The sequence below is a fragment of the Eubalaena glacialis genome, chromosome 6, assembly GCF_028564815.1.
Source record: "Eubalaena glacialis isolate mEubGla1 chromosome 6, mEubGla1.1.hap2.+ XY, whole genome shotgun sequence".
NCBI classification, from domain to species: Eukaryota; Metazoa; Chordata; class Mammalia; order Artiodactyla; family Balaenidae; genus Eubalaena; species Eubalaena glacialis.
Genome location: NC_083721.1, coordinates 143,273,729 through 143,562,086, shown reverse-complemented (window position 1 = coordinate 143,562,086; position 288,358 = coordinate 143,273,729). Strand labels below are relative to the sequence as shown.

At 42.9% G+C, this 288,358-nt stretch overlaps 2 protein-coding genes across 10 annotated transcripts in view; one reads left to right on the top strand and one right to left on the bottom strand.

The window, feature by feature from the left end:
* Window positions 1–54,396, top strand: part of TBC1D5 (TBC1 domain family member 5) — a 542,652-nt gene extending 488,256 nt beyond the window's left edge. For all 5 annotated transcript variants that reach the window (XM_061194718.1, XM_061194716.1, XM_061194717.1 and 2 more), the window contains 4 exons: window positions 33,583–33,682; window positions 47,935–48,014; window positions 48,823–48,957; window positions 54,018–54,396. In XM_061194718.1, coding sequence (XP_061050701.1) covers window positions 33,583–33,682; window positions 47,935–48,014; window positions 48,823–48,957; window positions 54,018–54,305 — 603 coding nt within the window. In that variant the 3' untranslated portion in view covers window positions 54,306–54,396. The remainder of the gene's footprint in view (window positions 1–33,582; window positions 33,683–47,934; window positions 48,015–48,822; window positions 48,958–54,017) is intronic.
* A 2,413-nt stretch (window positions 54,397–56,809) lies between these two features.
* On the bottom strand, window positions 56,810–255,151 carry PLCL2 (phospholipase C like 2). Of its 5 annotated transcripts, none has more exons than XM_061194711.1 (6): window positions 254,717–255,151; window positions 143,884–146,370; window positions 141,250–141,453; window positions 113,749–113,824; window positions 85,056–85,165; window positions 56,810–57,355 (listed from the first exon to the last, which is right to left on the bottom strand). In XM_061194711.1, the coding sequence occupies exons 1-6, from the start codon at window positions 255,041–255,043 to the stop codon at window positions 57,176–57,178; spliced, it is 3,384 nt and encodes a 1,127-aa protein (XP_061050694.1). In that variant the 5' UTR covers window positions 255,044–255,151; the 3' UTR covers window positions 56,810–57,175. The 5 variants fall into 5 exon arrangements, with proteins under 5 accessions (XP_061050694.1, XP_061050698.1, XP_061050695.1 ...); XM_061194715.1 differs by lacking the exon at window positions 254,717–255,151 and adding an exon at window positions 166,184–166,278; XM_061194712.1 differs by lacking the exon at window positions 85,056–85,165 and having other exon boundaries at window positions 57,180–57,355.
* Window positions 255,152–288,358: the final 33,207 nt, after the last annotated feature.

The following is a 288,358-nucleotide window of genomic DNA, read 5'->3' as shown; positions in this document are numbered from 1 at the left end:
ATCACCGAAAAAGCTCAGAACTCGGGAACAAAGAGATATCCTACAAACATGTAGAGTTGGGGAAAAAGAAAGATTTCCAGCAAAAGGTGAGGAATTACAATAGCTACAAATTTCACATGGCAACACCAGAAGTAAGACAGTGGAGGAGAAATTCCTTCAAAGTTCTGAGGGGAAATTACTTCCAGCCTAGATTCAGTCCCTAGCTAAGCTAATTAAGTGTGAGGGCCACTTTCAGACATCCAAGATTCAAAAAATGTATTCACATGCGCCCATTCTCAGAATCCACTGGAGGATGTGCTCTACAAGAATGAGGACAGGTACCGAGGATAAAGAATACATGAGAACAGGAAATAGCTCATCCAGGGCGAGACAAAAGGATTCCTCAGAAGGGTAATGCAGGGAACCCCCAGAGTGTACAAAGCATGCTGTTTAGCAGATCCAAAGAGCCGCGGCCAGCCCGGACTGGGGCAGCTCAAAGGTTCCAGACAGTTTTCTCTAAAAAGACGAAATTGGAAGAATGACTTGTATATTTGGACAAATCAAGAAATTTACACAGCTACAGGTGAGTTTAGGTTTGAATTAGTGATAACTTTATAAAAATGAAGCCATTAAAACACAGACAACTATACACCAATAAAAATGAAAAAAACAAAAAACAAAAAACACAGGACAAGGTAACTCCAAAGAAAAACCAAGAGTATATAGGAAAAGACAGAAAGGTATTGATAAACCCTGTCACTGAGCCAGGCCTGGAATTTACCTAAACATTATGATGTAAGTCTACTGACTGTTAATCATGATAAAAATCCATTGAGAAAGGTGGGTGGGGAACTGCGTTTGCTTGGGGAGGGGAGGGGGTAGGTGGTGGTCAGCAGAGCTGCATCTTCATCTTCTTTCCTGGAAAATCAGCGAATAATACTCTAGAAAAATCAAGAGGTGGCAATATAAGCTAGAGCTATAAAGGTGAGAAAAAAAGCACGTGTAAAGGAGTTGAAAGTGGTTGCTAGAGCAGGAAGCGGAGGGTGGGGCTGTGAGAACTGCTTTTCATAACAAGCCTCGTAGGACCATTGGACTCTTTTCAGCGTTACATATGTAACTCAGATTAAAAATAATAACTAAAAATCTCAACAAAAATAGGATGTATTGGCATAATAAATTAGTAGAGGAGCTGTCTGCCTGTACAAAGAGCATGCCTCTGAAGAACCAGAATAAGGAATAACAAGTGAGAAAGCATACGGAGACGGGTCTGATTTGCGTTCTGTCCTCTTAATTAATTACTTTTCTTTATGGTGCTACTGTAACTTAAAACTGAGAATTTGAGCAAAAACAGAAACAGAGTAAGTCTGACTCTCTACATAGACCTGCTGTGAACCCAGAAGCAGAATGCCCAACTCTTATTCAAAATTTAGTATATTTCCTAAGTTGTGGGAAGTAAGTAGACGGAACTTTTCAAGAGAAAGCGCACAGTTTTCCGAGTTACAGGTTATTATTTTAGGAAATAATGTATCGTGGTCAGTGCTCTTTGCCAAATCATTCCAGTTCTGCGCCACTCTGGGCACTGGACGGGATTGCACCCCCCCCCGTCCCCTGGGACCCGTCGGAGCTGTGTGGCCTGTTGTGTCCCGTGAGTTGGGAACGGCAGTGGCAGGCATGTGTTGCCACTGAAGGGCTTTCCACAGCCCTCTCCTTCCCTCTGGCACGGTGAGCAGAACCCATGTGCCAGCCCATGATAGACGTGGAGCCTGAGTGAGAAACAAGCCTTTATTGACTTAAGCTGAGATTGTTGCTTTGCACAGAGTAATGCACAGTTGGAAATGTTCAGGCCCAGAGCTGAGATTCATTCTCCCTTGGGACCACCAGAGTGGTCCCAGTGGCACCAGAGCCTGTGACGAGGCACCGACCATCCTTGCGCCCACTTTGCTTTCATTTCCAGCCCCATTTAGTGTGATACAGGGGTTTTCCATGTCCTCAAAAAAGTTCAAGGTAATTTTTCATTCACATCATCATCATCACCAGTTTCTCACACAGCAGGTGGCCAGAAACTGAAGCAAGGACATCTGTTGCTTTGGGTCCCTAGTGCCTTAAACTGTATGATGCCTTTCAGATGTCAAGACTCAGCTGATCTTTTAAAGTATCCCAGGGTTAAGAAATGGTTGATGTCAGTTAACAAAAGGCTGAAATAGCAGTTGAAAACAGACATTAAAACAAAGGTAACCTAGTAAGTCGCTATCAACCTAAAAGTGGTGAAATCTGCTTATAATGTGTCTAATCTTATCATTGAGAAACAATTTTTTTCAACTCAATATAGGTATAACGTATTTTGGAGAAGATTCACGTATTAGGTCACAGAACTTATTTCCTCTCACCATTGCCTTTTATGGATCATAGAAAGACTTTATGGATCATAGAAAGACTTTCTGTAATCCACAGGCTACCTTTTTTAAATGAAGGTGTATCACATTTACTCCTGGTAATGCCCCCGATCTGGTTGTATAATAGAAGAACACAAAACTGAGCTAAGATTATAGAGAGGTAACAAATTAAGCTTTGTGCGATGTGTTTATAAAAGACATTATTTTCTGAAATGCACGCAAACTAGTAGGAAGTTTTAAGAATTGACCTTGCTTCTTTATCAGTGGTAGTATTGTTTTGAGGATTGGTATTTATTCATGAAAACGACTTTCCCTCTGCTTTGTTTCCCAAAAGAGTCTTTAGGGCTCACCTAATTCCATCCAGGTTTTAATCAAGCTCTGATTTTTTAGTCTTGAGGAAATTGGCAATTTTGATACTTAAGTTTTCATGCTTTATTTCACATGGTAATATAAATGACATCCAGTACTTAGTTTTCTAGAAATCTATTTTAGTTGGTCATTCATCTGACTGCTAAATAAATTTTAACTTGTTTTAGCATCATTAGTCATGTTCTATGATTGTTGCCAAGTCGTTTTCCAAGAATATCTTTGCTAAGGTTGAAGATAGGGAATATGAGAAAGACTCTAAAATTGATTTGTGTAGGTGAATAAGTTCTAATCTTTAGCACATTAGCCAACTAAACGATCTTTTCTGAATTCCTGATGAACTGCAAGACATTATGCTGTGCTTTGTGATAATTACATACCAATCTCCGAAGATCTAAACTTATAAATGGTTCAGAATCCTCTCTAAACCACAGGAAATCAAAATTATCTGAGCTGAAAGTCCCTGCATAAGACAGGGTGTGTAATAAGCTACCCACCACCTGCGGGCTCGCAGCACCACTGGGGGTGCCACCCTGTGTCTTTGTGACCCCCCCACGCACTCATCTTTGTCCTACAGTAGTTTGAACATATGCCTTTGTCATACTGATAGGATTTATTTTTATAGTATTCATTGATCTCTCCTTTATCACAACAAAATGACAAAAAGTGTCAGATGAGTGAAAACAGATTTGAAAGCAGACTCATACTTCTGGAAGTATAGACAACCTGAGCATTACCTGACCTACATTACCTGATTACATCATCTCAGGTCATGTTCTAGAAATTGGGATTCAAGACATATCCATATAAGACACATGAGAGCAGTCCCAGTGAAGGTGCTTATAGTGAAATTGGGGAGGGGAGAACACATCAAAAGTTAAGTAATAATTACACTAAATAAAAATATAACTCATCAGCAGGAGAGGCGTAAGATGGTTTAATGCTATCCAACAGTAAAGACAGTAACTAATACGGATCCAAAAGATAGACCACCATGGGCTTTATTGCTCCCGATGAGCTTCATGTGAGAGATTAGACTTGAACCACAGACATATTTCTTCTTCCACCAACTGCAGCCATTGTTTTCCCTCATGAAGACCCTGTGACTTCCTAGGAGAGATGGTGGGGGGCGGATATTGAACAGGTGGTCAGCAGTGCCTGCCGTAGCTGTTCTCTCCTCCCTCACGTCCTCTGACAGAGTGTAAAATAGTTGGGCTTATGTCAAGTTGCTTTGGGTAAGAGTAAGAGAAATTACTATCTCAAATGAGGAAATTTGTTGCTTATTATCTAAAATAACAAGAGTCCCGAGAGAGGCAGGTGTGGAGTTGGATGATTCAGCACTGGGGTCGCCAACTTTCCATTCGGCCACCTCAGTGTGTTGGCTTTGTCCTCAACCCGCTCCCGTCATTTTTCTCAAGAAGGCTGCCACAGAACCCGGCAGGTGTCCTGTCACCCCTACCCCCTCACACGCACACAGCATCTTCCAGAGAAGTCTGTTTGGAAGTTCCCCAGCAGGCTTTCCCTCCCATCTCATCGGTTGGGCAGAATTAAATCCCATGCCCACTCTAAACCCAGTCAGCCAGGGGAAAGGTTTAGAGAAGTCCATGGCTGTGTGGAAAGGCGGTAGAAGCGGGTGACCAGACACTTTGATGGACCAGTTATCCCTGAAGTATTAATTGCCAAAACGGTTCATCTAATCCTTCCCTAAAGCATTTACGTTTGAAAAGAGCCAGTTCTGTTGTATCAGTGATGTTTTAGTTGTGGATTTTCAGGCAGCTTGAGTTGGACTGGTAGTTGGAAGAGAGAAATTGAGCAGTGGCCTTCCCAGTAGGTCAGAATTTTCCTGGCTATATGATTTTTCTCTTCAGTCAGTGATGTATAATTCCTAAGAAGGTATATTATGTGGAAAGTATTGATTATAATGGATTTTTTATGGGCTTCTGCATGGAATTGAAAATTGGCATCTAGAGTGTATCTAATTACAGGACTTTTTTCAAATAATATATAATTGTAATCGCTCACTTAATCAGTAATACTAATGATAACTGGATTAAAATACAGTCCTAGTGAAAATACATTCCCATTTAAGATAGTTTATTGAAATGAATAGATATAAAATGAATTTAAATATCAGTTTTTCTGGCTTCTTTTTTAATTCTCACGATAGGAATTTTAATTTAAGGCCAAAATGAACTCAGATAGTTGATCCATGATATTTAGTTGTCATTTGGTGTCATGTGAATCGTGCTCACATAACAAGTCTTTCTGCCAGTGTGTCAGCTCGGGGTCAGGGAAGATGGACCATATCTTTGTAGGAGTGTCCCATCCTTCTCTCTCTCTCTTTTTGCCTTACCCAGTCCACATAATATCATTGCAAAGAAATGTGAACATCAGAGGGAACATCATAAAGAACGCTCTGTTGTCGACAGCTTATAGGATGACAATATTAATTTAACTTCCGTTAAAGTTTTATAACCAACTTTTAACATCTTTATGCATCAATAAATTTATTTTTAACCAAAAACTCTGAGGAGCCTCTGAAAACAGAACCACAGGGAGTGGAGTGCTGAACCTTGACTTAATGCCCTTTTTAGGGCAGTGAAGATGTTGCCCTTTGGGGATGAATGAGACGCTTATCCCCTCGTGCTGGGCCCTCTTCCTCCATCATTTGTCTTCAGCCCCATAATCTCCATAAAACGCCAAGATGCCAGACTAGACCATACTGATCACTGCCCCAGAGGCAGAGACAGTGGTTTGGGGAGAGCTCAAGTGAAGCAATTAGAAGTATTTAGAATTCCCGGCCAGAAATTCCTGTGGGTTTGAATGATCTCAAATTAAATGTGTCATTGATAGCATTTGCTTCCTTCCAATGGCCTTTCTTGAAACTTGACATTTATTTCATCTTTTAATGGCACGTTACCTTAGGGACAGTAATTTGTGCCCCGAAGTGCACATGTGCGTGGCAGGGAAGGAAGTGAGGGCTTCCCACTGTCCCGTGCAGACGGCGGTCAGCCAAGGCCAGAGGCCAAACTGAGGATGCTGTTGGGTGGTCCTCCTCTTTCTGCCTCGATGGCATCCCCAGCGCCTCCTACCCAGCGCCGTCCTGCTTTTAAGTCTTCTACCCCTAACATCTCATCATTTGTCCTTTGAAATACCTATGTTCACTTTTCCAGGACGCTGTATTTTTAATCCACTGGGCTTTACTCCCAGAAAGAATGGTTTTGCTCCTGTCGTAGGAACTCTAGGCCTACTGAGCAAACGGGGGGGGGGGGGGGGGGGCGGGCGGGCGGATCTTTGTCATGCGGCCTGCCCCTTGCCTTGAAACCTTAAGGCCAAGTCACGCCTTTCTGGTTGCTCCTCGTGCCAGAGCTGCTGTACCCAGAGGGTCGGTCATAGGCTTGGGCGCCTTTTTCCTTCCCTCAGCCCTGCTATCTTCCCCCCAGTTTTTTGCTCTGAGACGCCCGTGTGTCAGGCATTCATGGACCGGTGTGAGTACCGGGCAGCTCACGCCTCCCGCAGGGGAGGAGGAAGCAGAGTGACAGGCATCACCAGTGCAGCCTGGGCACTGCTCATGAGAGCCCCGCTGAGGGCAGGTGGGCGCTAAACCCAGCCTGGGCGAGGCTCACCAAGCAGCAAGCCTGAGCTGGGGGCTGTTTCTTTCTCTGCTCAAAGGTGGTATCCATTCCCCAAGTCCTGTACCCAAAGGAGGTGACTTTTTTCCTAATTAAATTAAAAGCATGTTTTAGGTTAGTAAAGGCCCCAAGAGGGAGTTGCCATTGTTGGAAAGATTCAGAATCTTTCTATACTGTGGCAGTGATGATTAAGAAAACATGGATGGTACCAGGAAAACCTGCTAGCAATGACACAAATAACTAATGATAAGATGAGAAAAGAAAAACAAAAATAAAATTCATTTGACCATAAAAATAATAATAAACATAATCATTTACACAGAGAGTTCACCATTCATGCTTTATTAAGCCTCTTAATAAGCATGTCTGTCATTACAAATGCACCTGATTAACTGTCATAACTTTATTTGATTAGATTAGTAAACTTTGCTCATATATGCTTGACCTTTGTCTGAGGTGTTTGCTTGTGAGGTACAGTTGGTCACGAGCAACTTTTTTTTTTTTTTTAATTTATTTATTTATTTATTTATTTTTTTGGCTGTGTTGGGTCTTCGTTTCTGTGCGAGGGCTTTCTCTAGTTGCGGCAAGCGGAGGGCACTCTTCATCGCGGTGCGCGGGCCTCTCACTACCGCGGCCTCTCTTGTTGCGGAGCACAGGCTCCAGACGCGCAGGCTCAGTAGTTGTGGCTCACGGGCTTAGTTGCTCTGTGGCATGTGGGATCTTCCCAGACCAGGGCTCGAACCCGTGTCCCCTGCATTGGCAGGCGGATTCGTAACCACTGCGCCACCAGGGAAGTCCCGAGCAACTTTTTTAAATATGTGAGAAAAAACAATCACCAAGACGGCTCTCAGCCCTGACATTACAGTGTGGCCGAAGGATTTACAAAGCCTTGACTAGATAGATCACCAGAAGATAATATAGTCCAATTCCCAAGCTTCCTTTTTATTTAAGATGATGGCAAAGCCATTCCTCCTTTCCCTCAGAATCGTTACCAACTTAGTACAGTTCTGTCCATAGCCTCATCATTTCTAGTCAAAACGGCATGTTCCAAATTTACTTAGGTCAGTTGTTAGAAACTTTAACAGCGGTAACTCAAAGCATGATGATTGTAATAAGCCATGAACAAATTAGCTTTATATTAAATTCTAAAAATTTATGGGCTACCTTGGAAAATGAGAGAAAAGGGTAAAGAAAAGTGTTTCAACTGGAAAAGTACTTATGAAAGGGGCCACTCCTCCCCCACCCCCATCATTTATTCGTAGACCCCTGATTAGACTCTGATTCCTGCCTTTCTTGGTCATATTTCCCAATTGTTTTTTCACCTTTGATGTTCTTACTGTTCTGCTTTAGCGCTTCTTTTACCTCGTTCCTTCATCTGGAGCATATTCCTTTGCCATTTCATTTTGTTTAAGTTTCTATTTGTATTTTTATGTATATAGTAGGCTAGTTATGTTTCTTGACCTTGCAGAAGTGGCCCTCTGTCGGGGATGTCCTATGTTTCCCAGCAGTACGCTCGCCTTTCATCACCCAAGGACCAGGGACCAGCTGGTCCCAGGGTAGTGTCTGGCCTGCATTCGTGGACTCCGTCTGCAGGCTGCAGGAGCACAGTTTTCTTGTTCCTGGTGTCTGCCCCCAGGTGGGTGAGGCTGGTCTAGAGGCTTGTGTAGGCTTCCTGGCAGGAGGGGCCAGTGCCTGCCCACTGGTGGGTGGAGCTGCTTCCTGGCCCTCTTGGGGGCAGGGCCGTGTCAAGGGGTGTGTTTAGAGGGGGCCGTGGGTTCAGGAGGACTTAGGCAGGCAGCCTGTCTGCTGATGGGTAGGGCTGTGTTCCTGCCCTGTTGTTTGGCTTGAGGTGTCCCAGCACTGGAGCCTACAGGCTGTTGGGTGGAGCCAGGTCTTGGAACTAATGACCCAAGCAAGATGTCAGCCTCCAACGAGAGTCCACGAAGATGAATACTCCCCAATATATCTGCCACCAATTTTTATGCCCCCAGGTTGAGCCACAGCTGCCCCCCGCCTCCCCAGGAGACCCTCCGAGACCCTTACGTAGGTCTGGCCCAGGTTCCTGTGAAGTAACTGCTTTTGCCCTGGATCCCAGTGGGCACGAAACCTTGTATGTGCCCTCCAAGAGTGGAGTCTCTGTTTCCCCCAGTCCTGTGGAGCTCCTGCAGTCAAGCCCTGCTGGCCTTCAAAGCCAAATGCTCTGGGGGCTCCTCCTCCTGATGCTGGACCCCTAGGCAGAATTGTAAACAAGGTCATGAAAGTTTGCAACACTTACCTGAGTTCTTTCATGTGTCCCCTCAGATACCTCAAGGATTCCACTAACAGGGAAGTGGAAAGAACTGGCAAAGTGATATCATTAACCTGCCCACATACACACATACCCCCCACCGCACAGTCCAGAAGTCGGCGGGGGTCCCAACATGCAGAATAATGCCCCAATCAGTCTAGAATAAACTGTGAGAAATGCTGCCACATTGCTTAGCATCAAGCTGTGCTCAGTCTACCCTCTAGGCAGTCTTCTGGGTCTGGAGCATATTTGTATACTCCACATGCATCTCTTACTCATCCATCATGGTATAAAGATACATATTCTGTGAAACATCAAGAACAATACTTTGGAAAATGAAATTGAAGAAAGAAAGAATGACACCAGCAAGGAACCACTAGGTAATAATGCTAGCATTTACAGAAATCTTAAATTCATCCCTAGACAACAATCAAATTTTTTTTTTTTTTAAACATCTTTATTGAAGTATAATTGCTTTACAATGGTGTGCTAGCTTCTGCTTTACAACAAAGTGAATCAGTTACACATATACATAGGTTGCCATATCTCTTCCCTCTTGCATCTCCCTCCCTCCCACCCTCCCTATCCCACCCCTCTAGGTGGTCACAAAGCACCGAGCTGATCTCCCTGTGCTATGCGGCTGCTTCCCACTAGTTATCTATTTTACATTTGGTAGTGTATATATGTCCATGACACTCTCTCACCCTGTCACATCTCACCCCTCCCCCTCCCCATATCTTCAAGTCCATTCTCTAGTAGGTCTGTGTCTTTATTCCCATCTTGCCACTAGGTTCTTCATGACCTCTTTTTTTTTTTTTTTTTTTCCCTTAGATTCCATATATATGTGTTAGCATACTGTATTTGTTTTTCTCTTTCTGACTTACTTCACTCTGTATGACAGACTCTAACTCCATCCACCTCATTACAAACACCTCCATTTCATTTCTTTTTATGGCTGAGTAATATTCCATTGTATATATGTGCCACATCTTCTTTATCCATTCATCCGATGATGGACACTTAGGTTGCTTCCATGTCCTGGCTATTGTAAACAGAGCTGCAATGAATATTTTGGTACATGACTCTTTCTGAATTATGGTTTTCTCAGGGTATATGCCCAGTAGTGGGATTGCTGGGTCGTATGGTAGTTCTATTTTTAGTTTTTTAAGGAACCTCCATACTGTTCTCCATAGTGGCTGTATCAATTTACATTCCCACCAACAGTGCAAGAGTGTTCCCTTTTCTCCACACCCTCTCCAGCATTTATTGTTTCTAGATTTTTTGATGATGGCCATTCTGACCGGTGTGAGATGATACCTCATTGTAGTTTTGATTTGCATTTCTCTAATGATTAATGATGTTGAGCATTCTTTCATGTGTCTGTTGGCAATCTGTATCTCTTCTTTGGAGAAATGTCTATTTAGGTCTTCTGCCCATTTTTGGATTGGGTTGTTTGTTTTTTTGTTATTGAGCTGCATGAGCTGCTTGTAAATCTTGGAGATTAATCCTTTGTCCGTTGCTTCATTTGCAAATATTTTCTCCCATTCTGAGGGTTGTCTTTTGGTCTTGTTTATGGTTTCCTTTGCTGTGCAAAAGCTTTTAAGTTTCATTAGGTCCCATTTGTTTATTTGTGTTTTTATTTCCATTTCTCTAGGACCTGGGTCAAAAAGGATCTTGCTGTGACTTATGTCATACAGTGTTCTGCCTATGTTTTCCTCTAAGAGTTTGATAGTGTCTGGCCTTACACTTAGGTCTTTAATCCATTTTGAGTTTATTTTTGTGTATGGTGTTAGGGAGTGTTCTAATTTCATACTTTTACATGTACCTGTCCAATTTTCCCAGCACCACTTATTGAAGAGGCTGTCTTTTCTCCACTGTATATGCTTGCCTCCTTTATCAAAGATAAGGTGACCATATGTGCGTGGGCTTATCTCTGGGCTTTCTATCCTGTTCCATTGATCTATATTTCTGTTTTTGTGCCAGTACCAAACTGTCTTGATTACTGTAGCTTTGTAATATAGTCTGAAGTCAGGAAGCCTGATTCCTCCAGCTCCATTTTTCGTTCTCAAGATTGCTTTGGCTATTCGGGGTCTTTTGTGTTTCCATACAAATTGTGAAATTTTTTGTTCTAGTTCTGTGAAAAATGCCAGTGGTAGTTTGATAGGGATTGCATTGAATCTGTAGATTGCTTTGGGTAGCAGAGTCATTTTCACAATGTTGATTCTTCCAATCCAAGAACATGGTATATCTCTCCATCTATTTGTATCATCTTTAATTTCTTTCATCAGTGTCTTATAATTTTCTGCATACAGGTCTTTTGTCTCCTTAGGTAGGTTTATTCCTAGGTATTTTATTCTTTTTGTTGCAATGGTAAACGGGAGTGTTTTCTTAATTTCACTTTCAGATTTTTCATCATTAGTATACAGGAATGCAAGAGATTTCTGTGCATTAATTTTGTATCCTGCTACTTTACCAAATTCATTGATTAGCTCTAGTAGTTTTCTGGTAGCATCTTTTGGATTCTCTATGTATAGTATCATGTCATCTGCAAACAGTGACAGCTTTACTTCTTCTTTTCCGATTTGGATTCCTTTTATTTCTTTTTCGTCTCTGATTGCTGTGGCTAACACTTCCAAAACTATGTTGAATAATAGTGGTGAGAGTGGGCAACCTTGTCTTGTTCCTGATCTTAGTGGAAATGGTTTCAGTTTTTCACCATTGAGGACAATGTTGGCTGTGGGTTTGTCATATACGGCCTTTATTATGTTGAGGAAAGTTCCCTCTATGCCTACTTTCTGCAGGACTTTTATCATAAATGGGTGTTGAATTTTGTCGAAAGCTTTCTCTGCATCTATTGAGATGATCATATGGTTTTTCTCCTTCAATTTGTTAATATGATGTATCACGTTGATTGATTTGCGTATATTGAAGAATCCTTGCATTCCTGGAATAAACCCCACTTGATCATGGTGTATGATCCTTTTAATGTGCTGTTGGATTCTGTTTGCTAGTATTTTGTTGAGGATTTTTGCATCTATGTTCATCAGTGATATTGGCCTGTAGTTTTCTTTCTTTGTGACATCTTTGCCTGGTTTTGGTATCAGGGTGATGGTGGCCTCGTAGAATGAGTTGGGGAGTGTTCCTCCCTCTGCAATATTTTGGAAGAGTTTGAGAAGGATAGGTGTTAGCTCTTCTCTAAATGTTTGATAGAATTCGCCTGTGAAGCCATCTGGTCCTGGGCTTTTGTGTGTTGGAAGATTTTTAATCACAGTTTCAATTTCAGTGCTTGTGATTGGTCTGTTCATATTTTCTATTTCTTCCTGGTTCAGTCTCGGCAGGTTGTGCATTTCTAAGAATCTGTCCATTTCTTCCAGGTTGTCCATTTTATTAGCATAGAGTTGCTTGTAGTAATCTCTTATGATCGTTTGTATTTCTGCAGTGTCAGTGGTTACTTCTCCTTTTTCATTTCTAATTCTATTAATTTGAGTCTTCTCCTTTTTTCTCTTGATGAGTCTGGCTAATGGTTTATCAATTTTGTTTATCTTCTCAAAGAACCAGCTTTTAGTTTCATTGATTTTTGCTATTGTTTCCTTCATTTCTTTTTCATTTATTTCTGATCTGATCTTTATGATTTCTTTCCTTCTGCTAGCTTTGGGGTTTTTTTGTTCTTCTTTCTCTAATTGCTTTAGGTGCAAGGTTAGGTTGTTTATTCGAGATGTTTCCTGTTTCTTGATGTAGGCTTGTATTGCTATAAACTTCCCTCTTAGAACTGCTTTTGCTGCATCCCATAGGTTTTGGATCGTCGTGTCTCCATTGTCATTTGTTTCTAGGTATTTTTTGATTTCCCCTTTGATTTCTTCAGTGATCACTTCGTTATTAAGTAGTGTATTGTGTAGCCTCCATGTGTTTGTATTTTTTACAGATCTTTTCCTGTAATTGATATCTAGTCTCATAGCGTTGTGGTCGGAAAAGATACTTGATACGATTTCAATTTTTTTAAATTTACCAAGGCTTGATTTGTGACCCAAGATATGATCTATCCTGGAGAATGTTCCATGAGCACTTGAGAAAAATGTGTATTCTGTTGTTTTTGGGTGGAATGTCCTATAAATATCAATTAAGTCCATCTTGTTTAATGTATCATTTAAAGCTTGTGTTTCCTTATTTATTTTCATTTTGGATGATCTGTCCATTGGTGAAAGTGGGGTGTTAAAGTCCCCTACTATGATTGTGTTACTGTCGATTTCCCCTTTTATGGCTGTTAGTATTTGCCTTATGTATTGAGGTGCTCCTATGTTGGGTGCATAAATATTTACAATTGTTATACCTTCCTCTTGGATCGATCCCTTGATCATTATATAGTGTCCGTCTTTGTCTCTTGTAATTGTCTTTATTTTAAAGTCTATTTTGTCTGATACGAGAATTGCTACTCCAGCTTTCTTTTGATTTCCATTTGCATGGAATATCTTTTTCCATCCCCTCACTTTCAGTCTGTATGTGTCTCTAGGTCTGAAGTGGGTCTCTTGTAGACAGCATATATATGGGTCTTGTTTTTGTATCCATTCAGCCAGTCTGTCTTTTGGTGGGAGCATTTAATCCATTTACATTTAAGGTAATTATCGATATGTATGTTCCTATTCCCATTTTCTTAAATGTTTTGGGTTTGTTATTGTAGGTGTTTTCCTTCTCTTGTGTTTCTTGCCTAGAGAAGTTCCTTTAGCATTTGTTGTAAAGCTGGTTTGGTGGTGCTGAACTCTCTCAGCTTTTGCTTGTCTGTAAAGGTTTTAATTTCTCCATCAAATCTGAATGAGATCCTTGCTGGGTAGAGTAATCTTGGTTGTAGGTTTTTCTCCTTCATCACTTTAAGTATATCCTGCCACTCCCTTCTGGCTTGCAGCGTTTCTGCTGAAAGATCAGCTGTTAACCTTATGGGGATGCCCTTGTGTGTTATCTGTTGTTTTTCCCTTGCTGCTTTTAATATGTTTTCTTTATATTTAATTTTTGATAGTTTGATTAATATGTGTCTTGGTGTGTTTCTCCTTGGATTTATCCTGTATGGGACTCTCTGTGCTTCCAGGACTTGATTAACTATTTCCTTTCCCATATTAGGGAAGTTTTCAACTATAATCTCTTCAAATATTTTCTCAGTCCCTTTCTTTTTCTCTTCTTCTTCTGGGACCCCTATAATTCGAATGTTGGTGCGTTTAATGTTGTCCCAGAGGTCTCTGAGACTGTCCTCAGTTCTTTTCATTCTTTTTTCTTTATTCTGGTCTGCAGTAGTTATTTCCACCATTTTATCTTCCAGGTCACTTATCCGTTCTTCTGCCTCAGTTATTCTGCTATTGATCCCATCTAGAGTATTTTTAATTTCATTTATTGTGCTTGTCATCGTTTCTTGGTTCCTCTTTAGTTCTTCTACGTCCTTGTTAAATGTTTCTTGCATTTTGTCTATTCTATTTCCAAGACTTTGGATCATCCTTACTATCATTATTCTGAATTCTTTTTCAGGTAGACTACCTATTTCCTCTTCATTTGTTAGGTCTGGTGTGTTTTGACCCTGCTCCTTCATCTGCTGTGTGTTTTTCTGTCTTCTCATTTTGTTTATCTTACTGTGTTTGGGGTCTCCTTTTCACAGGCTGCAGGTTCGTAGTTCCCGTTGTTTTTGGTATCTGTCCCCAGTGGCTAAGGTTGGTTCAGTGGGTTGTGTAGGTTTCCTGGTGGAGGGAACTAGTGCCTGTGTTCTGGTGGATGAGGCTGGATGTTGTCTTTCTGGTGGGTTCGTCCACGTCTGGTGGTGTGTTTTGGGGTGTCTGTGGCCTTATTATGATTTTAGGCAGCCTCTCTGTTAATGGATGGGGCTGTGTTCCTCTCTTGCTAGTTGTTTGGCATAGGGTGTCCAGCACTGTAGCTTGCTGGTCGTTGAGTGAAGCTGGGTCTTGATGTTGAGATGGAGATCTGTGAGAGATTTTCGCCGTTTGGTATTACGTGGAGCTGGGAGGTCTCTTGTGGACCAGTGTCCTGAAGTTGGCTCTCCCACCTCAGAGGCACAGCCCTGATGCCTGGCTGGAGCACCAAGAGCCTTTCATCCACACGGCTCAGAATAAAAGGGAGAGAAAATGGAAAGAAAGAAAAAAAGAGGATAAAATAAAATAAAATAAAGCAATTATAATAAAAAATAAGAAAAAAAATTATTAAGAGTAAATTTATTAAGAAAAAAAAATTTTTTTTTAATTTTTAAAAATAGATTTATTAAGTTTTATACTAAAAATAAGAAAAAAATTATTTAGAAAAAATTTATTAAGAAAAAAAATTTTTTAATTTTTTAAAATAAAAAATATGAAAAAACTTATTAAAAATTTTTTTTAAAAATAGAAAATAAGGAAAAAATTATTAAGAAAACATTTATTAGGGAAAAATAATTTTTAAGCCAAAAAAAAAAAAAAAAAAAAAAAAAAAAAAAAAAAAGGGCGGACCTAACCCTAGGACTAACGGTGAGAGCAAAGCTATACAGACAAAATCTCACCCAGAAGCATACACATCTACACTCACAAAAAAAAGGAAAAGGGGAAAAGTTAATATAGCCTGCTCCCAAAGTCCATCTCCTAAATTTGGGATGATTCGTTGTCTATTCAGGTATTCAACAGATGCAGGCACATCAAGTTGTTTGTGGAGCTTTAATCCGCTGCTTCGGAGGCTGCTGGGAGAGATTTCCCTTTCTCTTCTTTGTTCGTACAGCTCCCGGGGTTCAGCTTTGGATTTGGACCCGCCTCTGCATGTAGGTCCCCTGAGGGCGTCTGTTCCCCACCCAGACAGAACGGGGTTAAAGGAGCAGCTGATTCGGGGGCTCTGGCTCAGTTAGGCCGGGGGGAGGGAGCGGTACGGAGGAGGCGGGGCGAGCCTGCGGCGGCAGAAGCCGGCGTGACGTTGCAGCAGCCTAGGCGCGCCATGCGCTCTCCCAGGGAAGTTGTCCCCGGATTACGGGAGCCTGGCCGTGGCGGGCTGCACAGGCTCCCGGGAGGGGCGGTGTGGAGAATGACCTGTGCTCGCCCACAGGCTGTTTGGTGGCGGCAGCAGCAGCCTTAGCGTCTCATGCCCGTCTCTGGGGTCCGCGCTGATAGCCGCGGCTCGCGCCCGTCTCTGGAGTTCGTTTAAGTGGCGCTCTGAATCCCCTCTCCTTGCACGCCGCGAAACAAAGAGGCAAGAAAAAGTCTCCCGCCTCTTCGGCAGCTGCAGACTTTTTCTCGTGCACCCTCCCGGCTAGTTGTGGTGCGCTAGACCCTTCAGGCTGTGTTCACGCAGCCAACCCCAGTCCTCTCCCTGGGATCCGACCGAAGCCCGCGCCTCAGCTCCCAGGCCCCGCCCGCCCCGGCGGGTGAGCAGACAAGCCTCTCGGGCCGGTGAGTGCTGCTCGGCGCCGAGCCTCTGTGCGGGAATCTCTCCGTTTTTCCCTCTGCGTCCCTGTTGCTGTGGGATCCGCGCTGATAGCCGCGGCTCGCGCCCGTCTCTGAAGCTCGTTTAGGTGGCGCTCTGAGTCCCCTCTCCTTGCGCGCCGCGAAACAAAGAGGCAAGAAAAATTCTCTTGCCTCTTTGGCAGCTGCAGTCTTTTTCCCGGACTCCCTCCTGGCTAGCACCGAAGCCCGAGCCCCAGCTCCCAGGCCCCGCCTGCCCCGGCGGCTGAGCAGACAAGCCTCTCGGGCTGGTGAGTGCTAGTCGGCACTGCTCCTCTGTGCGGGAATCTCCGCTTTGCCCTCCGCACCAATGTGGCTGCGCTCTCCTCCGTGGCTCCGAAGCTTCCCCCCTCTGCTACCCGCAGTCTCTGCCCACGAAGGGGCTTCCTAGTGTGTGGAAACCTTTCCTCCTTCACAGCTCCCTCCCACTGGTGCAGGTCCCGTCCCTATTCTTTTGTCTCTGTTATTTCTTTTTTCTTTTGCCCTACCCAAGTACGTGGGGATTTTCTTGCCTTTTGGGAGGTCTGACGTCTTCTGCCAGCGTTCAGTGGGTGTTCTGTAGGAGCAGTTCCACGTGTAGATGTATTTCTCATGTATCTGTGGGGAGGAAGGTGATCTCCGCGTCTTACTCTTCCGCCATCTTGCCCCTCCCTCCTCAAATTTTAATCTCATCCAGCTAGACTATTAATAGCTATTTACTGCCCAGGATGAATGAATGTTGAGTTTTTTCTCAGTGTCTATAATCAAATTCACCCATCCATAGGCTCTGTTATGACTAAACTCCTTTTTGATACCCTTGATGAAAGTCTCCAAATTAGGTTTGAAGGTTGGGTCAGCACAAGATTTTTTTTCTTTCCCCCTCAAATAAATGAGCGGGCCTGATTCTTTTGCCAGGAACTGAGATTTAAATTTATGAGATGGACTGATCAAATGTAAAGACTGTTTCAATCCTGGACCTTGCATTTCATTCCAAAGAGAGCGTCATTATTTAGGATGCTTTGAGCTGACTATAATGGAAATCCTGACTCAAACCAATTCAAATAGTAAAGAAAATTATTAGCTCAAAAAAGTCCAAAGACCTTCTCATTCCTGGCTGCACATCAGAATCAACTGGAGAGCTTAAAAAAATACCGGTAACAGAAGTACTGAATCAGAATCTTTTGGGTGGGGCTTGGATCCTGGTCATTGTTAAAAGCTTCCCAGCTTGTTCAAATGTACAGTCAAGGTTTGGAGCTGATGATTTAGAAACTCATCAGCATCTTCAAGGGCCCCAGTTCCTTGCACCTCTCTGCCTAGCCCTGCTCAGAGCAGGCCCTTCCTCAGGTTAGAAGCAAGAAAAGGAGAGAGACCAACCATGTCTTCCTGCAGCTCTGGATTGGGGTGGCCTCCCCTTAGGGGAGGCTCCTGGCTGCAGGACCCTCTTGTGGAGGAAGAGGTGGAGTGAACACTGGGGGCACCAGCGCCCCCGCCCCTCCCATGCGGAGTCAGAGTTCAGTCAGCCCTGCCACGTGCCGCCGTGATCTCCAGACCGAAGCTTTTCTGCAAACAGTTACCTCTGTGGGAAAATATATCAATTTGATTGTCATGAGTGTATTCATCTTCAAATGAACAGGCATCTTCGGAACGGTCAGTTTTGCTGGAGGCAGTTTATATGTTCCCCCAAATCACCAGGCTGTACAAGATCATTAAAAACCACTGGACTCATGGGGAAGATGGGATTGGGGAACAACAGTGAAAAACTTCATCAGTGACACATGAAGTAGGAACCTAGTTGGTTTGACACATGTTAAAATGATTACGAAATAAAGAAATACTGCAATAAATATGACCCTTTACCTTGAAAAACACCTGCTACTTGGTTGGAGAAGTGAACATCATTGGAAAGGTCGCAGCTTATGAGTTACAGTGAAGTAATGGAAGGAGAATTCTTTGGAATCTGACAGATTTGGGTTATGGGTGCAGCTTGTCACACACATCGTGAACCCAGGTCGCTGGCAGATGTGTGAGGTGTGCACATGTATGCATTCTGTGTATTCCTGCGTGCCTGGGTCCAGCTTCATGCAGTTCTCTGCATTCACCCAGTGTCTCTTGTGGATGCAACTGTGCATAAGCAAATATGGGATTCACGCTGTGCTCCGTTGTTCCCTAATCCATCTCGTTGGAACAAGTTCGCATTTTCAAAACAAGCATCATTACAGAACTGACTCTACTCTGGGTGTGACGTGCAGCTTCTGATTTTGGTTGGGTTGGGGAAAGGAAGTTATAGAAAGATTACACTTTCTGTATTAATTTTTTGTTCCCAGTTCAGTAACTGAGTTCTCAGTTCTCGGTTCAATAACAGTACCCTGCTAATCAGAACTTTTAGAATAAGTCCATTTTGTTAATGGCCACATACATCCCTAGTATTTATAACATCAGCTTTCTCACTGTGAATGTCTGAGTCCCCATCAGAATTCTGCAGGGGCTCCTTCTTCCCCGGGATAAATCTTGAGGCACAGCCTGCAGGGCCCTTGATACTCTCACCCTGTCCAGCGTTACGGTGAGAGCCTCCCTCCAAATCCCCAGCCTTTCAGGAATGCACAGCTGTTTCGTACCTCAAATCAAGCACGCTGTCTCACACCTCTGTGCTACTTTGCTCCACTGTCTCTTCTGACCAAAATGATTCATGTGGCCCTAAAACTCCTAGAGTTCCTTCCAGTCTCTGCCCAAGCACCTCGTGTCCCATGGAGCCTTCCCTGCCACCCTCTGGAAGCTTTAAGCACTTTCAGGAGGTAGCTATGGTCCTACTGAAGCTACAGATTCCAGAGTCCCTCCCCTAATCTACAGAAGCAGCATCTAAAGATGAGGCATGTCCTAGGTTATCTGCAGTTGCTTCCTTTACTTTCAGTGTCTGAGAACTGCTTGTATTTAGTTATAAGGCTTTTCCAGGCACTTGTCTCTATCACAGTATCTCCTGAGCCAGATATTGTGTCTGGCACTCAGTAAATGTTTAGGAATGAATGAAGGCTGTTGAGGGTTTTTTCCTGCTGCGCAAGGATTCAGATGCATTAGGCTTTCCTCTGGCCTTTTCTAGAACCTGAAAAGTCACCTCATTTCCCAGTGGCGTTCACCAACCACATATGAAAAATAGCAAGAGTTGTTGGTATATAGTGAAAATGGGGTTTTTATAAATTAGTTTAAGGGACAAAAATTTTTAAAGTGTGATAAGTATGTAAATAAACCAGTAATTTAGAGAGTTATTTCCTTCTCACATTTTTTTTTTTTATTCCATAAGTCTCAGAATTGGTAACCTTTGTGTTAATCAAAGCTGTTCCAACACTTGGTTTCCTTTTACCAATTATAACTTAAAGTACTTCTTAAACCATGCGTGATCCTCAGCTTGGATTTCTGTAGGGCGCCATTTTTTGTTTGTCTCTAATGGGACATCATGGGGGTCAGTAGCCCAGAGCATTGTGGTACAGGGGTGCACATTTCCTCCTCACACAGGTCAATTAGCCTTGCCGTAGAGAAGCAGTGTTGGCTGAGGCCCTTCTGTCTGGGTCAGCCATTGTGCAGACGCCTACTTTGGTGCCAGAAACAGCAAGGGAAAGCACGCAGATGGTTCTACCCAGACAGCAAGTCTATGAGAAGCCCAGCCGGAGGCCTCCGTGCTGGCTGGCTGGTTTCATCAGTTGGTCTGATCACGTGTAAGTCGAGAGGGGAAAACCCTTGATAAATAAAGTAACATCTGTGCTAATAGGCGTGGTGGAGGAGAGAACCATTCTGGTTTACAAAAGATCGGTCAGGTTGCCTAATTATAAAAATACAACATGAAGGCGATAGCCTAAAAGCCCAAAAGATGGGGACATTTCCCCACAAATGCCATTTAGTTAGCCTGTCAAACACAATCCCTTCTAGGAGAGAGCCTTTTCTTTTCCAGTTAAAATGTTCAGAAGACCGGCAATTGCCTTAACAACTGAGCTTAACATTTCTATACCTTTTGAATTTTTAAAAGCTAGGAAGTTCCTAAGACAAGCCATACGCATATGATGATTTTTTTAAAAGAGCAGTAACAGGATTTTTGCAAATAGAAGGTTTATAACTATGCGAGTAAGGTTTTATTCGTCCACTGATTACACCTGTGTGAGGTTGTCCTAGTTAAAGATTTTATTTTAATTTACAGTATGTTTTTTCAGGAATGTACGTTTATTCAGTTTACTTTAAAATTTATAGTACATGATCCAGTTATTTGTCACTATTCTTTTCTATTTACTCTATTTATTGTTGTTTTGTAAACAACCTCTAGAAAGGCAAAGTTAGATTAAAATAGCTCATAATGTTGAAATGGTAATAGGCAGAAAAGCATATTTCTAAATGCTCAATGTATTTAATAGATATTACTTATTATGATTATTATTAAAATATCTTCAGAAAATCAGGGATGAATTTAAATACCATAGATAATGACATGTTCTACCATTTTCTTTTCATTGCATTTATGTTTGAAAAGCATCCTTTATTCTCGGATATACTTAAACACAGCCTCTGTTTATCAAAAGTTACAGAACAGAGCATGCATAACCCAACAAAATTAATTTAATATTGGGCTTTAAAATAAGTACTTGTGCAAAAACAGAAATATAGATCAATGGAACAGGATAGAAAGCCCAGAGATAAACCCATGCACATGTGGTCACCTTATCTTTGATAAAGGAGGCAAGAATGTACAATGGAGAAAAGACAGCCTCTTCAATAAGTGGTGCTGGGAAAACTGGACAGGTAACATGTAAAAGAATGAAATTAGAACACTCCCTAACACAGTATACAAAAATAAACTCAAAATGGATTAAACACCTAAATGTAAGGCCAGACACTATCAAACTCTTAGAGGAAAACATAGGCAGAACACTGTATGACATAAATCACAGCAAGATCCTTTTTGACCCACCTCCTAGAGAAATGGAAATAAAAACAAAAATAAACAAATGGGACCTAATGAAACTTAAAAGCTTTTGCACAGCAAAGGAAACCATAAACAAGACCAAAAGACAACCCTCAGAATGGGAGAAAATATTTGCAAACGAAGCAAGTGACAAAGGATTAATCTCCAAAATATACAAGCAGCTCATGCAGCTCAATATCAGAAAAACAAACAAAACAATCCAAAAATGGGCAGAAGACCTAAATAGACATTTCTCCAAAGAAGATATACAGATTGCCAACAAACACATGAAAGGATGCTCAACATCACTAATCATTAGAAAAATGTAAATCAAAACTACAATGAGGTATCACCTCACACCAGTCAGAATGGCCATCATCAAAAAATCTAGAAACAATAAATGCTGGAGAGGGTGTGGAGAAAAGGGAACCCTCTTGCACTGTTGGTGGGAATGTAAATTGATACAGCCACTATGGAGAACAGTATGGAGGTTCCTTAAAAAACTAAAAATAGAATTACCATATGATCCAGCAATCCCACTACTGGGCATGTACCCTGAGAAAACCATAATTCTAAGAGAGTCATGTACCCCAATGTTCATTGCAGCACTATTTACAATAGCCAGGACATGGAAGCAACCTAAGTGTCCATCGACAGATGAATGGATAAAGAAAATGTGGCACATATATACAATGGAATATTTACTCAGCCATAAAAAGAAACGAAATTGAGTTATTTGTAGTGAGGTGGATGGATCTAGAGTCTGTCATACAGAGTGAAGTAAGTCAGAAAGAGAAAACAAATACCGTATGCTAACACATATATATGGAATCTAAAAAAAAACGGTTCTGAAGAACCTAGGGGCCGGACAGGAATAAAGACGCAGATATAGAGAATGGACTTGAGGACACGGGGAGGGGGAAGGGTAAACTGGGACGAAGTGAGAGAGTGGCATGGACATATATACACTACCAAATGTGAAATAGGTAGCTAGGGGGAAGCAACCGCATAGCACAGGGAGATCAGCTCGGTGCTTTGTGACCACCTAGAGGGGTGGGATAGGGAGGGTGGGAGGGAGACGCAAGAGGGAGGAGATATGAGGATATATGTATACGTATAGCTGATTCACTTTGTTATAAAGCAGAAGCTAACACACCATTGTAAAGCAATTATACTCCAATAAAGATGTTAAAAATTTTTTTAAAAATAAGTGCTTGTACTTACAGTAAAATAAATTGACCCCAAACAGTGTAAGAATTAGTTCTGAATAGAACAGTGAAGCCACTCTGGACAGAACTGGCATAGGGACATTGGAAAGCTGTCTTGGGAGCCTGTCACCCTGCTTCTCCTCCCTGCATCCTACTCCATGTTGAGAAGAGGTCTCTTGGACTGTGACCAAATAGGCATCTAACCATGCAGCCATCTGTTAAAACCGCCTTAGAGCAGGGAAATAGTAAAGTGCTTCACAGCCTTCCCAGAGGGGTTGGCAGCTGTATTCAGAAGTAAGTCTAAATCCTTGCCATTCAGAGTGTGGTCCATGGACCAGCTATGTAGTCGTCCCCTGGGAGCTTGTTAGAAGTACTGACTCTCAGGCCCCACCTCAGACCTGCTAAATTAGACATTCTCCAGGTGATTTCCATGCATATTAAAGATTGAAAAGAATTAGTCTGAGTAAGGTTAACGGAATACCCAATCAGAAATGAGATTTTCTGTAGATAAAGCCAGCTTCAGATACATCCCGGTGTGAACATGTTCTCCTAGTGGGTGATGGGTAAGTGCTTTCCATGCGTGAACTCTGCTCTTAGGACATTTTGCATGTATTAGCGCCTTTAACCCTCAAAAGACTCTGAGGTCAGTTCTGTAATTATCGCCCATTTTACAGATGAGAGTACTGAAGCACAGAGAGGCTGTGTTTTAACTCTCTTCTGGAGGAAAAAAAGTTACTAGTCATGCCTGGACAGTCGGTAATTTCTGCCTTATCAGAGCCCAGAAAAATAAAATGGGGTAAGAAACTAAGATTTTTTTTTACTTCCTCAGTAAAAATTATGAGAGGAAGTTGAATAAGAAGAAACTTCTCTCTCTAAATTTTGTGAGCTTCACATGTTCTACTTGTAAATTGTTGTTTATAAACAATCCGTATCCCCTGTCCCACCCAGGGCAAGCACGTGATTGGAGTTAATTATTTTAACTGCCCACACCTGACTTCAAAAGGATATTTGGAACACTGCCACATGGAAACCAATGAAGTGAATGTGGATTTAATATGTAATTGGTCAACTTGGGGTATTTGCTAAAAGACAGTACAGCAAATGTTTGCATGGAAAAGTAAGTTTCTCCCTCTATTTCACCTGGTGGCCCTGCCCTGCAGCTCTTCGTGGGCTGCTGCGGGGAACAGGTTCGGATGGTCCCTGTTAGTGATAGAATGAGGAAGCGTGATCAGAGAGCCCGGCTGGCAGAAGCCTGGCCCGTGCCTCACCTGGCCACGCTTATTTTAGGGCAGGCCATTTTTAACTTTATAAGAAGGCAGTATTCTTTTTTTTATTTTGGTAAAATGGACATAAAATCTGCCATCTTCATCATTGTTAAGTGTACAGTTCAGTGGTATTAAATTCTTTCATTGTGTTGTGCCTGTATCTCCATAACTCAGCCTATCCTGTAAATTTGAAACTGTACACGTTAAACAATAACCCTCGCCTCCCTCGCCGCCCTTCCTTTGGCAACCACCATTCTACTTTCTGTCTTTATGATTTTGACTACTCTAAGTATCTCATATAAATGGTACTGTATGTAAATACCATACAGTATTTGTATTTTTGTGACTAGCTTAGCATGTCTTCAAGGTTCATCCACGTTGTAGCATATGTCAGGATTTCCTTCCTTTTTCAGGCTGAATAATATTCCATTGTAGGTACTTACCACATTTTGCTTATCCATCCGTCAGTGGACACTTGAATTACTTACACATTTTAGCTATTATGAGTAATGCTTCGGTGAACATGGGTGTACGAATATCTCTTTGAGACTCCACTTTCAGTTACTTTGGGTATATACCCAGAAGTGGAATTGCTGGATCATTCAGTAATTCCATTTTTAATTTTTGAGAAACATTTATACTGTTTTCCACATCAGCCTATACCATTTTACGTTCCTACCAGCAGTGTACAAGGGTTCCAATTTCTCCACATCCTCACCAACATTTGTTATTATCTGCTTTTTGGATAGTAGCCTTCCTAATAGGTATGAGATGGTATCTCATTATGGTTTTAATTTGCCTCTCCCTGATGATTAGTGATGTTGAGCATCTTTTCATGTGCTTGTTGGCCATTTGTATATCTTCTTTGAAAAAATATCTATTCAAGTCCTTTACCCATTTTTTAATCAGGATGGGTTTTTTTGTTTTCGTTGCTATTGAGTTTTAAGAGTTCTCTATATATTCTGTGTATTAATCCCTTATCAGACATATGATTTGCAAATATTTTCTCTCATTCTGTGGGCTGCCATTTTACTCTGTTGTGCACAAAAACAAAAATTTTTTGATTTTTTGTGCACAGTTTTTTGATGCACAAAAATTTGATGCACAGAATTTTTGTAATTTTCATGAAGTCCAGTTTTTCTACTTTTTCTCTTGATGCCTGTGCGTTTGGTGTCATATCTAAGAAATCATTGGCAAATTTAACGTCATGAAGTTTTGCTCTGTTTTCTTCTAAGTGTTTTATAGTTTTATGTCTTACATTTAGGTCTTTGATCCATTTTGAGTTAATTATTTGTTTATGGTGAGAGATAAGGGTCCAACTCAATTCTTTTGCAAATGGATATCCAGTTTTCCCAGCACCATTTATTGAAAATACTGTCCTTTCCCACATTGAATGGTCTTGGCACCTGTGCAAAAATTATTTGACCCTATATGTGAGAGTTTATTTCTGGTTCTTTATTCTGTTCTATTGATCTATATGTCTGTCTTTTTGCCAGTACCATGCTGTTTTGATTACTGTAAATCTGTAGTAAGTTTTGAAATCAGGAAGTGTAAGTCCTCCAGATTTGTTCTTCTTTAAGATTGTTTTGACTCTTCAGAGTCCCTTGAGATTCCATATGAATTTTAGGTTGAATTTTTCTCTTTCTGCAAAAATGTCATTGGGATTTTGATAGAGGTTGCATTGACTCTGTAGATCATTTTGGATAGTATTGACATTCTAACAATGTTAAGTCGTCTAATCCATGACCTTGGAATTTTATTTTCATTTATTTCTCTTTAATTTCTTTCAGCAATTTTTATGGTTTTCTACATATAAGATTATGTCATTTAAAAACAGAGATAGTTTTATTTCTTCCTTTCCAATTTGAATGCTTTTTATTTCTCTTTCTTGTGTAATTGCTCTGGCTGGAACTTCCAGTGTTGAAAAGAAGTTGTGAAGGTGGAACATCCTTGTTTTTTCTACTCCTGATCTTAGAGGAAAAGCTTTCAGTCTTTCATCATTGAATATGATGTTTGCTGTGGTATTTTTCATGTATGGTTTTTATTATGTTGAAGTACTTTCCTTTCAACTAGTTAATTGAATGGTTTTATCATGAAAGGGTGTTGAATTTTTTTAAATGCTTTTTCTGCACCAATTGAGATGATCATGTGTTTTTTTCTCATTTTGTTAATGTGGTGTTGTTCACAGTTTCATATGTTGAACCATCCTTGCATCCTAGGGATAAATATATACATATATATACATATATATATATATATATATGTATATGTATATACATGTATATATATATTCTTTTTTAGGTTCTTTTCCCTTATAGGTTATTACAAAATATTAAGTATCTAAATGTCCTAGTCTTTAATGTCTGGCTCCCCAAAGGGGAGAAAGAGAAAAATGAAGTGGGGCATAAAGGGTGCAGGCTGTTTAAATCCACTGGAAGTCACTTCATCTGGAGAGGGAGAAGTTTGCAATAATGGACGGTGTGACAATGCCCACCCTCCTCTTTGTCTGCACCTCTGTGATCAGAAACAGCAATCAGTGATCAGCACAGATCCCTGATATTTGAAGGGCAGGGTCCTTTCTGCCCACTCTGGCTCCCACAAGCTGCATGCAAGCTGCTCTAAGAACAAGGGCACAGCTGCCTGCCACAGGGCTAGGGGGTGGGGATCCCAGGTAGCTCCTATTGTGCTAAGAGCTGAAATGGACCGAAATTAACTACAATCTACCCTCCATGCCTTCCCGGGAAGTGGACAGTCTTCAATAGACTCCAGCATTCCAAAATATTTACATCAGGCAGATTCTGCTGGTGCAATTATTGTGTAGGTGGGGAGACAGATTTCTGGTGTCTCCTACTCCCCCATCTAACCCAGGGCAGGATTCCTTAATGTAGTTGTTTTATTCAGCTTGCTGGAGGAAACTAAAGTATGACAATTCATAAAGTACTATCAAGTTTAGGTTTTAGCACCTTTGTTCTAGGCTATAACAGGCTGGAAGGAGCATCACCCCATTATAGCTTGACATGGGGAGGAGGGAAGGGCCTCCGTGATTGTTATGAAAACCCATCCTGTGAGGAAGGACATCTCTGGTGTCCACGGGTGGTATGCGTCTCGGTGCTGGGACATAGCACTGCTTCAGTGGCTGAGAAAAAAAGTCTGCTTGTGTAAGTTCTGCTCCTAGCTAGCCACCTAGCCATATTAAAATTTATTTATAAAAATAAGGGGTTGAAATATATTATCTCTAAAGGAAATTCCAGCACTGAAATGATATGAGTTGCTAAATACCTTAAGCTTTGAGTTTCAGTTCAAAATTTCTAAAGGCCTTTTTCATTCACATTTAACATGTTTGTTTACATCCTGTCTGAAAATAGGAACTGTTTTATTTACTGGGGAAATTTGATAACCATCTTTACTTTTTTAACTGTCTTTAAGAATCACATTCTTTCTAGGCAACCCATGAAGAACAGCATCCAGTGATGTTCCCACTTTAAGTGCAGAGAAAGGAGCCATTACCCTGAAAGTGCTGCTTGCACATTGTACATTGGACAAAATATTATAATCATTTACTTTTTCGCAAATTATTTCATTTAAGTTATTCTTACTGCTTGGTGTTGTTTAGGGAACAGATTTGTTTAGACTACAGTGTTGCTTACAGTTTGATTTGGAATCAGTTTTGGTAATTTAAAAATATTAATATTTCCTTTTTCTCCTTAGTAATCACCTTTTACTTTTTTTTCTTACTTTCTCTCTATTATGTTATTTGAATAATAATTTGATTTGATGATTACAAAAGTATGATCTGATTTCACCATAGAAAATCCAGAAAAAATAAGAGGGAAAACGACCTAGAATCCCACCGTTTGGAGAATAACCAATATAAACAGTTTGCTGAATGTCTTTCCCCTTTTTTCCAAAAACAGAATCATTCTTTACCTACTACTTTTCCAGTCAGTATATATGTTATTGTTAAATGTTCTCCTGTGAGAACATTTAATTTCAAGTTGCACAATATTCTGTGCATCAATGTGTACCACAGGTTACCGAGTCCCCTGTCATTAGACATTTCGGATCTGTGTCGAAAGGACGAGGAATTTCCTGGGAGTTGTTTTTGCCCGTGTCCATAATTCCTTGGAATAACTTTATAGAAACTATATTAATAATCTAAAGACAACAAAAGGAACATTTACTGAGCGTTTACCATTCACCAAGCACTGTACAAAGCACTTCATGTGGAATATCTCGTGTAATTCAATCCCCAACAATCAGCTGAGATAGGGGTTATTTTTATCCCCATTTTATAAACAGGAAACTGAGGCTCAGCAAGCTCGGCTCTCGGGTGGGGGTCACAGAGGCGGTCCGTGCGGGTGTGATACACACTGATGCTAGGGCTGGTGACTGTGCCCAGCTCGCTCCCTGCGTCACACACGCAGAGCACTGATTTTTATGCTCCTGAAAAGCCTTCTTCGTGCTCCTCGTCTGTGTTTTCCAGTGGCGTCTTCCTCTGCTGGCACCATATGCTCCGGCTGGGGTTGCATCCACACCATGTGTGTATTTTGCCCTATGTAACCACAGCTTCCTCAGAACATCTGAGGCCTTCCCACTTTTTCTCCTGGAGACTTTCCGTTTCCTTCACTTCCCACTCCTTGTTCACCCATCTGCTCGACAACGATGGGGTGTCTCTCCTGTCTTCTGGCTGCTATATTTAGCCTGTTCCTGCTGCCTGCCAGTCGGTGTCGGTTGCTTGTCTGCCGCTCTGCAATCTGAGGACGCCCCGCTTGGAAGCTCGGCGGAACTCCACCCTGGTGCCCTTCCTGCCCCACTTTTCTCCAAACCAAGCGCTCTGGGGTCTCCACTAGTCCGTGAACAAGGACCCTGCTGCCGCCTGTGTGATCACGAGCAGGGCAGCGTGTCAGAGCAGTGGGCACCGCAGTCCGCACGTTGGGCCCCAGCCCCCAAAACATCAGTATCTGAAGCAGAAACATAATAGGGATGGAAGGGAGGGAGGGGGAGCCTTCCTGCTCATCCTCCGCGCCTGCTGTGCTCCACGCCCCTCCTCAACTCAGTGACAGGCGCTTTGCCCTTGTCCCGCACTTTTCTGACTCCACTCCTTTGTTCGCTGGGTCCCTGCCTCCTAAAACATCTTCCTTTGTTTCCTCTGAGCCAAGTCCCCCTTCTTCAAGACCCATCAGAAATGCTGCCTCTTGCAGAACATCTGCCTTCATTTCTACCTCTGTGGAAGCCATCTGCCCTCCCCATAACTGTGAAGTTTCTTTTTTCATATCTGCTGCAAAACTTCCCTGACCCCTCTCTTGGCTTGATGTATAGGTCTGACCTCCTGCTAAATTTGCAGAGGTTGGAATACATGTCTTGTTTGTTATTATATTTCCGACAAGGGCCAGCACAATACAAATGAATATATTTGTTGAAGAAATTAATGAATAAGTGAATAAACAATAAACTGCATAAATCTCATCCTGTTATTAACCCAGAAAGAACATAAAGATGTTGAAGTATTTAACAAAATTGATATATAAAATCCATATATTATAAAACAATTTAAACATTTGAGACATATAATATGTGAGTGGAAGTGTAATGATGAATCAACTATTTGGGGGTGAATGGTGGTAAAAGCACCACTTTTTAAAAAGGAAATTCAAAAAACATTTCTCCAGATACAGTCCAAGCAAAAATCATTCGGCAAACTAAATGGAACACAGCCAATCATACCTGAGTGTTTTTGAAGGAAAATAATTTAGTAAGCCATTTGGGGTTAGGACTTAACATTGGAAATAGTGAATTTCTCTTAAAGGAAACTTGAGATACGAGGTTATTCCTTGGAAGTCCTAGTAGTAATCAAGCATAAGAAAGAATATATATACCTGGGGAAATAGGAATAGTGGGCTAAGTGACTTGGATTCTCAAACAGCTTTGTCAACCTTGGCATCACTTCCAGAGAACGTGGCTTACAGAGGAGACCATGTTTCATGTAGGACATGTTGAGAGGGTCTACCTCATAGGTTTATTGTGAGGATTAAATGAGTTCATGCACGTGAAGCGCAGGGTCAGGCATATCATAACCACTATAAAAGGGTTAGATGACAGCTGTTTTCCTCTTCTGATAAGGCGGCCCTCGTCCTTGGTCCTTCTCTGCAGGGCTGCCAGGTCCATCTGGTGCTGTGTTGCACACGTGGTCTGCACACCACCCTACTTCATAATCCTCCATCAGTTTCTTGCCTTACACATCAGTTCATTATCCAGAACTTAAGACAGTAATGGGCTCCCAAGCTCTAATTCATCTTTCTGGGCTGAACCACATAAAAGTTTTAAACCAAGAGTGAATCATAGACCTCTGCATTTAAAATCTATTTTATTGTTTTGACCTGATAAAAAAAATGTTTAAAAAAAGAATAATTGCCTTTATGGAGTACCTGTTCTTTGCCAGACACTCCCCATGTGTTATCATTTGGTTCTCCCACCAATACTGCCAAGTGGGGGTGAGGGGACCAAGAAATTAAGGAACTTGTTCAAGATCACACAGCCAGTAACTGGTAGAAAGAGGATTCGAACCCAGGTGTGTCTACCCCTGAATTCCGCCCTGTTTCACCATCCTCCCTCCTGTAACAGAACATGTATGTGAAAGTAAATATAGTAAGCGTTTCTCTTCATGTCTTATTTATACATAGAAATGACACTAACCGGTTGTTTTCATCAAACCTCAAGGCAATTAGCCAAGCATTTGTTTTTGATTACAGAGGACCATTAATGAAAACAAATGACTAAAGCTGTCATGTCTGAAGCATGTTAGTCGGGAGGCATGTGGAGCCTGAGAAGCTAAGATGGAAAGGGAAAGTCAGTTCCCACAATTTTAGAAGCTTGATTCTCGGCTCTTCTTGTATCTGTAATTATATGAAAGAGTGAAGAATAAATGACAAGCCACCCTTTTGCCTCCAAGTGATGCCATTTCTATTTATAAAGTCTGAGTGATTGTTGAAGGGCTTAGGAATATTTTAAGATTAAGCAAACTCTAGAGAGATCATACACTGAACTTCAAACTTTCAAACGGACGAGGTTCTTGGGCCCCTCAACCTGTTTCAACCAGAATGCTCCGCTTATCTCATAATTGGGCTTTTGTGTCAGCCTTCCTTTGGGAAAAAAAAGGTTTAAATTAATGAAAACTGCCGTTTTCTACAGAGCAGATTCCATTTGTATTGAGGTTTACTCAGGATTTTGGCAAGCAAGATGCTCTTCACTTGCCATCAGTGTCCTACGCAAAAGTGCACGCCTGGAAGACCGTCTTCTATCCCCGTGTGCTCAGCCAGCACGCACTTCCGGCTGCCGTGCTCTCGGTCTGCCCCGTACGCTTGTGCAGGCTGTGCACTGCACAGTTCACAGGGCGCCAGTCTCAGCCCATTTTCCTTACAGTCACGTTCCTACCAGCACGGTAACGTGTTTGGAGGAAGAGACCCCCTTGAGCGCCGTACTTCCCTCCAGCTGTCAGTGCCTCACCACCCACAGGCAAGGCCTGCGTCCCCTCCAGCTCTTCTTCCCTCCCAGCTTTTAAAAAGAAAACAAACTGAACACAATAAATCCGTTGAGGTAGGAATGACTGCTGGGGTTTAAGGCTCCCAAGGGCTTTTGCATCTTATAAGAAGTGATGGCTTAATCCAAACGAAACTAATCCATAGAGTAAATAGTCAAGAGGTTTTTAAGCCAGGAGGTGGTACATTCCTGGTGTCCTTTGTCCATTCCGGGCTCTCAGCACCCCAAATGGTAGCCGAGTGCAAGGACAGACTCTGGCCATACCTGGGTCCCCTTCTTTCAAAAGACTGCCACGAACTGGCCTCAGTACAGTTCTAGACTCTTCCAGTTGGGTTTGTATCTGTGACACGTTGAAAAGGTGACTTGTTCAATAGGAGGGACAGGAGGCTGGGATCAGGATTCCCAGGGCAGTTATTCTTATTTCTTTATAAGACTTGCATGTACTCTACCTCATCGTCTAGTTTATATACCTTTCCTATTCCAACTCCAAGCTTGTAAACTCCTTGGGAGCAAAGTATCTAACTTCTGCCTTCTCCAGAGAGTGCCAAAGTTAGGCCCAGACTGGGTGGAAGATTACTTAAGTTTACATGACTTGTTAATGGCAGGACCGGGAATAGAACTCAGATTTCCTCGTGCCATACATCGATCTAGTGTTCTTTCCATTCCACCGCTATGTCAGTTATCTGTTGCTGTGTAACAAACCACCCCAAAACCCCACTCCTCAAAACAGCATTGTTACTTCTCATAGGTTTATCGGTCAGGCATTGGGACAAGGCTGGATTGGGCTGCTCTTCTCCACGTGAACTGGGTTACTCATTTGGCTGGCTTCAGACAGCTTGAGCCGAAAGGTCCAGGAAGACGTCATTCACGTGTCTAGAACCTCACTGCGTCTCCTGTGGCCTCTTTCTCTCCATATTGTCTCTCCTCTCTTTCAGTATCCTAGCCTGAGCTTCTTTACAACTAACTATGGTAGCTCTCTTCCTCTAAAGCAGAAGTTGGCAGGCCTCTTACACTAGCCCCCAGCTGGAACAGTTTGACTTCTGCTGCATTCTCTGGATCAAGGCAAGTGACAGGCCAGCCAGGATTCGAGGGGAGGAGAAATAGGCACTACCTCTTGATGAGTGGAACAGCATGTACATTGAGGGAGGGAAGGCATGGATGGTGGCCATCTTTGGAGACGAACCACAACCAGGGTTAACCAACAGATGTAGCCTTCTTTCTGTAATTCCTATAGGGTCCTGATAGAACGGGGAAACTCAAGTTTGTGCAGACACAAAGGAGAAAAAGGAGAAGAAAAATGCCCTGAAACCACCTACCCAAGGCCCCAGTAATCATTCCCTGGCTGAGCTTCTCCTGGTTGCATTTGTCTTTACTTGAGTATCAGAAGAGAGGCTGCTTCGCCTTGTGGGATGTATAAAATACATGGTTCATGCTTGTGTAATCCTACGTGCGCATTTCACAGTAATTTGTTTTTAGAGCTATGGCTATGTCTGTTTTCTGCGTCAAGCATTTAAATGCATATTCCTAAGGGATCATCCTCCAGGCAGCCGTTAAAAACAGTGCTTTTCAGTGCTGCGTATGTGTATTGCTAAAATGTGGTACACCTACAAGTAACCTTTTCAACTGTTAATTTCCATCTATGTGTCAAATTATATTCAGTCTCTAAGAAAAAATATCTCTTGGGAGGTTTCTCTTCCCTTTCTTTTGATGACAGAGGATTCTTATGTGAAAAGATAAGTGTCTAACACTGGAAAATCAATTTGCTAGCCTCATCCAGCTTTGAGGATTACTCTCTTTCTCTGAGAAAAACTCCCTTAATCTTCGAAATTTCCTTGGGAACTTTTTTGCATGTATTCCTTTTTTTCTTAAAAAAAAAAAAAAAAACCCAAAACCCACGTTTTATCCTTTTGTTACAGTTAGATTGTCTTTTACCGTTTAGATAATTATCCCACCCAGAGTATTTTTTTCCTGGAAACAGTCAAATAAATACAATCCTCTAGTATCCTATCAAGAGAGGAAACGTAAGAGCAGCTAATTATGGGCTGTGGGGACAAGTGCTTTGGGAAATCTCACGTTTTAAGAGATTATCATTGTCTAGAAAATGATGAGATTTGTCTGAAACAAATGGATATCTTTGGTTTCTCAAATGTGTGTGAGAAAATGTAATGGTCTTGTACCAGCTGCCTAAGGAGTAGGATCCACTGAAATCCCATTTACTCTCAATTTGTGTGGCTCGGTAGTTACTGAAGATATTTTATGTACTTTTGTAATACGAGGTTGTATGGGTAAACATTTACACGTGGCGCAAAGCTGGCATTCAATTAGGAGAAGTCCAGATTTTTTTAAACCTCCACTTTACCCTTACTCTGGTTTGTTGGTGGTGGCAGTAGTGGGTTTGCTGTTGTTTATTTGTTGCTTTCTTTTGTTCTGTCTAGGGCTGAAAAGACACTGTGGCTCTTTAACAGTCCAGATCATTTGGAGGACTTTGGGAATTTTCTTTGATTTTTTTTTTTTTTCATTTTCATATCTTTGCTCCCTTCATTTTAGGAAGAAGAATTAGAAGCCCAGATTTCCCTCCTTCAAGGACAGTTGAATGACCTGGATGCCATGTGCAAATACTGTGCGAAGGTGATGGACACTCATCTTGGTGAGTGAAGTACTTTGGCCTTGGGCACGCTGACGGTCGTGACGGTAACAGCCCGGCCTGCGAGGGCCTGTGTTGAGCGCTTTACGTGAATTATCTCATGTAACCCACACAGCAGAGCTGCAGTAGGTATACGGCTACTATCCACCTTGCGCACGTGAGGGAACTGACGCACGGAGATTAATACAGTTTCCCCAAATTATAACACCAGTGAGTAGAGGAGAAATTCAAAATCAAGCAGTCTGACTATAGATTTCAGCTCTTAACGGCTACACTGCCCTTTGTAAATATCTCTCTGCCCCAAACCAAACTGAAATATTGAACTTTCAAGATCAGATGGTCAGCTCTACTCTTGTGCTAACCTGCCTGTCATCACTCATGTGATTATTATTTTGGTGGTGCTTTCGTTATTTTTTTAAGTATATGTTTTTAACCACCTGCCCGAAATGCATGTCAGGACCCTGACCTTTTCTTACTTCTGACTGTGCCTATAGTTTAAGAAATGTCTTAGTTTGAAGTTGAGTTTATGTGTGAGTTGTCCATATGTCACATGAGAGAGTCTTCAGGCCTTATTCTCTACATTTGGGAAAGTTCTGTATTTTGTATTAGAAGTGGTCTCTGCTGGACCACCTGTGTATTGCTTCAGGAACTCCATGCTGCTTGCAGAAATTTTATAATCCATACTGTGGTTATTTTCAGCCCGCTTTTGGACATCCTTTCCTTCTCCATTCTCCAGTGTCTAGTATCTGTAGTTTGGGAGCAAATTAGGAAAACAGGACATGTAATCTCATGGAAATGGCCAGTATGCTGCCCGGTGAGTGTGGAGAAATGGCAATACCAAGCACTGTGAGAAATCAGGACGCACCCCACCTATGAGGGGAAACCAAAGAGAACCTACCAGGGCCTCTTCCCACTGGCGGGGGCCATGAGCGTGGCCCATCTCTGGGGCCTTCGCTGAAGATAGACTTCATGTTTGTTTGTTTTTTTTTTAATTTTCTTCATTTTATTCCACAAATATTGAGTGCCTGCAACATGCCAGGCCCTTTTCTAGACACTGGAGAAATGCTAGTGAACAAAACAGATGAAAATCATGTATATTTCACAGCTCAATCCTATTTTTGACAATTGAAAACAGCCATTTTTTATCAGTTTCGTGTTTATCCTTCAGAAATAAACTATGTTTGTACAAACCAATATAACCCTGCACTTATCCTTTCAGAGTGCAAGTAGAGCATAATCCTCACAGTGTTCTGCACTCTGCTTTCTCATTGAACACTACATTAGGGAGGGCACTTCTATATGAATACAGAGAGCGGCCTCGTGCTTTTTTACACCTGCACTGAATCTCATTATATGGCTGTATCATCATTCATGTAACCCCAGACTAATAAGCATCTAAGATGTTGCCAGTCTTTTAACATTACAAATGAGGTTAAAATGAAGAATCTTATATAACCTTTCACACATGTACAAGCATATGGTATAAATTCCTACTTTTCACCCTTTAAAGAAGTGTTTAAATAACTGTTGTAAGTATAAGACAGCCCTGAAACTCAGTCCCTGGTTTTCCTCGACTCAGGGAGCGGTTGTTTGTGGAACATGAAGCTTATTATAGACAAACACTTTATTTAGGAGTAACAGTGACAGCCCAGGCAAAATCTAATCATTTGAATTAGCCGAGTAATGGAGACAAAGGCAAAGTGAATTCCTGGTGCCAAACTTATCCAGATAATTCAGTTCCTGTACTTGACTTTGCTCTGGCAAGTTGGTCTCAATAATAAATCAGGAACACAATCCTCACTTGCCTCCAAAATTCAGTCGTCCTTCCTTTTTTTTAGAAGAATGAAAAAACTCAGGACGGATGAAGATAGACTTTATACCTCAGATTCGATCAGTCACCCAGCCTGCTAGGTCCTGAGTCTGTGACATGTGGCCAGAACGGCTGTCGTCTGGATGTAGCCTAAAACATACTGGCCTGGAGCCAGTAATACACGCTCTCTTACGGCTTTGGAGAGGTGCTTGAACCAAGTGTCGCGCGGCCTCCCGCTCGCTCGCGGGGCCCTGTTCTATCCTCCGCCTTCTTTCTGCTCTCTTGACCCCTCCTCCAGAGAAAGGGCTCAGGAGGGGGAAGCAGCAGGAGAAACGGCGGTAGGTGATCAAAAGGGTAGTATCTGTAATCACAGCAAGAGACGTTCCCCGTCACATCTGCTTCCACCCCCTTCAAAACTCTATTTATATGTTTCTTTATGACCAATTTTTAAAATTCATATAGAATTGATTTTACATGAATCTTACAGCATCACAGTTTAAAATGCATCAAAAAGAAGGGGGTGGGATGAACTGGGAGATTGGGGTTGACATATATACACTCTGATGTATAAAATAGATAACTAATGAGAACCTGCTGTACAGCACAGGGAACTCTGCTTAGTGCGCTGTGGTGACCTAAATGGGAAGGACATCCAAAAAAAAGAGGGGATGTGTGTATACGTATGGCTGATTCACTTTGCTGTGCAGCAGAAACTAACAACCGTGGAAAGCAACTATACTCCAATAAAAAAATAAAATGCATCAAAAAGAAGTAACGAAGAGGTAGTTTATGTATAAATAACTGATATGTATTACATAACTAGTTTTAGTTAATTATTTAAATATAATTTTAATTTTAAAGTAAGTGTGGACATGTGTGTGTGCACATGCGTGTATCTTTTCCTTCTCCAGCTACATGGGTGACCTTCGTGTTACTTGATTTTTGGTTTTGACCAAAGTAGGAGAACAAAGAAGTGACTGAAAAGATTTACTGGAACTCTAGCAAAATCCTAGAGTAGGATATTTCCAAGTTGTTTGGGCCACATAGCAGCTTTTAAAGCAACTTTACTTAAGCCTCAGAATTTTCAAACAGCTTTTGCTCTGATTTTTGTTCTTTCAGTCAGCACCAGAAGAGCATTTTCTCATTGCATGGGAGGGGGAAGCACTTTAATTAAAGAAAAGCCCATACCCAGCTGTGAATTTTCAACTAACCACAAGACTAGATTTGTTTTTGTGTATATGTTTCACTTTCAGCGAGAATCCCTTCACATGGTTGTCGACTTCTTTTTGCCATACAGATAGCATGACTGCATTTTTACAGTGGGGCCGAGGGTTGCTACAGAGAATTCGTGGCCCTGGGGGCTGCAGGTGCATTTTATTTCATCTGCATATATAACGCTGGTTTATTAAAGGGTGTTCCCAGGTTGTAGGCAGTTTTGGCTGTAAGCAAAAATTTGAGGAAAACACAAAGATTAATTGAGGTGAAGTTCTTGATCTACTTTTTTTATTATATCCTTTAAAAATGACTTTAATACCCTAGTATTGTTTCCATATGAACTTTTCTGTTTTTCCTGATTATTAAAGTAGTTCAAAAATAGGCACAAGTGGGACTTCCCTGGCAGTCCAGTGGTTAAGACTCCGTGCTCTCAATGCAGGGGGCACGGGTTCGATCCCTGGTCGGGGAACTAAGATCCCACAAGCTGTGCGGCGCAGCCAAAAAAAAAAAAAAAAAAAATAGGCACAAGTGAAAAACCCATGACTAAGTGATTGATTATAATATAGTAATGCAGTCTTTATAAAGATTAAAATATTTATTAACATAAGGAGATGTTCATAATATATTATGAAGTGAAAACAGCAGGTGGCACAGTAGAATATATTTGATGTGAAAGTAACCATTAACAGTGGTGGCCTGAGTGAAAGGAAGAGTATAGAGGGACTTTCTAAGGGACCTAGTCTTCTATGCTTGGAAAATCTGTAGATGCCTTAAGTGCGCGTAACTAGCACCTGGGGGTCGGTCTTTATACTGCAGGCAAGAGTCAGCTATAAGAGCGGCTACAGTGGTACCTGAGAAGGAGAGACAGCCTCGTGGGCATCAGACAGACACAGGGTTGAAACCAGGCTCTGTCACTTGTGAGATCAGCCTGCTTATGATTGCGTCTCCATATATAAAATGGAGATACAAAGATCAATCTCTTGCCAGTTGGTTGCCAAGACTAGTATGTTTTTAAAGCCCAGCACAGGTTGGGTTTTCAGCACAAATCCTCTCCTCTTTCCCCTTAACTCTTAACTGTCCCTTCTGGTGGACGAGCCTGGGAAACTCAGCCAGCCCATGACGGGAGAGCTGAGTAGTGACCGGTCTAGGGCCCCGCCGCTAGTTAGCGGGAGAGCTGGGAACAGTACCACACTTCCCAAAACCTACTGGAATATTCCTCGATCAAATCATGCCAAAAGATACTGGATTTTTGGATCTGCTGGTCCTCAGATTAGGTGTGTGAGCTCTTTGAGCAAAAACAGCTTTGTCAGAGCCGAGTGGTGTGTCTGCAGGCCGCCGTGGCATGAGCCTCCCGAGGGGCCCTGAGAGCTGCCTGAGATACTCATCCCGGGAGTTACTGCTCTGCACCCTTTTCTAATGTTAATTATTTTCACTAAGTTCCTTTCATTTCAAGAGAATGCCATATCAGCCTCTGTTATCATCAGACATGAAATAATATCTTAAAATGTCAAGTACAGTTCAAGGCTATTTTTATAACAGAACAAATACAGAGAAAAGCATCTCAGTTAAAAATGAAATAAAGGCATTTGTTTAAATGGTCCTTTAATTGTAGAGGTAATAAAAATTGACTGGTTAGCAGTTATTTCCTTATAGTTCTGGAAGCCAACACTGAAAAAGTATTTGTTTTCTCAAAACTCTACCAAAATTCCCATTTCATTACCTCCGCATAAGTGAGCTATGTGAATTCAAAGATTTAGAGACAGGAAGTGAAAATCTGTGTTTTATTAAATCTAAACTTTTCCTGTCAACTTTAGAAGACTTTTTCACATGTTCATTTTTCTGTTGCCATAGTCACTCCTGACAGTTGAGCTGAAAACCATTGACAGCAGGAACCTCCGTGGCTGAGTCAGGCTATTTTTAGGTTTGCCATCGTTCACACGTAATTTAATTGCACGTGGGTGAGCTGCCTGCACTTCTCTGATCTGTGAGCAGCTGGGCCTCTGCTCACCCTGCCTGCTCCCAGGGGAGGTGTTTCCCCTCATCTGTTTGGTATTTACACTCGTTTCCGGCAGCTTGCCCTTTCATTGGTGGTTCACACAGACAATGGGAGGGTTAAATGCAATGAATTAAGGGAAATTAGAGTTCTGTAGCCCATAGGATCTTAGACTGTTGAAGATGTGGACGCCCAACAGGCCATCTCGGCCGTTCTTCATTTCACAGATAAGGAAACCGAGGCCCAGGCAGGATGAGTGACACGCAACTCGCTGGTGCCAGGAGCCCAGACCCCATCCTAGGCCTTGGACTCTCTTCCACTGATGATCCTGCTGAGGCCACACTCGAATCAGTAGTTGGACTTCAGATCTGCTGTTTTATGGCACACATCCTTACTGATTTTGTACTTGTCCTAATGTTTATGCAAGAATTAGCTGTAAGAGGAGGCCATTTTTGAAAATCAGTGTATTTGCCTCTGCAAGAACTTTATGAATCTGATTTGCTGATGTTTATAAAAACAACGTTCAATTGATGTCTTTGGAAATGTTCAGCAAGCAGTTAACTAATGACATTTGAGAAACACAGAAGGAAAATGTGATCACCAGACAGCTTTCCCTCTGTCAGCCACGCTGTGATACAAGCTTCTTGTAATTCTTTTAAGAATTTGAAACACTGCATTTAATTGTGGGTAGCATAGTCCTCTGTAGAAGGATAAGATATACTTCACCTGAGGGTCTTGTTAAAAATGCAGATTTTGACTCAGTAGGTGTGAGCCGGGGCCTGAAGATCTGCATTTCTAACAGCCCCCAGGACACCTGGTGATACTGGCCCATGACAGACTCCAAGCAGCAAGGAGCAAGAGAACTTAAACAATCGGGGCAAGATTCAGTTGAAGCATTGCTAGTGCTGCCGTGCATCCGTAACCCCACACTGCAGGCACACGTGCAGGAGCTCTGTGGGTGGAGAGCTCACAAGCTCCCTGGCGACATTCAGTGCTGTTCTCAGCCTCTTTCCAGCCTTGCTGTCTCGTCGTGGAAGGCACTTTCCCCCCCGTTTTATCGTCAGAAGCCTTGGAAGCATCTTTCTTGCACCAACCCTAGACCTACTGAGAAAAACTTAGCCAACTGTACGCCACCTTAGCCTTTCCTGGCTCAGAGAACACATCCCTGATCACGTGGCCTCAGTATGGACGATTCATCTTGCATCATTTTGTTTTCCATTTTATGGCTCTCTCCATTTTCCCACATGCTTTTCCAAACTGCATATCTTTCACTCTTTCTCTTTTTTAAAGATCATTCCCAAATCCTTTGTCTTTCTTAAACTGTGTCTGACTGCAACACCTGTTCTTCCCACCTCCATACCAGGCTGCCTTTCCACCTCCTCTAACCCCGGCCTCTCCAGCGATGACCCAGGAAGCAAAAGACTTGTCCCCCCACATCCCCCCACCTCAGTAGAAACAGGCTTGCCACCAACAGCTCGAAGACTCAAGGACTTCTTGGCCACCACAAGCATCTCATGCTGAGCTAAGAGCTTGTGAGTGGGGGGAGTGGGCCTGAGGCGGAGGTAAGGAGGCTGCGTTCACTGCCATGGCTGTGTTTCACTCCCAGCTGAGGTGTGGCACTTGACTGTCCCCAGTCCTCAGGTGGGCAAAACCTTATGGCCTGAAATTCACAAAGAAGATATCCATCTTCGACCCAATTCAAAGGGTCTTGTCTGACTAAATGATGTTATTTTAGGATGATCTTAGCCAAACTTCTATCTCATTGCTCCCAAATGAGACGGGGTGGTTACAGAAACCCCAGGATATTTCCTATTAGTGAGGTCCTAGCTGTGTTTCTGCTTTTATTTTTAGAAATAGGTATTCTGGCAAAGGCATCTAACCGTGACTGGAGCTTAGAGACCTTTTAAGTTGAAAAATATGTGCAGAGTCTCTTCTGGTTGACCCAAAGGTGGCAGCCATATCATGAACAGGATAGATTTTACCGTGAGGAGCCATGCTTCTGTGCCAGCCTCTGGCTGGCAGGGAGGTAAATCCTAAGAGAAGAATCCAGAAACGGTTGAGACCAGTACAGATTTGGAACTCTGTGCTGAACACACTCAGTTCACTTAAGAGAACTATTTATTGACCCGAAGACTCATCTTCAGTGCAATACATGTTATTTGCCTAGTCTTCCTTCCCTTGGCTATTCCTATGGATTGCTCCTCTCCCAGTGCTGAGTTTAGGATCTTCAGCCATTCTGGCAGCTGGATGCAAAGTAGGACCCTTGATTATATTTTCTGTGTGATCTGCTTTTTGCTTTTTAAGAAAATACTGAGTACAAAGCCCCGGACTCAGTCCTTGGCTCTCAATAGACCGTCAGTGACTGTACGTACTTCCCTTCACCCACCCCTCCCACTTCTCAATCCAGGATTTGCTTGATCGGATTAGTAGCCCTTAATTCTTCACCTGAGAAATCTCTCACCTACATCTATTCCTCAGGAGATAAAAATCAGCCCTAATGTTGGCGGGAAAGCCTCGCATTGGCCATTCAGCCACTATTTCCTAAGTACCTGCTCTCTGATGTAGAAACAGGCTCGGGGTGAAGGAGGTTGGGGTGGAGTGAAGTGGGGGAGCGCTTTTCAAATCGAGCTCAATGTGTATGGAAAGGGTGGACCAAACTTCAAAGTAGGGAGACAGAGCACAACAGAGAATATGCCTTGTTAGAAATACCTAAAGTGACACGTGGCTTCACGGGAAGCAAGCACGGTCCTCTTGGAGCACCAGTGATCTCAGAGACATTGGCAGGGATGGTGGGTTCAAAGTCAAGGGATGTCGTGAACCTACACCACCCACATTTGGAACCAGAAGACCTGGAGTCCAGGACTTGCCATGCAGAACTGTGCAGTTTCAGGAAACTTTTAGTCTTCAGGCCTCATCTCTGGATGACAGTTGCAAGCATAAAAGATGAAGCAGGAGAGTCCATCAAGCGGGTGCTTGTGGAGGGAAGGCCTGATGCTTGAACAGCTTTAAGGTGGGCTTTGAAGAGAAGGAGGGTGTGGTGTTAGGAGGAGAGTAGAAGGGCCTTCTAGACGGGGAGTGGCATTGCAGGGACACCCAGAAATAGACACCACGGATTAAAGGGTGAATTTGACGCCTGCAGTCTTCTCCTAAACCTGCCTTCTCCCAAGACTGGACAACTATGGCACACCCTCTGTGGGCAGAAATCCCTTTGCTATTAATGGTCCAGCCAAAGCCAATAGTGACGAAGTACAGGTCTGCCCCCCTCCTTGACTAATGGTCACTTCTTAAACCGCCACCACTCTCAGGACGTGTGTGACCCTAGGGCAACCCTACACGTGCCCCCTCTGGTCTGTAACAGCCTGTGTATTTCCTCTGGGGCCGTCCCTTATTGTCAGAGGTCAGGGTGACTAAATCTCTGTCAGAGATGAGAGAACCTCTGGGAGCAGAATCCACTTATCTGGGTATTTAAGGAACTGGTGAAAGAAACAACAACAACATACTAAGCAATAATAATCATAGCAAGGCAGCATGATAGACGTGGACCACTTCGATTATCTCCTCTAACCTTCAAGACAGGTGTCACCCGCATGTTACTGACAGGTTTAGTGACACACAGACCCATCAGTATCATGGCCCAGGGTCATCAAAGTCCAGGCTGTTGGATGACCACTCCAGTGCTCCGGAAAGCTCTGGGAGAAGTGATTGGTGTTCACTTCTCTGGGAGAAGTGAAAGGTGACTTCCTGCCTCTGGCTGACCTCCCTTAGGTCAGTTCCGCCACCAGATAAAGGGCACTGGCATCTCAAGGCAGTTGAGTCACTGCCAGGACCCCATCCTGTGCCTTTTCGTATCTCCGGCTTCCCCATCAGTGCCATATGCATAAATCGTGTGTGTCAGGAGGGCTCAGGAGTCCAGCCAATCCAGAATCTGATCCTAGCTCTGTCCAGTCATGGGACCTCACATAACAGACCTGGCATTTCTCAGCTGGGCTCCCATTTCTATGACAGGATGATGGTCCTCATCCAGAAAGGTTGTTGGGATAGTCAGATGAGGGAAGGTGGCTGTGTAGACGTGGAAGCTCCCGGGTGCTGAGCTTCTGCAGTGGCCCGGGTGCTGTACTGTTTATTTATGCTTCACACTAATCCTCTGGGGAAGGGTCTGTTATTACCCCTCAGGCACAAGGAGGTTAAATGACCCACCCAGTTTCACCTCCTCTATAGACAGATGGGAGTTCTCCTTTTGTCCCCTTTTCCTGCCCTTCTTAACGAATATAGGCTTCTGTTATCTTTGTACCCGGCATGTAGATGAAAACACTTTTATTTTAGCATTGAAAAGAATTTTAGGAAATTGAAAAAGTAGTTCGTGTGCCATTTCCATTATCCTTAGAGAGAGAGACCCATTTTTGCGGCATTGACGTTTCATTAAAAGTAGTGGAGACCCCATGGGATTGTGATGTTGACGAGATTTTTGTGTAATTTCCACAGAAGCAGTTAGTTTTGTGAGGTTTTCCCCTTTAGTTTCAGAGCCCCAACATCTGTAATAGGTAATGCTTAAATGGAAGGAGATTATAAAGAACATAATCTTCCTTCTACACAGAAACAAAGAGAAAGAACCTTTATATCATCATTTATATTATTCTGCCTCTTACAAGAAGGAAAAATGTGCACTACATTGAAAATTTGAACATTTCACATTTCTGCCTTTAATATTATAAGGTATGAAAAGAGACCATTATGTTTTTCTATTTTTACATGCAGTGCATTTGTGACTGAGAAGTTATATATTACTAAAATGGTTGTAAATGCTGCCTTGAATCAGTATATAGTGGAAGTGGCTAGGCAAAGGATTTACATGGTCAGTACTTTGTGAGGTAAGTAAAAATTCTTGTATTCAGGACATTTAGCAGCCTCTGTAGGTGCCCTTTTGTTTTGACTTGGATTTCTGTACCCTGGATTGCACAGCTAGTCAGCTCAGTTGATTACAGGAGAGGTTTAGCCTTAAAATTAGGTGAACATTTTATGTAATTTTATGTGGGTTTTCAGGGGAGAAGCTCCTGGTTTTCATCCCCTTCAAAAAGGTGAACTTTGATCCAATCCATAGAACCAGGCTGGAGAACGGTCGGGTGGGAGTGCACTGCTGAGGACACCAAGGCTCTGGGCTCGTCGCCCCCCAAGGGCGCCCTTGGCCTTGGTCCCCTTTCATTAGAGGAGCTGGATGACTTTGATCCTGTGTGACAGGTAGGCAGCGTGGCTGCTGTGCTGAGTCGAGAAGTGTTCCCCTCAATCCATGTTCACCCGGAACCCGTGCATGTGACCTTATTGGGAAAGAGGGCCTTGACAAGTGCCATCAAGTTGAGACGAAGCCGGGAGGAGGCAAGAAGGAACACTTCTCTTCAACCTGCAGGGAGCGAGGCCCCACCGGCACCTTGGCTTTGACTTAGCACCTCTGGAACGAGAATACATTTCTTTCGTTTTAAACCACCCAGTTTGTAGTACTTTGACACGATTACAGCTGCTAGTCACATTAACCCCCCAAACAGTAGAATAGACACACCAGGAGGTTATTTTTTTTTTCTTAAGTCAGAGCAGCCCAGAGGCAGGCCCTGGGAGCAGGTATGGCAGCTCGGCGATGCCCCGGGCTCCTCCCGGCCATGCCCACAGCGCTGGGCGGTGATCCGCATCCAGGTGCTTGCAAGGTGACCTGCAGGGCTCTTCCAGTCTTTCAGGCAGCACGAGTGGGGAGCGTAAGGGCCCCAAAGGCACAGACTGAGCCAGTCCCCCTGGGGAGCTTCCCTTACAGCTCTTGGGCTACCGCGGTGTCACATGACCACCGCTGGCGGTGAGGGAGGGCGCACTGCAACCTCTGGGACCCGTCGGTGAGGAGGGGTTGGAGGGTGGGGTTGGGGTCCCCCCCACCAGCAGCCCCGCCACCTCTTTAGACCTGAGAGACGGTGCGGTGGCCGTGAGGATCTAGGCTGTGGCTGCTGGGGTCTCAGCAAAGGAGAGCACAGGAAGGGAGGGGCCTTGAGAAACAGGGAGCGCATCCCCACTTAGGCCTGAAGGACCAGGGTTTCCATTACTGCAGCTTCCCGACGCGCTCCTGCCCTCTGCTTCCCCAGCCCGCCCTGCCAGCATCACCACTACCCCTCTGGAGTATACGGGCCATGGGAGGCTCACAGCAAAGCAGGGCATCCACGAGAGCGTGGCTAGGCCTTCTTGGTTTATGGGGTTTTCGGCCCGCATGGCCAGTGTGGTGCGGTAAGGCCTCAGGTCTGTAGTGGGAGAGTAAATCTGTATACTTAAACTCGGGTGTGCAGAAATCTCGCTCTGAAGTTCCAGCCCCACCAGTGGCCGTCTGAGGCCTAAAAACTTGCCACTTAAAGGCAACTCGATTTCCTACCAGTTAACCATCTTGTCTGGACCGAGGCCCACAGTTCGTTTCCCCACTCTGTCTCTTCTGCCTGCCCGGGGGACGTCAGGATTCCGGTCTGTCTCACGTGTCCCTCTGTTATTTGAGGAAGGGCCTCTGAGTGCCCTCCGAGTCCTTGCCGGCCTCTAAGGAAGGCTCTGTTCCCGCATCCTTCTAGGCCTCTGTCCCCACTGGAGCCACTGACTGCCCTGTCAGCCAAGGCCTGCGGTCCTTACTGCTGCCGACCACTCCACTGCGTTGGAGACAGGAGCCAGGCAGTCTGGCCAAGCCCTTTGGCTCCGTGCGATGTTCCACAGCAAACTCTCCAAGGGGCAACAGGAGACAAAGGTCCTGCAGGGCAGGACATAACCTATCACAGTTGCTCTCTACAGATCGCCTCTCTTCCTGGCCCCCGATTTGCCAGGTGCGGCCTCCGTTAGTTCCTTGGACCCGAGAACCCCCCGCGCTTCCTCCAGCCGTCCCGGTGCCCCTGCATCCGGTGGCTGAGCTTCCTCCCGGGGCCTGGGAGCTCTCCCTTGCTGCCTCCTCCACGGCCGGAGCTGGGGATCTGCCCCCTAGCGGCTCAGTGGGGCAGGGCCACCGCCCGGCCAAACTGCCCAGGCAGCCCTGGGCCCCGAGCTCTGCCTTAAGCTGTGACAAAGTGAGAGAGTGGCATGGACATATATACACTACCAAATGTAAAACCGATAGCTACTGGGAAGCAGCCGCATAGCACAGGAAGATCAGCTCGGTGCTTTGTGACCTCCCAGAGGGGTGGCATAGGGAGGGTGGGAGGGAGAAGCAAGAGGGAGGGGATATGGGGATATATGTATATGTATATGTATAGCTGATTCACTTTGTTATACAGCAGAAACTAGCACACCATTGTAAAGCAATTATACTCCAATAAAGATGTTTAAAAAAAAAAAAAAAGCCAAGCAGTCCTGAAAACAAAGGCAACCCTTCCCAGTCCTTCCGAAGGCCTGCAGAACGGTCTCTGGTCAGTCTTCTGCAGTTGGTTGTCGTTAATGTCTCGCTGAGTGGATTTTATGGTGGGTTTTTTGTTGTTGTTTTTTTTTAATTGGGAGAGAACAAATTGTTACAGGCTTTGAAGGAAACCAGAAACATTCACTCTCTAATTATATCTATTATTCCATTCCCATTCATCTTGCTCTCTCGTTTTGAAGCAGGCCTTTCTATTAGCCAGAAACTCCAGTCACATTTTCTGAATAAGTTAAGGCTGCTGTTTTTCTACTACTGTCTGTAAGAGGACTTGTCAGTATGGTGTGTAGATTTATTCTTAGTGAAGGTTCTAATAAACTGGCTGGACTCATGTTGATAGTACCAGTCTTCGCCTTGCCCCTTGCTGGAAATACTTTTTGGAAGTATTGAGGATAGCAGTGTTCTGCAGTGCAGGTTCCAAGGATGTTTTTCCATGTTTGTTCAGTCGGTCGGTCAGTCAGTACTTACCGTGCACCTGAAATGAGCCAGCCATTCTGCTGAGGGCTGTGGGTGTAGTCCTGAACCAGACCCTACTGGGGGTGATGGACCACACATAAGCCAGCAGACGCCTGTGCTAACGTCGGGTGTGACAGGGCTTATTGTCGAGGCAGTAGAAGAGCTGGTGGGGGGAGACCAGAGGGTGGCCTGGGCCGCTTGGCTCTGCTCCAAGGAGGCCGCAGGGGAGCCGAGGGTGGACCCCTGAGGGGAGTCGTCGGTCGGGCTCTGGGGACAGAGCCTCCAGGCCCCCCGGGCAGGCAGGATGCGGGCCCCGCCTCTCCCGCCGCGGGCCGCGGGGGCCGGGCACAGAGCAGAGGAGCCCCGCGCAGAGACTGGGCCAGCTTGGTGGAGTGAATGACTGAGAACGTGGCTTGTGAGGCCTTGTAAGTAGGGTATCGTTAAGGGCCAGGAAATAAGGAAGCAGGTGTTAACGGAGGGCGAGCCTGCTTACTGCAGCGATTCTCAGTGTGGTGCTCAGGTGGTATCTTTGTAAAAACGTGTTTCAATCCCGCCCCCCCCCCCCCGAACATAGTCTCCTGCGTAGCGCTGGGGAGGGGGCTTCCACTCCTGCGCTCCCCTGAGAATCCCCTCCTCGGAAGCCACAGTCCCCAGCAGGGCTGGGTGCATCCCTCAGGCGGGCGGTGGGGAAGGCCGAGGTGTCCTGCTTGCTGAAGCTCTTGGTGGGCAGCTCCGCGGGATAGCTGGCTTGGCGGGTCCTCAGATCAGGTCTGGCTGAAGGCCCCTCCAGCAGAGGCCAAGCCTCCTGCAGGGCACAGGGCAGCAGTTCCTGGGAAGACCCCGGCTTAAGTGTTGCTGACTCGGTGAGCTTATTCTTTTATTTTTAACATTATGTTGAATTGACAACATACTGTACTGTTTACATTTTTTAAAGATGGTGTCTTTAATGTACGTCACCTGGGAGGACCTGGTCTTTATTTAGCGAGATGGGTGAGGCAACAGCATTGAACTCTGAGAAGTGTAGGAAGCTCAGCGGAAACACCCCTCCTCCCAGACGCTGGATGAACGCGCCACGCTGTTCACCACGTCATAGGTCAGCAGGGGGCGCCCTGGGCCCTCTGCAGGAGTAAGACACGTCTGTCACCGTGAGAGCACATCCGTGGGACGTTGGGGGAGGCGGTGTGTACCAGGCTCGGTGCCCCCGCGCCGGGCCCGGCACCTGCCCCGTCTCTAGATGGGCAGAGCGTCCTTGGTGGGAAGAGTTGCTGTGAAACTTGGCAGAAGCCTTCCCCAGCTTGTCTGAAGTGATGGTGTGACAGCAGATAAGTTACACCCAGGGCACTAGTTACAAAATGTCATTCTTCTATTTTCAGGAAATATTCAAGAAGTGATACTGCAAGAAAATTTGGAAAAAGAAGATCAAATTCTGGTTTCCCTGGCAGGACTAAAGCAGGTATGTCCGTTGCTCTGACTTTGTGTCGCACAGGCCACCCTTTTAGTGCCTGTTGGGGAGGGCACCAGGGCATGGGTACCGTGACATCAGAGCCAGTGTCCCCTGGCCCTGCATTTCCTCCCAGACAGACCCCTCCCGACTGCGCACCTGCTCACGCCCCTTGCTCCGTCCAGCAATTCTGTCTGACTAGCCTGCAGCCCAGACTGGTTTCTCATTTCCCACCCCTGCCCCTTCCTCTTAGCAAAGCTGTTCTGTTTGCTCCTCATCGAAGCTGCTGTGGTGTGTGTGGCCCAGCTCACGTCCAGTCGCCCATCACGAATGTCCCGGGAGCGCAAGGCATAAACGATCACCTCCCATAACAGGCCTCTCAGCCCCTCAAGGGCCGCAGCGACTCAAGCCTTGAAGGACCGAGTGGAACAGAAATGTCAGTGAAGAGACGCGGCCTGCGTGATTAGCCCTCAGCTGGGGTGGGCCCCTTCAGAGGCTGAGGGCTGTTCCGCGGAGCCGGGTGGGAGGGCACGTGGTGCTTCCTGCTCTAGGATAACCCCCAAGGGCGTGACGCCCCGTCTGCCCCTGTGAGAACCTGGCCATTCAGGCTGTGACATTTTCCTTGGTCATTCATAAGTCAGTGGTTTTGATATAGAGCTGGATTTTTTCTCCTGTTCTTTCTTTCTTATGGTCATAAATTCATATCCACGCTATAAAAGAACAGTCAATGACAAGTCTGATTCAGATGTATTCGAGGTTTAGCTGACATTTAAAACCAAACTCATTCATCTTTCTCATGGATTTTCTTCTTTGAAAACAGATCAAAGACATTCTAAAAGGTTCGCTGCGTTTCAACCAGAGCCAGCTGGAAGCCGAGGAGAACGAGCAGATCACCATCTCAGACGACCACTACTGCTCCAGCGGCCAGGGCCTCCTGCCCAGGGCCCCCACGCAGGTACAGCGCTCTGAGAACACTGTCACGTTAGCCCGAGACGGAAGCGGGGGGGGGTGCACACACATTCAAACTATGCATAACACAAGCCCACCGAAGTTACTTCACGTGACCACGTGTGAAGTTCAACTGTAAAATACAAGTGACCTAAGCCAGGGGTGATGAACACAGCTGTGCAAGTCGTGTACTCCAGTGCCCTGGGCAGTGCCCTTCAGAATAGACTAGTGTCTCCTGGAGTTGTGCAGTGCGCAACCTACACACCTGTATGCAGCAGCTTCGGCCTGAACTTCCTGCCAGTCCCACGGTGCGGTGTTAGAAAGCCGGATCTCTGCCTCAGTTATTGGTCAGTTGCCTTCAGCCGATGCCTCCATTCCCCTTTAGCACAAGAAGTACTGTCCATGCTTTCCTAATGCTGTCTTGAGTGTACTTCACTGGCCTAGAACCTTTTTGGCCTTCATGGGGAAGGACTTCTCAATGTCCATCCTCTAAGCCACATAGGTCAGCAACTTTTTTCTGTCAAGGGCCAGAGAGTAAATATTTTAGGATTTTCAGGCCACATATGGTCTCTGGCACATATCTGTTTTTGTATTTGGTGTGCTTGCTTGCTTGTTTCTACAGCCCTTTAAAATTTACAAAACAGAAACAGACTCACAGACTTGGAGAACAAACTTACGGTTACTGAGGGAAGCAGGTTGGGGGAGGGATAAATTAGGGGTTTGGGATTAACATATACACACTACTATATATAAAATAGACAGCCAACAAGGACCTCCTGTATAGCACAGGGAACTCTGCTCAATACTCTGTAATAACCTAAATGGGAAAAGAATTTGAAAAAGAATAGATACATGTATATGTATAACTGAATCACTCTGCTGTACACCTGAAACTAACACAACATTGCTAATCAACTATACATCAATATAAAATAAAAATTAAAAAAATATATATGTATACATAAGCCATTCTCAGCTTGAGAGCCACACAAAAACAGACCACAGGACGGATTTGGCCCACGAGCTGTCGTTTGCTGACCTGCACTCTTGGGTGTCAACATGGTATGTACTTTATTCTAACATAGAATCCCAGAATTTTCCAGTTAGGAAGAATCGAAGAAATACCTGCTCGTTTTACCAGTGAGGAATTGTTTTCAGAATGCCTGTCCCAGTTCAGTCAGCTTTCAGCTCCACCATGCTGCCTCCCGGCGTGTGATCTGATGGGACTAAACATTCCTAATAATATTCTTTTTAAAATGGTGTGCAGAGTTTCATCTTGAAAATCTCCCATTAGCTCTCATCTAAGTTACTTTCTCAAAAACTAGCATCCAGATGCTTGTAAATTATATATTTTTTATGATTTTAAAGAAGCAAAATGACATTTTAGAATGGGACTTTTTCAGTTTTAAGAGTACTCTTCCAGAAGAGAACCCTGCGTGGTCTGTTTCATCCACCTTTAGAAGGGAATTTTCAGAGAGCATTTTGAGTCTGCATTTTAAAGCCACATGAATCCAACAGTAACATTGCAAGCTTACCTCAATTAGTTCCTCCAAATTCCCCTTCCATGCCCAGATGTTTAATTTTTCAATAATTATTTATTTATTCACATATTATTGAGCTTAGGCCCACCCCCCCGACCATTTTTAGTCTACAATTTTATTTTAAAATTTAGCGTGATTTTCTTTTTTTAGTTGAATGTCTAAAACTACTACAGAAAAAGAGCTTTGAAGAACACTAACAAATTTGCTAATTGAAAACTTCTTGAGTATACTTTGTAATCGTCCTTCCCAGTTTTCAGATTTGTAAGAACGTACCAGTTGCCAGCGCTGCCCCAGCGGACCCAGTGCAGCCTCCACATGAGCTGGCCGTGAGCCGGGAAGGGGATGCAGTGTGATAGGCCCTCGTTCCCGCAGAGAACTGGGCTCACCCCACCTTGGGGCAGAGAGCTCGGTCTCCCTGCCAGTGCCCCCCCCACAACCAGGGACTTAAAAGGGCTCTTCCTTTGTGGCAGTGCACACACCCCACTCCCCCCTGGGAAGCTGGTGGAGATGTGGCTGTTCTTTCCATCTGATCACACATCTTCTCTCGAGCTCTGCCAACAGCAGAGGGGAAATTGTATTCTTTTTTTCTCTTTTTAAATTAATTTATTTTTGGCTGTGTTGGGTCTTTGTTGCTGCGCGCGGGCTTTCTCTAGCTGCGGCGAGCGGGGGCTACTCTTCGTTGCAGTGCGTGGGCTTCTCATTGCAGTGGCTTCTCTTGTTGCGGAGCACGGGCTCCAGGCGCGTGGGCTTCAGTAGTTGTGGCTCGGGGGCTCTAGAGCGCAGGCTCAGTAGTTGTGGCGCACGGGCTTAGTTGCTCCACGGCATGTGGGATCTTCCCGGACCAGGGATCGAACCCGTGTCCCCTGCACTAGCAGGCGGATTCTTAACCATGGCGCCACCAGGGAAGTCCTGGAAATTGTATTCTGTAGGGTGAAAAGAGCCTCATTCTGTCCCTCCCTTCCGCAGTCTGTCCTTCACACACTTCTTTGTGAATCTTTGGGAGGTTTTGGATGAACTTCACTCAGATCCACCACAGCAGAAGGAGGGACTTGGAGGACCCTTGATTCATCAGTCCATCAGCCCATATCACCTGCCTCACCGGTCTTTGGTCCCATATTTTTATCTGTGGTCCAGAGCTGTGGGGGGGGCTAATGCAGTAGCCACTAGCCACAGGTGTCTACTTAAAATTCAATATAAATTCCTCAGGATCAAAGAGAATTCAAAGTTAATTCAGTTCCTCAGTCACACTAGGTACCTCTCCAGTGCTCAGTATCCTCATGTGAGTAGGGCTACCTGCCTGGACAGCACAGAGAGGGGACACTTCATCAGCGTGGAACATTCCTGTTGAACAGCACCTGCTTCCACTGTGATCCTAAATCAAGCTGAGCAACAGGAGAGGTGGGGTGTCAGGGCGGGGAAGGTGGCGGTCCTGGCCAGCTTTACGCAGGACTGACATGTTGAGAAACTTTTTATATTGTGTGACACACGCCTGTGTATCGCAGAAAGAGAAGACCGACCTAGGAAATTACAAAGTTTCTGTAAAGGATAGAAATGGCGCCAGGTAGTAGCTGAGATTGCTGTGGAAATCCAGAGGGAAAGCTTACTTGGGTCTAGAAAAAAATTCTAGGTGGGAATCCAGAAGAATGGGGTCTTTTCATCTGCTTGTGACGTCGGCCAAGTCTCCAGGCCTCTGACCTGGGCTTCAGTTCTTGGTTCGTAAGATAATGGTGCAGTGGGGTAAGAAGAAAAGATGGTTGCAGAAGCCCTGGCAGTTCTAACGTGCCTTGTCTGGGCCAGTCATGGCTTTATCCGGAAACTGGGGGGAGGGCGGTGTCACTCACCGTTTATAACTTGACTCCACTGCTTTTCCAGAAACAAGCCAGACAATTAGTGATGGTAGGAACCATCTTTCCTTCTAGTCACAGGCTAAAACACGTTACAGGTGTTTCTCCTCTTCAAGTCCTGCCCACGTCCTCACTGTATGCTAAAGGCGGATAGGTTATCATGGCATTTCTGCGGTAGAGACACCGCTCTGAAAATAGGACTGTCCTTGCTCACTCTGTTGTCAACCTCAGATAAGCTCCTGAGTGGGGTGGGAGGTCAAGGTTGTCGCGGCTTATAGCTCAGCACAGCAGTCACATGAACAAAGCATCTGCAGTCTGGAGGTGGGAGGCCAAAGCCAAGGCCTGACGTGCACCCGCGGGCATGGACATGGGGGACACCCTCCCCTGAGGCCCCCTGGCCCTGACCACCTCACGGAGGGCAGTAATGGGATGAGAAAGGGCCATCTGTCTCACCAAACTGCCCTAGTGCCATTAGGGATCACGTCCCCTTCTACTGCAGGGCCATGTGCTGCATGTCTCTTCCGTTCTGTAAGAATTGCTGTGTTGACAGGCTGTAAACAGCTTTACAACTTGAGCTGAAGAACCTTGAGGCCTGCTGTGTCTCGGCACTGGGATCTTTAATGCCATTCTGTTCCTGTTCTCCGATTAAATCTCTTAAAAGTAGGCAGATTGTCAGAGGGGGAGACACCTGAGCCATTATTTAGCCACTGGCCCGCATGTCACTCAGGAGAACATGAAATTCAGAGAGGGCCTGTCAGTCAACGCCCAGATTCCCTGAGGAGTGTTGCTGACTCTCTATCCAGGCTCTGCCCATAGCCCAAAGGTGGTCTTGGCCATGCTGGAGCCAGAGGTCCCCCGGGGACCTTCCAGCCAAGGGGCTGTGTACCCCTCCTTAGACTTCAGGCCCTGCCCCAATTCCCCCCCACCCCTCGGGGAGAGTAAGCGGGCGGGGCAGGCAGCAGGTGTGGCCACTGCATTGGCTTAGTGGGCCGTGGGCAAGGGCTCTTCCTGCCAGGCTGGAACATCCCTGGTCAGACTGTGGCTGTACTTCCATCGCAGGGCTGGCAGGAGCTTCTCTGATCTTAACCCAAAACCTTGACCAGTGTCCTTGGATGTCAGCTGCTTTCGTTAAAAACAAAACACATAATTACTCAGAAAGAAAGGAAAATAATTGTAGAGTAAAGCCATTGCGTCTGTGTACTTTTTGCAAAGGACCATTCCGGGTTTCTTTGTCTGTAGAAGCTCCCAGGCCCCCGTATTGTCCCGGGAGCCCCCCGGCGCTCAGCCCGGATGAGCTAGCTGTGAGATAGGAGGAGATGGAACACATTGGGGCCCCCTGCAGCCCCCCTGCAGGCGGGAGTAGCATCACTGCAGATGGGGGGGCACACTGGGGAGCCAGCCTGTGGCCTCATAACCACCCAGGCGCGTCACTCACTGCGCGACGGCCACGCCCGAGGACGGGGGCGACGACGGACACGCTGTCCTCACCCCACGCCCCCGCACATGGGAAAGCTGGCGCCCCAGGAGAAGGGTGATGAGCAGGGCGGGGCCGCAGGCCGTGTGCTCCCATCGGAGCGGCCTCCCTGCGTCTTTCCGGGGGGATCGTGGGGCCCCCGCCCTGCTCCGCGTCTCACCGTCTCCCCGTTTCTTCCCTCCCCCCTTGTGCTCTGACTCCTTCCCAGGCCCGTTCAGCAGCGCCGGGGCGCAGGGAGAAAGGCGACACGGACGACTTCATCCTCGTCTCCAAAGACGACGAAGGGGGCGGCGCCAGGGCGCCCCCGGCGGGCCGGGCTCAGGCCCCGCGGCCCCTCCAGAGCTTGGCCCGGCGCGCCCCGGTGTTCTCAGACCCGCTGACCGGCCCGGCCTCGGCCTCGGCCTCGTCCGGCAGCCCCAGCTCCAGCCCCGACGACGACAGCAGCGGCAACAGCAAGGACTCGGGCTTCACCATCGTGAGCCCCCTGGACCTCTGACCGCCGCCTGGCCACCCCCGCAGCCCCGTGAAGACGCCTCTGAAACCCAGCCTCTTCCCAGCGCGCACGTGGCCTTGGTGCAGCCCTTGAAACCTGCGGAGAGAAGCAGGGGGCCCGCTGAGCACGCCGACAGACCTTCCCCAAAATGCAGACGGCTTTTCCCTGTAGCTCACCCGGCCCCGCCAGTAAGGTCCCCAGCATCACACTCACTGTCCAAAAAGTCCAAACCACAGCTAGAATCACTTGCTCTGCCCTCTCCTCCCCAGCGAAGAAGGTGTGGCCACTCCATCCGGTGTATCTAGAAGGAAGAAGTGGGTTTCAAATCTTCCCTCCCCCAGAGCATCAGGCATAGGAAAACTGATATCAAGAAAACACTCTCTCGGGAAATCTGTATCTCAGTCTATTTCATACTTCGTTCCTCCCTTGGGAAGCCACACAGTAGAGGCCAGGTGCAACCAAATGGACTAGACCTAGTGGATACCAGGGCTGGAAAAAACCTCCCACATAGTTACAGCGCGCTTTAGGAACAGGGTCTAAACTTAGGAGTCACATTTACCTGCGACCCGGTTCCAGTTTTCTTCATGTGTGAAAGAATACATTTCTAAACCTCAGACCACATCAACTCTGGCCATCACTGCCCCTCCTTAAACAGTTGTATTTCATCCTTTAGAATCTTTCTTAGTCAGAAAAGAGGGTCACTTAGCCGCGAATAAGCCATGACTGTGTGCTCTGCTGATTTGGGTCATCGAGTGCTGCCTGGAGTGGGATCTAGACAAGCAGGAGAAACACTGCGACTTGGGAAACAACCCCCCAGCAAGTGTGCCTGCTTTTTTCCTTTGCTTGGCTTATCCCTTTGAAGAGAGGGGTCAAAAGAAGGCTGACTTTCTTAGCATGGAAACGTGGAGCAAACCCTGGGCTGGGTCACTCCCCCGACAGACTTTGTGACCTCGGGCGCCGCATTTTATTGCTTTTGTCTGCAACATCTGCATCTGGGAAAGGACACGTCAGATGGAATGATCTCATAGACCCCTTCGGTTTTGAAGTTTGCTGATTCTAAAAGCCTATATGAACCCTAGCCAATGACAGGTGCCTTGGTCTCAGAGTCATTTAAGTCACATATTAGATAATATCTGCCATTACTATAAATGTAGCAATTTTTTTCAATTTTATAATATTTTAAGTCATTTTTTATGATTTCTTGATTTTCACTGAATATTGCTATTTACTTGCCAGCTAAGTTCAAGGATTGCTAACAATAATCTAAGTTACACATTATTTTATTTCTCAGTCTACAAATCTACTTTTAATTCTTTACTATTTTCTACATATTTTTGTTTTTGTTTTTGTTTTTTTTCCAATGTAGAGTTCATTTCAGAGCTAAGAGCCTAAGCTGCTGGCTGGTTGCTGGCTGGTGTGAGCAGGAAACCACACTATCATTCAAGTAACAGTGAGGTTTAATTTTCTGACTGGAATGACATTGAGTGAAGACCAGTGGAGATGTATACCTTAATTTAAGCACACTATCAGCAGGCAAATGACAAGAACTGGGAAAAGAAGGAATTGTTTTGTAAAAGGATATTTCAGGGTCTGGGCATAAATAAATTCAATATATCAGCCTGAGCATGTCCCTAACTAACTGTGACGAAATAATGAGGCACCAAGTTGTGGCTTCCACATAGTTATCTGGCTTACTTACCTGAGTCACTGAAAACAATATGGACAAATGAAAAAGCGGTTATTGAAGATTTAGAAAGCTTTTACCCTTCCAAAATTTGAGAGCAGTTTGGTTTGGGAGAAGCAGTAATTAGGCTTCAGTGTCCAGTAGGTTTTCTAAAATAGCATGAAGTTTCACTGATTTGGACAATAAAGTCTTGGATTAAAGACGGCTGGCCAGGGGACCATGGCACCCACTCCAGCCCCTCCACCTGCCACTGGCTTACTGTCTGCACCATGTCCAGGCTTACTCCCCTATGGCAGGAATCAACAGGCTGAGAAGGGGGAAGAGGTGTCGGTTGCTTTACAGACAGCTGCCACTATGTAAAGTCATGGCTGCTCTATGTACTAAAAGCAAAATGTCAAGCCAGACAAGCAACTTATTTTTGACAAAGCTGTTCACCAAGTAACTGGCCACTCTTCTTAAGAGTAGAATATCTTGAACTGGAAATTTTTAAAAAGTTAAACTTTCATTAAATTCACGTACTGTTATTGGAGAAATATCATAAAATATCTTTTTAATGTGACCACTACTTAATACAATGAAAAACTATGTACAGTGTGTTGCTTCCAGGTTGGTTGCCTTTACATTGTGTACCCAGCAGGTGTCTCCAGCCAGGAGTGTCCGTCCAGCCGCAGTGCCCTTGAACCTAGTGGCTCTCCAAGTTCAAGGCTACTTACATTCTCCTTTGTAACCATGGATCAGCAGGCACGCCTCCAAAAACATCTGGAACCCAGAGACCCCAGCAATCATACATAAGTAAAACTTGTAGATTCGGTTTTTCCCCAGTAAATACTAATTAGACCATACAATCCATCTGCGTCTTAAGACATTGTTTTCAGTTAGGAAAAGGTCTGTTTCTCGCTGGAACTAGAGTGGCTAGTCTGTTGTTCACACTGGAACTGTTATGATGTCTTTGTATACAAATATAGCATATTTGGGCCAGGAAGAGAATTTCTTGTTAAAGAGTTTATTTGCCTCCACACGCAGGGTTGCTACATACATTCACAGTTTTAATAGACGGCAATTAGCTATTCCAGTTGTGCTTTAAAATCCCCAATATTATTTTTCATTAGTGAGTGCAAAGCAAATTGTCCCATCTGGCCACAATTGGTCCTAGAGTTATAAATTGTGTAATCATCTCTAGAAGGTGCCCTCATTCTCCAGTTTCATCGTTTGCTTGTTCGGGTATGACTTCAAGGCTCCGGCGCGGCTTCTGGACGCCGGTGTTTTCTGTGCCTGGTTTACTGAGTCCACAGGAGACAGCCGCGTAGTGGATCTGCTTCAGGTGCTCCACAGTCTCGTTCTTGGCGTATTTCAAGAGATCCGCTTGTCCCTGTGATAAAACATGCAGTTAGTGTGAGATGAGACATGACTTGAGGTTACAGTTTGACAATATAGGTCTTCCACTGAACTACAGAAATATTTTGCTTCCGCAAGAGGGCATATTTATTGCTGATCAGCACTGAATCCAAATAGGTCAATTTTAACAAAAAAACAAGTTTGTTTTCCCGGTTCCCAATGCCAGACTCCAAGAGTGTGCTGCCTTTTCAGTCCTTTCCGTTCTCTGGGTACTTTATGTTTACATACATGGAATCAAGCAGGCAGGGCTCTTGCTGAACGTCCAGGGTGATCTGCCCACCACTCACCTGGGGTTGGGGCAGAGAGGCTGGAGCAGCCAGGAAAGGAATGACCATTGGCAGATGCAAAACACCAGAGCCAGTGACCAGTCATTGTCAACACTTGGCCAATCAACAAACTTACTTACTGTCTGACCACAAAAGATGTCCTAGTTGTTAATACATTAAAAATATTTCAAATCACATCTGTTAGTGTTGTGCAGTTTTTGAATCCAAAATTAACAATCAATCACAATTCAGTGCTCTCATTGAGCTGAAACAGCAGGGATTCTGTATTTCAGTTAATTTTGTCAAAGCTTTCTTGCCAAAATATCAGAGAAAAACAGTTGCCTTCCTTCTGAGGTGAGTGGCCACAGAAACTCTCCTGCCCTCGGCCACCACTGTGCAGTGGCCACGTGGCCGAGAGCCAGAGAGCAAAGACAGCCACCTGCTGTCCCCGGGGCCAGCAGACACCTTTCTTCCCAATTACACACAGTGGAGGGAAGAAAGAGGACACTCACACCACTTTGGGAGTCTGAAAGAGGCACAAAAGTGTCAAATATTTTTTGTTTTCATGCAAATCGGAATGCAAGTTATGAGTGGTTGGACCTCAGCATGTCTGGGGCCCACAAGGACTTCTGGGCTGTTCTGGAGCCGAAGTCCCCAATCCAGGAGGGCTCACCTGGGTGTCTGCTCAGGAGCACAGCAGACTTTGGGTGCCTTCACTAATGCAACCGAGCGGGACCCTATGGGGCCTTCCGGGACAGGCCCTTCCCCCATCTCCTCTGCTTTAGCTCCTCCCTGAAGCACCCAGGTAACAGTATCTGGTGCACATTTCCTGTGTTGTTTCACAGACGTGAAAACCCCCCACCAAATGGAAGATGTTAACTACTTGATGACCTTGAGCACATAGCCCCCAGGCCTCCTGAAGCCTAAGCACTGATAATGTTAACCCCTGTGACACCACCCTGTTACCTCTCCATCAGCCAATCAGAGAATTGTGCATGAGCTGATCACATACCCTGTGACCCCCTTCCCTCACCTGGCCTTTAAAGATGCTTTGCTGAAACCTTTCAGGGAGTTCAGGGTTTTGGGGGCACAAGCCACCCTTCTCGCATGACCCTACAGTAAACCTTTCTCTGCTCCAAACTCCGACGTTTTGGTATTGTTTGGCCTCACTGTGCGTCAGGCACACAAACGCGTTTGCTAGCAATTTTGGTTAGCCAGCCAAGAGTCTGTGCCTGTGACAGGTCGACCCCAGCCAGAGGCAGCCCCTTCCCTGAGGCCCAGCAGCTGCCAGAGTACACTTCGCTCTGGGGATCTCGGAGGGACTGTCCCTGACACGCGCTGGCCACCCCTCGGCACAAGGCTGTTCGGAACCGAGAAACGTCCGGATCTGTGGTCCACATTCAGTGTCGCTGGGGGGGTAAGTCGCTCCAGCTTGCGCAGGCTGGGCTCGTGTGTGACGACACCAGGGTATCCTTCCCTGTTGTGTTGGTTTCACCTGTGGTGGAGCATTGGTCGGGATTTTTCCCTTTTTTGAACTAGCCTTGGTCACTTATTCAGCTTCATCTCTGATGGGACATTGGTTGGGTTTCTCCCGTTTTGTGGCTAGGGGCCTATGACCCTGAGAGACCCATTTGAACTGTTGTTTGCGTGATATCTGATAACACCAACCGTGAATAATTAGGGATGGATGATCAGAGCTCTGTTCCATCTTATAGTCCCCTGGGGTATTTTTGCAAAACTTGGAGATCTTTAGCTGTGCTCCCATAAATGAAAGAAAAAAAATTTTTGAAACATTCTGTGGCCTCAATACTTCCTGAGATCTGTAGAACAATGGCCCCTAACGGCTCAGCTATTGTATCAGAGTGGGTCGCTTGCAATTGCTTTTATCTTGGGGGTGTGTGTGGATGTATGTGAATGAGTGTCTCGGTACCTGAGTCCAAATCCTATTCTTTCTTCCTCGTTTTGCTGAAAATGAGGCTTGTGAATGTGAGCAGATGATATACATTATTGTCTATTAGTGTCATTTGTTTGTTTAAACTGCACTGGATATTTGGGAACTGGAAAAAAGAAAGTTCAAAAATAGCCCAAGATGGCTGGGTTTTATATAAGTAAGTAGTTAGAAGAGAAATTTGCATTTCTTTTCCCGTGCCTTTGAGATGTAAATGATCTCTCCAGATATTTGGTAACGTGAAATTTTAGAGTTGTGCTAAATTAAGTTAAATGATGGAAGTTCATCTGGTTGTTTCTAGATGGGAGAATTAAGGGGCAAAATAATATGGATACAGAAAGTGATGGAAGGTTTGTAGAAAAGGAACTCTGAGAAAAGAGTTTGTGCATGGTCAGGACAGGCTAAGTTTAGATTGAATTTAACTTAAGTAAATGAATTTTATTATTAAAAGTAAGCTGGTGCAAGACTAGATTTTTTTCTCTCACTGGTAAGAGGACAAAGTTTTCCTGGAATGCTGCCATTGATAACAGATTGAGTTTCTGTGCCTTTAAGTGATCTGTATTCGCTTTTGAGATCTCTTCTCATTTTGGTTAAGGAGTAAGTATTGTCTCACAATGACCTATGATCTTATTTGACCAAGTGTTTTGAAACTTTTTGACAAACTTCCCAAATATCAAATTTTAATTAATTAAAATTTTTTGACCTCCAGCTAACTTTGGGATGCTTTGGAGAGCCCCTAAGGCATCTCAGAGAAAAATATTAAACTAACTAGGATTGTTTGGTATGTTAAATTACGTGGGAAGCATTGTCAAATGAATGATAAGCCTCCTCAGATTATACGGTATGGATAAATGTTTTTAATATAGACATTCTAGAAATTATATAAAGCTTCTGAAATTTGGATATGTCCCGGTATAATGTTATAATTTTAGTTGTTATCTTAAAATGTTGGGGGAGGAACCAACATGGCAGAATAGGACGTGGAGCTCACCTCCTCCCACAAACACATCAAAAATACATCCACGTGTGGAACAATTCTCACAGAGTACCTACTGAACACTGGCACAAGATATCAGACACCCAGAAGTATATAGAAATATCTCCACAGAACTGGGTAGGATGAAAGATTTTTTAAAAAGGAATAGGGATGGGACCTGTGTCCCTGGGAAGGAGCTGGAAAAGAGGAAAGAGTCCCACACCCTGAGAAGCCCCCTCACCAGCGGGGATATCAGCTGGGACAGAAACGGACCTTCAGAGGCTCGGAGGAGAACGCAGCAGTCGGTAGCAGGCAGAAAAGAGAGAGACCGGCACAGAGGATCCAAGCTAACTTGCTGCAATCCCCAGCCCAAGACACTCACCTGCTGGTACGTGCAGGGGCTGGGTGCTGAACCTCAGGCTTCAGAGGACAGACCCAGGGAGAGGACTGGGGCTGGCCGCATGGAGACAGCCTGAAGGGCCTGGAGTGTGGTACGGGTGGCAACCAGGGGTGTACGTGGAAGAAGCCCGGGCCTGCCATAGAAGCGAAGCACCACTGCTAAGGGGCGAGTGAAGGGGGGGGGCTGCCCCTTAGCAGCCTCTTTCTTGGTGCTGCCGCTATGAGCTCTGGGAGTGGGACAGCAGGTGTACTGTGGCTGGGGTGGGTCTGGCCTTAGCAGCTGTGGGCTTGGTGGGAGCACACACGGAGGCAGAGCCTGGGCTGTTTCCAAGGCTCCCACGGCGAGCCCAGGTGCATGACTGCTGTGCTCCTGGTACCCGACTTCAGTGGACTGGCGTGTCGGGATCTGTGCCGTTGGCTTTGTGAGCACAGTGTCTGAGGGACACCGGGGCCAACTGCCTGCATCCCCGCAGCGGAGGTGGGGCCGAGGGCAGTGCCGACAGCAGTGTACTTTGTGAGCCCAGCCAGGCGACACCACAGAGCACACGCCCGGGTGGACAGCTCTGGCGAAGCAATACTCAGCGGCTCCTCTCCAGAGGGAGTGCTCCAATCCCACCTATCTCACACTGCAGCTCAGAATCAGATCGGGGGGCTTCTGCTCCAACAACTGTCGCTGACGGGGCAGCGACAACCATAGAGCAACCCAGTGCAGGCTCTGGTCACCACACCACCACCTGTCAAGCACACTGCCTGTCAAGCACAAACAGCCAGCACACGCTAAGGAAAGAGGTCACAGACATCCATGCTAAAAACAGCCCTCGCACCAAAAATATTAAACCCACGCAGGCTATACAGGGACGCTCCCACATAAAAGCAGCCCTCCAAGACCACAGTAGATAATTGCTTCTCCTAAGCTCACAGAGTAAGAGAAATATAAGTAAGATGAAGAAGCAGAGGAACCACTCCCAATTAAAAGGTCAAGAGAATTCCCCCAAAAGAACAATGAAACAGACCTCTTCAGTCTAATAGACACTGAGTTCAAAACGGAGATAATGAAAATATTGAAGAAATTAACAAGGCCTATTGATAGAAATGCAGATTACTATAAAAAGGAGGTAGAAACTATAAAGAGGAACCAAGAAAAATTAGGAAACTCATTCGCCGAGATGAAAGCTGAGCTAAAGGCAATGAATAACAGAATGAATAATGCAGAAAAACGAATAAATGATCTGGAAGATAGAATAGTGGAAATCACCCAATCAGAACAGCAGACAGAAAGGCAAATTGAAAGAAAAAAAAAAAATGAAAGCAATATAAGAGACCTACGGGATACTAATATAAAGCATGCCAATCTATGCGTAATAGGGATTCCAGAAGGAGAAGAAAGAGAAAGGGGGATTGAAAATGTAATTGAAGAAATTATGGCTGAAAACTTCCCAAACCTAAAGAAGGAAACAGATATCCAGGTACAGGAGGCACAGAGGGTTCCAAACAAGATAAACCCAAACCCGACCTACACCAAGACATACTATAATTAAAATAGCAAAAGTTAAAGATAAAGAGAGGCTTCTGAAGGCAGCAAGAGAAAAACAAAGACTTAATTACAAGGGAACCCCCATAAGGCTATCAGCTGATTTCTCTACAGAAACATTGCAGGCCAGAAGGGAGTGACAAGATATATTCAAAATCCTGGAAGGGAAAAAATCTGCAACCTAGAATCTACCAGCAAGATTACCATTTAAAATAGAAAAAGAGAGAAATAATTTCTCAGATAAGCAAAAACTAAAAGAATACAGCAATACTAAACCTATCCTACAGGAAATATTGAAAGGTCTTTAAATAGAAAAGAAGCAAGAAGCTACAGGAAAGAAAAGTTAGAAAGTAAATCACTTAAGCCAGTACACAGGTTAAAATGCTGTATGTCACAACTTCATTAAGCTTCTTTGTCAAAAAACATTATAATCAGATCTCTAACCTTGCCTTTTTAAGTCCCTTATCATTCAGAGACAGTTAAGCTGATGCTTTGCAAAATGCTTCATCTCTAAGAAGAGTCATAGAAAGGACTTTTTGACAATCATACTGCTAAACTAGATTTTAAAAGTCTAATGGCAACTCTGATTTCATAAAACTGTTAGTAAAAAAGAATTAATTATATAAGAAGACTGAGTAAACTGATGAATATGGTTATAATTTTTTGGTTTTAAGGAAACCTTTCCCCTTAAGCTAATTATGACTTACAGCAATTTGGTAAATTTTACCTTTGTAAACACAATTGAAACATTTATTTTTTCTCTCTACCTGATCCCTCCAGATATTGGAAACTCTTAGGTTCCCAGCAGCTTTATCAGGTAAATTAGGAAGGATACTTCCTAACAGGTGCAAAAATCTCGAGGTACTTTGGGGACCTCAAAAAGTGAGGAATTCACCTACATCTGTAAGGCAAAATCTATGAAAAGTCCTTGGCATGGCTTTCCTGGCCCTCAGAGGGCTTTTAAAATTTCAGTCTCAGACTCCTTATGAAAAATTCCAACACAGCCAATTGAAAGGAGCCAATATGATCAATTAACCAGACTCATTTTGCAAACAAACTAGTCTTAATTTGGCTGTATTTGATGAAAAATGAGGGTAATTTTTAGAGAGAAAGAGATTACATTTCAGTAGATATCAAATTCTGACTCTGTTAATTGAGGTCTGCATTTATTGTCTAAGGCTCACTTCCTAGACAGTTCCTTGTTGTCATGCTACATAATTGTAAAGTTTAATTGCATTATTAAGAAGGACACTCTATTTCTGAAACTTATCCCAATCATCTACCTTTGGATAAATATCAGATGCCCCATGACCTGTAGCCAGAGATTATACATACTGGAAGGAGCATTGCTAAAATGTGTCAAGAGACTAATTTAACTTGGGATAAGGCCTTGTCAATTGCCCTACTACAGATCAGAATGGCTCCCAAAAGGAGACTTAAATTAAGCCCCTTTGAAATATTGTATGGTAGGCCATTCCAGGTGTCTGCCCATGTGGGAGAATCTATAAATGCTCTGAAACACCTAGCTGTTGCTAATTACATTAAAACTTTGGGCACTATACTAACCTCTGTTCATGAGTTTGCCTCCCACAGGTCTGCCTATCCAACTGAAGTAGCCTTACATCCTTTCTGACCTGGAGACCAAGTCCTCCTTAAAGCCTGGAAAGATAAAGTGCCTGAACATCAGCTGACTGCAAAGTGGACAGGACCACATACCACAAACTCATCTGTCAAATTAGCCAGAGTAAAGCCATGAATTCATCACACTGGGATTAAAGCAGCACCACTGTCATCAGAAAATGGCCCAACTCCTGAAAGGCCTAGAGAGCAATGGGTTTGTAAACCCTTAGAAGACTTAAGGTTGCTCTTCAAAAAGATAAGTATTGAGATTGCACTTTCACTATAGCTGGAGAAGGTGAGTCAACCTACTTGTTTGATCTTGTTCACCTGAACAGGACAGGAATCTAGTGTAGTTATGACAGTCAGAAAGTTAAAATGAATAGCTATGTATAGGAACTGGAACCAAAAGCCCAAGTCCAATGACAAATTAGACAACAAAAGGGCTAAATAAAGGGTTTCATCAGGTTCAAATAATTGTAGATAAAAAAGGAAAGAGAATTGTACTATTTACTAAAGATTCTAAGGAATATTCCCTGCCGAAAGCTGATCAATTCCATTCCATAATCACCCATCAATGCTCCTGTTCAGCAGGAAGTAGCCAGAGCAGTCATCACCCCTTTCCCACACGATTGTGGAATGGACACTGACAGTGGGGAATTGTAATAGGGAATAACAAATCTGACTCCATATTAGATCCGTTTCTTTTACTTTAATCTTTGTATTCTACTGCTTTTGCTACCAGTTAATCACTAAAGGGATGTTGCCTATCGCTTAAAGTATACATAATGGTCCATCTCAGGGAACACTGTCCCCATGCTTGAATGTTAAACTAAAATACCTTTGTTCAGCTCACAGGAAACATCCTGACCCAGTCCACCTGTGAATGGCCACAGGAAAGAAGAAAGTAACACATCCCCTCCTGGAGTCTTGCTGAAACCAGGAGATATTTGCGCCAACTTATGACCTTACTAATACTACTAGCTATATTATTTGTATATTGCCTGTTTTACAGAATTGTTGTTTCTTGTATTACCAAATACAAGAGCCTCTGATAAAATAATGATGACTAGGCGACTTGAAACAGTTGACCAGATATAAAGTTCTATATAAGATCAATGATTGTAATAGTGCAACTCTAGATATAGAAAGAAGCAACAAGAAGGAATTTTTTCCTAGACCATAACAGACTAGTAAAACAGGTGGTCCAGAGACTTTTGACTACTGTTAATAAGGCCTAGTCCAGTAATAGCACATTGAGTGGCCTATCAATGAAATCCTCGCCTGACCTACTAATGGGTATTCCTAACATTATGGGATGAAATGATCATGAAATGCTTCCCAAATCATGTTTGAATTTATGACCATGAGGGAGCACTGCCAACTAAAAATTGGCACTTGCCATCTGCCTCTACAAGGATTAAGTCACAAGCCACTCCAGTCACTGACCTTCAACACCCCCTGAAAGGAGGTCAGGGTGGAGATCAGGAATGACGCACTTAGTGCTCTGAGAAAAGCTGACAGAACAGACCTTCAGATAGTTAGATACTTTCAGGAAAAGATTTTATGACCCAAATTCTTGCATCTCTTCATGTCTAGAAAAGCACTAAAATCATTAACAGTGACATCTGCTTTGGCCACTAAGGAGAAAAATGCATTTGAAAGTCAAAATGGAATAGCTATGGTTCAGACATCCAAGGTAAAATTGGGTGGCCATTGTGGATGTGAGTTCGAGCACACTCCTTTATTGCCAAAAACTTGAATTTTCTGAGCTGTGTCAGACTGATTCTCAAAGCAGTGTCTGCTGGTGACAGGACCCTGTGGGTTCCTCTGTCAAGTTTATGATTAACCTCCTTAACTGAAACTTTATTACTTTTCTTGTCCAACACCTGTTCTCCTCAGGATTGAGAAGTATTAAAGAAAAGGGGGGAATTGTAACCAAGCAGGACCCTATGCGGTCTTGCCAGGGCAAGCCCTTCCCCCATATCCTCTGCTTTAGCTCCTCTCTGAAGTACCTAGAAAACAGTATCTGGTGCACATTTCCTGAGTTGTTTCACAGATTTGAAACCCCACCCCCCTACCAAATGGAGGATGTTAACTACTTGATGACCATGAACATGTAGCCCTCAGGCGTCCTGGAGCCTAAGGACTGACAATGTTGACGCCTGTTACACTGCCCTGTTACCTCACCATCAACCAATCAGAGAATTGTGCAGGAGCTGGTCACGTACCCTGTGACCCCCTTCCCTCACCTGGCCTTTAAATATGCTTTGCTGAATCCCTTTGGGGAGTTCAGGGGTTTTGGGGGTATGAGCCACCCGTCTCCTTGCAATAAACCTGCAATAAACCTTTCTCTGCACCAAACTCCGATGTTTTGGTACTGTTTGGCCTCACTCTGCGTTGGGCACACAAACTTGCATTTGCTAGCACTAACACCTCTCTCCCCCACAAGATGACACTGCCTCTGGGCTAAATGGAAAGGGGTGCCAGGCCCAGACCAAGGAAGATTGTCACCCCCAGTGGGCCTCACACCCACTGCATGCTGGGCCTTGCTCAGCAGCTTGATATGCAAGCTGTTTATCAAGTTATCTTCCCGTCACCCCACAAGTCACCACGAGCTGCAGGTCCCCTCAGCGCCACTCTGAGTTGACGCATGCTAGTCTAGGGTTCCTCTGCCGTCTCCCCGGAGCATTTTCTGCAACCAAAAGCCAAGAATTGAACTTGTAAAACTTTAACACAATCTCATGGCTGGAAAACAAAAGCCAGGTTGACAGGAAGTTACAGCTTCTTCACTGTTATTTAACTGGAATATTAATAGTATGTGGTCACAAACTGAGTACTTCTTAGTAAATATTTTGTGGTTAGTCACTCTTCTGGGTGATGCAAGACTCATATACAAACTGAATACACTTCAATTCAGTATTTCATGAGTATTCAGGATCACAGGCCAAAAGCATAAATCTCCTTTAAGAGGGCTATGGAAACTAATATGTTCTAACTCTTACAGCCACCACTCAAATTCAAACAGAAGGACTGCAAGTGTGATTAGAGTCCAAAATTTGAAACCACGGAGCCTATGATATGTCAAATTAGGCATGTAGGAATGTATACCAGCAAAGCCTACTGGGAACAATAGTCACCATTTATTGAGTGACTACTGTGTGCCAGACACTGAATTAAGCCCTTTACAAAGATTATTCTCATGACAGTCTCTCAATTCTGCAAGAGGGGTGCGATTACCATCCCCATTGTGTAGCTGAGGATACAATTTGGAGAGACCAACGGCCTCACCCAAGGCAGAGTCTACATGGCAAATTATACTTAAACACACACAACTTTCTGTGTGTGTTTTGTTTTCTTTCTGGATAAACTAAACCAGGGGCCCAAACTATAGGGAGTTGAGCTCCTGCATGTTACATGTGACACTTTAAAGCCAGCAGAATGGAACAGTGATGAAATTTTAAGTGCACTCAGCACATCACCACTGATGCAGAAAATGCACTCTTCCTGTGATTAAATACAGGAGCAGAAATCTAGATTTCCAGTTTTTGTTGAGTGACAAAAGAGTGGGCAACAGAATGAATGGGAATCTCGACTACCGGTTCTAAACCGCCACCTACCACACTCTGACAGTGCCCTGTGAGGGGTCCTGGGGGGTAGCTGATGAATTAACCAGAGTCAGGAAGCCCCCCACATGGCTCATCAGGCCTTCATCCCACTGAGGTCTCAATAAACCTTCCACCCAAAAAAGACCCCCCAATCATCGTCACCTAAAGCTAGAGCAACAGGGATGGTGGCACGAGCTTTTCCACAGGAAAAGATTTGTTTTAAATGTTTCACTTTTTTCTGTTGTGTGCCCACCCCCCTCACGTTGCTTCATGTGTATGAAGGGTGTGAATGTGAACTGAAAACAAACTCACATCACTGCGGCAGGAAGGCTGCCCTCCCTCCCCTGACTCCCACCCCAGCACTTAGAGGTTCACGAGAGGGTCTGAGAGCATGAGGAACAGCAAGGGGACCTGGGGACACAGCTCCTAACCTCTGCCTTTCTCCTGAGAAACAACTTTACGTTTCGTTCAACACTGATGGAAGGTGGGGCCCCCCAGGCAGCTCCAGGGAGAAGGTGTAGGGTCTGAGCTGAGACTCAATGGAAGGCAGGAGAGGATTCCAGCAGGTCTAGGAGCTGCAGAGGACACTGTTTTCCACTTGTGACTCCACAGCTCCTGCAGATGATGCCTTTGGGGCCTCACCGTAGGGGCCTGGCTTCTATGTCACAAAGCCCTCTGAGTTCTGACTGTGACCACCCTCCCTGTTACAGACCTGACCTGGGAAGGGAGAGGTGCCCGCCTGCACAGAAGTGGGGTGAGGGTCTCGGGAGCAGCCAGCAGGGTCTCCAGACAGCAGAGGTGAGCCCAGCCAAGCACAAAAGGAGGAGGTCAAGAGATTCCAGGTAGAGGACCAGGGCTGGAGAGGGGGTGGGAGCGAGGGGATGGGAGATGAGCAGGGCCAGGATGGGGAGCGGGAAGGCTTCTGAAGACACTAGTAAAAATGGCGCCCATGTAAGCACTTCCCTTGCACCATTAATCTTTCAAGCACACCTCTGCATAATTAAACATTAGCTGAGTAATCACAAATTCCACACCAGTGGGATCCAAATGTCTGAGGTTTTACTGTGTTTTAAATGGGTCAGAAAGGACAGCCTGCCTAGTGACAAACACTACTGTAGTTTGATTTTCTGAGCCACTCTGAGTTTTCACACACTAAATAGAGAAATGGCTTTTAGTCAATTAGAGCTTTTTAGGAAAACAGGCAACATAATAGATCACCTATAATAAAAGAAGTAACTAAAGGACATTAGCATCAGTAAAGGAAAGGAGTGGGACATAAGACTATCAAAGTAATTTTCAGAAACAAATGTTAGTCTTCATGTCTTCCAGGTAAGCCTGCACCTCAGGTAAAAACAAAACAAGATTAATGTCTTACCACAAACCTCTCAGGACTTCCCTGGTAGCACACTGGTTAAGAGTCCACCTGCCAATGCAGGGGACATGGGTTTGAGCCCTGGTCTGGGAAATCCCACATGCCGTGGAGCAACTAAGTCCGTGCACCACAACTACTGAGCCTGTGCTCTAGACCCCACGAGCCACAACTATGAGCCCGTGTGCCACAACTACTGAAGCCCACGTGCCTTGAGCCCATGCTCCGCAACAAGAGAAGCCTGCACTCACCAGGCTTCTCTAGTTGAGAAAGTGTGTGTGCAGCAATGAAGACCCAATGCAGCCAAAAATAAATAAATTAAAACAAACAAACAAAAACCTCTCACCAGGCTCATCAAGAAGAGAAGAGAGAGGACCCAAATAAACAAAATAAGAATCGAAAAAGGAGAAGAAACAACCAATACCACAGAAATACAAAAAACCATAAGAGAATACTATGAAAATTATATGCCAGCAAATTCAACAACCCAGAAGAAATGGAGAAGTCTCTAGAAACACACAGCCAACCAAAAGTGGATCAAGAAGAAATTGATAACTTGAATAGACCAATCACTAGAAGTGAAATAGAAACATTAATTTTAAAAACTCCCTACAAACAAAAGTCCAGGACCAGATGGCTTCACAGGCAAATTCTACCAAACATAAAAAGAAGAACTTATACCAATTCTCCTCAAACTCTTCCAAAAAACTGAAGAGGAGGGAATACTCCCAAAGACATTATATGAAGCCACCATCACCCTGATACCAAAACCAGAGAAGGACACTACAAAAAAAGAAAATTACAGGCCAGTTTCTTTGAAGAATATAGATGCAAAAATTCTCAAACAAAATATTAGCAAACTGAATCCAACAACACATAAAAAAGATCATACACCATGACCAAGTTGGATTCATCCTAAGTTCATAAGGATGGTTCAACATACACAAATCAATCAATGTGATACACCACACCAACAAAAGAAAAGACAAAAACCACATGATCATTTCAATGATGCAAAAAAAATTTTTTGATAAAATTCAACATCCATTCATGACAAAAACTCTTACCAAAGTGGGTGTAGAGGGAACATAGCTCAACATAATAAAAGTTATTTATGACAAACCCACATCCAGTATAATACTCAATGGTGAAAAGCTGAAAGTCTTCCAGCTAAAATCTGGAACAAGACAAGGATGCCCACTCTCACCACTTCTATTCAACATAGTATTGGAAGTCCTAGCCACAGCAATCAGACAAGAAACAGAAATAAAAGGTATCCAAATTGGAAGGGAAGAGGTAAAATTGTCATTATATGCAGATGACATGATACTCTATATAGAAAACCCTAAAGACTCCACACAAAAACTACTAGAACTGATAAACGAATTCAGCAGAGTAGCAGGATACAAGATTAACATACAGAAATCGGTTGCATTTCTTTACAATAACAATGAAATATCAGAAAGGGAATGTAAACAATCCCTTTCAAAAACACATCAAAAAAGATATAAATAAAATACTTAGGAATAAACCTCACCAAGGAGGTGAAAGACTTATATGCTGAGAACTATAAATCATTAATAAAGGAAACTGAAGATGATTCAAAGAAATGGAAAGATATCCATGCTCTTGGATTAGAAGAATTAATATTGTTTAAATGGCCATACTATCCAAAGCAATCTACAGATTTAATGTGATCCCTATCAAATTACAGAACTAGAACATATAAGCCTAAAATTTATATGGAACAATAAAAAACACAGAATTGCCAAAGCACTCATGAGGAAAAAGAAAAAGCAGAAGGCATGACCCTCCCATACTTCAGACAATACTACAAAGCTACAGTAATCAAAAAAGCATGGTAATGGCACAAAAACAGACATTTGGATCAATGGAACAGAACACAAACCCCCAGAAATAAACCCCCGCACATACGGTCAATTAATCTTGAACAAAGGAGGCAAGAATATACAATGGAGAACAGACAGTCTTTTCAGCAAGTGGTGCTGGGAAAGTTGGACCGCTGCATGTAAAGCAATGAAGTTAAAACACATCCTCACACCATACACAAAAATAAACGCAAAATGGCTTAAAGACTTGAATGTAAGATATGACACCATAAAACTCTTACAAAAGAATATTGGCAAAATATTCTCTGACATAAATCACACCAATGTTTTCTTAGGTCAGTCTCCCAAGGTAATAGAAATAAAAGCAAAAATAAACAAATGGGAACTAATCAAACTTACAAGCTTCTGTACAGAAAAGGAAACCATAAACAAAATGAAAAGACAAGCTACAGACTGGGATAAGATATTTGCAAATGATGCAACCGACAAGGGCTTAATTTCCAAAATATACAAACAGCTCATACAACTCAACAACAAAAAAACAAACAACCCAACTAAAAAATGGGCAGAAGACCTAAATAGACATTTCTCCAGATGACATACAGAGGGCCAACAGGCACAAGAAAAGATGCTCAACATCACTAATTACTATAGAAATGCAAATCAAAACTACAATGAGGTATCACCTCACACCAGGCAGAATGGCCATCTTTAAAATGTCTACAAATAACAAATGCTAGAGAGGGTGTAGAGAAAAGGGAACCCTCCTACACTGTTGGTGGGAAGGTAAGTTGGTGCAGCTACTGTGGAAAACAGTATGGAGTTTCCTCAAAAAATTAAAAATAGAACTACCATATGATCCAGCAATCCTGCTCCTGGGCATATATCAGGACAAAACTATAATTCAAAAAGATACATACACCCCTATGTTCACAGTAGCACTATTCACAATAACCAAGATACGAAAACAACCTAAATGTCCATCAACAGATGAATGGATAAAGAAGATGTAGTACATACATAAAATGGAATGCTATGCAGCCATAAAAAAGAATGAAATAATGCCATTTGCAGCTCATGCATGGACTTAGAGATTATCATACTAAGTGAAGTAAGTCAGAAAGAGAAAGGCAAACACCGTATGATATCACTTATATGTAGAATCTAAAATAGGACACAAATGAACTTATCTACAAAACAGGAACAGACTCACAGACACAGAGAACATACTTGTGGTGGCTAAGGGGGAAGGGGGTAGGGGAGGGATGGAATGGGAGTTTGGGATTAGCAGATGCAAACTATTATATACAGAATGGATAAACAACAAGGTCCTACCATATAGCACAGAGAATTATATTCAATATCCTGTTATAAACCATATTGGAAAAGAATATAAAAAAGAATGTATATATATGTATAACTGAATCACTTTGCTGTACAGCAGAAATTAACTCAACATTGTAATCAAGTATTTTTCAATTACATACATACATACATAAAATTTTGAAAGATTAATGCCTTAACAGGTGCAAAAACTATCTGGTTTAATTATTTATTTTTGGCAGAAGTCTTAGGTTCCTAAAGAGAACAAATCTCTAATTACTTTCAGGGTTTAATCTCTAGTTTTTCTCTGAGGGTGGAGTGACACAGTATAGGGAGCGCTTGCTTGGCAGCAGTTCTGGAAATCATCTTGGGTTGTAATAAGCTTCATTTAAGTCCATGATAGGACACAGGTGCTATAAAATCCAACATAATTTTGGCCTATATTAATAGTAAGATAGTTTTCAGACTTGAGCAAAATCAGACTGCCAAGTCTCATTCTGGGAGGGTTAGCCCACCAGGCATTTGAAGTGTGGGGGTAATGCTGGTTGTCCCATCTTATGACACTGACAAGCACTGACAAGGCACTGACAAGCCAGAGCTTTCAGAAAATGAAGGGACCCAATGGGGAAGGGACCAGAAACCACCTCATCCTGAATCTCGGGGGTTTGAGAGAAGATACAACAGTGCCCAAGTATTTGCAGGGATGCTGAAGGAGAAGGAATAGGGTACATCTGTGCTGCTTTGAGGGCATCAGTGTAATCAGTGGGTAGAAGTCACAGAGATGTAAGATGCTATATACTGTATGACAGAACACAATTACATGATGGTGGAGGAGGCTGGCAATCTAGTGGGAGCACAAGAAGTGGGATCTTATGACTTTATCATCCCGTAAGGACAAGCCTCACAAAGTCTCCCACACCCATTTAAGGGAAACGGCTTCATTCACAGATTCTGCCACTGCAAATATGGCCACCAACAATGCCTTCTGCCCCCATCCAGGCATACTGCACTGTCCATTAAGAGGTGGGTCCACTTCCCCAAAGCAAAGAAGAAACCACAATGAGATGGTAGGAGGGGCACAATCACGATAAAATCATCTCACATACCTGCCAGGTGGGCGACCCACAAACTGGAAAATAATTATATCACAGAGGTTCTCCCACAGGAGTGAAAGATCTGAGCCCCACATGAGGCTCCCCAGCTTGGGGGTCTGGCATCAGGAGGAGGATCCACCAGAGGATCTGGCTTTGAAGGCCAGCAGGGTTTGATCACAGGAGCTCCACAGGACTGGGAGAAACAGAGACTCCACTCTTGGAGGGTGCACACAAGGTCTCATGTGCACCAGGACCCAGGGGAAAAAGCAGTGTCCTCATGGCAGGTTGGACCAGACCTACGTGCTGGTATCGGAGGGTCTCCTGCTCAGGTCAGGGGTGGCTGTGGCTCACTGCAGGGAAAAAGATACTGATGGTGGTACTTCTGGGGAGTACTCAATGCTGTGAGCCATTTTCTCACCAAGACCTGGCCCCACCCAACAGCCTGTAGGCTCCAGTGCTGGGACACCTCAGGCCAAACAACAGGGCAGGAACACAGCCCTACCCATCAGCAGACAGGCTGCCTAAAGTCTTCCCAAACCCAGAGCTGCCTGCTAAACACACCCCTTGACACAGCCCTGCTCACCAGAGGGACAATACCCAGCTCCACCCACCAGTGGGCAGGAACCAGCCCCTCCCATCAGGAAGCCTGCACAAGCCTCTTAGACCAGCTTCATCCACCAGTGGGCAGACAGCAGAAGCAAGAACTACAACCCTGCAGCCTGCAGAATGGAAACCGCAATCACAGAAAGTTAGACAAAATGAGACAGCAGAGGAATATGTCCCAGACGAAGGAACAAGATAAAACCCCAGAAGAACAACTAAGTGAAGTGGAGATAGGCAACCTACCCAAAAAAGAGTTCAGAGTAATGATAATAAGGATGATCCAAGATCTCGGAAAAAGAATGGAGACAAGGATCTAGAAGATACAAGAAATGTTTAACAAAGAGCTAGAAGATCTAAAGAACAAACAGATGAACAATACAATAACTGAAATGAAAAATAGAAGGAATCAATAACAGAATAACTGAGGCAGAAGAATGGATAACTGAGCTGGAAGACAGAATGGTGGAAATCACTGCTGTGGAACCGAATAAAGAAAAAACAATGAAAAGAAATGAGGACAGTCTAAGAGAACTTTACGACAACATTCACATTATGGGGATCCCAGAAGAAGAGAGAGAAAGAACCTGAGATAATATTTGAAGAGATAACAGCTGAAAACTTCCCTAACATGGGAAAGGAAACAGACACCCAAGTCCAGGAAGTGCAGAGAGTCCCAGGCAGGATAAACTCAAGGAGGAACACACCAAGACACATAGTAATCAAACTGACAAATTAAAAGCAACAGAAAATACTAAAAGCAACAAGGGAATTCCCATAAGGTTATCAGCTGATTTTTCAGCAGAAACTCTGCAGGCCAGAAGGGAGTGGCACAATATATTTAAAGTGATGGATGGTAAGAACCTACAACCAAGAAAACTCTACCCAGCAAGGCTCTCATTCAGATTCAATGGAGAAATCAAAATCTTTACAGACAAGCAAAAGCTAAGAGAATTCAGCACCACCAGACCAGATTTGCAAAAAATGCTACAGGAACGTCTCTAGGTAGAAAAGAAAAGGCCACAACTAGAAACAAGAAAATTATGAACAGAAAAGCTCACCAGTAAAGGCAAACATACAGTAAAGGTAGGAAATCATCCACACACAAATATGATATCAAAACCAGCAATTGTGAGAAGAGGAGAGTACAAATGCAGGATACTGGAACTGCATTTGAAATTAAAAGACCAGCAACTTAAAACAATCTTGTTTATATATAGACTGCTATATCAAAACCTCATGGGAACTGCAAACCAAAAATCTACAATATGTACACAAAAAAGAAAAAGGAATCCGAACACAACACTAAAATTAGTCATCAAATCACAAGAGAAGAGAACAAAAGAGGACAGGCAGAAAAAAGACCTACAAAAACAAATCCAAAACAATTAACAAAATGACGATAAGAACATACATATCGATAATTACCTTAAATGTAAACGGATTAAATGCTCCAACCAAAAGACACAGACTTGCTGAATGGATACAAAAACAAGACCCATATATATGCTGTCTACAAGAGACCCACATCAGACCTAGGGACACATACAGACTGAAAGTGAGGTGATCAGAAAAGGAATTCCGTGCAAATGGAAATCAAAAGAAAGCTGCAGTAGCAATACTCATATCAGACAAAAATAGACTTTAAAATAAAGACTGCTACAAGAGACAAAGGAGGACACTGCATAATGATGAAGGGATCAATCCAACAAGAATATGGAAGAATTGTAAATATATATGCACCCAACATAGGAGCAGCTCAACATATAAGGCAAATGCTAACAGCCATAAAAGGAGAAATTAACAGTAACACAATAATAGTAGGGGACTTTAACAACCCACTTTCATCAGTGGACAGATCATCAGACAGAAAATCAATAAGGAAACGCAGGTCTTAAATGACATATTAGACCAGATGGACTTAATTGCTATTTTTAGAGCATTATCCCAAAGTAACAGAGTATATATTCCTTTCAAGTACACATGGAACATTCTCCAGGACTGATCACATGCTGGGCCACAAAGTGAGCCACAGTAAATTTTAAAAATTGAAATCATATCAAGCATCTTTTCCAATGACAACACTACGAGATTAGAAATCAACTACAAGAAAAAACCTGTAAAAAACACAAACATGTAGAGGCTAAACAATATGCTATCAATACTAAACAACCAGTGGATCACTGAAGAAATCAGAGGAAATAAAAAAATACCGAGAGATAAATGAAAATGAAAGCATGATGATCCAAAACCTATGGGACGCAGCAAAATCAGTTCTAAGAGGGAACTTTATAGCCATACAATCTTACTTCAGGAAACATAATAATCTCAAATAAACAACCTAACCTTACAACTAATGCAACTAGAGAAAGAAGAACAAACAAAACCCAAAGTTAGCAGAAGGAAAGAAACCATAAAGATCAGAGCAGAAATAAATGAAATAGAGATAAAGAAATCAATAGATAAGATCAATGAAACTAAAAGCTTATTCTTTGAAAAGATAAACAAAACTGACAAACCTTTAGCCAGATTCATCAAGAAAAAAAGCGGGAGGACTCAAATCAATAAAATTAGAAATGAAAAAGAAGTTGCAACTGACACCACAGAAATACAAAGGATCATAAGAGACTACTACACACAACTATATGACAACCACGAAGAAATGGACAAATGCTTAGCAAGGTACAATCTTCCAAGACTGAACCAGGAAGAAATAGAAAATATGAGCAGAACAATCATAAGTACTGAAATTGAAACTGTGATTTTAAAAACTCCCAACAAACAAAAGTCCAGGACCAGATGGCTTCACAGGTGAATTCTATCAAACATTTAGAGACGAGTTAACACCTATTCTTTCAAACTATTCCAAAAAATTGCAGAGGAAGGAACACTCCCAAGCTCATTCTATGAGGCCACCATCACACTGATTCCAAAACCAGACAAAGATACCACACAAAAAAGTAAATTACAGGCCAGTATCACTGAAGAACATGGACGCAAAAATCCTCAACAAAATACTAGCAAACCGAATCCAACAATACAGTAAAAGGATCATACACCATGATCAAGTGGAATTTATCCCAAGATGCAAGGATTCTTCAATATCCACAAATCAATCAGTGTGATACAACACATTAACAAATTGAAGAATAAAAACCATATGATCATCTCAATAGATGCAGAAAAAGCTTCTGACAAAATTCAATACCCATTTATGATAAAAACTCTCCAGAAAGTGGGCACAGAGAGAACCTACCTCAACATAATAAAGGCCATATATGACAAACCTACAGCTAACATCATACTTAATGGTGAAAACCTGGATGCATTTCCTCTAAGATCAGGAACAAGACAAGGATGACCACTCTCACCACTTTTATTCAACATAGTTTTGGAAGTTTTAGCCACAGCAATCAGAGAAGAAAAAGAAATAAAAGGAATCCAAAATGGAAAAGAAGTTAAACTGTCACTATTTGCAGATGACATGATACTGTACATAGAAAATCCTAAAGATGCTACCAGAAAACTACCACAGCTCATCAATGAATTTGGTAAAGTTGCAGGATACAAAATTAATACACAGAAATCTATTGCATTTCTATACACTAACAACAAAAGATCAGAAAGAGAAATTAAGGAAACAATCCCATTTACTGTCACATCAAAAAGAATAAAATACCTAGGAATAAACCTACCTAAGGAGGCAAAAGACCTGTACTCTGAAAACTATAAGACACTGATGAAAAAAATCGAAGATGACACAACCAGATGGAAAGATATACCATGTTCTCGGATTGGAAGAATCAATATTGTCAAAATGACTATACTACCCAAGGCAATCTACAGAGTCAATGCAATCCCTGTCAAATTACCAATGGCATTTTTCACACAGCTAGAACAAAAAAAAATTTTTAATTTGTATGGAGACACAAAAGACCCCAAATAGCCAAAGCAATCTTGAGAAAGAAAAGCTACAGTAATCAAAACAGTATGGTACTGGCACAACAACAGAAATACAGATCAATGGAACAGGACAGAAAGTCCACAGATAAACCCACGCACTTATGGTCACCTAATCTATGATAAAGGAGGCAAGAATATACAGTGGAGAAAAGATAGTCTCTTCAATACATGGTGCTGAGAAAACTGGACAGCTACTTGTGAAAGAATGAAATTAGAATATTCTTTAACACTATACACAAAAATAAACTCAAAATGGGTTAAATGGGTTACCTAAATGTAAGCCCAGATACTATAAAACTCTTAGAGAAAAACATAGGCACAACACTCTTGGACATAAATTGCAGCAATATCTTTTTCAATCTGTCTTCTAGAGTAATGGATATAAAAAGAAAAATAAACAAATGGAAACTGATTAAACTCAACAGTTTTTGCACAGCAAAGAAAATGAAAAAGAAAACAAAAAGACAACTACAGAATGGGAGAAAATATTTGCAAACAATGCAACTGACAAGGGCTTAATTTCCAAAATTTACAAGCAGCTCATGCAGCTCAATATCAAAAAACAAACAAACAAAAAAGTAACCCAATCAAAAAATGGGCGAAGACCTAAACAGACATTTCTCCAAAGAAGACATAGAGGTGGCCAAGAGGCACATGAAAAGATGCTCAACATTTTTAATTATTAGAGAAATGCAAATCAAAACTACAATGAGGTATCACCTCACACCAGTCAGAATGGCCATCATCAAAAAGTCTACAAACAGGGAACTTCCCTGGTGGCGCACTGGTTAAGAATCCACCTGCCAATGCAGGGGACATGGGTTCGAGCCCTGCTCCGGGAAGATCCCACATGCTGCGGAGCAACTAAGCCCGTGTGCCACAACTACTGACCCTGCGCGCTAGAGCCCGCGAGCCACAACTACTGAAGCCTGCGCACCTAGAGCCCGTGCTCCGCAACAAGAGAAGCCACTGCAATGAGAAGCCTGCACACCACAACGAAGAGTAGCCCCTGCTCACCACAACTAGAGAAAGCCTGCATGCAGCAACAAAGACCCAACTCAGCCAAAAATAAGTAAATAAAATAAATAAATTTCTTTTAAAAAATGTCTACAAACAATAAATGTTGGAGAGGATGTGGAGAAAGGGGAACCCTCCTACACTGTTGGTGGGAATATAAATTGGTACAGCCACTCTGGAGAAGAGTGTGGAGGTTCCTTAAGAAACTAAAAACAGAGCTACCATATGATTAAGCAATCCCACTCCTGGGCATATATCTGGAGAAAACCATGGTTCAAGAGGATACATGTACCCCAATGTTCAGGATTTTTATGAATTGCCAGTATGAGTTCTGTGAGTTTTAGAAGTTTATTAAATTATGTTATACCCTTTTCTTTGTGGGGTGGCTGCTTGTGTTTGTGTATTTGTGTGTGTGTGTTTGCCAGTTTTACTCTTTTTGCTCATTTCATCAGGAATATGGGAAGGAAGTTCTGCAATGAAGTTTTAAAAATTTTTTATTTTATATTGAAGTACAGTTGATTTACAATGCTGTGTTAGTTTCACGTGTACAGCAAAGTGATTCAGTTATACATATACATATATCTATTCTTTTTCAAATTCTTTTCCCATTTAGGTCCTGAAAATTCTAACAGCCCACCAACCTGGAGAGATATAAACTGAGTGTCTTTCTCCTTTTACTTCTGTTTGACAGAGGAGAAGAGATGATGGGACAGGGGGTGGGAAGAAAGAGGTGACATGGAAAAGTTAGGAATGGGGCTGACACACAATTAGAAATCTGGACACAATATATAAAGCAATGATTTTCAGATAGTGCAAGACAGGGAGCCCTGGGAGAAGGGGTATGGACATAAGGTCCAGCTCATTGCCTGGAGAGCTTCCCAAACAGAGCCCAGCAGCCCCTCTTTGGAGCTCAGGGAGGCAAAGTGGCTGCAAGGGTAGTGGTGGAGAGGGAGGGAGGGCTGCAATAGCTATTGTAAATATACAATAGGATATTGTATCATGCGCACAAAGGGAGGGAGAGGATATCATGAGCACAAAGAAGAGAAGTGGGAAATTCAAAATAAAAACCCACTGGACAGGATTAATGGCAGATTAGACGCTGTAGAAGATACAGCAGTATTGTTTGAAGACTAGAAGACTTGAAGACTAGCATTGCTTGCAGCACTAGAAACTATTTAAAAAAAAAAACAGCAAAAAGGCCTAAACAAATGAACACTGCATCTGTGACTTATGGGATAGTATCAAGCAGTACATATGTACAAATGGAGTTACAGAAGGAGAGGAGAGAAAGGGTAAAACAGAAAAAAATTTAAAGAAACTATGGCTGAAAATTTTTCAAGTTTGATGGAAACTGTAAATCCACATATAGAAAAACCTCAAAGAACTCTAAGCAGAATAAACATAAAGAAAGCCACACTAAGGCCCATCATGATCTTTTAAAAAAATCTAAAATAAACAAAGACCCCAACAAAAAGATGCTCAAACTCTATACACTTACTAGACTTGCTAAACTGATAATAACAAACGTTGACAAGGGTGTGGGGTAACTGGAACTCTCGTAACACTGCTGGGGGGGAATTCACAATGGAACAGTTCATAAAGCAGTTTGTAAAGCAGTTGGCAATTTCTTATAAAGTCTGACATACACTTACCATATGAGCAATTCCACTCATAGGTATTTTCCCAAGAAAATTAAAAATGTATGTTCACACAAAAGACTTGAATGTGAATGTTCATTGCAGCTGTATTCTTAATAGGTAAAAACTGGAAGCAACCCAAATGTCCATCAACTAGTGAACATACAAAGTGTGGTACACCCATAGGATAGAATACTATTCATCAATAAAAAGGAATAGCTTACTGAAACATACATCAACTTGGATGAATCTCAAAAGCATTATCCTAAATGCAAGAAGCCAGGCACAAAGTTTATTACTACATGATTCCATTTATGGGACATTCTGGAATGGGTGAAACTACAGATGGCAATCAGACCAGCAATCAGCAAGGTGGGGGAGTTTACTACAAAGGGGCACAAGGGAACTTCTAGGGATGATGCTCTATCATCACTGTGGTATGTTGCATGATTATATACATTTGTCAAAATTCATTGAATTGCGCAGTTAAAATTGGTGAATTTTATTTTATGTAAATTATACCTCAGTAATGCTCATCAAAAAAGAGAGAATGGTGCTATCTAATGAGTGTGAGGTCTTGAGGGCTGGCTTCTGAATTAAAGAAGCAATCAGAAGCCTGTGGGAATGAATTACACCCTCTCTCCAAATATGCAGCAGAAACCCTAGAACAGGACATTTACAGACTCTGAGAAAGCTGGGTCCCAGTATCCAAACAAAGGCTGTCTATGACCCCAGCTGAGATTTCTCTCTTCTCCGCCATTCCCTCAGGCTACAGAAAAGCATGGGCGATTTCTTGGACTGGTGGTGACAGCGAACCAGTTTAAATATTGAGCTTATAGCAAGCAACATGGGAACTACAGTCTGGAACCAACTGGTGATGTTTAAACTTGGATAATGGAAAAATAACAATATGCCTAACTCCCCACCCAGAAATATTAAAAAGTGCTGACTCATCTTTCGGAAGGGCAACCAACAAAGCTTATAACTGAAATGTATAGCTTTCAAAAACCCAACAAAATGACTCCAATTAACATTTTTCATAATCTCTTTTCTTAACCTCAGAGGGATTTTATAGGAAAGAACAACCTTTAGAGTAAAAATTGTTCAGCAATTCATTTAGTTTCCTTATGGTTTGCTTTTTTCCTGTTAAATTAAGTAAAGTGAAACTTAGTACTTAAAAAAATTACATAGAGAAATTATAGTAGGATTCTATCTACTGATATACCTTATTTCATAATATCGGAGACACTAGTACTGATGAGACATACGTACCACTAATTTATACACCACTAAGGAAGAAAATCACTCCAATTTAACTAGGCTACAATGCAAAGATGCCATGCATTATAAGATACACACCAATATCAAAGATGTGAAAAACAAGAAAAAGGTATGACTCAGGATCAAAAATATGTATCTCCATCCATCCATCCATATGCATATAAAAAGGTTCCTGGAATAAGGTCACTTACATTTAACAATAATTATTTCTCAGAGGGAGGATCTGAGGTCATTTTAAAACTTATCTTTTATACATTAAAAAAGTTCTTTATAATGAAGACATATTTACAAAAACGAATGAATGATTTTTATTCAAAGAAAAAAATGACTGGAAGTAAATATGCCAAGATGTTAATAGCGGGTCATTCTGGGTGTGGAATCAGAGGTGACATTTCTCCTTCATTCATTTCTGTATTTTAAAGCAACTCTTAAAGTTGAAAAAACTAAACAAAGCCAGCAAAGACTCATGAAAACTTGGCTGGACATCCTTGGACGACAGGAGTTTGTGGCCGGGCGCCTGCTCTGGGGGTGACCCATCACCCCGGCTCTCACACTGCAAGTCCTTTGTCCCGTGATGATTGGGCACCCTGCCTCCCTTGTTGTTCACATGAGTGGGGTGATTCAGAAGGAAAGACACTTCTGATTTGACTCTAGAGTGGTGGCACTCAATTTTTTAGGGTGCCTGCGAATCCCCTGAGGAACGTGTCACACAGCCAGATTCCTGCATCCACCCCTGAGATGATGACCCAGGAGGTCTGCGGTGGGGCTTAGGAGACTGTGTTTTAAGCACCCAGGTAATTCTTACACCTGGCCTCACAGCTCCGGGGCTCCCTCAGCACATCTGGAGGGAAAATCTGGAAACTTCCCCAAGCCTCTGTGCCCCCATGAGGGCACCCGCTGCCAACCACATACCACACAGGGCCCTGGAGGGCTGGACCCCCTCCAAGCTCTGCGCAAAGAACAGGTGGTAAGGGGAACTCAATGGACCCATCCCCTCCTGCCAGGAAAAGGCTGGGAGCTCAACTCAGACCCAAACTCATGTCTAAAGCTCCACAGGCACTGATTCTTCTAAAGAAAGTTTAAACCCGTGAAATATGCAGCAATGAAAAAAGCCCTCCTATTGTACAGAAAAGACACACAGACCTCTCCAACTCTTCCCCACTCAGTGCATACTCAAACACCAGCTACAGCAAATACTACCCTGGGAATTTTAAAAAGATCTATTACCCTGTTCTATACATTTGTTTCCATATGTACGTAAGTCTGAGGTGCTAATTCTATCTCCCAGACATAATTCAAAAGAAAATAGTTTCCTCAGTGTAGCTGTTTGGTTCAATTTCATGTTTCTAAAACCTGAGCCATTACTTTATGTCAGCTGTTTTTCATGAATATGTGCGCCAGCCTCCCATTTTCAGGGGTTCTTAGCCCAGTGCTTCTCAAACTGTAAAGTGCATAAGAATCCCCCGGGATCTTGCAAAAAGGCAGATTCTGACTCAGCAGGCCTGGGGCAGGGCCCGGGAATCTGCATTGTGAACAAGCTCCCAGGTGATGCCCAGGCTGCTGGTTCCTGGACCAGAATGGAGTAGCAAGGATAGCTGACAGATGAAAGTTTGGTCCCTAAGTATGTTTTGCCTATAATAAAATAAAAGCCAAATGAGCATTTGTTCCTATCACAGGGCTATAAACTACAATGCAATTTTTTCCTGAGGTTTGCAGGAAATTTGTAGTGTACACCCCATCTCTGGTTGGGAGTGAGTCAGCAAGTTGTAAAGCCAAATTCCTCTTCATTGTAAATTTTTCTATCTGCTGTTTACTGAACTGCAAATGATCAGAGTTAAATACTAAGCAGAAGATCCAGAGATTCAAAAAAGTACATGCGTAGGAAGGGAAGTATTTGAAGAAGTTTAGAAAATGACTTATTATAAAAATGAGTAAGGGTTTAAGATGAGAAAGTGCAAGTTGGCTAGCTTTGGAAGGGTGACTTTTCATTAAATTAAATCAGAAGACTGTTGTCAGCTGCAGGATGGATTTTTTTTTTTTTTTTTGTCTAAATTGTAGTTTATTATCATCTACATGTATGTATTTCCCAAATTTTTTTTACATGAGTATATATTACTTTGAAAATTAGGGATGCAGGATGTATCTTTTAACTTGAAGGGAAACAGAGAAATTAAAAGAGGCAGCTGTGATAATGTCTTTTGAATTCAACTGAGGAGAAAGTTTGGAGGGTGAACCGGAGAGTAATTTTACATTGAGTTGTCCAAGGCCCAGAGTGAAATAATGTTTCTGTGTTATTATTATTCAAGGTCCCAAACACTGAGATAAAGAAAGAAAAGATCAGCGAGACAAAATGCAAAAAACGTTCCAAGGCACATACATAACATTATTTTAAAAATTATGTCATATTATATATACCATAGAGAAAAAGACTGGGAGAATGTACAGCAAAAGACCCTGGATGGTGGGACTGTTTACCTTTGGTTATGCTATTTTGACATTTTCTATAATGAAAATATATTACTTTTATAATAAAGCTAATAAAAGTTATTTTTTTAAAATGGTCATGCTGAGATAGGAAGATGGAAGGAAAGGAGGGAAGGAGGGAGGGAGGGAGAGAGAGAGAGATGGACAGAGAGAAAGGAAAAGAAAGAAAGAAGAGAGCAGATAAACAGATAGAGATGGTTTCTCCCTTGAAGGGAAATTTTTTTCAAACAGCAATTCCTTTACATATTTCTTTTGATTATGCCCCCCACAATTCTTTCCTACTTTTTCCCTGGGATCATATTGACGTTAAGGCTGTGATTATACTTTAAAGCATTGAATGAAATCTGAAGAACTAGAATCTTCAAATTCCCAGTCATTCCTCCGTAATCAATGCTTTCTATTTCACGTGTAGCAACTGGCATTTATGAACTTTACGATGCTTTAAGGATGAAGTGCAGATCCTTTCCCTTCTTGGCAGAATCCACTAGGTGCCAACCGCTCGAGTCCTCGGTTCTCCCTCTGAGCTGCACTGCCCAGCTACTGTGCCCGCAGCAGACTCTCCAGAAAGCAAAGTTCTCATTCGATTGTTGTGACCATGCCTTAGCTTCGAGTGGCTGGTAATGTACAGTGCAGGAAATGGTATACTAACAGGAAGAAACATGCTGAACAAGGCTGCAAAATCACTAGCATCAGAAACAACTCGGAAAATACCTTTAAGATGGTAATATTCCAGGTAAAGCTCTCCACAGCTTTTTGCAGTTTGCGTTCCTTCAAACCTTCCTTAGTGCCTATGCTGTGCAAGTGTTCATGGAATTCCATGGCTGAAAGAAGCAGAAAGACAAAGGATATTACTTCCCCACCCAATCTGTGGTAATGAGCCGGCAATATTTATTTTTCTAGGGGAGGAGAAGAAGATGGCGGAAGAGTAAGACGCGGAGATCACCTTCCTCCCCACAGATACATCAGAAATACATCTACACGTGGAACTGCTCCTACAGAACACCCACTGAACGCTGGCAGAAGACGTCAGACCTCCCAAAAGGCAAGAAACTCCCCACGTACCTGGGTAGGACAAAAGAAAAAAGAAATAACAGAGACAAAAGAATAGGGACGGGACCTGCACCAGTGGGAGGGAGCTGTGAAGGAGGAAAGGTTTCCACACACTAGGAAGCCCCTTCACGGGCGGAGACTGCGGGTGGCAGAGGGGGGAGCTTCGGAGCCACGGAGGAGAGCGCAGCCACAGGGGTGCGGAGGGCAAAGCGGAGAGATTCCCGCACAGAGGAGCGGTGCCGACCAGCACTCACCAGCCCGAGAGGCTTGTCTGCTCAGCCGCCGGGGCGGGCGGGGGCTGGGAGCTGGGGCTCGGGCTTCGGTGCTAGCCAGGAGGGAGTCCGGGAAAAAGACTGCAGCTGCCAAAGAGGCAAGAGACTTTTTCTTGCCTCTTTGTTTCGCGGCGCGCAAGGAGAGGGGATTCAGAGCGCCGCCTAAACGAGCTCCAGAGACGGGCGCGAGCCGCGGCTATCAGCGCGGATCCCACAGCAACAGGGACGCAGAGGGAAAAGCGGAGAGATTCCCGCGCGGAGGCTCGGCGCCGAGCAGCGCTCACCAGCCCGAGAGGCTTGTCTGCTCACCCGCCGGGGCGGGCGGGGGCTGGGAGCTGAGGCTCGGGCTTCGGTCGGATCACAGGGAGAGGACTGGGGTTGGCTGCGTGAACACAGCCTGAAGGGTCTAGCGCACCACAACTAGCCGGGAGGGTGCACGAGAAAAAGTCTGCAGCTGCCGAAGAGGCGGGAGACTTTTTCTTGCCTCTTTGTTTCCTGGTGCGTGAGGAGAGGGGATTCAGAGCGCCGCTTAAAGGAGCTCCAGAGACGAGCGTGAGCCGCGGCGATCAGCGCGGACCCCAGAGACGGGCATGAGACGCTAAGGCTGCTGCTGCCGCTACCAAGAAGCCTGTGTGCGAGCACAGGTCACTCTCCACACCGCCCCTCCCGGGAGCCAGTGCAGCCCGCCACGGCCAGGCTCCCGTGATCTGGGGACAACTTCCCCGGGAGAACGCACGGCGCGCCTCAGGCTGCTGCAACGTCATGCCGGCTTCTGCCGCCGCAGGCTCGCCCCGCCTCCTCCGTACCGCTCCCTCCCCGCGGCCTGAGTGAGCCAGAGCCCCCGAATCAGCTGCTCCTTTAACCCCGTTCTGTCTGGGCGGGGAACAGACGCCCTCAGGCGACCTACATGCAGAGGCGGGTCCAAATCCAAAGCTGAACCCTGGGAGCTGTGCAAACGAAGAAGAGAAAGGGAAATTTCTCCCAGCCGCCTCAGAAGCAGCAGATTAAAGCTCCACAAACAACTTGATGTGCCTGCATCTGTTGAATACCTGAATAGACAACGAATCATCCCAAATTGAGGAGGTGGACCTTGGGAGCAGGATATATTATTTTTTCCCCTTTTCCTCTTTTTGTGAGTGTGTATGTGTATGCTTCTGGATGAGATTTTGTCTGTATAGCTTTGCTTTCACCATTTGTCCTAGGGTTCGGTCCGTCCGTTTTTATTTGTTTTTTTTTTTTACTTAAAAAATTTTTTTCTTAATAAATTTTTTCTTAACAATTTTTTTCTTATTTTTTATTTTAAAAAATTAAAAAAATGTTTCTTAATAAATTTTTCCTTAATACTTTTTTTATTTTAAAAAATTAAAGTTTTTTCTTAATAAATTTTTAATACTTTTTTCTTATTTTTTATTTTAAAAAATTAAAAAGTTTTTTTCTTAATAAATTATTTCTTAATAATTTTTTTCTAATTTTTTATTTTAATAGCTTTATTTTATTTTATCTTACTTTACTTTATTTTATTTTATTTTATCCTCTTTCTTTCTATTTTTTCTCCCTTTTATTCTGAGCCATGTGGATGAAAGGCTCTTGGTGCTCCAGCCAGGCATCAGGGCTGTGCCTCTGAGGTGGGAGAGCCAACTTCAGGACACTGGTCCACAAGAGACCTCCCAGCTCCACGTAATACCAAACGGCGAAAATCTCTCAGAGATCTCCATCTCAACACCAAGACCCAGCTTCACTCAAGGACCAGCAAGCTATAGTGTTGGACACCCTATGCCAAACAACTAGAAAGACAGGAACACAGCCCCATCCATTAGCAGAGGGGCTGCCTAAAATCATAGTAAGGCCACAGACACCCCAAAACACACCACCAGACGTGGACCTGTGCACCAGAAAGACAAGATCCAGCCTCATCCACCAGAACACAGGCACTAGTCCCCTCCACCAGGAAGCGTACACAACCCACTGAACCAACCTTAGCCACTGGGGACAGATACCAAAAACAACAGGAACTACGAACTTGCAGCCTGCAAAAAGGAGACCCCAAACACAGTAAGATAAGCAAAAATGAGAAGACAGAAAAACACACAGCAGATGAAGAAGCAAGGTAAAAACACACCAGACCTAACAAATGAAGAGGAAATAGGCAGTCTACCTGAAAAAGAATTCAGGATAATGATAGTAAGGATGATCCAAAATCTTGGAAACAGAATAGACAAAATGCAAGAAACATTTAAAGAGGACGTAGAAAAACTAAAGAGGAACCAAGAAATAATGAAAGACACAATACATAAAATTAAAAATACTCTAGAAGGGATCAATAGCAGAATAACTGAGGCAGAAGAACGGATAAGTGACCTGGAAGATAAAATAGTGGAAATAACTACTGCAGAGCAGAATAAAGAAAAAAGAATGAAAAGAACTGAGGACAGTCTCAGAGACCTCTGGGACAACATTAAACGCACCAACATTCGAATTATAGGGGTCCCAGAAGAAGAAGAGAAAAAGAAAGGGACTGAGAAAATATTTGAAGAGATTATAGTTGAAAACTTCCCTAATATGGGAAAGGAAATAGTTAATCAAGTCCTGGAAGCACAGAGAGTCCCATACAGCATAAATCCAAGGAGAAACACGCCAAGACACATATTAATCAAACTATCAAAAATTAAATATAAAGAAAACATATTGAAAGCAGCAAGGGAAAAACAACAAATAACACACAAGGGAATCCCCATAAGGTTAACAGCTGATCTTTCAGCAGAAACTCTGCAAGCCAGAAGGGAGTGGCAGGACATATTTAAAGTGATGAAGGAGAAAAACCTACAACCAAGATTACTCTACCCAGCAAGGATCTCATTCAGATTTGATGGAGAAATTAAAATCTTTACAGACAAGCAAAAGCTGAGAGAGTTCAGCACCACCAAACCAGCTTTACAACAAATGCTAAAGGAACTTCTCTAGGCAAGAAACACAAGAGAAGGAAAACACCTACAATAACAAACCCAAAACATTTAAGAAAATGGGAATAGGAACATACATATCGATAACTACCTTAAATGTAAATGGATTAAATGCTCCCACCAAAAGACACAGACTGGCTGAATGGATACAAAAACAAGACCCATATATATGTTGTCTAAAAGAGACCCACTTCAGACCTAGGGACACATACAGACTGAAAGTGAGGGGATGGAAAAAGATATTCCAGGCAAAAGGAAATCAAAAGAAAGCTGGAGTAGCAATTCTCATATCAGACAAAATAGACTTTAAAATAAAGACTATTACAAGAGACAAAGAAGGACACTATATAATGATCAAGGGATCAATCCAAGAAGAAGGTATAACAATTGTAAATATTTATGCACACAACATAGGAGCACCTCAATACATAAGGCAAATACTAACAGCCATAAAAGGGGAAATCGACAGCAACACAATCATAGTAGGGGACTTTAACACCCCACTTTCACCAATGGACAGATCATCCAAAATGAAAATAAATAAGGAAACACAAGCTTTAAATGATACATTAAACAAGATGGACTTAATTGATATTTATAGGACATTCCACCCAAAAACAACAGAATACACATTTTTCTCAAGTGCTCATGGAACATTCTCCAGGATAGATCATATCTTGGGTCACAAGTCAAGCCTTGGTAAATTTAAGAAAATTGAAATCATATCAAGTATCTTTTCCGACCACAAAGCTATGAGACTAGACATCAATTACAGGAAAAGATCTGTAAAAAATACAAACACATGGAGGCTAAACAATATACTACTTAATAACGAAGTGATCACTGAAGAAATCAAAGGGGAAATCAAAAAATACCTAGAAACAAATGACAATGGAGACACGACGACCCAAAACCTATGGGATGCAGCAAAAGCAGTTCTAAGAGGGAAGTTTATAGCAATACAAGCCTACATCAAGAAACAGGAAACATCTCGAATAAACAACCTAATCTTGCACCTAAAGCAATTAGAGAAAGAAGAACAAAAAAATCCCAAAGCTAGCAGAAGGAAAGAAATGATAAAGATCAGATCAGAAATAAATGAAAAAGAAATGAAGGAAACAATAACAAAGATCAATAAAACTAAAAGCTGGTTCTTTGAGATGATAAACCATTAGCCAGACTCATCAAGAGAACAAGGGAGAAGACTCAAATCAATAGAATTAGAAATGAAAAAGGAGAAGTGACCACTGACACTGCAGAAATACAAACAATCATGAGAGATTACTACAAGCAACTCTATGCCAATAAAATGGACAACCTGGAAGAAATGGACAGATTCTTAGAAATGCACAACCTGCCGAGACTGAACCAGGAAGAAATAGAAAATATGAACAGACCAATCACAAGCACTGAAATTGAAACTGTGATTAAATATCTTCCAACACACAAAAGCCCAGGACCAGATGGCTTCACAGGCGAATTCTATCAAACATTTAGAGAAGAGCTAACACCTATCCTTCTCAAACTCTTCCAAAATATTGCAGAGGGAGGAACACTCCCCAACTCATTCTACGAGGCCACCATCACCCTGATACCAAAACCAGACAAAGATGTCACAAAGAAAGAAAACTACAGGCCAATATCACTGATGAACATAGACGCAAAAATCCTCAACAAAATACTAGCAAACAGAATCCAACAGCACATTAAAAGGATTATACACCATGATCAAGTGGGGTTTATTCCAGGAATGCAAGGATTCTTCAATATACGCAAATCAATCAACGTGATACATCATATTAACAAATTGAAGGAGAAAATCCATATGATCATCTCAATAGATGCAGAGAAAGCTTTTGACAAAATTCAACACCCATTTATGATAAAAGCCCTGCAGAAAGTAGGCATAGAGGGAACTTTCCTCAACATAATAAAGGCCATATATGACAAACCCACAGCCAACATTGTCCTCAATGGTGAAAAATTGAAACCATTTCCACTAAGATCAGGAACAAGACAAGGTTGCCCATTCTCACCACTATTATTCAACATAGTTTTGGAAGTGTTAGCCACAGCAATCAGAGAAGAAAAAGAAATAAAAGGAATCCAAATCGGAAAAGAAGAAGTAAAGCTGTCACTGTTTGCAGATGACATGATACTATACATAGAGAATCCTAAAGATGCTACCAGAAAACTACTAGAGCTAATCAATGAATTTGGTAAAGTAGCAGGATACAAAATTAAGGCACAGAAATCTCTTGCATTCCGATACACTAATGATGAAAAATCTAAAAGTGAAATTAAGAAAACACTCCCATTTACCATTGCAACAAAAAGAATAAAATACCTAGGAATAAACCTACCTACGGAGACAAAAGACCTGTATGCAGAAAGTTATAAGACACTGATGAAAGAAATTAAAGATGATACAAATAGATGGAGAGATATGCCATGTTCTTGGATTGGAAGAATCAACATTGTGAAAATGACTCTACTACCCAAAGCAATCTACAGATTCAATGCAATCCCTATCAAACTACCAGTGGCATTTTTCACAGAACTAGAACAAAAAATATCACAATTTGTATGGAAACACAAAAGACCCCGAATAGCCAAAGCAATCTTGAGAACGAAAAATGGAGCTGGAGGAATCAGGCTCCCTGACTTCAGGCTATACTACAAAGCTACAGTAATCAGGACAGTTTGGTACTGGCACAAAAACAGAAATATAGATCAATGGAACAGGATAGAAAGCCCAGAGATAAACCCACGCACATATGGTCACCTTATCTTTGATAAAGGAGGCAAGTATATACAGTGGAGAAAAGACAGCCTCTTCAATAAGTGGTCCTGGGATAACTGGACAGGTACATGTAAAAGTATGAAATTAGAACACTCCCTAACACCATACACAAAAATAAACTCAAAATGGATTAAAGACCTAAGTGTAAGGCCAGACACTATCAAACTCTTAGAGGAAAACATAGGCAGAACACTGTATGACATAAATCACAGCAAGATCCTTTTTGACCCAGCTCCTAGAGAAATGGAAATAAAAACAAAAATAAACAAATGGGACCTAATGAAACTTAAAAGCTTTTGCACAGCAAAGGAAACCATAAACAAGACCAAAAGACAACCCTCAGAATGGGAGAAAATATTTGCAAATGAAGCAACTGACAAAGGATTAATCTCCAAGATTTACAAGCAGCTCATGCAGCTCAATAACAAAAAAACAAACAACTCAATCCAAAACTGGGCAGAAGACCTAAATAGACATTTCTCCAAAGAAGATATACAGATTGCCAACAAACACATGAAAGAATGCTCAACATCATTAATCATTAGAGAAATGCAAATCAAAACTACAATGAGATATCATCTCACACCGGTCAGAATGGCCATCATCAAAAAATCTAGAAACAATAAATGCTGGAGAGGGTGTGGAGAAAAGGGAACCCTCTTGCACTGTTGGTGGGAATGTAAATTGATACAGCCACTATGGAGAACAGTATGGAGGTTCCTTAAAAAACTACAAATAGAATTACCATACGACCCAGCATTACCACTACTGGGCATATACCCTGAGAAAACCATAATTCAAAAAGAGTCATGTACCAAAATGTTCATTGCAGCTCTATTTACAATAGCCAGGACATGGAAGCAACCTAAATGTCCATCATCGGATGAATGGATAAAGAAGATGTGGCACATATATACAATGGAATATTATTCAGCCATAAAAAGAAACAAAATGGAGTTATTTGTAGTGAAGTGGATCGAGTTAGAGTCTGTCATACAGAGTGAAGTAAGTCAGAAAGAGAAAAACAAATACAGTATGCTAACACATATATATGGAATCTAAGGGGGAAAAAAAAAGGTCATGAAGAACCTAGTGGCAAGACGGGAATAAAGACACAGACCTACTAGAGAATGGACTTGAGGATATGGGGAGGGCGAAGGGTAACCTGAGACAAAGTGAGAGAGTGGCATGGACATATATATGCTACGAAACGTAAAATAGATAGCTAGTGGGAAGCAACCGTATAGCACAGGGAGATCAGCTCTGTGCTTTGTGACCACGTAGAGGTGTGGGATCAGGAGGGCGGGAGGGAGGGAGATGCAAGAGGGAAGAGATATGGGAACATATGTATATGTATAACTGATTCACTTTGTTATAAAGCAGAAACTAACACACCATTGTAAAGCAATTATACTCCAATAAAGATGTTTAAAAAAATTATTTTTCTAGATACAGCTGAAATGATTCCAATCTCCACTGAGATTTCATAAAGTGCCTATTTAAGAATGTAACAGTGGGGGAAACACTGCAAATTCATGGCATCCATGAGGCAGAAGGCATCTTAGAGGTGGGTGCTCATGGATTGGAAGGGCTGCAGGGCACAGGCGATCATCCTCATTCTTACGTTAGAGATGAGGAGTCTGAGGCTCAGCCAGGTTCGGAGACACTGAGGCTGTGGAGGGAGCCGCAGGAACAGCTGGACCAGAATCCAGGTCTTTGGAATCTCAGAGGCAGATTTCAGCTCCGCCAAGGACACGATGTTGGCAATAAGGGATGAAAAGAGTGCAAAGCAATGTATTTCCTGTCCCAGTAAAAGTCAATCTGAGGTCAGACCCCAAGCCTACTGTAGAGGGGAGGGGATGGGGAGAAAGCCCAAGAACTCCAACTCTGAATAATTTACATAATCAATGCATATTCCCCATCATCATTCAAAATAGCCTGAATGCAGGAGTGGTGTGACAGTCCTTTTCCTGGTTTAATATCATTAAAACTCATGGAAAGTTTTCATATTCATCTACAGTCACTTATCCCATCTCTGGCCAATGGGAACCCCGCAGGGGGGTTCCTAGGTTCTTCTGAAATCACTAATTAGTCTTTGATATGTCCCTTGCTTTCCAGCACAAGATGTTCTAGACTTACCAAGTACATTTCTCATCACAGACGTGGAATCAGGCATTTCTCCAGGGACCTCTGGACTCTTACAGTGGGAAATGGTGTTTAAAGACCACACTCTGGGGGCTAGGAGTGCTCATTGCTACTGAGTTTCCACTGTTTTCTAGGCCTTTTTATTGAACAGATCTCAGGTACATGGAGGGTTTTTTTTAAGGGAAGAATAAGATCTTGCTCATACTTCTAATTCAAATGTAAGTATACAGGAATTTTACATAATTAAAAAAAAATCTTATGCTTATTTCTTTTCTCTTAGGTAGACAATCTTAATTCTTAACCACACAAACATAACCAATAGTAAGACTGCTAAATACAATTTAAACTCTGCATTTTTTTTGTCCTTAGAGTATCTCATTGAGAATGTACAGATAAAGTATTGTGTTCTAAGGTCTGTCAGAATAATTATTTTCTTTACGTGGATATGTCACTTAACAAAGTATAATTCCCTTCATTTGTTTCCTTTTTTTTTTTCCCCATTGTGTATGTGGCGGGTGGGAAGTGATTTTGCTTTTTTGGATATAATTTGTTTTATGATTCCAAAGTCAAACTACATATCAGGGTGCATTCAGGTAAATCTTACTTTCTTCCTGGTCTCCTCTACTCTGATCCCTCCCTCCCCCTACACATTTTTCTTAGTTTTTAATTTATCTTTTATTGTCTTGTTTCTCCTTGAAAATCTAAGCAAATGTGTCCATATATCCACAATCCTCCCTTTGTTGCACAAAAGCAGCATACCATGCACACTGCTCTGTACCGTGGTTTTTCTCCTCAGGTAACTACGTAGTGGAGATCACTCCCTGCCAGTGTATCAAGCTCTTCTTCACTCTTTTTCTAACACCTACACAGGCTCCCACATTGTGTGGATGAGCCAGCATTTATTTAACCAGTCCTCACTGATGGACATTGTCTCCAATCTTTTGCTATTACAAATAATGTTGGAGCAGCTGTAATTTTTACAAGACATTTCCGGTGTTCTTCCGTACATTTTTACTGTTCAGTTGGGCATCCCAATTTCTAACTCCCTTTCTATGCAACATCGTTTCGGAGCAGCTCTTTACATCGTGACTGACAGTCACTTTATTCCTCAGTGTCTTTAAACAGTGAAGGAGAGCTGACACAAAGGATAAATACAGTAAGCTGCCGATCTAGTCTTCCTTATTCTCTATTTTTTCCCCTCCTAATATGAACTATGGCCCTAATTCCTGTCATGCTAATAAGGCTTAAGAGCCTCCCTGGTTTCAAAAAAGAACAGTAATTAGTAAAATTCATTACATTGCCTAGGAAACTAAGACACTGATCACTCTCCTTTAATTCAGCCTCTCTTTTGCCAACACCCCAACTTGGTCACTAAACCCCCTCCAGCACACTGCTGTGTGGCCTGGCTCACATGGGGGGCTGCATCCCCCATATCTAGTTCTGACTTTCCTGGATGTGCTTGGCTTAACAGACGGGAAAAATAGACAGACAAAAAATAATAACCACGAGTAGGTGGCGATGATGCTCTAAAACCCAGGATTTCTGCTGGAGTAAAACACACACACACAATGTTTCCCTGGTCAGGTCTGAGAGACTCCCTGGCGTGTGCCGTGATGACTCAGACCCGCTTCCTAGAACACAGCCAGGTGAGGCCCCAATGGTAGGACCCTGATGGGTCTTAGGTTTTAATACTTCAGCACGATCTGGATTTCAGGACATCAATCGTTAATCTTCATAATGTTTCTATTTCGGATAGTCAGGAAGCATTATGGTCTTATAAGCATCACTGAGGCTCAGTAGATAGACGTCTAGACTGGAACACGGGAAAGAGAAGAGACACAGGAGAAGAGATGGAGCAGTAACTCTCTGTGTAACAAGAAGGTATAGAGTTGTACGGTCTCCGAGGGGCACAGGAGAGAAAGTGGGAAGGGAAATGGTTGTGACATTATCGTGGGACCCCACCATACAGCTGCCTGACGAGAAGCGGGCTTTTTGAGACGCTTTCTTATTACAAATCTCAATACTGGCACAAAGATGTGACACAATAGTACTGGCGGATTTTTCAACCACCCAGATGTATGCTTGGGAGCCTCACGCCACTGGAGGCAGTCGGCTTAACTCGCCTTGCTGACCATCTGACCACTAAGGTGACCGCAACTGCCCCGCGGGGCTTCACTCCAACCAACAGGTAAGAACCCGCAGGTAACACAAGCACGGAACAGCCGAAGGCGGGAATGCCGAGCTCAGACAAACATCCATCCTAGATTTTAAGAAAGCAGCTTTCAGAAAGTTCAGAAGAACACAGGGCCAGAGGCTGCCTTGAGAAGGACTGAGGACTCAAGGAAGAAACACAGTCAAGATGATAAAAAATGATACCGATTAGGATGAAACTTTTTTTTTTTTTTTGGTCACACCACGCAGCTTGCAGGATCTTAGTTCCCTGACAAGGGATGGAACCCACAACCTCGGCACTGAAAGTGCAGAGTTCTAACCACTGGACGGCCAGGGAAGTCCCATGATGAAATGGGGAAACATTTAAGGAAACAAGTATAGCTGTCTAAAAAGCTCATATTCTACATGTCTATGAAAAAGTGAGACAATTCCCCCTTATCCTCCCCCTCTTAAAATATCTATAGCCCAATAAAAGTCCACAGGAAAGTGAAAAGTGTATTATTAATGAAGTTCTTTCAAAATGGGCACAAAAAGGTGATTAGTTGAAAAATGGAAAAGTTACGTTAAAAATATAAAACCCCACATTTAAAAAAGTGGTCAAGACAATCAGTCCCATTATCATTTATTTCATTGTCTGGTTTGCTACATAACACACCTGTTTCTTTAAAAAGATTTTCGTATTATTAACTTATAGACTAATCTTTGCAAACATTCCGCCAATCCACTGATATGTAGCATATGTTGATTTTATTTTTTAAGGAAATAAAAGGATTCTCACCTTGATCTATACAGCATGATTGTACCTTTCACTGCTCCCCTGTGATATGCAAAGTCCAGGCCTACTTTCCCGAGGAAATGGTAAAGAAAAACTTGAATATTGGTTTGTCTGAGCCCAATGGCCTAAGGTTTCCCAACTATCATGCATTATTTCTAAACAAGAATCCCAGCCCTTAATATGAGCTCTTGGGATGGTTGTGTGTATCCAATAATTACACTCTGAGGCAGAACACTGCAGGGGTATCAGACAGGCACTGACCCTGTTCTGAGGGAATACAAGGGGAGAGAGAATGAGATCATGCCATGGAACTGGGTCTGTCCATATATAACAAAGAAATCTGATTATATGTCAAGATGCGAACTGCATTATTCCCTTGATATTAAATTACCAGGAAATCTATTCTAACATGTCACAGGAGGTCTCCACATCAACGGTGCATATAAAGAACCTGTCTGGGTTAGATGTTAAGTAACGTTCTCCCTATTTCCCAAATTATTTTCAGCAGAGAAACATTAGCCCAGTGAAAACGTCCTTATCTTATTAAGAAACTCAGAAGCAGCAACTCTTCTCCGCCTATAAGTCAAACCATCTGTCTGAGGAGCAGAGTTTTAAAGTAGATGGTGAAAATCAGATAACTAAAAACTTTAAGACTAAGTTACCACCTTCCTTCCCCTGCCCCCCCACGAAGAAGCTAAGTTGTTTTCATTTTAAAATTTCTTGTTCTTTAGTTACAGTTTGAAGGTGGTGGGGTTAGGAGCCAGAGAAGAGACAGACAGACAGACAGACATGGGCAAGACAGTCAAGATTCTACTTTTTTTTGTTGTTTTTTAAATGACTGGCCCAGCTCACATACACAAATATCTATTTCTAAATGATTATATCTCGAACAAGATTTTTTTTAATGTTTTCTAGTTTCACCTTTTTTAAAAAAGGACTCCAATGTGAAACAATCGGGAATATTTACTTGAAGAGATAAAACTGAACTATTATCTCAGATTTCTTTAACAAGTGGATTTTTCACAATAGCTCTCTATTTCTGTAATCGGTAGTCAACATTCATAACACTGAGATACAAAAGGTCTCATCATTTTGGATAATGAAAGTAATCTTTGATGCTTGAAGTAATAACACTAATTGGTCAGCCAATAACATGTATTGGTCCCACTCCATGTACAGGGCATTTGACCATCTGCTGTGTTGAGTCCCATTAAGACCCATTACTTAAACATGCTGAACACTGTAAAAAGCTACAGACTTCTAGAAGCATGGGGAGAAAGCCAGGGTAAGGGGACTAGTGCTTATATTATCTGCTCACTGACAACCATTTCATAAAGAAATCTTTATAACTTTGCTCTGGAATACAATGGCTGAGTGGACAGGCCTTAGAGTGGCAAATAGGGCAATAGCATTACAACGATGTGAGAACATGTACAATTTCTGCTTTTTTTAATCAATGCCAAAATAAACTCTGTAGGTGCAGTAGCAAATTAGGATTTTTGTATGAGGAATCATACTATGAAAGGGAGATTCTGTAGGCATGCAAGGACTATGTATTACAATGTGAAACTTTACAGAGTAAATTACAAACAACTGGTCATGTAAAGATTAATCTTAAATAAATAACCAATCAGAAAAGCTGAAATCCCTGAAAACTTGAGGACATCCATTGTGTGTTTTCTCCTCAGTGAGTAGAGAGAAGATGAGAATAAACACCTCCCCTGAGAGAGCTGACTGCCCTTGTCCCTATTATAAAATTGTAAGCAGTTATGTTGAAAATTTACATAACAAGGGAGAAACGGAGCTCTTATCATTTCCTGCCAGAGTATGCTCAGTGGAGTGACAAGAATGATGAACTCTGATTAAAGAAAGGTGATCTGGGGGTGCCTGTCCCCCACAGACGGGCCCGGGAGCAGCCAGCTCGGCTCAGCCGCGGCCTCGGGGTGCAGGCTGGGCCTCAGGACGCCTGCACCTCCTATTACTTTGCTCAGGAATGAGACCTGGTCGCTCACGGTGATGGGTCTCTGGGCAGCTTTGGGAGGTTAGTTCCGCTTCCCGCCTTCTTACTAACTACACTATTAACTCCACAGACAGGCAAGCATCCCTTTGTACTTACACAAAGTAAATATCTGATTTTTTGCATGTCCCTTGTTTACCAGTTATCAATGTGTCTTTTGCCTGCCTCTCTACGTTGCTGATATTTTAGGGTGACAGGCCCTGCACTTTGGGAGGGGGGATTATCTGTCTACACGGGTGCAGTGCCTAGAAGCCACCCTCGCAGGCAGGCTTGTAATAATGCTGTTAAGTGGAGCCTTTACAGTTCTTAAAAAGATAAGAAGATGCAGGAAAACTACCCAAACCAGCTTCTCCTGAGCTGGTAAAAGAGCAGACACTGCAGTTGCCAGACCATGTCGGTAAGTGAGGCAAGAGATAACAGCTAATTCTGGCCAAAGAAATTAACATCTTTGTTAAGTTTTAGAACACTTCATTTGAAAACCAATACTAACTAGGTAAACAGTCTTTTGAAAAACATGATGTGATACAATTTCACGGTGCTACATCATTTAACAGTCAAAATATACTGTGTGTTCAAAAGCATGAAAGTTTGAAGGCTGTGGGCTTATTACACAAATTCAATGACGTGCTTGGAAACATGAACTAAAACTTGGGGTAAAAGTCTAGAAAGCAGCAAATGACCACATCTCAAGCACAGCCCTGGCTGGGCCTGCTGTGGCTCCTCTTTTGTCAAGCGGATTGTCTCTGCGCCTTGGCTGCTCTGTGCCAAAGACCCTACAATTAGGTTCCTCCGACTCCGTGACCCCAAGTTTGTGTTTCTAGAAAAGAGCTGTGGGTTATTTTTCTTCTGGAATGTTAACCAGAAGAATGTATACCATTTTCTTCTGGAATGCTCAAATTCCTTTCTGGTAATGAACTTGAGGACCAGGGAAATAAACAGTAGGTCATCAAACAGCAGAGAAAGAGCAAATGGAAAGGCCATAGTCAGTGATTCCTGCGAGAGTGTAGTTCATTCTACTCTAAAGGGAACAGAAGACACAGGCCACACAAACAAAACACAAGGCCAGGCCCTGGGCCCACAGTGGACTTTTCCACTTATAGCCACAGGGTTAAATTTTAAAAATCGGTATGGCCACACAAAAGTATATTATTTGATTTTTATGTAAAGAACAATGTTTTGGAAATTCATTGCTTCTTTCCATGTCATCTCTCAAAATTTAAACAGCTCAGATTTTTTATAGAGGGAGGTGCTTGTTTCACATAATTTTCCAATTATTGTTTCAAAACACTGCAACTTAAATATTTTAAAGGGTTTGTTTTGGAGGGGCTTAAAGCTTAATGACAAAAGATGGAATGTAGTGCTGACAGATTATCATGTTTTAAAAAAATTAATAAAGAAGTGTAAAGATGATACATAATTATATTAGCTAAGAACATTAGTACAACTGCATATAATGGAATGTAGTAAAGAGAAATTTCCAGTCCTATCAAGTTTCCCGCCTCCCATCACAGATAAACCTAGATGAAAACCAAACAGCCATAAAAATAAAATAAAAATTTTAAAATACATGATACATACAATACTAAGATATGAAGAGGCTTTGCCTTGAAGGGAAGGGGGGCTCAGTCAGAAACATGGCAGCATTTCCTCTTTGATGGAAACGAACGGCATTTATTCATGCCAAACATGAAGCAGATGACCTTTCAAACATTCTGGATGGGATTTTCTATACCAATCTAAATGATTTGAATTGAAAATGTACCATGTAGCACACAGCTCAAAATTTTCAGAAGCAAGTATAATTAAAAAAAATACCCCCGTAAGAGACATATTGATCTTAAATTTATATACCTAAAGATTACTTTTTCAACTGAAAATTTACTTAGCTATCCTAAAAAGCTCTTTTATCACAAACATACCCAGTGCAAAAATATTTCTGTGTGTGTTGAAAATAGAAACCAAAATCATAGGGTAGAATATTTCAAATGGTGACAAAAGAAATATATATTTATAACTTTAATTTATTTCAAATTTCCCAAGTTAGGTACAGTGAGCTATTTCCTGGAAGATGGAATGTCTACCTGGGATCTCATTCAAGAGGTCAATTTGTCAAGTTTTACAAGTACCTCAAAATAACATGGTCTCATGTCATAACATCAAAGTCCCTTGAGAAGAAAATATGGATCATTTTTTCCCACTAACGTATATATAGAACGTGTTACAATACACAGGCTTTGTAAACTATACGCTCTGCCCCCCAAACCCCAGGGGTCTGAAGTTTGGGTGTGCCTCCAGCACGTGGGCGCTGACGCCATAATCTCCATGGAGATGCAGAAATGCCTCATGACGTTTCATACAGTTCCAGCTGGTAGTCTCTCTCTCTCGGCCTTCTTCCCAAACAATCTTGGCATTAGCAAAAGCTGAATTATTTTCAGATGGATTTCGAGCTGTTCAATCCCATTCCATTTATCTATCTGAGGTGCAATAGATAAACCAGGTCTCTTAAATATACCCTTGAAACCCAGAAGGATGCCACGCCCACAGCATTACGCTCTGTGAACGGACTGCGTGAGGGGGGCGTGCCTTCCTCCGCCAGCGCTCCGCCTGGGGAATCCGGGTGAGATGGAGGGGCGTCCCTCGCGTCCTCTGTGGAATCCAGTGAGCATGCCACCCTTCTAAACACGGGCCACGGGACTCACCTGGGCTGGGATCAGACGAGGAACAAACAGCAGACCCGCCTCACTTCACTGTGTTGAGAAACAAAACGGCCTCTTCACCCCCATTGTACTCAAAGATGAGCTTTTCACACGGAGGACACGTTTGTCTGGATGGCCCTCGGAAGTCAGTCCCTTCCCCTCTACCAGCTGGGCACGATCACCCAAACACACGAGGCCCTCGGGACGCCCCCCTGTCCACCTCTCCCTTTCTTTTTACGCCTCTTATTTTAATTTTTGAACAGATAATATAGTCGCACGGCTCAACAATTTAAAAAGTATAAACTGGTATACGGAGAACGACCTTTCCCTCCGCATCACCCAGCCTCCTTGGCCCCTCCCACTGGGCAACCGCGGTTACCCCCTCCCTGAGAGAGCGGTGCCCTCAGCATCTCACAAGGCTGTAGCCTCCTGCCCCACCTTTTAAAACACATGTGCAGGGACTTCCCTGGTGGCACAGAGGTTAAGAATCTGCCTGCCAAGGCAGGGGACATGGGTTCGAGCCCTGGTCCGGGAAGATCCCACATGCCACGGAGCAACTAAGCCCATGCTTCACAACTACTGAGCCTGCTCACCTAGAGCCCGTGCTCTGCAATAAGAGAAGCCACTGCAATGAGAAGCCCGCGCACCACAACGAAGAGTAGCCCCCGCTCGCCGCAACTAGAGAAAGCCCCTGCGCAGCAACAAAGACCCAACATAGCCAAAGACAAATAATAAATCAATTAATTAATTAAAAAAAAAAAAACGAGCAAATAGCACACACTGTTTGCCTTGCCTTTATAAACTATGTATATATACATATACACACATATAAATACACACACACACATATACATTTTTTTTTATCTTTATGTGTATATAAGATCTTCCTTATATAGGTATATATATGTAGTCTGTGTGTCTGTGCAGGTGAATATATACACATACATATTTCTTTATTCTTTTTGAAGGGGTAGCGTAATGTCCCATCATATGGATCTATCAAAACATATTTAACAAGGACCCTCCTATTGAACACTTAGGTTGTAACATTTAGGTTGTTCTCAGTGTTATAAAGAAAACTCTATACACATGTATTTCCCCAAATATGTGATCAAATCTTTAGAATTAACTCTAAAAAAAAATAGGAGTTGCTGGTTCAAAGTGTACATGATTCGTAATTCTGAAATTTACTGCCATGTGGCCTTCCCTAGGTGTGGACCCAATTTATACCCCCTAACAATGTGACAGTTCCCAGTGTGACGGAACTTTGGGGTCTCTGATATGAACGTTTGGATCTGACGCATGAAAAGTGGCGTCTCCTTGAAACACCTCATTCTCCAGAAGATCACAGTGTCTTCCTCCTACCCGTCTGGCTGCACCCTAACCTCCAGGGTTGCTCTCCTGTGTCTCCCCAACGTCCAAACGGTGAAAGCCCAGGGCTCCATCTTCTCTATTCATTGTCACTGCTTAGAAGATCTCAGTCTCCAAGCTTGAAAGACCACTTTCGTGCCCACGGCTTCCAAATTCATTGCCTCCGGTCTGGACCTCTCTCTGAACTTTAGACTTGGAAGTCAACCAGGCATACCAAACTTAACACATCTCCATCCAAACCTCTGATCTTCCCTCTCAAACCCTCTCCCCGGCAGTCCTCCCCATCTTGGTAAAGAGAACCCAACCAAGAATCCTGCAGTCCTACCCTCTTTCTTTCCTCCTGCCCCACGTCCAATCCATGAATAAATCCTGTTAGCCATCACCACTGCCCAGACCCCCCCCAGATCAAGCCATTGAGTGGCCTGGATGGTTGCAAAAGTCTCCTGGGTGGTCCTCCAGCACCTGCTTTCACCCCCACCCCTTACCCCCTGCTTATCGGATGCAGCCACTCTTCTGCTCAGACCCTCAGGAAGAGCTTCCATCTCTCTGAGAGCAGAGCCAGCGTCCTCGCAACAGCCCGGCCCGTTGTCACCTGGCTCCTGCCCTCCCGGCCCCTTGCTCCCAACACTGTAGCCACGAGGGCCGTCTTCCTGAAATAAGCTCCTTCCAGATATTTGATAAGCTTGCTCTCTGCCTCCAGTCATGCCTGCACAGATGTCACTGGTTCCCTGAGGTCCTGGCTGAGCACTTTATTGAAAAGAGCTGCTGTCCACCCCTGCCCCCGCCCTGTCCCCCTCTCTGCCTCACTGATTCCAAAACACTCACCACTGTCGGACACAGTGAGTGTTGTATTTACTTGCTTTTTTATTTTCTGTCTCCCATGACTCGACTTCAGCTTTGAGAAGGCCGGGGTTTAGACTCTGCGTTCATAATTGTCCCTCTACCTGTAGCAGGTTTGCATCGTTTATGGGTGAGTCTGGACATCCATTTTATTTTAGAGTCTTTTGAATTTCCCTTGTTGTGAACTGTGTTCATATTCTTTGCAAAGAATACAAACATGAGGGTCGTTGGCCTTTTTCAGACTGATTTTAGGAGTTCCTTGTGTATTAGGGATATTAGCCTTTCCTGATACGTATTGCTAACATTTTTTTCTTAGTTTCTCGTTGTTGCTGCAGCTTTGCTTCTGATCCTTTGTGTCATACAGAATTTTTTGCATGCAGTCTAATCCATCAAAGGGCTGTGTGTGTGTGTGTGTGTGTGTGTGTGTGTGTTTGAATGTTTTGCTGCAGCTTCTGGGTCTGTGCTATCTCCCGTCTGTGCTGCGGCCACTGCTGGCCTGGGCCTGGCTGTCCCTGCGGGGGCTCCTCTCCCGCCTGGAATTCCCGCCCCACCAGCCTTGCTCCCAAACCGCTTTCCTGACTCAACTGCAGCTCCGAACTCTGGTTCCGTGCTGACCCGATGGGTCAGTCACGGGCTGTGCTGTCCTCTCACCAGAGGACCAAGTCCCCTGTGCAGTGAGGATTCTGCTGGCGCCTCTCCTGCTCTCGGCCTGGAGCCCTGGGGCGGGGAAGTGAGGTCCCCAGACTCCCTCAGACTGAGAGTAGGACCTAATAAATGTCTGTGAAGAAACAAATGGACGAATAACCGCAGCATTCCACGTTCAATTCAATTCAGCAAATATCTACTGAGTGCCAGCTTTGGCAAGGCGCTGTTCTTGGCGTCGGTGGGAGACGATATGAATAACAAAGCTCCCTGCTCTCAAGGAGTTTACATTCTAGTTGGAAGGAGACACACAATAACCAAGGAACATGAGCAAATGATACTGTGGTTGGAAGGTAATGACTGCTATAGGAAAAAAAAAAAAAAAGGTAGAGCAGGGCAGGGGTTCAGACGTGCCGGGATGTTTTTAAGGTTTGAGGTTGAAGTAAAACATCCAGTTCTGAATTATTAATACAAACTCATAATCATATCCTGGGATTGCCTATATTTCCTCCCAACCCTTTCTTCATTAAAGAACTCATCCATAGCACAGGGAACTCTACTCAGCGCTCTGTGGTGACCTAAATGGGAAGGAAATCCAAAAAAGAGGAGATATATGTATATGTATAGCTGTTTCACTTCGCCGCACAGTAGAAACTAACACAACATCATAAAGCAACTATACTCCAATGAAAATTAATTTTAAAAAAACCAAGAACTCATCCATTCAAATAACTCCTCCATTTGGATGATACTAATTCTATCTGTAGACGCCACTCCACCCCAAGCTTTACTACAGTTGCTTCGACAATGTGCTATTTCCATTTGACCCTCTGCTATGGTCTGTTTTGTGTCCCACTGCCCGACCCCAATCCATATGTTGCAACCCTCATGCCCAAAGCGATGGTGTTAGGAGGTGGGGCCTTTGGGAGGTGCTTAGGTCCGGAGTATGGAGCCCTCATGAATGGAATTAGTGCTCTTCTAAAGCTCTACCCCTTCCACCATGTGAGGACCCTGCAAGAAAGTGCCAGCTCCGAACCAGGAAATGGGCCCTCACCTCGCGATCTTGGACTTCCCAGCCTCCCGAGCTGTGCGAGGTAAGTCTCTGTAGTTTTAAGCCCTCTGCTCTGTGATACTTTGTTATAGCAGCCCGACTGGACCAAGACAGCCACCCTACATGATCCCAGGCCCAGCACGCCTGAACCAGACCTTCACAATCACCTTCCCCCTACCCCAGTAGCTCAGGCCCCCACATTCCAGTGCTGTGTGGAGTATTGGAACACGGAGGGCAGAGGAGAGAGATGGGTCAGTCAGTGAGTCCCCAGGCCTGTCCCAAACTATTTCATGACCCCACGGCCTATGGTAGTTTCCAGAAGTGTTCAAGACGTTGACAGACAGAGCTTGAAAGAAGGGCTTTATAACCGAATACATTTGGTTTGGGAAATGCTGAGTTAAACTAGGGAACATTTAGCATGCTGATGTGTCCCAAGAATCTCCAAAGGGGAATATATTGTGTTATGAAGATTTGGTGATGAAACCCTTTGCCCAAGGAGCATGACTAGTGTCCCTCAAATCAGGCTTTGGGCAATGTTGGCCTTAGAAGTCAATGCCAAACACTTGATCCTTGAATTAAAAGGCTCCCGTCATATAACCCAACCTCTACTTCCAACCCTAATTTCTGCTGCTTCCCAAAGCAAACATTTCCCTTCGGACAGGACAACATACGTCATGTGCATGGAAAGCACACCTGGACGATGAAGCCTCTCCCCTCTGGCCCACCAGAGAAGCCCCGTCCCTCCGCTCTCCTCACACGGACCGTACATGCCTCTCTCAAGCCCCTAGCTCAAGCCCCACCCCCTCCCTACCAACAAAACCCCCTGGCCTGCTCCTTCTCTCAGATTCCACTTATACCCGTTGCCTAATCTACTGGCTTGGTTGTGTTTTATAACTTTCAGTGGTAGCAGAGCCCGTGCATTAGTTTTTGCATCTCTAATCAATACTTAGTACAGCATCTTGTCATTAAACGCATTCCACAGATGAACGACTGCATTTTTCCTTTACTATGTTAACATGTGTAATGACATATTTTTGACAAGGCACTGACCTATAATGAAAGAATACAGGTTAATTAAAATTGCTTCAAATTCCTTATTCTTAGAAGATTTACCTCTAAATATTGTTAAAACATTCTTAGAATGCATTTGTTCACTTTACCCACTACAGTGCCTTATTTATATTATATTATATATCATATATCATATCATATGATTTGTATACCACAGAATTTGAAAGACAGAAAAAGCCTTAGAGACCATCTAGGCTACTTACTTCATTTTAGATCCAAGAATACCTAATCAGATATATGTGTGTGTGTGTGTGTGTGTGTGCATAAAACCTTCTGGTATTTGAGAAAGATGATTTAATTTACTGTGGACTTTACTTGACTTGTGGTTCTTCTCAAATTTAATAAACAAGTATGATGGAATAATAACAAAAATGATTTTTATGGGAGTGCCAGAGTTGAAGGAAGCCTGACCCCTCCCCAGAAGATAATCTGCTGAGATGCTGAGAGCTGCCATTTATGTATTTATTTATTTATTTATTTATTTATTTATTTATTTATTTTTGGCTGCGTTGGGTCTTCGTTGCTGTGAACGGGCTTTCTCTAGTTGCGGCGAGCAGGGGCTACTCTTCGTTGCAGTGCGTGGGCTTCTCATTGCAGTGGCTTCTCTTGCTGCAGAGCACGGGCTCTAGGCGCACGGGCTGCAGTAGTTGTGGCATGTGGGCTCAGTATTTGTGGCTCTAGAGGGCAGGCTCAGTAGTTGTGGCGCATGGGCTTAGTTGCTCTGCGGCATGGGGGATCTTCCCGGACCAGGGCTTGAACCTGTGTCCCCTGCATTGGCAGGCCGACTCCCAACCATTGCGCCACCAGGAAGCCCCAGAGTTGCCATTTAGATGAAAAGTGATGCGTTCAGAGACTCTGTGGGTTTACAGGGAAGGAGGAGGCAGAGGAAGAAGTGACAAGAAAGCACAGCTTTGGGATCTGCGCACAGGACAGATATCCAGGGAGGTCACACATCCGCCCATCTCCCTCCCCTTCACTCCTGGCACCGGGAAATGTCACCAGTGAAAGCCGTGCTGGGAAGAAGGAATCGCTCTCATCAATCCGGCAGGCAGGCATGGAGCAGTCACCCTTTGCAGGGTGGGGAGGGGTGGGGAGAGGCTCAGAGGTGAGCATGAACCCAGGAGGGGCCTCTCTGCTCCACCCTCTAAAGAGAGCTTCTCGTTCAAATGCAAATTCCTGGGCCCTGACCCTGAAGATTCAATACTGGGGGGCGAAGCAAAGAAACTGCACTTTACACAAGCGTCCCTAGGAGACTCTGATCACACTTGTAGGAAATCCTGTTGCGATGACAGCTATGTGGTCGTCTGAAGGCAGGATGGGGTGATGGGCACCCGAGACGGTGGGGTGTGGTGAGACAGCCGGTTCCTACAGAATGCTTGCTTGTTAAGACTTCCTGCCTGAGTTGGCCTAGTTGTCACTTTTGTGATCATCCTCTACCCTCACTTATCATCAGCAAAGGTTCCTTTTGAGGGAATTAAGAAGGATGGGGCGGGGGGGGGGGCAGGCTGGCCCACCGACAATGACCTTGCTACTTCTTGGCTTCTGAGGCTTCACTAACTGTTAGTTAATTAAAGTGCCCGGGAGAGCATCTGGTGATTCTTAGAAGAGGAAAGAGGCCGAGGGTCCCAAAGGAGTTAAGAGTTCATGTGTCTCACCTTCAGAGAGGTCACTCTTCACCTTCAAAGTGAGGCATTAACTCTCCCCCTTGAAACACATGCTGACAGGCTGCAACTCATGCACCCGTGCCATCTCATGGGATTACTTATTTGATCTTCTCTTTTTAGGTGACTGTAATCAGGCCATTCCAAAATTGCTGCTTAGGCAACTGATCTGAGGTCACTGTATTCTGGAACCTGTGGGGCTATCGGGGACGCATACAACTCACTGTCACTTAGAAGGAGGAAAATGAGCCAGAGAGAAGTCGAGTGACTAACGTAATACCACACAGCAAGACATGGTACAGGGAGCCCAGGAGCATAGGTTTCTGGATCCCCAGGGAAGAGCCTCTTACTTCTGTCAATTGGGGCTGAGAAACATCCTGACATAAGCGAAGACAAAAGTTATAGGCTCCCAGGCTTCCTTCTGCAAACACTGTTAACAGAACACTGAGAAGTGTTTTCAGAATGACTCGTACGGGTGATTTTACGTTTGCTGTGTTGAGCAAGACGATGTGAGCAAAGCAAGTGATGGATGGTGACAGGTTACTTATCCGGAAACCTTCGCTGCTGAGAACACACTGAAATCCCAGGAGTTTGCAAAACAACAGAGGCCTCTGAGCAATGTCATGTGGGTCTGCCTGACACCCTGCTTGTTCTCCCCACATGGACGCGTCAAGCTCTCTCTGCTTCGAGGTAAGATAAATCTATCAAGCTTGGTCCCAGGGGAAAGGCCGGCAGACCAGAAGCAGCAAATCAGAAAGAGAACATACGAGTCATGTACAAACAGGCAGTGGGAAATGCAGCACGAACAGTAAGAGCAGTAGCGAGTGAAAGCCGAAGGAGAGGAGATGGAACTAAACTGCGACCCCTGGGATGGGATCTCAACAGGAAGCCCCAGTGCACAGCGCAAGGGCCCTGAAAACTTAAGGCTCCTGGGGGCATCGCCGCATTAACCACAGCAAATAACCACCCTGGGTCATCAAAAGTTCAAATTACTTTTGGCAGCCAAATTTAAGAAAGCAGAGATGTGTAGAATCCATTACAGAAAAATTTCCAGTAAGCAGATTAAAAGGAAGGGTAATTAAAGCTTTTGTTATTTCGAAAGCTGCCTTCCATCCCCCTTTACTCAGTAATGGTGCACCCCTGCCGTGCATGGGAGCCCCTCAGAGCTTTCAGAACAGAAGCTTCTACTTGAACAGGTTGGGGGGCCGTGGCTGGGCTTTCTTTCACTTAGAGCTTGACTGCCCCTCCCCTAACGGGAAATTGGAAAGAGCAGGGACCCGACTCTCCTGCCAGAAGAGGAGCCAGGCTCTCGCCCACTGGGTGCAGACGCCACCTCTGCACCTGGCCTGCCCAGAAAGCCGGGGTGGCAGGGGTCCTGGGCGGCAAGCACCTGCCTCACCCACCTGGCCCCAAGCCTGATGGGCGTGGCCACACCTCCTCCAGGACCACCTCGGTCAAGGATTCCTGCCGCAGGTCAAGGATCCCTGTCACAGCTTCCACCGCTCCATCCCTTCCTTCCTCTTTCTTAAACTTAGTAAATTAAATTAAGTTTAAATTTAGCAGTGATTTAATGTTTGGCAGAAGGATGCATACACCTAGTTTAAAGATAAAGAGTTGTCACCAATCCCCCCTCTCCAGAAGCAGTTACATTCAACCCCTTTAGCTGAGTTTGTTTCCTTTTTGAGTATCTATGTCCATATTGCTAAGTAACAGGCATATACTGTTTAGATTTTTTTCCCCAAGCATTACTTATTAAACTGCCCAGATGAAGGATGAGAATTTGGCTATTTTCATGCTCCCCACCGTCAGGACTCTCGGCCGTCTGGGACCTAGTTGCTCCTGAATCCAGCTTTCGGACAGCTTTCCCCTTTTATTCCCACCTTTACCCCGACCCCCAGAGTCATCTCCTGCCACCAGGTCCCGGCCTGGGGGGTCTCCACGAAGTCAGACTGTGCCCCCATCCCCGCCGGCTTCAGGCTCAGCTTTCTTGAGTCAGCTAAGTCAACTTTCCTTTTCCTGTTTCCAAAATTTTGTTGCTCCCATTTTCTTCGTCCTTAGAAGTTTTTTATTTTTAAAAAACCCTACTGTCATTTTAATGAGGCTCAGAAGGGAGTGGACATTAAATGCATGTGTTAATGCACCATCTTGGACAGGAAGTAAGTTACTGACAGGAAATAAGTCATTGATTTCTTTTTTTCTTCCCAGAGAACAAATGATTTTCCATTTAAATTCACCTGATGAAAACATCCAATGCACCGAAGCAAAGCAGTCTGGACGACCTCCTAGATCATCTTCCTGTTCTTTACGGAACAGATCGATTCAGTGACTAACTAAAATTCAAACACAGGCTGCCGTGTTGGGGCTATTGAAGGACAGAAAGAGCTAGACATTAGAAAGTGGAAAAGATGTTTCCCCTGAAAGAATCCGGCTAATCTTTTATCAGCTTTTATAAACTTTTGAAAAAGAACTTGTATGAACTTTTACAGTGCTTCTCTCTCTGTAGATTCCGGCCCTGCCCCCCTGTGTGTGTTCCTTTCCATCACCCACTTGGATACTTCCTGGGAGAACAAGCATTTGTTAGACCCAGGAGGACGTGTGCTCGTTACTTCACACAGACCCGTTCCTGCACGGCCGTGCCATCCATCACTTCTCTGCCTTTCTCACTCACATGGCAGCCCAGATCCACTCATCCCACAGCCCTCCCCGCGATCCAAACATTCAGTCAGTCGCTGTCGCTGGCACCACTGGCCTCTGGCTCTGAGCAAATGCTCCACATCCTGCCCTTCCTGTACCCCCTTCCACCACACCCCAGAGCCGGCATCCCCCCCTTCTCAGTGGAAAACACTCCTCCACCCCAGGATGCATCCACACGCCACGGCTCTCCCTTTCCAAGGTCAAGTGTTTCACAGCTACGCTTGATTCCTGCCCTCCTCACTTCCTGCATCCTTTATCCTGGGCTGATCTTTTAGCATCTTCCTCTTCACCTCTTCACTGGATCTTCCATATTCCTAGGAACGTGGTTTTCTTATTAAGATTTCCCTTATTAAGATTTCCCTTTAACCTGCCAAACTTCTGTGCTGGCATATTCTCTTCTTAAAAGAGTGGGCTACACAGGCTGCCCCAACTGCCCCTCACCTGGCTGTTCTCACCTCCCTTCCTTGGTCCCTTTAGGTCCCTGCCTGCTGCGCGAGCAGCTTCCTGGCCCACCTTGGCTGCGGGTCTTCACTTACCGGCGTTCCTCCCCGGCCTCGGTCTCTCCTCCCAGTATCAGCATCAGCAGACTCATTTCTAGCTCCAAAAAATCAGTTACACAGCGGGGAGTCTGAACCTGTCCCAACTGGGTGCACTTTTCAACACGGGACTGGAGGCGGGTGGCGTGTGACTCCTTATTTTCACTTATTTACATGAAGGTTTATCTAATAAGAATATAGGTTTGTGTTTAAAAGTGTGGAATACTTCTAAAATAATCCTCTCTTCCAGCACTTTGGTGACCTATACCTTCACTTTGTCATTGCAAGATTAAAGATCTGCAAGCAGAAGGACAATTACTCACCAAAAGTAAAATCTTATGCAAATGCTATTGAGCCCAATACAAATTAGCAACTCTTCAGATGACTAAGAAAGATATGCCTTATAAACATAAGAAACAAAGATCAAGAGACTCTAAAATAAGCACTTGGGACAACAGAAGTGCTGTGTAGGCGGTCGGCAGTAATTATGAAACCGAGAGATGATCCTTATGTGCTTCTGAAGGGCTTTCAACCCGAAGCAACTCACACCATTACACAGTGGTTGTCCCCACTCCTACCTCCCCAAGCAAAACCCTTAACAGACAAGACTCTTCAGCTTTTTAAATACAAGCAAATATATCCCTTACTGAAATCGAACAGAAAAACAACATAAAGCTGCATGATGCTAGACATTATCAAATTTCATAAGCCAAGAAGTTGCAAAGAATTGCCAAAAACTCAAATTGTTAAATTAATAGCCAGTTCTTTATTTCCGATAAATTGTGGTTTCAGATTCTAACGGTCCACAATTCTCATAGCAATACATGCATTTAATAGAATCGAATACTTCATAAAAGCCGAATCACATTTAGCCAGTTAATATCTGAGCGACTCCGCTGTGCAGATGTTAGAACAGATGTCACGGGTAAAATAGAGAGAGTCACTCAGCATGCAAGCCTGGTGCACAGGAGGTCACTGTCCCGTTTGGAAGATGGGACACGTTAATAAAAGACAAAGTGACCGAAGAGGCTTGATCGGCTGAACCAGATACATGTCTGAAGGGCTGAATGGAATGGGTCCGGAACACACATCCCGGAATCAGGAAAGCCCCTGGGAGACTAATGAGATAAGAAGAAGACGAGGACAGACTGGCAGAGAGGAGGGAGACAGAGGTCCTACCTTGTGGAAATCTAAGTGGAAACACACAGGGGATGGCAGGGGGCGCGGGGCAGCCCAAAGCCCGGCTGGACAAACAACCTCACATCTTCTTCCTCACTGTTCCCAACAACCTCCAGCGGGTCCTGCCCAAAACAGTCCTCTGCACACAGCTATTATGATCGTCACCTGAAAGCTCAACTTCTCTCCCCTTCCACTAAAGAACTAGGGGTTCCCCACTGCCTCACAAGCCGAGTTCAGGCTCCTGAGTCACACACAGTAAGTACTCAATGCGTCTGACTGTGTGTGGTTACTTCCATACGTCCTGTTTGATTTGAAGGTTCTAGAAGACGAAAACCAATCTTGCTTATTTTTTTAAATATTTTGGTATGTAACAGACAGCTCTTACAAGTATCTTAGGCATAGTACAAGTTCAAAACGTATTTATTAAATAAATGAACAGATGACTTAATTTAATACTTTGTATATAACATTGGCAAAGTGGGTGGGCCAGTTGGCAATGACTTTGCATAGGATGTTAGAAGTTTAGATTTGGTCAGCTACTCAATGATTTTGTAAAGGGTAGTGACATGATAAAAAGTGGTATTTGAGGTAACTTGCTTTAATTGTGGTTGTAAGTGTCCCAGAAAGGACGAGAAGTAGAAAGATTACTTTGCTAATAATATTTTGCTAACAAGATGAGGATTTTTGTCTGTTGATTAGTCACTAATGTGCATATTCTTCAATAAACACCAAAAGAGAAACTGTCGCATGTATCTTTGCCTTTCATCTATTTTAAACGAGTTCGTTTCTGAGATAAGAGATGACTTTTTTTTACGGCTAGGTAACAGTTATGGCCTCTTGATTTGAAAGAACAGCAACCAAAAACCCTAGAAATTAAGGACAGATACACTTATTTATGAATTACAAATATTCTCCACATTAGAACCTTCCAAATTGACACTCAAAATTTGAAAATTGAAAGAATTGCATTTCACCTATTTTTATTACAATGCAGAACACTTGACATTTTGGTTTTATCGCAGCTAAAATTAATGAGACGGTTGTTTATGTAAGTAGAATTTTGTAATCTAGCATAACATTTGGTTGTGAAATGAATGAATTCCTCAGCATGTGAAAATGCCAGTGCATTAACAGTTTCAAGAGGTTGTAACTAGTGCCCACGGAGGTGGAAGAGATTTAGCGCAGAGGGTCTCAATCTGGGCTGCAGCTTAGAAATGCTTGGGAACCTTTAACAGCTATGAACTCTTAAGCCACACCCCAGACCATGTCAATATATTTGAAAAGCTCCCCCCAGGTGAGTCTATGATCCAGGCTTGAGAACCAGTGAATTAGTATTTTCTTTAGCCATGAAGAAATACTTTTTATATCTGATTTTCTTGACATAGTATCAAAAAGATGAAGTAGCTCAGGGGCAAAAGAGATGACGCTACTAACTTTATTTTAAAGCAAAGAAACAAATTCTCACTCACCTGCCTTCTGACAGTGTACAATCTTTTCATACACAGCATCTGCATTTTCAATCAACGCCTTGAGGGACTGGATCATCTGCAGAGGAAACATCCAGACAGAAGGTCACACAGACAGCTGGACACAGGAGGGTCCGCGCTCTGCCCCCAACGCGGCTGAGGGGATGCGGCGACTCGTCCCTCCATCTGACGTCCCACTACTCAAGTTCATGTGTGTACGTGTTAAATGATACAGTCACACCTCCCCACACAAGGGCTTAGACCAGACTGTGCAGAGTATGTTCCTGGGGGGGGGTCAGGCTTGTACAACACTGGATTTGAACCTCAAGCCAGTACCTGAGTTCGTTTCAGTGTGAAAAGCTACAAATAAATATGTGTGCACACCCAATCTGTCCTTCGTTTTAACAAAACCTCCTGCGTCACCTTACGGAAAGCTCCAGCACCTACATGCCTTGCTCACCTCAGCCAAGATGCCTCCATCTGAATCAGTTTAAAGCTTACGATGAGGATCAAAAAAACAGCATTTCTTTGATGCATCACTACTGCTAACACTCAAACAAGTATTTTTAATGTGCCTATCAGTGATTTAAAAAGTTCAGTGTTGAGTTCTTGTTCTAAATTGCATGTGCTTGTTTTAGGAGCCACGCTTGAATTAAGAAAAAGGAACAGGGTACAGCTGACCAATTATTTTACTCACCAAAATGCTGGGAAAAGATCTGTCTGAAGTAAACTTTTTGGCTCTAAAATCACTATGAAAATGGGATGGCCAGATTCAGTTCTCATGGCTCAAATGGGGACAATTATGATCCTTGCCATAACTGTAGACTCTAGCTTTTTGTTTTTGCTTTTAATTTAATTTTTATTTTATATCAGAGTATAGTTGATTTACAATGTTGTGTTATTTTCAGGTGAACAGCTAAGTGATTCAGTTATACATATACATGTATCTATTCTTTTTCAGATTCTTTTCCCATATAGGTTATTACAGAATAATAAGTAGAGATCCCTGTGCTATACAGTAGGCCCCTGTTGATTATTAGCTTTTTGTATTTAAATATTTCACATGATAATATTACTCATCTCTTTTACAGGGCCATTCTATTTTATATAACAAATACCAATCTATCATTGTCCATTCCTTTAAATTCTGCCTTGTTTTTCTTTATAGTATTTATCACTAGCTGCCATAGTAATTATTTTATAGAAACTAAATATACGTAGGTTGGATTATTTATATAACTCGAAGAACACCATATTTTATTAGTTATACTTATTTAAACTAAAGCATAATCAACACGCCTCTTAAGAAGTACCCCAGATTCTTAAAGTGAGTCACACAGCATTTATCAACTTCCACTGTTCTAAGAAAATTATAGTAAACACTGTGAGGTTTGAAGGCCAAAGCAGGTGTTCATTTATGCCTTCATTCATTATTCATGGAAGGTGTCCTGTGGGCAGCCGCTGAGCCGGAATGGGGGCAGGGTGACCGACAGGACACAGCCCCCGTCTTCAGGAAGTGCACAGCCCAGTGGCACGGCTCCCACTTAGGAATTCGGTATTTTCACATTCGTTCTTCAAGATCTGAGTCATTCCTGCAAATTTAAATATTCTACTTGACAGCTTGACATATTGAACAGGCAGTGATAAAAATGAATAGCTCAGAACTCGATTATACTGATAGAAAGTCATTTGTACCACTACATAATTTGCATACTGAAAAGGTTCATACCATCCTCAGGAACCTTCTTTAGCTTTGATGCCGAGCCAAATGAGAGGCATCACAAAGCAAGGACTTCCCCTTGCTGTGGCTGTCACAGCTTAGTGTCAAAGAACTGGCCAACCGTGCCACCATCATTCAAACAGGGGGAAAAAGCCACAAAATGAACCTGGTCATGAGACAAGTGGGCAGGACAGGACCAGTAACAGAAGGAATGCAAGAGAACAAAGCAGCAGCATTAAGGCCAGACTCACACATCCAGACAGCCTACGGGGGAAGGTGGTCAAAAACAGATCCACATCAGGGCTGGGGTAGGCACAGAACAAGCACAGATTTACATGGGTTCCTCAGCTTTGTCATCTAGGACAAGGTATTAAACATCACGGAGCCATAATTTCCTACCTGTAAACTGAGCTGAATAAAAGACATTATGAAGGCTCATAATATTGTGAGGATTAGAGGAGAGGATGCTTGCGGCTGGAACTTGCCAATGGTGAAGTCGCAGTGGACTCCGCACTCACCCGGGGGCCCGGCAGAGCTCCTTCTGGAAGTCCCCAATTAGCTGAATGAGTGTGCCTTCCTGCCCTGTTCTCATTGGCAATGTTTTACACACCCATTACTGATACTAGTTTTGCTTGAAAAGCCTGGTGTGAAGAAGCTCAGAGAAACAACAAATCGCACTATTACTCTCAGAAGCATCTTCCAGTTTAAAGTATTGCCAAAGGTTAAAGAGTGCTGCACCTTTTTTTAAAAAAAATTAATTAATTAATATATTTATTTTTGGCTGTGTTGGGTCTTCGTTTCTGTGGGAGGGCTTTCTCTAGTTGCGGCGAGCAGGGGCCACTCTTCATCGCGGTGCGCGGGCCTGTCACTGTCGCGACCTCTCTTGTTGCGGAGCACAGGCTCCAGACGCGCAGGCTCAGTAGTTGTGGCGCACGGGCCTAGTTGCTCTGCGGCATATGGGATCTTCCCAGACCAGGGCTCGAACCCGTGTCCCCTGCATTGGCAGGCAGATTCTCAACCACTGCACCACCAGGGAAGCCCAGTGCTGCACCTTTTAACTGTAAAAGACACGACAGGCTTCAGAAACGCACGTCCACCTCCAGGGGCTAGAGAAGGACGCTGCCCTGCCCCTGTGCTCTGTGATGCCGGAGGACTGATCCTTTACTCTGGGGACAGTCATGCACTGAGGCTGCACGTGTGGGACCCTGAGGCCGGTGCTGAGAACGCACGAAGAGCAGAATGACCCGGGGCCACAAGCGAACAGTAATCACATAAAACGTGGCAGTGCCACCGCTGCCCACGTGCTCCTGGGGGTGACAGTGAGATGCTCCTAAGCCAGGGCAGGGTAGTGGGACAGTTCAATACCAAGCCCTTCTCCCGGTAATGGGGGTGAATGTGCCCCCCGACTTATGTGCAGTATATAAATTATGAAGGTGGCTAACACCCCAGGTGAAGGATGCAAACACAGTGAAAAGCCAGCCCCCCGGGTTTGGAAGTGAACAGCGGCAGGTCCCTGCGGAGCGTATCAGAGGGGATTCCAGAGGCAGTCAGCCCAGGAGAGGTGGGCACCTGCTAACCAATCAGCAACTTTCAGACACAGGAAGAAAGAAAACCCACCCAGACCTCAGGAGAGATGATTCACTTCGCCACACCTGTCATGGAATGAACGCATCACTCCCTCTGGGAGGAGGAACTGCCAGTTTGTATCTTTTTATAGTTGCAGGGTACATATTTATGATTAAGTTTATAGCTCTCGTCCACAGCTTGAGTCCATTAACCCTCCACTCCTGCAATATTCGTGTGAGTTCTCCTCGAGTAAAGGGCCCGTCTAGGTGTTGTTCAGGGAACTCTCTGGCCTGTGGGCTCCTGTAAGCGCACTCGGTTAAAGGTCCAGTGGGCCGAGAGGGCAGGACCAGGCCAGGCCGGGCCTCCCTGCCTGCCTACCCGGCTGGCTGAGGTCTTGCTCTCGCACGGCTGACAACTATGACTGAATGCACTGCGGACACAGCAGGGAGACCGTGGAGGCACCATCAGATCTAGGGGCGCTGCCACTCGGGCTGGGTCTGCCACTCTGTAACGAGGTGCAATTATAAACAGTACAAGTGTTGGCTGAATGAGTCAAAATGGAAGTATTTCAACGCCTCCTTGGCATCAGGTACGTACTTGGCGTCCTCCATTTCCTCTAATGCTCACCAAGCCCATGGGAGGTGGGTGCTGGTGCTGCTGCTTTCACAGATGTGAACACTGAGGACCCGAGAGTGAAGCCACTTTCCCAAGGTCGCCTGGGGTGATGAGCAAAGGGCTGTAACTAGTGAACAGGGGGACGGGGATTCTGTTGGACTCAAAGCCTCTGCTGTTTCCACGATACCAGGAAGGTCTTGACCACGCGCAGCAGCTGAACAGGAGGAAAGCGCATTGCAACCAGGAGGATGGACAGAAGCATTAGGGAACGTCCTGGCTCCCGACAGGTGTTACACACAACATGTAGCATCATCTCAGCTACTGACACGGGCCCAGAAGTGTGTTTTTATAAAGTAATGTTTCTATAAAGCACTTTGGGAAAACATTTTTTCAAATGACAACATTAAACAGTTTACTTGGCTCCACTAACCAATTCATTATTAAAAAACAGAAATCAGAAATCATTTATATTTCATGTGAAACCACTAGAATAAGCATCTCAGACTAGACAAAAGCAGATACGTGGGGAGTGACATCAAGACATGAGTCAAAGGGAAAAACTGCTTTAAGTTATCTTGTTTTCTCTGTATATATTACATTAATATGTGACTATAGCGCAAGGCCTGGTAGAGTGACTGGTTTTATAAGCATGATCTGCATTAATGCAAATTTCATCGATTCACTTTAAATGCACAGGTGTTAAGTCTCAGCACCGAAATCAGACATCGCGCTGCTGGCCCAAGTAACTTACCACGTGGACCCTCATATTGTTTACAAAGTACAAGATGCTTTCAAATAGCTGTTTTTAATGGATTTTACATTAGTGTCCAGTTACCAGTACCTCCTAAATTTCTGGAACGAATGCATTAGGAAAATTTATAGATTTAACATAGCCCAGAAACCCATTTCATAAATTCGATCAACTCTAAGGTTTTTTTTTTTTATAAATAAATTTATTTATTTATTTATTTATTTTTGGCTGCATTGGGTCTTCGCCGCTGTGCACGGGCTTTCTCTAGTTGCGGCGAGCAGGGGCTACTCTTTGTTGCGGCGCGCAGGCTTCTCATTGCGGTGGCTTCTCTTGTTGTGGAGCACGGGCTCTAGGCGCGCGGGCTTCAGTAGTTGTGGCTCACGGGCTTAGATGCTCTGTGGCATGTGGGATCTTCCTGGACCAGGGCTCGAACCCGTGTCCCCTTCCTTGGCAGGCAGATTCTTAACCACCGCGCCACCAGGGAAGCCCCTAAGATAAGGTTTTAATATAGGTCTCAAGCAGATGGAAAGTAGGAAGTTTCAACTAAAGGCAAAGTAAATATTAAAATTCATATTTTATTAAGTTGGAAGGAAACCAGAAATGCCTTTTGTAAGAATGCCCTGTTTTGAAAGTAACTCCCCATGTTAGTATAAGGCAAACGTCTCTGTTTATAGGTGTGATTATGAGAACTATTACTACATTAATATATTTTATATTACTAGATTTCTGTAGACTGCTTCTTTATTTTCTGTTTTGCAACCTGTGCTACACAGCCCTACAAAGTGAGTCCGCTCACCAACGCTGAGAACGTACAGAAAATAAAAACGAAATTCCCTCTGGAATCTGTCAGCTTTGGTGCTTTTTTCCTGTGTTCTTGAAAGTAACGTCCTCAGTTAACAATGCTACTTTTGTCTTTAACACTTTACAATAATTATTACTGTGTGGGTGAAGAATTTTTGAATCAAATGCGGGAACTCTGGGATCCGGGACTTCTAAATTGAAATGCACAGGTAACGTTTCCTTTCGCGAAACTTCCAAGTACAGCAAAATGTCACACAGTTGAACTAATGGAAGAGAAACCATTCATAAAGTTATTGTTGGGAATTACAACATAGCTTTTTGATACTTGAAAATAATATAAAAATCACACATTTGAACTGGGGCATAAAAGTCGCACGGCTGTGGCGGTCTTTAGGCACCTGCAGGCTGCAGTTAAAGCCCCTCCACCTCACACAGGCCGCTATGCGGGCACCACCCTGGGGCCAAGGAGTTCCAGGTCAGCGTCCCTTCCAGCAAGGTCACTAGGAAAATACTTTCTAAACAACAAACCGCTTCCAGAGTAATCTGTCCTAGTTTCCTCATGAAACCCGACTTCTACTTCCACATTTTTCACCATGCAAATTGCAGAAAAATCACAGAAAAAAACCTATATGATAGAGAAATAACTCTGCCAGACAAAGACAAATATCAAATGATATCACTTATATGTGGAATCTAAAAAATAAATGATACAAATGAACTTATATACACAACAGAAATAGACCCAAAGACAGAAAACAAACTTATGGTTACCAAAGGGGAAAGGGAAGAGGGATAAATTAGGAGTTTGGGGTTAATATACATACACTACTATATATAAAATAGATAAACAACAAAAACCTACTGTACAGCACAGGGAATTACACTCAATATCTTATAATAATCTATAATGGAAGAGAATATGAAAAAGAATATATATATATATAGCATATGTATGTATAACTGAATCACTTTGCTGTACACCTGAAACTAACATGACATTGTAAATCAACTACACTTCAGTTAAAACATAAAATTAAAAAAAAAAAAGGAAAGAACTCTGCCAGATAGAAAGCACTACTGGATTGTTAACGAATATGTAGAGAGGAGTGTACGTGGCTGCTGCCACATACCGACCCCCTTGCAGGTGTGATGGGAGGGGGCAGGACAGAGATCCATGTGCAGTGTCGTTAGGCTCTCTAGAAATTTCCGCTTGCATTAGAGGAAAGTAGGGAACATGGTTAGAAAAGGGCCAGACTGTCATACAGAGTGAAGTAAGTCAGAAAGAGAAAAACAAATACCGTATGCTAACACATATATATGGAATCTAAGAAAAAAAAAAAATGGTCATGAAGAACCTGGGGTAAGATGGGAATAAAGACGCAGACCTACTAGAGAATGGACTTGAGGACCTGGGGAGGGGGAAGGGTAAGCTGGGACGAACTGAGAGAGTGTCATGGACATATATACACTACCAAACGTAAAATAGATAGCTAGTGGGAAGCAGCTGCATAGCACAGGGAGATCAGCTCGGTGCTTTGTGACCACCTAGAGGGGTGGGATAGGGAGGGTGGGAGGGAGGGAGATGCAAGAGGGAAGAGATATGGGAACATATGTATATGTATAACTGATTCACTTTGTTATAAAGCAGAAACTAACACACCATTGAAAAGCAATTATACTCCAATAAAGATGTTAAAAAAAAAAAAGAAAAGGGCCAGACTGGATGGGATACGGAATTACGATTTTAAGCTGAGATGTGCTGTGATCACGGTAGAATTTCAGGCTCTGAACAAAGAGTAAGGAAGGAATGGGGGACGGGGGTATGAAAGGGGGGCAGGACGCAGGGGGGCTGGGAAAGAGAGATGGGCTGGAGAGGGTACATCGGGAAGGACAGAGCAGGACCCAGTGACTGATGTGCTGTGGGCACGGAAGGAGGAGCCAAAGACAAAGAGGGTAAGCCGGACAGATGAGGGGACTGTGCCACACCCGACCGCTGTAAAGCTTTTCCAGGTTTACACTGTGTGTCTAAGGTGTTAACTCATCCAGGAAGTGGAGTTCCGCCCCAGCTGAGCAGAGGAGTTGGCAGTGAACGGGGCGGTCTTTTGAGGATCTGTCGCAGCAGCTAGAAGCCGTGGGAAAGCTTGGTTCTAGGGCTCGAAAATCGGAAGTTTTCTGCACCAAGGTAGCAGCTGAGATGAAACAATGTCTACATCTCCGAGGGAGGAATTTTAAAGATAAATGAGATGCAAACACCACAGCAACACTGCAGATAATAATAAGCAGAGGGAACCTGGGTAAGAGACACAGAAGGCGTGGTCAGAGGGGCAGGGACAGAACAAGGATGTTGAACATTTCCAGGGGTGGGAGGAGAGTTTCTGGAAGGTCTACAGTGTTAGGAGCTCCGGACTTGGTCATGTGGTAACTCTGGACAATAAGATGGCAGCACAGACAGTTCTGCTGTGTGACAGACGTATTCCTAAAAATCACCGCACTATAAAAAAGCTGTGTGATAAAAAACACAAGGTTTGTGGGGAAAATGGGGTCGGGGCACAACACTCAGAAACTCTGCAGTGACACATTACAAAAGGCAGGAGCAGAATACAAGTGATAGCACAGTCCTGCACATGTTACGTAGTTAAGGAACGCAAAAACGCGGCAGTGAGCGTGGCCTGTGGCACCTGACCTTGAAAAAGACCTGGAGTTTCTTGTGGAAGTGGGCCGGGAAGGGCTGCAGCTCTTGAGTTACTGTGAGTGGTGGAAGGAGGGGGTCTGATGTCTGGTGAGAGGTTATAACTGAGATGCGGAGGGCGCAGCTCAGGACCCACTCGGTGATCTGATGTAGCAGCTGGTGGGTGTGTGAGGTGGGTGTGTACGTTCAGTTCACCCAGGTGCAGTGTTCTGCGCTCACTAGTGTTTCTTGCTGTCAAAACCGTGCCCAGGTAAACACAAAATCCGCGTTCAGTTAAAATTATCCCTTACTGTAGTGATCACATGCAAATAAATTTGCATGTTCAAAACAAGTGTTATAACTGACTATAAAAGGGAGAGTATTTCAAGATCTATGCAATTTTCTTGTGAAGTAAAGTTAAACTCTCAGTATCTATCATAGTCAACTGAAGTATGCTTTTGGCATCCTATAAGCCCTCCTCCACAATGTATTCAACTATTTTAACAATCATTTCTTGCCAGAGAAGAGATGCCAAGTGCTGTATAAATCTGGAGCAAATTATGAGCTATGAGTGACCCAGAGTCCACATTCAGGAAGCCAAGAATTCTCTAGCTTTTCAACATGCTCTGATTCGTCATAAAGTTCACTGCAAAGCTAGGGTGGTATGTACCTAAGGGTGAGGCACATAGCTCTCCTGTTACTTACCTTTTATCTGAGCTACACGCTAAATCTTCATGCACTACATTTCAGATCAAACCCTGTAAACTGAGATCCCATTTCATCTGTAAGTATCTAGCTGAATTTTCACATGATGAAAAGCCTCTCCTACCACAATCAATGTCTCCATCTACCCCTTCTCACTCTAAATCAATATATAACCATATTCACACACTTAGAAAGGGCTGCATTTCACAGATTAAACTTCAAGTTTTAACTAAATGGTAGTTCCTGAAGTGAATTACCATGTCAATATAAAAGCAAAGAGACATTATGCTTATTATACACAGAGTAATACAGGTTTTGCCTGTACTCATCTAAATAACCATTTGGATTCAGTATACAATTCATGGAAATAAATAGTATCATGTAGTCAAAACAACCAATTTATTGCTCTAGGTGCTTTCTTTCTCCTAGTTGCTTTGGTGCCTAGTGCACTTGGGATGGACCAAATGCTTACACTGTGGGTATTTCTGAGAGGCACTTCCAGCATTAGCCACTAGAAGTCCTTAGTAATACACATTTGTAGGCTGGATGAGAGGAGAAAGGAGCAAAGGCAGAGAAAACACCATAAAGAGGAAATTAAGGAGGGGGAAAAAAAAGCACTATATAGAGGAATAAAAGAAAAAAGAACAATAAAATCACAGAGCCAGAGCTTAGAGGAATTAAAACAGTGAATGCACAAGGGTGATTTACCTTATTAAAAACCATCCTTCAAATCAGATAAGAAATTTTTATTTTATGCAGACAAGTTAATAAACTATAAAGCCACAACCAAACCTTTACGTGAAAGGAATTCACTCATATTTCTAGATTAATTGAGACTTAGATTACTAGAAGTCTTCATGTTCCCAAATATATTTAAATAGGTCAGGGCTGGTGAAGCTCGGTAGTGCAGAATAGCACAGGGAAAATAGAAAAGGGCTCTGGAAAAGCTGGGAGTTCCAATAAACCAAGAGATTAGTTACGAACTCAATGTACAGATTTTAAATGTTTATTCTACCGTAAATTGTTGGCAAAGTTTTAAATTTTCTGCATAGTTTTAGTTTCAGAAGTACACAGAATGTCAACAAGTGGAAAAGAATTTTGGTTTTGATATTGTACTGCGTCTGCTGCTGTATGATACGACACTCAGAGAAAACAAAAACTGTTGAAAATTGAGCAACGAAACAGAACCCAAACTACCCTAAAAAGGAATTCCAACACAACTATAAAACTATCCAGAAAAACTATATAATAACTCCTACCACTTCACATCATGCTGTGCTTTTTTCTGTGTAGAGAGCATGTATACAGTAAGTTCACATGCACTCAAATGATAATAACCCTCTTATTCCTCCATTTTATGACCAACCTCACACAATCAGAAGTTTCCTTAGGGAAGCGCTCGGGATGTTACATGTCATGTTGCACATGATTACTGTGGGAAGCCTTATTCCACATTCTCATGCTAAACAGGCTACTTTATAGCACATGATGAATCATTTTGCACCACGGTGACCTCACGGGTGCACGCATACCCCATCTTCCCCAGGGCCCTTGGTCACGGGCAGCCTCTCAACGCTGTAAAACACTTCTCCGATTTTCTCAACTCTAGTAGCGATGTGTTGACGTGACACCCTCGTACCATCTCAGCATGACATTTAAGTGCACCCTGTGCTCAAATACCCTCTGTGGCCATGACAGCAGGAAGGGATATGAGTACGGGAGGGGCTTAGCAGCTGGGAAAGGAGCTTTCCACTAGGCCAGGAGGCAGCCAGGGTGTCCAGTGGGGATGCAGTCTACAGCCGGCCACTTGTTTCTGCTTCCAGTAAATGTCTGGGAAGAGGGAAAGGAGGGACAGGGCACCACTGTGACTCCCCCAGTCTTCAAAGTTTTAAAGAATGTGAGTTCAGAGGCTACATCTGTGATGGAGGGGAGTGTCTCCAAAGAACTGATGAGACTGGTTTAAAACCTGGCCTAAGTCATCCCTGCAGGAGAAAAGGGGAACTCGAGCTCGTTAAAGCCAACTACTCAGTGAGCAAGCTACTTCCGGAGACTGTATTAGGAACTTCTGGATGCTACAGAACTCTTTCAAGAGACCAAGGACCATTTAGAGTTCTGACATGCTCATTTAAAACTATTATTATGAGGGACTGCCCTGGTGGTCCAGTGGTTAAGACTCTGCTTTTCAGTGCAGGGGGCGTGGGTTTGATCCCTGCTCAGGGAACTAAGATCCCACATGCCTCGGGGTGTGGCCAAAAAATTTTTTTAAGAAATAAATAAAAATAAATAAAAATATTATTATGAAATTAATTAAATTTCAAAAGATACAGTTTGAATTAAACATAGTGTCACTTTTATTACCATCTACTTATATCAAGGTTTTTCTCCAAGGAGATCAAGGTGATTTAGAAACTCCTAATTAACAGACGGTAATTCAATCATAGTCTTACTGTAAGGTGTCATTAGTTTCTCTCAGGTCTGTGATAGCTAAGTCTAGATGTTAGTTAACAGGGGAAAGCAATTGGAGACTTCTCTGTAATGAAGAGCATTATTTTTGAGCCCAGTAAAGAGTCTGCAGTACTCTGGAACAGCAGAGCTAGGAGGAGGGCAAGAACCACTCGACCAGCTACTACAGTATTTACGGCCTTTCTGGTGTCAACCACAGAACTCACAGGCTCCTGCATCTTCTCCTTTCTGAGTAGAGAGGCAACTCCCCACGCAAGGTGGTGGGAAACCTAACCTTCTGCTTTTCACTTTGCAATTTTAAACCTGCCTTTATGAAACGGAGTAACCACGTATCCATATACAGCAAAGCTGCTGCTGTGATGTTCGAGTGATGCTGAGATACACACATAGAGAAGTCTTAGAGCATCAGGAGCTGCTTGTTTCTAGCCTTTGAACTCATACTGACATGATAATGAGCACCGTGTATTGAGAATTTCCTATGCCCTGGGCTACTTACGTGTGATCTCACCCACTCTGAGGTGGTGAGACCCTGCCCATGCTACAGATGAAGAAGCAACGTGCCCGGGTCACAGAGTGAGTGCCAGAGCAGGGACTTCTCATGCTCAGGGCTCATCTTCTTTGCCGGCACCACCGTCCCCCAAGCCCCCACTCACCTACTTCCAGGGTGCAGGCAGGGTCCCCCTTCCTCCCCCAATTGCTAGTCCCAGCGTCTTTGTGCAAGAACGATATTGTACACACGTGTTCACACCCATGCCCACCTGCCCGGGGCTGTGTGAACTCACAACTGCACTCACAGAGATGTGTCCTTGGCAGAACACGCCAGGGCACATCTCCTGTGCCCTGGGAGTCAGCTCACGACGCAGGTGAGAGAAGGACCAGGACAAAGACTGGCCAAGGTGGACCCACAGCCCGCGGATACTGCGTGCGGGGTCCAGGTTTCCTTCCCCGGGAGCACAGCAATGTGGTACCCACCAGGGCCAGCGAGGGTCGGGATGAGGGGTGTGACAACTGAGGGACGGTGGCTGTCTGGCATTCAGGGACTTCTTGTTTGGCCCACCGGGAGCCCATGCCCACCTACTAGCTCACGTGGCACTCAACTTCTGAGCGTGCTTTGGAAAAGCATGAAACACTCTTCGTATATGAGCCGTGTTCCCATCTCAGCAGCCTTTGCTGAATCAAGCTGCTCTCCTGTCTGGCCTCCTCTCCCCTCCATTCCTCAACCCTGGGGGTGTGTCCTCCTTAGGACCCATGAATCTTTAAGAGTAGGGCATTGCAGACAGGGCAAAGAATCCTCTGGTAAAGGGCAGGGGAGACTCTGAGGATCTGAATAAGAGCTAAATGGTCTGGGGAGCTGAGACGCTCGTGCCTTCCTTCCTCCCAGCTGTCCCAGGCCTGGCCTTCCGCCTCAGGCCCTGCCCTTCCCACAGGCACCTGGACCTGTCCAGGAACCTCCTCTTCCTGGACCGGCACAGGTGCCACTCACCGCCTGAGGACGGACACGGTGAGACCCTCTGGTACTGAGACTGGAAGGACAGCCACTCCCCCCTCCAGCCCTCGCCAGCCCCAAACCTAACCCTCCCAAGAAAGGCTTTCCGTGCATGCGTAAATGAGCCAAGTTCAGGGAAATGTAGGTACTCCGGGACATGGATATAGGGCGGGAAGGACACCTGATATCTGTGTCCTCTGGATCAAGGGCATTTTCTTTCACTCATTCATTCATTCACTCATTCGTTCATAAATATATTTTGAGGGCCTGCCCTGTGGCAGGCTCTGTCGTGAGAACGCAGGAATAAGCAGGACACACAGGGTCGCGGCCACCCGGGGGCTCAGATCTGGGGGCGAGAGAGAGAGGTACCTTCAGAAAAGGAATCAAACCAATGAATGCATAATTACAGGTCGTGATGAGTGTAAGAAAGCAGCAAAGAGCATGAAGAACAGCCGGGTGTGTGACCCTCCAGCCCTACCCCCAGCAGCCGTGGGAGAGGGTCTGGGTTTGGGCTTCACCTCCAGGTGGAGGTGGAGAGAACTTTAAGTAGAATGTGGTTGGATTTTATAATTCTAGAGAAAGTCCTCCTCCCTGCCTTAGGGGAGGGTGAGAGGAAACTAGGGGTTTTCAGAAGAGATGCAGAGCCTGCCCACCGGCTCCACCCAATTCCCCTTTCTCTGCCCTACCTTCCCCCTCCCCTAACAAGAAATGCTTGACCTGACTGAGAAAAGGAGCACTGCTTAAACTCAATCCTTAGACGGCTCGTTTTTCGTGCCTCATTACCAAGCAGCGCGATCATGATTATACATCTCGCTGAATACATGTGAACTAAAGTTAGTGACAAATTTTACTGGATTATAACACAAGATTCTGGTTGACTGTCACCATTTTTTTGCTGGAATACCACTCTGTCCTCATGGCCACTGTGAACAAACTGGAATTTTCACAGGCTTTCCTTTCCTAGTTCCCGCCTCTGGTGTTTATAGTTCTGACCGTCAAACACTAACAATAGTTTTACTTCTTCAGGGGTCCACTGCCTCTTCCAGGACAGCACTCAGGTGCCCTCCTCCTACTGGGGTAACAGAGTAAAATGATGTTCTATGGATCTACATTCAAAACGCACTGAGTACATGATTTAAAAAAGAAGAAGAAAGAAAACCTTTAAAGTCACGATTTAAGCTGGCCAAAGTGAATCTGGAAACCAGTGCATCAAAATACCCTAAGGACCTTTTCCCTGATCCTCTTTTTGAGGGGTTGGCAAACTTTTCCTGGGAAGGAGCGGACAGTAAATATTTTAGGCGACTGCTCACCTCTGCGCTCACAGTGTGAAAGCAGACACAGAGAATGTGTCATGAACGTGCTCTAACAAAATTTCCTTATGGACACTGCGGCTTGAATTTCATATGATTTTTACATGTCCTGAGTTTTTATTTTTCAACCGTCTAATATGTAAATACCATTTTAAGCTTGCAGCCCATACACAGATGGGTGGTGCCAGCCAGGCCCACAGGCCAGCGTTGCCCGACCCTGCTCTAAAATGCCACACCATGCATCACTTGGTGATACTGGACTAAAAGTATTCCAGAGAATATAGTTTGACATGCTACATGCACATTTTAGAACAGAACATGAAAAATCAAGTGCGGTTAGTATTTTAAAAGCATAAACATATGTTATATGTAAACGAAGGAGAAATTTGGTCACAGAGAATTGTAACATTGGTCAAAGACTTTCACGGACTTATAACATAGCTAGAGGTTAGCTTTAGGAAATCAACTAAAAATGAGTAACTACCATCTTGGTTACATTTAGCTAAATACTCAAAACAGCTATCTCTATTCACAAAGACAGATTTTTTTTTTTTTTTTTTTTTTGCTTTTGGCACCAGATAAGTGATTATTCAAAGCTAAAATTATTTTGTGCCATATAATGACATAAATGATGGTATCACTCCATTTAATCTCTCTCTGGTGTAGGAGTGTAATAATTATAAAGAAAACTAGAATAATCAACATTGGTTTCAAAGAAAATACTTAAAGATTTCCATAAGTAGATAGATAAAGGACTTCCTGTATAAAATCTGCACATAAAAATCTATAAGAGTTAGCCCTAAAGATGTGACTAATACTAAACGTAGTAGGGAAAGAAATGTTTTAAACTACTTAACATGTTATTTTTAAGTTAATTGATAATTAAGCTTGTAGAGTTAAACTTAACACATCATACTGTCCACCCACTGAGTTGACTGGGAGAGTAATTTTCTTATGGTTCAGAACTTTAAATGCCTTAAGTTAGAAAAGACTTCAAAACCATTATTAAGTGTTATTTTTATCCCTGATAAATTCATGTGGTAGTAAAATCAGATTTCTGGTGTCAAGGGTGGTTATTTTAGTGGGGTGAGTGGCATTAATTATTTCCCAGCAATCTGGGGGAATATAAGTGAACAGAATGAAAACCAGGAACCGTTAAAATAGAATAATAAGTGACAGTTCCTGCGGTCCCCACTGGCACAGCGGCTAACGTGTATGGTGGAGAGTTACCACCAGACAAGTGCTGATTAGAGGGGTTTGGTGAGGCTGGGGGTGAGCCCTCCCCACTACACAAAAATAGAAATAATGAATCCATAGGCAGTGCTGAATTTTATTTCTCTTATAAACCTGAGGTCAAACGCAACATATCAACAAAATATATGCTTAAAGCTTAGAAAGTGCCAAATATTACTGTCAGGAATACATCAAGCTGCAGAGAAAAAATCACTACTGCCTCATTATTCAAAAGACTGTGGAAAAACACCTTTAAAAAATTTCTTCCAGGTCATGACTAGGGACATAACAGACAGGAAAAAAAGGTCAGAAATGAGTACATCCTACTGCCAAGAAGTGATGCCAGAAGGTGGCCCAAGTAAGTGTCAACAATTACATGTAGTACTCAAAAAAATTCTGAAATATATGATCTTTCATATAAACTGGTTATTTTGATAGCTTCACTTTCATGGAGCAGGTTCCATCCAAACTATCGCATTTCTTTGAGAGTTGTCTTCTAAAATGTGATTGCACATCCAGAGACTATGTGTCCATGAAAACAGAGAAGACTCATCATTGCATTTACAAACCAATCTATGTACCGCCACTAACAATTTTCTAGAGGTATCAGTAATTTCAATCTTTCCAACTCAACTCCAAATGGGATTTGCAACGCTGCCGATTTTCTCAATGGAAAAGCATTAGCTTCTCTAAACTATATAAGAATGGGTGTCAATAAATCAAGTTAAGCTCCAGTGAATGGATCTTGCATTTGAAAAGTCAGGGAATGATAACAGAATATCGAGATGCTAAGCAATAAAATTCTGTTATCACTGCAACTTACATCCTTTCTAAACTTCAACCTGAACACAGACAATGATGGGACACAACGAAATATTAAACAATTCATCTTTTTGATGAATCTCTGACAGAAGAAAAATACTTCTAAAAAAAAGGTTCACGTGTGTGATTCGTACTGGTTAGTTGTAGCCAGCACTGCTAAAATAATCACACAGGCAAAACATCCCCATTTAACTGGTTGGAGAATGTTGTGAATCCCACATGAAGCTGACAGCAGGGGCAGCCACAGGCTCAGGTGGCAAAGGCAGCCACCTTCCTGAGCGGGATGAAGAATCACCATGGGCTTCACACCCCCAACTCCCCATCTGGTCAGAAACCGCCACCCTAGGAAAACTAAGATAAACAGTGAAGGTGCATTTCCTGGGTCCTCCAGTGGGGTGTGGCCCAGAGAGTGCTGGGTGTTTCAGAGTAGAGTCCATATGTAGGGGGCTCCAAGGGTCCTGTCCCAGGACAGCTTACGACGAGGGAGAGGAACACAATGATCTCTCAAAGCAGCCAGCACGGGCTGGCACAGCTCCCTCTGTCCCAACGGCACAGGTCAGAGGGTCAAGGAGAGACGCAGCTCCCCTACGAATCCAAGGTCAGAGCAAGCCAGAGGGCTCCGAGACACCAGGGGGGAAGCAGGCTGAACGCATCAGTGAGCCGTGAAAGGCAGGTTCTAGATTGGCCAGTCTTCACTTTTGTAGATCTGAAAGGATTCGGAACTCACAAGCTGCTAAAGACATATAAATTATCACACACCAAAAGCCAACACAGTCCTTTGTTTCTTGATCATCACTTTCCTGTTTGAAAAGGATTTCCACCACAGAGGACAATCACATCCACAAAACTGGCTGTAGACACAGTACCACGCTGTGCACACCACAACAGTGATCACAAACTTCAAGATGTCAAACAGATTCTGGATGCTGTAAAATGTGTTCCCTTCAAGAAAGGGCTATATATTATTAATAGTGTTTGATGCATGTTTCAATAGCAAATCAGAAATTCTGATTCTGGAAAACTTCAATTGCTACAAGACTATATGCATGAGATACATGTCCCTAGAGTTATTTCCCCCCTTTTTCCCCTCTCTTGGCAATTACTAGGCTTAACATAAATTCTTCATCAATCCCAACATGCCAAAGGGAGGCCACATTTCCAAGATGCTCTAAGAAGAATGTTATTCACTTAACAACACTAGTCAAAGTATTCAGACTCCGTTTCTCTTGATAATCATTACATAATTCCTAGTTCTTACAGCTGGCACGTCAGACTTCTGACTCTGCCTCAGCACCCAGGTCTCTCTCTAGGTGATATTTCCGGAAGTTTGTCTTTCTGGGAATCCAGGAGATGAAGGGCCGTGGGGAGGGAAACGCCGCCAGCTGCATGGCGACAGCAGTGGGAGGTGTAACGGGGAGAGTGTAAAGCTGTTTTTTTCCCAGAGATGTTGCCCTAGTTTATAAATCATTTTGCCCTGGGGCTTTCCACCTACTCAAAGAGCAAGTTTCAGAGCCTGGGTGAAAAGCAGCTATCGTGTAAAAACAAAGACACTTCTCAGTTTTAAAGGTCAGATTAGATTTTTATTTGGGTTCCCACCAAAACGACAGGCTTGACAGTCAGGATCTGTCAAGGAGAAACTCTTTTCTAAATTATTTTAACATATCAAGGAACAACACATATAGGTCCCAGAGCATCACCCCTAGGGTAGAGGAGATGCCCCTCCACCGACCACGGCTGGGTCAAGCGTTTGCAGTCCTAGGACAGGAGGAGGAAAGGGGCAGTGGAGGGGACGTTGGGAGCCCACCTCTTGGAGCCCTGAGGACGAAGGACGGAGCCAGGAAATCCCTGCACTGCATGCACCGGCCCCAAGGTGCACTGGGGTGGGCGGTGGTGAGCTTTAGGAGGACATTCTTTAGCAAGGACACAGAAAGGAGACTTTCTGCAGCCGTACCCTCTCCAGGCAGCTAGTGGCCACTCTTAGATGAGCTGAGGGAAGAGAGAAAGTCTGAGAGACTGAGCATTTTACCTAAAGAGCCAGGCAACCACAACCCAAAATGGATAATGTGAATTAAGGCAACGGATCAGGGTTACGAAACGGAACTAAAATTGAGGGACACCCACCTGCCCCTAAGAGAGCTGGGAAAGCTGCATTTCCTTCCCCATCTGGGCTGAGTGTGTGGTCTGAACTCAACCTCTGCCCCACAGGCATGAGGTGACAACAGGCTGAAGAAATTGGAAGTCGGCCAGCACTGCTGTCTCCACTCGGCCCAATTCTGTTTATTCGAAGCCTAGTGGGGACAGGAAATTGACCGAGCAAACCAGGACAAGGAAGGCAAACGCTTCTTCCCAGCTCTGACCAGCCGCCGATGCACGCGGCAACTGACCAAGAAAACCACGTCTATTATTGATAGAGGACGCTCAGAATTTGAGAGATGTACACAGACTTTTAAAAAATGTCCTGGGGGGCTTCCTTGGTGGCGCAGTGGTTGAGAATCTGCCTGCCAATGCAGGGGACACGGGTTCGAGCCCTGGTCTGGGAAGATCCCACATGCCGCGGAGCAGCTGGGCCCGTGAGCCACAACTACTGAGCCTGCGCATCTGGAGCCTGTGCTCCGCAACAAGAGAGGCCGCGATAGTGAGAGGCCCGCGCACCGCGATGAAGAGTGGCCCCCACTTGCCGCAACTAGAGAAAGCCCTCGCACAGAAACAAAGACCCAACACAGCCAAAAATAAAAAAAAGATGTTACATTAAAATATTATTAAAAAAAAAAAATGTCCTGGGGACTTCCCTAGTGGTCCAGTGGCTAAGACTCCGTGCTCTCAATGCAGGGGGCCCGGGTTCGATCCCTAGCCGGGGAACTAGATCCCACATGCATGCCACAACTAAAAGTCCACGTGCCACAAGGAAGATCCCGCACGCTGCAAATACAGATCCGGCTTACCCAAATAAATATTGAAAAAAATGTCCTGGTGGGTCTTTGACAGAAAGAAGAACTCAGAAAACAACTTAAGGAGGTAACTTTAGCCACTGAAGAAACAAAATAAATTATTTCTAGTCAAGAAGAGAATATATCAAAAATAAACACTGAAGGAATAATACAAGAGCAAAATCCCACATTCAGGTGGGATCTGATGGGAACATGGGAAGCAATTCCTCTCCTCTTGCACAGGAAGAAAAAAAGACTACAGCACTTCAACGATCTTAGTTTTATCAAAAATGTAGTAGTGTTCTGCATAATGCATCTGCTTAAAAGGAAGTTCCCTAACTGTTCTGGAGCTTTAGGTTCCAGATATATTACATACATATTTCCTACCAGATTCAGTGAAATAAAGTGTTCGAGAAATAAGCAATCTTGTTCTGCCCCCTTGAGAAGCAACAGAAAGGCTCTAACAGAGAAGTCAAACAGTGGGAGACCCCACCAAACCCACGGCCCCGAGCCACAGCCCCATAACCGCTCCCCAGGTGGCTTGGTCCAAGAGCTGAAGTGATGCCAATAGCAGGCTCCCGTTTCTCGTTTACCAGTACGGCGGGACAGTGCCGCGGTTACTCAGGAATTGTGAACTGCAGAATAGTATCTGCAGTTGGTGCGTCAGACGGTACAGTGGCTCGCTTCGTACTTTATCACTTCTCGTCTGAAGACACCATCTGACAACGTGTGGGACTCTGTTAAGGTTCGCATCTCTGTCCTCCCAGAGAGTCCGGGGCCAGGTATCAAATTTAACTGGTAAAAAACAGCCGCTGATGAAGGCCCTTTCAAGGGGATTGCCAGCCCCTAAAATGCTACTGTTTCGCAACTGTTCTTGCTTAGTATCTGCAGGTGTGTGCGTGTGTGTGTGTATATGTGTGTGTGTGTAAGAATACTTCTACATATGTGTCCCTCGATGGTTTCTGTGGAGACATGTAAAACATGAAAAGTGGATGAGAGATACAGTCGTGCAATCACCACCATATCACACCGTGAAGCACCATCTCCCCCTAAGTTTCTCAATCTCCCTGCTTCTGGTGGCTGAGGGGCAGCCTCTACATCTGATCTGATGATACGAGTGATATTATCATCACATTCCATCCTTTAAACATTACTTTTCCCTTCCCGTGGGGTTGGCAGTCGCTCTGAAGTGGGTCAGCTGTATGGTTTTGATGATGCCAGAGAAACCGTTTTGGAAACGTCATTGGCTGGACCTCCCCTGTCACTGAATTAAACTAGAGGCTTTGGGTTTCTGCTCTTCCCCCTGTAGCAGGGTACATTCACCTTTCCCTAATCTGTCATTTTTTCCCCTCTTTGTAGCTCAGTCTTATCCCAAGGCATAATACTCTATTTTTCTACAGTTATAAAAATTGGGAGAGTTGACATCTCCAATTAAAAGATGCTTTTAATGTCAAGTTCTGAGGCAGGAGAGTGATGATAAAAGCAGCCACAGAAGAGATGGGAATCAATAATAACCTTATTACAGATGATCTCTGCTTGGTCCAGATGGGCAGAGACTCCATCAGTTATGAAGTGTGATTTCTCTCTTCCCTGCATTAGGCAGTGGCCAGACAAAATACAGGAACCCACACCAACAACATACAGCAGAGCACCCTTGATGCTGCACGCCGACTGCCAACGCATCTGTGTAAGAAAAAACCCTTCGTTTCACGTATTTTATTTAAAGGACCTTGTTTTCTTTAAGAATATTTAAAGCCATGAGGTAGAAGGGACTATTCAGTAACTTATATAAAAATATTCACAGCAAGCAAATAACATGCTCCTAGACGAAGCATCTTGTTCCTTTTTTTTTTAAACACTAACAAATACTGTTCTCTACTGGATAAACGGATTCCTCAGAGAGTGCTTTCTTCATTAAGTGTGAAGGCAATTAAAATCAAGATTCCTGTGAAGCCGTAAAAGATGGAAACAAATTAATTTCAGATCGGCCGCTCGAGAGCCCGCCACTGTGTATGTGAACAGTCATGCTGTCTGTGACAGAGCTGGGCATCCTTTTCTTTCCTTTTTCCTCTTCTCTCCTTTTCATTCCCTGTGACTTCATCGTCAATTTACCTACAATGACTGAAGCATATTCCATAGTGCAGAAAAATTGTAGCAAAACCAAGGAAAAAGACTTTTTTTCTTTAAAAAATGTTTATGTGATAAGGACACTTAACATGAGATCTACCCCTCTTAACAAATGCTTACCTGTACAATGCATTACTGTTGACTAGAGGTACAAGGTACTACTGTACACGGGTCTTTAGAACTCCTCCATCTCACTTAACTGATACTTCATGCCTGTTGATTAATAACGTCCTATCTCCCCCTCCTCCCAGGCCCTGGTAACTACCAGTCTAGTCTTTGATTTTATGAATCTGACTATTTTAGATACCTCATTTAAGTGGAATCCCGCAGGGCTTGTCTTTCTGTGTCTGGCTTCTTTCACCGAGAATACTGCCCTCAAAGTCCAATGAAAAAATTTTAAAGAGAACTTTCTTTTTATGTAACACTTCACAAAATATTTAAACTTCCAGTGTTTTCTCTCAGTCGAGGAACAATGTTGACATCTTGGTCTCTATTTGTTAGCATAGATCTCATAACATTTTAAAAAATTTAAGCGTAAAGCAGACGGTAAATCTGAAACTAATAAGCAAAGATAGCTGGAGAGCTGAATCATTACTTTCACCAACATTAAAAAGGGTGGTAAAAACCACTTTAGTATAAAACGATGATGGATGGGGCTTCCCTGGTGGCGCAGTGGTTGAGAATCCGCCTGCCAGTGCAGGGGACACGGGTTCGAGCCCTGGTCTGGGAAGATCCCACATGCCGCGGAGCAACTAGGCCCGTGAGCCACAACTACTGAGCCTGCGCATCTGGAGCCTGTGCTCCGCACCAAGAGAGGCCGCGACAGTGAAAGGCGCGCGCACCGCGATGAAGAGTGGCCCCCGCTTGCCGCAACTGGAGAAAGCCCTCGCACAGAGACGAAGACCCAACACAGCCAAAAAAATAAATAAATAAAAATTACATTAAAAAAAAAAAAAGAAAACAAGCCTCATTTAAAAAAAAAAAAAAGAATTTGTTTATTAAAAAAAAAAAAAAAGATGATGGATGACGGGAGAGGGGAGACGTGGTCCTGAACCCTCCCGGCGGACCATCCCAGGAACACTGTGTGTTACGGAGAGGGGACCCACTCACTCGCCAGAATCTCTTACTCAGGTTACGTAATCCTTATCTTCTCCAAACCAGCCTTTAAACACATGAGAGAACGAGCTCAACTGTGATATCTGGTTCTCAACAGTGGACGCATTCAAGTTCACTGACACACACTTTTAAGTAAAACACTTAAATTTTCTGTTTTCTGAAGTAATAATACAAAATATATATTCAGGTACTTATAATCAGATTCCACTGAGTGGAACTTAATCTGTTGAATACAGTCTTCCTTATTTTAAGCTCATCAGATCTGCCTTTTGACATACTCCAAAGTATGCAAGACGAATTCTTCTCCACCTTCATGGGGGAGCAAGAATCAGAAATAAGGTAACTGGGACTTCAAGAGCCCCACATGAACAACGTCAGATCATGATTATTGGCGCTATCTGGGCTTTATGGGCAGATTCATCAGTCATCTACACACCACACATGGCTCATCTTCCTGATCTGGACTGCAGGGCAAAAACTGGACAAAGAGACTAGTCATGCTCTAAACCTGCCATTAGAACCATTAATGGTTCTGCCATTAATTTGATGCACTACTGGGTTTCCATTTTCTCACCTGCAAAATAAAGACACTCAGCAGGCGGCCTCTGAGTTCTCTTTCACCCCTACCCTCCCACAGTCCATAATCTTAATTCTGAGCATGGCCCTTTGCTGCTCAAAAACGTGCAAGAACTCCCACGGTCCACGCTTGAATTTCCTAGAACACGTGCTTCCCATTTCTGAGAGTGTTTCACCCTGTGAACTCAGCCTGCAACCGTCTCCTTTTCTTCACCTGCTGAAATCTGAGTCGTTCTTAACGGTCAGAGGCCAGTGTTTCCTTGAAGTCTTCCTAATTCCTAAACTTGAAACTGACCGTTCTCTCCCATGAACACCCAAATAATCTGTTTACATATTTTAACACATCTATCTATCATCTATCCTCTCACTATCTCTGGATATGTTTCATCTCTTCCACTAAACTGTGAACTCCTCCAGGGAAGAAAAGCCTCCCTTGTGTGACCACACAGTCACCCCCACTCTCCAGACCAGTCCCTCCCTATTTCTCCCCCATCTGCCTGATCTAAGAAGTTGTCTGTGTTTTTCTTCCTCTGCTCCCGAGTGGCTTTGACACCCGCCTTCCTCAGCAACGTCCCAGCCTCAAACCTCACCACTTCCGGGATCCAAGGAGGGACCACAAATAGGGCAAAAAACCACAATTTGGGCCACTCTGAAGACCTGTTTGTTGGTGGGATGACAAGAGCCATTAGGACAATCTAGGGGCCGTGGGCAGGGTGACCACACAACGAATTATCTAAACAGGGACACTTTTAAGGGTTAAAGGGAGAACTATTAATAATTATGCTGGGACAACAGGTGTACAAGCAGGGTCTGTCCCAGGCAAATGGGGCTGTAGGCCACCCTGAGCGTGGGCCCTCTTTCCTAGCCTCCACACCGGCTTACATGGTGCCCACATTTCCACAATCAGCTCCTTCCCTGCACTCTCCTTTTTCACAAAGACACTGGCATATTTCAGCTACAACTCGTTTATTAATAAGAGTTTAGACAGAAAAATAGTCACAATCTTGACAGCATAAATACATATCTGTACATTCTTAGGAGATACCGCAATCCTCACTGGAGGGCAACTTCAACAGTGCAGACTCGCAGTAACACAGGACTTGGTGGGGACGGGTGGATTTCTCAAACTACGCTTACTTCTCATTTGGAGTCTTCAAACTATAAATGGGAAGTCAACGAAATGAAATAAGATCTTATTTCTAAGGCTAATTTTGGGTTAAGCTCAATATAACAAACGTTACAAAAACAAAGGCTATCCAAGACCTTATGACATTTCCCATCAGTATTTCATCTATTCTTTAGCTAGCTTTAATAAATTGTCAGAAGGTGAGAAATAACTAAGTCACTAATAAATGGACTATAAAATATTACAAGAGCTATAATATTGCCATAGCAATATGACAATCTTTAAAATGCAAATTATAAAAATTTGAATTTAATTTTAAGTACTTTATAGCTTAGTTTATCAGGTGGAATGAAAAAGAGAACAAATCAATAAAGCTAGGGGTATAACGCAGCCCAGCTATGTCAATGAGACATTATGTAAGACTAATTTCACAACTTTAAAAATGTAAGCAAGCCAACTGTCTTATCATTTCTACAACAACACAATTATAAAGTTATATGTAGATAAGAGTTACATAGTAAATGTTATCATCTGCCAGCCCAGGGAGAGGAAGGGGCGGGGGAAGTGATACAGTGGGCACTGTATCCACCCAGCCCTCCCGCTCTGGGCTCAGCCTGGACAAGCGCCTGGGTACCAACCCTTCCAGTTAACACCTCCCTGGGGCACCACATCCCACTCTCAGGAAGGTCCTGTTAAAAAGGTTACCATGAAGAAATGTCACTGTGTGACCAGTAACACACCTGAGCCGGTAAGTCATCTTAGATGTTGGTCAATGACGTGGGTCTGCAAAATGTCTAACGATTTTATTTGTGGCTTAAGTTTAAAAAGCATTTACAAATATCAGCTACTTCTTTGGGCTTCTTCTCATAAAACTAACTAGGTAGCCTGAGGCACAGCATGCAAGAGCTCTTCAGACTTTTCCATGTTACCTCTTTTTCCTATCTTTCCATCTTTTCCCCCCAAAGGAATCTCAGCATAAGCTTCTTTGTTTTGTTCCCCAGCTGCCATCCTAGCAGACTGGATGGCTCCCTGAGGACAGGGACCCCTTATGCTCATGCCTGTGGCCCCTCCAGCACCCAGCACAGTGCTCCCCCCACCCATGTTTACAGACACATTTGCCCCTGGCCGTCCTTCCTTCTGAAGGGTGACTGCCACTCCCTGCAGTTTGCCTGCAGTGTCCAGTGTTCGGTCCTTATTTATCTTACATCACCGTGAACTCGAAGCTGGAAAGAGCGGGGAATAACAAGCACCTGCTACAATGTGTGGTTATTGTATTGGAACTGAGGTAAAAGATCAAATACCACTTTTTCTTAAGGTAATGAACTGATAAGCTGTTTAAAATACTGCACTCTTATTATTGGTGGAAATGTAAATTAGTATAGCTACTAGGGAAAACAGCATGGAAGATCTGCAAAGAATTAAAAACAGAACTACCATATGATCCAGCAATTCCACTTTTCGGAATATATCCGAAGGTAATAAAAACACTAACTCAAAAAGATACTTGCACCCCCATGTTCATAGCAGCATTATTTACAATAGCCAAGATATGGAAACAACCTAAATGTCTATGGATAGATAAAGAAGTTGTGAGATATACATATATATATTAAAATATGAGGAGATCCTACCATTTGCTACAACACAGATGAACCTTGAAGGTATTATGCTAAGTGAAATGAGTCAGAGAAAGACAAATACTGTATGACCCACTTATATGTGGAAACTAAAACAAAACAAAACAAAAACAAAAAACCAAACTCATAGAAAAAGAGATCAGATTTATGGTTACCAGAGGTGAAGGGTGCAGACAGTGAGAACTGAAGGAAGGTGGTCAAAAGGTAGACATTTCCAGTTATAAGATAAATAAGTCCTAGGAATGTAATATATACCATGATGATTGATACACAGGAAACTTAAGAAAATAAATCCTAAGAGTTCTTATCACAAGAAATTTTTTTTTCCTTTCCTCTCTTCTTCCTTCTTTTTATGAGAAGATGTATGTCAGCTGAACCCACTGTGGTAATCATTTCACAATATGCGTAAATCAAACCATCATGCTGTACGCCTTAAACTTATACATGAGTGTCAATTATTTCTCAATAAAACTGGGGGAAAGAGAGCAAAAGAAAAAAAAATGTTGCATGTTTCTGACTTGGACTTCCAGATCTTATGCACCCAAAGATTTGGGTGAACAAGGCCAAGAAGTTAAGAAGATCAAGAACAAAAATCCTTCCAAACTTTTGTTTTTGGAAATAGTACCCCATGGTCAAGACAATTTGTGAAATAGGGCATACTATGTCCATCACCCTTTGGAAAGCCACTGCCAGCAAACAAAAGGCCCCACGCAGTCCTGCAGTGAAGACATCTGATTAATTTTGCTCAAACCAGTATTTCCCTAAATTATTTCAACATGGAACCCTTTCTCCCATGTGACACTTATTAATATCCTAAGAAACCAAGGTTCCTCAGCAGACACTGTGGGAAATGCTGACCTTAAGCATTTTTTTCTTTCCTGGAAATTGTATAAATCCCTCTGAATTGCAGCTTTCAGGTCAACTTACAGAATAGTAAAAAAAATATATTTCTGTAAGGTTTACAGTGCCACTCCTGATTTGTCTTAGACCACAGCAGGCTACCTGAGAAGCAGCCTTGAGTTTTGTGGTCGGAGCTCCTGCTTCTAGTGTGGAGGCGGTGGTGGGTGAGGCCTCTTACCTCTGAGCACCCGGGCGGTACAGGCTGAAAGCCTCGCCCATCTGGGAGGGGAGGTCCAGCACCACCCTTAACCCTGACCACAGGGGAGGACCTGCGGCACTCACCGGCGTTTTGACAACTTCAGCTACACTGCGAGCTTGAAATGGTATTGTTCACCCACTAACTCATCCCTCAGAGTTACGATAAGTCAAAAAGTACAGCGAGAGCAGGAAGCGATTAGGAAAACGCACGATAGACCTTAAGGGCAAAGATGCAATATACTAGGTGTCCTGAGGATTCCTCGTTAACGCTAAGCTGACTACCAATCACAGGCGCCACAGAGCAGCTGCTATAAGGAAGGAAAACATTGCACAATATAGAGTCATGTAGTGGAAGCACCTACCTCTGATGGTATTTAAAGTGTATTTTAGGAAAAAAAACTAAATTTCTCACCTTTACCAGTTTGAAAACAAAATAAAAATGAGTGACTCAATGGCTGATTGCAAGGAAAGGTTAAAAAAATTCCCTCCTATATATATGTGGAAAATAGTGTATGCTTTAGAAATCAATTCAGATACATTCTTGAAAAGCTGTCTGAATCCTGCTTTCTAAAATAGCAACAACAAAACACTAAAGTCTTTCAAATACAGCAAGGTCAGGGGAATAACTTTTCCAGCACAGGTAAAGGAAGCATGAACTAGGAAAGCACACCTCAGCAAGAGCTCCTAAGCATGTCGGGGTACTGTCCTAAGACACCTCTCTCCCCTGGGCTCCATAAAAGTGCAAAGAGCCACTCACCATGTCATAAGTTGTTACGATCTTCTTCAGAACCTCGGGCACGATTCCCTGCAACTCCATGGTGGGATACTGCTCGCTGAGATTCAGGACCACCAGGGGCGTGTTATCAGGTCCCAGGAAGCGGGGAGACACCGCCAGCATGCACTGCATGAGGTTGGCTACGGAGGAGAGGCCACACAGCTCCTTGAAGGACACCACTGCATTCTGCTCAATGGAAAGAAGAAGGCGCTTTGTAATTCACCAGGGTTTTAATTTCTCGTGGATGTTATACTCAATATACTTGGTTATCCATGGACTGCCTGATACAACAGTTACTAGCAGTGTTATGACAGACATGGTTAATGATTATCTTATCCTGGGAAAAATGGCTACTTTCCAAAGTAAACCTAGTTATAGATATTTGTAATACCAATTTATCAAAAGTATGGAAAAGGCAAATAAGTTAAATTCTTTCCAAGGGCAAAGCAGCTTTTCAGATCAAAGTTCACAGCAGTGCTAATGCTGATATGTAATTATGAGCAAACAAAAAAAAATGGCTTCTGCATTCAAAAAGGTAAAGATTCAGAAAAAAAAAAAAAATCAGGCTTAAAATAAGCATCAAATATGCCAGCCATCCAAAAAAAAAAAAAGAGGAATATTTGCAAGACAGAAATTTGAGTCTCTCTCACCTGTTCATACCAGCTGGTTCCAAAGCTAAAGGAACTTGGAGGATGCTGCAGTTTCCGTGGAGATGTGCCCGGTGGGAGACCTTCCTGCCCGGTACCACGGCCTTCCCTTCCCCTAGTCCCGTCTCCATGCTGCTTCTCCTCCTGCTCTCAATGCTCTTTTTTTCTAATCACCAGAGGTGCCATTAAAATCCCCATTAAAGGAAACCCTTCCATACTGTAAAAAGCCACGAGTCGGTGTTCTCTGAGCACTGTGTGCAAGGCATATGTAATATACGTGACCCCGTCTGACCCTCTCAACCAGCCACGCTGGGCGCGAGGAGGCCGGCCTCAGCTGTGGCCTGTCTCTGTTGTTTGTCTGAGGTCACACAGCTGGCAGGTAAAGGGGTCAGGACTTTACCTGAAGTCTGCTGAGGATAAGGCCTCTGCTCTTAATCACTGTGCTGCCAGAACAGGTACATTCCAACCGAAAACGGAGTCACCCCAGGCACACCTGGGTCCTGACCTGCGCTGAGCACGGCGGCCAGAGGGGAGGGATCTGGGCCCCCCAAGCCCTGTGCCTTCTGCTTTCAAACACCCCAGTCCTTGGAAATGAGCAGCACGTTGGTTTTAAATTTAAACATTTTCTTTTTATTAATATTGCTTTAAATATGGGCATCAAGCTGTGTATCATTTTGTTCAAAATCACTTGGATGTTGACTGCTCATAACAATAAATCCTTACTGAGAGCTCTAAGGGGGGGCCCCAGTCACACCCTCGCACTCCCCAGTTACTTCTTCTTCACCTGCCGTTGTCCTATTTGTTTATTATCTGCTGCCCACCCCCAACTAAAGTCTGCTGTTTCCTGCTGCATCGCTGGCCCGACCGCCCGTGTGTGGCAGGGGCATCACACAGCGCCGACTGCAATGTGGGTTCAGCACAGACACGTGGCCCTGGAAGGACGGGTGCTCGGCTTCATGTGCATGACAGCTGCCGTAGGGCAGGGACGTGCGGCCTGCTCAGAGCTGAGGTCCACCGACCATGGCACCCTCAGAGATAGGGAGACACCCTCCACATTTACTATGAGGCAAGAAATAAAACAAAATGTCTCCATTGTGGGAAGGTCTTTTAATTTTACTTGCTGCTGGCATTCTGCTCATAATACTTATAAAGATTATATATATATATATATACACACGTATGTGTGTGTGTGTGTGTGTGTGTGTGTATATATATATATATATATATATATATGTATCTTTTTTTATCGTTTTTAAACACACTGAGCGGTGATCCATCACACACTGGGATGGGCTGGGGCAGGTGCGTGTGTGAGGTGGCCCTCGCAGCCTCGTTCTGCATCACTGGTAGCCCCAGTATCCTGCTAGACACGTGGACAATCCTTAATTACATACCTAACCCTGACTGATTGCTTTTCGCCACTATGCGGTTCAGAGGTAATTATTATCTCAGACATCTAATAAATACAGGTGTCACGTGTCTTTTACTTACACAGTTAGATAGCTGCGCTCCAGAGTCAAAAGCAGGCTCAATACATAAACCCACGGGCTGCTTACAGGCTCACCATTCCCGCAGCATGACGGCCCCACAAGAAAGGACGGGAACGTGTCCCTCTAGTTTGATGGGCTTGACGTCAGTGTGTTCCAGCTAAGGAATATTCAGAAATACCAGAGATTCCCACGTGCACTTTTAGAGAAGACGGGGGACTGTTCCCTGGTGGTTAACAGGGACCAGGACGGGTGTGGACTCAGCAGCAAGGCTGTCTCATTCCCATAGAGTGTGTTCAATACCGGCTGCCGTTTTTGGAAATTCACATGATAAAAAAAAAAAAAAGTGAGATCGGTGGTAAACATTCTTACAAGCGATGGGAATTTACAAAGTATTTAAGATCAGGGATACGACTGTTTAAAGAAACCCTCCAATAGACTCATACACCGCGCGCAGGCGCACACGAGCCCCCGCGCCGTACCTGCATGTTCTCTCTCAGGTCGGTGGCGTCCCGAATTGGGGGCTGGGCGTTCTTGAAGACCTCGTCCACAGTTTTAATCCACAGTGTTCTCAGGGACGCATATTCCCTGGACTTCTTCCCTTTCCTCACAGAGAGGCCCCTCTTGTGAGGCTTCCCGCCTCCTCTCCGGTTAGTGATGGCCACGTGCACGAACAGAGAAGCGTGGGCGAGGACCTCGCCGGTGAGCGACTGCAGCGGCACGTGGCGGTAGCCCGTCTGCAGACACTCGAAGGGAATCGTGTACTGGCCGATGAACTCATCGCCGATGTAGTCGTCGTCCAGGACCACAAAGCGCACCATGGCCAGTTCGGGCAGGTTGATCTGGAACTCAAAGCTTTCGTCGAAGATGGGAGCGTCTCCGTTCTGGTGCACTGTTTTCGTCCTCTGTTCTGCACAGTCAGCGGGGATCCCGTGGATCTCAACGTAGACGTAAGGGTCCACCACGTCGCCTTTAGCACCCGATCCTTTGGGTTTGGGGAAGTTCTGCCCGCTGATGATCTTGATGTGAAGGAGCTGGGGTGAGACTCCTGGGACGGAGTCTTTGGTGTTGGCGCTGAAGAAGGAGACCTCCTCCCTCATGATGGCCGGCCGCAGCACGTAGCCGCAGTTCCCGTTCTGCCTAAACCAGCCGATGTTCAGGTCCATCATCAGTCCCGGGGTCTGAAAGTTCATGGCCACGATCTGACAACCACATTTCCAAAAATCTTGAGGGTTCATGTTGCTGGAGTCAATTCTCATGGGACTGGGGAAAACCCTGGCGAGAAAGCGCTTGTTGTAATTGACAAAGTCCCCTGCATTCTCGTTGGCGTATTTGCTGGCAAGCACTTCGTTGAATGAGCAGACTTCCCAGTACTTCTGAACCTGAAAGGACACCTGGAACTCTTTGAACTGCACCGACTTGCAGATGCTCACCAGCTCGGACAGCTCTTTGCAGAGCTGGAAGCGCTTGGCAGGCACGTGGTTGGGCTGATCTGCGTTCTCCTTGCCCATCCTCTGAGACATCTCTGCCCCTTCATCCTCATCAGTAACATCGCCCTCTACTCCAGAGCAGTTGGAAGACAGCTTCTTTGCCTTAATGAGTATCTTCCCTTTCAGGACATCTGGGGATGGCAGGTAAGATTCCTCAGCACTGGGTGAGGTTGTGTAGAGCTTGTCTCCTAAAATTTTCTTCATGTGTTGAACCATGACCTTCTGTTGTTTAATAGAACAGTGATTTTCCAAACACAGGATGAGAGGGTACTCTGAAGCAAAGAATGCATACTTGTTAATAATATCAATGACGCTGCGGAAGACGATCTGCGAGGTCATGGTGTGGCCTGTGTAAATCACAGGTTCGTTATCTGGCCCATCCCATACATCCAATTCAACACTCCGGCAACCCATTTTAAGAGCTCGGATGTATCCTGTGATATCAGAGGGACCTCGGAACTGATCCTCTATTAAGTATGTATTATGAGATGAGTTTATAAAGTAATGAGACAAGGGTTGCTTCATGTCCTGACAGACCTTCTTATGCTCTGGATCAAATATATAACAGTCAGATGACACAAGGTAATTAGTGAACCCGTCTATGGAAAGCCAGCCCTTTTCCTGACCCTCTTTGGATGGCTCATATTTGTGAATAATTTCAAGGCTTATTTCCTCATTTATATGTGCCACACCCTGCTCTGCCTCAAGAAACATCATAAGGTCCTTGGTATCAAGGAATTCTTTATTGCTTGAGAACTGAACTAAAAGGAAATAAATTTCAGGTCTAGTACAAAGCTCATGGAAAACCTCAACAAATTCCTCCTTTGTGACTTCAGTACCAGCTTTGTCCTTGGACTTGTGCAATTCTTTGAACTTAAGCTCAATTTTGCTCGTTTTTAAACCAGGATTGAGGTTTCTGATACACTGCACGGCGTTGCACAGAGTTATATGTCCCAGGTTATCTACATCAATTTCACTAAACATTTGTGAAACCCAAGAAGTCCTCATGTTGTCTTGGCTACTTTCTAACATATCAAGTGTATGTTTCCCATAAGAAATTAGGTACCGCAGTCCCGTGACCCAGATGTTTGCAACATCTGCGGAGTTGGCAACCAAATCAAGTGACTCATAATTCTCTCCATAGATGACTGAAAATGCACAGTCTTCAGATATCTGGTCAGAAATTCCATTGCTGCGGAATATGTCTGTATTTTTTCCCGTTCTCACTTCCTTGATGGATTTAATATCAATCTTGGCTTTCTCAGAATCCTTCTTGGATGGTTCCCACCTCAGGCTCTGCATGTCAGCGTCCAGTAAAAAATACCTGTGGTAAATTCTAGAGTTGGAGCGAACCTTTTTGAGTTCCGAACCCTCCACCATGGAATTGATACAATCACTTGCACTGCTAATCTTTTTCTCCGTGGGCATACTGCTGAAGGAGACCGTCTTTTTCCGCTCTCTTTTCTGTTTTGTACCATCCTAGGAGAAAAAAAATCGTAGTGTATTAGGATAACACAAACATAGGTTTCTATGTTCAAGACTAGGAATAAAAATTTAATTTCCTTGGGAAAAAATCATACTCTTAGGATTTCCAATTGTATGTTCTATAATGAATGATACTCATTCACTTCTAAAGCTTAGAAGTGGCCTTGGCATTTACAGCCTAATACAGACAGGTAAAAAAAAAAAAAAAATCATTATTGAATTATTGCAACCCATGAGGATCAAGAAACACAATTCCAGTAATACATAATAAAAGCTCGCATAGAGAATTGGCCACACAATTTGCAGGGCCCAGGGGAAAGTGAAAATGCAGGGGAAAATGAACAACCTCGTTCAGAAATTAAGAATTTTAAGAAGGCCATGGAAGAGCGTTAAGCCAAGTACACGGCCTTCCTGAGTATGGGGCCTGTACAGTGCACCGGTAATACACCCACGAAGCAGGCCCTGCTGGATATACACCTCCTACACCAGTGTTTCCCGAAAGGTTGTCACTAAACCACTTTCCTCAGAATCCCCTGGGTTACCTGGGTAAAATGCAGATTCCTAGGCTCATGGGATCAGCTCTCCAGGAGGTGGTACCCAGGAATTTACATTTTAGGCAGCACTCTAGGTAATGGGAATGTACAATAAAGTTTAAAACCACTCTCTAACCACTTGGACTCACTAAGCTGTCTGGACTATTTCTGGAAACTAAGTATGAACCATTAAATTATGTGTTACGTGAGTAGAAACTGAAATTCCAGCGGCAATTCTTGGCTCTTCAGAGCCTCGTATTAGATTAGTCATGGTCCTAAACACTTCAAATAGATATGGTTTTACTTCTGTCGTTGTATTAAGTCTGGGTGGGAGGCCCAGATTTCAGCTAGAGGTGCTTCTAAAATTCTGGAGTTGGATTTATTAAAGCCTGCTCCCATGCACCAGGCGAATGTTTAGAACAAGTCACCTAAGTCCTTCCGATGTTAACAGACTAGTAACACTACCAAGTGAAAAACTTCAGGCAACATCTATTTCTACAGCAGTCTGCATCACCAATAATGCACTCCTCAACTTTCCTGCACGATGTAGCAGGTGCTCACCTCAAGGAGCTGATGCCACATCTATGTGTGCATTTAAGTTCTTTCCCTGTATAGATGCCTTTATTATTATTATTATTTTAAATTGCTCAAATGGCCTCACAACACCTTTCACAATTTTAACCTAAAACTCGACATTGCCTTTCAGGAGGCATATGAAATTTGTGATAAATTTTCAGTAAGTCATTATATTCATAAATAAGAAATAGAGATGGAGGTTGGGATTATATGACTTTCATGCAATAAAGAAAAGAGCAGGCAAAATATTGTACAAAGGCATTCTACCTTCCCTGCTTTGAGAGGATCTTTTTTTTTTTTTTTCTGGCCGTGTCACGCAGCATGTGGGGTCTTAGTTCCCTGACCAGGGATCGAACCCGCACCCCCTGCAGTGGAAGCGTGGAGTCTTAACCACTGGACCGCCAGGGAAGTCCCCAAGATAATCTATTTTGAATAAAACCTCTACATTTGAAAAAGTGATTATGCTATTCTCTGCATCTGAAATTTAAAACTACTTTTACTTTTTGACTACCTATACTTCCAAAAGCAATTTGCAGAAGGCAATTAAACTTAAACTTTAAATCATGCAGGTATCATTTCCCTCAAAGTTTCAAAATGAACCAAAGAGGCTTTTGTGATCTGAATGCCAACATGAAACATAAAAGCCACAAGGCAGAGTATTTCTTTATAATTGTATCCTCCAAGCAATAAAGTGCAAAAGACATTAAAGCTGTGGTAATCCTATCTATAAGATACATTGTATTGAATACTACAGCTGTTCCAATCCCTAAAACTTAGATTGTATTCTGTCTATTCAAGCAAGTTGGCATGAAATTAAAATTTTAATCAGCCATGTATAAGGGTATGAAACAAATGCATGAATTTCCTATTTTTCAGAATGAGGGTTGTCTTTACCTTTAAAAATACATATTTACCTGTAATAAAGACAACATACTAATTAAGTAAGGGAATTTTATAATTTTTATAAATTATATCTCAAAGCTGCCACTAGTAAAAGGAATCACAAAGATAAATGGAGGTGCCTATCCATTTATTCATTGAAATATATATACAGCATTTTCTCAACAGTGTAATCTTTTATTCTGTCATTCTCAACATATTAATACTGGACTACCACTTCAGCACATGGCGGCCTGAATGAAAAGGTCTGTCTCTCCTTCCCTGCTAGCAGAAAAAGCTATGAGAAAACATCAAAAGAGAAGCGTGCTTGCTTGGAGACCAACAGAGCAGGCGGGAGCTGGCCCTCATCACTGGATGGGTGAGAATCACTGGCTGGAAGCAACAGGTGGATGTGAAGGCAAGCTGGTCCCCCACAGCCCAGAGGAGAGGAAGAGGAAGGCAGAGGGAGGGAGAACTGGGCTTCCTCAGCGGGAGACCCAGGCCCCCAACCTGCCTGACTTTGTCCCAGAATCTTTGTCCCATCCTACATATTTCCACCTAGCCTTCACTTTTTAGCCCAGCAGTGATCACGTACTCGCATAAGCTAAGCAGCCCGTCGGCAGCAGAGTTGGAATCTATTTTCTGTGTTGCGTCTTAATGTTAGATAGTTTAAATTTAAAATTAAAAAGTGATCAAACTATATGTGCTACACATACAGTTTTTTTTTTAACTAAAGGAAAACTAATGTGTATAACTTACATGCACTAATCACCTAAAACCAGAAGAAAAAAAAGTAAGTTTCTGCTGAGATGGAGATGCCTCCAAATACTTTTTTTTTTAATGAAAGCTTCTTTATTTATTTATTTATTTATATATTTATTTTTGGCTGTGTTGGGTCTTCGTTTCTGTGCGAGGGCTCTCTCCAGTTGCGGCGAGCGGGGGCCACTCTTCATCGCGGTGCGCGGGCCTCTCACTATCGCGGCCTCTCTTGTTGTGGAGCACAGGCTCCAGATGCGCAGGCTCAGTAGCTGTGGCTCACGGGCCTAGTTGCTCCGCGGCATGTGGGATCTTCCCAGACCAGGGCTCGAACCCGTGTCCCCTGCATTGGCAGGCAGACTCTCAACCACTGCGCCACCAGGGAAGCCCCTTCCAAATACTTTTAAAAACTGTACAGATGATGTTTCAGAACTGACTCTTAATGTTGTAAGTACTCGTCACCTAAAGCTTCCGAGTGGTGGAAACGACAACATGTAGATAAACTTCGTCCACTGGTGCATTTCTGCTGCACTATCAGCACTTCTTAATACCAAGAGAAGAAACACAAAAGTTACGTCCAGGCTGGAAGAAAACCAGCTTCCAAAAGAACCCACCTCCATATCAACCCTGAAATTCTGAATTCTAGGTAAAGCATCGTAAAATTTTGAACAGGACAGAAGCTTAAAGATTCATTTATATGTTTAACCAACGCTTATTTACAGAATAACATTCTTGTATCAGGAATAATTTTGTGAAAGCAATGACCTAGCAAGAGGCTAAGCGAGCTTTTCTGCATCACAGCAAACTCAGGAAGAACGAAAATGTTTATAGAACTTATATTTAACAATAAAAACGGAAGTAGCCACATTGAACCCAATGGAAAAACATACCTATTTCTAACAAGACTGCCTACTTTATTTAACAGAAGTTTGTCACTACCTTTTGGCCTCTAAAATGACCATCTGGGGTATTTCAGAGGTAGCAGTTCATAAATGGGCGTGAGCAATTTCATAAATTCTCATCCTGAAATGAGGTGACAAATAGGTGGGCCTCACTTCTTTGCCGGCAACAAGGTGCTTGGGTCTGATGCAACTACCGTAGCACCTTCTAGAGAAGAGGAAACCCGTCTGAGGAGTCGGAGTCTGGTCTCAAGGCCCAGGAGTTGATGTCCTGCTGGGACAGCATGGCCTGCTGGGTCCTACTGCATTCCTCTTGTATTTCTAAACTGATTTGTTTCCATTTTCTGTTTGACTATTTCTCAATATACACCACGAGAAAATGACGAATCAACCTCCAGATTCAATATGCTGGCAGAAACTGACGTGGCGCCCTAACAATGGGGATGGAGCATGAAGACAGAGCAGCCGTTTATCCTTCTGGTTTGTTTTGAGTCCAGTTATTTACTCTGATGTATAAGTAACATTAAAGAAGAGTATGAGATCTTTATGTTTATTGAAGGGAGTCTGGGATGAAAGAGAGTTTGGAAACACTGGTTAAAGAAATTTCTATCCTTATAAAGCAATTATACTCCAATAAAGAGGTTAAAAAAAAAATTTCTATCCTTAACAAAACAAAAAACCCCAGAAACAACTTGAGGCCTATTAAACAAGCACAGCAAGGCCTGACCTTTCTTCAGCTCAGTAACAATAGCTCTGAGTTGAAGGAATAAGTCATGCCAGGGTACATCAGGGCTACCTTGCAAGGTTTTTTCATACATCTTTAAAGCTTTGATGTGCTCTCCAAGATGAGCAAAAAGGAAAAAAGAAAAAAAAAAAAAAAAGGATCTGGAGCAAAAACAGTCACTCTGAAGGTCATTTTATAAAATCAGATGAATTGAAAAAGAATAAAATAACTTGAAGAAAAGCTAGGTATGGTCAAAAGCTGCTTCCCCCTCACATGGAAGGGCCCTTTACTGCAAGTAACAGAAAGCTGCTTGGCCTGAGGATGCTCTCCTCACGGATCTGCTAATGGCTTGGGAACCTATGGGTGACTGGACAGTCCCAAATGTGGGCACGTCCAGTTCAGATGACAGCTTAGGATGCAGAAAGCCAAGAGGGAACATCACTCCCACTTAACAAGAAAAAGCCAGACTATCAATAAAATCACAACTTTTCTTATACCCATCAGAGAACTGTGGTCACAAGGGAACTAAATTCCAAGGAGTGAAAAACCTCTCCAAGGAGAGAGAAGACACAGACACTGTTTCAGTTTGTAGAGCACGGGAGGAAGAGTCCACCATGGAAGCACATAAAAGAAATCAGTTAAGGGACTTCCCTGGCGGTCCAGCGGTTAAGGCTCCGTGCTCCCAGTGCAGGGGGCCCCAGTTCGATCCCTGGTTGGGGGACTAAGATCCCACATACCACAACTACTGAGCTCGCACACCACAATGAAGAGGCTGTGTGCCACGACGAAGACCCAACGCAGCCACAATAAATAAATAAATAAATAAAATTTAAAAAAGGAAATCAGTTAAAATTGTAAGGAAATCCTAAAGGCCTAGTGTGGGCTACTATATCAGCTTGGAGCAACTGGGTACCCCAGACACAGGGAGAGTTTGTACTCACATGAAAGCCTTCACAGGTTGCTCCTGAGAAAGACTGGGGCCAGAGCAGGAGAGAGCCCCTCTCCAGGACACAGGCATGCAGCAGGTGATGGGGACACCATGAAACTCTGCTACTTCTCCGACCCTCCTCTCAGACGAAGCAAAAGCCTTAAGCCACTGGGGGAATGGCAGCAAGCCCGCTTTCTCCCTGGGCTACTGGGGGATGGGTAGAAGAAAAATCCATCTCCTTCCACAGCCAAGCAAAGATCTACTGGCCCTTGGACTCAGGAGCCTGTACCAATAAAGCAGAACTCTACTACCACCAGGAGAGGGGCAGAAACTCACCACAGATATAGGCAGAGTCTGGCTGCCTTGGGGAGCAGGGCAGGAATGCCCAGAAGGTCCCACCCTTGAGGCCCAGGTGCACAGGGCTGCCTAAGATTGAAACGAGACCAGGAGGACTAAGAAATCCCCAGCTCCAGCAGACGCTGGGCACCGAGAAGCAGGCAGCGTACCACGGAGGAGGCATAAGACCGTGGAAAGAGAGCCCTTTCTGACTCAGGCCTTTGCAGATGAAAGCAGACGGCAGAGCAGGAACCATGAGTAAACCCTCCAGGACCCCAGTCCCCACCTAGACACACAGTTATGGTGGCCCACAGGTAGAGGAATTTGAAGCCAGCGGTACACTGAAGGTAACAATGGCAACTCAAAACATAAACCCAGATCAATTATTGATTAGATTGACTCAACTTCCCCAAACATTAATGACCTAGAAGAAGAAGAGGCATGTTCATTTCTGAGCATAAATATTATTTACCTCAGTCTCTATTAAGTGTGATGTTTAGCACTCAATAAAAATTACAGCGTGCGCGTGTGCGCGCGCACACACACACACACGCACACAAAATTTAAGGAAAAAACCCACTATCAAGAGACAAAGCAATCAACAGAGCCAGACTCAGAGGTGACCTAGACCTATCACACAGGAACTTTAAAACAACTATTATTAATATACAAAATAATCTGGAGGTGGGGAGTAGACAATATTCATGATCAAACGGGCTATTTCAGCAGAAAGATGGAAATTATAAAAAAAGACTCCAATGGAAATGCTATTTAAAAACCCCAACTATCAGAAGTACTGAATTCCTTTGATAGGCTTATAAGCAGACTAAACATAGCCAAGGAATGATTCACTGAACTTGAAGAGGTGTCAATAAAATTATCCAAACTAAAACACAAAAAGATTTAAAAAGTGAAAAAACATAAAACAGTGCATCCCAGAGTGGCTGCAGAACATATGTGAAAATTGAGTCCCAGCAGGATAAGAAAGAGAGAATATGGTAGAAGAAGAAATAATGTCCTAGAATTTTCCAAAGTTAGATCCAAGAAACTCAAGCACAATCACACACACACACACACTCACACACACTCCTAGACCTATATTATCATAGTCAAATTGCTGAAAAAATAAATACAAAGAGAAAAGCTTTAAGGTAGCCAGAGTAAAAAAGAAAGTGAGATACAGAGGAATGTAGGTAAGAACTACAGTTCAGATGGATTACAGGTGATCTACTTACATCTAACCACAGGTTGTCTACTTGACCCAGCTTAATAGTTTAATGGGAAAAGTGATTCTCTTTTAAAGGACTGTATTCCCTAAATTTCCCTCTGCTTCCCCAGACGAAGGTGTCCCTAACATAGATGTAGGTCTTTAAGGGGTCACAGGTGAGTTTCAGAGGCTCCATAAAACTGTGATTGGATTCTGAAAGTAATTTGTAAACCCATTCTAAGAAGTTTAGAATCTTGGCTTTATTAACATAAATTTTAGAAGGCAAAGAAAAAGGTTTATCATTTCCTAAGAATGTCAGCCTTAAGTGTTAAAGGCAAAGGATAAATGTTTTACGGGGTTGTAAAGGAAATTTTAAGGCTATCCAAAAGAGAAATGACAAACTGAGAGAGGGGAAAGAGAAAATGACATCATTTATGGATATATAATGGAATTTTGCTAATAAAAACAGCAAAATCAATCAATCACAGAAAGAGCTCTTATTTATAACTGTGAAATGGTTTTCTTTATTCCAAAGTAGAACAAAATAATCCAGCAGTTCATAAACTTTCTAGTTTAGGAATCACCCATGGAAATGCTATGGGCCACAAGATGTAAGCTAGTATTGCATGTTCTCTATGCCTCAGTTTTCCCACCTATAAAATAGAGATTAAAAAAATACCCACACCCCCCCATATGTTATTTATAGTCCCTGCTTCATAGGGTTGTTATAATGATAAGAATGAGTTCATATTGGGAAAGTGCTCTAAATGCTGCCTGAAGTTTTATACACCCTACATTAGACACTGTTCAGTAAATACATTTCAAACTGAAATAATTTCTTCATGAAAGAAGAATAGAAAGAAACACTGTCATAAATGTGTAGATGCAATACTCTGATCACTTAGGATTTGTGGAAAGTTAGCCCCATCCCAGAAGAAACAGAATGAACATCACTCTCTTTGGGTCTTTTTTAACTAAGGCCACTACTTAATGCTACCATAGAACTTTTGAGCATGACCAAATGGATGTGATGCCCAAGATACCTTGAGAACCTGTCAAAAATAGCCAGATGCCCTCTCAAAATAAAGCTTCAGAAGGCTGCATCCCCATGTCGAGAAAGAACAAAGAAGTAAACCATTTCTTAAAGTCATTTGTTAATTTTAAATCCCATCAATTTAGTGACAATTACAATTTAACTCATGTGTAAGTATTCACATATAAAAAATTTTGAGGCAATGATCCCCATAATAGTTTTCTCTAAAAAATAACCAAATGACTACTCAGGGCACTTTCTGATCAGAATTATTCAGATGATTCCTTCTACTTCATACTCCCAGATTATTTCCTACAGTGTTCAAAACAATTGCATGTAAAGAAAACAAATTTCCAGTTCCTGTAAAATGAAGTTTTCAAGGTCAGGTTAAAGCTTCCAAGTCACTTGATGTATTGGGTTACACCTGTCTTTAAAACACTGGGGTCTTTAATTATAAAATCAGAGAACCATAAGAGAATATAATACTTTCATAACCACACTCTTTTGGTGATACACTTTCACTACTACTGAGATATTTATTCAAAGTAAATTTACAAAACCATTATCTACATCTGTGTCCAATGTAAACTGCAATAAAATTCATTGGTTTTCTCCAGTAATAAAAAACTTGAGGGTGAGCACTGAGCCCCTACATACTACACCAGCATTACTTTACATTCCAGTGAAAATACTGATGCTAATAAATTTTATTTTATAATCCATAATAACGGTACTTAAGTGGTCCACTTTGGGGTGAAAACTGTAAGTGTTTCTCAACTGTGTATATGGTAATTCCTTATGTAGCACATTCTAAAGCCTCTCGACTTCCTATACTGCAGAGCTGTTTTGAGATATGGTTACATAACCTAATTGTTAATAACTGTCTGGTAAATCATACCTAATTTTAAAAGGTATACAAGTCAAATTACATAATGTGAATTCTTAGCTACAAATACAATCAATTCTAAGAGTACCTTCTCAATCACAATTTTCCCCCTAAATTGTACTGGTTCTTCACTACTTCAGAGTAGCTTAGGAGGAAGAATTTATCTTCCTCATTTTTTAATCCTTAAATCTGTCACTGCATTGAGAGGAAAATGATGGTAGTTCAGGGATAGTCAAGAGTCAAAAGAAAAGCTTCCATAGAGATCCATACACAGGCAAAGCTACTGCCGTGGGCTATATCCACCATAAAAAAGAAACAACAGTAGCTCTTTCAGTCAGGAATATTTCCACAGTTATTTTAAAATTAAAATTTTAAAGGCAAATTGCTTCACCAACAGTATTTTCTATCATCCTCTTGTTTATTATTTTCTTTCTATCTTGTCTGGTAGGGAGAAAAAAAACCTTCCAAGGGCCTTTTTTTAACCCAATGGTTTATTTGCATATGAAATTAGTGGGAGGTGGGCAAGTATCAGAAAAAAAGAGAAACAATTCATATGAAAGGAAAACTGAGCTTTCTACAAAATATTCTTTTAAGTCCCAAGCCATTCATGTGCCTGCACTAGTCCAGCCCTCAATGTTGTCTCTTCTCCAAACTTGTACAGTATTTATAGTCTCTACCCTATAATTTAACACTTAATTATAGTCTTATTCAGATCTCCAATTGTTTTATGTGGGTTAGCCTTATCTCCTCAAGTGCAAAGTAAAAGTTTTGAAAGAATGGGCCATGTCTTATATTCTATATGGCTGGCTGGACCAATTCAAGTAGTCAGAACAGTAACTCCTTCTGACGAATCTGTATCTCAGTGAAAAAGGGGTATTCCCAACAAGAGGATGTGACACTGTAAATATGTATGCACCCAACACTGGAGCACCTAAATATATAAAGTAAGTATTAACAGACCCAAAAGAGAGAAATATACAGCAACAGAATAATAGTAAGGGACTTTAATACTCCACGTTCACCAATGGTTAGGTCATCCAGACAGAAAATCAATAAAGAAACACTGGTCTTAAATGACATGTTAGACCAGATGGACTTAACAGATATGTACAGAACATTCCATCCAAAAGAAACAGAATATACATTCTTCTCAACTACACGTGGAACATTCTCCAGGACAGATCACATGCTAGGCCACAAAACAATCCTTGATAAATTTAAGAGTGAAATCATATCAAGTATCTTTTCCAATCACAATGGTATGAAACTAAAAATCAATTACAGGAAGAAAACTGGAAATTTACAAATATGCAGAGATTAAACAATATACCACTGAACAATTAATGGGTCAAAGATGAAATAAATATCTGAGACAAATGAAAATGGAAACACAAAATACCAAAATTTATGGGATGCAGCAAAAGCAGTTTTAAAAGGGAACTTCATAACAATAAATGGCTACATTAAGAAACAAGAGGACTTTCCTGGTGGCACAGTGGTTAAGAATCCGCCTGCCAATGCAGAGGACACGGGTTCGAGCCCTGGTCTGGGAAGATCCCACATGCCGCAGAGCAACTAAGCCCGTGTGCCACACCTACTGAGCCTGTGCTCTAGAGTGCACGTGCCACAACTACTGAAGTCCGCATGCTTAGAGCCCGTGCTCTGCGACAAGAGAAGCTACCGCAATGAGAAGCCCATGCACTGCAACGAACAGTAGCCCCCGCTCTCCGCAACTAGAGAAAGCCCGCGTACAGCAACAAAGACCCAGCACAGCCAATAAATAAATAAATTTATAAAAAAAGAAAAGAAACAAGAAAGATTAAAAATAAACAACCTAACTTTACAGCTCAAGGAACTAGAAGAAGAAGAGCAAACTAAGCCCAAAGTTGGTAGAAAGAAAGAAATAACAAAGATCAGAGTGGAAATAAATGAAATAGAGACTAAAAAACAATAGAGAAGATCAATGAAACTAAGGGCTGTTCTTTTCTTTTTTTAAAAAAAAGATAAACAGACAAACCTTTAGCTAGACTCACCAAGAAAAAAAGAGAGAAAGAGAGAACTCAAATAAATAAAATCAGAAATGAAAGAGGAAATGTTACATCTGATACCACAGAAATACAAAGGATGAATTTGAGGAGGTAGTTGGGACCACAGTGGTGACAACAGAGGTGGAGAGAGGTAGATGGCTTCAAGATAATATAAATGATAGAACTGACAAAATTTGCTGATGGATTGACACAGCACATGACAGAAATGGAGGAATCTAAGATTACTGCCAAGTTTCTGGCTTGATTAAATGGCACATAACGGTGCCATTTATTTAGATGGGGAAGATTAAGGAATCGTTTTTTTGGGGGGTAAAATCAGTAGTTTCATTTTGAGTATGATAAGTTTGAGATGCCTCTAGATATCTAAGTGGAGATGTCACGTAGGCAGTTAAATATATGAATGTGGAAATCTGAAGAGAGGTCAAGCATACAGATGTAAATTTGGAAGCCATAGCACCTTGGTGGCCACATGAGATTACCTAGTGAAGGAGGAGAGACAGAAAAGATGGCCTAGCATTTAATCTGGTGCATCCCAATACTTTAGGTTGGGTAGAGAAAGAGGGACTAGCAAAAGAGGCAAGAAAGCAGAAACCAGAAATGTAATAGTGACTCCAGAATATTGTGGTATTGCAGCAGCCATGAAATAAAGTGTTTAAATAAGAATAGTCAGTGATGCTTCTGAGAGGTAAGGTCAGGAAAGTAAAGCATGCTTAATATTAGCATAGCCTCTCCAGCTTTCTTATGGTTGCCGTTTGCACGATATATCTTCTCCCACCTTGCTGCTTTCAACATATTTGTATTGAATCTTTGAATCAAAAGTGTAGACAGCATATAGTTGGATCTTTAAAAAAAAAAAAAAATCCAGTCTGACAATCTCTGCCTTTGATTAGATTATTTAATCCATTCACATTTAATGTTATCATTGATACAGTTGGATTGGCATCTGCCACGTTACTTTTTCTTTTCTATATGTCCCATGTCTTTTCATTCCTTTATTCCCTTTTTAATGCATTCTTTGATGTAAATTAGTGATATATGTTTGAGATTTGGCAGAGTTCTTTGGTGACCCTGGCAAGAGCAGTTTCAGGGTAGTAGCAAAGGCCAGAAGGCCTCCTGGGATGAGCTGGAGACAAAGATTAATGAGACATGGAGACAGTGACTGCAGTTAACTCTGTGAAGGAGGAGCCAGGGAAAGGAATTGGTAGTTAGAGTGTGTGTGTTTCTTTTTTCATTCAGATTGGAGACATTAGAGCAGGTTCCATGCTGAAGAGATTTGTCCCGTGAAGAAGGGAAACTAATGATGCAGGAGAAGGGAACAGATCTCTGAAGAAGCAAAGTCCTTGGAAAAGCAAGAGGAGATGGGACCCCAAGGGGTGACTGTGAGCTGGATCCTGACGGAAATGTAAAGGAAGGGAAGTTTAATCAGAAGGAACAGCATGTGCAAAGACATGTGATGAGAAAGAGCCTGCAATGTCCGAAGAAGTTCACGGGGCCTGGGGACAGGATAAGGGGAGGCAGGCAAGAGGAGGCTTGGCATGAGGCCTGCAGGCAACACTGCAGAGGTATGCCCCAGCCCTGAGGGAGAGGACTCGGCACCTCCTCTGGGTGCAACGTGTGCTCCTGAGCCACAGACGGAGAAATACCAATGTGTACAAAGCCCATAATCAAGTGCACTTTTCCTGTGTGTGCAAATACAACTCACAACCTGTTTTAAAAGGTCAACAAATAAAAAGGCCTCATTTGTTTTATAACTTTTGAGAATCAACAGCCCATTCATGTAGGTATTTCTGCCTTCACAGCCTAATAAAACTGAGCTAAAGGATAATAACACTTAAATATTTATTAACCTCCCTGAATAAATGAATGAACTCAAAGATTACCACTTAAAGGCTCACCATTTCAAACACCAGATAGAAACCTGTATCCTTTTAAAAGAACTCTTTAAACAGTTACGATTATCCCAAAATGTTACAGTATACATTGTCATAGTCGAAATTTTTTCCTTCCAGTTTTATTGAGATTTAATTGACATCCAGCACTGTAAAAGTTTAAGGTATACAACATAATGATTTCACTTATATACATCATGAAATGATTACCACAGTAAGTTTTTAAAAACTGTTTTATTATTGAAATTTTTTATTTATTGAAAAAATGTTAAGTTATAGTCAATTTCCAACCCACCACTTTTCTACACAGAGGTGTTATATGCAAATACCAGATTTTCTAACACAAACACCTGCTGAAGTGCCACAAATATGCCCTCCATTTTTTTAAAATTAAAAGCTACACTTTGGTTAAGAAATCAATAAAAATGCCAATGCCTACATGGCAGGAATCCATAAGACTCAAGCGATTAAGCGAGAGCATTTGGAAAACAGAGCAATGCCAGTTTGAATGGCAGAAGGTCCAGTCCTGCCATTCTCCTGAATCAGCATATATATACCCTTTTAAAACCACGAGTCCCTTCCAAATTAATTAGCTCATCAAACTGAAATGAAAAGCAGTGTTAAAACCCAGCAAAATCTCATCATTAATGCATTTTTAAATGGCCTATGCTGCCAGTGACTAAAGCAATTGAACTGCTTCAGTGAAATCTTGTGTCACCATTTCTAGCCCTCATTGCTGTAAGCCCCAACCACTGAGAGACATGACAGGATACCAAGTGCACAATTAATTCACGCAGCAGGTACAAAACTCATCCTAAATACAGCTTCCTGAACCTGATTCATGTTTTAAATAATACAACACAGAACACACTATTAACAGGGGTCTCTGCATCATGTTGTATAGATTACAAAACCAAGAAGCTAGAGCCATCCTACAAAGTACATGCTGCAGACTTTAGTTTTGAGATTTGGAACTAGAAGGGCTTTTTATTAATATGCTTCAGGATACTGGTGTGAGAATGAAATACAGGCATTTATCAGGCATGACTAGATTTTACATGAAGTTAAGATAATACAAGCTAAAAATGCCACATTTAATTATACTGTATTTTATTTCATTAAAGTTATCCAGGAGTAATAACAAGGACTAATTCTAGGTCTACTTGCAAACAAATGCCCAAAAGCCCTTACTAAGCAAGATGTGGTCCTTATTCCAAGAATCTGGCTGCGACACCAACTACCACTTCTAAACAGTGCTTTGATTTCTGAGTTTCGAAGGTGACCCTTCCATTTTGCAACCCTGCACTGAGTCCCTAAGGCCCTGGCTCTTACGGAGAAGGCTCCGGAGAGAAGGCGCTGGGAAGCGAAGCAGTGCCCGACGGATCCCACAGGAGGGGGCAGCACCCACAGACCACGGGGATGCTCGGAACCACCAGCAACTGCTGGACTCTATTTCCCCACGGTGCAGTGACATCAAACTGGGGCACTTCCGCGTGATAATGGGAATTATTAATAAATATGTCACCACAACAGGGGCTGTCCTGGGCAAAGTGAAACATGTGTTCACCCTCCTTGAAAGCGACCTTATTAAAAAAGTGTGATATCCTTGCTAAGTGCCAGGCACTGGAGATTCAGGTGTAACCAAAGTCCAATCTCAGCTTCAGGGATGGTCCCATCCTGACTGGCAGGAAGGCAGGCAGGCAGACTGCCAGTTGGGTCTGTCTGGACATGTCTCTGTCCAGTCTGAGAGCCCATGCTACCAGGCTGGGAACCCAGCTCTACCTGTGGTGAGGTCTGGCTTAGTCTTGCTGCCTTGAATCAGTGGAAGGGTAGCCATGTGCACCTTTGGGCATGGTGGCCTAATGCTCATGGCTGCTGCTTATTCATTTCCCGAGGCTTCTACAGTTCTCCCCACCCTCCGCCCCTTTGTGGGGATGGACCCTTAGCCCCGTCCCCAGCTTGCCTGGCTGGCCCTTAGTCCTTGCCCAGCTCCCGGCTGGGGCTCCCCTTGATCTGGGGGCACAATCAGACCAGCTGTTATTAGTCATGCAGAGCCCTGCTCTCCCATGACTCTCACTGGCCCAGGCCTTCCTGCAAACCTCACGGCAGGCCCCGTGCAGCCCCCAAAAGGGGAAGCGAGACACAAATGGGAATTACGATCTGCTGGATGTGATGAACGGAGGGGTGGGGGAGCGCTGTGGAGAGCGGGCAATGGCAGGGCAGCCTTCACAAAGGGGATACAGTTGTTAGAAGGGAGTATGGGAGGTGGACGGAGCAGGGGTTCTCGGAGCTGGTAGCAGGGGGAGGGGGCTGATGCCTGTGCCATTCCAACCAACCATCTCAACAGACCACAGATCAGCTCTTCTAGGGATCGCATCTCCCCCCCCTCCCGCCCCCCAACAAATGGATGTGCATTGTAGCTCTCACTTTAAATCAAAACATGATGACCTGGCTGTGCACAGCTTCATATACACATATGACATCATCACTGTGATACGTGTCACCATCAACAATCTAGGACTCTCTACCCTGCAGTCACCTCAAAACCGAACTCTCCAGGTTCAGAAATGTAAAGTTGCTGAGTTAGTCTGTGGCTCATGGCACGTGAGAAATGCATCTAAAAATTAGATTAGCTAAAAGTTTATCTTTTAATCTGATTTGATGCATCTCCCCTCTTCCCCCAAACCAAACAGGATGTAAAATTCACTTGGGTTTACTGGAAATTATAATAGCAACACAGAAATCGCGTTCTGTTCTCTGGCAAGAGCTGGAGTTTTAGCTGAACCACGTTTATTCCAATTATAAATTTGTTTTTCAAGTAATTTAGTTGTGCTTTTAAAAGTGTTATTGTAGAGAAGTTTTTAATTTAATAAGACTAAAACTTGAGACCAAGGGCTTTTCAAAATAAGACAGGATTAGGAATGTGGGAAAATCAACCCTCTACACGGCCTGGACCAGTCCGCCTGAGCAGTCCTCGCTCTTGTAGCCCAGCACTCCTGGACAGCAGCAGAAGTGTCCTCGAGTTAGGTAATGCAGTGGATGTTTTATGAATTGATGTTCTTTACGAATTAATTGAGAAGGGAGAAAATTTCAAAAAGAATGAAGAACGAAGTAAGGCTGGCGACTAGAATAACCTGCGACCAGTGGTCAGAGAGACCGTCAGGATCTAAGTCACTCTCATCTGTCACACACCTGAGCTTTGGGGCCACACGGCAACTACTGCCCACTCGAACTGCAGCCGTCCACAGGGGAAGGGAGGTGGGCTGACCTTTGCTGAGCGGCCATGATGCACGGTACTTTATAAACATGACCTCTTTGAGGCCTCCACTCTGTGAGGCAGGACCTATCATCCCACCATTTCAGAGGCGCAACAGTTCTCCCAGGCAGATGGCAAGCTTCCTATCCCAACCCCGCTCTGCCCTGTGTGGCAGAGAGCTGGTCCTCGTGGCAGGTCTCCTCAGCCCCCGAGTCAGCTGGGTACCTGCTGCGTGACACCCATGAGGCTCTGGTGGAGTCTGAGGCCGGGCAAGAGGGGCGAAGCTGGCTGGTTCTCCCTCCACCTCCCTGCAGGGGAGAGGCCAGCAGAGGCCGTGTGCACTCTGTGTCCCCAGGGCCTCTGGGCTCAGCACCGAGCTGCTCCCGTCCCTCCAGCTGCAGGTTGGGATGGTTTTCTGCACTTACTCACCTCTGGGTGGCCTTGTTTCCCCCTTTGGCCTCGTGGTTCTTCCAGCAGCTGTAACAACTCCCTAGATTAAATACTCAAGGAAAGTCCTGTTTTTCTGTCTTGACCCTGGGGGATTAAGTGCTTGAAGCTGTAGCTGCTCAGGACCTGGCTGTGCACAGCTTCTAGGCCCCGAGGCTGCGTGGCCTGTCCCTCTCTCTCCCGGGCCGATCTGCTCCGCCAGCCACCGCTGAGTCCTCCCACATCCCAGGGGACCGGCTGTGACCTTGGGAAGGTCCGTAAACCTCCTGAAACCTCAGCCGCTACTTTTATCAAATGAGGAAAGTAATTACTTGCCCTCAATTGCTTGACACGGCTTGGCAAGGCACGAAGGAGAAAATAAATATGAAAGCACCGCGGAGGCCGACTTTCCTAAGACTTTTCCATTACCTTATGAGTCTTCAAGTCTTACTTACTGGGATTACTGGTCAGCGCAAAAGGAGCTCACCCAAATTAAACTCAGGGACCTAAATGGGTACAAATTATACAAAGCTTCCTCCTAAGGCTCTCTGGGAGCTCACGAACGCTTCTCTCTCCTACAGCAAAAGGGAAGGGGGTTGGCCAAAGGTCCCTGTGGTATCTGCACGTGGCATGGCTGCCTTGCCTGCGGCTGACCTCACCGCAACTTCCCGTGTAGGTAACCCTGGCCCGGGGCTTTAGAAAGAGTGCCCGCCACCTAGGACTGCCGCTCAGTGTTAAACCGGAGAGGGCAGGCGTGCCTGCGGAAGCCCTCCATGCCCTAAGTCAATGGACTTCATGTGGTGATCTTATCACTACTATTGGTATCAGCATCACCGCTGTTCCCTCCTACAGTGAGCATTTTACCAGGCTTTGGTCAGAGCTTTCTCTTCTGCCGGAGTCCTCCCCAGACAAGTGGCCGCCTGGACCTCGCTCCCTACGGGCTGCCAGCATCACAGGAGGATGGCTCTCCGGCCCCTCCCCCGCTTTCATTCTTTTATTTCAATTCTAAGCAGATGGGAACCTTGGTTTCGTGTTTACTACCATTTTTTTAAAATCATACTTGTGAAAGAAAAAACTGTGCTATCTCACCACATATTTACATAATCATGGGCTAATTAAAGAGCTACTGAGAAATATATGCTCTGATTTCCTATCCTGTTATACTCTGACTGCTATTGTTTGTTGTGGTTACAAACATGAGTATTTATGGGGAAAACACTGAGTGATCTTTGGGTAGGTGGACACTTTCCCTTGGTGACATCACTGGAAAGAGGCAGAGACACTGTCTCGCTTAGGAGCGGCCAAAAAGTACGATAGTCATATATGTAATTAAAATTTTTCTAGTAGCCACCTTAAAAATGCAGAAACAGATGAAATAAACTTTCATAATTCATTTTCTTTAACCCCAAATACTATCATTTCCACATGTAATCGATATAAAAATTAAAATCGTTTGCCTTTACTGAGCCTCTGAAAGGAAGCACGGGACACACTTAGAGCACAGCTCAATTCTGACCGACCACACAGCAGCACCCACTAACCACCAGGCTCCCAGGCTAACAGATAGGACAGAGCAGGTCTAGGTGACAAGCTCCCTGATGGGAGGGCCTAGTCATATTTTAACTCCAACGCCCCACGCCCCAGGCTTCCAGGACATTTCTAGTGTGGGGCTTTGCCCAAAGCAAGCCCTCAGCAAATTTCCTCACTGAACTCAGGAATGAATGGCTGGAAAGACGGGCTGTCACTCACAAAAGCAAGCAAGCAAGGCCGATATAAGCTTCTTGGAATAACATTTTGTGGGTCTTATACTTTAAAAAATTACAAATGAACATCATTGCTAAAAAAATCCCACAATGTTTACTCACCCTCATATCACCCCCAAAGCCACACTATACACAAAGAGAAAAGCAAGGTTAACTGTCCTCCAAAAAAGAAAAAAAGGGGGCTGGGGAGAGAGAAATCAAAAAACGGTCCTAATAAGATCTCCATAATAAATGACCACAATGAATCATCCAATACTATTTAAATGACCTCATAGGCTTGATATTATGTAAGAAGTTGTGATGTATGCTAAGACACAGACAAAACTTGAAAAGGAAATAAAAACTAAGATTTCAACCAAGTAATCTGTGGAAAATGATGATTTTTTTCCCCCTCAGGCTTACTAAAAGCATATTTTACTTGGCGGTTTAGAGGCTTAATAAATGCAAATTACATTTGCCTTTCACCTAGTTGATACAAATTAACTTGCTCAGTCAAGATAACCACTTAAAAATAATCTGTAGCTTCTGAAGCCACAAAATTGCACTATTTATAGAACTAATATACAATACAGATCAGCCCAAGGAAAGATGGTAGCTCCTTCCAACCTGTGGTACAGAAATCATAAACATCAAGTTCCTTTTGACACCAACGCTGTCGTCCCCTGAAAGACGACCCAGACTGCAGCCACTTGTCAGCCACGGCTTTCTCACAAAGCTCCAGAGGCATTCCCTTACCCTCAAGAAAAGGAAACAAGCAGCCTCAACAGAAGTTTATGAAATTGCAAACTACTTGGTGTATCTTCATTAAGACTGTGAAATGAACTTCTAAGGAACAGTCAACTAGCGCTAAAGGAAGGCACTTATTGGTTTTTGCTAGTTCTAAATACGCTTTGACCAAATGGATTCAAAGGAAAAGGCATCTCACTGTACCGGCTCTCCTGTTACAGCTCCTGTCTATCGGGGTAGGGGGAACTGAGGTGATTCAACCAACTGTAATAGCTCCATGGCCATAGTAATTGACTTTTTACCTTTAGTGAAAAATCCTCAGTTAAACAAAACTTGATTTATTCAACCTAGCAGAATTTCCATCACATCCCAGCCTTGATGAATCCATGGGTCTATGGTCACGAATTAAAATGCCAGCATTCAGCTAGCTCTTTACAAGATTCTTACAAAACATACAGCTAATAGCTTCATTTATTTGGCCAAGAACTGGCATAGTATATTTAGTTCTTAAATTATTACATTTACTTTTAATTTTCTATCTGATTGAAAGCTGTTTATGCTGTCTTTTACATGCAAATACATAGTGCTTTTAAAAATCTCCAAAATGGCAACTTTTGAACATTTAAACTTTGGGGAGAAGAAGTGGAGAATACATGAATCGAAATTTATATCATTACTTTTTAGAAGATTATTTTTAGGTTTATCAGTTTACTTTTCTCCAGAGGCAGCGTGTGCCTCTTTAGTCATCTGAAAAACTGTTGACATCTTCTGAGTTTTATTTTGTGTCAGTTTTTCAGATACTGTCCAATTATAACACAGATCTTTAAACAGAGTGAAGCCTATGTTAATACGTGTCACCTATCTTTCAGTAATTCGACAATGCTGATGACAAATTTCATATGGCTGACAACCTGTCACTTGCTAAAATAATTAGTTTTGTACCTTAACTTGTGACTTTCATTCACTCAGTAAATCTTTGCAGAGTCTGCCCTGTGCCAGTGTGGCTGGGCCCTGGGTCACATGGAGCCTGCAGCCCGGCCTCCCAGACGCTCACGGTGCCGAGGGGCTGCTGTCCTGTCGTTGAAACCTCTCCCTCCAGGCGGCCTTTCTGCATTTCAGATAAAGAGCACAGGCATTAACACCTGCAGACCTGGGTTCAAATTCTGACCCTGCCTCCTAGCTGCTCATGACCTTAGGCTACTAGATTCGTCCTCTCTCTGCCTTGATTTTCTCATCCCTCACACAAGGATAACAATTTATTCTACAGGGTTGCCGTGAGTCAAATGAAATACCGGAGGGAAAGGGAAAGAATCTGGCACTCAGAAGCCCCACAAATGTCAGCCTCCTTCCTCCAATTCCCCTTAAAAACACATGGCTTTCTACACTAAATGGACACTCCAGTTTTGAAGCAAAGAGATAGAGGAACAGGAAATCTTAAACATGTATTGCTGTGAAAAATAACTGGGAGTTGTATGTAATAAGGGCTGTTGTAACCTGAAAGCCTATCACCAGCTTGGGCCCCCAGCCCAAGTTTCTCTAACACGTGACCCTTTTTTGGTCGATGGTTAGGTTATTATTTGGTCTTCCCTATTAGAGCTTTGAAGACAGTTCTACCATGCCCAAAACAGGAGCTAAAGCACCAGAGGGGCAGAGCCCTTCCATCTGTGGGTGATTCACTCTAGAAGAACTGCAAGGTCAGGAAGGAACTAACACAGTGGACAGTCAAGCACGCCGGGCCCAGTGCTGGTGAATCACGCGGACACCTCTTTAAAACCCACACCGCTCCAAGATGCAGATGTCATTGTCTTCTACCTTCTACAAAGAAACCCAATGTTCAGGGAGGCTAGGAAAGCTGTCTGCAGTGACAAAGGTATAGGTAGCTCAACATCATTTCCCGTAACTTCTCTCTTGACTTGCGGGGTCATTCAACTCCTCAGCTTGGCAGATGTCTGGCTGGGTCCTCCTTCGAGCTCCTCTGCCTGTGTCTGTGGTCAGACAAGGCCCCTCCCTTGCTCAGACTCATGGACCGCTCAGGATGTCATAATTCCATGGATCATCTCAGTTATTGTTCTCCTCCTCCTGGTATCTCTAAGGGGTGACCAGGAATAGTGAGTACTGTCCCTCAATGTTGATGACCAACTCTGTTTCTTCTGCAAAGCCCTCAGAAATTGCCGCTCCAAACAGGCTAACACTCTCCTGTGCCTCACTGCCATCTGGATGCTGCCCACATGTGCCTCCGCACTGAGAGCGAGTTCATATAAAGTGCCTTCCGGGGCACCGCAGAGTAGCTGTTTTCACTCTTGGCATTGCCCACGCACAGGTCATATAGATGCCACAACCCTAAATCCTTTTCACACATTCCCTGTGTGGGACAACAGCACACGGAGTACACAAATTTAGCGCAGACACCACTATATCACTTGGTTCCCTAAGGAAATAAACGAAAAGTGACACTGGAGTAGAGCAATAAGCCAAAAGTCTCCCTCATGGTCACCCTTCAATGTTTCAATGTGTGTAATAACGAAATAGTATACTCATCAAGTATATTTTTATGCTTTTTATTTTGGCTTTTGGTTTAGTTCAGTTCAACAAACAATAATTAAAGCACCATGAGCCAGGTACAGTGGAAGTACTAAAAAACCTTACAGTCAAGTGGAGATGGCAGGAATAACAATTCAAAAGTCCATGATTAGAAGGTAATATAGAAGCACACCCAGGGAGCTGCGGGCACTCAGGGTGGAGCCACCATTCCCAGCCTACGGGTCCAGGGAAGGCTTCCTAGGACTCCTGAGCCTTAAAATAACCAAAATACACACAGCCACAGTTACTGCATCCTCTACTGAAGAGAAGTAACTAAAGAAATTCCATGAAAAGTTATCTTTGCAAAAGAGACAATTCTATGTCCAAAAATTAGGAATGAACCCACTTGCACTTCCACTTCACGAAAGCAATCCATCTTAGCTTCTTTTAAGTAACCCATTTATCCCTGAAATTGCTAGGGATGGGTCTGATTCTTAAATCATAACCCTTTTTTTTCCCCTTATTGGTGACATCCTCTTCTTTCTGACTTTCCATGTCAATTATGAATTGTCGTTATGTTCTAATTTATGGAGATCAGAAGCCAAGTAGATTATCCAAAGAGGTAAACCCTGAAAAGATTCACATAGAAACAGCAATCTCTAACACTCCTGTCCACAAAGAAAGGCTTACAATCAAATAACCAGGGAAGTGATTTATTATTTAATAAAACCTTATTTTCCCAAAATTTCAGTACTTTACAACCAATTACATGTCTACTAAGCAAAATCAATAGGTGAAATAGAAAGGAAGAGCCAGTGAAAACAGCTAGTGGTAAGTTATTTTTATTCTTAGAATTATTAGACCTTTACTTCTTCTTTAAAAAAACTGTAATCTTAAAAAAAAATCAGCTGTTTATACAATTCCTCATTTCTTTTAAAAACAAGTCTCAACACCTGTCAATAGGGCTTTATTATTTAAGCTTTACATATTAGAAAAGAAATAACCCTCCACACATTTAGGTATGAAGAGAAATAATAAAATGGCTTTTGGCAGAAACCACAGAATTATCCCATTTCCTGTCTTGGTTGTAAATAACAATTTACCTAAATCGCTGAAAATAAATAGCTTTCACATTTTGACTAAGTGTCTTCAGAGCATACAGAAAAAAATGGAGTTTGCTGCTGACCTACAATGTAGTACAAAATCATTGCATTTGAATATGTGACTCCAAAATGCAACGGAAGGCTTAGACATATTTCATGATAATTAAGGAATAAGAATTTGCTCAAATGTATCTTACAAATGTTTTAGAATACTTTTCTGGATAAAGTAGAAAAAGTCTTTACAATGAGAATTTCTCTGTCCTTATTAAAATCATTGCAGTTTAGTCCTGACTAGCATTATAAAATGAGTGGCCAGTAGTGGACAATTCTGGTCACCTCATTTGGTTAGAGCATAGTCTACAGATGCTGAAGCTCTTATCCCATATGGACCATTTTATTCTCACGGGAGTCACTTAGCTCTGCTTTGAACCATGGCTGCAAATCACAGACGTTCTTTTTAATGTGGTTGAGCCTTTGTAAATCCTAATGACAGCAGGTAGATTAGAGACTGGGTCATGACAAGTCAAACCCTGAGCAAAACAGAAAGCATCCTTTAACAACATCTATGTTGTTACATAGATACGTGTACACCTGGAACGCAACATGCAAGAGTGAAAATAGCTGTGTGGGAGGGATGAGACCTAGAGGGATTGTTTTTCAAAATGTTCTTTAATATATGCTTTATATCATCTTTAAATTAATACAAAACATTTAATGACATAAAAAAATGCCACTGCTATGGAAAAACAACCCAAAGGCCCACTAATGATAGGTTATCAGATTAGTATCTACACAGAATACAGAAATGTAGAAACAGGTGAAGATAGAGTTATATCGAACTAAAAATATATTCACAGATTAAGTTTATTTTTGTCATTGAATAAGGAAGAATGGATTTCACTTTTAGAAACCTCCACTATGGCTTTCTTCTTTTCTTTCTTTCTTTTTTTTTTTTTTTTTTTTATTTTCTGGTAAGAGAATATGCAGTGTGGAGTAGCTTCTCTCCTTGGAGGAAAGAGAAAGTTTGTCAACGCAGCGGGAGCATCAACCCTGTGGATAAAGGAAGTCACTTCTCCCTGCGCCAAGGGGCTCACAGGTAACAGGGAAAGACAAGACACAACCGCCAGACACCAGACGCTAAATTACACCAGGCAGGCCCGGCCATCCCGCCCCAGGCCCTGCTTCCAACACCTGCTCTTCACTTCAAGATGCCTGAAAACCCCCTGCCCAGAAGTTTGCATTTCTGTCCTGACTTTGGGCCACATTCCTGGGTTTTGATAAATACGGTAGGTCCCAACTGCTGCCTTTATGGTAACAAACATCACCCCGTCCACCAAAGACACATCTACCCCAGAGCAGGAAAAGGAAACGAGAACAGTGAGCCCTGCAAACACCGTGGCTCGGAAGCGCTCACAGGATTCTCAGGGGGACAATAATGTTTCCTAAAAACTTGCAAAAGCCTAAATCAACTGGTAAAATGAAAAAGAGGTCAGAGGCTGGATGAAGACAGAAAGGCACCGATGGAGAACGGGTCTTAATTTTACAGTCTGGGGAGAGATCTAGCATGTGGTATAGCCCCTTGAATCCACAGGGATTCACGGAGCACCTTCCAGGTGCTGGAACTTTCTAATGAACATGAAGCAAATGCATTCTCTGCCTCAGATGTTCCTCCTTGAAACTGTTAACCAGAAAACATATTTTTAGAAATGAGTACCCTGCCTACTTACAAATCTGAAGTGGCATAAGTTTATAGCAAAATATAAAAGAGGATAATTTGGGGTGAAGAAAATAGAACATCTAAAAGAAGCTTTAAGATAGGATGTCACCACACACCTGAAGTGAATAAACTGCTATAGTGAGATACTAAATTTCTGTGACAGAAAAGTCACAAATGGCAATTCACAGGGTTACACATATTTACTGTCCAACAAAATTTAGCAAGCAAAAGTCCTTGCTAAGAATAACTTTCAGAAACTAAATTCAAGATGCAATTCATCACATATTTCTTGTATAAAAAGCACTGGGAAATAAAGTAGATGGCAATTACTTTTCTACTCAGGAAAAGAACCTCTAAGACGTAAAAGTTAACAACTAAAATTAACCTTCAAGTGTGATCTTTGGCCATGCTGCAAACAAAATATAAATCTTTCAGAAGATGTACCTACGTTTGAACCAAATAACCAAACTCGTAGAAAACTTCCTTACTCTTTTAAATTCCAGATAATGCCCCACTAATATTGAAACTACTCATTTCTCATAGACAGTGAAAATGAGGATGGAGTCACAATTTTAATCATAAGATTATTGTTGGCTTTCTTTTTCCAAACACTCAATATAAAATTTTAAAGTATATTATTTTTTAAAAAACTAAGTGATACAAAATTTGCTTAAATTAAAATGGAAAGTAAACTGGGGGTGGGGGAAGCATGCTATTTTCGTCTTTGCTACTTGATCTGTATATTAGCAATATTATGTTATTTAAATAAATGTATTTCCAGCAAATACAAATCATGACAACTGTAGTTCAGATGGGTTTGATAAAGTTTACTTTTTCAAAGTTGTAGTTCAAACCAAATGTCAAATAGAGTTCATGTGTGCGAAACCCCCTGGGAGGAGGGGAATATATGCATACAAACTAAGAGAAACAAGAGTTCATGCCTTAGACTTAACTGAGGCTTTTAATCACAAAATGAAAGTGGCTTGTGCGCCCTATAGTATACAAATCACATAATCAGGTGATTCTGAAATATTAGTCAAATTTATAAATTCCTATTTGGGCTTATAATGGTCCAGAGGCATACCAGCCAAAAGTAAATAAGGCAACAACAAAAGCAAATTGCTGATGATGTGAAAAAGTAAACATTCCAAAAACAAGACTTCATCATTCCTTAGAATTACATTTTCTTGACAGTTATTCTCTTTGGGCAAGCATCCTTGCATCAGCTAAAAGTTCTAACAGAACAGCCAGGGCTGACCAAAAGAAAATTATACACGAGTTTTCCTATGCTTTGGCAAAGGGCACAATCTGCTTTCTTCTCTGCCAACAAAACCTCCTAATGTGAAAAGAGTCATTTTCAATAAGTTTCCAACATTTAAAAATGTTGCTAGGATTCTGGGCTTGTTGCACTGACACAATGTTGTCTGGCATCTGAGCGCACCAATGCCTCTATGGTGAGAAAACTAATGAGCTTGTAAGGCTGTCCTTACATCATCACATCCCTGAGAACCTCGTGGCTGCCAGCGCTTCCCCACAGTGAGAACATTTTCCTCCCTTTGGTGGTGATATCTAGGCTGGACCTAAAGCACTGAACTGCAAAGAAAGGAAGGCAGGCCTCTGCCCACCCCCTTTCTCTACGGCCCATTAGACCCTCTCCCTTCTCTCTCCTCTCATCTTACTGGACTGAGAGTTCCCAAGTGGCAACTAAGCATGAGTCATAAGAAAAATGAAGCTTCAGCTTGCTGTCACTGGCTGCCAGGGCAACGCATCATTAACTAATTTGTGCGTGTTGATGGAAATGAGGCCCCCTGATAAAGAAGTCAGAAATCATTTTTATGCTGTCTTGCAGCCATTCATTTTAAACCTTCAAATGAATGTGGTTGTTTTTGGTTAACTACCCTCTTATCAGCAATAAAAAAAAGTAGGATCTTCATTCCTTCTTCTGTCCTCTGACTACATTCCAAATACAAGAAGAAAAGCAATGTCTGAGATCGTCCAGGAACTGGATAATCAGCTCAAAATAATCATGCACTGGCTGAATAGATTCCTAACACATGTGTCAAACATAAGGCAAGGGCTGCTGGGGGCCGCAGTGACTTCTGCTTCATTCAGGCCTGCAGAGCGCCAGGTACTGGGCAGGGATACAATGTACAATACGGAATGAGACACAGCTTTCAACCCAGAGGCTGGAAGAAATACCTAGGTGGTAAGTATGGGAAGAGAGGTCTACGAAGGGGCCATGATGCTCTGAATACAGGGAGGCTCCTGAGCTCACGTCTATTGGATAATGGATCCGAATGGGTAAAACTGGAAGGAACTGGCAAGAAAGGACATTTCAGGTGAAAGGAACACCATAAGAGTGGAAAGGCTCTTGGGATGCCTGTGAAGGGCACCTAGTTTGCGTGGCCAGAGTGAAGGCTGGGGGAGAAACAGTGAGAGCTTAGGTAGAAAGGTGATCTCAGGAAACACGAGCGCCAGCCCAGAAGAACAGGACTTTGTTCTATGATACACTAGTTTGAAGTCTTTCCCCTCTAATCAGGGAAAAAAGGAAATACGAATCATAACATAAAGTGACGTGAAATAATTCACTCAATAAATACATATTCGATGGCTATTCTAATACCTAGTACAGTGCCTTGAGCTTGGAGGACGTGAAACCTTTCTGAATAAATGATGTCCATCCTGTATGAGGCTAAGCAACAAGACGCCAGACACCACAGGGCTACCATGATGCCCAAACACGGATTCTACCCTTAAGGTGCTTCCCTCTATTATAGATGGGCCCATCCAGAACCAAGAGGCCGAGACTCTGCCTGGTACCAGTGAGAGTAACCATTTTAGAAGGAAGTGATCTATGATAAGTCAGCCCCCCAATTGCCACCGTAGTGGGGGCCAAGGGAAGACTCAGAGTTCAAGAAGGAGCTAAAGGGCTTCCCTGGTAGCGCAGTGGTTGAGAATCTGCCTGCCAATGCAGGGGACACGGGTTCGAGCCCTGGTCTGGGAAGATCCCACATGCCGCGGAGCAACTAGGCCTGTGAGCCACAACTACTGAGCCTGCACGTCTGGAGCCTGTGCTCCGCAACAAGAGAGGCCGCGACAGTGAGAGGCCCGCGCACCGCGATGAAGAGTGGCCCCTGCTTGCCGCAACTAGAGAAAGCCCTCGCACAGAAACGAAGACCCAACACAGCCAAAAATAAAATAATTAATTAATTAATTAATAAAAATTGAAAAAAAAAAAAGAGCTCAAGACTGAAATAAATAAACCCCACAAATAAGGACAGTACTTTCCTCTCCTCCACCTTCCCACTCTCTGTCGAAGGGGAAACGGTTACCTAACGACCTTCCTTCCTTTGAGAGATGACAACATTCCCTGAGCATTGTGGTGACGGTTAATTTATGTGTTAAGTTGGGTAGGACAAGTTTTGTCAAACACTAGTGTAGATGTGATTAGTATTTACAGTCAGTTGACTTTAAGTAGAGCTGATTAGCCCTCACAATGTGGATGGAACTCATCCAGTCAGCTGAGGTCTTAAGAGCAAAGACAGGTTTCCTGAGAACAAGGAATTCTGCATCCAGATGGCAGCATGGAAAATCTGACCTCAGACTCAAGACTGCAACATCAACTCTTCCTGAATCTCCAGCCTGCTGCTGGCTGGCTCTACGGATTTCAGACAGGCCAGCCCGACAATCGCTCAAGCCAGTTCCTTAAAATCCATCTCTCATTCTCTCTCTCTCTCACACACACACACACACACACACACACACCCTATTGGTCCTGTTTCCCTGGGGAACCCTGACTAACGCAACTGTGATCTGACTGTGTGGCCTCTTTCACAACCACCCCCTGGTCCTCCAAGCTGTCTGAGAGGTCCAGGTTACTCCTTCTCCACTTGCTTCTCAGAGGTAGCCACCTGGATGGCAAGGTTCCACCTGCCCTCTCCAGCCAGCTCGTCCTAAGATGGGCCTCAAGGCACCGTCAGGTACGGCTGCTCCAGCCCACCCGAGCCATCCCACCAGCCGCGCTCAGCCACACCAGCCCCGGGGGGAGGAGAGCCGGGCCCTCCGAGGGACTGGCAGTGGCTTTCCCGCTGGCGAGTGGGGTTTGGAAGAGGCCAGCTGCCCCCAGGCCAGGGCACAGTGCCTGGAAGAACTTGCCCCATCCGCTCAGAGCACCTCAGTTCAACGGCTTCCTTTTCCCCATCAGTCACCCCGGACGTCTGACCAACCAGTCAGTCTCCAGCCGCTCGGTTACGGGCACGTCCTCCAGCCACCCGTACCCCTGGCACCTGGGAGAAGCTCCACGGACTCCAGAACGTGACTGTGTCTGACCAACACACGGCCGAGAAGCCCCTCTGACAAACCCCACCCTACCCAGGCCTCTAGGACTTTTCTGCCAGTGTGAACAGTCCAGAGAGCCACATCCTCTGGACTCTGTGACCTGGGAGTCTGATCTTCACAGGGGTCCAAAACTATTACAGTGAAAGCTCCCAGTAAGCGGCTGTCATGCTCCACACTGGATACTGCAAAGCAGCCGAATGCACTACCTAAGAGCACAAGGGGCTGAAATCTGAGCGCTTCCTCACCGAGCGCGATGCCTTGATGGGGTGAGTGAGGGACCGAATCCCAGCCTCCATCTCCCCTCATTACTAAGGGAAGGCCACCAGGACCCCCTGGCGAGCCCACCTCCGACAGGCCCCGTGAAAGGTCTGTGTGTTTATTCAGTGTAATCTGAGGCTCGGGAGCAGAGCCTGTTTTGTCCTTTGAGACCTTCTGGAGGAAGGGAGCGCTCTCAGAGCCCAGGTTGAGATTCTCCATGATGCACTGCCCCCTCCCCCCCGCCGTCCCCCAGACAAGCCAGACCTCCTGAAGCAAGCGCCCTTTCCTCCGCGTGAGCCGATCTCCCCACGTGAGAAACTGTAATCAGAGAAGGGCCAGCACTGGAACTGGACCCGGACAGAAACAGGGGCCTCTGGAGCAACGCCAAGTGCCCCACTGCAGCCCTCAGCCCTTTCCCTCTCCACGCACTCAGAGTCTCGTGAGGACAATCGTTAACATTATTCAATAAGCATCTATTATGCAAAGTGAGACACAACTGCATTTTCAAAGGTTATTAAATCTTAGTGCTATGGGGCAAGGCCTTTTGGACTTAGATTTCACTTAGTAAACAATATAAGGCTCAGAAAGATAACGCTGACCCCAAACAGGAACTCTTAATGGCAGCCGCAAGAGGCACAAAGTCCTGTGGGAACTCAGGGTTGGCGGGGGCGGGGGGGGGGAACCACGGCCTTCGGGTGACGACAGTCTGGAGCTCTCAAGAGCACCTGACATGCATGTCCAGCTGCTTCCCAGATATTTCTTCTTGGTGGTCTCAAAGGCACCTCAAGCTCAGCATGTGGCAAACTGGACCCAGCTGGTCCTCTGGCGATGCTCCCTCCTCAGCGAGGGTTTCACCCCCTCAGGCCAGAAGCTCAGGAGCATCTCGGACCCATCGTACTTCCTCCCGTTCTTCCTGTGCATGTCGCCTCCTAAATCCAGCTCCAACCCATCTGCTTCCTTCCTCTCCACACCATTACTGTGTCTCTGGACATAACGGCCTCTCAGCCTGCCACTGTCACCCAGTCCTGCCCTCTAGCCCAGTGTCCACTGCAGCTGTGGGATGTGGTCTTGACACCGCCTACTCAAAACTCTTTGACACTCCCCTTCCCTCTCTGGATAGAGATAAGGTTCCTTAAAGAGGCCCACAAGGCTCTGCAGGTGTCCAGTCTCACCCTCCCCACCACCCTCTCTGATACCCCCAACCTCCATCATCTGCTGGGCTCTGCCTTCGCTGTTCCATTGGCCTAGAAAGCTCTTCCCCTCTCCTCCCCTCTCTGCTTAGTTTAACTCCTAGTCAGTCTTCAGATTTCAAAACAGTGGTCACTTCCTGGATCTCCAGAATCAAGTCCCATTCTCTTATTATATGTTCTCTCAGTCCCATGGACCTCGCCTGTCCAACACCTGTCATCATCACAATTTTATATTTATTGTCTCATTACATGATGAATGTCTGTCTCTCCCACTAGACTCTAAGCTCCTTGAGAGTAAGGTAAGTGCTAGACATTGTGCCCAAGTGTCCAGCACAGGGGCAGAAACGTAGCAGACCCTGAGTAAAAATGTACTGAGTGATGAGTATATGAAACTCATTCGGGCCCAGGTCACAGAGAACAGTGACAGCAGCAGGAACGGCAGCTGGGTGGGGCCTCTTCTCACTCCCAAGTGACTCTTCTTGATCACATTGCAGGGTTCTCGGTATTTGTAGAAAGAACGCTCTTTAAATTCAGTTTTTCTTTTCACTATCTTAAACATAATTTAAAAATACTTAAGAGATACATAGATTTCTGGCAATTTATGTAGTTAAAAAATTCATTCACTACATACGGGTAAACTTAAATATTGTAATTTTTTTGTTCTTTCCGTCAAACACTTTCATTGACTAACTACAATGTTTCCGCACAGTGCTAGGCATTAGGAATATAAAAATGAGTTGGGCTTCCCTGGTGGCGCAGTGGTTGAGGATCTGCCTGCGGGTGCAGGGGACACGGGTTCGAGCCCTGGTCTGGGAAGATCCCACATGCCGCGGAGCTACTGGGCCCGTGGGCCACAACTACTGAGCCTGCGCGTCTGGGGCCTGTGCTCCGCAGCGGGATAGGCCGCGATGGTGAGAGGCCCGCGCACCACGGTGAGGAGTGGCCCCCACTTGCCGCAACTGGAGAAAGCTCTCGCGCAGAAACGAAGACCCAACACAGCCATAAATAAATAAATAAATAATTTCTTTAAAAAAAATGAGTAACACGTCCCCTGCCCTGTATATTATGTGGGCTTTGGAGCCCCAGCACCCAGGTTCATTTGATTACTTTTTTGAGTACCTGCTGGAGACACAGTTCAATAAGACTGCTCTCTACTTCTAAAGAATTCACAGTCAAAAGGTCAAGTAAATGATTAGTAAAAAAATAACTTTAACATAGAGTCAGACAGGCTGTACTCAGGTATGTAGAGGTTGCTGGCACAGGCTTTGAACCTGCCATTTTATTATCTGATTTTATTATCTATTCATGAACTAATAATACACAATTTACTCTTCTCTCGAGATGAGCTGTTTTTTTCATCTTCATGATTAGGATGGCCTGTTCCTTTTTTTCAAAGTTTGATAAGATATATTGCCTCAAATACTTAAATATGTGTGTACATACAAATGTGTATGTGTGTGATTGTACACACATATATTCTTTACTTTTTACTACTAGATCCAATTATCTTTAGGAATCAAGAAGAGGGAGATTTTAATACTTCAAGGCATTGCTTTTCAAATCTCCTATTCACTATTTCTTCAGCTTAGAAAGGTCCCCAGTAATTCCTTTCCATGTCAGTTGTTCTTGGTTTTATTTTTCCAAGCAGTTTTAATTGCTTTTGCTCTCTTCACCATTGCATTTCTTTGCATAAAACTTTGCAATATCGAGTTTGATCAGTAGTGGGCAATGCCACAGGGCAGGGTGAGGGTTATGAAAATATTACTGAGTAGATCCATGCCTTTAATTCTCTTCACTAATTACTTATAGCTAGGTTATTAAAGTCAATTGACTCTGAATTATTCATACTGAAGAACTGTAATAGCATAAGAGTCAAACATGAAAGGTCCGGGGAAGAAAGATCCTAGGCGGGGCTGCTTGTGATTGCGATGAGCACCCAGAGGACCTATCACTGGGTCCCAAGCATGTGAGCGGCTGGGGTCCGCCCTCACTCAAGGATGGAGATGCCGCGCCCTGACCAGCCCTCCTCACGAGGATGTCTCTGCTGGCCTAGCGCTGCACTTCAAGTCTAAATCCATACCGTTCAAAATAAATCTTTTTTCTGTGTTATTTATCTGTTTATTTATTTATTTTTGGCTGTGTTGGGTCTTCGCTGCTGCATGCGGGCTTTCTCTAGTTGCGGCGAGCAGGGCGGGCTTAGTTGCTCCGCAGCATGTGGGATCCTCCTGGATCAGGGCTTGAACCCGTGTCCCTTGCAATGGCAGGTGGATTCTCAACCACTGCGCCACCAGGGAAGTCCTATAATCTCTCCTCTAACATCCCTTCCCTTCCATTCCTTCAGCTGACTTTCTACACCTTCTACATCAACTGCCACAAAAGGAAAATGTCTCCTTTGTGGGCACCACTCTTGTCTGTCTCCAGCATTGTCCTGGGACCACCCAGGACCCACGCAGATGTCGGATCATCCCTACAGAACCACCGCTCACCACGCCCATCATCTGAGGTTCCTCCCAGCAGGAGCGAACCCTGGGCACCTGGACACTGCAGCATCAGAGGGCTCGACTCCTGCCCAGCAAACCCCTTACACACCTAGCGGTGGGCCTCTGCTGGGCAGCCGTGAGGGCTGCCTCAGGCCTTTGCCCTTCCCCACCTCTTCCCTTCCTGGGCTTTAGACGACTGCCCCCGACATGCCTGAGCAGGTCAGGACTTGCACTCCCTCAGGGGGCTTCACCTACTCTTCATTCTCCTCCCTACTGCCCTCCCCTCCCCTCAGCCAAAGGCCCGTGGCTCCTGCTTCACCAGAGAGGAGGGGCACCTGATGGGCACGCATCCTCAGCTTCCATGCTCCTTCTCTGACTCCAGTCTGGTTGGAAGTGCCACCCTCTCTGCTCTGAGGCTTTGCCCCCACCTGTGCTCTGGACCCTGTTCCCTTCACACACCTTCACAGGGACACCACTGCACCAGTTACCCTGCAACCAAACCTTCAGGCTTTCCCCTGCAACCAAACCTTCAGGCTTTCCCCTGCCATTGGCACTTTCCCTCAGCATTAAACTTCCTCAAATCCTGGCCATATTAAAACAACATAGACCAAAAAATGTTTCCTCCACCTCGCGTCCCACTGCATTTCCACTTGACATTGAGTCATCTGTCTCCTCCGGTAGACTGTGCTCTCTGAGGGCAGGGACTGCGTCTTATTCTTAGTCACATTTCATAGCTTAGCAGGGACTGACACACTGTAGGCCCTCACTAAGGATGTGCTGAGTGAATAAAGGAGTGATTGGAACATACGGAAATGTGCAGTGGAAAGGTCTCTGGATCTAAGAACAGCAGCCTCTAGTCCCAGCCTCGACATTTGCTAGCGGTATCAGCTGTCCCTAAGTTTCTGTTGGCTTCGACTGTGAAAAGAGAAAGTCCTGCCAAGACGCTCTCTAAGGCCCCTTCTGGCATCAGCCTTCTCCGACTCCAGCACCTTCTAGCCCGAGACGGTTTTCTGTTGTAAATGTTAGAAGGTGACCCTAAGAAAAGGGGCAGGCTCTCCACTGAAACAAGCGGGCAGACACTCTGATAGCAAGTATTTCATCTAGAAAACATTTTTTTTAATTCCAAGAATGTTAGGCCCTGGCCTATGTTACTAACAGAAACTTTTGGTATTTCATCGAATATAGATGATTGGATTATTTGAAATCTTAAGTATTCAAACTGTGACGCCCAACAATTAATCGATAAGTAAGTAGTTACTGAAATTTCCCTCTGTATAAAAGCGGTCACCAGAGAGGACAGAGCAGGGGATGAGGTCTATTCCGACCCTCAAGAAGCTTATAGTACAGTTGGGAAACTATGACTCAAATGTGTTTTCAGAAATGGTAGAAAATGGAAAGGCTTCAGAAAAAGGGAAGGTGAGGTTTATGCCCAGGGGATTGCTTATTTATCCACCTAGATGGAAAATGAACAATATTTGATTCAAGTGCAGGGTACTGACTTCGGACCTAGATTCACAGAGATGCTGGCGGTCCCCGACAGCTAGGCAGGACCTGGGATGGCGTGACGCAGACAGTCCTAACAGGAGGACAGTTGAGGCTGAGGCCTGAATGAGAGAACGTGGCCCATCCAACGTCAAGTGGGAGACCAGGAGAGGGGCAAACTCCCAAGGGTCCTGAGAGTCAGGGCCAGGAGCTAAAACTAGCATCACATGAAGAAGGGACCGCTTGATGACGAGTAGCTTGACTACAGGGGTGTCTAGGAAGTGCCATCAGACGGTGATGACCCTGGAGAGGAATTACTGTTGAGAGGCCAGGCAAGATGAAACAGACCAGGGTACTGGCTCTGTGCTGGGGAACCGCCATCAATCAGCTCACGACCCCATAAAGGATAACGGGGTGGGCTGATTTAAGAGACTGCTAGACTTTTCAGCTAAATCGCTAGTAAAGGTTTAAAGGTGTCATTTACAGAGAGCAGAATAATGGTAGTGCTTTGTTGAAACAAAGAATTTTTATGAACGAACTAGTTTTATGGAGAAGATGATTCTTTTCACCCAAAGAATCACAGGTCCTCAAGTTGGAAAGGACATTATAGTGGAACATCTAAATGAAAAGTTCTGAACACAGGTGGCTATGGTATTGGTAGCCAGGCAAGTGAGAGCCTATCAGGGATGGGACTGTACTAAGAAAGACGTGAGTGTAGAAGCAATACCTGCTGCTGTGAGAGCTCTCCAAGGGGGGAACATCCACAGGGGAGAGTGCAGACCTGAGGGCAGAGCCGTGATGAATGCCCACAGCCAGACAAAGAAGGGAGAGCAACCACAAAGCCAGCCGGGAAGAACTGGCTACCAAGGCAGGAGAAGAATTATGATGGATAATGTGAGAATGACCAGAGGTAAAGAATTGTCTCGAAGGGCACAGTCAGCAGCATCGGCGTTGTGGAAAGGCCAAAATGAGAAAGAATGAACAGGAGACCTCTGGATTTTGCAACATAAAGATCGAGGGCAGCACAGAAGAAAGAAGTTCCTTGGTAGGCTGTGGAAACGAAAATCAGCTGGGAGAGGCCAGGAGACAGTGGGCACCAGCCTCCCGTTCAGTCTGTTTTGTAGTAAAAAGGAGCAAAAAGAGAAGAGGCATCAAAAGGCGCAAATATTATGACAGAGGTGGCGAGGTGTGGGGCTGGATCCAGAGGGATGGAAGGAAGATCCTGGAGAGAGTGGGGAAAGCGTGGCCGCAAGAGCTGCAGTGGGTGAGGGTGATGCCCTCAGGTTCAGGTGCAGGGGGAGCACTGGAGCAGGGCAGCCTTCCCCTGCATGTGAATGGGAAGCTGGAAGGATATTTTTATATAAAGCCAAAGATGGTGAGGTGCTGATGAGGATACAGGTAGAAGTTTGGCTTTGGTAGTGGAAAACAATACAAAGATATCTCATCTCAATCAAAGGGGCAGGGAGTTAAGGGGGTAAGGTCTATCCATAGGGGGCAAAGCTGCTGGGAACCAGAGGCCTCCTCTGGCAGCTCCCAAGGTCCACCTTCACCACTGCTCCTGACACAGGCATGCATTCTCAACCGTTAACACTTACTGAAAACAAATTACCAGCTTAGTTAGAGCTTAGAGGCGTGCAATAGGGTAAGACAGAAACTGATGCATGAGTTTAAACGTGGATAAAAGTGGAAATCTTGCAAAATTACCCACAGTGACTTTACTTTTTCACACAAGAGTCTGACATCATTATTTTAGGCCAGTAACTTTATTGTTTCTTCTTTATAATCGTCATATCGGGAACTTAGCTCAATCATTCAAAGTGTCACTGATTTCAAGTATCTGCCAATGATCCTAAAGAAAACATTGCCTTACCTATCAACTAAATTTCAGGGAATACACTGCAGATGAAATTATTTTTTTTGTTCCTTTTGCTTGCACTTTTAATTTGCTTTATTATAGTTTTACTTCTAACATGGCACCCACATTTACTGTACACAAAGCACATTTTCAGATATCAGAAATAAAACATGGAAGCATGCAAACACTGAGTATGTAAGCTATATTGATGTGACATTTCTACAAACCCCGCTTTAAAATCTAGCTTCACAATTACCTACAATTAATGGTTTATTGCTCCTCCTTTTCGAAGCTTGGCTTTTAGTTAAAGTTTTATGGTAGCTAGGCACTTAATGAATGGATAACTAACAGAACTTCTCAAGAAACATTAAGTGCCACGGAATGAAAATTATACTTTAATATTGTATGAATTAAAAGCTACTTTTTAAAAATTATTTATTTATTTATTTGGCTGCGCCGGCATGCCGTCTGCAGGATCTTTCGTTGCAGCATGGGAACTCTTAGTTTTGCCATGTGGGATGTAGCTCCCTGACCAGGGATGGAGCCCAGGCCCCCTGCATTGGGAGCATGGAGTCTTAGCCACTGGACCACCAGGGAAGTCCCCAAAAGGTATTTTAAAGTTCATCAGGTACATTAAATGAAAATGAAAAATCAGCTAAAAATTTAAACATTTGCACTGATCTTTTTAACTTTACATGATACTTGTGACCCATCATAAATAACAAATTCTTCTAAGACTTATTTGTAAGTCTACTATGAAAAACACAATGGTGCAAACATTATAAGTTTTATTATGTTTAGCAGGAACTCCTATGGAGTTTTTTAAAGTCTGCGCTAATAATAATTTTACCCATACAATTCCTTTCTCAGACAAGTTAAATATCCACCTTGGAATTACCTGACCCACAGAAGCTAAACATCCATGAAATTAGCACTAGTTCACTGAAGTAAGAGATTACTAAATTGTTACATATGGTGGCAAATGTGAACTAGACTTATTATGATGATCATTTTGCAATGTATATGAATACCGAATCATTATGTTGTACACCTGAAACTAACATGTTATATGCCAATTATACCTCAATTTTTAAAACTAAAAAAAGAAATTACTAAATTGTAATTATTGGACTTCTAGCAAATTAAGTATCATATTACTACCCATTAAAAATAATTATATGAACGCTGTATACCTGTGAAAAAGAGAATCTGTGGGCAAGCTCCTCCAGGGCAGTCATTCTATTTCACATGCTTATTATACCGCTGGGCATACCACCAAACACAGAAAGGAAATATCAGTGCAAAAGTAGTATCTGAGGGCTCCCCTGGTGGCGCAGGGATTGAGAATCCGCCTGCTAATGCAGGGGACCCGGGTTCGGGCCCTGGTCCGGGAAGATCCCGCATGCCGTGGAGCAACTAAGCCCGTGTGCCACAACTACTGAGCCTGTGCTCTAGAGCCCGTGAGCCACAACTACTGAGCCCGCATGCTGTAACTACTGAAGCCCGCATGCCTAGAGCCCGTGCTCCGCAACAAGAGAAGCCACTGCAATGAGAAGCCCGCGCACCACAGGAAGAGTAGCCCCTGCTCTCCACAACTAGAGAAAGCCCGCGCTCAGCAACGAAGACCCAACACAGCCAAAAATAAATAAATAAACAAATTTATTTTTAAAAAAGTAGTATCTGATTACAGTGATAGCATTTTTTACCTTTTAAAATTTATTTTTATCAAAATTTGCTTAAAGGAATTCATGTTTATTGTAAAAACCCAAAATTATAATACATGTTCACAGGTAGGTTAACTATTTCATACGTACTTCTCCAAAAGAATCTTAATGCATGTAAATATGTGTGTGTAAATGTGTACACACACATCCCATTCTTTACAAAAAATGGGATCATACTATACATAGTATTTGTAACTTGTTTCATTCACTTAAAAATGTGTCTTTGACATTTTTCGTGTCATTATCCATAAAGCACCCCTTTCTTTTTAAGGCTTGTATAATAATTCCGTTGTTTGGATATAACACAATTTATTTGGTCACTTCCATACTGATGGATATAAGGATTTTCTTCTTCCAATTTTTTCACTGTTATAAACAGTACTCAGTGAAATCCTTCAGTACTTTTTAAAAAAATTGCTGCAGAATCAATTCATAGCAAAGAACTTTCTGAATCAAAGAATATAAATATTCAGAATGTTAACACGCATTGCTAAATTGCCCATCACAAGTTGCCTACCACTGCTACCAGCAGCAGATTAGAATACCTATTCCCCCCTTGTTCTCTCCAACACAAAATGTATCCGTCTTTCTACTTTGTCCACTTGATACTATTTTAAACTTCATCGAGTATATTTAGATTAAATCTGCCATAATCATTTAATGTACTTCTGCCTTTATAATTAGATATTTCAATATTAAATTTTAGCACTCACCTGATTTTGGGTTATATACATTCTAGACGAAAGAAATAATGTGGTGAGAGATGCTTCCAAAGGCATACATTTTATTATTAGATAAATCATCATTGTAAAAAATTTGGAAAAATAGTCAAATATAAAGAATAAAATGAAATTGTATCATCATTCAAGAGATACTGTTTTTATTCTATACATATATCTAATGCACATATATTGTTTTTCTCAAAAAGTAATAATAACATATACTATTTTATATGCTGATTTATTAAATTAACAGTAATAATCTCCACCATAATCTCATAATCTTAAATAGTCTTTTGAAGAACATGATTTTTTTTTCTAAATTTGTTTATTTTATTTATATTTATTTTTGGCTGTGTTGGTTCTTTGTTGCTGCACGCAGGCTTTCTCTAGTTGCAGCGAGCAGGGGCTACTCTTCGTGGCAGTGCACGGGCTTCTCATTGCGGTGGCTTCTCTTGTTGCGGAGCATGGGCTCTAGGCGCGCGGGCTTCAGTAGTTGTGGCTCATGGGCTCCGCAGTTGTGGCTCGCAGGCTCTAGAGCGCAGGCTCAGTAGTTGTGGCACACGGGCTTAGTTGCTCTGCGGCAATATGGTATCTTCCCAGACCAGGGACCAAACCCACGTCCCCCGCGTTGGCAGGTGGATTCTTCACCACTGCACCACCAGGGAAGCCCGAGAACATGATTTTTAAAGCCCACATAATATGTCTTCATTTATTTAGCAGTTACTATTGGATTTTTACTTCTGATTTTTCATTATTATAAATTATGCAGAAATTTTTATTTGAGTACACCTCTGAGTATTCTGTGAGGTTACAGAGATTCCTAAGAGTGGCTAGAACAGGTTCTTTGTTTTAAAATAATGAACCATATCTTTGTGACATCAAGTCCTTAGGTTGTTATCATCTGTTAGATATAGCCCCATCTATGGAGGTGACTCTTTACTTCCTTAGGATAAGACAGGCACCATGGCTGGGCTGAACTTTATATTTATAAATGTTTTTTTTTAATTTTTTGCAAAATTTTTCATGACTTTGAATACCAGTATATTTGACTGACAAAGCAGTAATCATGGAAAGACTTTTACCATACTTTTCTCAGAAATCATCAAATCAAGGACAGAAAACTAGGGATAAGAGCATCTGAATAAACTTCTACAAGCATTAGTCTTTATTATATTCACAGAAGTGATCTTGAATTAGGCCACAAATGAGCACTCAAAAACATTCTCAACCCAGAAAACATCCAAGCCAAATAATCGGACAGATTTATATAACCAAAAGAATCCTATACATGTAGAAATTCTAAAACACATTTCCAAAAAACTTTGAGGTTAGAGAAAAAAATCAAAACGGAAATCAGTAGCTGTTCAAAAATGAACCACAAAACCATTAAGCTGCTGGAAAAATAACACTTAGGAAAACTTACAGCCTTAACTGCCTGTTTAGAAAATAAAAAATAAGTGGCCAAAATAGGCACATGAAAAGATGCTCAACATCACTAATTATTAAAGAAATGCAAATCAAAACTACAATGAGGTACCACCCCACACTAGTCAGAATGGCCATCACCAAAAAGTCTACAAACAATAAATGCTAGAGAGGGTGTGGAGAAAAAGGAACCCTCCTACACTGTTGGTGGGAATGCAAATTGGTACAGCTACTATGGAGAACAGTAGCGAGGTTCCTTAAAAAACTAAAAATAGAGTTACCACATGATCCTACAATCCCACTCTTGGGCATATATCCACAGAAAACTCTAATTTGAAACGATACATATACCCCTATGTTTATAGCAGCACTATTTACAATAGCCAGGACATGGAAACAACCTAAATGTCCATCAACAGATGAATGGATAAAGAAGATGTGAGATACACACACACACACACACACACACACACACACAATGGAATATTACTCAGCCATAAAAAAGTATGAAATAAGGCCATTTGCAGCAACATGGATGGACCTAGAGATTATCATACTAAGTGAAGTAAGCCAGACAGAGAAAGACAAACATCATATGATATCCACTTATATGTGGAATCTAAAAAAAAAAATACAAATGAACTTATGTACAAAACAGAAGCATACCCACAGACATAGAAAACAAATTTACGGTTACCGAAGGGGAAAGGTGGGAGGGATAAATTAGGAGTTTGGGATTAACAGATACACACTACTATATATAAAACAGATAAACAACAAGGATTACTGTATAGCACAGGGAACTATATTCAATATCATGTAATAAACGATAATAAAAAAGAATCTGAAAAAAGGATATATATATACATATATATACCACATATATATGAATCACTTTGCTGTACACCAGAAACTAACACAACATTGTAAATCAACTATACTTCGATAAAAAAAAAAAAAAATTAAGTGGCCTAAGTTTTCAATTCAAAAAAACTAGAAAAAAGAGAAACAAAACATATAGAAAAGAGCAGTTAATAAAGGTATAAGAAGAGAGAGATGAATGAGAAATCAAAATTCAAAGAAAATAAACAAAAATTGTAGTTGATCAATAAAACCAAAACCTGCTAATTTTCAAGGACAAATGAAACAAACACATCTGTGGCAAAATGAATTTTAAAAAGACAAAGAATAGAACTATTATTTTTAAAATTCAGAAAAATGTAATCAATTTAATATGAATAAATTAGAAATAAACAAAATAGCCAATTTTCTAGGAAAATATAATTATTATAATTAGCTCAGGAAGAAGAAAACCACTGAGATCCACATCCTAGAAAAAACTGAAAAGGTAGTCAAAGACCTAGCTTTTGAAAAGGCACCAGGCTCAGGTCATTTTAGGTGAATTATACCAAATTTTCAAAGAATAGGTAAATGTTATGTTATATAAACTATTCAGGAACTTAGGAAAAAAACAGAAAGCCACTCAGCTCATTTTATGAGTTGAGCACAAGCTTTCTCGAATTCAGGACTCCTGACATTTTGGACAGGACCATTAACTGGGGGAAGAGGGAGGGGCTGCCCTGAGTATTGCACGGGTTAGCATGACCCTGATACTCAAGCCAGACAATAACAAATAAAAAAAAAAAAAACCCACAGATCAATCACACTTATGAACAAAGAGTCAAAAGGCCTAAATAAAATAGTGGCTAATCAATTTATCAAGAACAGGCAGAATTTATTCCAGAAATACAATGGTGTTTGATAAGAGAAAATTCTATGAAGATAATTACTGTATTAACAAAATAAAAGAGAAAAATCATATGATTGTGTTAATTATTGCAGAGAAAAGATGTGATAAATCGTAAAACACATTCATGGTTAAGACTCTTAACAAACCAGAAATAGAAGTTTTCCTTTACCTGAAAAAAGGAATCTATGAAAAACCAATGGGAAACTTTTTATTTAATGATGAAATGCTGGAAGCATCCCAATTGAAGAATAAGACTGTACAGCCAAACCAGTATCTCAAGAAAAAAAATAATATAAGATATACACACTAGTAAACAAGACACAAAACAGTCATTATTTGCAGATTTTTTAATTGTCTACCTGAAGAGCCAAGAGAATTCACTGGCAAACTATGAGATCTATAAGGATGTCAGCAAGGAGGTCAAATACAAGATCAAAACCAGAAATTATTAACTTTTGTATACATTTGCAATGATCAATTAGAAAAACTTAGAAATAAATCCATTCGAAATGACAATTTGAAAATGCCTGACATGCAAGACTGTTGTGAAAAATATATATAAAACTTTACTGAAGGACATAAAATAATTAAAGCAGAGACATAGCTTGTCCCTGGGTGGGAAGGCTCAATATTATAAAGACTTTATTTTTTACCCCAAATTATTTATAAATTTAATGAAATCCTTAATAAAATACTAAATAGAATTTGCAAGGAATTTGACATGCTGATACAGAAAATTAAAGCAAATGAATAAACATACAAGAAAGTTGAAGCAATCTTAAAAAGAAAGAACACTACTCTTGCACCACCAGATATCAAAAAAACATTGTGAAGACACAGTAATTAAAACAGCACAATACTGGTGCAGGAATAGATGACCAGATTCACAGAACAGAACACAGACTCCAGAGACAATCCATTGAATACAAGGGAATTCAAAATATAATCAAAGTGGCATTCCAAATCATGGGAAGAAGACTAACTACTCAACAAACAGTGCTGAAATAATTTGCAAAAAGCACAAAATAAAAAATAATAAAGTCTCTTCTTCACACAAGTGACACACACATAGATTCCAGAGTAATTAAAGACCTAAACCTAAAATAACATATTAGTAGGATCAACTACATAATTTGCGGGGCCCAGTACAAAACGAAATGCAAAGCTTTCAAGATGGCAACAGCTGAGATTCAAACAAAGTGATTTACCCCTCGGGACATTTCATATAACTGGAATCATAAATGTATGGCCTTTTGTAACTGGCTTCGTTCACTTAACATATAACATTTTCAAGGTTCATCCATGTGTGGCATATATCAGTACTTCATTTTTCTTTTATTGTTAAACAATATTCTATGGTACGGATGCACCACATTTTATTTATCCATTCACCAATTAATGAATATTTGGGTTGTTTTCACTTTTTGAGTATTACTAATAATGCTGCTATGAACATCCTTGTATAAGTCAAAATGCGTCTTTAAAAAAACTGAACAATTCTATGTAAATGTGTGCTGGATGATTTAGAAAGTAGGATAATTAAAGTACATGTTTTTCTTTGTTCATCCAAACGAGTAATCCTTAACGAATCAAATGAGCCATTTTATAAAAATAATGAACAGGAAACAATCATTGGTATCCTACTAACCACAACTAACTTCCAAATTAACCTTCTCTTAGATGCTAAATATTAAGACATGAGTTTTTGTAACTGGAGAAATACGCTTGACCAGCAATTAACTTACTGATGAGAATTTCTGAAGAGAAAGGAACGAAAGGGCGCTCTGGACAGTGGCAGGGGTCAGGGTAGGGGGTTGTTTAAATCTTTCCAATCACTGGAGTAACTGAACATTTTTGGTGGCGAACATACTTTGCACTATGACTTGGAGTGAATTTTTACAATTATTTGGAATAATAAAATAATTGGAGACAAAACTATTGAAAAGCAGAGGATACTCTGTTTTTAAAGCACTTCCTCCCCGTGGATGCAATGAATTGCCCTTCAAAAGTGCAAAGGTACCAGACAGGTGAGATGGGGCCACCCAAAGGCTTTGCAGATGGCCCCTGCCTTCCGCCTGTCTCAGTATAAACTGTTATTCCTTCAGCCCCATTTACTGAGTGAGGTTCCAGGGACAAAGACACCAGCCCTTCTCCTAAGGAACTCGCACTATAAGTGCCCCAATCCCACCAAGGTGCGAATTTAAGGAAATCTTTATTTACTGCTCTTCTAGCAATTTTGTTTGAGCTCCCACAGAAAATAATGATGATTGGTAAGAAAAAAATCTTTAATCTTGTATTCATTCACTTATTCTTCTTATGTGGGAAAAAGAATATAAAAGAAAGGCTCTACCTGATTATCATCTGATGAAAAGGCAGAGGAAAAAAAACTATTAATCCTTTTTTTAAGAGTTACAATATAATAAGAAATTTGAAATCAAATTACTTACGACAGGACTTATAACCTGTTTTGAATCTTTGGTGAGCTGCATAGAGTACTATGGAATCAAAGGAAAAAAGCTACCCTGGGCTCCACTTATAAACCAGACAAGCAAAATGGGACACCCAAAGTTTCTGTGTTAAGTCAGCTGTCTGCAGCTCCACATTCATCATCCCATAAAAACTACAATGTAAATATGCTTACAATCTCAGACCAACCCAGAAAACCCTATTTAATCCACAGTGTAGCTAAAATAATATATACAGACAACATAAAAAGTGGGGAAATTACTCTGAAATCTAGGAATTAAACCAAGTGGAAAATAATTTAAATTCATTAAAAAATAAAATTTTAGCTTTTTCTTTGCTCCTCCTCAATCAAGTGCATGAAAAAAGGCGACGTGGCCTGAGACGTGGCCTGAGCAGAATGAGGACCAGACACACCCTCCGCTGAGCCGCCCGAGGCCCTGGCGCCCGGGAAGCTGCTGGACGGGACGGGGCTCTCTCCTCCCCGCTTCTCACCTCCCTCTACCTCACCCACCTCCCCTTCTCTTCTACCGAAACCCTGCTGACGGTCAGTCTTCAATCTCCATCGTTCTATCTCCACAGCGGCCCCTCCGTCGGAAAGGTCCTGACCTACAGGTGGATGCTACGAAGTGGCCAGATCACTATGGCTCATGGGCCACAGGACGGATTTGAGCTTTGATTCTGCATGGGCTGAGTTTAAGGAAAAAAGAGTGATGTGATGTGACTTCACACCCTCTGGCTGCTGGAATAATCCAGGCTGGAGACGTGTGCGCGTGGACCAAGGTGGATAGCAGGGGAAGGTGATAAGAAGCAGTCAGATGGCGACATACTTTGAAGGGGGAGCTGATGGGATTTCCTAATGGATTGAATGGAAGGTTGGGGGCTTAGACAACAGAAATTCCTTTTCTCACAGTTCATGGAGCTGGAAGGCTGAGGCCAAGGTGCTGACAGACAGACAACAGGAATTCCTTTTCTCACACAGCTTCTTCCTTCTCAGGCCTCTCTCCTTGTCTTGTAGACACCATGTTCTCTCTCCCTCCGTCTTCACATGGTCTCCCCTCTGTGAGTGTCTGTGTCCTAATCTCCTCTTCTTATAAGGACACCAGTCATGCTGGATTGGAGCCCATCCCAATGACCTCATTTAACCTTAACCAGCTCTTCACAGACCCTATCTCCAAATACAGTCACAGTCTGAGGTACTGGGGCGCTTAAGACTTCAACACACCTATTTTGGGTAGACACAGTTCCTCCCACAAGGGATGTGGTGTCAGGACGACTCCAAGGTTTTTGGCCTGACCAAATGGAAAGGTAGAGAGTCACCTGAGCTCACCACTGAACGACGGGGTGGGCTTCTGACGCATGGAGAAGGGCATTAGCAGTAGAAATCGTTATATAATAGTAAAAAGGTCAACTAACGTGAATCGGGTGCTTAGTACGTGTAAGACACCACACCATTTACAAATCAGGAAGCCAAGGCTTAACAAGGTTACACAATATGCCCAAAGTCGCGCAGCTAGTAAAGCGAATTTAAGGGATTTGGATCCAAGCACTCTAGCTGCAGCAGGCATGCCCTTAACCACTGTCTGCGCCTCCTCTGCCATAGAGAGCCACTAGGGAAGGCAGGAAACCATAAATATCACCATCAATGTGATCAAAACTAACCATAAGTATGACACCCAAGAGCTCATCAAGTCCAACTTATACTCTAGAAGTAAGCATAGATTCAAACGGTGATTAAATCATTTGTCCAATTCAAGCTACCCAGAAGAGACTTTAATTAGAATATTCTTTATTTTACACTACTAAAAAAATGGAAACAACCTAAATGTAGTTTGTTAGAAAATTATGGAATAACCTTACAATAAAACACCATGCAACCATGAATCAATGGTGAGCTACACGGATTACATGGATAGATATCTGTGTTACATTGTTTTTTTTTTTAAAGCAGGGAATAAAATTACATTTTAGAATAATCTTTTAAAAATATCATAAGTATACGTAAAAATCTAGCTGAACATACACTAAAAAGGAGAGATAGTAAGAAAGTGGATAATTTTCACTTTCTTTTTTAAACTTTTCTACCCTGCCTGATTTTCTTCTATAGTAAATATGCATTGTTTGTAAAATCAGAAAAACAACAATGCTATTGCCAATCTAGAAAGATTTTTTCAAAGCTATTTCCTTTACACTTTGCTGCTCAAACTTCCCCCAAGCTTGGGGGCTCTCAGGACCAGGCTGGCGTCTGAGCCTTCTGGGAGTCACCTCTCTCCCGTGGCTCTGACTGCACCCAAAGCAACCCTCAGAAGCGACTTGTCAATGGAAGCGTTTGACAGCTGGCACAGGGGATAACTGTATTCACAGTTCATAACTCATTTAGACCCAGAGAATCAACTTTTCCCAAATGAAGTGTCTGACCTCAACAAGTGCAAGCATATTACTCAGCCGGTATTTTTTTAATAATATCAAATCTGTCAAGATTGTCATTTATGTCAAAGACATTTGAGGATTATAAAATAAAACACCAATAATAATGTTTAAAAGCAGGAGGCAGACAAGGGCATGAAAGAGAGAGCAGGGGAAATGCTTAGGGGCAAGGCAACCCAAAAGTGGTTGCAGCATCATGCTTAATACTCATTAATTCACGCTTGCTGGACACAGCACATTCTTATTGACCTCATCATTCTATGCACGCACCAGGCTGTGCCCTACGAAGATAAAGGTAAAGAAGGCACAGCCCCTTAAGGACCACTGTCATTTTTAATACGTGGCCTGTGACGTTATCACAAACTCCGTTCCCTTTATTAAGTGGAGGCGCCCCAATGACCTGGATAATATCTGTCATCTGATAATATCGCTCTTTTACAAGTTTTGTCAATTGTTGTTTCTTTTTTTTTTTCTTTTAGATTCCATATATATGAGTGTTAGCATACAGTATTTATTTTTCTCTTTCTGACTTACTTCACTCTGTATGACAGACTCTAGGTCCATCCACCTCACTACAAATAACTCAATTTCGTTTCTTTTTATGGCTGAGTAATATTCAATTGTTGTTTCTTTTATTCTTTGCTTTTGAGGAGGTGGAGGGGAGGAATGGGATAAAATGAGGAAGAAAAAGGCACAGGAAGAAGACAGGTGGTGAAAATATGAGAGGAAGCAATAAAAACGCTGAAAATGAACACTGAATTTGGAAGACAAGGTGCCTGAAAAAGAGGACAGAACAACCGAGCAGAGTGGAAAGGTGGCGTGTGTTACAGAGCCATGTCCGGCCCTGCCAGGACGAGGAAGGCAGCCAAGGAACGCAGGGAGGGAAGTGTGGGGACACGGTGGGGGGGGCCCTGGGAGGGAAGGATGCACCCCTCCTCCCCAGGGCGCGCTTCCTGGCTGGCGGCAGGAAAATGTACAGGAAAGACTATGGAACCTTCCACCTGGCCGCCCTTTCCTCCTCTGCTACCCTGGCTGCAGGGAAGCCCTTCCAGAGTCTCAGAGGGTAGGAGCCCTGCTTCTCTAAAGAGATAAAAGAGCTGCTTTTCCCCTGAATCGTCACAGTGTCTGCTCACACGCATGGGGAAAGGAGGCCGAGGCATCTCCCCTGCAGACTCTCACGTGAGGATTCCTACACAGGACTCGATGGTCCACGGGACGAGGGGCCCAGAGTCAGCAGCTCATTTAGACTCAGAAAAGCAGCTTTTCACAACCATTTATTTCATCCTAGGAATCCATGTGTTCCCCTATTCCCCTCACCTTTGCTCCTTTGAGAATCAGCAGATTCCATTTAACAAGCTTTTTATTTGACTACATACTTTGCTAAACATTAGGGCTAAAAAGTTAAGAACAGGCCTTGCTCTTAAGGGATTTACAATCCATGGGGAAACACACAGAATTTCAGCCGCGCATGACAAATCTGTTTTTCAAACTTTTTGTTGTGGCCCTGAATAAAACCTACAGCTTATACAGCAACCCTTCGTATACTGACACACAAACATGTGAAATAGCATTTTCTCTTCTAGTCCTTTCTGCTCTGTTTTATTTAATTTTTTAAAATGGGGTCACAATTATAGCCTGAGAAATAGACAGCGTGCAGTGGGAGGACAGGGGAGGGGCCCTTAGCCCAGCCAGGATTCAGAGAAGGTCGCACGGAGAGGAAGTCTGGGCCGGGGATGGTCAAAGTGAGTTAATCCAAGAAAGGAGGACAGACATCCAGGCAGAGCAGACACCGTGAACCTGTGAGGCAAAGAAAGTGGACCTACTGGCCCCGGACATCACCAGACAGGTACCGTGATGCAGGGAAGAATGGTGACCGGGGTGCTGAGTGCACAGGGGCCAGGAGAAGGGGGTCTTGAGTGTCACGGTGCGGGGCTGTTAGCTTGTGCTGTGGGACCAGGGCTTGGCTGAAGGGTTTTTAACAGGGAATAATCTGAGTTGCCTTTTCCAGAAATCACTCTGCCTGTGTGACAACTAAATTTAAGGAAGGCGAAAACGGAAGGAGAAAGAAATGAAGAAGCTCATGCAACAGTGGAATTAAGCAGCGATGGGGTTTTTCACATGCTCTGAGCAAAGGGGGTGCAGGGCATCCCAGTGACAATGTCAGCGGGCAACAGAGATAAACGTGGGAGCCCTGAGCACACAGTGGGGGCGGAGGGGGGGCGTGACAACCATGGGCTCGGACAGCAAAGCGGTGAGAAGACTGAGCCCCGGGCAGCCGCCTCCCCTTAGCGCTGGGAAAAGGCTGAGGAGGCCACGAAGGAGACCGAAAGCTGCAGGCAGGCCAGAGCAAACCTACAGAGGACAAACGTGGAGCCAAGGGCCTGCAGCATCGCAACAGCCGCGGGTCTGGTAGCAGCAGCTGCGACGGCAGCTCCCCCCTCCCCAGCACTTCCTGCGGGCGGGCACTAGGCCTGCACACTGTATCACATACATTACACAGTTTATCACATTGATCTTTATAACAAAAGGTATTAGCATCCCATTTTATAACGTAAGGCTCGGAGAGGTTAAGTAACTTGTCTGATATCACCCGATTCGTCTGTAGCAGGGTCAGGATTCAAACCTCATGCTGAGGCCTATCTTAAAAGGACTGAACCTGACGGCACGGAACTTAGTCGCGGCCTCTGGGAAAGCAAACACGAGATGACACAGCTGTGGGGGAAACGGGAGGAGAGACGGTGAAAAAGAGAGAACAGACGTCTGTTGCAATAAAAGTGACGAGGAGGGAACCCAAACACAGGATGCCGCCCCTGAAAAGAGGGCTGGTTTAGGGTGTGAGCAAGGCGGGCAGGTTCGCGGGCTGCAAGGACAGCCGGGCCAGAGACGGAAGATGAGGCAGGGGCCCGAGGGACAACGGGGACGGGAGGTGGTGGCCCTGGACGAGGGATGCTCTCCGACCTGTGCCCCCTGAGGCCGGAGGTGGGAGGGGCGCCGCCTAGGTCCTCTGCACAGGAAAGTCATCCAGACGCTCCCTGTCTCCCTGTCATTTACTGAGTCCCTTCTCATCCTCTACGGTTTCCCTCAAACTCCACTCATTTGGGGTTTTGAACGCCACTGTCTCAAATACGGAATTTTTTGGTTGAATAGCATGAATCTTCTTCTTTAGAGGGAAGGCCTCAGGTATCGTCCACCGCCCGCAGGCTCGGGTATCTCATCTGCTCCCCGTCTGCAGGACAGGAACAGTTGCTCGGTTGGTTTCTTCTCCCTCTATAACGTCTGGGAGCAAACATTTCCCTGAGGTTTTCTAAACTATGTCACTTTGCAGGGAAACAGATGGCGTGAAAATAATGAAAACATCGCCCCTTAATGTAAACTGTCCCCGACAGTCTGTGTAATGTAAATAGAATGACACCCTGGACTTTTTGTACATTCAGAGGCTCTGCAATTCTACCATCATTTTTGTCCCACTGAGGTCTAATCCATCTTTATTGATTTTATTCTAGAAATAACTACCTTTTGATTGCTTCACCCAATTTTAACAATCCGTGGGCACTTATCTGATAGTTTTCTCATGTATTTACAGTTTATGGTTTGAATTGTTTACTGGTGTGTGCCCAGCACAACAGACACTCACAAATATCTGTGGGATGAGAGGATGCCCTCTTTGAACACAGCCCCCCTGGAGACCACCTCTTTGGAGGCCATACAATACAACCATGGAATCCGGCAAAGTTAAGTACTAAATGCTGAGCTCAAGCCTGGGACCTGAGCCCCAATAAATTCAACCAACAGACTTTTCTAAAATAAGCATTTAAAAATAAAAATCCACAGGCTGAAGATTTACATTTGTTTCTAAATCAATAGATTAGAAACTCTGGAAGACTAAACACTCGTAGTTTGAATCTATCCAAACGCCAACAGCTATTAGACTATTGCCCTAAAAGAAGACATGACCAGAAAGAGTGTGTGATTACCCTTCACCCTAGGTGCTGCCTACAGAGAGAATTGTATTTCCACCATTTGCACAAGCACGTATGGGCCTTGGTTGATTTTCAGGAAGCTGAAACATAAAGCATGGATTGACTGTGTTCCTGAAATGTCTATATTTAGACAGAGACAGGGTCAGATGATTCAAACAAACTATATAGCTAGCTGCTTACAAGTTTTTCAAATTGAATAAGTTAGAGACAGGGCTAATATTACCCCTCAAACACTTGTACACATTGTCCTCACCTTTCTGGATTCTTCAGCTCTAATCTTTAGAGTGACAGTGTTAGCTGTCTCTCTTTGTTTCATGCACAAGTATAAAAGCAGTAAACTGAATGTAAATCGTCAACATAGAAAACTCGTGCCTGGGGGAGGCATTAACAGAAGGAGACGAGGTCCAGGGAGAAGGGGCCTAAAGGCAACTCCTGTTCCCCGCGTTTCCAAGCAGGCATCCAGCTATGATGGATCCTGGTGTCAGTCTCATTAAATGCTTCTAAATGCTACCTTTGCACTATATGTGCAACAAAAAGTGGGTTCCTATTTCCTGGTTCCGTATAGAAATGTACTCTGACAAGGGCCAGTCATAATCTGCTGAGAAAAAAAACTGTGAATATGCTCTCTTCCAAAGTGGACTGCCGTCTCTGAGGCTGTGGCTTTTCCCTCCTACAGGTCAGGCAACTCCTACTGTAGACAGAACATTAAGTCTGGACAGAGAGACACTGAGGATGGCTAGGTTTCCTGTATTTCTTTCCAAATGCTTTCTCGGTTTCTATAACGCCTCTTCCTCCCTCTATTAGCAATCGTCATTGAAGTGATCATTGAAAGTTGACTATAATTCTAATTTCTAATTATTATTTTATAGTCCTTTAAAATGCATTAAAGGGCATTTTATACAGTGCAGAAATAGTCCATCTAATTATCCAAAAGCTTTATAAAATCATCAAAACTTTGTTTAAAAACAGATCCAAACATGATTAATTGCTTGTCCAGTATAAGCAAAGCAATGTTTTTGGCAAGAGATTTGTAATTCACTCCAATTAAGTAATTAATAAAAACACTTTTAGCAATGAGTTAATACATTGCATTATACAGGCAGTTATGCTTGAAAGTAGTACTAAAAATGATGTTAAGCCAAGTAAATTTTAATGAGAAACATCAAATTGCACATCAATTGCCACCTTTCATACCAATTTTTCATACAGTAATTATTGCATTATTAAGAAAAACCCAATATAAAACCATAACCTGTTATCCAAACTTAATGCAAGTACAACACTCTCTTTTAGAGACTGAGTCTGTGACATGGTTCTTTTGCCTTTTATTTGATCTGTACTGTCAATGTTAATTTAAAAAGGAAGCATCTTTAAAAATCAGCAACAGTGAGAGGGAAATTGAACCATACATGAGGAAAACACAGGCCACTAAATCCTGGCCGAGTGTATAGCCTGCAGTCATTAAAACACGTAGTCAAGTGCAGTCATTAAAACACATAGTCAAGTGAGGGTTTTGTTACAGGCTTTGGCTGACTTTCCAGATTTTCCCCAGCAGGTGGGTGTTTCATCTGAGTAGGTCAACCATCCACAGAAGGCCACAACCTGCAAATCCTGCACAGCCTAGAAGGGCAGGTGGATATTTTAGGAAAGAAGCATCCTGATCTTTGGTTTATGCCATTAGCACAGCAAATAACTAAATTTAACAACCATAAGTGATTCACCTCAGAAGTACCATATGATTCCTGCCTTCTGCTGGAGTGATTGAGACCCACATCAGATCAGTCTCTCTAGAAAACAACCTCCCAGAGTCTCCAGCCAAACCTCAGGTCTCAGCTCACTGGTTTCACTTGCAATATGACAAATTCAGGTAGTGACTTTCAGTGCTGTGAAATGTAATTGTATTTCCACTGACGTTTATGTAAAGGTGCCTTCCAGGAGCCTGTTACTGCCCTGAAGAAAACCATCTGACCTGAAAGTAGACCATGGAAAAGTCAAACCTAAATCCTGATCTGACCACGCTCACCTTCTCACACAGGGACTAGATGCCCCCAAGGGGACATTTCACATGGTCTGGGGTGACATTTTTTAACTGTCACGGCTGGGGAGGGGTGGGGGACCACTGGCATCTTGTGAGGAAAGACCAGGGATGTTGCTAAAAATCCTGTAATACAATGAATGGCCAGCCCCTCACAACAAAGAATTATCCAGCCCAAACTCAGTCAAGGATGCTGAGTCTGGAAACCCTGAACTGTAAAGATAAGATGAAGGGTTCCACCTACACCTGGACGACACAGAAACCCGTGCCTCATAAACAAAACGACGCTTCCCACCCCTCAGTCTTCTCGCCGTCTCTGATACGCCAAGGGTAGGCAGTTACAGCCTTGCTCTGTGAAAAAAATATTGCTTGGCCTGCTGAAATAAATGTATTGCAAACTCATATATCCATTTTCGTAGTTAATATTCACAGCCTTAAAAGAAAAAAAAAAAAAAAAAGACTAAATGCCCCCCCCAAAAATCTCCCCAGAGAGACAATGTTTTGTTCTTTTAGAAATGCAATTACAGTTACATTTTCCTTAAATTCATGTGAAATGATAAACACTTAACATCGTCTGTTTGCTTGCTTGCTTTTCTGTCTTTTTTTTTTTAAACAAGTTGGCAGAAACACAGAGAATAGACAAACCACAGAGTTTATCAAACAGATACACATGGCACTCTGGGTGGCCTGAAAGTCACGGAACCCCACCTCAGGCTCTTACAAAGAGCATTGACTGAGAAGCCAGGCTTCACTGGGGAGCCAGGGGCACAGGCTGATGCAGACAACACAGCCCCAAGCCAAGCACATATAAACAAACAGTCCTGTCACCAGACTCATCCCGAAATTTCTACTAAACAGCCAGACCAGGACAGTGTTTTCTCTTAGGAAAAACCAATCAAGCTCCAGAATTTAAAAATAAAATAAATAAAAAATATTAAGACTTCCATCAGGCCCCTAAATTATTTCTAAACGTTCAGGAAACGTTTATCTTGCTGCCAAGATGATACATGTCAGGGGCTGTGGCATTTTATTTCCTAAGATACCCGGAGTCCTGCTGAGGCTCTGCTTTAGTGACTGCGGATCAGGACTCCACAGTCTTTGGTCCTGTTCTGATTTCCTCTGCCGTAGGCAAGAGAAGGGGCTGTCTCGAGTGTCCTGCGTGGAAAGGAACCTAGGAACGTGTAAAGATTAGAGCCGCCGTCCACCTGAAAAGTCATTTCGATGTTTCAATTAATGTTTCAAAGAGGAAGGAAATTTGAGCTTTCAGTGAAATACAGGCTGCAGCCACACAAACCATGAGCAATATTTTATGACCTGAACTTTCCCACACACTCCTGATTTCAAACATTCTATTCTTTTAACCGTGTATATAACATCAAATGTCTTAGAAATGTAAATATCTCTACATCTCAACTCTGAGACTGCCCCCCACACACAAATTGCATAAAAATTCTTTTAGGCTAGGTGTGTGTCCTGATTTTTGGTTTCAGGAAAAAAAAATTTTTTTTTTTTTTACTTTTCTTTTTAACTATTAGGAACTAAAAAGGTAGATTGCTACAACACATCTTACACCAGAAAAATCCTGATTAATTAAAGATTTAAAGGTAAAAAATGAAAATAAATGTGAATATTTATACAAATTCCAATACTTATATAACCCAGGGTTGAGGAAGCACTCTCTCAACACTAAACTACAGACAGAAAGCACAGGAATTCCCTGGCAGTCCAGTGGTTAGGACTCCAGCTTTCATTGCCAGGGCCCGGATTCAATCCCTGGTCGGGGATTTTAGACCCTGCAAGCTGTGCAGCGCAGCCAAAAAAAAAAAAAAAAAAAAAAAAAAAAACAGACAAAGCATGAACAAAACATTTTATTACATTTTAGAAAAATTTTCCATATCAACAAAACAATATAAACAAAAGTAAGCACAATAACAAACAAACTAGTGGAATGCTACAACAAACTAGGGAAATACTGCAACAAATACAAAAGACAAGGTGTTAAGCAACTGAATATTTATAGAGCCCTTAGAAATCAAAAAGACAAGGATAAATGGCTGAAGAGAAAAATAAGCAAAGATTATTTTTTGCATAAGCAAATATGCAATTGGTGGAAAAATAAACGTGAAAAAACTTCAATCTCTCCAGTACTCACAGAAACACAAATTAAAACAAAGAAAAGATATGTACTTTCTGCCTAGTAAATGGGTATCAGTTCAGAGCGATGCTAACATGCAGTGAGGCTGAGGCTATGGGGAGCCAGTGGCTTCCTCATGGCTCATGGGCCTGTAAAGAAGTGAAGCTTTTATAGAGGCAATTTGATTTTAAAATGTTGTTTCCTTTGACTCAGCCATTCTACTTCCAGGGTTTATCCGAAAGAAACAAAGTGAGACGTCCGTAAAGATGCATGTATTAAATGCACTGCTTACCATTTTAAGGGAACAACAGGGGCTGCACGCATCTGCCTCCACACCTGCTGACCCCACTGTCTAAAGGGCCCCCCACGCCCGCCTCTGCCCACCTGCACCCTCGTTACGTCGTTCAGGCCCCATCACCCTTCACTCAGGTGATCGCAACCGCTTCCTCAACAGCATCTGCCCCTTTCCAGGTCATTCTCCCTCCACCTGGCCATCAGAATGAGATTTTAAAAACACAGACCACGTAACTTCATACCCCTGGCAAAAGCCTTCCAGGGCCTTCCATAGCCTGAAGTCCAAACTCCTCAGCCCCTGTAGAGCGCTGCGGCTCTCCTGACCCCTGGTCACGGCGCCAGCCTCCTACCGCCACCCCCAGGACACACTCTGCAGGTCGTGCAATGGGCCAAGCTGGTCTCCATGCACGCTGTCGTGCCCTCTCCTGAACACGGGTCCCCCCCGTCGCTCCAGCCCTTAGCTGAGCCATCCCCCTCCAGAGCATCCTCAGGGTGCGTGGCGGCGGGCACTGCCTCCGGGGACCCTCTCCCCATCCTATGTTTGAGCAGGTGTTGCTCCTCCGTGCTCACTGCCACGTGCCTTGCAATTGTCCAGTCATAGCACTGACTGCGCTGGGTGGGAATTAGAGGTTTAACTGTGGGTTGCTTGGTTTGCAGGCAGCTCAGGTCACCTCTGTCACTGCTTGGCCCTCTCAGAGGACACAGATGTCTCTGCGTGACCACCAGCTCCCTCCCTCATTCACGACCTGAGACCACGCGACCCTGGGCACAGGGGCTGGCACTGCACATCCTACTGACCACGTGTGTGGTTCTTGGGTCCTTATTAAAGGAGAAATCCTTTAAGCCCTATCAACTGTGATTTGTGTTGTTCTGGAAACAGAGATCCCACATAGTTCCTGCTCTTCTTTTTTCTAGGATAAGCTGTTCATCATCTCAAGAGAGCACATTATAACATGACAGCTTTCACAAACCAAGGAGAGAATTTTAAAAATAGATCCTTCCTTCTAGCACCTTTGGTGATAGTCAAAGAGGAAAAGCAACCTAATGTCCCTCACGAGGAAACTGATTAAATAAAGTATCCATCAACACAGCAGAGGACTGTACCGCCAGGAGAGTGAGAAAGTCTTTACATGCACATTCACTCGGAAACGTCGGGAAAGAGTATAAAGTGGAAAAAAGCAAAGCGATGAACAATAATGTAACAGTCTTCTACGTGTCTAAAAAGGGCAGGCACGTGCATATGTGTGCCGGCTCGTGCACCGAATACCCCTGGGAGAACCCACCTGTGGGGAGGAAAACTGGGTGTCTGTCAGGGGCTGGGATGGGGAGACAGACTTCACTCTGTATAAATCTCTCACTGTTCAGCCTCATTAGTCTACTATGCATTTCAATGACAGCTTACTCTGGATTTTTACTTAACTAAGCAGATATGAATGTCTGACAAAACTCTTTATATGAGAAGCACAAAGGCTAATTTTAACACCCCCTTTTTCCCCCAAAAAACCCCTTACAACTCCCAGTGCCCCTGAACAAGGCTGCCAGGTGGCAGCAGTGGCACAGCTTCCTTGCCAGGTCATCTAGGGGAGTCTCAGGAGCCGGCTGGTGCCTTCGTTCCTTCGTCTGCTCCGCCCCTCTTTCTCAGTGCTCACCCTAGACCGTCCTGAGGAGCAGACACTGCAAAACACCCCGCTGTCTAACAGCGGCAAAGGCACCCATCTCACCAGAGGCCTGTGACGCCAGGACGCTTTCCCCCCAGTAAGTGGTGCTGAAATCAGCCTTGAAGGAAAAGCAACACTCTGCATTTGTCAGCAAAACAGCACACCCTACAAATTCTGCTTTTGGGGCCCATACTACTACAAAGAAAATGAATGGGTAAACTAAAGAAAACATGAATGGAGAGACTAAAGAAAACAAGAAAAGGAAGAAAAAAAGAGCTTTTCCTTTTCCATTCCCTTGGTACAGCCAACACAGCAGGACAACAGGGTAGGCTGATTTCCTCTTGACTAGGATCAGGTTACAGATCCTGTCTATAACTAATAAGTTGTAGCTCATACCTCAGATATGTTTTTCCTACATCTTAAAGACGTGTGCAAGGGAGAAATATGCTCTGGATCTCCTGTGTAAATCCCAGTGCCAACCAGGTACCATGCTCTCTCCATGTGACCAGCATATGGCTATGGAGAGAAGGCCCTTTCCCAATGGAGGACTGCAATGGAGAGAAAATTCAGCAGAAACTCCAAACGAAATAACGATAACCATGAACCATCTTACTTCTTGTCTTCACACCAATATGAAAATAAATACCTCTAAAACAAAACTGCTAAATTTAATTACCAAGTTTTAAAAAAAGACTCCATTAATTCAATATTATCCAAACATGGGAGGGAAATAAGGAGTATTACGAAAATTCTTAAATGAGAAGGAAAAATTCAGTCCAGTTGTCTTGTGACACCATCAGTGGAAATGATATTCATTAGTTGTTGTTACCAAAAAGAGGATGTTACGAACCTGACATAAAGACAGATTTTGAAAATTTAGTCCTTGAGACATCACATATGCGTACGGCTGACACTACGTAAACTAACTAGTACGATGACTGTCAAATTCAGGTCTAACAAATATATATAAATTCAAATCAAACTAAAAATTGAGTGAGAGCTTATTCTATGTCAGAACTTACTCTGTCTCACCCCACAGAAGATGTTCTCATATCCAATAACTCACTGAATCCTTGACATAACTTTGGGGGGGTAGGTATTTTTTTTAATATTTTAATTTTATTGGAGTATCGTTGATTTACAATGTTGTTAGTTTCAGGTGTACAGCAAAGTGATTCAGTTATACGCATACATGTATTCATTCTTTTTTAGATTCTTTTCTCATATAGGTTATCACAGAATATTGAGTAGAGTTCCCTGTGCTGTACAGTATGTCCTTGTTGGTTATCTATCTCATATATAATAGTGTGTATATGTTGAGCCCAAGCTCCTGATGTATCCCTCCCCTCCACGTTTCCCCCTTGGTAAACATAAAGTTTGTTTTTGATATCTGTAAGTCTGTTTCTGTTTTGTAAATAAGTTCATTTGTATCTTTTTAAAATTAGATTCCACATATGACTGATATCATGATACTTGTCTTTGTCTGACTTACTTTACTTAGTATGATAATCTCTAGGTCCATCCATGTTGCTGCAAATGGCATTATTTCATTCTTTTTTATGACTGAGTAATAGTCCATTGTATTATATATATGTACCACATCTTCTTTATCCATTCCTTTGTTGATGGACATTTAGGTTGCTTCCATGTCTTGGCTATTGTAAACAGTGCTGCAATGAACATTGGGGTGCATGTATCCTTTCGGATTATGGTTTTCTCCGGATACACATGCCCAGGAGTGGGATTGCTGGATCATATGGTAATTCTTTTTTTTTTTTAAAGATTTCTTTATTATTTATTTATTTTATTTTATTTATTTTTGGCTGCGTCGTGTCTTAATTGCGGCAGGCGGTCTTCTCTCTAGTTGTAACTTGCGGGTTTTCTCTCTCTAGTTGTGGTGCGCGGGCTCCAGGGTGCATGGACTCTGTAGTTGTGGCATGCGAATTCCAGAGCGCGTGGGCTCTGTAGTTTGTGGCACGCAGGTCTCTCTAGTTGAGGCGCGCAAGCTCAGTAGTTGCAGCACATGGGCTTTGTTGCCCCGCGGCATGTGGGATCTTAGTTCCCTGACCAGGAATCGAACCCGCGTCCCCTGCATTGGAAGGCAGATTCTTTACCACTGGACCACCAGGGAAGTCCCGTGGATCATATGGTAGTTCTATTTTAAGTTTTTTAAGGAACCTCCATACTGTTCTCCATAGTGGTTGTACCAATTTACATTCCCACCAATGTCAGGTAGATATTATTATTCTCATTTTGCAGAGGAGAAAACTGAACCTAAAAGACACTGTAGCCTTGCCTGGGTCACTCAGGTACTAAGTGTCAACAACAGGACTGGAACCTGGGCCCTCAAGTTCTGAGACCAACGACGTTCCTTTATAAATACTATTAGTGAGGTTTTCTTTTCTGTTCCTTACTGTCAACAATGTCAACGTTAATTAAAATGCCTTTTGACAGAACACTGATATCTTGACCAGGTTATTCTATTTGCCCACATAGAACATCTGTATTTAAACTGTTTTTATAGCGATGGAACTTTTCTTTGGTTTTATCTAAGTAAGAGAAGCAAATGGGGAGAAAAGAGAGAAAAAAAAAGACTAAAAAGAGATCAAACAAGAAATAATAAGCATCATTTAGGGGTTCCTTTTCTATTCCATATATCTTTTTCTAAATTCAAGTCAATTAAACTTAGCCACTCGTTTTTGTGCCGACGTGTGCCAGACACCGATCGAAGCACCAAAAGGGTCCCTACGCTCAAAAATCTCGTAATCTAGCAGAAGAGCCAGACCTGCAAATAAAAAATGACTAAATAATTTCATGAGTATTAGAGTAAAAAAATTACATGGCAATACAGAGGAAGAAGGGAATTAATGCATCTTCTGGGAAAGGGGTTGTGGCGGGAGGGTTCTGCTGAGGTGGTAGCATCTGGCAGAGGAATGGGAACCGGCCGGGAAGAAGAGAATTACAAGCAGAAGCATTAATGGAAAGATATGGGCCCTACCCTACCACCTGCATTGATAGAGAAAAAACTACAGAGAGACATCTCAGAGCATGGGGTGATCAAATGTACACAGGAGGTAAGCAGAAAAGGAGACAAAGGTGGTTCCAAGGTTTCTTGCTTGGGTCATAAAAAAGAAAAAAAAAGCCATTAGGAATGCCGTAGGAACTATTGCAGGAGAAGCAGACATAAGGAGAAAATCATGAATAGTATCTGGGACATGGTGAACTCCAGATGCTGTAAGAGATTCCATGAGGCTTAAGAAAATAAGCCACTCAAGTTTAGAGGAGTGATGGGGTTCACAGATCTGAGGATAGTCCCTCAGGGAGTTTACAGAAGTATCACTTGTTTACCATTCTTGGTTCAATTTCTTAGAAATGAACAGAGGGCTGAAGAAGTCTGCATCAAAAGAAAAAACACTGACTTGTGGTGAAAGCCCTGGAGTTTCAGAAAACAGTATACCACGGCTCTCTTATTTATAGCAGTTCTGATCAAAACAGAGAGAGATGATCAGCAAAGGTCCTATTCATACACTTGTGGGACTATAGATCTATAGACAGAATAAATAACAATTAGGAGACTTTCAAACACAGCTGTTCCCAGTGCTGGCTCTTCCTGCAGCAAGGGGAGGGCTGCTGCCTGCTCTCAGCCGCAAGCACCAATGCCCATGGAGCGCTCCCGCAGATTTGGGTGTTCTAGCTACTCGGGAAATCCTGCCTGTCTTCAAAATGAGAAAAACAAGAGTAGGAACCCATGAGGTTACTTCCTCAAGTTAAATGGAGAAATCATCAAAAGCATCCTCTAACCCACATTCCTTTTTAGACTAAAAGAAAAGGCAATAAACTAGGGGTGTTTACCTCTGAAGAGCCTGTTCTAGGTCCTGGGAGAGAAGACACACCAGGCGCATTCTGGCTGGGAGAACACAATCTGAACTAAGGGTCACGTGACTCTTCTGCATCCTTGGGCGAATGACCTCCTAGGATACATCTCCATCTGTAAAGAGAGGCCTCCTAAGAGCTCACCTGGAGGGTCTGGGAGAAGCTTGGACAGACAGCCCAGGTCACCTGTAGGCACCACACAGACGCACAGCAGCCATCCCCTCACTCCCTCTGGGGTTAAGCAGGAAGCAGCCCCCTTCCTCTCAAGAAGCCCCCATGTCAGGAAGGAGAGTGCATTCTCCTCCCTTTAAGTTTCGGGAGGACTGGGCTTGCCCACTCCCCCAAGATTCGGGGATGGTGGGGATTCCTCCTGCCCAGGACAGGAGACCGGGAAGGAGGAAGGGTCCACGTTCCCTGGTCAGAAAAACACATCAACGGCCACCAGAGCAAGAGGAAATGCTGGCAGTCGTATCTGTGCAATGAGGAACCAGAAGGAAAGAGCCGATGGCTGCAGTTCAGTAGGGTGAGATTTGGGAGGCTCTTTTCTAAAGTTAAGCAAGACTACAAAGTGAGTCTGCACCCGCGTGTCTGATGACTTTATCAAGCTGCTCTGTGTCCCGCCTTTCTTCTCAGGAGCCTTTTCTGGATTTGGAAATTTTATCTTTATGGTGCAGTACACCACGATTTTCAGGAGCCTACACATCTCATCCCAGATCTATCTAGACACCCGGAGGTGACTCCTCACAAAGGGCAGGTCTCCCCTGGTCCCATTCCCATCCCCCTGGCTCTCCTAACCCTAACCCTCAGCATTTAAATGTGCTCAAGCCTCTCCACCCGTCCTCAAAAATCCAGCTCCCCAAACCATTCACCACTAATCCTGAGAAATTTTCTGAACTCCAGCCCCTATTTTTTCACCTCCTACTCACCCCTCAACCTGTCACTCATTGAAATGGATGTTTACCAAGGCCACCCACAACCTCCAAGATACTGGATGCAAGAGGGGTTTCTGAGTCCTGTCTTATTTGATAATCACAACGATGGCATCACCGGTCTGCTGAGCACTTCTTATATGTCACCTACGACCCTCCATACTGTGCGGACTTTATCTCATCTCCACTACAAGTCGATGAAGGAGGTTTTACAAGCTGCCTGTCTCTGTGTTTTCTCCTCCCTCCTTTGGTCTCCATTTGGGGCTGCTCTTGGCTGGGGCCCCTTAAACACTGATGTCCCCCAGGCTCTATACTGGGTTCTTCATCCCTGGGGTGCTCTCATCCAGCTCCTGGCCTCAATTATTATGCACAGAAATCACAACCTGTCCCTCTGGCCAGGCTACTGACTGGTCTCTCCAACTGGTCCACTGTCACCCTCACAGATGTCTCACGGTTAATGTGTCCACGGAGACCTCAGCTCCTCCCCCCTACCCGAATTAGGTCCTTCCTGTGCTCTCCCGGCATCCTGCACAGCCTCCTTCCTCGCCCTGACCACCCCACGCTGTAGTTGCCAGATCTCTGCCTATCCTGAGAACTATCGCTGTTCCCGGGGCCTAGCACTGGGCTAGCGTGCAATAAGTGCTCACTCGGTGATTATGAAATTAATTAACACGGAGCCACAGAGCCTTGGGCCAGGCAGGTAACCTCCCTGGACCTCAGCGTCCTCACCTGGAAAATGACAGCAATGAATCAGGGGCACAGAAGGGTGTTAAGTTACATCCTGCAAGCTGCCCTTCCAAAAGGGTCCGTAGTCAAATAAGCTGAGACATTCTGCATGTCCCCCTCTCGCCATTAGAGAGCACAGTGAGAGCTCTGACAATCTTTTGTTGTTGTTTAAATAAGGGTCTCCCAAACTCATTTGACCACAGAATCTTCTTTTCCTGGAGTGTCTCAGACCCTCCGGAGTGAGTAGTGTACACGCTTTAGCAAATACTAGACCAGTGATTCTCAATGGGGAGCAATTTTGCCCCCAGATGACACTTGGCAAAGTCTGGAGACATTTTTAGTTCTCACAAAGGGGTGGGGGGTAGGGGGAGAGGTGCTCCTGACATCTAGTGGGTAGAGACCAGGGATGCTGTTCAACACCCTGCAATGCACAGGACACAAAGAATTATCAGCCCCAAATGTTTATGGTGCCCGGGCTGAGAAACCCTGAGCTAGACTGCTCTTTATCATCTGGGTCCCTTCCAGCTCTAAAACTGCTGACGCTACTGAGCCACAGAAACATACGAAGACGCTTCACATGGAGATAATGGGACATCCCATTTAGAACAGAGCCTGGACAAAGATGCATTCCTTTTAAACTGACAAATAGGGTTTGATCAAAATGTTCACCAACCATTCCTGGCCATTTTCATTTATGTCTTCAACTGTTTATTTCACATGTGTATTTTCAATTTGTGCATTTTGTCAATATTTTATTTGCACTATACTAGTAGTATTACGTGATGGGGCAATAATTGGAAAAATCACTTTGGTTACTTACTATAACAAGTAAAGCAAAATTAAAGAGAAATGTGACAGCTGACAACCCATTGTGCAATCAAATGTCTTGTAAACATTCTGTGAAGGATCTACCCTGTTCTGTCTTGAAGAATAACTTAAGTAGTGCAAAAAGGAATGACTTTAATATGTCATTTTAGCTAAAAAAAAATTTCTCTGCATCTAAATTTCATTTGCTTCAGGAAAGAAGGAAAAGAAAAAACAAATTGCTTTAATTTTACGTACATCGAAGGATAAAATGAATAACTACCAAAGAGCAATTTCACATGGATTTTTTTCAGCTGCCCCCCCCCATTTTTCCCTCACCTTGAAAAGTTTTTGAGTATAAATTATTTTGTTTGCTAGAATGAAAATCTGATCATGATAGTAAAGCAAGATTCATCCCCAAGCAGTTTCAGAGAGTATTTTAAAATATTATTTAATTTATTCTTCTAAAGAAAATCTTTGCAGTTAAATAATCATATAATAGTAATAATAAGTTTTACAATGGTTAACATTTATTGAGCACTTGGGAAGTGCCAGGCAAGTGCTTTTCACACATGATCTCATTCTCATACTCACAGGAACACCTAGAAATAGATACTATTATCAACCCCATTTTACAGAAGGGGGAAACTGAGGTTCAAGAAAGGGAATTATTCCCCAAAGTGACATTTGCTAGGAACCTAACAAAAGAGCCAGTCCTCACATGTGTCTGATTCTAGAGTATTTGATTTTATGAATAATAGGCCTTGTTTTGTCTGTTTGTGAGCAATTCAAAGCTACGCAAGCAGAAATGTCAGCTATCATGAAGAATCAGCAAAAGACTTAATTCTGATGGGCATGGCAGTAACGTTTAGACATCCTAAATGAAGAGAGTGATCGAAAGAAAATAATTTTAACTGTTTTCATGCAGACACTCTCCCTGTAAATTGTTAGCATTTGAAACATTTAGTTCATAGAACTGACAGCAAATATGGCCAACTTTTTTGTTTTGTGAACTGGAAACAGTCACCTGGAAAGCAGACAGGATTGCTTTAGAAAACATCTGATGGTTCCTCAAAAAAATTAAACATAGATTTACCATCTGACCCATCAATTCCACACCTAGGTATACAGCCAAAGAGAAATGAAAACAACTGTCCACACAAAAAACTGCACACAAGTTTTCATAGCAGCATTTTTCATAATAGCCAAAAGGTGAAAAGAACCCACATGTCCATCAACTAATAAGTGGACAAAGCGTGGTAGATCCATACAATGGAATATTATTCAGCCATAAAAAAATAACGAAGTACTAATACTACATGCTATAACATGGAAGAACTTTGAAAACATTCTGCTTAAGTAAAAAAAAGCCAGTGGCAAAAGACCACATATTGTATGATTCCATTTATATGAACGGTCCAGAACAAGCAAATTCAAAGAGATAGAAAGTAAATCAGTGGTTGCCAGGGCTAGTAGTGGCTGCCAGGGCTAGTAGTGGCTGCCGATGGGCAAGGTGTTTCTTTCTGGGGAGATGAAAATGTTTTGGAATTAGATAGTGGTGATGGTTGCACAACTGTGAATATACTAAGAACCAATAAATTGCACACTTTAAAAGGGTGTATTTTACATTATGTGAATTACATCCCAATAAAAAAGCAGATTGGATAACTGCAATAAACAAAATAAACAATAAGCTCATGTTTAAAACTTGAATTGGCTCAGACAAATATGTGTACCAACAGGATTTTGGAATTTTAAGTGGACATGCTGATTAACCATAATGACTTAGGTCATTCATAGGGGAAAAAAAAAGCCCTGTAGATTTAAATTCCATATACATGAAATATAGCTGAATAAAATCTGAAATTCTGACCTAGAGGTATCTTCTAATACCTATTATCACGGTTACTCCCAGTCACTGACGTACACTGAGCAAGGCTGGTAAACGACACTCCACCCAACAACTAGAAACAGCAGTGACCATTACAGAGCTGGGGATTGGCAGGGTGGGGCGGGGGGAGTGTGGAATCTATCGTCCTCCCTTCATGCCAATGACCCTTAACTGGCACAGACAATCAGAGGCTGACAGTGGGTTGTGGAAAAGTTGATTTTCTCATACAGCTGACAGTTCCAAAGACTAGAATGCTAAAATTCTAGACTTCTACTTTAGATTTCACTCTTTTTGTTAAAGATATTAAATGACGTAAGAGCACTTTGTATTCATTTAAATACAAGGAAAAAAAAATTTGTCCTGACAGGTCCAACTGGAAATCATTAAAAGAGATGGGTCCTAGAGAATCTGGTTTTTGGTATTTTCTAAGTAAGCCACAAAAACTAAGGCTAAACTCAGGAGACTTTCCTGTAACTCCATTATTCTACTTAACTCAATTTAAAGGTTTAGATGATTCAAGTAGTATAGGTCTACACTCTATAGTCTTCATCTAACAGCCTCTGTGTTTGTTCATTTATTCTGCAAATGTTTCTTGAGCACCTACTATGAGCCAGGCACCAGGCCTAGTGCTAGGGACACAAAGATGAATAAAAACAGAGATTATCTCTGCACTAGAGGGTTCTCGGCCAGTGGGCAAGACCGTCATCAATCAAATAATAAAATACACATATAAAAGTGTGCATTGAACATTACTGATTTAGAAATTATATAAATTCTAGGAAAGCTGAATCTTATAGTAACTATTAGGATTCTCCAAGCTTTATGTTATTCACTGTCATGCAAGGGAATCTTATTTTATTAAAATAAGATATTAGACTTTAAATTTTTATTGCATTAATTTTTATTTTTATTATTTTTATTATTACATGTAATTTTTATTACATTACTTGGGAAAATCACCTTGATCTGGATGTGCTTATAGACCCTAGAGGGTTCCGGAAAGTGTAAAATTAAGAAAAGCAAATGCTGCCATATAGAATATATAAACAATAAAGAGTATATCCATTCATATATTTCAATAAAAAAGATTCATCAAGAAGGGTTGCAAGTTGGATGTTAAATTAAACAGCTACAGTTTGAAGTTAACAGCAGCCTATAAAACCAAAGTCAGATGCTAAGTGACATTAGTGAAAATGGCAGACTAGGACGCTCTAAAAGTCCATTCCTGCACAAAAAATAAACTGGCAAAACTGTCTAAATCAACTTTTTTTTGGCACTGTGGAAACAACCAAGAGATTGCAAAAACCAGGGGAACACTTAATCAATAAAAAACAGCTGAATCTCAGGAGCAACAGTCAGCTTTGTGGTATTATAACTTGCCCTGTTCTCATCCTCCACTCCCCAGCTAAGTGGAGGCGGGGGAACCTAGAAGCCAACAGCCCACATTCCCAGTTCACATACCATTACCAGAAGAAGCAGAACAGAGCTTATTCGGAAAGAATTGTGGTTGTTTGTTTTGATCTGGTTGTTTGGCTCAGCTCAGAGGGCTTGCCTCAATCTCTCCTAACTGAAACTCTAACAGTATTAAGGTGGCAACCCTGGGCTTTTGTCAAAAACACTTAAATGCAAATATATTTGCTGCTGTTGCCTAGGAGCAATGGATAATGGTTGAGGTAAACAATAAATGAACCAAAAAGCTTGGGAAGAAAGGCTGGGGGATGAGACGCTTTGGCAAATAAGGGCTTTGAAAAAGACCAGACATATTCCTGGGAATCTAGGCAGGTACGTGCGTACATGCTCAGGAAAGGCCCCCAAGAGCCCAAAACTGTCACCTCTGGCTAACCTTCAGGTTCTGTGCAATCAGGAAGTGAAGGCTAGGACAGAGTTGCCAATTTCAGTCTGATCTGAACTAGCTGACCACTAAGCTAACAAAATAGAGACATCAGAAGCCACACATGACAAAGAATATCAACTTTGGGCTTCCCTGGTGGTGCAGTGGTTGAGAATCTGCCTGCCAATGCAGGGGACACGGGTTCGAGCCCTGGTCTGGGAAGATCCCACATGCCGCAGAGCAACTAGGCCCGTGAGCCACAACTACTGAGCCTGCGCGTCTGGAGCCTGTGCTCCGCAACAAGAGAGGCCGCGACAGTGAGAGGCCCGCACACCACGATGAAGAGTGGCCCCTGCTTGCCGCAACTAGAGAAAGCCCTCACACAGAAACGAAGACCCAACACAGCCAAAAATAAATAAATAAATTTTTAAAAAGAATATCAACTTCCCAAAATTAGTACAGAAAAGTCACTGAGCAAACAACAGGAACCACAACAAGCAGCAACAAACCCTGGGGTGTGGAACCTTATTTCCAGAATTGCCACATTAAAATATTAAAAATATCCAGTTTTCAACAACAAAAAATTACACAGCGTGCAAAGAAACAAGAAAGTGTGGCCCATATACAGGAAGAAAAAAGGCAACTAATAGAAACTGTCCCTGAGGAGGCCTCACATTGGACTTATGAGAGAAAGACTTTAAATCAATTATTTTAAATATGGTCAAAGAGCTGAAGGGAATCCTGTACAAAGGACTCGAGGAAATCATGAGAATGATGTCTCATCAAATAGAGATTATCAACAAATAGATAGAAATGATTTTTTTTTTTAAAAAAAGAAGCCAAATAGAAATTCTGGATTTCAAAAGTACTATCACTGAACTGAAATTTCCATGAGAGGGGCTCACTAGCAGATTTGAGCAGGCAGAAGAAAGAATCCACAAACATGAAAATAAGTCAACTGATACGATCCAGTCTGAAGAGCAGAAGGAAAAAAGAATGAAGAAAAATGAACAGAGACTAAGAGACCTCTGGGACACCACTAGTCATAGAACATGTGCATGATGAGAATCCCAGAACAAGAAGAAAGACAGGAGGACAGAGGAATAGTTAAAGAAATAACGGCTGAAAACTCCCCAAATTTGATGAAAAATAAGAACTGATGTTTACTCAAGGGCAAAACTAACAGAAGTGGTTGTATGAGACGACTGAACCAAGCCACTGGGCATTTCTGACACAGGAAGAGTGAGAGTTTAATAGAAGAGAATGCCTTGTGAATGAAAATCCAGTGAGAGGTGAGTGGTGTGGTAGGTCTAAAAGCACTCCACGCTAAATATCCTCCAGATAATGAGAGGAAGCGGCAGAGAGAAACCCGGGCCTCCATCCACGGCCCTTCCCTCTCCCTGCCCTCCTACCCCTTTTGTAGCTGTGAGCTGCTATTTCTGGGGTCTCCCCCACTCCTCACAGCCAGACTGCCCCATGCCTCCTGCAGACCTCCCCCAGACCTCCCCCCACAACTGCCACATCACCAGGGTGGGGGGCAGCCACTGTTATGGACCAAGACTGTCATCTCCCTTTGACGAGGAAGTCTGACTGCTGTGACCAGCAGAGAAGTCCAACACAACCCACATTTCAATCACTGGTTGGAGGAGGGGGCAGGAAGTGAGCTTATTTTGAGCACTTACAATATTTTATTATACTTAGTGATCATTTAAATTCACTCTTAGAAAAAGGTTGTTATATTTTAAATATTTATTACGAAAGGGTTACTGTTTTCTCCAGTGAACACTTTTCTACTTTTATGGCAGGTATCAATAGGGAAATCAGGGTTCCTTATGCAAAATTTTGCCTCCAGAAGCTTTTTGTTTGTCCAAAGTATTAATGGATGCCCTGATAAAGGAGGAATGAGAGAGAGATTGTCTTCAATTAAACCCTGTACTTTACTTCTTTTTGAGGTAGCATATTTAGCTGTCTCTAAAAGATTATTTTTCCCTAAAATATAATATTTTTGTTTTAATTATCATGAGTTAAGAAAAGATTCTGTGTCCATTCAAAGATGGAATGTTTCATTTGCCTGTTGCCAATTATGATCTTTCTATTGACAGAAATATACCTTCAGGATATATTTCTTGTTTTTAATTTGAAGTATAGTTGATTTACAATATTGTGTTAGTTTCAGATGTACAGAAAAGTGAATCAGTTATACACATTTTTTTTTCAGGTTCTTTTCCATTATAGGTTATTACAAGATATTGAATATTGTTCCCTGTGCTATACAGTAAATCCTTGCTATTTGTCTGTTTTATATATAGTGGCTTCCATCTATTAATCTCATACTCCTAATTTATCCCTTACCCCTTTCCCCTTTGGTAACCATAAGTTTGTTTTCTATGTCTATGGGTCTGTTTCTATTTTGTAAATAAATTCAACTGTATTATTTTTTAGACTCCACATATAAGTGGTATCATATAATATTTGTCTTTCTCTGTCTGACTGACTCCACTCAGTATGATATCTCTTGAAGAAATCAAATTGGATTCATTCCAGGGTCACAAGTATGGTTCAACACATGCAAATCAGTCAATGTGATACACCACATCAACAAAAGAAAAGACAAAAATCAGAGGATCATCTCAATAGATGCAGAAAAAGCCTTTGGCAAAATTCAACATCCATTCATGAAAAAAACTCTTACCAAAGTGGGTGTAGAGGGAACATAGCTCAACATAATAAAAGCCATTTATTACAAACCCACAGCTAATATAATACCCAACGGTGAAAAGCTGAAGGCTTTTCCACTAAATTCTGGAACAAGACAAGGATGCCCTCTCTCACTACTTCTATTCAACATAGTATTGGAAGTCCTAGCCACAGCAATCAGACAAGAAAAAGAAACAAAAGGTATCCAAATTGGAAGGCAAGAGGTAAAATTGTCATTATATGCAGATGACATGATACTCTATATAGAAAACCCTAAAGACACCACACAAAAACTATTAGAACTGATAAATGAATTCAGCAAGGTAGCAAGATACAAGATTAAGACACAGAAATCTGTTGCGTTTCTTTACAATAACAGTGAAATATCAGGAAGTAAAAAAAAAATTCTGTTTAAAATCACATCATAAAAATAAAACACCTAGGAATAAATCTACCTAAGGAGGTAAAAGACCTATATACTGAGAACTATTAAACACTGATAAAGGAAATTGAAGAAGATTTTAAAGAAATGGAAAGATATCCCATACTCTTGGATTGAAAGAATTAACATTGTTAAAATGGTCATACCACCCAAAGCAATCTACGGATTTAATGCAATCCCTATCAAATTACCCATGACATTTTTCATAGAAATAGGATGAATAATCCTAAAATTTACATGGAACCATAAAAGATCCAGAATTGCCAAAGCAATCCTGAGGGAAAAAACAAAGCTGGAAGCATACCATACCCTCCCACACTTCAATACTACAAAGCTACAGTAATCAAAAAAGCATGATACTGGCACAAAAACAGACATATGGATCAATGGAACAGAACAGAGAGCCCAGAAATAAACCCACACACCTACGGTCAATTAATCTTCAACAAAGACAGTCACTTCAACAAGTGGTGTTGGGAAAGCTAGACAGCCTCATGTAAATCAATGAAGGTAGAACACCCCCTCACACTGTATACAAAATAAGATAATCTCTTGAAGAAAAGAGACAGGACCCAAATAAACAAAATAAGAAATGAAAGAGGAGAAATAACAATCGATACCACAGAAACACAAAAAATCATAAGAAAATACTATGAACAGTTATATGCCAAAAAATTGGACAGCCTAGAAGAAATGGACAAGTTTCTAGAAACATACAGCCTGCCAAACCTGAGTCAAGAAGAAACAGATAATTTAAGCAGTCTGATCACTAGAAGTGACACAGAATCTGTAATTTTTAAAACTCCCTGCAAAAAAAGTCCAGGAATGGATTGCTTCACTGGGGAATTCTACCAAACGTACAAAGAAGAACTTATACCAATCCTTCTCAAACTCTTCCAAAAGACTGAAGAGGATAGAACACTCCCAAAGTTATTCTATGAAGCCACTATCACCCTGATACCAAAACCAGACAAAGACACTACAAAAAAAGAAAATTACAGGCCAGTATCTTTGATGAATATAGATGCAAAAATCCTCAACAAAATATCAGCAAACTGAATCCAACAACACATGAAAAGAATCATACTCCATGATCAAGTAGGATATATTTCAATAGTACCTAATACCATAATTGCTAAGCCCTCTGTTAAACACATTGTACTATTAACACATACATGCATAGGAAGATTAATTACCCAAATGTGGTCTCATTCATAGCCATATTTGGTGGCACTAGAAGATCTTAGGAATGATTTCTTTTGACAAAGAAAGTAACATTTTATGACAGTTAAGAGACAGAATGCATTATCAAAGAAAGTTCCATCCAGTGAGAAATGCATGAAAAGATTTCAAATCTTTAAAGTTCCCATTTTTAGACCATTTTAAAATTTCACAATTGCCTTAAAGTTTTGAGGGGGGTTATATGCTTAAAATAGGTTTGATTTCTATTACAAACTCTGAATTGCAGTGCTGAATTCTGAACACCAAAATTCTGCCTGAATAAGTTTTAACATAACAAAAACTGCAGAGTCAAATTCTAGCAGTAAAGATTCTACTTTGCAGGAATTAATTTTAAAAGTTCATAACTATTAAAAACCATAAAATTTCCTCTACCCTGCCACAGATTAAAAACAGCTTTTGTTGTATCATAATTCTTTTTAAATAATTGCATGCAACTCTCTCTTTTTTTTTTTTTTTTGGTCCTGCTAAAAACACGTATAACTCAACCAAACTACTAAAATCAAAGCATCTTCAACTTTCGTTTTTCCCACAACTACCAGTTTCTTGGATGAGATTCTTCCACACAGCTATCTTAATATTTCCTGTGTTCTTACTTAAGGAGACTGTATTTCTATTTAGACCTTTTATAATCCAATTCTGTCTTCATGATTGCCTGTTTAATAGAAAGGGGCAATAGTAAAGATCATGCTAAAATGATCTGCACCTGTCTTTAGAAAACATTTTTGCACTTGTATATAAAAATGAATAGTGATGTTCTGGGAATTTAGAACCTTGTCCTTTCAAAGTTGACATCACATTTTTCTAAAATACAGGTGGCAATACATCTCCTGCTTTTCTCATCCACATCCTCACCCGGGCTTTGAAGAATTCTGAAAGCCTGGTGAAACAGGATCTCCTCTCAGGGAAATCCGGATGCTGTTTTCCTCAAAAGATTGTTCTCAGCTCCTGTGTTCAATGATCTTACCACTTACTAGATTTCATCAGCTTGCCAAGAATGGGTATGAGAATCACCAATTCACAATTTGCCATTAAGCAGGTAAATGATCTTTCCAATACATCAGGTACTCTACCCCTTGGTCACTTTACTTAAAGCTTTTTTTTTTTTTTTTTTTTTTTTTGGATAAAGGCAGATGATTAAGTTAAAAATAAAACAATCCACTTGGGTTATCATTTTAAAGAAAGATTCTCTACAAAGGCAACTTCATTCTGGAATGGTCCATTTATAAAGATACGATTAAAATAGCTGACTAGCATCTCTCTACCTACCAGGTAGCAGGTGTTTGTTGCTAAAAACACATACATAAGAAGCAGAGGACCTGGTCTCCTGCCCTTGGAGAAGTTTACCATATGGGCTAGATCCGCAAATAAAGTACATAATGCTTAAAGATGCTTTTAAGTCAAAATGTTAAGCACTTCTTTTTATGGTTTTGATCTGTTCTGTCCTTCTGGATGAAATTCCTAATTCAAACTTTAATTGAAGGTGAGATATAATTGATATCATTTTAATGGAAGATACCACATACTAAATTTCTTCCAAGTGGCAAGGACAAAGGAAAACTATAAATGTGGGATAACTAAAAACATATTTATAGATTATGACTTGATGCTGAGGAATTAATATTCAAAATATTTTACTGTATTCTCATTTAGTAGTGGTTATAATACAATGGTTATCAATACAGTAAACTATTTTTTTTCATAGTATTTGAGGAACTGGGTGGCCTCTGGTTAAATGAGAAGTAAATCTAGTTTTAAAATAAATAAAAACCCCACACAAGCACTGCCACTCCTGCATATGTGGGCATGTTCTCCACAGAAGGCTGGCCCCTCTCTACCCCACAAATAGCTAAGCCAGAGTGCAAGAGCCACTTACAAGTATCAAAGCGCTTGCTTTCTTGCTTTCTTGCTCTCTCTCTGTTATCTACATACGTACTTTTTAACTTTGGATTGATCTTTCTAGTGGTTTAGATTCTCAATAAATAGAAGTTTATCACATATTCATATTAAATAATAAAATTAACTTATATTTATGTGGAATATTCTAGGGGTGAATACAAAGCTATGTCATATCATCTATTAAAGAAGAAAAATATACAAGGATTAACAGCATATGTAATAAACACTGTTTTAAAAAGTGAAGTGATATTCTAAAGCCAAGAAGTAATTTCCTCACTAGCCTTCTGAACAAGGACCCTTTCTGGAATCTAATCGAGTGATTCCAGTATCTGTGGCCACATTTCCCTGCTACAACATGGAAGAATTTTACAGACAATAAAGTAACAAAACTACAAACAGTACCATTAATAAAACATTATGGAAAAATTCTTTTAATTTGTTTAAAAACACACAGGCTCTTTGCCTCATTGATTTTTTTACCCACAGAAGCAGTGAGGAAAAAAAAGTTGCATTGGTTGGCAAGAGCATATTCTGGTAATTAAATTTTAGGTAGATGCTATATATATGGTATGAGTTATTTTATAATTTGAATGAATTTTCAATTGCTTTGCTTATTTTTATGCCACAGCTGCCAGAAAATACCATTCTGAAGTCCATATTCACATGATCTTTGCAATGAGGATTCCCTGGAATGGACACTTATTCATATGCTGCTACCTAGGGTGACTCTTCCTTACTCTCAGGGAAGCACTTTCAGGAAAACAGATGCCCACCCCACCAGACTCCAAAAAAGGTCAGTCGTAAAACATCCATATTTCCTGTAAGCGAACTATACAAGCCACAGAATTAACACCCTAAAGGAAGGCTAAACATTAAAGAGCCAAACATATAACTTTAAAAGTCAGAAAAACAGCAAAGAAAAAGAAATAATAAGGATAAAGGAAGTAATAAAAATAAAAGCAGAAATTAATGAAACAGAAAAGGGATACAATAGAGCAATAGAGAAGATCAACAAAGCCACAAGTTGGTTTTTGAAAAAAAATATGAAACTGATAAACCACGGGCAAGCCTGATCGAGGAAAAAGAAAGAACAAATAAACAATACTAGTAATGAAAAGAAGGACATAACTACAGACACAGGGGATTGTAAAAAGGTGAGAGAATATGATGAATATTATGTCAATAAATTTGAAAACTTAGGCAAAATGGACAAATTCCTAAAATCACATAACCAAACACCATAAAAACAATGCAGTGCCTGGACTTCAAAGTAGTTACTTGTATATATATAAAGGCACTGTCAAAGCCCAGAAAAACAAAACAAGCCCCAGAAACTCGACTGCACTATTTCTCATTAAACTGTTTTTTAGGAATTGAAATTTTGGCTCCAAATGACTGAGTTCAGGTTTTTGGTTCAAAGGAATAAAACTAAAAATTTCAACTAGAATATTTCATATCTATAATGATTCATAAGTGCTCAAATGTAAGAATGCTGTCCATATCTTTTTAAACAATTGACCTAATCCAGAGTCTTCCCATAGTATTTCTATTTAACTTTTGGGATTAGTTAATAAAAGTTTATATATGTTGCCAAGAGTTAAGTGATAAAGGATTCAATAACTTTCTGGAACTTGACTGAATGACCCTTGTACTTCTGTATTTAATATTAACTTTGAGCTGCCATATAACTGCCGTATTCCAGTGCTATGTAAGTGCAAGAACAATAAAGTCAAAGCATTCTACAGATAGAAGAGATCGCCACCCTTCACTTTACGTATGACAAATCTGAGACCCACTGAGGTGAAGTAAGTTGCCAGGTTGTTACGTTAGCCTAGTCTTTTTCCTCCAACACGAAGCCATGATTCTGTACTCTGTACTCTGTGGAACATAATTCTGCCCCATCACCTTCACTACTAAGGTAATACAAAGCTGTTGCTAAAGCCCCAGCATGCATCTCTCTGTGACACAGTGTCTAGAATGAGCACAGCCATTAGAGGTAAGGGGAGTTGTCATACTTTATCCAGAAAGACAAAAAAATTCCATTATTTTAACATCTCTCTCCTTCTACCCTTCTGGTTGAAATGCCTTGTTGATTGTAAAGTTCATGGTGACAATTTGCCCCTCCCTATAGTAACCTGGAACAATCTCGTCATCTTATTTTAGTTTCTCAGATTAAGGGTATGAATTGAATCTGAGTTGAACAGTCCGCCTCTGATTCTGCAGTCATACAGAAGTTGTGTGTCAGATTCTAACACACAAAGATGTAAAGGAGACTATTCAGGCAATCATCCAAATTTTTTTCTACATAATGCTAAAATTTCAAATGATCAGACATTTGAATGATTCGTATAAGAAAACAGAAATTTGGCATTATGGAATCCAAATAACAAGACGCAGTTTTCCCTTTTGCATAAGTTCCCAAAGTGACAGCTACAATGTCCCTTATGCTCCATGCTCAGCTTCCAAGAGACCTCGCCTCTCCCCCATCAAGAAGTAGTCGCGGACTTCCCTGGTAGCGCAGTGGTTAAGAATCCGCCTGCCAATGCAGGGGACGCGGGATCGAGCCCTGGTTGGGGAAGATCCCACATGCCGCGGAGCAACTAAGCCCGTGCGCCACAACTACTGAGACTGTGCTCTAGAGCCCGCGAGCCACAACTACTGAGCCCACGTGCCACAACTACTGAAGCCCGCGCGCCTAAAGCCCGTGCTCTGCAACAAGAGAAGCCACTGCAATCAGAAGCCCGCGCACTGCAAAACAGAGTAGTCCCCTCTCGACACAACTAGAGAAAGCCCAGGCGCAGCAACAAAGACCCAACGCAGCCATTAATTAATTAATTAATTAATTAATTTTAAAAAAAGAAGTGGTCTCTTCCCCTCTCCCTGAATCTGGGCCAGCCGATGATTCACTTGTAACTAAAAGAATGCAGCACAAGTGACTCACCATGACATCTGAGGCTAGGTCACACAAGACCGTGCAGCTTCCACCTGGTTCTTTTGGGAGACTTTCTCTGGGGGACATTCGACCACCTGAGACCACCACGTTGGAAAGGCCTCATGTAGGCACTCTTGCGGACAGTCCCAGCTGAGCCCAACCTCCCGTTATCCCCACCAAGGTGCTCACATGTGACGAAGAGAAGCATGTTGGCAGGGACCCTCCAGCCTCTGCCCCAGTGGTTTTGAGTCACCTGCCATTCACGTCTTCCCAAGTTGCGGCCTCAGACACCAGAAAGCAAAGATGAGCCATCCCTGATGTGTCCTGTCCAATTTGCTGACCCAAAGAATCCATGATCATAATAAAACGGTCATTGTTCCATGCCACTAAGTGTAAGGTGGTTTGTTAAACAGTTGCAGGTAACCGGAAGGGTGTGTTGTGGCCAAAGAACGAAAAACTAAAAAAACCTGAAAACGCTACATGACTGCTGAGCCTAGTTACAGGACTAATTCTTACATTTGTTAGCGAGGTAGACAGACCAGAAGGTCAAAAAGATCCTTCAGACCTGACCCTAACTGAAAGGAAGATCAGCCCTCTGGGACACAGAGGATGTATGTCCTTCACAAAACAGGACCGTATCCTATGCACATCCGGATTGTGAAGAACAGAAAAGGCCTAAGTACCAGGAAAAGGCTGGGCTGGGGAAGGAAGAGCCTTTTATAGCTCTTTCCAGCGTAGCTATCTCATTCTCCAGTCACTGCCAGGCAACCTCCTAAGGAAACTGTGAGTCTCCAAGGGGCTCCTGAGACAAAGAACACAGGCAAGGGGAGAAGAGGTAGATACAGGACACACAAGTTGTCCCTTAACCCTTTGAGGTACAAGATGGCACATGGCTATTGTCTGACCACAAGAGAGAGAAGAAAGCCTAAGATATAATTACCAGACAGACATGAACACCAAAGAGGGGGAAAAAGTATTTTAACTATCTTTACCTTTTATCCTTCAAAATTCTTGTTGACAATATAATTACTTTTAAGTCTCTTTAGGTAATTTGTGTCAAAATAATTCCACACAGTCATCATCAACCGTTTGGATTTTTCCTCTAAATAAAAAGATCTGATAGAGTTCTATGAAGCACATTCATGAGATGCCACAGTACCACTGACTCTTTATATGGATGGTATTAATTTTCTTCTTTTAGGTTCTTCTCTTTAACATACTGGATGTTCTTGGTGGAAATTTTTTACTGGAGTTTTGGCAATAGCAAATTCAAATGCCAATCTGCAGAATATATTTTTCCATCAGAAATAGTTCAGGGAGAGACTACTTCCCTCTTAACCACTCCTCCACCTTACAGACCATTTTTCTTACTTCAAAGCCCCAGGAAAGATACTTTCAGGAGATGAGAAATTAGTTCTCTACAGAAACCAGCAAAACCTAGAACCCAAAAAAGGACATTTTGTTGATGAAGACATGAGAGAAACAACTAGCTTAAAAGCAAAATATTGGGTTATTCCTTGTCTTAAAAAGCTGAATAATCTTATATTCCATATTCTCCGTTCTTCCCCAAATTTGTCTATTCCGAGTATGGCAGGTTTACTGAGTCATCTGTACCTCTGTTAATTCCGGTGCCATAGTATTAAAATAGGCTATGATCTGCAAAAATACAAAACAAAACAAAACAAAAAACCAACAAGCCATTCAGTCAGACCAAAACACAACAAGGAACGCTCTTCGAGATTATAGGGCCCTACTAAGCATGCTTTGATTTAATTAATTAATAATAATGGGACTATTTTAGATGCTGTGAATTACTTCCTGAGGTCTGAGCAGGTTGGGCCTGGATTTTCCTCATGATATTTGTTGCATCCCCTGCTGCGGAGTGCAGGCTGCATGGGTGACCTTCCTCTTCTCTCCAGCCTTTCACAAATCTGCAAGTGGTACCCGGGTGAGCACAGAGTGGGCACTGTCCCTCCCCTACAGCAAACCTGGCCTGACCCAATAGTGTCCAAATAACCTTTTCAGAAATAATCGGTTTCCCAAGTTCAAATGATGAATTTAAAAGGAAAAACAGCATAAACAGAATAAATCAATGGGAAGCAATTTCCTAATGACAGAGATGAAACACTACCTGAATAAAAAGAGGAAAAAGTCATAAAATTAAGGGAAAATATTAGAGCAGCAAACAAACCTACCTACACAACCAGAGAATATGTTTAAACTTCAGGGAATTAACTGTTTCCAATGCCTTGAAAACCTATGAATTATGGAGCATGGAAAACTCTAACACGAAACGCTCACTAAAAAATTTCAGCGATTCTCACAGCAAATACGTGCTGACTTTCTCTGTGTCAGGGTTTGGCTAAATAGCGGCATAAAGTGAATGAATGTGTGGACATTATTACTCAGAACTCTCACCTTAAAAATAAAAAAAGCAAGGTTGAGAATAACATGGAGATTACAATGAAGTCTTAAGCAACTTGTAGGCCTTGAATCAAAGCATTAACCTCATAGAGAAAAGAACGTTCACTATGCATTGTTTGGTTTATTTTATTTTTTCTTTACCACATTATAGGAGATATGTTTTAATTGATTTATTCTAACATCCACTAATACAGCTTTTATAAGCAGATGAAGTCTTTGTTCCCCTAAATCAAAAGTATTGTGTTACAAAATTAAGGGATTTTTTTGAATTTAACTTTAAATCTTTAAACCACACATATCCTCTGAATCCTGTAACAGGAAGACTCTCTAACAAACTCTGTAAGAATTTTTAATCATTCATTTCTACTATCGTGTAATTTCGTGAAAACTAAGATTTATCAAACTCTATTCAAAAAATACAGATACCCACATATTTTAACCCAGTAAAATTAGACCACCAAAAGGGAAAAAACTTGAAAATTCAATTTTAATTTATCATGTAAGTACACTAATATTTTAATTAATAAGTTCACAATTAAATTCAATATACTAAGTCTACTAATGGGTGAACTTAAGGAATATATTTTTTGAAACCTTGTCTTTCTTCCAGATAACAATAGTGCTTAAGAAAATTCAGATGAATTAATATGCTTCTCCCTAATTCCTCCCCTCACTGTTAATATATATTTCTCCATATACAAAATGCACTTTATTACCCTCATGAAAACTTTACGGACTATATTAGAGTCGCCTTAATTTTCTCTCCAATGACTTTCTCCACTCACAACTAAAACAATTTCTCATAAGGAATGGCACACACCAGAAGTTCTACATTAAACAAGAAGAAAGAAAAAGTTGAATATCGATGAAATACAAATTGAATTGTATTTGTAGTTACCAAATTTAAAACATTATGACAATACATACTACGGTTGTTAAAGATTCCTGGTATCAGAGGAATCTGGCAAGTCATACATCATAGGGTACTGAAGAAAACATTTTAAAAAAGAAAAACACTAATGCAGCCTCTGTGTTTCCATAATCGAAATATGAGTCTTCTTTTACTTTTTTTAACAGGAACAAAATTTACAGGCAGATCACTTTTACTTCCCCAAAATAAATCTCTAAACCCAGCACCTCAAGCATTCTATTAAAAAATGATTATGAGGGGTTTTTTTTAGCAACACACTGTCATAAAAATGACTTCATGAAAGCTAAGTTTTATACATATACATATATACACACAAATAATTTATATATTCATATTCTATTAAGTAAGTGGATTTAATTTCCCATTCTCAAAGCAAAGTCACTTTACATTTCACAAAACCTTTGGCTAAATTTAAACATTTGTTGTCCCTTACAGCCAAATTAAAATGATATGATATCAAGCAAACATACAAGAAAGCAATAAACCATTAAAATATAAATTTATACGCTTATTAGTCATAACAGAATCTCAGCAATAACCTGATAATGTGATTAAGAAAAATTTAATACCACATCCCATACGAGGAAGTGATCCTACTTTCTAGGTGAAGACACGAGTAAACCCACAGGAGAAGCTTACAGTATCAAAGACATAGCACAGCCCTACAATCAAAATTCAACCAATGAGTGAGAAGTGCCCCTAGACAAGGGCTGGGCTGGCTAACCAAGAGGAGGGGAAGGGTATTTCCAGAATAGGACACAGAATACAAGACTAAAGGGATGTAAAGTGGCTGCAGTCCGTGAGACCCCGTCTGGCTAGAATGGGGGTTGGCAAGAAGCAGGAAGGGATCCTGGAGAAACACCACGGATAAAAAGCGGGGGTGGTCCTGAAAACCAAGGTGAAGGCCAGGGCTCCCATCTAAAAGCAAAGAGCATCCACAGAACTGTTGAGTAAGAAGTTTACAAAGTAGTGTTATGGAGCATTCATCTGGAAACTATCTGGAAAAAGATGTGGGGGAAAGGGAGAGGAACAGGACGAAGGGAGATTAATCCTTGTAATGGTCCAAGCATATGGGGACATGAGCCTGGTACCATTATCAGAAATGATGGAACAGATACGGGGGATAATGAGAACACGTCAGCCGGTAGGAGGAGCCCATCTGCTTACACCAGCATCTCAAGAGGGGTTTTATTTGGATGGTTGATTTGGTTTGGTTAGGAAGCACCTTTTTATAGATCTAACTAGGATTCCTCTCCGTCATTACTTATCCAGTATTGTGCATTAATAATTTTTTAAAGCAAAGAAAGCAGAATAACGCAGGGGAGAGCACCTGGTCTCAGTCAGGAGCCCACAAGTCTATTTTTGGCTTTTTGAGCAATGCTGCTCATCACCTTGTACAACCAAAGGGGTCTCAGTTCCCTTCGAGGAAAAATGGCAGAGCAAACGGATACAACTCGTGAGCTGTTATGGGGGGAAACAAGCTCGGATCTGTGAAATAAAGAGCTTGGGAGGAAAACTACCGTACAAACGTTAAACCACTAACAAGTAATACTTTCTAAAAAATACCAGATAGACCTTCAATTTTACCAAACTGGATGCTTTTTTTGTTTGTTTGTTGTGATGCGGGCGCTGATGTCCAAACACATCAATACTAAAATTCACCATTTCTCCTACTTATGATGATCCTTGCATGTCTGTTTTTTGCTTCTAAGGTTGAAGATCAATCACACTTGCGATACAATTTTGAAATACTACATGGATATTTTTAAAAACTGACAAACAAAATGTTTCCACAAATTCAAATCCAAATCAAATATTTAAAACCAAAATCATTTAATGGTTACCCTAAGCCACTGGGCGGGCTGTCTAGGAGGCAAGGCATCCATACGTTATCCATGACAACAAAGGGACAAATAAATGGTAATTTTCATTTTGCACGAAGACTGGTCACAAGGGACACTGAACAGCCACTGCAGACAGTCAGGTTTCCCCCATCCACTCAGGCTGACGGCACCAGCTCTGAGAGCCGAGCTCCATCATAACAAAAGTGAAGCTTACGGGTTATTAGCTAGTTGGAGAAGGAGGTTCTCAACTCCTGTTTCTTGAAGACCTGGGTCTGTTCAGAAGAAAGCATAGTCTAATACATGAGTTAGATTTAAATCTCCTTGAACTAGGGAGACAAATGAAGTGAATTCTAAAGATACCCTGGAATATTCTTTTTCTGCCCTTTAGTTCTGAATGGTCTCCCTACTCTCCCGTTAAGCTGTGACACTTTAAAAATTATGCAAATAGGTACTTCCCTGGTGGTGCAGTGGTTAAGAATCCGCCTGCCAATGCAGGGGACACAGGTTCGAGCCCTCATCTGGGAAGATCCCACACGCCCCGGAGCAACTAAGCCCGTGCGCCACAACTACTGAGCCTGCGCTCTAGAGCCCGTGAGTCAAAACTACTGAGCCCACGTGCCACAACTACTGAAGCCCACACACCACAACTACTGAAGCCCACGCACCACAACTACTGAAGCCCACGCACCCAGAGCCCGTGCTCCGCAACAAGAGAAGCCACTGCAATGAGAAGCCCGCTCGCCACAACTAGAGAAAGCCTGCATACAGCAACGAAGACCCAATGCAGCCAAAAATAAAATTTAAAAAAAAACTATGCAAATAGAAAATAAAAAATATAATAATGCAAAATAACAGTGAAATCTTTGGAGCCTAACAGACCTGTGTTCAAATCAGAGCTGCACCTATCACTTCCTCTATAACGGGGATAACACTCTCATATTCTAGATATATTTTGAAGATAGAGCCAAAAGAATTTGTTGATAGACGGGACGTGGTGTATGAGAGACAGAAGAGTCAGAGAGACCCCACAGCGTGGACAACCAGAAGGCTGCCATCACACTGAGACGGGCTGGGGGCACGGGCGCGGCAGAAGGAAAGGAAACAGCAGAGCTGTGTTGAGACGTGGTCAGTGGAGACGTCTAGGAGGCAGTTGGACATACAAGCTCGAGTACAGACAGACACTGGGCTAGAGAGAGAAATTTGGGGGTGGTTGACTTATAGATGGCACTTCAGGCCAGGAGACAGGATGAGATCATCAAAGAAGTGTAAACAGAAAAGAATAGAGAGAAAAAGACTGAGATCACTACAACGTTTCGAGGTTGGAGAGGAGGAATCAGCCAAGGGGATGGAAAAGACTGATGAGTGAGACAGGAGGAAGCCTGGGAGAGTGGGGAGCCCTGGACGCCAGTGAGTGAGGGTAGCAAGACGGCGAATGAGGGACCAAGTCCTACGCTACTGACGGGAGAGTGAAGGGAGGACTGAGGCCCATGACCTTGACCTTGACCAGAGCAGCTGTGGTGAGCAGTGAGGCTAAGAACCTGAAGGGAGGGGCCTTAGGAAAAAAATGGGAGCCGGGAATTGGAGACGGTGAGCACAGACAGGTCTGCAAGTTGTTTGGCTGCAAGAGAGGCAAAGAACTTGGGCAGCAGCCGGCAGAGAAGCGACATCACGAGAACATGGGACAAATACCAAACTAACTGATGCTCGTGGAAGTGACCCAGGAGAGAGAGAACTGACTCCACAGGGGAGTAAGGATGAGCTGAGCAGGCGAGAGGGGCTGAGATCCTCTGCCCGCGTGAAGAGGCTGGCTTCCGCTATTCTGTAAGTTAGTACAAAAGCGGTCACTAACACTTATTAAAGGTTGAGCATTACGTGCATGACCTCAAACAATTCTCCCAAAAATCCAGGGATGCCGATCTCATTATATGTACGTATGTTAGAGATGAGGAAACTAAGACTAGTAGTTGACCCCCGCCTGGACTCATACCCAAGCCGGCTGACACCACAGCCTAAGTAATAAGCCTTCCTTCCAAAGCAGTGCTCTGTGGAGCTGGCACCACCAACACCCTACGCCTTGCTGTAGAGTTGCAAAGCAATAACATTTGGGCAGAGGGTCCTGACAGGGGTGGACATTTTCGAGCGCCTGACTAGTAGCGTGTGTGATGCCGCCGGGCTGCCCTCCTGGTGGCCATGGCTTCGCATGAAGCTGTGCATTCCTCCTCCACGGTGCTCATCATGCACAGCACACGTGATGGGCTCGTCTGGTCAACATGCAGCCCTGTGAGCTTGTGTCCTTCCTGGGGGATAAGCCTGCACAGGAACGAAACTCATCATCTAGACCCTTTTGAACACAATGGCCAGATCAGTAGCCATCTTTTTAGATTATCGTGAATAACACAGCGACATTTAAAACTATCAACTGGCAAGTTTTAAAAGCAGAATCATTAGTAAAACCCACAATTTCAAAATTTCCTTTCAGGGGACAGTGCTTAGATTATAAATAGAGAGGCGGATGATGAGGAACCCAAAACTAAACTAACGTAAAAGTCAAACTCATTTTTAGACAACAGCACGTGAAAATAATTCATCTGAGCTGCCAAAGAAAGGAAACAGGAGTCAGAAGTTAAAAGGACGATCTCTTCCCTCAACTCTACAACAGGGGGAAGAAGAGAAAAAAACACCTTCCAAGTCACCACTGACCTTCCCCAAGCCTGCAACCACACGGCTATGTTTTAGACTGGGTGGAGTAGAGAGCAAATAAACACAGCTGCTATTTGTAGCACGCTTTTCCTGGCCACCCTGAAATTTCCAAGTCACAAATTATTGCTTGTTATCTTTTCAAGTAGATTTTTACTCAAAGAATTCATAGACAACTTCTCAGAATCAGGAGGAGACATATGTAAGTTCCTCTATAAAGCTGACTTATTTTAGGAAATAATTTATTATGTAGAATGTACTATATATTCATAAAATAAACTGGAAAGAATGCTTAAAATATTTTCCATTGCATACACTCAAAAGAGTAAATCTTCCTAAATTCTGTAGAATATTAACTACTGAAGTTAATACAGTAAATTTTTAATTTTTAAAACTCAAATTTTACTAAAATTTTGAAAATGAACTCCTTCGCCAAAATTAACAGTACAATAAACCTAGATCGAAGATGCAAGTTACGTATTAACTGATGCAAACTTCTCTCCAAAATTTAAATTCACAACACGCTCAATGGCTTCTCTCAACTTTACTCAAGAATAATAGATAGGAAGTAAAAAACAACATATTTTTTTGGATATTCCACTTCTTCTATATACTTTAGAAAGAAAATCGGGAACAACTTATCCACTGGACAGTAGGCTCAATGCTTAAGACCCATATTCTTCAGAAGCCCACAAAAAAAAGGTTTAATTTTATTTTAAAACCAGAAGGAATAAAAAGAAACTTTAAAATGTTTTCATATATAACATGAATAGATTTGTCTTTACACCAATACAGTTGCAAAAAATAATTTAAAAAAATTTTTTTAATGGAGGAAGGAGCCCACATAAATAAAAGGGCCTGGACCCGTGTAAGTCAACACGCAGCCCTGCTACGTACACGCCCTTCCTGTCCCAGAAGCCTTTCTCTGTGGACCTGGATTTTGTTCCTCAAAGCAGAAGATGGTTAGCGGTGCCCTGGCTGGGCCCGGAAAGTCGTGGGCACCGGTCAGCAACCATCCCTCCATGTGCAGGGACCCCCTCCCATCTCCAACCTCTTCCAAAGATGGGGGCACCGAACTAACAGGCTCCCCATACGCTGCCTATACTCTGATGAGGCTTAAACAGTTAAGCTGGAGCCGCAACAGCACAATCTCACTCTGAATCAACTGTTTGGTTGCTTTTTTTAAATTTCAGATCCCTTTGAAAACTGACAAAAACTTCTCAGAAACAGAGGCACATACCCACAAATTCTGCATACAATTGATTGCACCATTGGAAGTTCACTTCCTTCACATAGAAGATTTTTTTTAATTTTGTAAATAATAATACTTCTCACTCTCATTTTAAATACAAAATTAACTGGTTGCTTCCAAAAAAATTGAAATAAATCTAAATAGTGCATATGAAACAGAAAGTACACTATATTCTAAAAGAAAATTCCAACTAGAAGGCAGCTACTTTGGTACTGAAGTTGAAATTGGGTCCTAATCTTTGACAGTCAATATGCTTTGACTTCTAGTTTCCGTGCTAATCATAAAAGGTGTGTGGTGCCAGGCGGAATCACAGCCTACTCTGCCAGCAGGCTAGGAGAGGCGTGTGTGAAGGAGTGTGAAAATCCCCCAAACCTTCCAGCTCCATTCACTCTGCATCACTCTCTGTGCCCACACACCACGGGGCCGATGCTGTCCCTGTCACGAAGGAGAGGATTCAGTCCGCATTTTAATGTAAAACCAAAATAACCTTCAAAAGCATTCTGTGGTTCTTCCTTAAGAGCCTGCCCCAGCTGGGTCCCTGACTCTGGCCAGCAGACGTCCTTGGTTATCTGCTCCCAGGCTGGCCTGGGGGCCAAAGGACTCCTAGTTTTCCGCCAGCATCCATCGTGGTGATGGCAAAGCCTTGAGCTGAAAGACGGGCCTCATTCAAAGGGCCAGATCACCACCAAATAAGCCAACCCACCAGGAAACTCCTCCCATGAAAACAGGAGTTTCCCTTTTTCACAAAAAAAGTGTGCATTCTGACACACACACTCTGCTCACGTTTGTCCTCCGTGTTAACCAGGGGATTCCACAGTCTGCTCGCATCTTTGTCAAGATCTCTTTAAAAGGTTAGGAGTGAAAGTCATGGCCTGGCTCTGGCCAAACTGACAACTTTGCAGGCCTCGAATGTGTTTTAGGAATCCTGGCTGGCAGGTTTGACAAAACCGAGCAGGGACACAGAAAGCTACATGTTCCCAGGACACATGGGACCTTTACCACCCAGCAGCCAAGCCAGATTAGCTGCCCCACGTCCAGGTGCTCCCAAGGTTTTCTTACTGTCACAGTTCTACAGCTCAGAGATCTCCGTGGCCACTGCACTTCCCAAAAAGAGATCACAAAAGATGAATTCTTCGAAATACCACCCACACATAAGCCATGAACACCATATCAGGTGGCTGGAGTGAAGGATGCCCATGGGCTCACCCAGGTGCAGCCGGAAGGGACCCGTCCTGCCAAAACCTGCTGTAAAATATCAGAAATGTCAGCAGCCTTGGGCATGCGGCACCTCGGTAAAGAGACCGCTTCAATTCTTTTCTCTGTACTCAGCCACAAACCCAACCACACCACTTCCCAGAACTACAACTTCACGGCTCTCTGGCCGGGTGTGGCTTCTCCCACCCACCATGTGAAACACAACCCTGCTAAGCCTCTGCTCTGTCCTCCCAGCATCTGAGTACCTACTGCCGCGCTCACTAGAACCCCTCCTGACCCCACACTGTTCCGGGCAGGGACCTTGCTGTACAACCAGCACAGGGGTTTCATGAGTCACCATACCAGCAGTGAAATGAAAACGAAAGGGCTAGAGCACCAATGTACTTTGCCGTCTTCAGCATCTTCCAATGTAAGAAGAGACAGATGTCCAAGTTCTTATGGCAGAACAGGTCTGCTTCAGTGCCTGTCAAAGGGGAACTAAACTAGTTCCATACATGAAGGTCACTCCAGGGGTGACCTTCAGTCCACGCAGAGTATCATTTTATCCCACCTGATCCTCACCTCTGGCAACATGGCCTAGTACTATCTTTGGCACAAAACAAAAACAAAAACAAAAACTTTCACAGAAAGAAATTTCAATGAGAAAGAAATCAATGAGGAAAAAATAGTAAATCATGGATCCCAGAACAATAATAGTCTAAAGATTATTAGAGGGACTTCCCTGGTAGTGCAGTGGTTAAGAATCCGCCTGCCAATGCAGGGGACATGGGTTCGATTCCTGGGCCGGGAAGATCCCACATGCCGCGGAGCCACCAAGCCAGTGCGCCACAACTACTGAGCCTGTGCTCTAGAGCCCACGAGCCACAACTATTGAGCCCGCGTGCCACAACTACTGAAGGCCGCATGCCTGGAGCCCGTGCTCCGCAACAAGAGAAGCCACCACAACGTAAGCCCGCACACCACAACGAAGAGTAGCCCCTGCTCGCCGCAACTAGAGAAAGCCCGTGCGCAGCAACGATGACTCAACGCAGCCAAAAATAAATCAATAAAATAAATTTTAAAATATGTATAAAAAATAAAGATTATTAGACTCCAAACTGAAACCTTAAAAGAAAATAAGTTCTTCACATGGATTCTCCTTTTCAAAACGCTTAAAAGTTATCCCTCTCTGGCTCACAAATAGGCCCATTCCTAACTCACAACACCTTTCCTATAAGAAACAAATGTTTCTGAGCCAGATATCAATTAAATTTTGCTTTGCAAATTTAAGTGAACCAATGCATGGCAAGTAGTGATAAGAGACTCGCAAAGATTAATTGGAGGTTGAGGGTAGAGGCAGATGAATACCTAGATACTTGAATGATTCCCTCTAAACCATTTCAGAATGAAAATTAGAAAGTTATACTTAAGGGTCAAACATTTTAATTCAATCAGCCTATGTTCTTGCTATAGAAACCGTGCACTTCCTTAGTTTTAATAGCAATATACATCAGAACCGATCATTTCTTTTTTTAAAAAAAAGGTAAATGGAAGCATTTTTCTTTTTTTTTTATAAATTTATTTCTTTATTTACTTTTGGCTGCATTGGGTCTTCATTGCTGTGCACGGGCTTTCTCTAGTTGCAGCGAGCGGGGGCTACTCTTTGTTGCGGTGCGCGGGCTTCTCACCACAGTGGCTTCTCCTGTTGCGGAGCATGGGCTCTAGGAGCACGGGCTTCACTACTTGTGGCATGTGGGCTCAGGAGTTGTGGCTTGCGGGCTCTAGAGCACAGGCTCTAGGTGCGCAGGCTCCAGTAGTTGCGGCGCGTGGGCTCAGTAGTTGTGGCTCACAGGCTTAGTTGCTCCGTGGCACGTGGGATCTTCCCGGACTAGGGCTCAAATCCGTGTCCCCTGCATTGGCAGGCGGATTCTTAACCACTGCGCCACCAGGGAAGCCCCATTTTTCTTACAAAAGAAGAGCTTGCTGTAATTTCTTAAGCTTTCCAACTCCTTTTTAAAAAATACTCTTTCATCCAGACTGACTCCTTGACCACGAAGAAAGGAGAATGGATGAGGGTACCATCTGCCAAGCTAAGTAGCTCCAGAAAAGGACCAGACAGGAAGGTGGGAGCAGGGTAAGGAAGGGAAGGTCAGATGTGTTGCAGTGAGATGCCGGGTGACAGGGTAGAGGGTGCTGAGTGGACAGCTGTTCCTGGGCTGGAGGGCAAGCCTGAGGCAGAGGCGTCACTGGAGAGTCCCCGTGGCTGACTGCAGCTGCGGCTGCGGGCCTGGGCCAGGATGAGGCCTGCAACAGGCAAGGAAGCCCACTACCTGGTGGCGCGGTGAGCCCTGATGACCCTCGCTGGAGGGACAGGGTGAGGAGGTAAACACCAAGAGAGGCAATGGAGCAGGAGGGCGCTGTCACTCTTTCCAGACACAGCTGAAGAGGGGAGAGGGAAGGTTCTGGTCTCTCGTGTTTGTTAAGAACCTGAGTGTGTTTACACGCTGATGGGGACACATAAGCACAGGAGCAGAAGTTACAGACACAGGAGGGAGAGGATGGGACCTAGAGGCAGGGCGGGGGAAGAAAGTAGCCCCCACCCCAACAGAGGGAGGACCGGCCAGGGTACGGGTCCCAAGGACAAGGCCTTGAGGTTTCTCTAAGAAGCAGGAGGTAAGACTGTGTCCAAGGATGGGAGGGAGGAGGTGACAGGACGGCCTCCCACAGATCTCCTTGCCAACAGTGGCCCGTTAGTGGGCACTGCCCACCCAGAGTCAGGGCTGCAGAGGCAGACCGTGTGAAGCAGAGTCTTTCCCGTCGGCTCAGAGCAGGGCAGCCTGTGACCCTGTCCTCACCGGCTCACGTGGCCTTGGGAAAAGGACCGCCCCGCACAGCTGGCACACGCAGCCCCCCCACGTGATGAAGGGTCTTTGGTCACGGGGGCAGCGCCCTCCACGTGGCTCTTGAAAGCAACAGGTGGCCTCCAGAATGGCCAGGCACGATGCTGTTACTTTCCTGGAATGACAAATAGGTCTGACTCGCTAAATATTTAGTGCAGAAATAATTTTTTTTTAACTTCAAGGACATCCAGATGCTCTGCCTTATCATAATAAGCAGTGAAGTGGTTGACTTATCTAAGCAATAACAGGGCAGAGACAGACGTTCAAGGCATTAAACTGCAGTCCCCTTCACAGCACAAAAGCAGCTCTTCGGTGTTTCGATCAGCTAGAGAGTCCACCACCTCAAATGGGTGCTGCCCTAAGATCACCTTTCGATGATCCTGGTTCGATTTTTGTACCTCATGAATTCAACAGGTGAGGAAGGAAGTGCCACCTTCCCAGTTTACATGGACATGATGTTTGAAGGTCTCTGGGCAGCGTGGAAGGGAGAGGAGGACAGGGCCACAGGGCAGGGACCTGGGTCCACAGCCCAACCTTGCTAATGTCTCATGTGACATGTGTGATTCTGTACACATGGGTCAAGTTTTCCACCTGTAAAATAGGGGCACCAATGACATCTACAGCACAAGAGCGTCTGAGAGTAAAGTGAGCTGGCATTAAAAGTGCCTGGTGGATCCTTCTCAAACTCTTCCAAAATATAGCAGAGGGAAGAACACTCTCAAACTCATTCTACGAGGCCACCATCACCCTGATACCAAAACCAGACAAAGATGTCACAAAGAAAGAAAACTACAGGCCAATATCACTGATGAACATAGATGCAAAAATCCTCAACAAAATACTAGCAAACAGAATCCAACAGCACATTAAAAGGATCATACACCATGATCAAGCGGGGTTTATCCCAGGAATGCAAGGATTCTTCAGTATACGCAAATCAATCAATGTGATTCACCATATTAACAAATTGAAGGAGAAAAACCATATGATCATCTCAATAGATGCAGAAAAAGCTTTCGACAAAATTCAACACCCGTTTATAAAAACCCTCCAGAAAGTAGGCATAGAGGGAACTTACCTCAGCATAATAAAGGCCATATATGACAAACCCACAGCCAACATCGTTCTCAATGGTGAAAAACTGAAACCATTTCCACTAAGATCAGGAACACGACAAGGTTGCCCACTCTCACCACTATTATTCAACATAATTTTGGAAGTTTTAGCCACCGCAATCAGAGAAGAAAAAGAAATAAAAGGCATCCAAATCGGAAAAGAAGAAGTAAAGCTGTCACTGTTTGCAGATGACATGATACTATACATAGAGAATCCTAAAGACGCTACCAGAAAACTACTAGAGCTAATCAATGAATTTGGTAAAGTAGCAGGACACAAAATTAAGGCACAGAAATCTCTTGCCTTTCTATACACTAATGATGAAAAATCTGAAAGAGAAATTAAGGAAACACTCCCATTTACCATTGCAACAAAAAGAATAAAATACCTAGGAATAAACCTACCTAAGGTGACAAAAGACCTGTATGCAGAAAACTATAAGACGCTGATGAAAGAAATTAAAGATGATACAAACAGATGGAGAGATATACCATGTTCTTGGATTGGAAGAATCAACATTGTGAAAATGACTCTACTACCCAAAGCAATCTACAGATTCAATGCAATCCCTATCAAACTACCAATGGCATTTTTCATAGAACTAGAACAAAAAATTTCACAATTTGTATGGAAACACAAAAGACCCCAAATAGCCAAAGCAATCTTGAGAAAGAAAAACAGAGCTGGAGGAATCAGGCTCCCAGACTTCAGACTATACTACAAAGCTACACTAATCAAGAGAGTATGGTACTGGCACAAAAACAGAAGTATAGATCAATGGAACAGGATAGAAAGCCCAGAGATAAACCCATGCACATATGGTCACCTTATCTTTGATAAAGGAGGCAAGAATATACAATGGAGAAAAGACCGTCTCTTCAATAAGTGGTGCTGGGAAAACTGGACAGTTACATGGAAAAGAATGAAATTAGAACACTCGCTAACACCATACACAAAAATAAACTCAAAATGGATTAAAGACTTAAATGTAAGGCCAGATACTAAAAAAACTCTTAGAGGAAAACACAGGCAGAACACTATACGACATAAATCACAGCAAGATCCTTTCTGACCCACATCCTAGAGAAATGGAAATAAAAACAAAAATAAACAAATGGAACCTAATGAAACTTAAGAGCTTTTGCACAGCAAAGGAAACCATAAACAAGACAAAAAGACAACCCTTAGAATGGGAGAAAATATTTGCAATTGAAGCAACTAACAAAGGATTAATCTCCAAAATTTACAAGCAGCTCATGCAGTTCAATATCAAAAAAACAAACAACCCAATCCAAAAATGGGCAGAAGACCTAAATAGACATTTCTCCGAAGAAGACATACAGATTGCCAACAAACACATAAAAGGATGCTCAACATCACTAATCATTAGAAAAATGCAAATCAAAACTACAATGAGGTATCACCTCACACCAGTCAGAATGGCCATCATCAAAAAATCTACAAACAATAAATGCTGGAGAGGGTGTGGAGAAAAGGGAACCCTCTTGCACTGTTGGTGGGAATGTAAACTTATACAGCCACTATGGAGAACAGTATGGAGGTTCCTTAAAAAACTAAGAATAGAACTACCATATGACCCAGCAATCCCACTACTGGGCATATACCCTGAGAAAACCGTAATTCAAAAAGAGTCATGTACCGCAATGTTCATTGCAGCTCTATTTACAATAGCCAGGACATGGAAGCAACCTAAGTGTCCATCGGCAGATGAATGGATAAAGAAGATGTGGCACATATATACAATGGAATATTACTCAGCCATAAAAAGAAATGAAATTGAGTTATTTGTAGTGAGGTGGATGGACCTAGAGTCTGTCATACAGAGTGAAGTAAGTCAGAAAGAGAAAAACAAATACCGTATGCTAACACATATATATGGAATCTTAAAAAAAAAAAAAATGGTTCTGAAGAACCTAGGGGCAGGACAGGAATAAAGACGCAGACGTAGAGAATGGACTTGAGGACACGGGGAGGGGGAAGGGTAAGCTGGGACGAAGTGAGAGAATGGCATGGACTTATATACACTACCAAATGTAAAATAGATAGCTAGTGGGAAGCAGCTGCATAGCACAGGGAGATCAGCCTGGTGCTTTGTGACCACCTAGAGGGGTGAGATAGGGAGGGTGGGAGGGAGACGCAAGAGGGAGGAGATACGGGGATATATGTATATGTATAGCTGATTCACTATGTTATAAAGCAGAAACTAACACACCATTGTGAAGCAATTATACTCCAATAGAGATGTTAAAAAAAAAAAAAAAAGTGCCTGGTGGAGATTAAAGAACTATGTAAACGTGAGGTGTTACTAGCTTACACATGAACTTTCACAGATTTTTTTTTTTTTCTTTTTTGGTTATGAAGTATTGTTACCACCGTTTTATGTTTTCATAACATCTTGCTTTAGGAGTTTTAAAGTTCTTTCAAATATTAGGACAATCATGCAATGAGAAGATTAACATGTAGCTTTATTTCAATTTATAGAGAATACAGTGAGATATAAAGAGTCTTGCTGATTTTCTTAAAAGTCAAAATATGATCTAAAGTTCAGATTTTCTGTCTTCAGTAGGAATGAGAATAGAATAAAGAATAAAATAAAGTGTAATTTGTAATTTCATTAGTTAAAAATTGTATTGTCTTTTCAAATCCACTGAAAAATACTAAAAATACAGAAATAACTGTATTTAAATGATTATTATCATATTAAGAGACTTCCTAAATTCTTCTCTGAATTGTTACTTTGTCCAGAAAAAAATGAAGGTCATTTTCTTTAGTATCACAGTCACTGCTTAGGTCATAATAGAGCCTTTCACAACTCTGAGATTAAAACCCCACTGGCTCTATCCTGGTCATGACTAAAACCGTCAGGCCAACCCACCAGCTCCCAGCGCTGAAAAATAATAAAAGTGACCGGCTGGGGGACAAGGCACAGGGCCTGGGGTTATGCATTTCCACTTGAAATGGTAAGTAAATCAAAGCCAGAGTGAAACGAATTAAAAATATGAAACCAAAACATGATATTCAAATAAGGTGGAACAGGGAGTATTGAAAACAACATTGTAATATTATAGATGATAAGAGAGGTGGGAAATTAAATGTGACCTTTAAAACAGGATAGAGTCTCTCATTAGGATTTTTAGGATGGAGAGTGAGTGGTTTAATGCATTTATGAGTAAACTTATAGGAACAGCACAGATCTTTCTCATGCGAAGAATTGAAACAGTAAAATAGCAGCAACCGAATCATTCAGATAAACAGATCCTCCCGAGATTTATACAGCCTTTACCTACCACATCAGAAAGTGACTCAGAAAGTACTGACCCAGGTGCCCAAAACACACCTAAGAAATCTGGCAGACGAGAATTCATGTACCTCTTACATGCAAAAGAGGAGAAGGCGGACTCCTCTGGGTGCATTTAACATTACGATGGGGCAGAGGCACAAACCCCAGACGAGAGCCCGGGGCTCCCCACTTGCAGCTCCCGGTCCCCACAGAACAGAGCCCTGAGCACCGGAACTGGAGTCCTCGCCTCAGGCTTGAGCCTCTGCAGAGGAACTCGGGGAGTTCAGCCTCCCTGCCTACTTGAGGCTCTTTTGTTGTTGGTTTTAAACATGAGCCCATGGTTGGCTCTGTTCGGATATAGGAGAAAAGCCCAAGGCTAGACTAACAGTCCTCTCTATACACGGCATCGGCCCCGCTGTGAACGCAGGTGCTTGACTGTCCCTCTTGCTCTTGAGGTGCCCCATCCTGTCCGGGTCTCACACCTGTCTACTGATGCTGTCTGCACGGGCTCCACGAGGCTCCAGTGGCTGCAGCTCCATGGCACGTCCCAGGACCGAGCTCCCGTCCAGCACAGAGGTGAGCCGGGCCCTGCAGTTGCGTAACGGGGGGCATCACCTCAGCAGCCATGGATGCGGAGCACCCAGAGCCGACCGTACCTTTCCTCACACCTCTGTTCTCCTCTCCACCACCTGGAAAGCACAGCCTCCACTAAATGTGGGTGCCCTGGCAGAGCACCGGGGGCCACCGGTGGATTACAGGCTGGCCAGGATACTCATCCTGCAAGCCCTCACCTTCCATCCCTGGCCTCGTCACAGCTGGGTGGGGGCCTGTAGCCGCAAGCCACCTCTTCAAACTGAGCTGTATCACTACATCATTCTCTCTCTGTAGCCTGGTGTAGAAAAGGTTGAAAGCACTCTTTTGGAGCATAATGTATGGACCCCATGGCCCCTGGTGCTCGTAGGAATGGCAGGCCTGAGAGTCGCCAAGACCTATCTGGGTCCGGAGCTCTACCGCAGCCTGTCATTTCGGTGACATCTTCTACGCCATCTCCCTCCTTGTTTTACCTTGCCGTCTGGCAACCAGCAAGATAAACGCACAGAGGTCGGGGCACTGCCACAGAGGGAGGACACTTCTCCTCCACTAAGTGAGAAGCCAGCCAGCAAGGCTACTTGCCTATTTCTCTCGCTTTGTTTCACCTTCTTGCTTCTAGTTTCCTCAGGGTATCATTCATCAATGGCAGGTATTCTTGGGGGCAAAAGGGGTATTTAACGATTAAAAATAATCTTCAACAATACTTTCTTCCCTAACAGAGAAGATGGGTAAGAAGATCTGGCTAATTACGCTGTAGGAAAGGAAACCTCTCCAATTCTTAGCTTGGTAAATATTAGCTTGGTACTAAACTTTCACAGAAAGATTGTAGACTTTCTCCCCCAAAGAATGTTAAAGCTCATTTCTACTCTGCCTCCCATTTAGAAATAAGTAAATAAAACAACATTTAGAGGTGTATCAATTATGTATGAATAAGTGGGTCCCAACCACAATCAGGAAGGCTCGAGAACACTTCTCTGCTGCCAGACTGTGCATCCTCCAGCCTCCAGAGACCGGGGTCTCCAAAGACTCGGCCTTCCCAGCTGGGATAGGGGGACACAAGCTTCTATTCTGGAATATCCACTCATGTTAATTTGGAAGAGAAAAACAATTGACCTAAAAGGATGAGCGTGAATAATGGTGGTCTGTTGATAAGAGCAGCCAAGTCCTGGAGAAAGAGCACACAGCAAGTCACGGAGACCACGCATCCGCAACGCTGATGTTTTCACGTGACTGCTTTGCAGTCAACGAAATATGTTTTACAGATGCTCTGGGAGTTCAATGGTCATTCCTCCTGACCACAAGGATCTGTGTGGCAAGAGGAAAAGGCTACGGCATTCAGAAAGTAGATGTTCACCCAAAGATCAAGATACACCCACCCCTACTGTTGGCACACCACCACGGGATGCCCTGATGCATCACCAGATTGTTCTCTTCCTCCCAGCATAAATTACCTGTACAAACAGACACCTGTCTTCAAGGGTCGACGTATAATCTGCCACGAGTAAACAGCATTTTTACTACACGTCACCGCCTGCGGTGGTTAAAGTTTGAAATGTACAATCACCTCTCTCTAGAAACAGTGCTCATGCCTCAGTCAAATTAGTTCTTTCAAAAAATATTCCTCCTGCAGAGGTCTTCTTCCATGATGCAGAATGTCCTGGGTACACAGAGGTCTTTTCTCTTGTGAGGGATGGACCAGGATACAGTGGCTGCACAGTGATGATCAATCCAGGTAGATTAAGGCCCCAAATAATGAACCCAGGGCCTGTATTGATGCAACATACTCCTTTATTTGCATCAAAAATACATTCTTAAGGTACAGTGATTAGCACAGAGGGCAGACCACTATTTTTACATGTAAGTCAGTTTCTCCAGATTTGACTTGATGAAGGCGAGCACCATCAGTGTCTTATATGCCCCCTTGGAAAAAGGGCAACTCAACTCCTCGAAGGAGAGGCTCCACTGAGGCAGCTGAAGGCTGCACCCTACCCCCTGCGCCCTACCAGCCACAGGATCACCAACCAACCGCCTGTCACCTGCAGGATTCTGGGGCTGCTTGTTCTGTCATATCTAACAGAGCTGACCAGTCTGAGACCCAACACAGGAGAAAGGTTTCAGCTATTTTCAACCCTGACCATGCCCTAAAATCTCCCAGGGCGCTTTAGGAAAACCCCGGAAATTCTGATTTAATTGGACTAGAGTGGATCTGCACATTAGTATGTTTTAGAATCCAGATAATTCAGTGTCCTAAAAATTCCAGTGTGACCCATTTGAAGAGCTGGTGTTCTCCCCACCTGAAGGAACATTTTGATGGGACAAGATAAATGCCAATAGAGTCAAAACTCTGCTGGCCACCTGGGACCCCAGGTAGATGGCTCTTCACTGGCCAACACAAAACTCTCGCTTTTGTCTACAAACCTGGATAACTGGTTTCTGTTTGTTCACTGCTTTTGAGACCAAAAGTGCTCTCTAGAAAACCGTCTTGTAGAGAACAGGTGCTCCACAAAGGAGAGGTTCTCAAAGTTTTGTGTGAGCAGCACACTTCCGAATAGTAAATCTTTCGCGCGCACTGGAAGGGATGAAAACGCTCAAAATCACACCAAACCGATCGTCAAAACTCCCAGCGATCATAACAGAGTAAGATGACGCCAGTGACCAACAATCCCTTCACCACTGTGTCAGCCCGCCCCCTCTCCTTCCAGGCCCGGCTCCTGATGTGTTCTCAGCACAGCCCAGGGAGGAGCCTGTCCTCCTGCTGTTCCAGCCAGCGTCTCCCCGACCCCCCCACTCCACACCATCACACAGCTTGGGCCTCCACCAGGCCTCGCTGCAGCATCAGTACCCCACTGCAGCAAAAAGGTGTTTTACATGTTGATCGACAGACAGCAGCAAACTCTGAAAGGCAGTGTCCTAAACAGTGCAGAGTGAAGCAGCCTGTAAGCATCTAATTTTGATTAATTTTCACAATTGTGTAAATCAACTTATTTATGGAAGTATGATATGCCTCTGGAAGTCAGGCGTGTGTACAGTTCAATGGATTTTCACAAAGTGGAACCACCCTCAGATCCCGCAACCAAAAATCAGTGACACCCAGAAGCGCCCTGGGTCCCCCCTCCCAGTCATGAGCCTTAAATGGGACCACTGTTATGACTTCTATCACCACAAATCAGCTTGTCTGTTTTGGAACTTTATATAAATGGAATCATACAATATGCATTCTTTTTGTGTCTCGTTTCTTTCCCTCAACATTATCTTGAGAGGCTAGAGCGGTACATGTAGCCGTCATCTGCTCTTTTTGTTGTTCCTGTCTGTCTGTCTTTTTTCTTCATAGTGTTCCATTGTGTGATATGCTTATTTTAAAAGATGAGCATTTGGGTTGTTTCCAGTTTGGGGCTCTTACAGTTAATGCTGCTACAAACATTCTTGTACATATCTTTTGATACACAAATGGACTAATTATCTGTTGGGTATACACCTAGGAAGAAATACGGTATGAACGAAAGAATAGGCAAATAGACCAATCTAACAAAAGAGACTTCAGAACAAACCCACACATATAAAGTCACTTGATATATGACAAAGGGCTGATGCAGTGCAATAGGGAAAAATGATATTTTCAAATAAATGGTGCTGGATTAATTAACTGGATATTTACATGGAAAGAAAAATCTTGACCCCTACCTCACACCACACACACAAATAAGTTCCAGACAGACTGCAGAGCTAAATTTGAAAAATAAAGGTTCTAGAAGTTAAATAAATGAATACCTTCATGGTCTCAAGCTAAGTTCAAATATCTTACACAAGACACAAAAAATGACAACCATAAAGGAAAATGCTGATAAACTGGATTTCACTAAAACTAAGACTTATTATTCATTAAGAGGTGCCCCTTAAGACAATGAAAAGACAAGTCACATACTAGGAGAAGAAATTTTCAATATACATATCACACAAAAGACATATCCAGAAAATGTAAAGAAGTCCCACAAATTAATTTTTTAAAATATAAAAACGTAATTTTTTTATATGGGCAAAAGACATGAATAGGCATTTTACAAAGGAGAATATACTAATGGCCAAGAAAACATGAAAAGATGCTCAACATCATTCGTCATCAGGGAAATGCAACCTAAAAGCCACAGTGCATTACATAACCATCACAGATACAATTTAAAACCAACAAAAACCACTGACAATGCCAAGTATTAGGAAGCATTTAGAGCAACTAGAACTCACATAACCTGGTGGGTGTGTCAATTAGTTTTGTCAGTTAGGAAAAGCACACGATAATATTTACTGAAGCTGAATATACACATATCCTATAACATAGCAATTCAACTTCTGATACTATTTTAGTGCATAGAAAAAACATTTATGGGAATATACATAAACCAGAGAAAGCCCTGAAAGAATATATAGATCGTTTTCAACAAACCACCAAAAACTCCAAAGACAAACACATCCGTTAAACCCACATTACATCAGGAATTCTATCAGTTCCGATATGAAAACCTCTGAATGATTCTATTGGTATTTAATATAATCTATTAGCATGAATTAATAGCAATAAAAACCTAAGCAACTTGCTGTATTTCCTCCAAGAATAACCATTAAACCATTTTAACTATTTTAAAAATTACATCTACTTATGCTCACAGGATATCAGAGCTTAGAAGGAAGATGAAAAATAAAAAGTAGCAGGAAACCATGTGGAGAGAGTCATACAGCTTGTGATTCTAATGGTAGCTGCAAACGAGGGCGCTTATCCCTCTGTGGCCACACTAATTGGTCAAAAGCAACAGAAGCCGCATCAGCAATGTTCATAAAAACAGGCTCCCCCTGGCTGGGCATTTTCAATTTAGAGAGCAGACACCTGCTACCCATCAGTCTCTCACGAGACAGGACTCGTGCCAACCACCACTATGTTATTTGGTTTGTTCTTAATCTTTACTATTTATAAACAGAGGCTTCAGAGTACATGCGTGCACAAGTGTAGCATGTGTACCCATGCAGCTATCTATAGCCAAAAAAACAAATTCTCAAAAATAGCTGTTTGGAAGACCACATCTTGTGCTATTAATACTCACATACTGCAGTATTACATAACAATTTTTTTCCAATTCTGCTATGCTAATATGCAAATAAATGAACTCAACCATAGCTAGGAGCTAGATGTACTGATCAGTATGGCCTTGCCTCTCTATAACTACAAAAGAATTTTGCATGATCTCTTTCCGTTCTAAAAATCCCATGAATCTACATGATTAATCACTTTTAAATCCAGCTGCCTGGTTTCTGGGATGGTAATATCTGCTATTTCCAAATCAGTATATTTAGCATACTCCAAGAAGATACCTCAATACTGAACTCATAGTAATGTGTTGAAGGCATAAACATATTCTATAATTTTATAATTATTTGACAATTCCAAAACAAAGTAGGGATAGATACTATCAGAAAAAACTCACCTGAAAACAAATTGTTACTATTACCTGCTTTACCCTCCAGGACCCTAAAGAGTGTAAATCAAATTTTGTTAAAAAGAAACAAATAATGGGAAATGATTCCCTCCTGAAAAGCTTTGAAATCCATCAAAGGAGAGCAGAGAGGACAAAACCCTGGTTTTGTCCAGGGTAAATCCGGACTACGCTGGGCAAACCAAGACATATGGGTGCTTGGTGCAATAAAACTAATGTCCAGTGTTCTCTGATTATCGAAGTGGGGCTATTAAGATATGAGCTCAGTTGTACTGACGCATCAGATTTAGAAAGGCACCAGAACAAAAATCATTCGTGAAGCATCTTCAGAATAAGTCTGAGAAACTTATCTGGGTACATTCTTTCTGTCTCAAAAGATAAACTTTCAAAATGGGGATAGCAGTGTTAGTGATCTCCAATTCAAACGAAGCTAAATGAGTTTGCTCATCTGAGGATCAACTCTAAATAAGAGAAACTAAACATACTAGGGACTGCTTATTGAGTATTTACTACAGGCCACACACTGCTCTGAATATTCCACACACATCATCTCATTTAATCTCCACGACAATGTTATGAGGGGGATTTCACTATCTCTGTTTTAGAGATGGGTTAACTAGACACACAGACTTAAATATCTTGCCCAAGGTCAATAGGAAGGAAGAGAGGGAGCCAGAATCTGATCCAAGCACCGAACTTCACACCCTCTAGTTTTCCCACCAGTATTCTTCCCCCTGAATAATCCAGACATGCAACGTGTGTCCTGAGGACAGACCAAGACCCCACCGTACAGGCACACCTCAGAGATACTGCGGGTTTGTTCCAGACTGCCTCGATAAAGCAAATATCACAATAAAGTGAATCACACGAATTTTTTGGCTCCCAGTGCATATAAAAGTTGTGTTTATACTATACTGTAGTCTACTAAGTGGGCAAAAGCATTGTGTCTAAAAAAGCAATATACATACCTTCATTTTAAAATACTTTATTGGTTGAAGAAGAAAAAGCTAACCATCATCTGAGCCTTCAGTGAGTTGTAATCTTCTTGCTGGTGGAGGGTCTTGCCTCGATGTTGATGGCTGCCAACTGATCAGGGTGGTGGCTGCTGAGGGCAGGGGTGGTTTGCAGTTTCTTAAAATATGCCAGCGATGAAGTCTGCCCCATCAACTGACTCTTCCTTTCACGAACGATTTCTCTGTAGCATGCAGTGCTATTTGACAGCATTTTACCCACAGTAGAACTCCTTTCAAAATTGAAGTCAATCCTCTCAAAGCCTGCCAGTGCTTTATCAACTAAGATTATGTAATATTCTGAATCCTTTGTCATTTCAACAAGCTTCACAGCATCTTCACCAGGAGTAGATCCCATCTCAAGAAACCACTTTCTCTGCTCATCCATAAGAAGCAACTCCTCATCCATTCAAGTTTTATCGTGGGATTGCAGCAATTCAGCCACATCTTCAGGCACCACGTCTAATTCTCATTCTCTTGCTGTTTCCACCACATCTGCAATTACTTCCTCCACTGAAGTCTTGAACCCCTCGAAGACATCCATGAGGGTTGGAATCAACTTCTTCCAAACTCCTGTTAACGCTGATATTTTGACTTCTTCCCATGAATCATGAATGTTCTTCATGGCATCTAGAATGATGAATCCTTTCCAGAAGGTTTTCAATTGAGCTTGCCCAGATCCATCAGCGGGATCACTCTCTATGGCACCTATAGCCTTACAAAATATATTTCTTAAATAATAAGGCTTGAAAGTCAAAATTATACCTTGGTCCATGGGCTGCAGAATGGATGTTGTGTTGGCAGGCATGAAAACAACATGTATCTCGTTGTGCATCTCCCTCAGAGTCCTTGGGTGACCAAGTGCGTTGTCATTGAACAGTCATATTTTGAAAGGAATCTTCTTTTTCTGAGCAATAGGTCTCAACAGTGGGCTTAAAATATTCAGTAAACCATGTTGCAAGCAGATGTGCCATCATCCAAGCTTTGTTGTTCCATTTACAGAGCACAGGCAGAGTAGATTCAGCATAATTCTTAAGGGTCCTAGGATTTTCAGAATGGTAAATGAGCATTGACTTCAACTTCAAGTCTCCAGCTGCATTAGCCCCTAACAAGAGAGTTAGCCTGTCGTTTGAAGCTTTGAAGCCAGGCATTGACTTCCCCTCTCTAGCTATGAAAGTCCTAGATGGCATCTTCTTCCAATACAAGGCTGTTTCATCCACATTGAAAATCTGCTGTTTAGTGTAGCCATCTTCATGAATTACCTTACCTAGATCTTCTGGATAACTTGCTGCAGCTTCTTCATCAGCACTTGCTGCGCTTCACCTTGCACTCTAATGTCACAGAGATGGCTTCTTGCCTTAAATCTCATGAACCAACATCTGCTAAGCTTCGAACTTTTCTTCTGCAGCTTCCTTGCCTCTCTCAGCCTTCACAGAACTGAAGAGAGTTATGGCCTTACTCTGGACTAGGCTTTGGTTTAATGGAATGTGGTGGCTGGTCTGATCGTCTCTCCGGACCACTCAGACTTTCTCCATATCAGCAATAAGGCTGTTTCGCTTTCTTACCATCGGTGTGTTCACTGGGGCAGCACTTCTAATTTCCTTCAAGAACTTTTCCTTTGCATCCAGAACTTGGCTAACTGTTTGGTGCAAGAGGCTTAGCTTTCAGCCTATCTGGGTTTTCGACATGCCTTCCTCAGTAAGCTTAATCATTTCTAGCTTTTGACTTAAAATGAGAAAAAAAAATAAAATGAGAGATGTGTGACTCTTCCTTTCACTTGAACACTTAGAGGCCATTGCAGGGCTATTAACTGGCCAAATTTCAACATTGTTGTGTCTCAGGGAACAGGGAGGTGACAGCAGTCAGAACATACACAAAATTTATCAATTAAGTTCGTCTGACATGGGCATGGTTCGTGGTGCCCCTAAATGATTACAATAGTAACATTAAAGATCCCTGATCACAGATCACCATCACAAACATAATAACAAGGAAATATTTTGAAATGCTGCGAGAATTACCAAAATGTGACACAGAGACACGAAGTGAGCAAATGCGGTTGGAAAAATGGCGCCAACAGACTTGCTCGACGCGGGGTTGCCAGAGACCTTCAATTTGTAAAAAGCGCACTATCTTTGAAGTGCAATAAAGTGAACCACAATAAAAGGTGGTCTGCCTGTACAGTCCAGCTGAGATTACTACCTAGAACAAGTTTTACCTAATCCCCCGCCATGTGACCAAGCACCTGCGGCCAGCAGGGCCTCCCACCTGCCCTCCTCTGCCCTTCGGAGACAGGTAGGTGCCAGGCGTCCTGCCAGCAGACTGGCCCACTCACACAATTGTTGCTAAAGCTCAGTGTAAGTCATTATATGCTCTGAGCCCCCTAAAGCTATGGGATTATTCTGCCACAAGGAACATAGGTCCCACTGAAACCCCCCTGGGGGTTCCGACTTGTCTGAGTCACTACTAACACCCATGTCGGGTACGACCCTCTCGATTCACCATTATCAACGGCAGAGAAAAGCTGGCCAGGCAGCTTGCACAGTTTCAGATCCTGTGGCCCACTGGTAAAAGTATATGAATATCCCCTGTACTACAGAATCCATTAATTTGAAATAAAAAGTAAGTAGCTAAACTAATCTGGAGGTCTGGTAGACAAGCAAGTAATGACAGACAAAATTTAGCATTAATAAGGAACAGAGCATCTATTTTTGGACACATGTATAAAATAGAGCCTGAAGGGAAAACGTGAATATTCACAATTCATTTATACCTGCATTTAGGCTGCAGATAGCACTGCCCTATTTTGTTGAATTCTGAGACATGGGGAACTTAAGCATTAAAAAAAGCAAAAGCAAAAGCAAAAAAGAACAGTCTCGCTTAGACCCCTTACAGAGCACACAGAACTATAAAAGGAACGGAACAGATTCTGGGAGAGAGCATTCTAAGAAACTAACTCGAGAGGCCAAGATAGGCAATTTAAAAAATAATAATAAACAATTTCCTGTCAGTTGTCTATTTGGACCTGGTGAAAAGCACCACAAGTCAAGCATAACTGTTTGGAGGGGAGGTTGGAAGACAGGGAAGGGAAGAAGCAAAAGGGGTAAGTAATTTTTAGGGTCTGAAAGTGAACACCCCCTAATGACTTCTGAAACTGAACTCTGAAGTGTGACGAAAGCTCTCTGAGTGGCTGAGACCCGCGGCCCTGCGCCCGCCTTGCAGCAGTTGTCAAGCGTGGACTCCTTCACATGCATCAGTACAAAGCCAAGTGGAGACTTGCTGATTGGCTACCAGAGTTTTCTGAGCTAAATGACCAAGGCTGCCTGTTTAACCAGACAAATTCACTCTGTGATCCAGTTACTGTTGGTTGAATATTCATGATATGCCCACAGGTTTGCTGGGTGTACAGCTGTCTCCCCCAAGCCCCTATTCAGAAAAAAAAGTCTAAAGTCAAATGCAGATATTATGCTTAACATAAAATTCAGAAAACGGTGATTGAGTGCTTGCTTTCTGTGCAGAACTGATAAATACAGCCCAGCTTTGGCCTGCAAAGAGTCTACTTTATTTACACCATAATGTACATTTTAACTATTTTGTTTAAATATGCATAATAGATGTGAAAAGCCTGCTAGTTCCCCATGATGCGGTGCTCAGCATCAAGACGTGGGGAATCTATGTTGGCGGAAAGTTAGTAAAAGCATTTCCCCTACATACCGTGATACTAATAATAAGGACAGCAGTGATATTAAGAAAACTAAGGGCTGCCACCTTGGACAAGGTCAAACCTTTGGTCCCAGTGAAGCCAGAGTCTCTAGTCAGGCAGCCATAACAGGTGACTAGACAGCTGCCTGGCTATATTATCTGCCAACTTCTTCTGCCAGAAGAAATTGAGATTCTTTTTTTCCCTTCAGTATCTCCCACATTTAAAGGGGAAAACCAAATCTGGTGTTCCAAACCACCAATGCTTCCTGAAGTATATAAAAAAATTAACACTGCCAGTGTAATGTGGGGGTCAGTGGAGTGCCCAAGCGGGGTACAACAACCAGCTCCAGCACCCTGGACAAGCAGTTAACCCCTCTGAACTTGGGGTTTTCTTCAGCCTCCATGGTTGGTGCAAGACCAGGTCACAGAATCAAGTTAAACACTTTTCATGTGTTTTGCACATAGTAAGTGCTTAATAAACAGTGGCTGCTGTCATTACTTTTAAATACCAAAATAGTATAATGGCTATACTTCCAACTTATTTTTTTTAAATACCCAAATCAATAGTTGTTATGGTCTGGGGATAGGGGGCAGGGAAGGCTGCAAAGAGACTGGGAGAATTTTTTGAGATGACAGAATTGTTCTAGATCTTGGTTGTGGTAGTGGTTACATGACTTACATGTGTTTGTCAAATTCCATAGAACTAGACACCAACAGGAGTGAATTTTATTTTATGCAAATTAAATCACCTCTCTTAATGTACCATCCAAAATATTTAATTAGCTTTGACTAAAGTAAACCATCCAAACTAATAGATATTTTAACTTCATTTATTTCAAAACTTAAAAAGAAATCTAAGGCTTAAAATGTTACTTCATATTTTTAGACCAAGCTCCTGAATTAAAGGATGGAGCTATTTGTAAAAAATGAATGCCATCTGAACAGCTAACCAAATTAACTGTTTCAAAATAAAGCGTGGACTGTATTGAATGGTGTGATGAAATGAAATATGGAAAGAGAAAATGAAAGTGATGTTTTCGTTTACTAGATTACTAAAGATGACAAACATAATGGCTTCTCCCCTAAAAATCTAGTAATAGGCCTTTGAGAATAATCTAAAAAGTGTAACACTATTTTCAATAAGCTAAGGAAAAGTAGAAAAGTCTGGTGATGAGTTCCATGATTTATTTTTCTTCTTAGAAAGGTACTTAGAAAGGTCCTACCAGGCTGCTCACCCTGAATTTCCAATGACCCTCTTACCATAACCAAGGAGCTCTTTTAGTATGGATCTGTGCATCTATTTTGGCAGAAAATGTAGTTTTACAATTTACAATTTCTTACTCAACGCCACATTTACAAAACAGATGGAGTTCCAAAGAAATAATTTTAAATAAGGAATATCATTCCAGTCAGCCTACAGTGGATTTCTGCACGTCCTGCACCTCAGCAACAGTCCCCCTTTTTTGCCCACTGTTTATCCCATTTCTGCTGTTATTTCTCTCTCTGATTTGGGGATCCCCATCTAAGAGGAAGGTCAAGACTGTAATGAACTAGGAAACAGGCATAGCCGGACACTGCAACTAATGCAACCCCGTGAACACCAGCCTCTGACCCTTAGAGAGCATGCACTCTCCGTGCCATGCCCTCAAGTCCCCCATCATCACCATGCTCACTAATCTATTCCCGCCTCTCCCCTTCCATCACCTGACTGCATTCATCCCTTTATTCAAAAGAAACCAAAGAAAGATGTCACCACTGCTTTTTCGCATGGGCTCCTGCTAAGCCGTTTATTATATTTTAACAAAAGTGAAATGTAATTCTGCCATTCGTGTGACAAAAATACCTGTGCACTATTTGCTGCTTTATGAAAGTTGGTATTAAAGTAAAAGATCTCTTTATTCTATTACGCTATTAACTTGATGCTGTCATGTCTTTAGAAAATGCCACACTAAATTTCTAAAATCTTGATCCCTCAAGACGCCAACTGAAAGGGAGTAAATACCAAGTAATTACCTATTTAAATATAGCATACTCCTTCCCTAAAATCCAGGCTTGATCAACTTTCAACACTATTTCCATAGTTTTAAAGGGTAATTAAGAAAATGCACATTGAAAATAGAGGCTAGGAAAAGGAGTCAAGTCATCTTAGGAGATACAAGACAATAAATAAGATATGAGACTGGTAAATCCCAATGAGTCATTTTAAAAATTAAAAGAACTTAGAGAAAACATGTACTTTCTTATCATTTGTCCATTCATTCAGGAAGCAACCTATTGAACCCCTACTACATTCCTCACAATGTATATCTAGGGATACAACTGCAAACAAGGGACCAACTGCCTTCATTAGAAAGAAGAAAAGTGACGAAGATATCTGGGAAAGTTTCAAAATTCCAGTGATTTCTGAATTATTAATCATTTCCCCATGTGCTTCTAGCATCTTCAATGAAGAAATGATATCTACCAACAAGTTCTCAATTCCACATGTCAGAAATGTTGGCAAACCATCCTTCTTGCTAACCTCCCATGAATGCAAAATTAAAACAGATGCTGTTGTAATTAAATAAGTTACACTGTGAACCACATGTAGACAACAATTAAATCTGAATTTTTTTTTAAAAAAGTGCAAAAACAGGCCCTTCAAAAAAATTGAGGGAGAGGAGTTAAAATGTGGTCAGCTTGTATCTTCTCTGGAATTTTCACGTCAGATTTCATTAACACCGCGGTGCAAAATCACCACAAATACCTAGTAACCAATAAAAACAGTTATGACACATAACTCTGTCAACGGGAATTGAGTACCACGCACGGTTGAAAGCAACTTCCATGGCAACATAAGCGACAGAGTAGAAGAAAACGTAAGTCACTAAAAGCTAGGTAGGCAGGCAGCAAAAACCTCTTTTGCTTTCCTTAGTTAAACTCTAAACGCCTGCTGCAGATAGTTAATACACTTGATCTTTAAGCCCTCCAACTGTGCCCTTCCTCAGACATAAACCGGGCCAACAGATGACAAAGCGAAAAGCAGTTTCACAACTGCTTGTTACATACAGTAGCAAGGTTGTATATTTCACTAGGTAACTGCAGAGGCTGATAATACCATCAGACACTACATGCTACTCAGAAGGTTTCTGTAGGTCCAATTAAATGTCAAATACCACCAGTGCCAATTCTCTTCACTGTGGCCCGTTCGGCTCTCCCTCTCCCACTGATGATCTGCCACAGGAAGGTGGGGGCAGCCGTGTCAGGGTGCTTTGCTGCTCACTGCCCTGGCGACCTCTCAGTCTTCAGACAGCAACATTTTCATATTTGTTCCAAACTTGAGCAGATAGAGCTAGCCCTTCCTAAGGCTCTGCTCTTCTTAGCTCATCAATTTTTTTTTTTTTCACTTCATGTCAGGAGAAATATGTTTGCACTGCAGACCAAAATGTAATATTAGAACGAAACCACCACAAACTCAGGAGTTCTTTATATTACTCCTGGTGTTTAAAATGCACAAAACAATCGCTGACTTCCTTTTGCTAAATAACCCCAGGCAAAAGATAGCAAAACCAAGCAAACTGCCCAAAAGAACTTCCACAGAGCTGGAGGCCTGCCTACTGCAGCAAGGAAAAGATTAAACCGTGCAGGACTGTAATCTCTCAGCGCCTCTGACCCTAAGAAAGCCGAAATGGGCATTTATGTTCAGGAACCTACTCCATTTCTCCATGAGGCTGAGTGACCTGGGATTTTTTTGCACCCTCTGAGTCCAACCGTTTGCAAGAGGCAACTATAGAGCGATCAGAAGAAACCTATTAAATAATCTCTGTTCACTGCCTGGGATTTTTAAGAAAATGTTTTCACATGATAACTGTTTTTAACATACAATGGAAACCTTGCAGGGAGTCTGTTACCAGCCGAGGCTACCACAGGAGAGCGTGCCCTGCCAAGCAGGTACAGGCCATCATTCCAGGCCAATCCTGGGAGAGGTGACATCCCTAAGTTCCACGGGGGATGTCTGAGCACAGCTCCCTGCACATTCAGGACCACCTCTCCATTCTTCCCAAATGCCATATGCACCCAATCCCCGCTCAACCACCCCAAGCACCAGCGCACCCCTGGTTCCCGTTAGCAGGGGGCTCCTCGTACACCCCCCTCCTGCCACCACTACTCCCCTCTCGGGGGAAGAGCCCCCGCGGACGGCGGGGGGCGGGCGACGGGTGCCCGTCTCCCACCTACCTTGATGATGCTGCTCCGGCGGGGCAGGCCGCCCGGCTTGCTCTCCCGGGGGAGGGGGCAGGCGGCCGGGCCGGGGGTCGGGGCGAGCGCGGCGCCGCGGGGGCCCCTGGCGGGGCTGGCCTGGGCTTCGTCCGCGGACACGCCGAGGCTGCAGTCTCCGTTGGAAACCCCGGCGCTGTCATAGCGCGCCCGCCCGTGGCCGAGGCGCCCTCCGCCTCCGCCGCCTTCCCCGGCCCCGGCTCTCAGGGCGCCCTTGGCCGCGAGGACCGGGCCCGGGGAGGTGGGCAGGGCCCCGCCGGCGGCGCCCCCCCGGCCGCACTCCGCCATGGGCGCCCCGCGACCCGCCAGCACAAAGCCGCGTCCCCGCGTCCCCGCGTCCCCGCCGCCTCGGGCCGCGCGGCCCCTCCTCCTCTCCTCCTCCCGCCGCCGCCTCGGCCGCTTCTTCCGCCTTTTTTTTTTTTTTTTTTTTTTTTTTTTTTTAATTTAGATGTGCTGTTGGTTTCGAGCTCGCCTCGCTCACGGTTACAGTCGCAGGATTCTCGGAAGATTCCTGCAGGGGGAGAAGAGAGACACAGTCAGCGCGGCGGCGGGGCCCGGGGCCCGGCACCCGGGAGGGAAACACGCCCGGCACACGCGCCGCCGCGGGCGCCACAAATACCGCGCGGCCGGGGGCGCCGGAACGGGGCGCCCTCCCCGGGGGAACGGGGCGCCCACCGCGGGGCTCAGGGCACCCACCGCGCAGGCACCGGGCGTCCCGCTCGGGCTCGGGGAAGCGGCGGGCGCCCAGACGCCCCCCGGCCACGCGGAGGCGCCGCCCGAGGCTCTCGCGGCCCCGGGCGGGCGGGTGGCGACGCCGGGGTCACCCGGGATCCCAACTCCCCAGGGGCTGTCGCGCGCCGGGCCCGCCACGTACCCCCGGGTCCCCGCCGAAGCCGGCGGCGCCGGGTAAGCGCACGGCGGGCCGGGCGGCCGTGACTCGCCCACCCCGCCGCCGCCGTCTCCTCCCGGGCTCGGCGCTGCCCCCTACAGGCCGCGGGGACCCTCCCCTGCCGCCGCGGGCCACCCGGCTCCCGCTCGTGGTCGCCGCCGTCGCGACTGCTCCCGCTGGGCCGGCTCATCGGGCCGCAGGAACCTCGCTGCCCAGCGGACGGCGACGGCGGCGGCCGCGGGTCCCGGGAGGCTCCCCGCCTCCCTAGAGATTTGGCAACTTCCAGTCACCCGCCGGCGCCCCGAGGAGCAAAGACAGCGCAGGCCGCGGGCCGCACGATGGTCCCGAGCTCTGGGCTCCCCATCCTACCCCGCCCCGCGCGCGGGACTTGTTCCGCTCCCGCCTAGCTCCGGAGGAGGCCCTCCGGACGTTCCCCTCTGGGCTCCCCTCGTGGGTCAGACCCACTTCACATACAGAAGCTAATTCTGTTCCTTTGGGCTCCTGAACTGTGAATCTGTGAATTGATTCAACTAGTTGCAAGGATGCTGGGGCGGGGGGAGGAGGGCGGCGAGAGGTGAGGAGCAGAGGACCTCGTTAGAGCCTGTTCTGAGCCCTCTGAGTCGTCCTCCAGGGATTTATCACCAGCGTCCCTCCCTCCCAGTGTCCTTCCGCCAGTGTCCCGCCGCCAGCCGGTCCAGCCCTCTGCAGACCGCGCCCTAGGTCAGGCTCATCTTTTGGGGCAGGCTCCTACTTGGATCACTGCAGCTGGTCCCTCTGGTTCTTCCTTCTTCCTCCGTCCTCCCTCCCCCAATGCTTCAGGTAGAGTGACCAGCCTAAAAACCCTGATCATGTCGTTCCCCCGAGCAAATACCTTCCCTGGCTCTCCACCCTTGGAGCCAGACGTGGCCCCATCTCCGCATGTTGGTACCCGAGGCCGCACCCAGCCTGGCCCCACCCACCTCTCCATCCCAGGCTCCCTGGCTCCAGCTTCCAGCCTTTCTCTAGCACCCCAGCTCTTCTCCAACTAGTGTGTTTCCCTTTGCGGGAATGCGCTTCCCGCAGGGCGCGAAGGAGAAACTGACAGTCCGCTGGGGGGTGAACTTAAAGACCCTGCTTTCATCAGCATGATGTTGTAGCAAACTGCCAAGCAGCCTCAGAGGAAACGAGCTTTACATACATATACACACCCCCCCTTGCCTCTGAAGCAACTTCAAATACCTTTGTGTTATTCTCCGGGTGTTTTAGTTCTTCTGATCTCTGGATTCATGTTTTTGTAACCCATCAGACAAGCTTTTATCCATCTCTTGCCAACCTGGGCCTACACGCTAACAGACATATTTTCACATCGATGGACAACAATGTTCTAATATTTTATTCAGTCCCATCCCTCTTTCTTTCTTCCTTCCTTCCTTTCTTCCTTCCTTCCTTCCTTTCTTCCTTTTCTTTCTTCCTTTCTTTTTCTAGTTTGGTTCAATTTTTTTTCTGTCTTGTGATATTTTTGCAGGAAAATATATTCAAATAATTCAAATCAGGCCTTATCAAATTTATAGTCATAGTAGCCAGTGACTATGCTGTGGGGAGGAAAGGAAGAATGCTAGGCCTTTATCCTCAAAGTCCTCTAATTTTGATATTTTAATAAGCGCCTGGAGATATTTCTGCCTTTTCCTGCATTTACCAATCACTAGTAATATGCTATGAGAGTCATATATCCTGCAGCTTGTACCATGAGTTTCCTGGGGTGAGTGGGGACATATACAGATTTAAACCTCCAGGATGCTTTTTTATAAAACCAGCATCTAATTCTCCTAATGCTTTCCAAAATGAGCACCTATCCATCTCCCTCTGGACTCCCAACAGGTCAAACCAGGGAGTCTTCGTTGAAATACACTTGGCATTTAAATTAAAATGTTTCCCAAAGCATCTTGGCAGACCTGTGACTAACGATGCCAGAAACCCAAGGCCTGTGCCAGTTTCCTTTTTATCCCCCTAAGTGCTTGTCTCCCACAGGTCACACGCCTGCAGATGTTATAGCTGTACTTCTGCATCACACAAACAGCCAGGCTGTAGGCACCATCTCTCCTGTATGGTGACGGGAAACAGCATGTGCCTCTGACATGTGCAGTGCTCAGCCCCCAGCAGGCTTTCTGAATAGCTAAACTCAGACTTTTTTCATCGCAAGCAACACAGTAAGCAGTTGTTCCTCCTCCTTCCTGCTTGTTTCTCCGCAGTTACTAAGTGATTGCTTTCCATTTCTCCTATTCCGTGAACAGTGTTATTGAAGAAATTGTAAATATTTTGCCAAAATTCTTGCTGAAGTGTTTTCACGGCATTGTAAAATTCATAGAAGTTTGACTTCGAAAGAGGGCCAAAATATCGTAGTCATCCCTCAGCAAATACTGTCTAGTGGTTCCTTCAGTTGAATTTTCAGAGTTGGGCCATAAGAGATAGGCAAGACATTAATAAAATGCTCATTCTTCATAACTCCATGGTGCTTATGCCAGTTTATTATCTCTGTATCCCAGTGGTAAGATGCTGATGAATCATTTGTTCATAATATTTAAAGTAAATAAATACCTCTAAAAATCGCATTGATTTTTATCATGCCATCAATACAGAGCTGTATCTCTTTTAAGTTTTCTTCATATTTCATTCTGCCTCAGCTTTTAATCATTACTGTCACCCTTGACTGCGTGATCTTCTGTTTGTTTATATCTTAAATACGGTGCCTCGAACATGAGCTATTCAGGCTCCCTGGTCCGTAATAAGCTTCCTGCAGCCTCCCAAAATAACACTGACGCTGTTTACCGACTTCTTGCCGTCATTGATATCCTTGTAGGTTATGAATTCATATCTAGTTTCCAGTTCGCAGCCTCTAACATTACGACTCTAAATTTTTCTGACTCACTGAACACTTGGCCTTCAAATTATTTTTTCCCTCAGTGTGTGATGACAATTTCCATTTCTCAGACCTCCATCTCATTTTATTTCTGTATTTCTTTCAAGATGCAGTACAACCTCTGAGGCTTCATATTCGACTGCTCCCCATGTTTAAAGTGAGCGCTAACTAGAGCAGAAAGTAGAAGACCAAAATGCTTTAAGGAAATACCAGATTATATCAATGTACTGGTCCACACTGGCTACCCATTTGCTTCCTGAGTTAATCCTAGATGTTGATTTTAATCTATCATGCTCCTAAGGGTTGGATTATGTGTATTTTATCATGAGCCTCAACAAGAAATATGTAGCAGTTCTCTTTCTTCCTGGGCACCCGTGAGGCAAGTTAGACCTGCAAAAAGCTTTCATTTTCATATTCTTCTTCTCCTCTGACACTAAAGATCCTTCACCCATTTTCCTTGGATCTACCTTACACATGTATATAGCTGCCAAGAAGTTAGGCACTCAGGGAATTACATCGACGATTTCCAGCCACTGAGGAACCACTGCATGTATTCATTAAATTGTTCTCAGTGGCTCAGTGGCTCTCAGGAGTTAGGTAGCACTTTGAGGGAATCTATTAATTACCGGAGATTCAGTAAGATCATTCTATTAGCAAAAGAAACAATATGATTTGCTCTAAAAATTACTGTTGCTTATCACACCACTTTTATAAACTCTCATGTATTTGATTGTACTTCCACTATTATTTTATTACAGGAGTCACTGCAAACTCAAATGCCTATAAGAGCCGGGTGGATAATGTAACAAGTACAGCTGGAAGGATTTGTTTCCTAATAGCATCACAATTTATAGTTTTCAACAGTGGCATATTTGCATATCAAATACAGAGGAATACTCTTCCTGATTCATCTTTGGTTTTCCAATTTTTGAAAGTGCCTTGGTTATAAGAAATATTTCACTTCCCTCCTAATTCTAAGAAAGACACCATGAACGGCCAGGTGTGAGGCAGCAATGCAGAGTGGTGGGGACTCAGATAACCTGCTGAGGAGTCTTACTGCTGCCGAGAGGAAATCCTGGCCCCGTGCTGCCTGGATCATCTTGTTCTTTCAGAGAAGCCAAAAATCTAGAATATAAAACTTGATATTGTGTTAGTGCATTCTCTTAAGAGAAGGACACCCACAAAGTGAGGTCTCCACGTATCGTTCCTTTATAAGGTCTACAGAGAGGCTTATTCTTTCCTGCCCTAGCTCCTAACTGCATGATAAGCAAAGCGTAGCAAATGCTTTCCAAATCTGGTATTTATTTGGGCCTCATCAATCTGAGTTTCAAGAACAGATTTCTTTTCTGGAGTGCAAGAAGTCTGATGACTACATCATTTTCTGCGTCCCAACGTGGGATGGATGGCTCCCAACCTACTTCCCTTCATCTAACCACTCGCACATCCCAGCCCCGGAACTATTTTATCTCAGAAATCTGAAAGTCAGAAACCTATTGTCTAGCCAACAACTCTGCCCTTTCATCAGTCCCATTCCCTTACTTCCCCCAGACGCACCTGCCAACCTCAGAAAGACCTGTACTTCTCTCACCCCACCCAATTCTCTCAGTCCATCAGCACTCCTGTCTGTACTTTTTCCCTACCCAGCCTGGACCTCATGACCAAGACTTTCAACCACATTCTCACCAGCAGCCCAGGCCCTTCTATACTTTTTGCCAATCTATACTTCGCATGAATCCAACCATGACTTTCTCCCGACATGTCCCAGGCTGCCACTCTGCTGGAGAAAAAGAATCATAGCTCTGCTGACTGGACAGGTGTATGATTTCCGGGGTCAGTGGGAACTTTGGTGCTCTTAAAGCAATCTATTACCCTTTGCTAACTGGCTCCAATTTCCATTCTCCAAACTATTCCTCTCCAAATCCCAACTAACCCACTGCCCCTCCATCTTAGCAATAGTCCTACGATTCCATTTCACGGAGACAATAAAATATCGGTACATCAAGAAATAAACTGCTTTAACTTTTCCTTCATCCCATTTATCCTTACCTAACCGACCACTACTGTGGCTTAGGCTAACCTCACATCAGAAACCATCTATGAATGATTGTATGATTATTGGACTCTTCTGATGTGATTGTTTTTTGGGGGGGGGGAACCAAAGGGTTTTGTAACCCTCCTTTGGGTAAAAGGTGGAGTGGGGTCTTCCCTGAAGGAGTGGCCAGTCTCAATGTCAATCAAGTAAGGACAAGAATCAAGGGTTTGGAAGGCAGCCTTAGACCAATGAGAGAAGAAATGCTTCCATCCTTCTGGTCTACCTGCTCTTGGGCCTGGCATCTCAAGTTTTCACTGGTGCTCCAGGGCAGCTGGCAGGAGAGCAGGGCCACCAGGAGCCAGGAGGGGAAGGAGCTGACTTCATCAGAAACCCCCTAAGGCCAGATCTGTGGGCTGTGAGGAGAGGGACGTTGCCTGGCTCTTGTGGTGTATTCCCCCAAGCTGCCAGTGACGAGGGGCTAGGTATTACAGCTCCTCCCAGCTATACCATTGTGGATAAAGGGACAGATGGCCTGTAAAAGAAAGAGGAGTACCTTCCCTCACGCCCACAGCCAGTGTGATGGCTGCAGCCACCATGGGTGAGATTCTGGGAGAAAAGGTAAATCCCTGAGGCAAAAAGATGCAGTTTCTCTCTCTTTCGCAAACCTGGCAGGACTGGGGCTGTTCTTCCACTTCTCCTAGCTTGTTTAGTCCCATCTCTTCATCCATTTCTCTCTCCATTAGCTGCTTTTCTTCTACCTATAAATATAAATGCCTTCCCCCCAAATTTTCAGTTACCAGCCTATTGTAACTGGCTTCCTTCCTCTTCCAATGAAAGTGCCCTCCCAAAGGTCATGGTTGACATACTAATTAACAAACTCAATGGCTACTTTTTAATCTTCATCTTTCTTGACCTTTGTGAAACAGCTGATATGTTAACTCTCCTTGTATCATTGAAACTGTCTCTTTCCCTACTGAGATTCTGGGCCTGATTGTGCCGCAGGAATCTCACATTCAACATGCCTTAGATTTAAGTCACTGAATCTGTACTCCACACATCTGTTCTCCTGTACTCCACATTTCTTTCTGTGGTACGCTACCTACACAGCAGCCTTCCTGAAGAACTCGGCATCGGCTTCAACTCCTTGCATCCCCCTGTTCCAGGTAACTGTTAAGGAATAGTTAAACGTGTAAATCAACCTAGAGAGGTCTCTCAAACCATTTCCACCAGAGTGGCCTGGTTTACTGTCTCATCACACTTGGCTTGGACTGTTGCAGTAGTCCCCTAACCCTGCCCAACTCTAGTCCCTCCCAGCTTCAATCTAGTTCTCAAACCACCCTCAGAATTTTCCTGGGGGGATCACTTCTCAACCTGAAGGTCTCCAACAGTTTCCAATTCAAGACAAACTTCATTCTCCTTAACAGGCACTCATGGCGCATAATAACCGGGCCCCCAGCTTCCCTTCCAGTATCATTTCCTAGCCAGATATGCCCCCTCTATACGAGTCACAAGGACTACTTCCCTGAAAAGGCTGTGCATTCTCACCCTCTGTGTGTTTGCTCATGGTGTTTGCTAGGTTTAGAATTCCTGTTTCCCTCCCTCCATTGGAAGAACTTAAAGGCATCCTTCAAGAAAACACAAATGTTTCCTCCTTTGTTAAGATGTTCCTGACTCCAGAAGACATAGTATGCTGCTATTCCTGGCTCTTAAAGTAGCACATACCTCTACTCCAGCCCTGATTACACTATATTGTAATTATTTATGAGTCTCTTCCCCATATGAGTTAGAGATCAACGGAGGACAACTTACAAGCCTTTCCTCCATACTAACTGAGCTCGTCAGAGTTTGACAGTATATAGGATTCACCTTCAAACTCTCTGCACCAGCCCAGAACCTGACACATAATAGCTCCTCAATAAATGTGTTGATTTTAATACACCTTTTTTGAAAATCCATCTTTGTCCCTCATATCCTTATAAAATCCTTTCTTATTTTGTAAGGTCTCTTTCTTTGGATATGCTGAGTATGTTTTATTCTACGCCTTCCGACTTTTCTTCCTGTTTTGCCGTATGATCTGTTACAAATAAATGCATTCATGAAGCTAGCATCTGTTAACTATACATGGACTTTATGGAAAGGACCATATGTGATGCTATCGGGGAAGGCAACTGAGAGTTTGGGGTCAGAGGGAGGTTTATTTCCCATTGTGCATGCATTACATTTCCAATTTAAAAAGTAGTTAAAAATAATCAATGAAAGGAGCCATCCCAGCCCTGTCATAGGTCAGTAAAAACTCTGACTTAGCCCTGAGAGGTGCGATGTAGCAAAACCTGACAAGACCAAAAACATTACCCCTCCAGCTTGGCACGCTGCCCAACTCCTTTCTTAATGAGTTAGAAAGGCCCACCTGTAGCAGTACACAACACAAGAGAGAGGATGAAATCTCCAGAAGGCTGCTGTGAAAATGTATAAATTACCTGGCCAAAGGAAGCTTCCCTAGACAGCGCCCACTCTCATGCACATTAGCAAACAGTTAGCCAAATGTCACCTTGTCCTTTTCTGTAGAGACATGTGGAGGCCAAGTGAGAGAGCAAAGACAGGTTAATCCTGCTACCCAGGCAGTGGACGACAAGGCTTAGGACATGGCCAACCACACCCAACACCACCCAAAAAGCTCAGAAAACAGAGGAGGGATCTGGGGCAAGTGAAGAGAGATTGGGAGCCATGCGCTTCGGTTTTCTGATCTGCCTGGGTACAGAGGAACACCCACGAGGGGGCTTGGGATGGGAGCAAGACTTGAATGAACCAGGGCTCCGAGGAAGTGACAGTCAGGCTTGTTGAACAGGGGTCAGAGGTCATCCTGGGGAAGCCGGGAGCACAAACTAAGACCCATCCAAACACTTCTTGCATTATTAAACCTTTGTTAAGACCTAATGTGCAGGGAGCCTTAAATGATCTTTTCGTATCATGTGATCATATAAACAGAGGATCTTGATCTCACCTGGGACTAGCACAAGACCAAGAGGAAGTGGATAAACTAGGGCCACAGGGATTTCAGGCTCCATGGAGAGGAAATCCTTGTGCTGCCACTAGGCGCTGGTCCTCATTGCCAAGAGGGCTCTGGAATTTCCTTTGCACAAGAACCTTAAGAATAGGGTAGGCAATTATCTACCAGGATGGTCTGGGCGCTCCAGCCCAAAGGCAAAATTCATAATGAATGACTCTTTTGACCACCTGCTTCTGGGTGTTAAGTCACAGATTTTTAAGAACTTTTTAAAGTCAAATTAGCTGTTGGGTTTTTTGTTCGTTTGGTTGTTTTGTTTGGTTTTTTCAGTTCTTGGTAGTCTTCATTTTAGGGGAATTACTATTGTGTGTAATGTAATGTTTCAGCCCTCTTCCAAAGCTACGTATTTCTCAGTGGAGAGGTGATTCCCCATCATTTGCTGCCTTGAAGTGGAATATCTTTGCAATCATGTATTCCCACAGTCTGAGTTCAAGTGTTGCACATAATTGGTCCATTTTTTCCTACCGTTTAAATTAGGTTCCCTGGTTTCTCTTTATCCCAGGACATTCTCTTCTCTGGGAAGATTCTCCACTCGGGGAATTATAAAATGGTTCTTTTCCTAACATGGTAACTTCTTTGATGCTGAGGTCTTGCTGTGTTTGTAACAGTTAGGGGCAATTAAAGTGTCTAGTATAGTACAGTGTTAATGCGATTAGAGTATATGAAGCAATTTTAAATCACCTTCAATCTCCAGTTCTGATAACAGTACCTTGGGTTTTTAACTCTATGTTGCATCCAAAATTAAAAATGTCATCACCATATTCTCCAGTGTCAAAGTCAGGCTTACTGCCTCCATAAACTCTTCGCACCTTCATCCATCATCTCTGTGTTCTTTAATTCATCCGTCTCCCTACAAAGACTGAATTAGTCTATGCTGACATTTCAGCCATAAAAATGAGCCCAACCATCTCTCCTCTGCCTCTTTTTTCCTTTTAAACACACAGCTTAAATCTTAAGTCTTTCATAAGCCCCTTTCTCTGCAGTGGCGTATAAACATTTCATTTGAACAACCTACCGTTCTCACTCTTACTTGTAGTGAAATTCAAACCTTCTGTCTAATTTAGGAAGTTAGGAAGCAACCCTGGCTGTGTGACTCAGCCCCCAGACCTGAGATGCTTTGGTTAGGAGTTCCAATCAGAACCCCTGCCATTTAGTCACTGTTTGTCATAAGACAAATCCTTTAAACCTTGGGGATTTCATTTTCCTCTTTGGTCACACAGGGATAAAAACGCTGACCTACCGCCCAACCTGCCTTCTGGGATGGATGCAGACCAACATTTGCAAGTGTTAAAGGAGGATATGAATGCTGATTAAAAAGGTAGCAATTCGAGCTCACAAGTAATTTCCCCCAGAGGTCAGTTAGACCCACAAGATTTTTCTGGCACACACAGGAAGTCTCAGCCTCATCTGTATTTAATGTACTTCCCTTCTCACTGGTCCCCATAAAGGTGAGTTTGGGGTGTCGTAAATATTTCACAGTAAAACTTTCCATACCCCCAAATTTCAGAGCCCCAGTCAATGGCCCCCTTTATTTTCACTTTGAATATAATAAAGTGTCTGCTCAATCACACAATACGGATATTTGTTGGAACATACACACTATATTCCCTTAGCGGTGTTATTGACAACTGACTCCTGTACATTACATTGACTTGGGGATTTCACAACTGCCCACTAATGCCCCCATCAGCACACAGCATGTTGTAAAACCTTTTTAGTCTTTCTAGTGCATCTCACAAGCTAATAGTTCTTCAGAGAAAGAAACACAAAACCATGAGAGGACAGAAATTGTGTCCTTCCAAATTGTGATCTCATCAAGAAGAAAGAGAGAGGCTAGCCCAGCGACCAGAGACTGCAATGGAGAAAACCATTTATCAATCCAGAAAGGTGTGTGAGTAATGGGGGTCACGGGTTGGGAATGGGATTATTCCTATGCATCAAAATGACAGAAAGCATTAGTGGAATTAGAGTGTTCCTTGTGCAGCTGGCTCGAGAGCTCTACTTGATTCTGGTGTGAGTAGAGTTGGGGTCAGGAACCAAGTACTCAGCAGTTAGTGTCCCTGGGCAAATTCACACCATGCCAGGCCTTAGGGGCAGGCCATGTGGGCATCTTGGGATGAGCAGGACATCTGAGAAGCAGCTTCACATCCTTACCTAGGCCTAAACATAGGCCCTTCGGGGGTGGGCCTGCTTTGAGATTCAAGCTTTATGGATTTATTTCATCAAGACTCTATCTCCAGGATCTGGAAGTAGGATTTCTGTTAGTGGAGTTTCAGCATGTGGCAGCAGCTACACTGAAAAAAACAAAGAAGGTCAATCTGGGGAATTAGAAGAATGAGACAAAGGGAACCAGGGTCAATGGGCAATACAGAGCCTGCTTATCTCCTTCTGAGCCAATAGCCTCCCTGAGCAAGAGGGAAGGAGGAACATGGTGTCGAGACCAGGAAGAGGGGCAGGTAGGATGCATTTAATCTCACTTTACAGATGTGGCTACAAGGGCACATCCAAAGTTAGGTAACTTGCCCAGGGCCAAGTATGGCTCCACTAACTCAGCAACTATGCAGTCCTGAGGGGAAAAAAGCCAGTGTGCCCACCTTGAAGGTCCAGCCCAAGAACAATGGGTAGCTATGGGAACACATTTATCTCTCTGTATTATATTCTGCAGATTGAGACCCAGTTCAGTCATCCTAGTTGGCTCTTCCTTACCAGAGGCCCAGAGACCTGGAGAACTTCCCCTGCATCCTTTCCTGAGGTCCCTGTCCAGAGAGACAAAGAAGAGCTCAGGGTGTTGAGCTAGCACCAGGCTTGAGGATCAGCCATGAAGCTCAGGGGAGCATCATTGACACTTGTTACACCCTGGACACCATTTCAGGGACCCTAACCCTAACCCCCACAGACACTCTGAAGCATAGCTCCTGTCATTTCCTCCATTTTACAGATGGGCAGACAAAGAAGCCTCAGGCAGGTGAAGTGACTTGCCTAAGGCCAAACCACAGGTAAGAGACAAGCCCATCTCAAGTTAAAATTGTCAGGGATGCTCCAGTGGGTTTTAACCCGGTCCTGCCTGCGGCAGCTCTAACTCCCAGGATGCCTGGAAAGGTTAAGGTTTGAAGGAAAGTGAGTTTGGGACCTCCAGGACGATGTGTACAGCTAAAGCAGAGAGGAGTACGGCAGGAAAGGATCACAGGCCCAAACTCGCAAGGGCATGGGAGCAAGCCCCATCCTTTCTGAGTTAGGAGGCTGAGGAAATGAGGATTCCTGGGCCGTGGGGAGGGAGAGAGGTGAGGGGCAGAGCTTACTTTGGCTGCCGTTCCTGCTTCTCCAGACAAAAGTCCTGCTGAGGGAGGCCTGAAGTGAGTCTCATCTGTTGGACACCTGACCACAAGCTCCTCCAGCGCCTCTGGAAGTAAGAAAAGAACACTTGACATGAAGGGAAGGAGACGAGAAGAGAGAACTTTTAGAAGAGATTTCACGCTGGGGGTGGGGAAGGGCTAACCGGAGGACTTTCCCGAAGCTACCTGGCTGGAAGAGGATTTCATTTAGATGATGGAATGACTGATCTAGAAAATCCAACAAATCATCTCCAAGCAGCTTGTAATAAAAATGAGTTCAGCAAAGTCGCAGGATATAAGGAACAAGCAGGACCGGCTACATAATTTGCGGCAGCGTCTTGCACAATGAAAATGGAGGGCCTTTTGCTCAGAAATTATGAAGAGTTTCAAAACAGTAACAGCAGAGCATTAAACTAAGTACAGGGCCCCTCTGAGAGCAGGAGGCTGTGCTACTGCATGGGTTGAGATGACCTTGAAGCCAGTCCTTGACTAAGGCATATGTAGGAGAAGCTGGCCAAGTACAAGGACAAACTCATAGAAATATAATTATAGACTTCAGGACTAAAAGGATGTGGCAGAATCTGTGGACAAATAGAAGAGAAACAATATAGCTGAAAAATGTAAGGAATAAAGTAGAGCTAACAGACATACGGAAAGTATTGAATCATAGGGCAAGGGATTATAAAGATTCTTTCTAGTTCTACAAATTAATCATATACTGGGACAGAAAAATGAACTCAGTTAATGCAGAAAACAATAGCATGAAATCTATGAAACCACATTCCCATTTTTTATGATCCCCAGATGATCATAAAAAATAAGCAAAATAAGCACAGTGGATTACTACCTTAGTATAATAAAGCATAGGTACTTTAATAGTAAAAGCCAAATACAAATGCTAGCATGCTGCATTCCGGAAGGCAAAAAAAATGGTATATAAATTCAGGAAAGAATGAAATTTTAAATTCTGTTTTTGTAAGTTAATGCAGCTATATTTAGAAAGTAGAACTAAACAAGCCATAAAAGTATTAAAGATAATTAAGAAAAGATCAGAGGAATTAAGAAGAGAGTCACAAAATTCAATGGCATTCCTTTGTACTGATGACACACCACTAGAAAATACAAAAAGAGTTCCCATTAAAGTAATGAAAAAAGTCAATGATGTCAACTCAGAATAAATTGGCTTGAAAAATGTAAAATACAGATGGAAAAATAAAGATATATATAATAAAGCAGAAATCAGGTACCTGGGAAGCCTAAAATTATAAAAGATGACAACATTTTTAAGTTAATAAAAAGATTTAATGCACTATAAAGTAAAAGTTTTCATGATATAAATATATAGAACTTTATAAATTGATGGTACACATCATCTGGAAACATAAGAAATCAATAATACCAAGTACTATTTTAAAGGTATCATTGTACTCATATTTCAAGCATATTTAAATTATTAAAATAATTATAAAACCACAGGAATTAGGTATAAACTATTAGGAAAAATTAATCAATTGAATTGAAAATCCAGAAATAATTTCAAGGCATTAGAACAGTGCTGTCCAAAAGAAATATAATGTGAACCACACATGTAATTTAAAATTTCTAATAGCCACATTTTTAAAAGTACAAAGAGACAGGTGAAATTAATTTTAATAATCTTTTATTTAATCCAAAATATCAAAAATATTATTTCAACATGTAATCAATATAAAAAGTATTAATGATGTATTTTACATTCTTTTGTTCATATTAATCTTCAAGATCCAGTGTGTATTTTACATCTAAAGCACATATCAATTCAGACTAGCCACATTTCATGTGGCTAATGGCTACTATATTGGATAAGACAACATAAATATGATAATATATAACAAATTACATATATACATACATATTTATATATACATATGTACTTATATATACATATAAATGACTCTAAAGAAAAAAATGAACACAAGTTTCTCATCCCATTTGTGCTGCTATGACAAAATACTGAAGATTTGGTGGCTTATAAACAACAGAAATTTACTTCTCCCAGTTCTGGAGGCTGGGAAGTCCAAGATCAGGGTGCCAGCATGGCCACTTTCTTGTGAGAATCCAATCCCTGATTCATAGCCAGCACCTTCTCACGGTGTCCTCACCTGGTGGAAGCTAGGGAGCTTTGTGAGATCTCTTTTATAAGGGAACTAATCCCATTCATGCAGGCTCCACCCTCGTGACTTAATCACCTCCCCCAAAGCCTTCTAACACTGTCACATTGGGTATCAGGATTTCCATGGGTGAATTTTGGTGGAGACACAGACATTCAGACCTAAGCAACAAGTAGTATCATTGTAGCATTATTTATAATGTCAGTTCATTGGAGACATTCAAGTGTCACTAAATGGGGCCAGATTAAGAAAACAGTGTGAAATCAACAAAATAAAAATGTTCTGTAGGGTATCTATAGATACTGTTCATGCACAAAAAAATGAGACTGTAAAGCTGCATGAAGTAAACAAAAGCTAAACAAAAAAACATGTAATGTTCCTTACAACTATATTAAAAAGAGTTCTTGTGCAACAACAAAGAAAATACCTGAATTGTGAGGAATGCAATATTAATACTGCCATAAAAATGCAGTGTGTGACCGTATAAAGCAGTTTTGCATTAATCGTATTTCAATGGATGTAAGGTCTCTTTTCTCATACTGATATTTCTACTTATGAAGGAAGGAAAGGAAAGGCTAGGCTATATGGCGACATGACCACAATAGTTACCAAATTTTGGTTATACAGTGCAATTGCAACACTGTCTGACTTAGGGACATTCAACTATACTTACTTACATTTCTTTGATGTAACTTAAAACACTGCAAATTAGGCTTTGTCTTTTTCACCTGGGGTTCCAGGAGAGAATTAATCTTCAAGATCCTAAGACATCCATTCATAGTATATACTGGATTGAGTTCTTTCCTTGGCATCTGGAATTATATCAGCTATGTACCATCCTCGGGAAAATTGAGAAAATAGTCACTCCAACCACTTTCTGTGTTTTCTGCTTCAGAAAAGAAACCCTGGTAAATTTACTGAAAATCATACACTTAATATGGGTGAATTTTGGTGTGTGTACATTATACTGCAGAAAAGGTGTTTGTTTGTTTGTTTTTAACACCAACAGCCTGATGGGCTGAAAGGTTGTGAGGGATTTTCTTGATGTTGAGCAACTCCAACACCCTCTGTGAAGTGTCTCTCTCCAGCTTTAGGTCACCAGCTGCTGACGAACCAGAGCTCAGGACCCTGTGTCATGTCACCAACAACCCAGAACGCAGCCCCAGTTACGTTCCTTTGCTGAATCTCAAATGACGTCTTTGCCCTCCAATATCCTTCTTCTCCCTCTAAATACTGCACACGTGGGGACTTTAAGAGGATAAAGGTTGTCAGAAGAGGGGATGATACATGAACTTCTGAATAATTCTGCTTATATCAGTGCATAGGCCAGGGCACCGTCAGCCCCTGGAGGCTTTCCCAGGAAGATTAATGATCATCCGAAATCAAACGGAAACAAACCAAGGCCAAAGAGCAGTAATCAAGCCCCAAATGAACACACACTCTGAAAGCTCAGCCTTGGATCTTACATCAAACAGTAGTCAGTGTTTTGAACAACGTAAGAAAACTGGAGGGGGAAGGTGGACGGGGGGATTGACAGCATCACTTCATGAAAAGGGTTTTATTCATATTGCCCTGAATAAAATGGAAAGGCCCACTGTGAAGAAACTGAGGGCAGGAGTATTTGTCAAAACTGTTGATAGCCAAGGACCCTTCATTCTGTGTTCTACAGAACTCTGTCAGAAACCAAATGGGTTCTCATTCAGATGGTCATTCCCTGGGGTTGATTCCCTGGGAAACTGACTCTGAGATGGAGATGGGTGTGTAGGGGGTTTATTAGGAGTATTATCAGGATCAACACCTGTAAAAAGGAAGGGAAAGAAGCAGGACTGGGTGGAGGAAGAGGCTGGGATGGGCTTTTTTGTCACAGCAGAGGCCTCAGCCAGCCCCACGGGGAGCTCTGGAGCTGAGATGTCCCTGCAGACCTGTCCCAGCGTGGGGCAAGCAGGGAGGCCAGGCTTTGCACCCTCCCACTGACCACTTATCAGATGTTGGCTGCCCTGGAAAGAGAGCATGACTTTGGGTGAGGCAGCTCCCCCCCAGTCAATGGCAATTCTGAAGAGGGTTGAGGGCCATCTGCTGACAGCAGTCCCAGCAGCCGGCAAAATGGGTCCTTCAGTCCTGAAGGCAGATCTGGGTGATGTGTAACAGCATCCAGTACATTTCTTTAACAAGTGTTTATTCAGCATCAGCTGTGTGTCAGGCACTAGGCTCAGGTCTGTGGGAATAGGACTGGATATGAGATATGTATGATTCTGTTTTTTGAGGATTTTCCAATGTCCAGAGTAAGAAATCTTCACTCCATCACGAGGGCAGATTGAAAGCCTTTGACTTAAAAAGCACTAAGAGTCAGTTTGCTTTTGTTTGACTTCAAAACCAATTTGTTCGACTTCAAAACCAATTTGTTCGCTCTTTCTCCATTTTGGAGTGGAACTTCAAGAGTTCCTTTAAGAAGGATACGAATCAGTTTCTCTTAAAGCTCATTTGGATGCCTTGACTTTTTATTGGGATCAAAGAATCATGGAATTTTAGACCTAGAAGAGACATTAGGGATTATATGGTATAACCTATCTCCCAAAGTTGGAGACATCCTTACTGCAGCATCTCTGACACGTGGTGGTTCGGCTTTACTTGCATACCTCCAAGGACAGGGAACTCACTATCCAGAGAGGAATTCCTTTCCATTCTTGGATAACTTCCACTGTTACTCATGACCTCTACCCACTGATCCTAGTTCTGCTGTCTTGAGCAATATCAGGTACCATAGTCCTTCAGGTATCAGAAGACACCTGCTCATCTTAACCTCCTCTCCTCCAGGTTAAACATACTCACTTCCTCTGACTGTATCTCATAGGACTCTATCTTTTTGGTGTCTTCCTAGTGTTTCCCCTGTGTTCTTTCCCCTATTACTCCTTGACTTAGTTCAGGCCTTAGCCTTACATTGTTGTTCCCAACAGGCTCTAAACTGCCCTCCCAGAATCCGTGATATTCCAGGCCAGAATCATCTTTTTAAAACACACAAATCTACTAGTCACTCCCCAGCCCACCCTCATTACAATTTGTTTGAATCCAAGACCCCAAACTCTAACGTAGCACAAAAGGCCCTTCAAGATGGGCTCTCACCTAAGGTTTGGGCCTCAACTCCCACCACTTCTAATGTGCACCCTAAGATCAAAATATCCTCTTTTCTTCATTCATATTGTCCCCCCTTCCTGCTGTGCCTGTTCTTCTATGTTTCTAGTGAACTCCTATTTAATCTTGAAAACCCATTTCAAAAGTCAGCCCCTCTGTGAAGGTAACCCCAGAGTTGTACCCTTCTCTGCTTCTGCAGAACTGCTCAACCCTCTCCTCTACCATTCACCACATTGTTCAGTAATTATCAGTTGTGAGTCTACCTTCCCAATTAGAATGTAAGCCTTTGAGAGCCAGGAATTCAGGTTTATTCTTGGCATATGATAATTGAGCACATAAGTAAATGAATGAATGAATGAAAAGTGAATACATATAAAATACTTTTCAGAACCTTCATCAGCATAGTAACTCCCCTCTGAATTGTTACATTTCTCAAGATCTCTTAAGGACATCTTCACTCTTTGAATGTACAATTACGTTTTTGAACCTGAGAACAGAAATTTGCATTTCTCCCTGCAAAGTTCTACCTGCAGATTTATTGTCTGTCATAATAAAGTCCCATCTTAATTCTGTTACCTGTTATGTTAGCTAGTCCTGTCTCAGTTTGGTATCATGTGTACTGCTCTTATACTAGAAAAGGGATAATTTTGTGTCTTCAAATAAATTACTGACAAAATTGATGACTAGAATTGGGCCAACAACTCATAACTTTCCTCTACCAGACTCCTTCCAGATGCCAAGACAACAAGCTACATCCTTATGATGCTGCTATAAAAAGTCCAATCATCTCCTCATCATTGGCTGAAAAACTAGCCAATCCATGGTTTTTTCTTCATGATAGAACAGTGGGTCTATCATTAAACCTCTGTATTTGTTTTAAAGAAGAGGTTCTCAAGTGATTAGGGATGTGAATTAGTGACAATTTTCTTAGATTTTCAAAATGTATATTTCAAAATCTTATCTTTATTCTTGACCCCATGCTCAGTCCATACTGATGACATGAGTGATTATCTTGAACTAATAAAAGGAAGAGGAAAATATACTTCATTAATATATTACTGGTTCCTTCCTAAAGTCAGAGTGCAGCCCCCTTGCTGCCCACCCCACCCCCATTTCACTTTAGCCTTCACAATCTATGTATTTTGCTCTTACCTTTACTCTAAAAAGATAGGTCTTTGTGTTATTTAGTCCCTTCCTGTAACAAAATGACATAGTTAGGTTGTAGATTAAATCTTGCCCCCTTAAGCAATTTAGAGTATGTCTCTTACTCTAAGATGAAGAACCCTATTCTCTTTCAGCAGCTTACAAGTGGGCTCCCTCCAAAAAGACTCTGATTGTTAATTGTTAAGTGTATGCCAGGATCACTGTACTAAAGTCTGGGTCTGTCAAATGGGAAAACAAGGTTCATTTGTAAGATCTAAGAATTAGATGGGGGAAAAAATAGATGGTTTGCGCTCACTTTTCCAACTCCAGTGATGGAACCACAGTTGATGCTCCGTAAAAAGTGGCTGAGGAATTAAAAAATAGCATGGTTCCACTGGCTTAAAGTAGGGACCCTCAACCCAATCTTAGGCCTTTTAGAAAAGTTTCTTGGCTTATTCATAATAAGAGCCAAAAATGTTACATCCAGTGGGGGAAATCTGGAAGTGAGGATAAGGAATACACAGAGGAATGGAATTTAGAGACTTCCAGATCCCATTGGAATGTACAAATTAAAAGACATAAAATTCATCCTCATCATGGGCCTCATGAATATTTTTCATTGACCTTTTCATCATGATAGAGTTTTTAAATCCACAAAGAAAGTTGAAATGTCAAGACACTAATATATTTTCATGTGTATTCTGACTTTGAATGAGTCAATCTAACCTTGCTTTTTACTTGCTAAAGAATCTGTTGACCTATTCTAAGGTTATTGTAACATTCAGCCCCCAGAAGTCATTCCCACTGAGGTAAAAATGAGATTAAAGCATTATTCACTAAATTAGAAAATTTAAAGGAAACTCAGTGCTAAATTTAGATGATGCCAGTACCTTGGTTGTTCAAATTATATTCAAGTTTTTCCAAATAAGCTATTTAGGAATCAGACGATGAGGCAGTAACCCATTGCCTTACTGAAAAAAAGCTAGATAATGTCCCTTTGGCAGTAAAACATTCATAAAGTCCAAAGCACAGTATTACTCATTCCTCACTTCTGACTCATGCAAATTTTTGGAAATAATCCTTCTTTAAATGTTGCTGTAATGGGAAATAGAAAGAGCAAAGTTGTTTTGGCACAACTTCACTCTTGTTTTGTAGAGTTATGAACTGTGTTTAGTTTCACGCTTTTGATCTTGTGCATTCTGGATGATATATTTGCACACATAACATCTCTATATACATTAGAAATAGGCCTGCTATGACAGCTCCTATGATTTAAAAATTCTCTATACAGCTACTTACAGAAATGTCTTTTACAGTAATCTATTATTTTCCACCATGAAAATACTTAATGCCATCAAAGTAAAATAAATTTCATATAACATATATTGTAATACCCTTTATTTGAGGGTATGACATCGAAGTTATGCATAAGGAAAAGTTGATGAGAAGTAAATGTTTACATACAGTTAATTTTACTTTTGGAAATGAAAAGGGAAAATGGATTTTTAAATGTCAGTGCTATTAGGACATATCTTCCTAACAACAGTAAAAGAAAGAAAAATGTTCCTGTCAGTCTAGGTCAAGGGCATTCATTTCTGGGAAATGTTTCTAATCCACTCTGATCTGCTATGATTGCACCCTCCTCTGAAGTTCAATGGAAACTGAATGTTGTTTCACTCATCCTGTCTTATTTTTAAGCATGGAATTTGGAGTCAGTTGGGGATAGGCTTGAATCTCATCTTGGTCTTTGTCAACAAAAAGGAGCAATCATACCTTCCACAAAGGGTTATTTTAAGGATTAATAAGCGAATGCATGCAAAGCAGGGCCAGGCACATGGTAAGAGGTATAAAACCAATAGCTATTATTATGATTTGACAGTTATATGTGTTATAAACCTGCTGAAACATTGAGAGGTGAAGTGTCATGATGTTTGCACCTTACTTTCAAATGGTTCAAGGAAAGAAAAAAAAAAGTATATATGGAGAGAGAAAGAGAGAGACAAATGTTAACAACCAATGATATTAGATGAAAGTATACAGGTGTTTATTATACCATTTTTTATCAAATTTTTCACAGATTTGAAAATTTTAAATAAAAAATATGAGAGGAAAATGTAAATTATAACAGATTGTATCACTTCCTTGCTTAACACTAAAAAAAAGTTACCTGTGCACTTTCACATTTCAATCTTATAATGACCACTTAATCCCATGGATACCCCACACTTCATGATACACATGAAACCTCACTGTCACAGACGGTTCCCCAGTCAGTCTTTCCATGTGTCTGTTTTATTCACCATTTCATACTCTCGCCTCACCAACTCTCCAATCTTATGACTCCATTCTCCAGCTCTTAAAAATCTTCTGAGGTGACTTCTGTTTTGATAACCCATTTAATTTCTCTTTCTGGTTTAGGGAGGATCCTTCTGCATGATTTTGTTGATTCCTTGACTTTTTTTAACTTAATAGTGCAACAATTTAATGCATATTTGTGGTAAAATAGAAAATTCAATCTACACTGAAACGTAGAGAGGAAAACAAAAGTCAACCTCCTCTCTACTTCTTAGTCCCACTTCTTGAAACAACCACTTTTAATAGTTTAGCATGTATCCCTGCAGATAATTTTTCTATCCACATTTAAAGATATAGGTTCATTTCTATTTTTTTTTAATGGTGTCATATATTTTTCTTATCTTATTACATTGGCTTGGATTTCTAGAACAATTAAATTACTAATAATAACAAATATCCTTAAATTATTCCTGATTCTCCCCTTTTCCAGTCATATTCCCAGATTTAAATTATATTTCTTTTGATAGTCTTTGCCAAAATAAACTCTTATTAGTTGGGTAACCTAATTTCTCTACAGGTGAGAGAAATCAACCAATTAGACTCTTAATTCCTTAAGGCAGGAACTATTTCTTACACTTTGTATTTCCTGTTGGACTTATCCATTCATTTGCTGTTCCCACTTGTTGAGTAAAAGGACCAAATAAAAATTAACCTTTTTTCTGGAAGTGAAGTCAGTTTTACTACAGATTAGTTTTGATGTACTAGAAATGCATCATGATTATTCTGCAAACATTGCTGTTGGAGGTTGACAACTGAAATTTAATAGCTTCTAGACAAACATACCTCAAGCAGGTTTTGTAATTTTAGGCCTGCTGTGACTAACAATTAGGTGACAGCATGCAATAATTTGCTTAAATAAAGGTGTCAAATGAAAAGCTAACAAGCCTTGCTGTCTAAGTCATTAAATTTTGGGTTTTTTTTGTAAAATCCAATAAAGCTTACTGTGACCCACACATTTCTAGGGCTGGAATTGAAGTCAGAGGTAATATTAGCAGAAAGAATGCTTGATGAAAGTAGGACAACTTTATAGTAAACCAGAATGCATTCATAACAATACCTATTCCCTGCAAAGTTAGAAAAAGAGTGAGTTGACCACCTGGGCATAATATTCAGTCCATTAAACAACAGAAATATGATCTTCCTCATGAGAAAACTGCACACACAGTTACTAAATCTCTCTGTATTTCCCTTCAAGGAGTTTGAGTGGATGGAGTCATTGAACTTTTTATTGTTGAGTCATGAGAGTACTTAATACATTCTGGAGTAAATTTTATCATCTGTGAATTATAGCTCAATAAAGCTGCTTTAAAAAAAAACCCTAAGTCAATGCATCTTGCTACCATTTTTGTTCTTGTGGTAATGGTGTCTTTTCAATTATTAGATGTGTGTAAAATGAGAATTCATACTCTTGGAAAACCACTGATGTTTGTGAAATTAAAATACAAAAAAATAGTTGATATTTTCTTTTAAGAGGTAAATGATTAATTCTAGGTTTTTAAGGTGGAAGATATTAGTTTTCCCTTTGACAATGAATAGTTTTATAATATAGTGATACTATGTAACATAACTGAAACATATGGAATTTCAACCTTAATTTAACTCGCATATTTTCTTTCCTCTGCAACCTGTACTCAAAAAGAAATGACAGCTAAAACAAGATAGAACTTATAGTACTACATCAGAAGACTCTATATGTTAGACGAGAAACTGATTTCTTTGGTTTGAGCTTAGGTTTAAAGTAACTGAATTGCCCTGCAGGGTTCAAGTCTCTACTAGATTATCTCAGCCTATTCTCATAATCACCCCCCTAACAATGTTTCTCCAACTATTTTTTCATTATTGCCCCTCTAAGAAACCTTTTTTTTCCTAATTTCCCCTCTCCCTCATGAATCTTAATTCTACAGATATACTGTATATCTCTTTATATTACTCTATGTACCATACATCTATGCTTTATCCATAAAAAGGGTAAGATTTTTTTACCAACAGAACCAATTTTCACTCCCTTTGGAGTGATATCGCCCCCACTGAGAATGCATGGTGTACGTTTAAAATTCATGTGTGTGTCTGAATGTACATATTTTACTTTCCTTCCTCTATACAGAATTTAGAATTCTTTCAGCAACTCAAATTTAACATTTACGAATATAAGTAGATGAAATTTAATTTTAATATATTAAAGTTAAGAATAATTTGGAAAAAAATATATAAATATTTTTAGATATGTTAAGTTCAGATAAAATATCAGGCAGACTTCAAAATTATTTTTTCTGACACTATTCATCAATATCAGCATTTGTTTATGCTATTAAGCGGGGGAAAAAAGCAACATACAAAACTATACCAAGAATAGTTTATAAATTTTCTAAAAATACAGACATATGTGAGTACAAATGACTGGAAAATATTCATTAAAATGTTAACAATTATCTCTGGAGGCAAATATTGTAGATGAATTTCAGTCTCAACTTTATACATGTCTGTAGTTTCCAAGTTTTCTATTATGAGTTTGCATCACTATTACAGTTGAGGAAAAATGGTTACCAACAAAATATTTATTGAAATTAGCTCATACCAGGGAAAAATGTAATCATACTTATTTTATAATACTTGCAGTAATGTATTTCTGTAGCCTTTTGGGAAAAGGTTTTGGTTTTGTTTTTGTTTACAAGTCATAGACAATGGTACACTATTTCTAGCCCTTCATCTTCCTAGGATTTTCAATTCTTCCTCAGCAAAAGTATTAACCCTTAACACATGACAAGTTGACTCTGACCTAGGCTTTTAGCAACTATCCTTCTGTAGAACCAGCTTCAACGTATTTCAAGGCTACAGGGGAATCATTCAGCAAGCAAATGTTTGCTGATGAGCTTTTTAAAGAGAGTGAATCCAGCAAGTAGCTACAAGCCAACATGCACTTGATTTCAACAGAGCCTATTTAAGTAATGACTCACATCTGAATATCAGCAATTTGGGGGGCTACTGAAGGAAAAATACTTTGAATATCATTTGAGTTACACAGTTTGCAGAGTTCTCTTATTTGTGTGTCACTTGTTATCATTCCTATTATTTATGGGTACACACGAGGCAAGTGAAAGAACTGATACTCCAACCAAAGACTTAGACTTCAAGTTCTGCATTCTTCCTCTCTTTGGACCATTCTTCCTTTCTAAATAAAATCAGTGAGTATTTTAAGCATGAGTAAAGTAACTAAAGCAATTAACCAGGATGTACAACCTTACCAACCATGGCTTGCTATAGAGCAGAGTTTAAATGTACCCCTACTCTCTCCTACACTCTTGTGGCCCCTTTTGGTCCCACAGAAAGAGCCACTGGTGGCACAGGGCATGGTCTACAGACCCATTAGGAAGGCTCCATCCAGACGATTATCACCAGTGTGGTGGCTTCTGCCTCAAAGCCTGATGGGTCCTCTCGTCCAGTACTTTCAGGATTTAGAGGAGGGGCAGGATGGCGTGAGGGGTGAAAGGATGATACCACAGACTGGGCTCAGGAAGTCTGCGCCTGTTGTGGAATCACAGAGGAGCACCACAGAATGAGGCGTTTAGTAGGAAATGTGCTGCAGTGCACACCACTTGACTGTGATCTCCTAGGTCAGTCCCAGTCACCAACCCAAGCCTAAATACATTCAGGACATAAGCCAAAACACCAAAACAATCCTAGTCTACTTTTTTAATGATGGATTGCCTAAATTTATATTTTAAGGAAAAAATAGGTTACATTTTAAAAATACATATTCTGTTTCAGTTTTTAAAAAAGATATATTATTCACTTAAAAAATCCCTAAAATTCATCTGTAAGCATACAAGTTAATAATATAAAACAATGAAAATGTTGTGGTTTCTATCTATTGTCCTCCTAACAGAACAACAAATCTCACCAATATTCATGATCAGCCTATTAAATTGGAGATGAGTCACCTCCAGGGTCTTCCCTTCAATTTCCTTTGGGTAGTAAAATAACAGATCATGATTCAGTTTTTTGATGTTGCTGTACATTTAGCTTGAAAAAAATACAAAAATATATCAGTGCTTAACTATACCTATATATATACAATTGACATAAACAATCAACTGATTTTTGACAAAGGTGCTAAGATAATTCTATGGAGAAACGATAGTCTTTTAAACAAATGATGTTGTAAAATCTGGACATTCATATGAAATGTGAACCCTTATCTCACACCATACAAAAAAATTAACTCAAAATGGATCATAGACCTAAATGTAAAAGCTAAAACTACTTATAGTTTTAGAAGTCTAAAAGAAGGACTTCAGGAGAATATCTTTGCAATTAGGCAAAGATTTCTTAAGAACAAGTTTTAACCATAAAAGAAGAAAATAGAAAACTATTTTCCATCGAAATAAGAACTTCTGCTCCTCAGAAGACACCATTAAGGAAATGCAAAGATAAGCCACAGACTGAGAGAAAACATTAGCAACACATATATTTGACAAGTATCTTAGAGCCCAAATATGTAAAGAACTCTTACAACTCAATAATAAGGAGCAACCCAGCGGAAGAAAAATAAGCAAAAGACTAGAACAGCCATTTCAAAAAGAAGTTATACAAATAGCCAGAGAGCTCAGAAATAAAAGATACTTAACATCAATGATCATCAAGGAAATGCAAATTAAAGCCACAATGAGACACCACTATACACTCACTAGAACTCGTAAAAGCAAAAAGATTGACAATACTGAATGTTGATGAGGATGCAGAGAAACTGCAACACACACTGACAGTGGGTCTGCAAAATGGTGCAACCACTTTGGAAAGTAACATTCTTTATCCATGCTGTCCAATCCAATAGCCAATAGCCACATATGGTGTGTGGCTGGCGTGAGTGAGGAAATGGATTTTTAATTCTATTTAATTTTAAGAAATTTAAATTTAAATAGCCACATGCGGTGCGTGGTTGTTGTATTGGACGGTGAACAGTATAGCCCTCGCTACTTAATGTGCGGTCCCTCGACCAGCAGCATCAGCATCAAGGGGCAGCTCGATAGAAAAGTAGAGTCTCAGGCCCCATCCCAGACCTGCTGAATCAGAACCTGCATTAATCAGACGCCAGGAGACTCGCGTGCACATTGAAGTTTGAGTAACATTGCCCTGTATATGGAAGGCTACAAGTCAGCAAGTTAACAACGTTTTTTTTTTTTTTTTTTTTTGGCTGTGTTGGGTCTTCGTTTCTGTGCGAGGGCTTTCTCTAGTTGTGGCAAGCGGGGGCCACTTTTCATCGTGGTGCGTGGGCCTCTCACTATTGCGGCCTCTCCTGTTGCGGAGCACAGGCTCCAGACGCGCAGGCTCAGTAACTGTGGCTCACGGGCCTAGTTGCTCCGCGGCATGTGGGATCTTCCCAGACCAGGGCTCGAACCCGTGTCCCCTGCATTAGCAGGCAGATTCTTAACCACTGCGCCACCAGGGAAGCCCAACAAGTTACCAACTTTATCTTCTGAACCGAGGTATGAGCCTGGTTGCCATAGGGGTAGAGAAGAGGGGAGAACACTTGGACTTTTTCCTTTAGACACCTGTGTTGTTTGATTTTGATTCAACAAATATGTATTACTTTTGAGATTTGTAAAATAAAGATAAAAAGGATGGTGGAATTACCATACCGGCTGTATATAGTTAACACTAATGTTTAGTGAGCTAGTACACATCAGGTAAACTGAACACCTTCTTTTGACGGGCAGAATAGACGAACTCAAGGAGGGAGGCTTCTTGAAGATAGGCTTGGGTCCTCTCTACCTATCTCTCCTCGTCCCAAGCAAACCCACCATATTTAATAAAAAATTAATTAACTACACCTCTCAAAATCCTGTTGTCTGCCATTACTGTATCCAAGAGTGGTTAATGAAATAAGCCCTCTCTGAGCCAACAACCTAACCATCGGAATTGGTTTGCACCCAGAAGATGAATATTGCCTGCAGATTTAACTGAAGCCAGTACTTAATGTGAATTCTGGGTTTTATGAGGTTTTTCTGCTAGAGAACACATTTCCTTTCCATGGATGCTAATCCACAAGGAGAAAAAATTCCAGGAAAAAGTAATTTAAAAATTCCTGACTCTGAGGGTGGGGTAGAAGTTGAGAAAAAGAAATATTAAAACTTTATCAATATGATCCTCTTAAAAGTACTCATCAGAAAAAGATTATTAGCTATATCAGATAATAAAGAGATTTCTTCAGTTGTAAATTATATCCCAGTGGTCTTCAAACTTTTTTGACCATAATATATAATACGAAAATAACTTTATACACAGACATTCACACCCACATGTATAACTGAGACAAGAGTTTACCCCTACCCTAAGATGCACTCTAATGTTTTCTATTTTATTGTATATTATTCTATATATTCTATCCTATTTCAGTGTTTTGAAAGTGCTTGTTATAACTCACAACACTGGTTTCATAACCTACTAATAGGCCGAGTGTTGCAAAACACTTTTAAGGTAAGAGAGGGGAAAAAGGGGGAGAAGGGAGGTTGATCAATTAATCGATTGATTGATCCAAGAAAGAGAAAGATAAGCTTTCCAAGAGATGGGGGGGAAGGATGGAAAATGTCAGAAGTGGGAGAAAGAGTGAGAGGAAGAGGGATCCCAATCCCTTTCATCTGTCTTGCTCAGTCAATGCCTACTGACTCTAAGGGGGACTTCTCTCACCCAAAAGACTGACCAAATCCTCCTGCTCTGGCCTTCACCTCCTCCCAGCATCCTGATTCCCTTATTCTGCTGCCTCTTGCCTCTTAATCACCCAAAAGCATTTTTTTTTTTTTTTTTTTGCTCTAAGATCACAAAGTCCTCTCATGGGGGCCCTGATTGGCTTCCTTCATCTCTGATCCTCTATCTCCATCCTTCTACTGATGGCTCCTTCTCCTTTTTCCCTTTCCCCTGGATGTCAAACCTTCTCTTTGCCTCTATTTCTTCTTGTCTCTCTTTCTCTCCTGGCTGTGCCTCTCCCCTGTGACTGCTATTTCAAGATCAATGTAAAACACTATGTTGGGTTCAAAAATTCAACTGCACAAGCACTGTGGAGAGTAAGCTGTTCAAGTGAAAAGTTACAGGACTCTGGTTCTCAAACTCTGAGTGCTCCTAGACTTTGGAGAAAACCACTGCAGACCGCTAAGGCAGCGGGCTTCCATTCTAAGACACCCTGGCCTGGGTGTTCTGTTGTCTGTGAAAAGAGCTGATGTGATCAGACAAACGTGGTATTCAAGAGCAAGGACAAACAACTGGAGAGGATTCTGCAAACGACAGCCTGTGGAGGGAAGAAGGCTGTAAGAACAGAGTGGGTAGACTGGGCAGGTAGAAGTCTGCCAGCAGGAAGCCCAGTTAGCAGGCTGGACCAGTGCCCAGCTCTGGGACAGTAAGGATCTAAACTACTGATAGCAACAGAAAGGAAGAAAGGAGAGGAGAGGTGTTTTCAAAGAAGAACCTCCAGTTAGCATCTTGGCATCCCTAACCTGGACCAGGTTTTTAAAAATCTGCAAAAGCATGGGAATCCTGTTAGAGCTGTTCTGAAGCTGAGCCTTGAGCGCACTCTTAATAGCTCTTGCAAACTGAGAGCAGGCAGATGAAAATTGAATTACTCAAAGGGGAAAACACACAGGAGAGTTTCTGAGGATGCAGAGCTGAAGCCGGGTTCACATGGAGCCAGGAACAGCTTGCCAGCCTTGGACGCTAGTCCGTTTTCTTCATCCCTAAGACAGGAAGTTACACGAGGCCCGAAATACGCTCCCCTACAACTCCATGACTGAGTGCAGCTGTCCTGACAGCATTTCCTGTGTCCGGGCTCCACACATGAAGACATGTGCATGGCCAACACGTTTGCTGAGCACCTACTCTGTGCAAGGTGCATACAGGTGAGCCTAACCCAGTAGAGGAGAAGCTGGCTCTGAGCTGCAGTAGAAATGGAGTCCCCTTTGACCTCTTGCCAAGTTCCCCAGCACTGCCTATTGCCTTGGTCAGTTCCTGCATCTCCTCCTCAGGACCTGGGAGGATTCCTTTAACCCCCAAACCCATCCTAGACCCCAGAACCACCCACTCTTACTCGAGGCACTCCATACTGGCAGGGGTTCTGACTCACCAATATCTGTGTGTATGTGTAAACACACATACAGAAGCTCAAGAATAGTAGGTTACAAATTGAAATTATTAAACATGGCTTTCTAGAAGATGTGTGAGGGTGTTTGCAGCTCATACAGTGCTGTCCGAGACTCCCTCTTTTTCCTGAGCTCTTCAATCCATTGTCTTGACACTGTGTTTTCTTAACCAAAAAAGAAAGAAAGGGAAAGAGAAAGAAAAGAAGGGAGGGAGGGAAGGAGGGAAGGAGGGGAGAAAGGAAGGGAGGAAGGGAGGGATGGAGGGAGGGAGGAAGAGAGAAAGAAAGAAAGAAAGAAAGGAAGGAAGGAAGGAAGGAAGGAAGGAAGAAAGAAAGAAAGGAAGAAAGAGAGAGAAGGAAAGAAAGAAAGAGAGAGAGAAAGAAGGAAAGAAAGAAAGAAAGAAGGAAAGAAAGAGGAAAGTTGTAAAACATGGGAAAAAAAAAAGACAACAGAAATAAAAACAAAAAAAACCAGACCTTCCTTATTGTCCAAAGTGGGAAACACTTTTTTTTTTTTTTTTTTTAGTGCCTGGCAGAGGAAGTATGGTTGCAAATGTTACCCAGCACTAAACCAGATTAATTTTCCATTCAAGAAGAAAAGTAAGCAAATTGGGCTAAAGGAGGAGAATTGCATGGCCCTATTATTTAGCACGTTTGAAATGAAAGCCAATACTGCTATTGAAGCGCTGCTGACGAGTTTCCCTTCGTCTACCTAACGCCCGCCCACAGGTTGCCTGGCAACCACATTACAGTGCTGAATACTCCCCAGCAATAACTGACCCTGCATTTTAATTTTTGTGCTGATGCTTAAGTGGGATAAACAAATAAATGCAATTGCCCTGAAACCGTATTCATTTTGACTAATAAGCAGCATGTGTAGATTACAGGATGGCAAATAGAGGGGTGCAAAAAAATTGGTAAAGCCACTCTCTTTTCAGGAAATTTTGCTTAAAAATTATGAAAACTTTGGGTAGGCTTGTGGAAAACTTAGTCAAACAGTTGTATGAAGTTAAGACTGAAGGATGAATTTCACCAAAAAAATTCTAAAGTCTATAATAGCACAAAGAATTAAATGTTAATTTTTATTGTCCCTTAACTGGAATAGCTTTTCGAAGATAGGAAATAACACCAGATGTGGTATGCTAAAAGGATCTGGGAGGCCACGTACAACCCTTCTCACATGCAGGAGAAACAACCCTCGACCTGCATAGTAGAAAAAAGGGGGCAGGTTGAATTGGGGGTTTCACATCCTCATGTAGCTGCTGCTCTGTGTTTTGAATAAAAGAGTTTGAAGGGAACAGTCTCCATTGCCCTTTATTCACGACTTTTTAAAGATGTGACCTCCTGTCGTTATTTAAGTGTTTCTAATTCTGGGGGCTAGGAATGATCGTTTTTGCCGTTTCTGAAAATCATCCTTCTAGTTCATCGTGAAGATGAAAGGAAAGTGCAGCACACCTCTTATCACTTGAATATGTAGCCAGATTTTTGCCTGGAAACTTAAATTCTTACCTGAAAACACTCTTTTAAGTACTTACCCAAACAAATAAAGCAAAGACTTAAGATTCAAATTCTGGCTCCCCAGGCTTATCAGCTGTGGGACCCAAGGAGTATCTGGTCATCTGATTTCTTCATTGGTAAAGAGGATACCATTAATAATCACCTTTTTGAGCAGCTGTGGGCTGAGGTCACCTAGCATAATGCTGTCATATGGTAAGTACTCAATTTCAGCCATCATTATTGTTGGCTATACAGTGTAGTATTATGCGTGTAGAGGCTTTGACATGTTGCCCAGATCCCTCTTTGGCAATGAAGGAGTTATTCTCCTGGCCTCTGGGAATGCTGCTCCAAGACAGCCTTCAGCTCTGAACCTTCTTTGAGGACTGCCTTAGCTAAAGAACACTGCCTAGCCTAAATCATGTGAATTTCCAGAGTAAGCCTGAAACCAATGAGCAGTCCCCCTGGGGATGTAAAGGTCCAGCCCCTTCACTCCAACCTCGGACAACTCAGGAGGGCCATCCCTGCTCCAGAGTTCCCTATGGGGTTGGTTAAGGCCTTTGGTGGACCTGTAACGGAGCAGGGCCCTATGGAGCCTTCCCAGGACAGACCCCCTCCTCCCATGTCCTCTGCCTGCTTGAAAAACTTTAGCCAAAGTATAAATTTAATCAGAGAAATGAAAAGATGCAAAAGCAAAGAAAAGCAGTCAAACAGGACAAAATAATAATAGTTTAGTCATTAAACAAAGTTGAGGGTCTTTAGTTTCTCCTCAAGGGCTATAGATAATATTCTGAACCATATCCTTTGAGCTGTTTTATAGATACTGAAACCCCCATCAGGTGGAAGAATTTAACTACATGATGACCAGACTGTAGTCATGACATAAGCTGCTCCGTCTTACACAATTCCGAGAACTGGCCTCAAGAAGATGGGGATAAAACAACTCTGGAATTGAAGATTAATTGCACTTAGAACAATCAAGGTGATGCTGATCAGACCACCGCGTGACCAATTTCAAGATGACTGTTGGAGCTGACCGTGCTGCTCTGCACATAGCCCCCCACCTCCTCAATGCACCCCTGAAACTCCCCTTTAAAAGCTCTTGCCTCCTGATCAGAAGTGGGGAGTAAGCTTTTGGACACGAGTCCACCTTCTCCCCAGGTTGTTGACCTCCTGAATAAAGCAAGTTTTCCTTTTCTACCAACACTTGTCTCTTGAATATCAGCTTTTGAACAGCGAGCTGCCAGACCTGAGTTCGGAACATACCTACATCACAGTGCAACTGATCCCTCTGTCTCGTCCTTCTTCCTTCTCTCCCTTTTTGCAGCTGCTGATTTCTAGGGCACTACCTAAGAAACATCCTGCACACCAACATGTATCTCAGAGTCTGCTTCCTGGGGAATGAACCAACACAAATATATTTAGAGGAGTTTTAGTGATCATGGTGTAATTGTATGTGAAAAGAGTAGGTTACCCAACTCAACATACGGCATGATCTCAACTATGACAGATTATATTTATGTGTGTATAACTGGAAAACTGGAAAGTACACTAAGATTCACAATGTTTCTTTCTGGCTGGTAGGATTAGAGATGATTTTTATTTTCTTTATACTGTTCTGTACTTTCCAAGTTTCCTACAAGGACCAAATTACTTTTTCTGTGGGGCAGGGATGGATCGTTCAAGGACTGAGCCCCATCCTCTACTTGACTTCCCCAGTAGTTGAGCTTTCAGATAGTTGTGAATGAGGATGGGCCAATCTAGAAAGCTCCTCTCCACTACAACCCATCAGCCCACTACCACGTTTCCAATGGCTGGGACCTGGAGTTCCCAAGTTTTAGCTAAGGAGTCCTTCCTTCAAGTATCTAAGATGTCACTTTGAAAACCCTGAAGCAGAGTTAGGATTTGTAAATGTCACAGAGCCCTCAGTTCAATCTTGTTGATGTGATTTGAAGGGCAAGACATAAACCCTGACTTCAGTCTGGTTGGAAAAACACAAGTAAGAAACAAGAGACAAGAAACAAGAGAGTGGTCAATATTTTGTCACTGTAAATGAGGGCAATAGGAGTCCAGAAAAAGGTGACATGCCTACAGGCTGGAATCATCAGGAAGGGGCTTCGTGGGGGAAGTAGGTCTTGACTGTGCCTTGAAGAATGAGTAAAATTTTGCAAAGCAGAGGGTAACAGTGAGGTCATCCTGGATAAGGGCAGTGGCCAAAGCACAGAAGGGAAGTGAGTATTGGATTTTTCCATCCAGTAAATAGTGCACTTCTCCCTTACTGGAGCTAAGGATGCACTTGGAAAATGAGAAAATATGGTTGAATCAACATGGTGGGTGAGATTTTGGGAAGGAAACCAAGCAGTGAAGTTTAGACTTCCTCTTCAGGTAAAAGGGGTTCCCTGAGGATAACTTGACAAGTTGAAGGTGGTCTATTAAATAGCTGTGTCTGACCGTGATATGCAGGATGAGGCACAGAAGGGAGAACTAGGTGGACAGCACCTGGGGGAGAAGCTGTGGCCTTCACCTCAGGGTCATGGGGCCCAGCCTGAGGTGGTTTCTGGCAGTAGTTGACATATTGAATTTGAATGCAGTGACACTGATTTTCTCATGCTTATGAGAATCAGTCATATCACATACAAATAGCTATGTCATTCCCTCCTGGAAACTTTTCTTTAATATGGTTGTATGTCTTACCTACCAATGCTCCACTGACAACGATCCCATTGCTAAAGAGTAAAAGAAGCAGGAACAAATGAGGGGTGAACCAGACACCCTCAGGTGTGTGTGATAATCCCTGTAGCTGGGCCCTCCCTGGCTTCTGTTTCATTGAGCAAATAAGACCTTTAACAATTCTACCCAGAGTGATCTGGAATAACACTAGAAATTCCCTCATTTTATGACACCCAACAAATGAGTGAGTGGAGAGATAGTACATGCCATAAACTTATGTATGGGGTTTTCTGATCCCACGTGTGCTTGTTGAATTCATTAGATTAG

Bases quoted from the DNA above. Each gene is read 5' to 3' on its own strand.
- PLCL2 (XM_061194711.1), bottom strand. From the start codon at position 255,043: ATGGCGGAGTGCGGCCGGGGGGGCGCCGCCGGCGGGGCCCTGCCCACC. The intron at 113,825-141,249 runs GTGAGTGGCTCT...TTTCCTCTGCAG, and splicing joins TCGTAACAACTTATGACATG to ATGATCCAGTCCCTCAAGGC. The intron at 85,166-113,748 runs GTGAGTGAGAAT...TGCTTCTTTCAG, and splicing joins TGTACACTGTCAGAAGGCAG to CCATGGAATTCCATGAACAC.